General features: G+C 38.8%; 20 protein-coding genes, 4 long non-coding RNA genes and 1 other non-coding gene across 44 annotated transcripts in view; 13 read left to right on the forward strand and 12 right to left on the reverse strand.

The window, feature by feature from the left end:
• Positions 1 to 9,773: 9,773 nt before the first annotated feature.
• Positions 9,774 to 11,434, reverse strand: LOC136238503 (uncharacterized). Its single transcript, XM_066029039.1, has one exon. The coding sequence runs from the start codon at positions 11,313 to 11,315 to the stop codon at positions 9,867 to 9,869; it is 1,449 nt and encodes a 482-aa protein (XP_065885111.1). The 5' UTR covers positions 11,316 to 11,434; the 3' UTR covers positions 9,774 to 9,866.
• Positions 11,435 to 54,326: 42,892 nt separating this feature from the next.
• Positions 54,327 to 58,026, forward strand: LOC136238106 (protein NLRC5-like). Its single transcript, XM_066028436.1, has 4 exons — positions 54,327 to 55,123; positions 55,181 to 55,435; positions 55,529 to 55,585; positions 55,638 to 58,026. Exons 1-4 carry the CDS (start codon positions 55,075 to 55,077, stop codon positions 57,896 to 57,898), a joined length of 2,622 nt encoding a protein of 873 aa, XP_065884508.1. The 5' UTR covers positions 54,327 to 55,074; the 3' UTR covers positions 57,899 to 58,026.
• LOC136238108 (uncharacterized) lies at positions 55,937 to 59,209 on the reverse strand. 7 transcript variants are annotated; one of them, XR_010692758.1, is made up of 7 exons: positions 58,626 to 59,209; positions 56,909 to 57,420; positions 56,734 to 56,827; positions 56,446 to 56,650; positions 56,286 to 56,394; positions 56,171 to 56,236; positions 55,937 to 56,118 (listed from the first exon to the last, which is right to left on the reverse strand). It is a non-coding gene; the product is annotated as an uncharacterized lncRNA (long non-coding RNA). The 7 variants fall into 7 exon arrangements; XR_010692754.1 differs by having other exon boundaries at positions 56,446 to 57,162; positions 57,241 to 57,420; XR_010692756.1 differs by having other exon boundaries at positions 56,446 to 56,827.
• A 5,467-nt stretch (positions 59,210 to 64,676) lies between these two features.
• On the reverse strand, positions 64,677 to 85,795 carry LOC136238778 (protein FAM114A2-like). The gene is made up of 17 exons (XM_066029372.1): positions 85,064 to 85,795; positions 79,330 to 79,417; positions 78,524 to 78,637; positions 75,651 to 75,820; positions 74,911 to 74,995; positions 74,811 to 74,863; positions 74,106 to 74,153; positions 74,000 to 74,057; positions 72,699 to 72,751; positions 72,540 to 72,645; positions 71,556 to 71,641; positions 71,441 to 71,500; positions 71,216 to 71,311; positions 71,114 to 71,157; positions 69,985 to 70,054; positions 69,233 to 69,277; positions 64,677 to 64,887 (listed from the first exon to the last, which is right to left on the reverse strand). Exons 1-17 carry the CDS (start codon positions 85,598 to 85,600, stop codon positions 64,795 to 64,797), a joined length of 1,806 nt encoding a protein of 601 aa, XP_065885444.1. The 5' UTR covers positions 85,601 to 85,795; the 3' UTR covers positions 64,677 to 64,794.
• On the reverse strand, positions 67,520 to 67,591 carry Trnac-gca (transfer RNA cysteine (anticodon GCA)). Its single transcript has one exon. It is a non-coding gene; the product is annotated as a tRNA-Cys (tRNA).
• On the forward strand, positions 71,992 to 74,895 carry LOC136238785 (uncharacterized). The gene is made up of 3 exons (XR_010693197.1): positions 71,992 to 72,397; positions 72,442 to 74,320; positions 74,374 to 74,895. It is a non-coding gene; the product is annotated as an uncharacterized lncRNA (long non-coding RNA).
• On the forward strand, positions 85,653 to 90,905 carry LOC136238784 (zinc finger matrin-type protein 2-like). Its single transcript, XM_066029381.1, has 8 exons — positions 85,653 to 85,807; positions 85,867 to 85,966; positions 86,015 to 86,067; positions 88,259 to 88,329; positions 89,980 to 90,053; positions 90,105 to 90,215; positions 90,456 to 90,490; positions 90,691 to 90,905. The coding sequence occupies exons 1-8, from the start codon at positions 85,799 to 85,801 to the stop codon at positions 90,838 to 90,840; spliced, it is 603 nt and encodes a 200-aa protein (XP_065885453.1). The 5' UTR covers positions 85,653 to 85,798; the 3' UTR covers positions 90,841 to 90,905.
• A 217-nt stretch (positions 90,906 to 91,122) lies between these two features.
• LOC136238779 (uncharacterized) lies at positions 91,123 to 98,027 on the reverse strand. 3 transcript variants are annotated; one of them, XM_066029373.1, is made up of 4 exons: positions 97,897 to 98,027; positions 91,729 to 92,962; positions 91,559 to 91,659; positions 91,123 to 91,313 (listed from the first exon to the last, which is right to left on the reverse strand). In XM_066029373.1, exons 2-4 carry the CDS (start codon positions 92,941 to 92,943, stop codon positions 91,235 to 91,237), a joined length of 1,395 nt encoding a protein of 464 aa, XP_065885445.1. In that variant the 5' UTR covers positions 92,944 to 92,962; positions 97,897 to 98,027; the 3' UTR covers positions 91,123 to 91,234. The 3 variants fall into 3 exon arrangements, with proteins under 3 accessions (XP_065885445.1, XP_065885448.1, XP_065885446.1); XM_066029376.1 differs by having other exon boundaries at positions 91,123 to 91,505; XM_066029374.1 differs by lacking the exon at positions 97,897 to 98,027 and adding an exon at positions 97,143 to 97,359.
• Positions 98,028 to 98,050: 23 nt separating this feature from the next.
• On the forward strand, positions 98,051 to 99,740 carry LOC136238781 (Krueppel-like factor 4). The gene is made up of 2 exons (XM_066029378.1): positions 98,051 to 98,541; positions 98,668 to 99,740. The coding sequence occupies exons 1-2, from the start codon at positions 98,365 to 98,367 to the stop codon at positions 99,487 to 99,489; spliced, it is 999 nt and encodes a 332-aa protein (XP_065885450.1). The 5' UTR covers positions 98,051 to 98,364; the 3' UTR covers positions 99,490 to 99,740.
• LOC136238782 (uncharacterized) lies at positions 99,661 to 101,260 on the reverse strand. Its single transcript, XM_066029379.1, has 4 exons — positions 101,160 to 101,260; positions 100,929 to 100,986; positions 100,234 to 100,825; positions 99,661 to 100,187 (listed from the first exon to the last, which is right to left on the reverse strand). The coding sequence occupies exons 2-4, from the start codon at positions 100,984 to 100,986 to the stop codon at positions 99,845 to 99,847; spliced, it is 993 nt and encodes a 330-aa protein (XP_065885451.1). The 5' UTR covers positions 101,160 to 101,260; the 3' UTR covers positions 99,661 to 99,844.
• LOC136238783 (AN1-type zinc finger protein 2A-like) lies at positions 99,913 to 108,460 on the forward strand. Its single transcript, XM_066029380.1, has 11 exons — positions 99,913 to 101,318; positions 101,396 to 101,438; positions 103,437 to 103,488; positions 106,294 to 106,416; positions 106,465 to 106,509; positions 106,731 to 106,834; positions 106,883 to 106,999; positions 107,166 to 107,238; positions 107,291 to 107,373; positions 108,059 to 108,194; positions 108,336 to 108,460. Exons 1-11 carry the CDS (start codon positions 101,264 to 101,266, stop codon positions 108,366 to 108,368), a joined length of 864 nt encoding a protein of 287 aa, XP_065885452.1. The 5' UTR covers positions 99,913 to 101,263; the 3' UTR covers positions 108,369 to 108,460.
• LOC136238780 (perilipin-2-like) lies at positions 104,100 to 106,034 on the reverse strand. The gene is made up of 7 exons (XM_066029377.1): positions 105,687 to 106,034; positions 105,558 to 105,640; positions 105,083 to 105,503; positions 104,911 to 105,032; positions 104,711 to 104,851; positions 104,433 to 104,657; positions 104,100 to 104,373 (listed from the first exon to the last, which is right to left on the reverse strand). The coding sequence occupies exons 1-7, from the start codon at positions 105,907 to 105,909 to the stop codon at positions 104,203 to 104,205; spliced, it is 1,386 nt and encodes a 461-aa protein (XP_065885449.1). The 5' UTR covers positions 105,910 to 106,034; the 3' UTR covers positions 104,100 to 104,202.
• A 9,355-nt stretch (positions 108,461 to 117,815) lies between the features above and the next one.
• Positions 117,816 to 132,079, reverse strand: LOC136237607 (calpain-15-like). Of its 3 annotated transcripts, none has more exons than XM_066027813.1 (14): positions 130,403 to 132,079; positions 129,887 to 130,092; positions 129,763 to 129,832; positions 128,710 to 128,823; positions 128,167 to 128,311; positions 127,793 to 127,871; positions 127,349 to 127,471; positions 126,680 to 126,841; positions 125,972 to 126,133; positions 124,756 to 125,140; positions 124,530 to 124,708; positions 121,523 to 121,952; positions 119,276 to 119,312; positions 117,816 to 119,173 (listed from the first exon to the last, which is right to left on the reverse strand). In XM_066027813.1, exons 1-12 carry the CDS (start codon positions 131,993 to 131,995, stop codon positions 121,790 to 121,792), a joined length of 3,381 nt encoding a protein of 1,126 aa, XP_065883885.1. In that variant the 5' UTR covers positions 131,996 to 132,079; the 3' UTR covers positions 117,816 to 119,173; positions 119,276 to 119,312; positions 121,523 to 121,789. The 3 variants fall into 3 exon arrangements, with proteins under 3 accessions (XP_065883885.1, XP_065883884.1, XP_065883886.1); XM_066027814.1 differs by having other exon boundaries at positions 117,817 to 118,584; positions 118,946 to 119,312; XM_066027812.1 differs by having other exon boundaries at positions 117,816 to 119,312.
• A 172-nt stretch (positions 132,080 to 132,251) lies between these two features.
• LOC136237608 (uncharacterized) lies at positions 132,252 to 134,495 on the reverse strand. Its single transcript, XM_066027815.1, has 3 exons — positions 133,523 to 134,495; positions 133,329 to 133,430; positions 132,252 to 133,271 (listed from the first exon to the last, which is right to left on the reverse strand). The coding sequence occupies exons 1-3, from the start codon at positions 134,453 to 134,455 to the stop codon at positions 132,309 to 132,311; spliced, it is 1,998 nt and encodes a 665-aa protein (XP_065883887.1). The 5' UTR covers positions 134,456 to 134,495; the 3' UTR covers positions 132,252 to 132,308.
• On the forward strand, positions 134,474 to 142,928 carry LOC136237609 (probable protein phosphatase 2C T23F11.1). Its single transcript, XM_066027816.1, has 11 exons — positions 134,474 to 134,601; positions 134,737 to 134,869; positions 135,173 to 135,322; positions 135,756 to 135,821; positions 137,652 to 137,719; positions 137,771 to 137,855; positions 138,015 to 138,071; positions 138,939 to 139,022; positions 139,072 to 139,137; positions 142,183 to 142,262; positions 142,314 to 142,928. The coding sequence occupies exons 2-11, from the start codon at positions 134,767 to 134,769 to the stop codon at positions 142,848 to 142,850; spliced, it is 1,296 nt and encodes a 431-aa protein (XP_065883888.1). The 5' UTR covers positions 134,474 to 134,601; positions 134,737 to 134,766; the 3' UTR covers positions 142,851 to 142,928.
• A 2,670-nt stretch (positions 142,929 to 145,598) lies between these two features.
• LOC136238303 (heparan sulfate glucosamine 3-O-sulfotransferase 1-like) lies at positions 145,599 to 158,377 on the forward strand. The gene is made up of 2 exons (XM_066028711.1): positions 145,599 to 145,719; positions 157,047 to 158,377. Exon 2 carries the CDS (start codon positions 157,134 to 157,136, stop codon positions 158,223 to 158,225), a length of 1,092 nt encoding a protein of 363 aa, XP_065884783.1. The 5' UTR covers positions 145,599 to 145,719; positions 157,047 to 157,133; the 3' UTR covers positions 158,226 to 158,377.
• LOC136239400 (uncharacterized) lies at positions 152,234 to 152,759 on the reverse strand. The gene is made up of 3 exons (XR_010693444.1): positions 152,565 to 152,759; positions 152,396 to 152,488; positions 152,234 to 152,339 (listed from the first exon to the last, which is right to left on the reverse strand). It is a non-coding gene; the product is annotated as an uncharacterized lncRNA (long non-coding RNA).
• Positions 158,378 to 167,187: 8,810 nt separating the features above from the next.
• LOC136239226 (heparan sulfate glucosamine 3-O-sulfotransferase 1-like) lies at positions 167,188 to 170,800 on the forward strand. 2 transcript variants are annotated; one of them, XM_066029953.1, is made up of 2 exons: positions 167,188 to 167,347; positions 169,321 to 170,800. In XM_066029953.1, the coding sequence occupies exon 2, from the start codon at positions 169,341 to 169,343 to the stop codon at positions 170,445 to 170,447; it is 1,107 nt and encodes a 368-aa protein (XP_065886025.1). In that variant the 5' UTR covers positions 167,188 to 167,347; positions 169,321 to 169,340; the 3' UTR covers positions 170,448 to 170,800. The 2 variants fall into 2 exon arrangements, with proteins under 2 accessions (XP_065886025.1, XP_065886026.1); XM_066029954.1 differs by having other exon boundaries at positions 169,337 to 170,800.
• A 24,620-nt stretch (positions 170,801 to 195,420) lies between these two features.
• LOC136239362 (uncharacterized protein C05D11.13-like) lies at positions 195,421 to 196,153 on the forward strand. Of its 2 annotated transcripts, XM_066030102.1 has the most exons (4): positions 195,421 to 195,622; positions 195,691 to 195,810; positions 195,865 to 196,014; positions 196,082 to 196,153. In XM_066030102.1, exons 2-4 carry the CDS (start codon positions 195,701 to 195,703, stop codon positions 196,110 to 196,112), a joined length of 291 nt encoding a protein of 96 aa, XP_065886174.1. In that variant the 5' UTR covers positions 195,421 to 195,622; positions 195,691 to 195,700; the 3' UTR covers positions 196,113 to 196,153. The 2 variants fall into 2 exon arrangements, with proteins under 2 accessions (XP_065886174.1, XP_065886173.1); XM_066030101.1 differs by having other exon boundaries at positions 195,421 to 195,810.
• Positions 196,154 to 196,214: 61 nt separating this feature from the next.
• On the forward strand, positions 196,215 to 229,177 carry LOC136238880 (carbohydrate sulfotransferase 15-like). The gene is made up of 2 exons (XM_066029511.1): positions 196,215 to 196,319; positions 227,904 to 229,177. The coding sequence occupies exon 2, from the start codon at positions 227,928 to 227,930 to the stop codon at positions 229,020 to 229,022; it is 1,095 nt and encodes a 364-aa protein (XP_065885583.1). The 5' UTR covers positions 196,215 to 196,319; positions 227,904 to 227,927; the 3' UTR covers positions 229,023 to 229,177.
• Positions 229,178 to 236,117: 6,940 nt separating this feature from the next.
• On the forward strand, positions 236,118 to 240,680 carry LOC136238751 (heparan sulfate glucosamine 3-O-sulfotransferase 4-like). Of its 5 annotated transcripts, none has more exons than XM_066029327.1 (2): positions 236,118 to 236,326; positions 236,996 to 240,680. In XM_066029327.1, exon 2 carries the CDS (start codon positions 239,407 to 239,409, stop codon positions 240,511 to 240,513), a length of 1,107 nt encoding a protein of 368 aa, XP_065885399.1. In that variant the 5' UTR covers positions 236,118 to 236,326; positions 236,996 to 239,406; the 3' UTR covers positions 240,514 to 240,680. The 5 variants fall into 5 exon arrangements, with proteins under 5 accessions (XP_065885399.1, XP_065885398.1, XP_065885401.1 ...); XM_066029326.1 differs by having other exon boundaries at positions 239,387 to 240,680; XM_066029329.1 differs by having other exon boundaries at positions 239,403 to 240,680.
• Positions 240,681 to 246,785: 6,105 nt separating this feature from the next.
• On the forward strand, positions 246,786 to 258,189 carry LOC136238639 (carbohydrate sulfotransferase 15-like). Of its 2 annotated transcripts, none has more exons than XM_066029202.1 (2): positions 246,786 to 246,942; positions 257,008 to 258,189. In XM_066029202.1, exon 2 carries the CDS (start codon positions 257,012 to 257,014, stop codon positions 258,116 to 258,118), a length of 1,107 nt encoding a protein of 368 aa, XP_065885274.1. In that variant the 5' UTR covers positions 246,786 to 246,942; positions 257,008 to 257,011; the 3' UTR covers positions 258,119 to 258,189. The 2 variants fall into 2 exon arrangements, with proteins under 2 accessions (XP_065885274.1, XP_065885273.1); XM_066029201.1 differs by having other exon boundaries at positions 246,787 to 246,955.
• Positions 250,580 to 252,405, reverse strand: LOC136238640 (uncharacterized). The gene is made up of 4 exons (XR_010693116.1): positions 251,447 to 252,405; positions 251,287 to 251,386; positions 251,058 to 251,177; positions 250,580 to 250,980 (listed from the first exon to the last, which is right to left on the reverse strand). It is a non-coding gene; the product is annotated as an uncharacterized lncRNA (long non-coding RNA).
• Positions 258,190 to 269,129: 10,940 nt separating the features above from the next.
• LOC136238284 (TBC1 domain family member 1-like) lies at positions 269,130 to 284,091 on the reverse strand. The gene is made up of 18 exons (XM_066028681.1): positions 283,715 to 284,091; positions 282,844 to 283,659; positions 280,985 to 281,077; positions 280,813 to 280,927; positions 278,124 to 278,215; positions 277,865 to 278,074; positions 277,779 to 277,808; positions 276,775 to 277,242; positions 276,672 to 276,723; positions 276,466 to 276,612; positions 274,652 to 274,801; positions 274,266 to 274,424; positions 274,022 to 274,173; positions 273,702 to 273,797; positions 273,439 to 273,598; positions 269,718 to 269,755; positions 269,323 to 269,660; positions 269,130 to 269,276 (listed from the first exon to the last, which is right to left on the reverse strand). The coding sequence occupies exons 1-18, from the start codon at positions 284,045 to 284,047 to the stop codon at positions 269,195 to 269,197; spliced, it is 3,531 nt and encodes a 1,176-aa protein (XP_065884753.1). The 5' UTR covers positions 284,048 to 284,091; the 3' UTR covers positions 269,130 to 269,194.
• Positions 284,092 to 284,130: 39 nt separating this feature from the next.
• The window catches only part of LOC136238892 (protein furry homolog), a 23,952-nt gene continuing 19,724 nt past the window's right edge, over positions 284,131 to 288,358 (forward strand). For all 3 annotated transcript variants that reach the window (XM_066029527.1, XM_066029529.1, XM_066029528.1), the window contains exons 1-17: positions 284,131 to 284,303; positions 284,351 to 284,404; positions 284,451 to 284,531; positions 284,578 to 284,636; positions 284,695 to 284,770; positions 284,818 to 284,868; positions 284,923 to 285,011; positions 285,998 to 286,072; positions 286,118 to 286,268; positions 286,320 to 286,508; positions 286,561 to 286,665; positions 286,987 to 287,087; positions 287,140 to 287,248; positions 287,715 to 287,843; positions 287,890 to 288,026; positions 288,090 to 288,200; positions 288,347 to 288,358. The exon at positions 288,347 to 288,358 is cut by the window's right edge and continues 129 nt beyond it. In XM_066029527.1, coding sequence (XP_065885599.1) covers positions 284,163 to 284,303; positions 284,351 to 284,404; positions 284,451 to 284,531; positions 284,578 to 284,636; positions 284,695 to 284,770; positions 284,818 to 284,868; positions 284,923 to 285,011; positions 285,998 to 286,072; positions 286,118 to 286,268; positions 286,320 to 286,508; positions 286,561 to 286,665; positions 286,987 to 287,087; positions 287,140 to 287,248; positions 287,715 to 287,843; positions 287,890 to 288,026; positions 288,090 to 288,200; positions 288,347 to 288,358 — 1,670 coding nt within the window. In that variant the 5' untranslated portion in view covers positions 284,131 to 284,162. The remainder of the gene's footprint in view (positions 284,304 to 284,350; positions 284,405 to 284,450; positions 284,532 to 284,577; positions 284,637 to 284,694; positions 284,771 to 284,817; positions 284,869 to 284,922; positions 285,012 to 285,997; positions 286,073 to 286,117; positions 286,269 to 286,319; positions 286,509 to 286,560; positions 286,666 to 286,986; positions 287,088 to 287,139; positions 287,249 to 287,714; positions 287,844 to 287,889; positions 288,027 to 288,089; positions 288,201 to 288,346) is intronic.

The raw sequence follows: 288,358 nt of genomic DNA on the forward strand, positions 1-288,358 counted from the left end.
ACTAAGTTTTATCACAATGTTCACTGTTGAAATTGTTTATTCATTATAACATCAACAGTGATGTATTCGATACGATAAATCTCTGGAGCATTGTTTCGGTACATATCAAGAAACAAGCCCTTGGTGAGATCAAGGTTACGGTTATAATTCTTGATGAAAACAAATCCTTCAGCATGCTCAGTGTGGCAAGATCCCCATTTCTCACCCGGCTTGATTTGTATCTTGACTTTACTGGAGACTCCCCGTGGGGAGTTTGGTTTAGCACCAGAATTATCATGCACCCGATTTGTAAGAATGTCATTGACATTGTCCCCTTCAGTTGAATAACATGGCGGTGAACTAGCAAAGTTATTTTTGTCAACTATTATAAACCTAATGAATTTTTCTCCATCACTTATTCCAAAAGATGGATCGTGATCTCTACCATCAGCCCATGTAGTATCCATAGCAACAGTCATAGTAACTGTAACACGTTGGCTATCATCACTAGTTAGAACACCAGGAGGAACCAGTGTAACTTGTAGAACATGTTGGTGTGCTACCCCAGCCAGTGTTTCCAGTAGTCTCACGTAGCCAAACCAATACGCGCCAGGCGCTTATTGATATACTGATTTTAAGCACTGGCTGTAATTGGTCTGGTGACATTACGACTCATTACCAGTTCAATAGCGCAGCAAACGGTGCACAAGCAATTAGTATATGTGGCGCGCGTATATTATTAGCCGGCCTTTACCAGGGTTTTACTCCTTAGCGACCATTGCAAATAAGAGGGTGAAACTGCTGAATGAGTAACGCTCGTAGTGGAGACGCGACAGACAGTGTCATTGACCTAGTAGTGAAGAGGCTTGGTTATGACGGAGTGAAAGATTTGCAGCGTGAAATAATACACGAAGTTGTTGTTGGTCGAGATGTGTTCGCTGTATTACCTACTGGTTACGGGAAGAGTCTTTGTTACGGGTGCCTCCCGTTTCTCTTTGATGAAATTTACAAGCCCGATGAGCCAACCATAGTATGTGTAGTATCACCACTATTAAGAATAATTGAAGACCAGGTATTGTGACTACTAGCTACCAACTATATTCAGTGTAGCAACGTGTCTTTTAGCTATTAATGTGGTAACTGATATCCAGGCATGCAATGCTTTAAACACTTAAGGCTTTTAATTTAGTGCATTAGCTACTTTACAGTGAATTTAGCTTAAGATGCCTTGCAGGTGCATTCGTTTTCATCAAAAGGTATACCAACTGGATGTGTGTCAAGTACTTCGAGCAACCTTACAATGGATGGAGTCAGAAATTCCAAATATCAGCTGGTATTTTTTACCCCAGAAGCAGTGCTGCATGGTAGATGGCAAAAAGTATTGTGTAGTGAACCTTATGCAACCAGATTACGACACACTGTTATCAAATGGTAAGTTATTTAAGAACAATAGTTTTGCTTAGATTATTGGATGGTGTACAGGGGTGATACATTTCGTTCAGACATGCTAAGATTGGGAGAAATTCGCAGTATTGTTCCAGAAGATGTGAGATTTATGGCCATGGCAGCAACAGCATCCAAGGAACTAAGAATGAAGGTGTCATCTACAATTGGTCTTATCAACCCTACAGTGATAACTATTTCTCCATGCAAGAGTAACATATCATATAATGTATCCAACTTTACATCCATCAGTGAGACTTTTGGTCCAGTTCTCCATGAATTGAGAGGCACGCTAACATCAATGGACAGAGTCATTATATATTGTAGAAAGATTGAAGACTGTAGTGACCTCTACTGCTGTTTTAAGCGTGGTTTAGGTGACAATTTCACATATCCCTCTGATGCTCCTTGTGAATTGTCAAAATACTGTTTAGTGGACATGTTCACAAGTGTCACTGACCAGGACGTCAAACAGCAGATAATTAATCATTCAGAAATCCCAGTGCACCATTAAGAATTGTATGTGCAACAATTACATTTGGGATGCTCCCGATGTTCACAGAATAATATACTTTGGTGCTCCTAGCCATCTTCACTCTTACATTCAAGAAACCGGAAGAGGTGGCAGAGATGGGAAGCTGACAGTAGCTACGCTGCTAACTGTAAACAAATACAATAATTCATGCTCAAAACAAATTTTAAGTTACCAAAAGAATGTATCACAATGTCGACGAGATTTACTTTTTTGTGACACAGACAACTACCATCACCTTGATATGGGTACCAAGTGTTTGTGTTGTGACATATGTGCTGTAAACTGTGATTGTGGATCTTGTACAAATGTATATTCATTTAATCATCATTAATATTGTACATGTTAAATTTTTTATTGTACAGTTGTACAGTAAAAAGTATCAATAACAGTTATCACTCTTCAAAGTAACAGTTGATATGCTCCTTGACCCATTTCAGTATGTCATCATGTGGCATTGCATGCAAGGGGTCATGTGGCTTCGAAAAAGTCATATATTTCCTTCCAGGGATCTTAGTGAAAACAGAAGCATTGTTCAAGCATTTCAATAGGGATTTAAAATCTTGCAAGCTTTTTGCTTCTTTATGACTCGTAGATGTTTCAACCACATGGTTGTCTTTGTCAAAATTATGCAAAAGTGGATGGACAGTACCCAGAGCACGAGCTACTCTTTCCATTGATTTGGTTGTTTTGTTGGCCTGCAACTGTGCGATACTTGTTTTAACCAATCTGTTGAGGTGTTCACAATGTAAATCATTGGGGATGTTTCTCCCAGCCTGTCCATGTGTGTTTACAAATCTGCCCCAGAGCAGCTCCTCTGCTTGACGTGGACTTAGCAGGTAGTCATACTGCATTAAGAAATTCAAAGTTTCAATGGCATAATTTGTTCTCTCAGAACTAATAAACATTGGCAGCAGATATCTGTAGCACCTCAAGACACATATTCCATCCCCTTCCTTGATGGCATCCCGGAATTCCAAGTACATGCACCCGATGGTCAATAACCGTGATGAATACTGGTATGCCATGTCTTCTGAGGATGCAGTGTGGGAAGTATTGTAATCTGTACAAAGAAATGACTTGATCAATGTCTCTTGTAATTCTGTCTAACAGTGGCTTTCTTTCTTCATCCGTGCATGCCCAGGTGAGATCGTCTTTAGGAGCATACTGCTTAGAGCAAGGCTTAGAGGGAGTATCACTCAGGACTTGCATACCTAGCAACTTCATAGCTACAGCAACAACATATGCTTCAATGACTAAAACGAAGAAGTCTTCACAGGCATCAAAACTATCCATTGGCTTGCTCTTAACATTTGTTCTTCCCAACAAATTTCTAAGTTGATACAGTGTTCCATGTTGTGATCCAGAGCCAAAAGAATAGTAGTACTTCCATATTAGCTACAAGTAACAGGCATATGCTAATATGATCAAATTAAATTCATACATATACATAGTCCTGCATAACAACATTGACGTTGTATGAGTCCTATGTAAAAGGTGTAAATAGTAATACTACAACATATAGTAAAAGGGCAATATATCCAGGAGTGTGACAGGACCCTGCATTTCCCTTCAGAAAATTATGTTGTGTTATTTTTGCATACTTTGATTAACAGTGTATATAGCTAGTCATTCTACCCACTTTTATACAGCTATAGAACTTACTCCAAGAAAATTTGCTTTAGTGTGCCAGTCTTCCATAACTGGAATTATGCCAATAAGTTGTTTTGCTGGAGTCTGCGAATTGATCTTTGCTTTGATTGAATGCCTAGCTCTGGCTGCTGTCAGTTGGTCACCACCCAAAAGAATGGAGTGAACTTTAGCCTTCTCTATGGTTTCTGTTTCACCATTGCTGTACACCTAGATCGTTTTACAGTAAAAATAAAACTTCCAGTTTAAAATAGGGGGTTCGACGGAACCCCCTCGAACCTCCCCTGGGTATGGGCCTGAAACGTCTTAAGGTTACGGGTTAGGCGCTTAATAATAGGTTATTATTTTTCAATGCGCGATAATGGTTGGTGCAATATTGGCACGAAACTCGAGCAGGTGTTAGTGAGAAGGTTGTTAACTTTAAAGCATTGTATAGCCACGTGATAATAGCGGAGGAATCGTACAAAGTGAGTGTTAATAATTTACTGCGGAAGGTAGTCAAGCGTAAAATGAAGTCCCCGCAATGTGGTTGAACCAGCGTTTAGCGCTACTGCTTAATGTGGTTATTATTCATCAAAAATAGCAGCTGTCAGCCAATTAGCACTAGTTTTTTATGGCAGTGTCAATGGGTGGTTATATTATCTAGGTCCTGTCGTGGAGACTTTGTGGGAAAACTGACTAGAAGCTGGTTAATTATCGTATCTTTCAAGGATAATGGCGATTAGTTCTGCTACGGAAATACCGCGAGTGTTGTTGAAACCATCATAATAAATGAGACATGTATATACATTTACAAATTCAGTAACCCTCGGTCACATGCGACCACAAGGCTGGTGATCAAGTGATACCAACGTGGGCATGGCAAGGGAGAAAAGTACTTACAATTACAAACAAAAACAAGTTGATGTTGTGCTACTTCTAAAAACCAGGCGCCAAGCAGCTAGCTAACTCATCTGGAATAACTATAGACAGTATATACTACTATGAATTAACCAACTATGTATTACTACTTTACAATAGGGTAGTTTGATAATATAATTAGCTATTTCTCGTATTTCGTAATTCATGAAATATTCGTAATTCGTTCAGTTACGTTGCTATGCACTGCTAAGGAAGCGTTTGTTAAATAAACCGCTTTAACCAACATATTACGCACAAAACTATCTTCTAAACTGTTTTATAGTGTGACTAACGTGTTTTTTCCCACAAATTCTCTCGACAAAGCCTCAAAGCTGCTCTTCATTTTTGTTCGCGTACGTAAGGGATACGCCCCCTTTCAACTCGAAGCGATAGGCTATTCCTGGCAGTGTACGAGGCCTGCACCGTTGTTTTTCAGTTGCTAAATGCCTGAAAACCTCAAGGGGAAGGTAGTCTGAGGAAAGTCACCACACCCGTATTTCAGTTCGCCGAAAAGAAACCACCTCAGAGCAAAGCTCACCTGTGCAGAAGTTTAATACGGGTAAGTAGAATTCTAGGAAAACGGAAACGGAAAGCGGGAACGGAAACGACCAACGGAAAATGCCTGATGAAGGTTATCATGTCAATATACGGGTTAGATTTTACAGCATGATGCTTCTTTGTAACATTGGTGGACCCTCCGTACTGTTCCGATAAAATGATCGAAACTCTCTAGCAGTCACCGTCCATTAAAATACTCTAATATAGCAGTCACAGAATGTTTTACAAACCATGTATCTCACCAGGGGCCTTTTAGTATTGAAAGTTTGTGAATAATTGTACTATAGCTGGCAACACTCAGCCTCTTCATTGGAGTCACCTCAACCTGACACATACTGATTACTGTATCTACCACATACCTAACTTTTATCTTGACAATATTGCAGCCATACACCTTCTAACATCTTTATGTAAACACAGTCAATTGATTAGGATACTTGTAAATCTCTTCACTCTTAATTGTTGAATCTTTTGTATGGTTTCAAGGAGTATGGTTATTTCAGATTTTTACATAGTGTTGATGATATAGCTAGTGTGTGCCATATGAGACTAGCCATGCACGTCTTGCAGCTGACAAGCAAGCTAACAGCATACCTTATCATACATAACTCTTATCAGGAAGCTGCATGTAAGTGCATAGCCTATATAGACACTGTCTTCAGTCTATATAATTACACAAACTTCTTCAAGCATGTTTCAGTGTTGAATCTTTTAAAATGTTTATAGTTTTAAAGGAACAGTTAACAGTCAGCGTTGATGACTCTTTCGCTAGTCTACATACCTAATCTTTGCCAGCCATAGTTGCTCCATCATTCACAGGTTTAAAGGTCCGCATAGTAGCTAGCTAGCTAAAACATTCTTGACTGTTCTAGTAGAGTATTTTAATGCACGGTGACTGCTCTATTAGAGAGTTTCGATCGCTTTAGCGGAACAGTGCGAAAGGGTCCAACAATGTTACAAAGAAGCATCGTGCTGTAAAATCTAACCCGTATATTGACATGATAACCTTCATCAGGCATTTTCCGTTGGTCGTTTCCGTTTCCGTTCCGTTCCCGTTTTCCTAGAATTCTACTTATCCGTTTAATACAGACTTCATTTCACTTTTACTTCTTACGTAAAAGCTGCTTTTACCGTTATTAAACGATTTTGCTCACGTGGGTGCGTACGGACAAACATAGGTACATAGGTACATAGGTAGATAGATAGGTACACACACACACTTTTGCGGAAACAATTACAGTAAACCAGGCGCACGCCCACAGCCGGCCTTCGGCCGGCTGTGGGCGTGCGCCTGGTTTAACAACGATTACAAAACAAAACAAAAATATTAAATTACAAGTACATTATCACAACCACTCTCGGCAATCCCTTGCCATAAAAATCCTCTGGGATGCAGTCATACAAACCTTCGAGGCATCATCCAGCATCCGTCGAACCAGTGACCTTGTGATATTGATGTCCTTATCAATAAAATGTAGTACATTGTAAGTGTTAGTGACTGAAAATTGCTGGAAGTGACCTAAAACGCTGATCTCAAGAGTCTCATAGAAGTTGGTAACATTTAACCGATCTAGCTCTGATAGAATTTGGTGGTATTCAGCCTTATTTTGTTTGCGAGATCTAGCCTGCTCAAGATGGTGGGCACTGTCCAATGGACATGTCAGTTCAAATAAAAGTATACTAGAAGTGACGGTATTATGGATAACAATGTCTGGTCTAAAGGGGGTCACAATCACATTAGGTGGAAGTGTAGATGGGGGTGACTCACTGGCTCGCAAGTTAGGAAGGTCAGCATAAACCCGGATATAGGGCAAGTCAATGTAAACCCTGATGAAACTGTCGACCAAAGACTGAATGACTAAATCATGTCGATAAGTGTACCTTTCCTGAGATAACGCAACCGGACAGCCCCCCAAGACATGAGCAGTAGTTGGACGTGAGGAATCACAAAGTACACATTTTGCATGACATTGTATATTCCACCTTCGCAAGTTCATGGCAGTTGGCAGAGTGTCCGAAGCCGCCCGCAAAAGAAATGACAGCTGACCAGGATGCATACTGGATAGTAATCGGTTCCAAGTTCGACAAGAGGTCTCAAGCTCGGCAGAGTCTGCAAACTTGCACTGAACAGAAAGTGTTTGAAGATGATCCTCAGAGGTAGATTTAACCTCACTAAGTAGTTGAGTCTTAGCTGTCACATACAATGATCTTGCAGTAGGTAATGAAGAGAGTTGCTTCCTGGCTGTAGATAGGATGGAATAATCACAATCCTGAAATTGCAGAAATTCTTGCCCTAAATGTAGATGCACGCCCAGCTCTTGGAGCTTAGGGTCTGAGGAAGCACTGATACATGACAGCAAGCTAATCTTGGCCTCTCTTGTAACATTAGATACACTTGGGCAGCATATCCCCGGGTAATAAAGGACGCACTTCTTGGTAGATGTAGCCATCTTTTCAAATAGCGAGTAGCCATAGACTCCATCTTCGATATGGCAGTAGGTGTAACTGCATCCACACTAAGGTGGAAACGCAACAGTGATAAAATGTAGTTTCGATAAATCCAAAGTTTGTATTCTCCACGTATGCGCAGGGTGTCAGTAGCTGATAGTAATTCTGTTATCCGGCCTACCATACGTTTATTAGCAGATCTCTTTGTAGCACTTAATGATACACCAATAAGCTTTCCTAAAAACTTTGTGCCGCCTTCAGTAATTGACCTTGTAACACCTTTAGATAAAACTATTCCTTTCTGCAAACACTTAGAGCCGTCGAATAGGTACGATATACACTTCACAGGTTTGAAAGATAGATCCAAGTCACATGCTCTACGGTCAACTGTTTGAAGAACACTAACATGTATATCAAAGTTATCAGAAACCAACGTAACATCATCAGCATAACCCATCACTGAATGCTCACTGGAGTTAACTACTTTCAATGAAGGCCTCCATTTAGCTTTACTGGTGACCGGATCTGTCTCAAGAGGAACGAATTTCCTAGCTCTTTTAGAACAGGGTAGCCACTGCGTCCTATTGAGATCAACTGTTTCATATACCACTTGTCCATTATCTTCACTATACACAATTTTACAAGATCCATCTGTGTAGTACTCATCAACATAAGCTTTGTACCATCCTGGCAATTCTCCATTGTCTTCAGTCCATTTTATATACACATAGGTACCAACAGGTGGAAGCATCTCAGTGTCCTTGATCTTCAACTGAAACTGATAGCCGTGGGAGGAGTTCAATGATTCTGCTAGCTTGAGAACAGGGTTGAACACAAGTAGGAAGATTATAGGAGAGAGTGTGTCTCCCTGAAAAACACCTCGTTTAAAAGGTATCTGGTCTGTTTCCCAAGAATTACCCTTAACGATGACAAACAACTGTGAATAAAAGGATTGAACGTAATCTTTAAAAGAAGGTGGTACTTTTACTGCTTCCAGCATATCAAAAATCAGTTGGTGGGACACAGAGCCGAAAGCATTCTTCAAGTCGAGGAAAGTCATCATCAGTGGCTTTCTATTTGTCAAAGCATCTTCCATGATAGCAGATAGAGAGTATATGTGCTCAAACACACCCGGCAAGCCAGAAACAAAACCCTTCTGAATACTAGTATCTATAACATTGTTTGCTCTCAAGTAAATCTCAAGATGGCGGCTCAGAATCTTATGAAATAACTTCCCTACCACACAAGTAAGGGCAATTGGACGGAAGTTAGATGGATCACTGGTATCACCAGATTTATGGATAAGCCTTAACCGGGCAACTCCCCAGCTAGGTGGAGCAATTCCTGTCTCAAGTAATTTATTAAACAGGGTAGCCATGAAATGATGACTTGACGGAAGGTGGTAGAGATGGTAATAGGTGATGCCATCCATTCCTGGAGCAGACTGCACAGAGCAGTGTTTCAATGTAGATTTCACTAATCCAGGAGTGATCTTCTCTGTGTTGAATAATGACGGATCACAATCAGGTATAAATTCATGGGTCCAATCCGGTAATTTGTTGTAAGTAACTGTACTATCAGAGTAAGTTTCCTTAAAGTAACTGGTAGCAGAACTATGATCGAAAGATGGATCAGGATTATTAGATGGTTGTAACTTCTTGTGAACATACTGCCAGGGATTCTTTCGGCACTACAGTGCTGTTACAATCGGATAACAACTCAATTCGTTCGTGACGACCTAGAAATCACTAAGTAATAGCTTATTAATTCTGAATATCATGGTCTGGTTTCCCATGAAACCTGGTTTTTGATGAATAGCAACTCAACAGTTTTGCTGTTTAGTGCCTGCATTTCTGTACAAGCGCATCCCTTGTTGAGTGTATCGCCGCTTTTGGTATTTCTTGTACGTTAATATACCATGTTATTTTAGTGTGTTCTTCCGTGCAAAATGGTTAAAACAGACCTATAAGCAAAGCGCCTACAAAATTATTTAATGGGTTACACGATAATTAATTTTAGAGGCGCTTAGTGCACATGAAAGTGCTGGGTAACAATTTAACAGCTTTGGTTTCAGGTGAAATTGCTAGTAAAATGTTCGTATTTTCATGAGTTGTATAGCTTAACTAATCTTGGCCTGACAAAGTTTAGTATTTTAATCACAAGTAGCTGTGGCTGGCTCCGCTTTCACAAGGTGAGAGAGGGGGCATTTGCCCCAAATTCCCCATCCAGGTGGATCCGCCATTGGTACCCAAATTTAGTGCAACAGCTATATAGACTTATTATACTGTCAAATAATTGCATTCACACAACGCAAGACCTAGTGTGTTTTACTTATATACAAAACTACTATAGTTAACTAATTATCAGCTAGTACTGTAGCAATCTTGGCATTAACAGGTATGTTCTTTGCATCAATGCTTGGCTTTAGGTTACCATGCAAGTGAAACTCAAGCTTTATATCAGGTCGAAAAATGAGACAGTGAGTGGAGCCACCAAAGTGGAACATGCCAATTTGTTCTCCTTTCTTCACCCTTTGTCCTTCATTAACAGTGATGTCACATGTGGATACTTCAGCCATACCAACAGCCATAAAGCACATCAGCCCAATATGAGGATTCTCTGCCTCAATAAAAATTACAGCTCTTGTTGCCACTTCTGTGATGTAACCTTGAGAATCATTAGGAGCAGAATGATCAGGGTCGGGATTCTCAACAGGCTGCTCCTTCTTTGTAAAATTTATGAAGCTTTTAGTCAGTGCTTCAGAATAGTAGGTGCCATCTTTGACAAATGCTTTAATTATTTTACCATCAACAGGACTATGCCACCTGTGGTAACTAAAGGCATTGAGAAAGGCTTGGTAGACGGTGCCTCCTTTGAATTCGTCAGCAAGAGAATGATTAGCTAACATAAACTTCAAATTGTAAGGCTGGCCTTTTATCCAAAACTTACTACATTTTGTGACATTGTGTTCAATTTTGTATGGGGCAGATTCACATGCATTAACAATGACTTTACTATCATCTGGGGCCGCCACAGGACGGACATTGGGCTGAAACTCTCTAGTAAAGAAATCATCCCAGCATGTAAAGCCATAGTACTCCTTGCTAGGGTCACATTTAAATTCTTTCTCAAACTTTTCTCTTCCTCCAGACATTTGTTTCATGGCATCATCGCTGAACCATCCCTCCTTTGTCAAGACTTTGCAAGAATCCTTTGTCTTCAGAAACTCTCCCCATGCATTCAAGATGTTTTTGAAATGAGCATTGACATTAGCATTCAGAAAGGCAGCATAACCACCAATTGTTCCCATTGGCCAATCCAGTATTGCATTGATGGGAAAGCCAACCAAACTTTCGTGATCATGATACTCCGGAGCCTTTGTTAAAACATGATTGATCAGTTGAAGCATATGATGGTAATTTCTAACCTGGGGTGTGCCAACTGGAGTCTTGCTATACTTTGTTGGTATTTGAGAAAACATTTGATGGAAGAACATTGTAATCTCAGCATTGCTCTCTATTTCATCTTTGAAACTCTGCACAGCTGGATGTAAAGGATAGTCATAATCAGGTTCATCATCTCCCTCATCACTTGGAACTTTGGGTGGTGCTGCGCTGTCAACTTCTTCGATATGCTTCTTTAACCAGTTCTCTAAGATTGCTTGATCAGAAGGTAACCACTTTCCAACACGGTATGGCACATTATGAGTGGTAGTAGTGGTAGTAGCAGTACTCTGGCTGTTTGTCACTACACTGCCTGTTGTATCAACCTGTTCTATTGCTGTAGTTGAATTAACACAATCCATTTTTCAATCTGTCAACTGCTACTGCCTTACACCGACTTGCACCAAAGGAATGAAGAAAAGCGCTTGTTAGCAATCCCTTTTGTAGCACAGCGACAAAGTGACAAAGGAATGAGGGAGTGACAAAGGAATGAGGAAAAAAGCACTTTCGTAGTACAGCGACAAAGTGACAAAGGAATGAGGAAAGGAATGACAAAGGAATGAGGAAGTGACAAAAGAATAAGGAAAAATGCTTAAGCTTGTTAGTAATCCCTTTTGCAGTGGACCCGGGGACCAAGGACCCTGGAACCCAAGGACCCGGATTTTTGTGGAATTTTATATACATACTTCACAGTATTTATACAGTTGACTATAGATACCTTTGTGAGTCACAGTGGCTAGTCTCGCATAGCCAGACCACTCTTTCTCTGTCACTGATCCGTGCCTCTTACAATGCCTAGAAATTATAAGCGCCCACTACCCTGAGGGGCTAGCTGAAGGGTCTGGACTGCTTAGGATTGGCCCTCAGCTCAAGCAACTGGTATTAATCGAGATTTTAGCAAGCCTTCACCTTCGTGCACCCATGCATGGTGCACCACATGGCGATGCACTAAGTTAGGGTCCGCAATCCGAAAAATCAACTTTTACAAATCGATCCCCCTACCATTGTGGGATGTTCATTGTGGTATCCCATTGCTAGATCCACCATGAAACCGGAGGCACGATTGTTGTCTTTACAGAAATATCGGTTTTAGTATTTCGTGACTGGATGCAAAAATTATTTTTTTAAATACCGTGCTCCACACAAAGAACAGGATAGAACTTGCTGCTTAGCTAGATATTATCTAGAGTTAATGTAGTTAAAAAGTACGCACAGTAATAAGCAAAAATGGTTCACTGGGTTTCCGGCACAGGGTTGCTTTCTCTCAAAAAGCAGATGCATGCGTGAAAAAGCTGTTTTCTTTCTTCCTGTAAATATACTCACAGTGTGGTCGCCAGCTTTCTTGGCCGCATGACACACTACCGTGTGTCTTGATACAATATATGACCATACTAATGTTTTGGGTGGTCGACTCTATATGCCTTAGACCAGCATGCCTGGTTTATTATAATTCAAAACCGTGCATTGAAATACATTGGGTAAAAATGCATACTACAAAAATATTTTTATGTGCATTTTAATTACTTCAGTAGACAGTGAAGAAAAGCTCAATTTGAGATAATTAAGTGACTGATGGATTCGCCTGTAATTTGTATTGTCTCAGTGCCATGAAGCAAACATACGTAAGTTGTGGATACATTACGGTAAAATATTACGTAAATGTCACCATTTCTAAGTTAAATCAGCCTACTTGCTTGAATGCATGGGTGTGTGTAGGCCATACACTGTAGCTTGCTGAATGTCCCAATTCATAAGGAAGACAATGAGCCAAGTTCCATTTCCATAGCTTGTATCCTTCGTGACTTATGTCCGATTAATGTAATTTTTTACCATATAGTCTCACTGTACATATGCTCTTCCTGCTGTATCGCTACGCAACTCGACAACTGAGTGTATGCATTTTAATCCCTACTTTTGCCATATGTTTCATGTATGGCTAAAGTAGGGATTAAAATAATCAGTTGTCAAGTTGCGTTTCATCTCGGTGGCTTGTTCAGTGCCTTTTATTGTTGTAGTCCCTACTCATACAGAAAATTCCTAATTTTTTCTTACTCTAGTTTGTGTACATTTTTGTGAACATTACATACGATATCTGCTGTTTTTATATTACAAAGGGCTACTAAAGCTGTTGCTGGGACAAAGAAAGATCTATAATCATGAGTGCACCAAAAAGTTTTTAGTCTTGTGTCCAGAATTTTAAAAATAATTCATTACGCACCTAGGAGCAGTGTAATAATGCTATTAGCTGCATGCTGACTACAGAAACGTACTTGTATTCTATCATTTTAATGCACACATTGTTTAGCCTATTCCTAGAAACAAATACAAACAATATTCGCTTGCATGTGTATATTTCTTGACAATGTAGAACAGGTCCTATACCTACGTATTCGTCCTGTATAAATCGAACATCGAAATCACAAGCGTACTAGGTTTTGGTGCAACATCATGTGATAACATGTGTATTCCAATACATTGGGGTGTAATGATAGATGGAAGCTCTACTGATGAGTGATGGCCATGGTAAAGAAGGATCAAAGGAAAATCAGTAGAAGACAATAGCACATACATTGTAGGATATTTAACATGTCAAAGGTTTCTTCTCCACAAAAATCAAGGAATTTTCATGAAGTAAGGCTGTAGCTGTGGCCAGTTTTCTGCTACACTTGACTGAATGCATTGGGCAGGCATTCAGTTGGTAGAAAATTTGCTACAATAAATTTTCGTATCACCTCATCGAAAGCACTTCAGATCGTTTTGAAGACACATGTGGACTTGATTATACCTGACCAATTCTGTTAAGTGGCCATGAAGGATTTTTAGTTGATTTGTTATCAAGGACCACTTCATTGTCCCTATACTACACAGTATTATCATAATGTACGATTGTGTATACAATACATTTGATGATCTTTTAATATTAGATGCTTACTACTTGTAATTTACAATAGGGTCTATACTGTTCCATTGAATTTTTTAATGAATCCCACAATCAGTTTCAACAACCTACACTATATATAAGAGATGCAGTCCCAGCCATTTGGTTTTGCCAGTGTTTTCGAGTCCGAATACATATTAACATTAAAATTTTTGGAAAAGTTTACCAAACCCGGTAGACTTGTTATTACAACCATGTGCAGTAATGTGTGTGATGCGTGAGGGTTTGGGCAAGACCACGGACAACATTTTCAAAATAACGCATGCAATGAGCTTAAAATTAGATTAACATTAAAATACAATGTATAAGAAGATTGAGGTATGCAATCCAACAATCAATTATAACACATTGTACTGTACTATATAAATGTGTCCTGTGTATTTTCTTTGCAGGTCACGTAATCTCAGATTTGATATTTTTAGAAGGTTAACTACACAAAATTAACCTAACAGTATATGTAGAGATTTAAAATTTGAGACTTTGAGAGTATTTTTATGTAAAAATAGAGATGGGTGGTATGTCATCAAAAATGGTACGGTATTGAGAACAATACCTCGGTATTACTAAATACCTTTTTACTTTGCAATCAGAAAAGGATGGACAAGCTTAGAATTATTCTCACACCTTAACTCGCTTTAAAGGAGCAAATAAACTGTGCTACCAAATAAAGCTGGATGCACAAATAATTTTGCTGTCATAAAGGAAGGTATAAGAAGAAATCAACAATCTACACAGCTTTACAAGAGTTTAAATTGTCTGCAGTGCTACTTCATGTGCCAACCTCAATGTTAAATGACACATGGCCTCCATTAAACTACTTAAAAAAATAATCATGCAATATAATCGGCATTCAGTATTTTAGAAGACTGCCACAGTATCCAATAAATACCTTTGGCAATTACTAATATCTAAATACCTCCCAACCCTGTGTAAAACACACATAATCTCTTAGAAAGAATGTTACTATGGATCTTAACTATTGTACAAGTGTAGTAGCAAAGGACAGGAAATGAAACATCTCACTTTACAAGGGTTTAGCACCTACACCTACAAAGATTGAGATACTCTAATAGAGCAGTCATTCATGCACTCAACTGCAGTTTCATTTTTATTTATTTTCAACCTGCTGGGTTACTTCTAGAGGCAAAAAAATTCGTGAAACACATGATTAAATTGGTATGGAATTTGTTTTCATGCAATCTAGACTTCTTTGTTAGTTGTAGCTACTTTGAAGTATTTTGTAATTTCGCTTTATTCTAATATTTTTAACATACCATAATTACTTGGTTAAACGCTGCACTTTAGTAGTGCCACAATTGATTATGAAAACAACAGCTAAAACATTGTTTTCATGCTGTAGTTGCCACTTAAATATTGCGAATTAAGGTAATAAAAGCTGCAGAGTTCGACCAAGTAAATAAAGTAACAAACAGCTGTAAAAAAGAATTACTTTTTTTATGGTAGCTTGTTGATATCACTGCTAAAAGTTAGTATCTACGTATGTATGATATAATTTTGTGACATAAACTTAAACCCACAATCAATTTCAAGTGCTATAAAGTTGTTGCAGGCAATATTAGTTTTGGTACCATCTTGCATTTTTGACAAGTTTGACCTCAATTTTACTATTGGCGCAAACAATTAACTGCAATCTTTAATATTGGTGTGAAGTAGTGTAATGTAATGTTTACAAGAATATTAACAATCAGAATTCCAGTTTTTGTGACCATGATATCGTTACTATTAACCAGGTACATACCTGCTCCTTGTTTTGGGAAAGTCATGTGTGCAAGTTTATTTTCTTACACTCATGTGAGCAAAATTTTTGATGATAGATCTTTCCCAATGGGCACTATAATAGTTGGCTACATGTCAGTGCATGCGTGTTTGTGTGTGTGTGTGTGTGTGTGTGTTAACGTACGTGAACATGGACAGCCTCCTGCGGGTTACTAGTCCTGCCCCAGGAGGATTTGCCTGCACTGACTCCTAGCGTCTGAGTATCGCACAGGTGTCCCAGTGCTTCACTGGGTAGGTACGACCACATAAGTGGCAGCTAAAGGCTTTTTTTGCTTTGTGTGTGTGAGTGTGTGTGTGTGTGTGTGTGTGTGTGTGTGTGTGTGTGTGTGTGTGTGTGTGTGTGTGTGTGTGTGTGTTAGCGTGTGTGTGTGTACATGTGTGCATGCTTGCGTGTGTTATGTGTATAGTGCTTAGAGCAGAGCAGACTAACTTACAAACATTATTCCCATAGGACAAATCGAAGAGGAAGAGTATTCACATCCAGTTATCCAGTGTACAGATGGAGAGAGATAAACAAGTTGAGATGCAATAACTACTGTCACAAGTTGATGGGCTAAACTTTGAGTTGTTAGAACTAGTTGATTGGATGAACTCCACTCAACTACCACCAATACCTGATATTGAGGAAGTAGTACACTTCTCCATCAACAAGTGTCAAGTAAGTACAACCTTATGGTGTATTTATGTCATAGTTGTATCATAGGCCTGAGTGATTTGCCTGATATGTACTGCGGCCCTTGGGCTAGGGTGTACATATCAGGCAAATCATGAGGGCACATGATACAACTGATATGTATCATGTGGGCTATTTGTCCGTGCCCTTATGCAGGTAAATAGCCTGCTGTGGGTGACTAGTCACCCAAGCCAATATGAAACAAACCACTGGGTTTATTATATAGACATTACTTCTGATGCTGTGACTTATTTATTTATTATTGTTGTTGTCTTCTTCATATCTATTTCTTTGCAAATAAAACTCATGTGCCTACCCTATAAAGTATAACCCAATCTTGAACACTTGCTTTATTGTGTGTTTGACATGTACGTATGTATATTGCAAGTCAGCTACATGGGGACAACAAACTCATGTACATAAACCTGTATACCTTGACTTCACCTCATGAACTTATAAACTTCCATATTAGCTTTCATCTCAATTCTTTGTGTGATTTAAGACTAGTAACAAAGTTTTAAACCTCTTATAATATAACGGATTTCTTGTACATTTTATTTTTAACAGCTCATGTAAATACCTTTGTAATATTAATTACTGAGCAATCCCTACCGTACATTCTTTGTAATCTCTTTGGTGCATGGCCTTACTGCAATATGTTTCCCCTTGCAGACTATTCAGTCAGAAACACTAGAATAACACAAGATATTAGAGTCACTAAATAATCAATATGCTACCTTCCTTGAGGTTAACAGTGGCATACCAGCCAAGCTGAAGCAATCTCTAGAGGTATGTTGTTTCTTTGTGTCCTCCATTATGATAAAGATTAATTTAGTTTTAGCTGTGTCTCTTACGTGCTCATAAAACTGATTTGCTTCAAACAAGTTGTTTGTGTTCCATATCGGCTTGACTTGTGGGTCTAATGTTTATTTATTTCAATTTGATATTCTAACCATTTGTGACTGTCTCAGCAAAAAAACCTGCATTGTTCACATAGGCATGCATATTGAGAAAAACAAAATTTAAAAATTTTAGGTGAAATTATGTATGCTACTGGAAAAATTGTGCAAGTTTTCATGGAGCCATTACTCAGCGGAAAAGCCTCAAAATAATATGACTGATATACATACCATCTTATTTGCCTGCTCATGGAGAGTTCAAAACCTTTGTTTGTTTTCTGTAGCCCCAAGGGGTATGTGTGTTATGTGCGTTTGTTTATGATGTGGTAGACATAAACGTCATTTCTTTGATAATTAACCGTCTCCATACATGTATGTGCAAGTAACTACAGGTCTAAAACTACTGTATATCACTGGTAAACATTTTAAGCCAAATCCCAACACGGTATATAGACTAATACAAATGAAAGTTATCGCTGCGAATGTAAACACCTGTAAATTTTTTCAGTATAGTTTCTGTACAATTACAAATCGATCACCTTACCTGTCCTACTCTTTATCGCTATAATTTCTAACCTACTCACCAGAATTGGCTGAAAATTTGGTAATCTGCTCCTTGGACACTGTAGATATTGCTGAAACATAAAAAGAATTCGAAAGTTGTGTAAGCATGCGGGTTTTTGCTGAGATGGTCACTTTTTAATGTATGTATGTTAATCAGGCTGTTTCAATAGTATATCAGATCTTTTTTATTCTTAATTGCTAGGTCTACCTGTTTGATGTGGCTACCCTGTGGTAGAAGGTCAATCTTAAGGCTGCGGAAAAGATGAGACAGTTACATGAACGAGAACGAGAGATAGGAAAACTTTATGGCCAACTTAATGGTCTACTGAAGTCTGTAAAGGATGCCTAGTAATTCTTAGAATCGAAGCATCTCCTTGGCTACCATGAAACTGTGGAAAGAGTTAGAGTGAGTTAACCAATATAACTATGAAATACAATGCAAATATGTTTAGAAAATCAAAATTTTGATGGCAGAAATTTTAACTGGATATAAAATTTGGTGGATCATATTTTGGTTGATACTACATTCTTTCTATTTAGATTTGTGGCGAATTGAAACCAATTTGTAGAAATTGCTGCCACTTTGTTTAATATTTTGTATCTACAATTAAATGTGCTACGTATATGCCACAACAAAACAGCGTTCTTATTGCTCAATCTTAGCATTACAGTTTTATTCAAGTATGAAACTTAAACCCACAATTGGTATTAACAAATGGTGAAATAAAAGCAGTGTTGAGTGTAGTTCACAACATGATCAGTTAAACAGTTTATTGCTTTGTAGACCATACCAAAAATCAGCATACTGTTCTGTAGCATGGTACCAGAAGGTGAAAACATGTGTAAAGATTTGAAATTGGAATTTAAGTTGACACCCTTTTGATGCTGCTAATGCACCTAATTCATATTCTGTGCAATTCCTCTGATACATTTAGTGTTGAATCCTGTTGGGTCTTTTGAAGGGCCTACAGATTAACCCAACAATAGTATGAACATGCATTCACCACTATTTCACTCCTTAAGTGACTGCAAATATATGATATTAGACTTCAACAAGTTTGATACTGCAATTTGATTGGCTGAAAATGTGGTCTCAAAATCTCGTAGAGCCATAGTCGTGTTTAATAGAGACCATGATCTTGAGCGATGCAAAACATGACAATTATGTACCTGCAAAGCATGGAGGTTTAAATGGATGGTAACAGTCATACTGAACAAGAGGGAGGTGTAATGAGCTTGTTTCGACTGATGGACGCTACATTTCTTGTTTACAAGCAGCTGTCAAGGTACAACAATGAGTTGAAGTTTAAATTACATTAGTCTTCGAAACACAGGGTTCAGTATCCCTCAGGCCCTGTTGTAGTACCTTCACTTTGCCACAACACAAGGCCTTCATGTTGCTAAATTCCATAGAACCCTGTGTTTCGAAGTCTAACTATTACATTTCTCTAGCAATTGACAGTAACGCTCAAACTATTATATACCACTTAAACATTACAATAAGTTATATACCTTTCAAAAATGTTTAGGTTTTTACCTAAGGAACTGTTGCAATTAAATTGCAGACTTATTCAGATATAAACTAAAACCCACAATTAAAAACTTTATGCATGCTTATATATAAAAGTACAAAGCTGCATTGAAATGTTGATTGGTTAAGCAATGAATGGACTGTAATCCATACAAAATTCTCCACAAGATTACCTTAATTTTTGTAAGCACTCCTACTTTGGTAGCATAGTGCCATGAAGCTATAGAAAAATTTATTTATAAGACATATTTTGAACATTAATGTAAGAATTATACAGGTTATGGCAATTGAATTTGTCCCATTTAAATTCACCATTTTCAGAAGGGTTTGTCCTGTTTGCAATTGGATTGGTCAGTTTTCCAAATGAATTAGTTGCGTGTGTACAAGAATTTGTTATACACTGACTGTAAGAAACCAGCTGCTTATCATAGTGTTTATCATTGTTACCATGGAGAATACAATACCCCTTGAGACACTAGAGGGTGGCTGAAGCTGGTTACTGTGTTTTACCGGTTAATAACTGCAGTTACTATAACTTTCAGCAAGGAAAACCCTGTGGCTACTATGCGAAGATGGCTACTAACCGAGGGCGGGTACTGTGGGCTTGTGTGCCACTAACCTACGGCATCTATATGGATTTCAAGTACCTGACGTAATGTTATCCACTTGTCTTCTCTCACAAACGCTATTTCCTGGCTTAAAACAACTCCCCTACTCTTCAAGCACAAACGAGCATAACACTTGCTGCACTTATTCAAATACAAGCTGTGGCTTTTATCTGAGAACGGCTCTTATGACACTGATTCAAGGTTGCATATCCGGGGGCGGTTATTATGTGAGCCACGGCTATTAACCGGTCACTTACGGTATGCGCGAAGTAATTAATTAATTCACAAGCAACCATACCCATCGCTAATGGTGAAGTGCAGTTGCAAATGTTGCTGAAGAATTATTGAAAGTGTTGTGTAGAACAGTTGTACTTTTCAGACGAACTCTTGTGAAAACGTTACTAATTCATTTGCACAACCAATAAATTCAACTACAATGGTGATAAATTCAAATGCGAAATCATTGATGTTTTGACTTGATTTTAATACCGTTTGTAAATTAATGTGTGTACAACAGATTTAACCCATCTCCTCATTAAACTAGTATATTAAAAATTATGAATTTAAAAATGAAGTAGGGATCCAAGCGATGAAAAGTAGTGAAAAAAGAGATGAACAATGGTAGTTATTTCAGTGGGAAATCCCTACTTTGGCAATGAACACAAAATAATTGTTATACCATGCCAAAGTAGGGATTTCCCACTGGCTATCCTGTAATAACTACCATAGTTCATCTCTTGTTTCACTACTTTTTATCGCTTGAATCCCTGCTTCATTTTTAAATTCTTAATTTTTAATATACTAGTTTGTTTAGTTTTTTTGTTAAAGCATACAGTTAGCTATAAATGTGTGACTGTTCCATTAGGGTGACTGCCGTATTAGAGTATCTAGAATCAGCCTGCAAAAGATGTGTGCTTACTCAAAACGGGTGTGTTCATTGTAGTTTCGATCGATTATTAGACTAGAGTATCTCGAATCAGCCTACCAACTTGAAGGTGTGTGGTCACAAATACAGCTAGCGTAAAAGGGGCATGGTCTCAATCGATAGATCGATGTACGTAGAATAAAGAATGGGCGTGATCTTGTGACCTATCGTGGAGTACCGGTACCTCCATACAGTAGCATACTCTAAGCACCTTAAATAATTTTGTGGCGTCTAGTATGCTGCTTAAAGAAAGTGTTGATATGGAAAATTAACACCTCGATATGGTTTCGTTGGATGAAAAAGACAAGCAGCCTGATTGAAGATAAAAGAAAAGACAAGGCGCACGGCGTACACTCGTCGGAACTCCAAAAGGCACATCTCGCCGATGAGTTTTTTGTTGTAGCGTAAAATGGTGACCGTGCGTTGCTTCGTTTGGGCTCTAGGCTTGCGACTATGGTCAGTGAGTGAGGCAGTGAGGCAGTTATACTAAAATTGGAGCTTTTGGCAATTTTTTAAAATTTTATATCCGGCCACCTGTAAGTGTTTTGTTGTATTTATGTATTATATGGACTAGTACTATTCCGTAAAGGTGATTTTCACCACATACAATGTCTGTAGGATGATTTTTAAAGGCGGAATTTTGAGCGACACGCGAAACATTCACCACGATCCCTACTTAAAAGGTACGACCATACCGTTTGATATACTTTCTAAATATCAGCTTGACGTAATTTTTAATTACCAATCACATTACGTTACCAATAAGCTATGGGCATTGCTCACAAAAAAATTTATCAAATAAACATACAAACTAATTAAGTATTTGTTCCTGTTTTAATTTTAATGTCTTGTTCAAATTTCAAACTAAAACCCACAAGTAAAAGTTGTGGTGGCTACTATATAAGAAGTGCGGTGGACTGGGGGATCATGCAATCCTATGGTTGAATCTTCATCTCTATGAAAGTAGGATGAAATTTTTGTCAATAAAGGTTGTTTGATTTATAAAGCAACCTTGAAAAACCAATGTAATGTGACTTGTGTTAGAACAAATGTTGATTTGCTTTTCTGCATGCATCCATATAATTATAATTCACTTAAACATTCAAATTTATTTGGTATTGGGATTACTATTTCTTTAAATAAACCACAATTCCTAAATTAATTAACCCATTTGCAACCATTAATCACCCCTAGAATATAAAATTTATTTTGCTATAAATTGATTGTTTGTTTTGTGAGTTATGAACACTGTATGGTACTAGTTGAGAATTTATGATTAGATTGTGTAAATTTCCAGCAATGCTATAAACTATTTTCATAATTTAAACACAGATAGGATATTAAAGAATAAAGTTTACAAACACAGTAAATTTAGCTACCTGATATTGCAGGTATGTAGCGGCACGTTTCATTGTCTGTTAAGCTAGAGTGGCTTTAACAAGGAAGTCAGGATGGGGATTCACACATTCTTCTAATATCTAGACTTCTAGTTTTGTCAACCCAGGTGGTGTGCATTGCTACTACAATTATTGTCGTAATAATTATAGTCATAGTAATACCAAGAGTATGTAATGGGGAGGGAGAATATCAAACCGCACTATACTCTTTGAAAAATGAGCCCGTAAAATTCTATGGTATCTTTGAAATGATGCAGTGATTTGTGATGATTGGGAAGTAAGTAGCTAGCAAATTATACAGTAAATGTGGTGGGTGCCGCACTGCTTAGTAAAAGAGCAGTGAACTAGACACATTGCACAGTAGGAACTCAGTACAAAAGGAATGATACAGGCAGCTAACCTGAGGAATAAAGGAACGACAGCGCTAGCAGCCAAGATGAGTTTCCTCGTGCACTGTACTCTGGCCATCACTTCGCATGTGACTTCTTCATTAGCCCTGTGTCAGATATGTAGGTGATTGATACAAATTGATGAAAATACCTTTTCAACTGATTAGAGAAATTGACTAGGATCTGTGTATAATCAATGGATTCACTGACTTTTCAGGATGGAATAGTGATGGTCCATTGTATATGACTTTGTGAGGCTCCATGATAATAAATGACTTTGCTGTAGCCAATCACATTTGAGTATTTAGCTTGTTGAGAATCTACATGTCACGCATGAAGGAGTAATAGTGTTAATGCAAATGTACTGATTCCAGATAGGTGATATTGACTATTATTTCACAGATCTTATTGAAGTGGTCTATCGTAAATCCTTACAATCATGTAGCACGTTTTCTTTGAGCTAAGGGCATGCAAACACTTGGCTTTGTTCACTTTACTTTCTCACATTTAGCCTTCATGATAGTTTGACTGTAGGAGCATCTAAGGATGTCTTACTCTGGATCAGGAGACGATCAAGGTAATAATCAAAGCAACAACAGTGATCAAGAAGGGCCTATTATACATGGAGCCTTCCCTTACATTTCTTTGATATTCAAGTTAACCTTAACATTGATCATTATATTGATGGCTAGTTTGGTTTGTGTTACCATCAAGAAGACAAAGAGACTACACCGACCTCACAACATCCTTGTAGCTAACGTGATGATCGCTGATATAGTGTTGGCACTATGGGATACTATCCCAGCCAGTATTTCTATTATCGGATATGCTGCTGGTACAAACATCATCCACTGTGGACTATTAAACTTTGCATACCACCCAGTGATAGTTTACCATATCACATTTATAATGATATCCATTGACAAGGTGATTGCTATTGGATTACCTTTCAAGTACAAGAATATTATGACCAATCGTGTTGTCGCTGGAATGATCTGCTTATCATGGGTACTAGCTATTTTAGTTTCATTCCATACACTGTTTGTTAGTATTGATCTTGAAGTCCCTGAGTTTGGAATATGTGTTGAACTAGGAAGAGATTTCCTTTGGGTCATCCTAACTTATGCCATCCCCATTTTAGTGGAAGCAGTGGTCACCACGTTGCTCAACATGTACTTGGCTACAAAGTCTTTCCAAATTCAAAAACAAATCCAGAAAGAATCAAGGCTATCTGGTGTTACCAGCCAAGTTGAGGCCTTACGACAGAAGCAATGCACCATCAAGAAACACATGAAACCAATACTAACTTTACTTGTGATTTTGCTGTGCAATTCATTAATCACTTTAGTAGTCATATCAATATATATCCCTGGCCGATTTTTGGTCAACGATTCAGTCTACCACCATGTAATGGAGTATGTTGTTAGGCCGAACGTCATCTACTTCAGTCCGTTCCTCCATCTTGTTGTGTATGGGATACATTTCAAACAGATCCGTGAGCCGATGAAGAATATGGTGTTAAGCTACTATACTGGGTGTAAACAGAACACCACTGCAGTCACTCCACAGTCATGAGAACTACGTACTGCAATTAAAACTGACACGATTTATGTACTCCTAGCAGATATGTAATTTTGTATATATATGTCATGTCATTACTCCTTGAAATTTATCTACGTGCCTATATGCCACTCTGTTTTGGTGGAGAGCAAAAAAAATGATAACTGGTGTACTTGAAGTTGTGCCTTAGTCGGCGTAGTACAATTATAATTATTGGTTGTAATTACCGTACAGCATATTTGTGATGACATGTACATAGCCATGTGCAAGGGTGGTCATCTACACCTGCAGATTTACTAGTGGACATTTAACCCCTACATCCTTTTATGTCATGACTGAATTAGGGATTAAATGTTCACTAGTATATCTTCAGGTGTAGGTGACTACCCTTGTTTCATTACTTTTTGTTTTGTAATCCTTGTGGTATGTCAAGCTTTCAGTGTAATTAGCAGTATACATTTCACTGAAACTAATCTGTTTGCACTTTGAACTTTGGTAGCTAGGGGATTGCATGTACCCATGACTTGTATGTTATAAACATTGTGGAGAATTTAAAACTCTGCGAAAGTTGGAATTCTAGGTCCTTGGATCCAGTCCCTGGGTCCACTGTTTATGCAGACCCATCATTTAATCTTTGATGGTCAACATCATGGAACTCAAATGATAAACTTGTTAAGAGATATCATCAACACCTTTTAGCAACAAAGCACTTTTGTCTTCACACCATCAGTTTGAAGTGGTTTAACCCACATCCTCAACAAAGTGTTGCCTGTAACATTTTTCTTTTGATCTGAGACTGCCAAAAGTTTTGTCCACTTTACTTTCTAACATTAGTGCATTTGGAGAGTTTGGGAGCAGGTTGGCTGAAGAAACATCCAAGATGTATTACTCTTTATTATAAGATGATCAAGGTACTGTACAGCTCAGCAACAAGGTAATGTTTGCTCACGTCTCAGACACATCACACCCTCATTATGGCGCATCCATTTCCAATATAGGACTATGCTGCATTAGTGCAATAATTCGTGCTAGTTGCTACTCGTTCTGCATGCGTCTTGACTGCATTTCAATTGCATTTCAATTGCATCTCAATGTCGTTTCAGATGCGTGCAGACATTACCTTGTAGCATAAGCTCTCATTTATCGGACATAGTTTGCACCCGCGATTGCACCGCCCACACGGAACCATACAGATGGCAGTAAAAATACTCACAGGTAACCTCTGATCTTTGTGTCGACCATTTCAAATTTCAGTCTTCTAGGACCTTCCACTGAGAAGTTATAGGCATTGGAAGCAGGTGGTATGGTTACTCAGTTATCGTCAGGTTATCTCTATTATCGGCAACGCACATGATTGCCATACATTAATTATTGGCAGTTCTGAATGCATGCTTCTACTATTTCGATCCATACGCAAAAAATCTCAGAATTTCAAGTATACTCGTGTAATTATCAGTATTAAGGAACTCCCAAACAAAATTTCATGCAATTTTTATGTGCAAAAATTTCACTACATTTAAAATTTTTTGATTAATGGAATTTTTAACATAATTTTTGACACAACTCTAGCATAATGGACAAAATACACACTTCTGAATGTCAACATCTTCATTATCAATGCAATCTTCATGTATCCATTTTGTACAACACATCAGCCACTCCCTCCCTGTGCCTGCATCATCAGCAAAGTGGCCAAAACATACGCAACACCTGTCAACATCAATCTCAGCATCAACATTGTTTTTTGATCTCTTTACAACTGATTCCATTTGATTACTAGGTTTTCGTTTTGAGGTACCTCTGCCAGTATTGTCTTCTGCTGTATTTGAGGAATAGTGATCATCTGCAGCATCATTAGATGCTTGTTCTGCTAGAATAAGTGAAGTTAATACATTCTGGGTTACATTTCCTGCTTCATCGTCAACACGTGCATTCCTCCTCTGCTTTCTCTGTCATGGCTGCTTAGTTTGTTTTTCAAGGCACTTTGCTTCGCTCATTGCTGCCTTTTGTACCTTCTCTTCTTACATATGCTTCAATTGCTCTTCTTTCAATTGTTTCTCCATCAATCACTCTTGCTTTCATTGTTCCTTTTCTTCAGCCTTTTTCTTTTTCTCATTCTCTTTCTCTTGCAAGGCTTTCAGACAATCTGCACTGGTTACAACACATGCTTCTCCTGTATTCATTGGTTTAGGTTGAGATGTTTTAGCTACAGGCATATTAAGTAGCTCCATCAAAGGAGATCGTTGTGCTGTTGCTGACTGAGTAGAGCATGCTTTGGACTTCCTATGAGATGTAGGAGTGTTACCACCACTTGTGACTTGCTGCATGAGTAGTGCCTCTCAAGTGGTCAGGATGGTTGACCTTCAGCCAAGCTTCATACTGGGTATCTGGTAAAACCCTTCCTCATATCTGCGGGCATACGTTAGTTGTAAAGGTGATCCTATTAGAGAATGAAGCATAAACTTGTCTCACCACCCACTGCTGATCTTCACTTCCTTCTCATTTTCAGGCTTATCATTAATATACTGCTCCACCAAATCCATGACTTGCCTTCTAGTTTTTCCATACCCTAGTTTAGCTGTAATAGTCCAGTCATTTATGGTTTAACCTTTAACTAATTGCAACACAAATGGTTTCAACAGTTTCTAGCACAGAAAAATGTGCTCTATAACATATCAAAAGTCCCGGAAAATCCCATAAGGGGAAAGTGACCTTTTGCATGACCTTTTTTGCCATTTTTAACAAAAATAAGGATTATAAGGATTAAGTGGTCTGTTAGTATTTCTTCCTCATTCTTCATCAAATACGGCTTGGGTCTAGGATTCGTGCCACAAATTACCCATCCACTCAGCCTGTCTCTCAAAGTTTGGCGAGATACTCCATAATTAACTATAGCTTCAGAAGGCTTTAGTTCTCCACTTGTCACCGCATTCAAGGCACCAGACATTTGTCCTTCAGACCATAATTTTCTTTTGGACTGGTGACAGGATTTATTTGGACTACTGTTGTCTTGGGAATTGTGCCTATGCCTCCTAAACCCTTTCTTCTTCCTATTAAGCAGTCAACGGGATAAAGCACTCCACAAATCAACCTGTAACCAATGATAATAGCATTTTTAGTAACTAGAGTAGTAAGAAGGCCTAACTCACGATAAAAAGTAGCCATTAAACACAATAAAACAGTCAAATGCTCGCAAAACGTCTTGCACTATGCTTTTGTGACAGTACACGAGCCCAGAAAACAATGGTTATGATACATCTTTTAAAATAATTTTTTTGACCGATAGTAGATGTGTGACGATAATTGAGAGCTTATGCTAGTTGAGCTGTACCATACATCATCCATTGATGACTTACCATCATAATAATATCCATTGACAAGGTGGCTAAGGTTACAAGCTTGATCAGCCTGACTGGTGCTTTTTGGCATACCACAGTACATACAATGCATGCATCATGGATGTACAGTAGAAGGCATTAATTAGCAGTTGAATGCTGTTATAAAAGGAGATAAGCTGTTGGTACAAGCATCCTGTCAACTATGCCAATGTAAAGATTTTTTGGAAAGGCACCTTCTACTTATAGCATGTACAAATTGAGCTGAATCCTGAAAAACAGCTAAAAATCAAAAGTGGATTTTTTCTCAACAGAGTTAACATTTCAGCCAACCAGATGATTAGTAGTAACAACAAAGGTGTCAACAATAGACACGTACAGTTTGGCTCCATTAAAAGTTCGGGAAAGGGCTGTACTGGAAACTGTACTTATATGGCTTCCCCATAGGAAATGTATTGTGAAAATTTTGATTGGCCATAAATATTATGTCAGACATTTGAACAAAAAGATTTTGAAATGTTTTTTTGTGGGTCAAGTAGTACTACAATGAGCCAAATTTCAAGATCGTGTACAATTGCATCCATGAGTTATTTAATAATTTTGAGGATTCAGCTCAACACGTACATACTTTAGGGAAGCCTGAATGCTACACATAAACTAAGAAGCTAAAGGAGTGTTCTGATAATGATTATTACCCTAGTACTATCAGTGTTTCTATCAGTGAGAAGGCCTAATCCTTTGAATACAGGGAGGCAGAAACATGTATCCAAAACTCAGAAAAATTTACAGACTTAATCCCCTTAAAATGAAATCTAGCCATGCTGAGACCTTAGATATCCTCTGTATTTTAACCTCCTTAAAACGTACGTAGACTTCTCACCATCATAGGCTTGATCAATTGTTATTCTACTAGGGACCTCGGAGAAGGTTAGTTACTTCAGACTTTGTTCAAAGAATTTTCACGCAAGAAATAATTATATTATTTCATTGGGGTAAACAAACTTAATGTTTATTTACAAACAATAAATAAACAAACAAAAGTGTCTTCTCAACTGTTGCGCATTCATTTACCAAACAAATACCTTATTTACTTGAATGCCATGGTGTTAATTAGTTCCAAAACAATGTGATACGTAACTGCTCAAGCTCAGCCACCACTCAATGCTCGAAGATGACGTTTAAGCCCTTAATTTTGGAATCGATTATGTGCACACTCAAGTGCAGCAATTATTAAAGGTGCACCATTTACCAAGTAAATATGGTGGTAATTATGAGATACATAATTGAAATTATAATTAACGAGATTTCATGTGTATAACTGCAACACAACATTTATGTATTTATTTTATAATGTACATGTTTGATTAATTTTTCTACTTAAGTGGACTTATTAGCTAAGCACCTACGTATATAGCCTTATTACAAGAGCCATATCAACTTGTTATTTTACTATTTAGGAACTTCATCACTTGTTCATGTCCAAAGCTGACATCAAGCACAACCTACTGCAACAGATTGACACATTTGTAGCATCAACCATGCCTTCCACGTCACTTAGCAGTGCGATAGCACAATCTAAAATTGTAACAGACTTGTGTGCTAAGAAGAGTGCAATACAGGAAGGCTGGCTGACTGTGGTGGAGCAGTTGACGTTGTTGTGTGATGAGAGAGTGCTGTGTGATCATGTACGTCAGTGTGAGAGAGAGAGGTGGATGTGATTAGTGATGGAATGGATGTGTTGTCTACTGATGGTATGGAGTTAAGTGATGTTAAGAGGAAACATGCAATGTGTCAGGTACTATCCAGTGTGTGTGTGTGTGTGTGTGCGTGCGTGCGTGCGTGCGTGCGTGCGTGCGTACGTGTGTGTGTGTGTGTGTGCATGGTGTAGTGCGTGTGTGTGTGATGTAGTGCATGTGTGAGTGGTGTAGTGCGTGTGTGTGATGTAGTGCACGTGTGAGTGGTGTAGTGCGCGTGTGAGTGGTGTAGTGCATGTGTGCATGGTGTAGTGTGTGTGTGTGTGTGTGTGGTGTCGTGCATGTGTGCATAAGTGTGTCTGTGTGTAGTGTGTAGAGAGTCTGTGTGTCTCTGTATTGGGTAAGTGTATTGTGTTTGTGGATGCATGAAAATTGCAAACAACTTTTCTACAGATTTACAGTATATATATATCTAAACCAAAACAGCCAAGCTGTAAAAAAAGAGTGCGGCCCTCAAAAAGGCCAGGATGAAAAAAGATGTGAAATCCAAGGTGGCGGCCAAGAAATGGCTGTGATGGTAGGTTAATGGCAAAATTTCTAATTACAACAATTCAGGTGAATTTACGTTGCCTCCTCCATGATTCGGCACCAAATTCACCTGAATTGTCGTAATTAAAATTTTTGCCATTAACCTACCATCACAGCCATTTCTTGGCCGCCACCTTGGATTTCACATCTTTTTTCATCCTGGCCTTTTTGGGGGCCACACTCTTTTTTTTACAGCTTGGCTGTTTTGGTTTAGATATCACTTCTTTTTGTATTGCAAGCCACAAAGCCAGCCATTAACTGGCTTTGGTGCTTCCTTCTAACTTGTTTTTTTTTCTTTTCTTTTCTGCAGGAATTGTGGAACAAAGGAAGAAATGTTGTGTACAGTTTTTTGTCTGATTAAAAATATTTTTGTATATTTAACAATGAAAGAAAGTCATACTGTAGGTAATAAGGTGACTTCTTATACATAACTGAACTGTAGCTGAAACTCCCATTGTTTGTAGCTGAACTCTTTTCAGGATGACTTGTTTCTAGCTGAACTCTCTACATGGTGATTTGTTTCCAACACATATTTTTACAGGGTGATTTGTTTGTAGCTGATCCCTATAAGGTAACTTGTATCTAGCTGATATCTCTACAGGGTAACTTGTTTGTAGCTACAGGGTAATTTGTTTCTAGCTTATATATATCTCTCTACAGGTTAATTTGTGTGTAACTGATCTCTCTACAAGTTGATTTGTTTGTTGCTGATCGCTCTACAGGTTGATTTGTTTGTTGCTGATCGCTCTACAGGTTGATTTGTTTGTTGCTGATCGCTCTACAGGTTGATTTGTTTGTCACTGAACTATCTACCAAGTGTTTTGTTTGTAGCTGACCTCTCTACAGGGTAATTTGTTTGTAGCTGAACTCTCTCCACAGTGACTTGTGTGTACCTGAATTCTCTAGAGAGTGACTTAATTGTAGCCGAACTCTCTACAGGGTGCATGACTTGTTTATAGCTGAACTCTCTTCAGTGCAACTTGTAATGTTCTGAATCTCTACAGTGATATTTGTAGCATAACTCTCCATAGGGTGACTTGCTTCTAGCCTAACTGTCTATAAGAGTAACTGTTTGCAGCTGAACTCCCTACAGAATAACTTGCAATGTAATAGAACTCTATAATTGAGTAAGTCATAAACTAGCTGAATGCTCTATTACGGTGACTGTTCTATTAGAGTATCTCGATCTCGCATTTGCTACACGGAATTGGCTTTCGAATCATAACTCAGTAGTTTGTAATCCGATTCTTCTGTACTACTGCAAGGATGAGTATTCCAGCTACATACAGATTTTCAGCTCACTGCTCTACGCGGTTTGCTAGGTAGACGTAGTCTCGTCCTCGCAGACCCATTCTCCGGGGTGGCGCTTATCGATTAGAGATTATAAGCGCCCCCTCCGAAAGGGTCTGGTGAAATGCCCATACCATTTTTGTCCGAGAAATTGCCAACTTTGGCGAGTGATAATTTGTGTTTAATAACTACAGAAGAGGTGACGATTTGAGGCAAGCTTTGCTTTTGTAAAGTCTGTACTGCGCAGCCATAAAATGACAAAATACTGTTTAATCGTCACCTTTTGTAAAATCTTGTGTAAGTATTAAACACCAATTATCACTCGCCAGAGTTGGCGATTTCTCGGGCAAAAATGGTATGGGCATTTCACCAGACCCTTTTGGAGGGGGCGCTTATAATCTCTAATTGATAAGCGCCACCCCGGAGAATGGGTCTGCGAGGACGAGACTAAGGTAGACGTGCAAATTGTTGGAATTTTTATTCACGAATCTCGATCGCACAATTGTTACACACCTTCGGTTTCGTGTCATATCTCCATGATCTTTATTTCGATTGCTACAATAGTTGCTCTATCCACAAACCAATTTTCAGCTCATTCCATGAAGCGGTTTACCCTGTAGGCGTGACAACAAATCAATCTTGTTTTACGCGAATAATCGGTCATAAATCCTTAACAGTTCATCGGATTTGCACCAAATTTGATACTAGGATTCGCCTTTGGACTCCTTTTCTGTGTGCCAAATTCGGAGTACGTGTTTGCGTTTATAGCAATTTTTGCAAGTGTGTAAAAAAACAATGAAGAAGAAACCGAAACTTTGGCTGCTTGTATCTCGGAAATGGCTTGAGCGATTTCCTTAAAATTTGGAATGTGGACTCCCTTAGTTGGCAGGCAACTCTGCAGCAAATGTGGTTACAATCGGATAAGGGACCACTGAGATACAAAGGTGTGAAAATGACGTTTTCTTTCTTCCTGTTAATGTATCCACGGTGAGGCGCGCCGGCTTCTTGGGCCGCACGACACACTATCGTGTGTCTTGATATACACCTGTAACTTGGCTTTTCTTGTGTTACCTATTTCAGAAACATCTCCAACAATCCAAGAAGATACGGGCTGTGCTATCAGAGATGGTACAGTGTTTATTTAGACATGTTAGTGTTGAGGCTTTGACCACCTGCCAAGCTCAGAACTATCAAATGTTAGAACAACAGGTAAATGTATAGTACATGGTGTAGTGTTGATGTGTATAGTATGTACTATGTGTGTGTTCGTGTTGCATAGTATAGTGCTATAGCAGAACTTTCATTATCATGTCAGTTACTGATATAACTGAATACTAACGTAATATCTCTACTAGAGTAGTTGGTTAATATATGCTTTTCAGTATATACATGATGCTATTTCAATGTCATGAAATTTCTTCTACATTATTTCAACACCACCAAAACACCAGACAGACTGACAGTGGTTAGTGTAGCTACAGTTGTAAGGTATCCATGGTGCATGTGTTCCTCTCAACACTGTGCTACACATTGCAATGAATTATGTTGGTGTCTTGACCTGTGGTACATACATACATGTATCTGCAGTGGGATTTCTGGTGGTTGTCTGCATACAGCAGTGTACTATTCTGTACTTATTTCTTCCCCCCCAAGAGGAGAGGGAATTACCAGAGATGACAATTTCTAGTCAGAACCTACAACAAATGGATAATTATTAAGTGATCTGGTTATTAATTTTAATGTGTATACATGTGTACCTATTCCATCCCTTTATCAAACAGCCACCAATTAGTTTTAGTCACTCTGAAGTTATGAATCATTCAAAGTTCATAATTTTTTTGGAAAACCATTTTTGCTAATCCGGTCAAATTGTTTTTATTATTAATGGTGTTTATAATTAGTGTTTAAAAGGTGTGCTTCATTTGTATACAACACTTGTGTGCATATATCAACTACATATATTATGCATGCAAAGTTGTAGTTCTCTCATGCTGTTAGGCAGTTCTTTGGTCGTATTTTCATCTCTACATATTGTAAATCCGACTTTAATAGAAACGGCATCAGTCTATTGAAGTTAGTATCAACTAAATGACAGCTTCTTCACACCACCAGCCTGCTGCAAAGTTCACTGCACAGTTTAACATATTGAAATCATTGTCATTATCTCGAGTAGAAAACCTCCTCCTGTTTTGTGAAGAAAATGGTTAACAAATATTCTAGTGTATCCTTCAACCATCAATGGATATTCTGCTGTAGAGTTATCCACGCTGAAGTTAGTGTAGTGAATGAAAGAGAAAGGACCGTCCACAGTCTGCTGATAATAAATGTGATAAATGTTTTATATAAATTGCTTCTTTCCAAAGCTATGTTACAAAGAGTAGCAGCGAACCAGATACAGAGGCTTTTGGACAACAAATTTGCAATGATGAAGAATATTGTTTTATTATTACTGTCACTTGCTATGGTTACTGCTGATGAACATTGCCAGAATCTGATCAAACAGTGTAACATGGTGAGAACTACATGTAATCCGGGTGTGCTAACCATCAGCAGTTGTTGTGACCTCATAAACTTTCCAGTAAGTGTTGCACCTTCGATTGTCTACGAGATAGATCTCAATTGTTCTGACGTGTGTGCAGACAACTTTACTACCGCCAACATGTTTATTGTGACATGAACACTACTGATGGAGGATGGACTCATACAGAGAAATAGGGCAGGAGGAGAAACAGGAACTGGGTAGATTATGAAGAAGGATTTGGATACCTACGAAAAGACTTCTGGTATGGTCTGAAGAAGTTACACTGTTTGACAAGAAGTGGTCAATGGGAAGTGAGGGTGGAATAGGCTTTAAAACTGTTATACGTGTTTTGGTTTAACTGTGGAATGTCACCTAACTATTTTACTTACCCTGTGATATCGCATTCTTTCCAAAAATAATCACATTTAATTTGACTTTCTATTGAAATTGTGTAGCTTCACCAACCTACACAAAACTTATGTCACTAAGATACTGATTATGTACCTTCCTATTTTAGAGCTCTGCTGATGTGAAGAAGCTGTTATAATGCTACAGGATGTCTGTGTTGAGACTGCAGCTTTATGTATGTATTTGTCTTGTCACGTTATTACCAAATTGAGGTGACTAACTATGATGGAAGAGGTCGATATCTTAAGTAGTGTGCCATCATCCGACTCCGTAGAGAATTCAAACCTCCACCTTCATAACTAACACTGACCTTTAAACACACACAGTACACCTGCACTATTCCTGTTCCTAATGCTGCCCTAGGAATTTCTTTTAATGCATATGTCTAACCTTATCCATAACTTAGCAAGCCTGATTTCTTGTACCCCTCAAATGTACTATTATTATGGATGAGTTTTGGTACACATATACTTATGAGCATGTTTTCACGAAAGTGTTTATGAAACCATGCATGAGATGATTCTTACTGACTTTCAGACTTCAGCAGACCTTAGCAGGTAGTGCTATAGATTGTTTTTGTTGATGCCTTGACCACCTGCTAGGTTCAGAACTGTGTAGTGCTGAACAACAGCTAAATTATTGTGCTTTTCTGCGTCATCATTTTGAACTTTTAGTATCTCTGCAGAGTTTGATTCATCTACCGTTCTGTGGGCAGAGATGTAAACTCGGCCCAACAGAATGGTATTGCAGATGATTATCTACTGATGTACCATTGTAATGCCGTGTGTGAATTCATTGATTCAAATGTTCTGATGTAATCAAACAAAAAGGTATGTACGTATGTACTGTAACTCTTATAGGTGTTTGGGTGGCTAAGATTTTCACAGCACTGTGTATGCCATGGTGTCTATTTGCCTTAACATTTGAGGTTTCAAGAAAACTTTAGCAGGTCTTGAGAACCAACTCACTACTTGCATACCATATTAGTCTGCTTGCAACTTTGTATCTACTGCTGATATAAAGAACCAGCAAGTCTTGTAACCTTGCGTTCGGACTTTACTTGTGCCATACGTACCTCCTTTCTAAAGTCTCCCATCTGGTTGCCCCCCACCTGCACCCCTTTGTGAGCACTCGTGATACTACCTCGCTTATCAAACTATGAATCGTCAGGGCTGGTAAAAATATGTATGGAAGACCACTTTTTGCAAATCCAGTCACATTATACTGTATTATTAAGTAATGATGTTTATAAACTTTAAAAGGTGCACTGTGTTTTATAATTGTCTATTAATTGACTATTAAATTGAATATTATGTATGTGAAAATTAGGTTTCTTTCTCATGCTATTAGGCAGTTCTTTGGCCTTATCTTCATCTCTACATATTGTAAAGCTGTCCTTGATAGAAATGGCATTGGTCTGTTAAGGTTAGTATCAGTGGAACGACAGCTACTTGTGTACCACCAACCAGAAGCAAAGTTCACTGCGCAGTTGAACCCACTGAAATCATTGTCATTATCTCGGGTAGAAAACCTCCTCCTGTTATGTGCGATAAATGGGTTACCACCTGTCCCAGTGTATCCGTCAACTGTCAATGGATATTCTGCTGTAGAGTTACCCATGCTGAAGTTAGTGTAGTGAATGAAAGAGAAAGGACCATCCACGGTCTGCTGATAATCCACCCTCATTTCCCATTGACCATTTCTTGTCAAACAGTGTAACTTCTTCAGACCATACCAGAAGTCTTTTCGGAGATCTCCAAATCCTTCTTCATAATCTACCCAGTCCCTGTTAAAGTCTGTTTCTCCTCCTGCTCTATTTCTCTGTATGACAGTCCATCCTCCATCAGTAGTGTTCATGTCACAATAAACATGTTGGGTAGCAAAGTTGTCTGCGCACACGTCAGAACAATCGAGGTCTATCTCGTAGACATTAGAAGGTGCAACACTTACTGGAAAGCTTGTGAGGTCACAGCAACTGTTGATGGTTAGCACGGCGGGGTTGCATGTTGTTCTCACCATGTTACATTGTTTGATTAGATTCTGGCAACGTTCATCAGCAGTAACCATCGCAAGTGACAGTAATAATAAAGCAATATTCTTCATTGTTGCAAACTTTTGTCAAGAAGGTTCTTTGATGTATGTAACTAATTCACTGCTCCGATTTGTGCTGTCACTCTGAGATGAAGCAATTTATATTAAAACGTTTAGTATGTTTATGGGTTTAAAAGCAGTTTTACATATTATGATTTCTTTTTGGGAATTTTACCTAGCCATTTTACTTACCTTCTGATATTACATTCTTTCCAAACTGATTATGGCTCCCTATTGTAGTTGTGTAGCTTCACAGAGCTTATATGTCATGGTAATGATTAGTTACCTTCCTGTGCTGCTGTTAAGAAAACTTTTATAATGCTTCAGGATGTCTATATTGAGAACAGCCTTATGTACATATTTGTCTTGTCAGGTTATTCCCAAAATGAGGTGATCAATTGTGAAGAATATATCATCATAGTGTTTCACTAATAGTACAGACGTATTTTTTAAAGCAGTAAAATCAAGTCAATAGTCAAAGTTGAATTTTGAAGCACAGAGGTCTACAGAATTTTGAAACATGAAGGCCCTGTGATATGGCACCCAATGAAAGCAAGAGTACTACTGCCTAAGGACTTCTAAAGTCACTGCATTTTGAAATCTAACTAATTTAGACACAGCTGATTATTGTATGCCTTCACAGATGCTTGTGACACGGGAATCATTAATTTCATTAATATAAACAAACCTGCCTGCAAACACTTACTATCCATTTAAGCACTTGTGTGTTGCCAATATTACAGATACATAGTTTCATATTTTGTATTGCCTACAGAGACAGGGACCTGTTGAGATGTGAACAAGGATGAATAGCCAGTGAAATTCAAAATATTTTATCTTGCTATAGTCTGATAGCAAGTTGATCATCCTTCTGTACGTGTGCTTGTCAAATGCCTTAGGAAGAGCATTATAACATACTGTAGATGTCAATGGTAGCTGAACTGTCTATGGAGTGATTTGATGTCTCTTCCATATACAGTGTATTATGGTGTATCTTCAAGTTACCTGAATACCACTGTTCCTAGAAATAAAAGCATTCAGATAAGCGAATTTGATCAGATTAACAAACCCATTTGTTTTTTATATACAGAGTTTACTCTACACTGAAACTTTAAAATACTCTAATTAAACACTTACTATTAATATTTAGTATTTAGATAAAGAGGTGTACAAGTAGTTAAGGTTTCAAAAACCTACATAAGATGCATTATCCTTTAGCAGGTTTTCTACAAACTGCAAAGCTTGACTGAATAGCATGTGATTCTCTCTTAAAAGTGATGCAATAGTGTTTCTGGGAACTCCGCATCCCTGTGTAGTACTGTATAGCTACAGAAATTCTTAATCATTGCTGTTATTTTGTTCTTTCTGAGCTGATGATAAAAAAGTTCAACAATGACCATCTGCATACATACGTATGACCCTGTCCATTCCCTTTCTCCCTTCATTTACAGTCCTATTACCCATCACTTAATGTATATATATATATATATATATATGTACCACTCTGCGTGGGCAGTTCAAAGGTGCTGTGAGTGCTATAATTCATATAGCACTGCTGCACTGACCGCAGCGAGTGCATTATAACACTGACCACAATGCAATATATTTATATTACACTGGATGCAGTTTTGCGCTACATTGTACAAGTGCTGGCAGCTAAGGCCACTATGACATCTCACCAAATAGGTGGCAAGACGCTACACTATTTACTCAAATTATTACATAGTCTAACATGCGAAATTTGATTATGGGGCCATACAGGGAGCATCACTACTACATTATGCATGTGATTTAAAGCAGCCAATGGCAATCAAAGAGGCAAACATGGCAGGTAAGACTCTATTTACTTTTATATAAATGTAGCTACATACCTTACTAGTTTGATCGAAGCTTCTACCTTAACAAATCACTGTTTTAAAACTATTACTCTAATTAATACTCACCATAATAATTGATTGTAGCATTGCCATGCATATGTGTGGTGAAGACCACAATGTGTGGTGAAGACCACGATGTGTGGTGAAGACCATGATGTGTGGTGAAGACCACGATGTGTGGTGAAGACCATGCTTGATACGTAATAGTGTCGTTAGTTTTAGGGAATCACAATTGATATTGGCATTCTACTTTATAAAAGAAATGTAGCTGTAGATTTAGATCTTTCCATCTATTAGGTGAGTGGTACATAACAGTTATAACAGGCACTTGTGTTCTGCCTGATATAAACGCATAAGCCTGAGGGCCATTAGGCCTGAAGGCGAGTGCTTTTATATCAGACATAGCACTCGTGCCCGTTGTATAACTACTAAATATGCGCTACAGCTCAGCTACAAGGTAACATTCACATGTATCTGAAATGAAACATGCAGTCGAGACACGTGCAGAATGATTGTGAATCCTTGCTGCATAGCGCTATTTTGGAAACAGACATGCCCTTTGGGGTGCACCACAATTGCATGTGGAGCATGAATGGGGCATGATCGAAACACAATCAGGTATTACCTTGTAGCTGAGTATATACAGTATCACCTAAAATTAAATTCATATTATTTATGCTATTTACACAAGTGTCAATGTATTTAAAGCAAACAATCTTGATTTTGAGTGCTTTAAATAATTCTTTTATTCATGCTGTGATGCAGTTCCTCGGACATATCTTCATCTCTGCAAATACCATAATGTCCCTGACAGATATGGCATCCATCTATTGAGGTTAACTCTTAAACCCAGAGCAGCTTTCTTCATACCACCACCTGTCATCGAAGAGGTTTGCACAAGGCTTGCTAGCTAGATCATTATCTTCAGTAGCAAACCTTCCCATGTTTTGTAGAGCAAACTGGTCAGTACCTGTTCCAGTGAACCTGCCTACCATCAACAGATAGCCTTCAGTGATATTACCAATGCTGAAGTGAGTGTAGTGGATGAAAGAAAAAGGACCATCGGTTGTACTCTGAAAATCTACTCTCATTTCCAATTGACCATTCTGTGTCAAACTTCTTTAGACCATACCAGAATTCTCTTTGAAGGCTTCCAAATCCTTCTTCATATTTTTTATTAAAATCAGTTGCCCCTCCTGGTCTATTTCTCTGTATGACAATCCATCCTCCATCAGTGGTGTCCACAATAGGCACAAGTAGTAGCAAAGCTATCACCTCACACTTCAGTACAATTGATGTCTATCAGGTAGACATCAGAGGGAGCTACACTCAATGGAAAACTGGTGAGGTCACAGCAGCTGTTGATAACTGCCATCACAGAGCTACATGTTGATCTCAACGCGATGCTCTGCTTGAGAAGATTCTGGCAATGTTCATTAGCTATAACTACCACAAGTGACAGTATTAATACTAAAGCAACTTGTATAACATTCTTCAAAAACACAGATATCTATCTGATGTGAATTAATATACGTATCACTGCTTACCTCTTTGAGAGAAGCTATTTATAGATGACAGATTTGTATCATTTAGTAGGTTTGAAGTCAGCTGTACTCATCATGGGATTACCAGATTCTTTTACTTTACGTTTTTGCACAACTTCTATTTCCACCCTGTTTTTAACAGAAGGTCGTTTTCTCTTACTATTCTCAAAAAATAGTCTGGCTTTACACTGTAGAGAAAACTATGTATATACCGTCACTGACAAGATAATATATACTTATGCTGTGGCTAGAGCTCCAGCAGTTGGAGGTATTGTACTGCTACAACTATAGACTTTACATGCAGTTCAAGTCCTGCCGTAGACTGCACAACCAGCAGTCTGTATCCTCCAATCCCTGATTTAATTCAAGGAATCAAACCTCTACACCTCTAGCTCAAGCACGACTAACACACACACATATGCACACACTAATGTGCACACACACACACACACACACACACACACACACACACACACACACACACACACACACACACACACACACACACACACACACACACACACACACACACACACACACACACACACACACACTACATGCACTCACAGCATACCCACACCCTTCCCGTTTCTAATGCAGCCTTTAGTATTTTCTTTATGTGTTTTTAACCTTATCCCTAACCTAACCAACTCCATGACCTAACCTTCACCCGCTAACTACTAGACCAACTCCATTACCAGCTCAATAAATTCAGCTCCCTCAAGAATTTTATTTGTGGTAACGTTAGTTTCTGTTGCCACAGTACACCTTTCAATAGTGTGTCTGTCAAGGTGTTTGTCTAGTAGTTAGAAACTGAAAACATGTATCCTATTATTGGACAATTTGTGGTGCACACCTATGGTTTTCAAATGAAACTATGTACAAAACCATTTGTGTGATACATAGCTCTTTGATATGACTTTCAGACTATAGATGTCTTCAGTAGACCTTGAAGTTGTTGTAGTACTGTAGGATGTTTATGTTGAAGTTGCACCACAATGATTTGAATATTTGTATGGGCCAAAATTGTATTTGTATCATGAAGTAGCTAACATCAGAGAGGTTGTATGATCATTCCTTTCACTATTGTTGTCAAGTAAAGAGAAATAGGGATCCAACCGATGCAATAGCACTCTCTTGTAAGCATTATGGACTATTCTTGAAGTGATAATAGCACAACTAATGAAGATAAACAAAAACTTAAATCATATATCAGGTACCCTATTAATGTATGTACTTTTGCTACTCCCAGCCAGTAGCTTCATGTGTACAACTGCATGCGTAGCTACTTAATCATCTTGAAAACTAGACTTGGAGATAACTGCTTCGACTATACCAATGTATTTCATACTGTGTTAGAGGAGACGGCAACAACATAACTGGTGTACTGAACTGCCAGTAGTACAGTAGAACTACGTATCAACTGTTTCAAACTTAGTGAACCAAAACAAGAAAACGCATCATTGAAGCCAATTCCATCATGCAGAATGACATGTAGACATGCCTCACTAGTAAATCTATAACCTTGAATGGTACATAGATTCATGCATGACATGCATTACACAAAAAGCGTATTGATCAAATCTGGGCTTGTTTGTTGCTAGCACTGTTAGTTCTGTAATGTCTACTGTTTAGCTGTGTATATGTGTATTGTATGTGTACAATCTGTAGAATATGAAAAGCAACAGTGTATTAATCCATACTGTTTTTATGCCATGATGCAATTCTTTGGATGTATTTTCATTTCCACAAACACCGGATTCTCTGCTAAATAAGGTGGTGACCTGTTGAGATTCATTTGGGCATCAGGGCAGCGGTCACCAAACCACCATCCTGCACTGTAGAACACTGCACAGTTCCAATGTGGCCATGAATCATTTTCGTTGTCCCTGGTCGTGAACTTCATTATCTGGCAGACATTAGATGGTGCAGCACTCAGTGGAAAGATGGTGAGGTTACAACAGCTATTGATAAATATCATTGCCGGGCTACAAGTGGATTTCAACAGGTTACACTGGTCAGCAAGATTTTGGCAGTGTTTATCAGCAGAGACCAGTGTAAGAAACAACATCACTATTGCTAGTCTTTTAACAGCCTTCATCATTCTTCAATGTAAGCACTTTAATATCAGTTCAATTGTTCTGTTTAATTTATGTCCAGCAATTCTGTTCTTTACATTTAGGTTTTGAGACAAATATGTTGTGTGATTTAAGGCGAATGTTTACTTAGGTAAACTTTTGTAGCTTCTGTTGTCACACTTATGGTATACTTATGATTGGAGATTATAAGTGCCACGATACATATATATTCTCCAATCATAAGTGCCTGCATGGAAAGAGTCTGGCCCAGCGAGACCACTTCAAATATGGTAGGTTAAGGTGTGAGATGACGGTACGGAGCAGAAACTATAGTCTAAGTACAGATAGTAGATGGTTATGCATCACATGTTGGCTGCTGGTAAACAGGTCTGGCGCTCCAAAGAACGTGCACTTTAATTGTGATGAGTTCTTTGTACATAGTACCAAGGGTTCATAATAAAATATTATGAACTCTTGATAGTACAGTAGCAGGTCTATTAAATACATAGCTAACTAGGTCATATACAGTGCCGTTAGTGTGTGCATGATGTTAAAACCATAATTCAGCTGTTTCCACCAATTCCACTGTTTCTGCCATTCCACTAAATCTCCTTTCCCCTGTCATTGTTGGTGCCATTTGCAGTTGTCATCATTAATTTTGCTAACAAAGCTAAATTTTAGTTACCTTAGTGGAGTGATACAATAAAATGTTAACACTAGTACACCCACTATATTGGGAATAAACTTTTGAGTCATTACTACTCCAGGGTGTTAATGTTATAGTCCATTTGTGTTTGCACTCTGCTCATCTCACAATTGTGACCGCTAACAGGTGTTATCTCAGTACTGGGATAGATCATTTGCATTCTGTAATTTGTATTTCAAGAAAACATATCACTACAAGTGTTCATAATGCACACACACACACACACACACACACACACACACACACACACACACACACACACACACACACACACACACACACACACACACACACACGGGCTTACTGGGAACACCTTCTACGTCTCTACAGGTTAGCCACCTCAATGGAATGCTACTTTTACACACGGAAGATTTACACATGATAAAGACAACACTTTATTCATGACTTGCTCTACTCAAGTAGTTCTACCACAAGTGGCATGACTATAAGTTGTGGCTGTCTGACACAAGGCATCTGCTATAATCCTCTGGAAAGTCACTCAGCAAGTCAGGAGATGGCAGCGATGCCTTACCCAACCCTGAAGAGCTAATCAGACTACAGGTGTGTGTAGTGTATCTATACGTAGTATAGTGTGTGTGTGTGTGTGTGTAGTGTGTGTGTGTGTAGTGTGTGTGTGTGTGTGTGTGTGTGTGTGTGTGTGTGTGTGTGTGTGTGTGTGTGTGTGTGTGTGTGTGTGTGTGTATGTGTGTGTGTAGTGTGTGTGTAGTGTGTGTGTGTGTGTGTGTGTGTGTGTGTGTGTGTGTGTGTGTGTGTGTGTGTGTGTGTGTGTGGTATGTGTGTGTGTAGTGTGTGTGTAGTGTAATATGTGTGTGTGTATAGTATGTGTGTGTGTAGTGTGTGTGTAGTGTGTGTGTGTGTGTGTGTGTGTGTGTGTGTGTGTGTGTGTGTGTGTGTGTGTGTGTGTGTGTGTGTGTGTGTGTGTGTGTGTGTGTGTGTGTGTGTGTGTGGTGTGTGTGTGTGTGGTATGTGTGTGTGTAGTGTGTGTGTAGTGTAATATGTGTGTGTGTATAGTATGTGTGTGTGTGTAGTGTGTGTGTTTAATTTTGTATTTCTACATTTCTCCAGGCTAATTGCCAGCTACGTAATTGGGGTTAAACAACACAAGATCAAGTCAGTACAAAATCTAGCTAATGAGATATTGAAGTTATCAGCCCCACAAAAAGAACTGAACCAGTTTGAGATCAAAGTCAAAAACACCTTACAACAATGGGATGACGTGTGTAGTATGGTTGGTAAGTGGAGCAGTATGTACACACTACCACCCGAAATAAAATGTTGCTTGCTCAATTTGCTTGTAATTTAAACATTTGTTAATTAAGTAGTATGACAGCCATTTCACACACGAGTTGTTAGATGAAGACTTGCAAGTGAAAGGCTGCCATGCCCCGTAATTTAGAGTTTTTAATCTCAAGTATAATGCATAAATGGCTTTGCATTTGTGCGGTTGTAACTAAGATCATGATATCCTTCAGGGTGTGTATTCTGGTAGCTACAGTTCTATAATGTACATAAAAAATCTTCAGAGAGTTTATGATCTGTGTTGATTTTACTTCACCCATACCCTCAGGAGGTGTTAACACTTGTAGCCTACCTAGTTTGTTATCTAATGATGTCACTGGTGACACACCCCACACATCACATGAGCTAATTAGTCTGATTGTTAATGTACAGGAGGAAGTGAAGTCGGATCACATGATCATGGGCCACACCCACCAGCTGAGAATACAACTATCTCAGTCAAGAGTGTGTATAATAGATTGTTTTGCTGTCTCAGGTAAGGAACTTATTCAGATAAGTGAATTGTTAAGATAATTTTAATACACTCACTCTAGTAAAACATTCGAAATAAAGTGTCACTTCAATTTTCAATAAACCAGGCTGTGTTTGTAAACCACAGCATACGGCTTGCTGTAATCGAGACAATGCAGTTTATTACTTAGGTGAAGAGGAGCTAAGGAATACAGTAGTACTATCCTAGAAAGATCTAGTATAGTATAGTATATCATTGTAATACAGTGCTAGCTCAAAATCTGTAGCTGAATAAATTAAAGAATTTGCACATAAGTTTGACATTTTGTAACTCTGATACACCCTAGTTAATTCTGTATAACTTATTTGGTTATTCAACAGTGTTTAGAATACAAGATGAAAGTCCTAATGTGTACTTCATGACCTCATTAATAAGACCACCTCATTATAGTGACCATGTCAAGTAGGTCCCAAACATAGCTAAGGTGTACTTCATGACCTCATTAATAAGACCACCTCATTATAGTGACCATGTCAAGTAGGTCCCAAACATAGCTAAGGTGTACTTCATGACCTCATTAATAAGACCACCTCATTATAGTGACCATGTCAAGTAGGTCCCAAACATAGCTAAGGTGTACTTCATGACCTCATTAATAAGACCACCTCATTATAGTGACCATGTCAAGTAGGTCCCAAACATAGCTAAGATCTACTTCATGGGACTACTGTATATGTCCATGCTTGTCTTTATGTCCTAATTGACAGTGAAAGGTGTTGATTTGGTGGTAGCAAGTGATGGCTTCTCTTCGTAATGGAAATCATCCGTATTTCATATTTTTCATAGTGGCTACTTTGATTGCAGAACTGCTTTTCAAATAGTTCTTGATTCATAATGCTGTGTAATGGGTTGAGCATATAGGTGACAATGAAACGTAATGGATCAGATGATAATTGACAGCTGGGGCACATGGCACCATTTTTTGATGCGGTATGCATGGGTTCAACAGTCGTAAAAATTTTATTTTACAAAATAAAGTTGACAAACAGGTACAAAATTAAATTTTCAGCTTAGAGTAGGGACCATAGCACCCAATAAGAAGTACCATAACAAGTTGGAGTAGTCCATGATATTAAATCACAGTAAAACAATAAGAAGTGTTATATCCCTACTGTGCTTAAGATTGAAATGCACAGTAGGGATATAACACTTCTTATTGTTTTACTGTGATTTAATATCATGGACTACTCCAGCTTGTTTCAGTACTTTTTATCGATGTGCTATGATCCCTACTCTAGTTGAAGATTTCAATTTCTTGTGTACTTGTTAATGGGAACCTGGTGTTAACTGGTGAAGTAGTTTACCCAGCTGTATTAATGGTGACCTGGTGTTAACTGGTGAAGTAGTCTACCCAGCTGTATTAATGGTGACCTGGTGTTAACTGGTGAAGTAGTCTACCCAGCTGTATTAATGGTGACCTGGTGTTAACTGGTGAAGTAGTCTACCCAGCTGTATTAATGGGGACCTGGTGTTAACTGGTGAAGTAGTCTACCCAGCTGTATTAATGGGGATCTTGTGTTAACTGGTGAAGTAGTCTACCCAGCTGTATTAATGGGGATCTTGTGTTAACTGGTGAAGTAGTCTACCCAGCTGTATTAATGGGGATCTTGTGTTAACTGGTGAAGTAGTCTACCCAGCTGTATTAATGGGGACCTGGTGTTAACTGGTGAAGTAGTCTACCCAGCTGTATTAATGGTGACCTGGTGTTAACTGGTGAAGTAGTCTACCCAGCTGTATTAATGGTGACCTGGTGTTAACTGGTGAAGTAGTCTACCCAGCTGTATTAATGGGGACCTGGTGTTAACTGGTGAAGTAGTCTACCCAGCTGTATTAATGGGGACCTGGTGTTAACTGGTGAAGTAGTCTACTCAGCTGTATTAATGGTGACCTGGTGTTAACTGGTGAAGTAGTCTACCCAGCTGTATTAATGGGGACCTGGTGTTAACTGGTGAAGTAGTCTACCCAGCTGTATTAATGGTGACCTGGTGTTAACTGGTGAAGTAGTCTACCCAGCTGTATTAATGGGGATCTTGTGTTAACTGGTGAAGTAGTCTACCCAGCTGTATTAATGGGGATCTTGTGTTAACTGGTGAAGTAGTCTACCCAGCTGTATTAATGGTGACCTGGTGTTAACTGGTGAAGTAGTCTACCCAGCTGTATTAATGGTGACCTGGTGTTAACTGGTGAAGTAGTCTACCCAGCTGTATTAATGGGGATCTTGTGTTAACTGGTGAAGTAGTCTACCCAGCTGTATTAATGGGGATCTTGTGTTAACTGGTGAAGTAGTCTACCCAGCTGTATTAATGGGGACCTGGTGTTAACTGGTGAAGTAGTCTACCCAGCTGTATTAATGGGGACCTGGTGTTAACTGGTGAAGTAGTCTACCCAGCTGTATTAATGGGGATCTTGTGTTAATTGGTGAAGTAGTCTACCCAGCTGTATTAATGGGGATCTTGTGTTAACTGGTGAAGTAGTCTACCCAGCTGTATTAATGGGGACCTGGTGTTAACTGGTGAAGTAGTCTACCCAGCTGTATTAATGGGGACCTGGTGTTAACTGGTGAAGTAGTCTACTCAGCTGTATTAATGGTGACCTGGTGTTAACTAGTGAAGTAGTCTACCCAGCTGTATTAATGGGGACCTGGTGTTAACTAGTGAAGTAGTCTACCCAGCTGTATTAATGGGGACCTGGTGTTAACTGGTGAAGTAGTCTACCCAGCTGTATTAATGGTGACCTGGTGTTAACTAGTGAAGTAGTCTACCCAGCTGTATTAATGGGGACCTGGTGTTAACTGGTGAAGTAGTCTACTCAGCTGTATTAATGGGGACCTGGTGTTAACTGGTGAAGTAGTCTACCCAGCTGTATTAATGGGGACCTGGTGTTAACTAGTGAAGTAGTCTACCCAGCTGTATTAATGGGGACCTGGTGTTAACTGGTGAAGTAGTCTACCCAGCTGTATTAATGGTGACCTGGTGTTAACTGGTGAAGTAGTCTACCCAGCTGTATTAATGGTGACCTGGTGTTAACTGGTGAAGTAGTCTACCCAGCTGTATTAATGGGGACCTGGTGTTAACTGGTGAAGTAGTCTACCCAGCTGTATTAATGGGGACCTGGTGTTAACTGGTGAAGTAGTCTACCCAGCTGTATTAATGGTGACCTGGTGTTAACTGGTGAAGTAGTCTACCCAGCTGTATTAATGGGGACCTGGTGTTAACTGGTGAAGTAGTCTACCCAGCTGTATTAATGGGGACCTGGTGTTAACTGGTGAAGTAGTCTACCCAGCTGTATTAATGGTGACCTGGTGTTAACTGGTGAAGTAGTCTACCCAGCTGTATTAATGGGGACCTGGTGTTAACTGGTGAAGTAGTCTACCCAGCTGTATTAATGGGGACCTGGTGTTAACTGGTGAAGTAGTCTACCCAGCTGTATTAATGGTGACCTGGTGTTAACTGGTGAAGTAGTCTACCCAGCTGTATTAATGGTGACCTGGTGTTAACTGGTGAAGTAGTCTACCCAGCTGTATTAATGGTGACCTGGTGTTAACTGGTGAAGTAGTCTACTCAGCTGTATTAATGGTGACCTGGTGTTAACTGGTGAAGTAGTCTACCCAGCTGTATTAATGGGGACCTGGTGTTAACTGGTGAAGTAGTCTACCCAGCTGTATTAATGGGGACCTGGTGTTAACTGGTGAAGTAGTCTACCCAGCTGTATTAATGGGGACCTGGTGTTAACTGGTGAAGTAGTCTACCCAGCTGTAATAATGGGGACCTGGTGTTAACTGGTGAAGTAGTCTACCCAGCTGTAATAATGGGAACCTGGTGTTAACTAGTGAAGTAGTCTACTCAGCTGTATTAATGGGGACCTGGTGTTAACTGGTGAAGTAGTCTACCCAGCTGTATTAATGGGGACCTGGTGTTAACTGGTGAAGTAGTCTACCCAGCTGTATTAATGGTGACCTGGTGTTAACTGGTGAAGTAGTCTACCCAGCTGTATTAATGGTGACCTGGTGTTAACTGGTGAAGTAGTCTACTCAGCTGTATTAATGGTGACCTGGTGTTAACTGGTGAAGTAGTCTACCCAGCTGTATTAATGGGGACCTGGTGTTAACTGGTGAAGTAGTCTACCCAGCTGTATTAATGGGGACCTGGTGTTAACTGGTGAAGTAGTCTACCCAGCTGTATTAATGGGGACCTGGTGTTAACTGGTGAAGTAGTCTACCCAGCTGTAATAATGGGGACCTGGTGTTAACTGGTGAAGTAGTCTACCCAGCTGTAATAATGGGAACCTGGTGTTAACTAGTGAAGTAGTCTACTCAGCTGTATTAATGGGGACCTGGTGTTAACTGGTGAAGTAGTCTACCCAGCTGTATTAATGGTGATCTGGTGTTAACTGGTGAAGTAGTCTACTCAGCTGTATTAATGGGGACCTGGTGTTAACTGGTGAAGTAGTCTACCCAGCTGTATTAATGGTGACCTGGTGTTAACTGGTGAAGTAGTCTACCCAGCTGAACTACCACACAAGATGTTTGGATAATGGAGCTGGTCCTACTGTATATGTGACCAGATCTGCAACAATCCCATATGTTTGTACAAGCCTAATTTAACAGTAGAATTAGGGCTGAGAGATAATTTAGATAAAAAGATTATTTAGAATACCTAAATTACTTATTATAAATAAGATAATGAATTTGCTTACGGAGATAATAGTAAATTTTTGTAATATATTATAAATCAACCAGTCAGATGGAAAAGGTGTCAAATTCCATAGTTGGGGAAATAATAAAATTTCTGACATAATAAACACTATGTCAACAAATATGTAAAACAGTGTTTACAAAACAGTCCTGTGGTGCTGCATCATTATTGAGATAGTATTGATCATCGAGATAATATGGTTGTCACTTATCGAGGTATAGGTTTTACCAAGATTTACTATTATCATACTAACACAATGGGTAAAATATTTACAAAATCAAAAAACCAAAAAAAAATCCGTTAATTTTTTGAGCACTTGTTTCATGATGAAGGAAGGTGATAACAGCAAAACCTATAATAGCATCATGATCCCTAGAGCAAGAAGAGTTCAAAAATCTTTGTTTAGTGCCAGTACTCCTATTGAGAGAGAAGATACAAGCGTTAGTTTGCCTTGTGTTGGGTGAGCAGTTCGTTGTTTTTTTTGTTTTTTTGTCATGTTTTCATCTTTACCCTGATTGTAGGAAAGGCCTGGAAGACAAAACTTACCCAGCAATGGATTCACCTGTTAATAGATAATCTGATGGTGTAAGTTGCATCTGAGTAGAGAGAGGACCATGTTTGAAAGTTATGACTTTTTTTAAGTGCCTGCAGTTTATTTTCCGTATTGTCACTGTACAAATCAATTTTTCTGCTGTTGCCACTTTGTAGCGCTGTAGCTTCGAAAGTTCTTAGCTTCCAGAGCTGAAACTTCAGTTGGCCATTCCTTTGGCTATCTGAAATAGAATTCGAAAAATGTACTAACATATGAGGCTCTTGCAGATCTGGTCACATATGTGATTGTTGTACTGTCCATCTTTATACACCTGTGTTGTATCAATCCACACAGTACTATACACTAGCCAAGGTCCTCACAGCCAGGAGTTGTTGTAGTACCAAACTAGCTACTGGTGAGTGTAGTCATGGTAACAGCAGTATCATGTGATCACAATACAGGTACCTGTCAGTGGAATATCATAAGGTGATGATGAAGGAGCATTATACTCTGATCAGGAGGAGGCCCCATCTGACTTGTTCATTGTAAGATATATAAATGACAGGTAATGTTCACACTACACCTGTATATACTGTATATGTAAGAATTTTCGAGGGACATAATTTTTGCAGATTTTACTGTAAGTTATTTCTAGGCATGCGTCTATTATGCCGGCATATTTCGGGAATAACAGGTACTGTAAAGCATTGGGGAATATTCCAGAATAATCGGATAAATTCTAGGAATAATTGGTACAAAATTATAAGTTTATGTTGTGGCGTAGTATAAAAATCTTTTAGATTTACTACCAAAACAGTGTAAGCATAAAAACGGTGAAGACGATCGAGATACTCCGCAAATAGAGCAGTCACTTACTGTAATAGAGCAGTCAACTTAGAGTCCATAATTCTAATAGAGCAGTCACTTGTTTAAAATCCCTAACAAAAATACTAATTTGGCACACATATTTGGGAATAATTTGAGAATAATAGGTAGACTCAGGAATAAATTTGAGCATAATAGGTGAATAAAAAAAGAAGTGCCAGAAAGAATAATAGAAAGATTTTGGAGCATATTAGACTTAAGCCTAGTTATTTCGCTGTCCACAAAATTTTTGCCAGAGTTGGTTCTATGCTACACAATAGGTAACCTGAGTGAAAATAAGTGATCCACGTACCTCAAAATTTCTACATGAGAGTATAACAAGTGTACATATTAGGTGTTTGGATAATGGCAACAACTTTTATCAAGAGTTAATAATATTTGTATGGGGGAGAGTGTCTAACTGCCAGTATGGCCTGTACAAACACATTGCTGCAAGTTCACTTTTGATCATATGTACACCTCTAGCCTGATTCTACAGATGACAAAGAACTGTTAGTAGGTGATGATTGGTGTTAATAAGGTAATGCTTTCTTCTAAGAGAAGCCTGAGGTGTTACTTGCAGCAGTGTGTTTGCTGAATGTACTCCAGTTAGACACTCTCCCCCATACAAATATTATGAACTCTTGCTTTTATGATAGTGTAACTTTTACAAGAATGTATTTTATACATGTTCTGATCTAATGTGAACATTGTCATTAATCTATTACACAATCAATAAAGTTAACTACATTAGGAGAGTATTAATACCTCAATTATCTCAATTAGCTGATCCTATGATTGTCTGAATACTACAAGTGACTGTTCTATTAGAGTATTTCATTACCAGGTGTACAGACTATTAGAGAAAGTGTATGTTCTATTAAAGTAAATGAATAACTCTGAATCACTTTTATTGAAAAATCATCTGTACATTTTGTGTATGAACCAGCCCACAGATGGTTTATACAATGAAGTGGTCCCGATGTACTTCCCTGATCCTTATACATGTGTTGTTACTGTATGTGTAGAGTGATCTAATTGTAAGCACTATGACTATTATTATATGTAGGGCAATCTAACTGTAAGCACTGTGACTATTATTATATGTAGGGTGATGATCACTGTGGCTATTATTATATGTAGGGTGTTCTAATTTTAAGCACTGTGGCTATTATTGTGATTGTCCCAAATGACCTAAGAGATGCCAGATGCTCCATCACTAACACAACCTCATAATCCTACTACAACAACTTGTCAACACAGTGTTCCAGTTAAAAGAAGATTGATCCAAAAGGGTATGTCTCATCATGTTAAGGTCACATGATCTCACCCACCAATATTAATATGGTAGTACTGTATTGTGGAGGTTTGTGGTTACCAAAAGAAATATCAACAACCAACCTCACCTTTCCTTCTTGACCACTTAACAGTAATGTTTAAGCTCAAATATGACTACTGTATACAGATGGGGGGGTAGGTGTGATTGTTAACAGGAACAGCTAATGTGCAAGCATGTGTATGTGTAGTGTGTGCGTGCGCGTGCGCCGTGTGTGTGTGCGTGCGCCGTGTGTGTGTGAGGATAGCAAAGTGGCTAGAGCATCGGCCTGGTAATCAAAAGGTTCCAAGTTCAATGCCCAGTTGCTGGTGTTGTTTCCTTAAGTAAGAAACTTTACTCACGTTGCTCTGGTGTACCCAGCTGCTTAAATATGAGCCTGATGGTTTGGTATTAACTGGGGAAGCAAGTGCCACACACAACAGGCCCACACCTACAAATGGACTTCTGCGGGTTACTAGTCCTTCCCCAGGAGGATTTTCATGCACTGATTTATGGCACCTTAGTAGTGGACAGTTGTCCCAGTGATGGTTGACCAGGCTGAACTAGCATGATAGCAGAAGGCTTTGCTTTTTTGCTGTTTGTTTGTTTGTATTGTGTGTGTGTTGTAGAACATAGTTGAAAATTAATCAAATTGTATCAAAACTTGTTTTATCAAAGAGGGTAATGTGTACGTACAATACAGTGAAGAACTATTGTTAAAGTACATTTCTTAGTAGCGTCGATCTGAATACATCACCATTAATTTTGTTTTGTCACTATATAGGGTCACATAAATTATCAAATGAACATACAGCCACAGGAAATATATTCACTTAATTTATGTTCAACCTCACACAACTTCAGAATGATGAACTATTCAATTGTCAAAACATTGCTCAGAAATGTGGATAACTGATGCTCCAGTGTGTGTCACTGTGTATCCATGGTAACATTGTTTTATTCCCCTTCAGGCCTTGTCCCTGATTGAGAGATGACAGCTGATTGGTTAACAAGAACTACTCACCCATCGGTTCACCACCCTGTGGTAAAGGAGTATTCATCTGTCAACTACAACAAGCTGATAATCCGGTATGTAACAACTGTATGTGTAATTAGAAATCCATTTATGTATTTCAGGAATTGCTACTATATTTATGACAACTGATGCGAGCACTACATTACGACTTTGAGGGAGAAATTGGCTCAAAAGTGTCAACATTAGAAGATTTGTAGTCTGGCTTCTTTTTGGAAGAACAAGGTATGGTGAAACTATCTCCTTATAGATAAGACCACTTCATTATAGTGACCATGTCAAATAGGTCCCAAACACAGCTAAGGTGTATTTCATGACCTCATTAATAAGACCACCTCATTATAGTGACCACGTCAAGTAGGTCCCAAATGTAGCTAAGGTGTACTTTATGATCTCATTATAAGACCACCTCATTATAGTGACCATGTCAAGTAGGTCCCAAACATAGCTAAGGTGTACTTCATGATCTCATTATAAGACCACCTCATTATAGTGACCATGTCAAGTAAGTCCCAAATGTAGCTAAGGTGTACTTCATAACCTCATTAATAAGACCACCTCATTATAGTGACCATGTCAAGTAGGTCCCAAACACAGCTAAGGTGTACTTTATGACCTCATTAATAAGACCACCTCATTATAGTGACCATGTCAAGTAGGTCCCAAACATAGCTAAGGTGTACTTCAGAACCTCCTTAATAAGACCACCTCATTATAGTGACCATGTCAAGTAGGTCCCAAACATAGCTAAGGTGTACTTCATGACCTCATTAATAAGGCCACCTCATTATAGTGACCATGTCAAGTAGGTCCATAGGTAACATAAGGTATATAGTTGGAATTTTACAACAGTCGGTAGAGGTCATGCATGGATGTCAAATGTTCCTTTGCTCCTTGTAGTGGTTATGGGCTTCTAGTGTAGTATATTGTGGTTGACCATGTTGTAATATGTTGTGTTTTCTCCTACAATGTAGTACTGGAGGAAATGACCAGATGAACAAGTCAGTAAATTATGAACAACTTTTCTCCAGCAATTTTTAATCATAAAAAAGTTGTGTAATATATTACAACAGTTGATTTGTGATGACTACAGTCAATAATAGTGTGTGTGTGTGTGCATGTGCACGCAGTGTGTGTTGTGATGTACATTTGTAGGGAGGGGGTGGGGTTACTGCTACCCAGTGTTGGGGGTAACACATTATGTAATAATTATTACTTCCCTTCAGTATACATATTACCAAGAGTACATAATAATAGAAGAGGGAGGAGAGTGTCTAACTCTCAATATAATCCATACAAACACACTGCGCTCAAACGCTCCTACTTCAATCCATAAAACTTCTAGTAATAAACCAATACCTTTAAGTGAACAGAAGACTGTTGATGTTTCCTAATTGAAGCAGTAGAAGTGCTACAACCTCCTTCATAGAGCAAGCCATTTGTCACCTTTGGTGGCTATAGTTGATTGCACAAGGTCTGAGCAGCAGTGAGTTTGGTGAATCCACTGAAGTTAGACACTCTCCTCCCTACTCTATTATTATGTACTCTTGATATTACGAACTCTTGGTAATATGTAACGAGTTGACATTTAAAAAGTAACTGTCCCAACACTACTGCTACCATTTATGGTGATTACAAACAAGCAGTAGACAAGTTCAACAGGTGTTACAAGTTGTGTGTCCAGCTGAACAACAAGGAGGCTGTGTGCTCATCACTAGAATGTCATCACTCAAGGATATCACTTGATGGAACACTTCTCACAAACTGGTATTCACATCATTGCGGCCTGACATTAGGGAGAACCCCTCTGGAACATGTGATGTAACTGATGAGGAGTCAACAACTGGAAAACACACATTGTATTTGATGTGATGTATCTATCATTTGTAACCTCCAGCACAGGATAAAATTAATAAAGGTGTGAGGAAATTACAAACTGCCCCCAGTAGTGGGGTTTCTTTGGTAGACAGTTAGACAAACCATTACACCCCAGTATGTAGTGGGGCTTTTGCTCTTACAAGTTGCCCCACATAGCCTGTACTGGAGCGGAGGGTAGAGGCTAACATATTAGTAATCACTACGGAACATGATGGTGTCGTATGTCACCAACTGATACCGGAAGAACACCTTTGTATTTATTTTGGATGGGGGAGAAAAGTTTTCCCTCTGGGCTTTCAACAGAAAAGCAATCAGTACATATGTATAGTGATAAATTGGTCATTGTGTAGAAGTCAGTGATTTACATAGCGTAACTGAAATGTAGCGGGCGCCGCCAAACCAACATTGGTAGTTTGTTTAGCAGCCACGCCCCTATGGAATGCATGAGTTCCGCTATTGGCTCGAGGCATCGATATTATCAATTTTAGCTTCGCTTTATTCTTAACGCATCGCGATCGTTCAAGTGTCCGTGTACAGTGTTGCTCTATTCAGTTAGTTTCAATGGCTGCTGCTAATCAAGAACTGAAACAGTTTAGAAGTCCTAACAAAGGTACAATTGTGAATTTAAATCTGGAGAAAATGATTTTTTTTTTTGTTGCAACTACAGTTTCCACCACTCCAACACTGCTGGAGCTCCAACGACATGTGACACCACAATATGCTACAGACTGGAGGGAGATAGGAGTAGAACTGGGTCTGACTAATGCTAAACTGAGGGAAATAGAAGTTAACTACCCACGTGATGTCAAGCAGTGTTGTAACAGAATGTTCTCAGAGTGGTTGAGGGTGGACACCACTGCTTCATGGGAGAAATTGTTTACTGCCATCGAGTCACCTGCAGTGTCTGGCGATCCAGTTAGAGGTAACTGTATAGTTTGTACATGTATTGTGTGTTGTTACAATATGTACAGTAACTATTGCTAGTAGCTAGTTATGACATGTTTTGTTTGGTTAGGTCAAGTTGAGCCCAAACTCAACACAGACAAGTTGACTATCACTGATCCAGTCAAAGGTAAAGTGTACTGTAGTGTACTCCACATTAGCTGCTGTTGTGTATCCTGTAGGAGTTGAGGCAGTCACCATGTTGTCCAGTAGAGTGGCCACAACTAATGCACAAGCACGGTTTAGAGTTGACAAGGAAACATGGCCACCAGGTCAGCCACATGATTTTACGCCACTTCTACTGGTCCATAATGAAGGACAGCAGAGGATGGACCAAGCTGTTGAAGTTGCTAAACTAGTCCACAAAGGTGATGTCACTTCACTAGCTACTGAACAGTTAGTCCATACTAAGCATGCTCCACATGTTAGCAAAGTGACCAAAGAGGTGACGAAGATTTTATCCCCACTAGAAGAACGGGAAGAACCACAATTCATTATGATTGAGGGTGCCCCTGGTATTGGCAAGTCTGTATTGTTACGTGAAATAGCTTACAGGTGGGGTAAACAACAATTGTTACAAACATTTACACTGCTATTATTAGTCTGTCTACGTGACCCCATTGTTCAACAAGCTACATCAATCAGTGATCTTCTTCTGTCATTCTGCAAGGGAGACAGGAGAGCTAAAGAAATTGCAGCTATGTGTAGTGATTACCTTTTTCAAAACGACGGCAAACATCTGCTTTTCCTTTTCGATGGCTTTGATGAGTTTCCAGAGCATCTACGAGAAAACAGTTTAATTGGTGATATTATAAATCGCAATGTTCTACCTCTCTGTGGATTAGTGGTGTCATCTCGTCCACATGCCTCAGTGTCCCTCCGAAAACAAGCCACCATCAAAGTAGACATATTGGGTTTCACTGAGGAAGAGCGATCTCACTATATTGAAAAGTCTTTAAAGGGACAACCACAAAGTATTGAAAAGCTTACCTGTTACTTGCAAGATCATCTCACCATCAGCAACCTCTGTTTAGTGCCTTTTAACATAGTAATACTACTTTTCCTGCATGAAATGGGTATTCCCCTTCCCAGTGATTCCAGCAGTTTATACCATCACTTCATCTGTCTCACTATCTGTCGACATCTTGCCAAATCTGGTTGTCCACTGAAAAATAACATCAAGCAGCTAGCTGACCTGCCGGAGCCATACAGTAAAATAGTTAAACAACTTTCCAAGTTAGCATTACAAGCACTCAATAACAACCAACTAGTTTTTACCTATGAAGAGATCGAGGCTGCATGTCCAGACGTCGTAACTACCCCTGAGGCCATTAATGGGTTTGGCCTGCTACAAGCTGTACAACATTTTAGCCTTACAGGGAAAACAATGACATTTAACTTCCTCCACCTCACTATTCAGGAATACCTAGCGGCTAACTATATTATAACTGACCTTCGACCAGACGAAGAGTTTCGTCTCCTTCGCAAGCAATTCTGGAGCGATCTTCACACGAACATGTTCTTCATTTACGTCACACTCACGAAGGGACAACGATATTCTTTTAAACAATTCCTGTCTGGTGGAGACGATAAGATCGCCATTTCCAGCAAATTCCTTAACAATCAGTTAAAATGTCTTCGCCTGTATCGATGCTTCAAGGAGGCTGGAGATGACAGGATGTGTAAAACCATCGAAGAGGCAGAAATCTTCAATAACAAAGAAATCGATCTTGGCGGCACTAGGCTATCAGCTACTGATCTCGAGTGTGTGTCACTCTTCCTCACCTCCTCTTCCCACAAGCAGTGGGTGAAGCTCCACTTGAGGAACTGCTATATCCAAGATCGCGGCCTTCACACCATCCACAAGTACCTCAAGAACTGTGACGTCATCATCAACAACTTGTGGTTGACCAATAATGGCCTCACCAGCTCATCCTCCTCCTTCATCAGTGACATTGTCCTCAGCTGCAAAGTAGAACAGTTGTGGATTAGTGGTAACCTCACAATTGGGGAGAGTGAAGAGCTCTACACCATGTTGACCCATCCCTCCTCTATGCTAACAGGACTGAACATGATCAATACCTCATTATCCTCCATTGCAGTAAGAACACTATTCACTGCAGTGAAGGATACTAACAAGTTGAAGGAGCTCTGCATTAACTACAACGCCATCATTACTGATGATGTGGTTGAGGACATTGCTACATCATTAGCTACCAACAAGTCACTAGTGAAGCTGGGGATGAATGGCAACCCCATTAGTGGGGAAGCCATTACAAGGATACTACAAGCCCTGAGGGGCAATAATACGATACAATTGCTATATGTTCCCAGTTACCCTCCAGCAATTAAGGACATGATTAGATCAATAGAACAAGAAATCAACACAAAGAGAAGAAGTCAAGGAATACAAGAGGAGCTAACAGTTAAGTTCTGGTACTAACACTTTTAGTAGTTCAGTTTAGTTTATGTTGTTGTACTATTTTACAACTATTATCCCGCCACACACGTGTTGTTATTTTATTGTAAAAGTTGATAAGAATTGTTTTATTTAACACCAAACCAAGTTGATTGTCATTTCAAACATTTCCTAAAATGATGATGGCGGGCGGTTATTATTCATTATGGCTGAAAACCTTGAGCAAGACACTTCAACAAACTCACTAATACAATAATGAAAATTTTGCAGATTTACAAATCCATGAGGTGGAAAATAGCCATAATGGAAATTTTGTGTCACTTCCATTAAAGGATGTGGGCAGAAATGGGAATGTGTGGACTTGTTAGAATATGTTAACCACCTCAACCAGACTAGCTTCCCTCGTGACAGTTGCTCAGAGATGGAGTAGAGCAGAATGGAGCCGGCTGCTGCAGTTTAGCAACACTACACCAACTCCAGCCATAGCTAAACTGGTCAGTTAGCTACAGTTAGGAGGTTAACCATTTTAATACTTACTAGCATCACTTCATGTAGTGACTCCGGATATTACGAATTTACAAGAAAATCCTACAATTTAGCAATTTTGTTAGCTTTAAAGTTTTACTATACAGGAAGTCCGTATATTTATAGTATGCGAGAATATACTAACAATTTATTCTAAACCCCCCTAAAACAGTTTTTCTTTAATACTCTCCACCTCTGAGTTTACACAACACAATTTATCACTCACTTTATGGCTGCTCCAGCTGCAGGTTAACAACAAGACCAACCAACAACATAATATCCTACCTAATACACTAACTAGCTAACAGGTCAGTAAACTAACTGACTATTAAGCTACACTAACTAGATAACAATTCAACTAATAACAAACCACCGGCCGGTTATATGCCGGAGACTAATAGACCTACTGACCTAGTTTAGAGTTTAGGAGGGTATTGCTCCTCTATGGCTGGCTATACCGGACACAGTAGTGGTCTGAGCTAGTCAATAACAAGTCCTTTCACTAAAGTTCACAGAATTCCTACAAGATAAACTCAGTTTATAGCCTCATTTAGCTATACCAAAAGCTTTGCATTCTGTTTTTAGCACCATCCCTAGTCCTAGAGCTGCCAAATTTGGAAAAAGCCTCGGAAAAGCAAGCCATACAATTGAATGACAGTTCCAAAAGCATTCTGAAACCCTCTTTATTAACTAGCTCAACAGTTTTGGCCTTGTTACTGACTAGGTACACTACAACGAGCTATTCTAACAACTTCAACTTGCTCTCAACTTCTTCATTTCCTAGCAACGAATAAAACCAGCTGGAAACTATCCCGCCTTTTCGGAGTAAGCGCTACTTGCGCTTAATTGTTTAGCACAACTCATGGTTCATGAGGAGCAGTTGCTGTCTTTTAAATTCACTCCAAACGCCATACTCTGCCTGAGGGCATGTAAACTGATGTGTTGTGTTATTTACCGCCACAAGGTTCCTTCCTAAACATCTCGTCTGCATGGAAGATTCCTGAGATTTCATAAACGGAAGATACCGGTAATCATTCGATGAAACATAGACCGAAGATTTGTTGAACGTTCTATTAGAGTGTTTTGTTAATTTGGAGGTAACAATGTTATGTACACTCCTTTAATGTGTATGATTTATGTACAATAATATCTAAACAACAGAAGCCATATACCTTACACCACACTACTCAGTGGCGGGGAGCATAAGGACAGATGACCCCTTTGAAAATGTTCTAATAGAACAGTCAACACTCAACAGTAGTGAGAATCCTTAGCTGAACTACACATGATCCCTATACAACTCTTGATCAATGTAGGACACTTAGAAAACAGTACGATTTAAATATTTGCACATACTAGCTACATCAAAATTTTCAGACTGTAAATTATCTGAACTGGGTACAGTGGCATCTTGTAGACCCTACGAGGTGTTCACAAATGACCAAAGCACCTGGTACTGTAGATGTTATGCCTCCTGAGACATTAGCAGCTAACCCATAAATGTCTGATACAATGGCAGACTGAGAACTGGATGTGTTTTCATTTGGCTGTGTTATGCTCCATTCATGTACTTGACATAATAATGTTATAATGGAGTCACTTGTTAGCTATAGATCATTTAGACCTTTACACTCAGTGTCATGTTTGTGGTCAAGTTAAGTCTGGCTGTGTCTACATCATAGACACTCATCTGCTCCAGAATGACAGCCAATACTCAAGTTCATAGTGTTGTAACTTCTTCAATGTCACATGTCAGTACAGCCTCAACAGTGTCCTGTACATTATCCATGACCTTCACTGGCATCTCATTCTTGATGTAGTCTATGGTGTCCTCCATGTCAACACATTGGATCAGGGGATCTTGGAGTAGTGTTACAATTATTATAGCAGTCTGTGTGTGTGTATGGTGAGTGTTAGCTGTATGAAGATAACTGTGTCTCACCTTAAATATTACCTCAATGACTTCCAGAAATAGCAGGTCTATAGAAGAGAATCACACAGTGACTTTACATGTACATTAGGTGTACAATAGACTAATACATGTTATAAGTAGTTTGGTACATCCTTGATTGTCAACAGTAAAATCTGACTGTTCTATTAGAGTATTTTAGTACAAGTGTATGTTCTATTACAGTAGTGAGGTAAGCAAAGCAAATAATGAGACTAACTATACATTCAATTGATAGATTGAACTAACACTACTAACAGAGGATCTACACACCAGACAAACACACTTACCCATCACTCTGGACACAAAGAGAATGGAGAATGTGATGAGAACAGTGTCAACAACCAGTGGGGTAGTGTACACTCAATAAAAAGGTTTATATTATAGTATGCACATGCTGAGCTGGAACATGGATGATGCGATTACACACAATCTTGAAATTTGGCTCATTTGTAGTACTGCTTGACCCACTAAAAATATTTCAATTTTTTTTATTCAAATGTCTGACAATATTTACAGCCAATCAAAATTTTCACAATACATTTCCTATAGGAAAACCATATAGGTACAGTGTCCAATCTGTCCATTACAGTCCTTTCCCAAACTTGTAATGGAGCCAAACCATACATGTGTTGTTGACACCTTTGCTGTCACCAATAATCATCTGGTTGGCTGAACTGTTAACTCTGTTGAGAAAAAATCCACTTTTAATTTTTAGCTGTTTTTCAGGATTCAGATCACTTGTACATGCTATAGTTTGTGTGTGTGTGTTGTGTGTGTGTGTGCAGGGGCGTAGGGAGGGGGGTTCCGGGGGGTTCAGGAACCCCCCCTGTAAAATTTAGACTTCTGCAAGCAGGATCCTAACACACCATTTAGTATGGCAGGACAAAATGAGTGAGCAATATAGTGTAATGGCACAGCACAACAATTGATAAAACTTACATTCATCTCTCAGGGAAGGATTTACAGAGGTAACATGAACCCTCTTCAAAACTTGTTTAAAGATCAATATACTCTAATAGAGCAGTCTGGTATACTCTAATAGAACATGCATGTAAATATCCATGTCCATTTGAAGTTTTTCAGACATTCCAACATTAAATGCAAAACTTAGCATGACCTTATACTGCTATAGCTTTGGTATGCAGTGTTTAAAGATATAGAGCTCCAGTAATTTATCACTTGTGTTATGCAAAATGAATTCATGCTATGCATATTTGTATAGTTATATTGTTTTGATTGTCATTTGTATCAGTGGATTCATGGCTCCTATACCACAATGAGATATAACCATCACTTACAGATTACCATATGTGTCCCTATGTGTTATGCTGTCTGTTTCCACTAGGTGACTTTATCTAGTACTACCTTCATCCCTGGGGCACTTAATGCATCATAATTAATGTAACTTTTGCAGCAATTTGCTGAGTTTTGATTTATTAAAATATTGAAAGTCTCTCAGCGTCTGGGGGCACAGCCCCCAGACCCCTACTTCTGGTAACTTTTACACTATATTGCTCACTCATTTTGTCCTGCCACACTAAATGGTGTGTTAGGATCCTGCTTGTAGAAGTCTAAGTTTTACAGGGGGAGTTTCTGAACCCCCTGGAACCCCCCCTCCCTACGCCCCTGCAATTTCCATTGAAAATGCTCTCAGATTCAATCTTGTATTGTTCAAATTTCAAAATTTTCCACTTTCAACATTATTATTCAACATGCACCTGTTCAGTGTTGTGCAATTGTGAGAGGGGTGCATCATGTATTTGGTTGTCTGTACCTACCCAAACTTTTCCATTAGCAAAATGCTTCAGAGAGCCATACCTATAATCTAAAGGCAGTATATAAAATATCTACAGGCAGAAAATATTATGAATTTTATGTGGAAATGTCTCCAAATTGCAGTATTTTAGCATCTATTTTTCAAAATTTTCCTGGGGGGCATGTCTGGGAAGTGTGCTTTGCATACCTCTACCCAAGAGATTAGTACCTTGAGTTAGCCCCCCCCCCCCCCCCCCCCCCCCCCTTTTATAAATCCTAGATCTGCCCCTGTACAGGGGTGGGTAAAAAGAGGCTCTTGACCTAAAATTTTGTGTCTTTGAATGGCATGAAAACTTTATCCAGTAATGTTTTGGGGTACTTTGAGGTAATAAGTCACCCCTAGAGTTCCTGTGGATACAGATACATGAAAATGACAAGGAGAAAACATCTGAAGTGTTTGAGCATCAATCAGATAGCTGTAGGGTTGAGGCTGCCCAGGTACAGTCATGGATTTTATCTTTTCTCCACCTTTTCAAATTAAACACACTTTATGTGACAGGTTGTAGGACCAGGTGTCCTACAGACCTTCACCACTGTTTTATCACTATTGTGACATGACAGTTGTGTATAGATTACTGATCACATGTTGTGGCTGCGGATATCTATCATTGATGTCATAGCTCCAGTGACAAGCTCACCTGTTAATTAAAACCCACAATCAAATACTAAACATGTTATGAACATCACTGGTCTATTACAGTGTTCAATTGGTCTATTAGACTATCAATATTTCTGGTACAGTGAGGAACACACAAAGTTTCACTTTCATCCTCACTTCACCACCTTGGAGGTACTACACTAATGAACAGTCTTAATCCTATCAAAAACTTACAATGACTAACTGTGTACATACATTAGATATGAACAAGTAGCTCACCATTGATTTTGAAGTTCTGCAACTGGTCAATAGAAATCATTTCACTTCAACAAAACACCAGTCTTGATACTCTAATAATAGAACATTCAGTTCAACACATTAACTACTACTTGGTGATAAGTAGGTACACTCAATAACGGGAGAATCCGAAGGGGTCAAGGGGCAAATATGTATAAGAGTGCTAAAGGAATTTCTAAGCTTCTAATTGTCTACTCATGTGAAATATTATCATATAATTTTATCATGACAGCTTGAATTAACACTGCTAGTAAATCACTAGGTGATAAGTTGACTATCATCATTACCAGCTGGTTTTGATAACATTAATAGTTTCACCAAGTGTTATCCCCACTAAATGTTCACATGTCATCATCTTGTGCTGTAGTACAAGTCATCTAAACATCATGTCACATGTGAGCTGGAATATGTATACCACAGGATAGTTGTAGTGTTGTGTAACTAGTTTATCAGTTTATAGTTATGAGAAATACTATAGCTTTTCAATTCTGCTATAAAATACAAGGTATATCCTAAACTGCTGCCTTTGTGACACATACACACACACACACACACATGCACACACACAGTCCAGGGGCGTAGCCAGGATTTTTTGAAGGGGGGTTCCAGCACCAGCATTGAGTTACCAGAAGTAGGGGTCTGAATTGTGTACCTGAATTAAGTATTGCCATACATAATAACTACACAAGTAGATGAATGAAGCCCTTTAAACAGACCAATGTACTTCATTGTATGTATAGTTGCAGGCAGATTTGGAAAAATTCCATAACAGAACCAACTACATGTTTCCAGTGAATGTTCTATTAGAGTAGTTAGCTGACTGCTCTATTAGAGTATCTCGATCTTGTACACCTCCAATGCTGATCCGGGTCCTTGTTGCATAAACTTTAGCATAAATCCACTGATAATACCTTGGAAAGATGTTTATAAGGTGGTTTTATGAGTATTTGTATTATTAGTGACCATATAATTATGCTAAGACAAAATTTCATTATAATACTCAGCATATTGATCCAGTAAAGCCTAAATATGAAGGGGGGGGGCTTCAGCCCCAAACCCCCCCCCCCCCCCCTGCTGTATTAGCTATATAGTTATACAACAGACACGAGTGCTCTGCCTGACATACACAGCTGTTCAGATATATTATGGTGTAGAATAGCATAAAGGTTCAGATTTCTTCTCAACCATTTATCTTGATGTATTATAGCTACACTAACTTGTGAACAGTACAGCACCAGTGGATGATGAAATGTTGTCCTACAAGTCCTAATTAAGCACTCTTAGAAATAGTATGCATAAAACCCTTTGATCTTTGGGAGATAATGATGTCTTTAATATCACTAAGAGACCTCTGGAGAGGTTCTCTAAAATGAGACCTCCTATCTCAAGTTGAGGGAGTCAACACACTACAACCCACAATCAATTCATCTATCTACTACATCTGTAGTATGAATAAGACAACCACATTATTTTCTAAGCCACCGCCCACTCAGATCTTCATGGATTTTAAAAGCCTCAGCTTTTTAAAATCACAAAGATCCTCATGGTAGGTCTGTAATAGAGTAGTCACAACAGTCAATAAACTATTTTCTTAAACTAATAAAATTGTTTCCATATCAAGAATAATCCTGTATTAATCCAATTAATGCACACTATACATTGATAGTTTATTATACACAAGATCAGCTGTGTGGGTGTGGTGGAGGTGTGGCTGCCCCAGCCAGTGGGTGTGGCTCAGCTAGCTGCACACTGCACAACACAGTTATACTGCAGGACTGGTAGTAATAGCTGGAAGGCATCGTTGATGTATGATGAACTGTTTGATGCCTACAGGTAAACAATAACACACAAACATAAGGATCTCACATTTGATTGGCCAGTTAAGAAAAGCCTGCAGCTATTCTAATGGACATTTAACCCTTAAACCTGCTAGTTTTGGTATCACCCTTCAGAATAAGGGTAAAACCCTAGGTATTATATTGATCACAATAAGAATGACATAAATTGCATAGCCATAGGGTGTATGCTTTGTAAAATACAGAGTTTGTGTATTTAACAAATTTAGATCCAGTTTTCTAGACTAGGCTGTGTAAGTAACTTTTCGGTAAGAAACATACAAATCCTTTTATACAATGATCAATAACTCGATGGTGGCTGCTCCTATCACCTTGCAACTGGTTTCAATCACTTAACCAGTAAATTTTCTATCAGGCCATATACAACTCACATTAGTGAACCCACAATTGAATTAAACATGTGGCAAAAGTGGCTGTTGTTATAACAAGTAAACCACTTTAGTTACAGCATTGATTTAAATTTCTCTAAGTGGGCCAGTGCAGACTGTTGATCAATGTGTAGTTTTAGGCTTAAATTACCCCACTTAACATTACCATGCATGCCCGTGCTGTGTAAACACACATTCTCCAAAGTTCTATGTGGGTTTATGTGTTAATTCATATTTTAGTCACATACAGAGTATACCATGACTGAAGTAGGGATTAAATGTCCACTAGTATAGTCACAGATTTAGATGACCACCCTTGTTTCATTGCTTTTCATTTTATGTTCCACTACTCAAATATAATCTTGTTTTTCCTTACATTTGATTGCTTACACAATTTATGACTGGTGAACCAACACAAACCACATCAAAGGAAAGAATGACACTGGCCAGACATTTTACTAAAATTATCTAAGCAACTAAATGCACACCTTGACTATCAATTACTCAGCAGTGAAGTGGTCATTCTTTTTTGTTTTCAAATACCATATACGTATGAATTTTTGAGGGACATAATTTTTTTTTTGCGGTTGTTTTGCTGTCCACAAAATTTTCATCCTCGAAAAATAATGATTATCAGGGTTAGCTATGGTATATGCTTTTTTATAGGTAGCTTCAGTGAAAAACGAGCGATCCTTGAAAATAAAACTGATGAAATTTATCGATCCGCTCGCTTTATGATTAGTTGGGCGGCACTCGCTGTATAAGGGTCTGGTCACAACCGCATACTAAACTTGTGTACGCTGCCACTATAGTGGCAGCACCAATCAAATCGCAGCATTTGTAATTAAACTGAACATTCAGCATGTAAAAAGTGGAACCATGGATACCATTGCCCGGAGGGTATCGTATCTACGGTAACTATGCATGGTCTTACTTGGAAGAGGACGGAGTATGCCGTTATCAACTGTATACAGAAGCTTGGCTACATGAGATGCGCCTCTGACAGTGCTGTCACACTCGAAGCGAGATTCAAAGCAATAAACCTATAGTGTTACCATGACAAAACCCACGTGATTCAGACGTTAATTAATTCCAGCTGCACAAGTTTAGTATGCGGTTGTGACCAGACCCTTTTACAGTGAGCGCTGCCCAACTAATCAAAAAGCAAGCGGCGTAAAAGGGGTCAGCAGCGCCAGACTAGTAGCTGCTGTGGTTAGCAATAAGGATACATCTCAGGCCGAGCAACATTGAACAGTGGAGAAATCAAGTTCGTATTGTTAACCTCATACTTGGCTGGAGTTAGACAGTTGAAATTTTTTAAGTTGAAATTGCTCTGGCAGCAGTTTGGACTCAGTTAAGCCTCTAGAGCAATTTGGGCTCACTTCAATAAACAATGAAAAATGTCAGAATTGTAATATCTAATACACCCTTGGATGAGTATTTGCCTCTTCGTGGAGAATAAGAATATCTTTGGCTCATTTTTGTATCCCATGAAGCAAACATGAGTTATGTGTATCTGTTTACAATGTGGAAGGCTGGCCATTACAAACATAGGGTAGCCATCACATGTACCACAAATCAACACCTTGCACTGTTAGCAAAGAGAAGTACAGGACACAAAGGAGGACAGAGGTAAGCCCATGATGTGTGCATTGTATGTAGTGTAGTATGCCTGTCAGGTGGAAGTGATGTTTTGCAGTGAAAAATCAAGCCCACAGCCTTAGCTATTATTAAGTTACAGTTGTCTGAAGGTGTCACTCAGTCAGTAGAAAGTCCACTGAATAAGATAATATACATATTGGTTAGGTACAAGTCCAAAAGTTCACCCGAGATGCTCTAGTAGGTTGTTATGGATTTTTGTATAACAACATTACAGGTCTAGTATCTGGTCAATTTTGTGTGTGAGAAAGGTGCAAACCTCTCATAATCCAATAATAATATACAGTACTAAAATAAGTTAAATATGTCACTTCTTAGAAGATTTTGTATGTGAATTGTGAGCATCTCAGTGAAAACCTGAGGCAATGTCAAAAAATTTATTTTAGTTCACTACAGTGTCCAAGGAATGGATTACAAACTTTTAGTCTATTATTGTAACTGGTATAGTCCTTGATATTAGGAAATATTTGCACATTGACTAAACCAAAAATAAACTACAGGCTACTAACATTTGTACCCATAACTTTCCTTTGAATTACTGTTGTGAAACCTTACTGGGTAAACCAATTAGTCATAAAAAGACACCCAGATATGAACTAGGGACCTCTTGATTTGCAGTCAAATGCTCTACCACTAAGCTATACCCCTCAACACTGATAACATCTTGACAGTTGTTCACTATTAGTACGCCAGGAACACTTGATCACTTAACTAATGTCCGCTGGACTTTTTGAGTGTGACTGGAGTATGAAGGATGGTATAGGAATGGACTTGTGTGGAATAGAAAATGGTATAGAATCATGGTTTGTAATGGGTTTGTAAGGAATGATTTAGCCTATTATAAAAGCAGGTACACACCCATGCTGAGTTAAGGTTGTACGAAGGAGAAGATTAGCAACCATCCGAGGAGTGATTGCAGGAAAGACAGAGGCCGCACATGTAAACAAAAAAATCAACACACAGAATAATTGAATATTAGAAAAAAAAAACTTTTTTTTTCTAATATTCAATGATAGATAGTCAAAAATGTAATTTTATGAGTAATGGCCTGAAAATGAAGGTGTGAAATTCTCTAATAGAAACTCAACTATTAAAATCTTAGTCTACTGTGAATAGTTTAGTGGCTGATAGTAAGAGAAGCCAAGAAATCGATTTGTACAGTGACTATACTAAAAATAAACTGCAGGTGCTTACATTACCAGCCATAACTTTCCTTTGTGTTGGCCTACAGATTGAAGTTTGGCTTAAAATATGTACAGTGGAACCTCAGTTATCTGGACCCCACTTACCTGGATTCTCAGTCAACAGAGCTACAGAAATGACTGCTCTATTAGAGTAGTGACTGTTCTATTAGGGTAGTTGAAATACTGATTATTTTAAAATAATTTTCAATGCTACAGTGTATTTTAAGGTTATCTATACAGTTTCAGAGATACAGACTTTTCAGACTTATGGACCACCTCTGGTCCCAAGGGGTTCCGATAACTGAGGTTCCACTGTGACTAGTTTATTCCTGTACTCATTTGTACATACAAGTATGAACGTGTAGAAGAAATGACAATTTGTTTACACATACAACATCATAATAAGCACATGACATACATACCCTTGTGGCTACAAGGACAAAACAAAGATACTCAAATTCTCCATCAGCAGGTAAATAAGATGTTGTATAGGTTTATTTGATTTGAGACTTGCTTCCTTGAGTAATGACTCAATCAAAACTCGCATATTTTTCTTTGTAGCAAGCATGATTTCATCCATCTTTAAATTTTTTAAAAATAACTATGTAAGTTTTTGCTGAAACTGTCACAATTGTTACACTGTGTTGGGTTATGTGTTGGGTTATGTGTTGTCAGCCGGCAGTGTTACCATATATGGTGCCAACTATTACACATCACTAGGACACACAAACAGACAACTTGTTAAGAGATTATAAACTGATTCAGTTTAACACACTACACTACACTACAGCTTCTCCTGATGTGTAACAATAGCCCTCCAGCAGTCACAATACACCTCCCAGTGACATTTCATTGGCTGAACTGTTTGTCAAGGACATGTCCACCTTGTACAGGTGACAGACAACACACACAATACTGATCATTTTTTAAGTGATGATAACAATTATTATTTTATCACAGGACCACACTACACTACATAGACAATTGATGAGGTCATTTATACCATTAAATAATATTCTGTGAAACTGAAAAAGATATTTCAAATGTACTCATTGTGGCATTCACTTGTTAACTAGATTGTGTGGCTGTACAGTGTATTACTAACCTCCAAATATAAACTAGTAACTGAAGAGTCTGAATCATCTTTGTTCTGTGAATAATAAGATGAAGATTATGTGGGAGGGACATGGACATACGCACACACACACACACACACACACACACACACACACACACACACACACACACACACACACACACAGACACACACACACACACACACACAGACACACACACACACACAGACACACAATGCCTAAAGCAAAGCCTACGGCAGCAGTAGAAATCACAGCTATTTCCACCCAGCAAACCAGCACTGGGATGCCTGTGCACCACTCAGACATTTGAGTCCTGTACGGACAAATCCTCCTGGGGCAGAACTAGTAACCTGCAGGAGGACTGTATCACAGAGAGAGGTCATGGAAACCAAAGTTCCTTATAACTGGGTGGGCTGATTCACCAGTTGACACCAGGCCACTGGGTCCCCAATATACAACTGGGTAGACTGGAACAATGTGAGTTAGGTACTGTGCAAGCAATTCCTCTTAAAGGAATATTAGTACACCTACAGAGCTGAGGCTGTACCATAATGGGTGAAGGCGTGGACATTAAATCTCATGCACTACACGAGACTTGGTTGCTTTCCCAGTGAACAATAAGTGTGTGCATGTGCCTGCACTCACACACTACACTTGCATGTACACACTACACTACACCACACACAAATGCACGCACGCATGCACTACACACACACATGTACACTACACTACACATATACACTACACTACACATACATACCAAATTCACAAGTTGTTGGGCGTAGAGTGACGCAAGAGACTCCAGTTCCCCAGACACTAATACAGTAAACCTGTGGAATGTCACAAGATGATGAAACACTAACAACTTGTAGTATATAATATAAAATGTACTAATCCGATATAAGCTGTAGGTGTACACACAATACCATTAATGGATCAAAACAGTTTAACAAATTAGACCAAATAGCAAATATTACTGACAACATTTACACCTTATTAATTATAATTTCTGATGTTCTCAATACTGTTGTGACAACAATACAGTTAGCCGGGTTAGCAGGGATTTATAAATTCTCAACTATTTTGATGTTTTACCAGTATGTATTTATACTAGCTGCATGGTTGACAATTTGTTGAGTATGCAAGTTGTGTTGTATTGTCTTGTTTCTTATTTCTTCAAATACTGTGCAAGTAAAGTCATTCTCTTCAAGCCGGTATTCAAAACCATTACTACACTTGCCAACAGTGACATACTGTATAGTAAAAAACTTTGGCGGTAAAAAAATGTGACAAAACCCCTCTGTTGAAAAAATTGGGAGAAAAGACTTTGGCGATTGAAATAATATTGCCTAAGTTTTTATTGTACAGTAGGTAAGGATAACAACAAGGTGTCAACTCATCAGTTAAGTACCGTAGTAAGTATATAGGTAGCTAGCATTGTTGTTTTAGCAGTACTCTGTAATAGCTACTGATCTAACGTGCTAGCACAGGTGTGCTTTGCTATCTCCTGCGATGTCAAGAGTGACCATATTTACTTTTACAGTGAACTCCAGTAGGAGAGGTGATATCACATATATCAAAGTATATTTGGCCAAATCCATCACGAGACGATGAACTGACGTGTGAACGGGAAGTTGGAAATGCTATCTAAAGGAGTACTTAGGGACACATTCCTAGGAAGATCTCCAAAGTCAGCTCGATCTTTATTGCGTGGTGGTACGAGCTGACCTTCATCTCAAGTTCAATCTCAACTCAACCTAGTCACTCAATGTGCTCATGTGATCATCTAAAATAATTGACGAAAAAACTTTGGCAATTTGAACGCTATTCGCCAAATTCGCCGAAGTAAAGTTGTTTTTTACTATATGGTAATAGTCTAAACTTATTACCTGTTAAAATCTTTTGCCTTAGCAACCAGATTGATGGGCGTGGCCTGTACACAGCAAACAGGAAGTAAACAAGTTGGGGGATGCCCCGTTGCCATGACTCACATCAGGTAGTAGTGTGACTTCTGATATTTTCCGGAACAAGTTGATCGTAATCGAGGTTGTCTCTGCCAAGCTCCTCATTCCTCGTTGATATAACACCTGAACAATGTTCACATGTGTAATGTGTGTATGAGTGTTATAATGATTAGTAGCATGACACAAACACAGACACACACACATAAATACACGCTGTCATAGACTGCAAGACATACGCACAGACAGACACACTTCTATAGTAGGATCACCATCCTCACTAACTACAGCTTGTCTCCTCCATTCCTCAATAGCCTACAACAACACTAGTCACCAACACTTCTTCCACCTCCCTGCTGTTGTCCCTTACCTTAGTAAGCTTGTCCACCTTCACAAATGAAGACAGTCCTGACAACAATTCTGTCATCTCCTTCATCCTATCAGCTTCTTCCTTGTCTACAACACATAGCAACCATAACATGTACACATGATGAAAATGTTAATAGTGGCTTAGTGACAGCTTCTCAGTATGTAGTTGACAACTAAACTGACTTCACTCAGTTGCTAACATTATTAGTAAAGCCTCACTAGTGTCTACTGGTTACTATGGCTACCATACCAATGGACCAGGTGCTCATGTACAATGTCACTTATTATATCAAAGTTTGTGACTGTACATAACATGTGTGTGTTTGAGGTGTATTTGGTGTTGTTTAGGAACATGTAGCAATTTCAGTACTCTTTAAACTTTAATACCAGAGAAATGTTGGACTTTAAAATTTTAAGCACAACACACAAACAGCTTATCCAAAAATACTACAAGTTGATTGTGCTCATTTTCATCTTATTATAGTTTCTTCAGTTCAGCTGGTCTATTTTTAGAACAACACATTTGCCTATACTAGTCACCATCCAACTGGACTATTATACAAACACATCCTTATATGGTGTGGCAGTTTAAGGATGGTATAGACCAGTGACTATTCTACACTAGTGACCATCATGTCACTCTGTATGTAGTGATGAAGTGTTGAAATATTTTAATTGCTCGTTCATAAAGGCTTCACTAAGGCCCAACAATTGGAGCCATAACAATTATCTGACGTGACATGTACGGTAAAGCTTGGAGCTTTCAAAGGATAATAATGATTTCATGTTATTAAGAGACCAATTGATATTTAACATTTCATAACTTCTCTCCAATAGCACAAAGTAAGTGTCTCTCTGATTGTAAATGAACCAATTTGTAGTACTAGGGTGTGTGGATTTGCTTTGTGACTTAACAGAGAGAACAAGAGCTTCTTTAGTTACTGAGAAGAGACCTCGTTACTAAGGACAACAGGGGGAGAATTACCTTCCTCTGGTGATTCATCAAGTTGGAAGGCCGCCGTTAGTCCATCAAATTGTTCTTTGACTGTCTCTTTCTGTTCATCTGTGATAGCGTCTTGTTCACTGGTCACCTAACAACAGTTATACACCAAGGTAACATGTTGTCAAGGAAGTGTACGCCCACCTTATTGGCACACTCTGAGGAGAGTAGTTCTAAGGCTTCCAGGTGTACCACACCTAAACAACATGGTATAAAATATGTCCAACCGCAAGTGAAGCAATTAATAACATGTCCATCCTGGGAATACCCTGATGTAGTCTCTGTGTGTGTGCGTACGTGCGTGTGCGTGTAGTGTGTGTGTGTGTAGTGTGTGTGTGTAGTGTGTGTGTGTAGTGTACTGCATGTGTAGTATGTGTACACACTACACACGTATACACATTTGCGCACACCACACACACACAGCATATGTATGTGTGAGTGTCTGCATGTGTTTATGTAGTATGTGCGGGTACACCTTTGTACATAGTGTGTCACACTCGTTCAACAACACTACAACAGTTCCCAGCTAACAAGCTTGGCATATAGTATATGCAGATCCATCACAGACGTACTACAGTGTATTTATTTGAAAACTAATGGAGAACTATCCTGTTTGTATGAGAAATATTCCCAAGTGGTTAGAAATCAGTTGAAGATGATTACAGTTTCCTGACTGGAATAAGGTGTGTACACACCACACACACAAACACACAACATTAAGGTGGTCCTTGTTACACAGTCTTATAAGAGGGAAGACACCATTTAATCATCTCCAGTTACTCGTGAAGACATCACCATGTAAGAGGCTTCATGGGTTACCCAACACACTACCATATTTGGCAACCATCCCATAAACTATCAGTATATTTCACCAGTTCAGCTAATATTAGCCTCTTATTGTTTTCTGTTGTCATGACTATACAAGTCACTACAAAGCAGTGCTTAAGTCAACACAATACAAATATCAGTGGGCACGTAGTGTGAAAAAATTACATGTAGCATTTAAAACAGATTGGGGGAATCTACAAACAGAAACCTCCACAATACAGGACAGTGATTCTTGTCCCAACAGACCTGACTCCATAAATCCTCATATGGTACAAATTATCAGTTCCAAAGTGTCCATGTCCACTATACCTCAAGATGTTCCTTACCCAAAAACACACCACTTGACACTGCACACACACACAAACACATGCACACACACACAAACACATGCACACACCCACTACACACACAGAACACATGATAAAATGATGTCATACAAAGATAGTGGTTGCTAGTACATTATTTTGTCAAGTGGGTTAACTTTGTGGCGATTATGAGCTCCTGGTGAGACAGTGTAAACTTTGTTACTATATTAGGTAGTATGGACCATATGCTACCATACTGTACACAGATTACATGTTATTAGACCATGGTTACTATGGCTACCAGTTGGTTACCTTGGTACTCATCAAACAACAAAGAGAAGGTGACAACAGCAGGTCGTTCTGCATCATCCTGGTGATAATATGGGATGGATTACAATGTACTCTTATTATTGCCCACCTGGCCATTTTTCCTTGCCTCCACCTCTTCTTTAGCCTCTCTTATCAACTGTGATGGTAAAAATAGTAACAAACTTGTACACTAATTCTGTTTATAGATATATCACTGTGATACAACACCTCGACAACTTATTACACGTTACATGTTAAACTATTGCTTGAAGCCAGACAAGTGTTATGATTTCTCCCCTCATTAACAACTAACAGGTTTGTCAGGTATGAATGAGCTACTTGTAATAATGTATGGTAGTGAATTTGTTAAAGTGTAGGTGTGATAAGTGAAGTGCATGTTTAATCAATTTATGGAAATACTTGGAATCTTCTCATGATGGAACACATTAACTGTACAAGGAAACATTACTCTATTTAGTGTACACCACAATAATGTGCTGGTACTCATCTACATAACAACAGAAGATGTTACAATAAGGACACTGAGGGCTCATCACTGGAATGGAGTATTTTTAATGGTCATTTCTCTCCTGACCATATTTTTATCCTTAATTAAAACATTTCATTGTATAACACTAACACATCTACCCCTAAACCAGATAATATGATAAGTTGAGAAGTTTTATGAAAAACTGATTAAATTTCCTTATTACATTTCCAGCCAGTCAACAACTAAAATTACGTTTTGTTTCACTTTCATATTCTACAGCTGTTGTTTTCACCAAGTTGTGTAGTGCAGGATAATAACATATACCTCAGATAGTGTCTTTGTCTTCCCTCCTAGTAATTCCCTCTTCTTCCTAAAACCTGTGACACACACAAAATGGTATCATTACAGGAAGGGGAGTACTCACCAGGGTCTCCTTCTGATAATATGTCCATCGTCTTCTTTCCAAGTGTTTCTAGTGCCCCCAGGCTACCGGCTACAATGCCTGCACTCTGTAACAATACCATGACTACATGGCTATATCTCCATAGAAACAGTTAGTGTACTATTTTTAAAGGGTCACCGTGTAATAAGAAGGTCACCTGTCTAAACCAGTCAATTTGAAAATCCCCAAAATTAATGTCACTCATGTACAAATTGACCTCCCTAATGTAGCCACCTGTTTACTGAGACCAATAGCCCATAGGTGACCAGGTTTCACTAAACATGTCGGTGGATTTGCTTTATTGCTCAAGTTTATATGGTAACTATATTGCTATGGTGACTATATTATCATTATTGTTATGTATAACAGACAGACAGACAGCTAGTCCAACCACAAGAAAATAAAATGTACAGCAAAGCTTTGACTTCGCAGTATTCACTGTTAAATAAAAATTATTCCTAATGAGAGGGTCATTACCATTTACAAGATAATATAATAATAACTGGTTACCAAGGAAGGTTTCTGTAAAATTCCCTCCTCTTAAAATGATTCAATATTTAACTTATGTCTTCAAGAAATTTGTAAACATTTTGGCGAACACAATAATCAATGCACTTATTAACTTGTAAAGCAGAAGATTTATTAAAATAAAATGTTGCTCCAAGTAACTACTAGTAATACATGAGAGGCAATAATTTGAGCTAGTACAGGATCACACTTACAGTGGACTGGACAGAAGAGGCAATGGATCCCAGACTGTTCCAGAAGCTTCCCTGTTGGTTAGACGATGATGACTGGACAGGCTCCTCATCACGAATCATTTTCTCTGCTCCTTTGGGAGCATCTTCAACAGTGTCTTGTTGAGGGGTAGGGAGGTGATGAGATGTTGAACCTGTAAGAATAGACAATGAATATGTGTACAATGGACACCTCTCTGTAATGGGCACTTTTGGGAACAAGAACTATTGATTTCCATTTTTGCTATAATAACTAAAGAGGTTGTCCTCTTCAGAGGTAACAATTTGATGTTCTGCTACTTCTAAAAACCAAATAACAAGTTAATACTACTGATCCCAAAAACTACGGTGTTATCAATTGTGAGGAGGCATAGGAAAAAGGGACCTATATAGATTTTTCCACTTTTCAGTAAATTTCCATTTATCGGTAGGTATAGTACATTATTTAAATTCTTTATAACTCCATGAGACTCTTGGAAATCAAAATATGAATAGCTGGTAAGTTGTGGAATTCTCTGATTAGCATAACTCAAATTCCATGTCTAACTGCTATAGCCTATACTACCTCACAATTTCTTTTGGTGTTGTGAAATGCTCATAGCATTTTATCGTAATTCCATGTATTTCATAATTCATCAAATTTGTTAATTACCATCTTTCATTGCTAAGGAACTGTAATCAAAGTGTTTCTTTGTGAAATTCTTTCAACAAAGCCTTTGTTCATTTTTATTCACATGGAAGTGACATGTTCACTTTTAACTCAAGTGGAACACACCTGTATGAAGTGTATGTCTCAGAGTAAAGATTACTTGGCTGTAAATTAATACAGGGTCTATAGAGTGCTTACACCGGACAGAAAACTTCTTTGCTGCACAAGTGTAGATGTGGACAGAGAAACAAACACACACTTATTTGGAAATAATTTCAGTAAATTAGGCGTGTGCTCACTGTGGCCGGTTGTGGGTACACACCTGGTTTAAGAAGTCAGACAAGTTGAGACTAAAATTTTCTGTTGTGTCCTAAATCTGTAGAGTTTGTTTATCACTGTAACACTAGCCATTGGAGAATTTATTTTTGTCTTTTGCAAAGAGGTGGCCTTAGTTAAGAGGTATATAAACTACTAGCACTGTTGATATTTGGGACCTAGACAGGTGTCCTTTATAAAGCGGTTGTCCAAAATTCAGAGGTATCTTTTAAGAGATAACACGAGGCAAATCCTTCAAATAAAGTGATTACTGAATGTTGAGTGGAAGGCTCTACATTATTGTTACAATACGTCACATTTTAACAATTTAAACATCTAGCTAATGTCAACAAGTGTGTGAGTATAATACTTGTATCTCCAAATAACTTTTTATTTTCAAAATACGTATCAAGCTATAACTATTACATCAGATACTGACGTACTATACCATCTCATTCTAACAGCCATATATGGTGACTGCCATAATATTGTGATATACACATCCTGGCCTGACATACTACAGGTATGGTATACTATGAGTATGTGTTAAAATATTTTAAAATGACATCAAATGACATTGAGATGTACAGGAAAGCCCACAAACTCTTTGAACACACAAAACCACAATAACTACATGCAGGCTGTAAGTGTGTGTTTGTGCGTGCTGTGTGGGTAATCAAAAGGTTCCTGGTTAGATGCCCGGTTATGCCAATTTGGTGTTATTTCCTTGAGCAAGACTCACATTGCTCCAGTCTACCCAGCTGTACAATAGGGACCTGGTGTCAAGTGGGGCACCCAGATACATCAACAGGTACCTAGTGTTTACTGGGGAAGCAAATTCCCAACTGTCCTCGTCTCATTCAGCAGTGTTGGGGTCTTTGTGGAACCTCGGGTTCTGCAACCTCTCTGCGTGAGACCTGGACAGTCCTCCTGCGGGTTACTAGTCCTGCCCCAGGAGGATTTCCCTACACAAGACTCAAGTACCAGAATGGTGCATGGACATCCCAGTGCTCAGCAATAGCGGTGTTTCGCACGGCTGCTGTAAGCTTTGCTTTGTGTGTGTTGTTTCCTTGAGCAAGAAACTTTACTCTCATTGTTCCAGTCTACCCAGCTGTTAATGGGGACCTGGTGGTCTGGTGTCAACTGCCCACCCAGTTGTAACATCAGTGGGTACCTGGTGTAAACTTGGGAAGAAAATGCCAACTGTCTATGTCTCACATGGTGGGTGAAGGTCCAGGTGGAACTTCAGGTGCCCACACCTTCACCTGACATGCTCCTGTGGGTTACTAGTCCTACCCCAGGAGGATTTGCCTGTGCTGACTCACAGTACCCGATCATGAGTAGTGCAGAGGTGTCCCAATGCTTGGTAGGTGTGACCGGGCTAGCACAGCAGCTGATTGCTTTGATTTGTGCGTGTGCGTATGCGTGCATGTGTGTGTATGTGTGTGTGTGTGTACACACACACACACACACACACACACACACACACACACACACACACACACACACACACACACACACAGCACACTACAAACACACACACGCACGCACAAAGAAAGCAAAGCCTATAGCAGCTGTACAAAACACAGCTATTGCCGCCCAGCGAACCAGCACTAGGATGCCTGTGCACCTGAGTCTTCAGGAAAATCCTCCTGGGGAAGAATTAGTAACCCGCAGGGGGACTGTCCAGGTATCACGGATAGATGTAGTGGAACCCGAAGTTTCACAACAACCCCAACACCACTGAGCAAGACAAGGACAGTTGGGCATTTGCTTCCCCAGTTTACACCAGGTACGCACTGATATAACAGCTGGGTGGGCTGCTTCCCCCACCAGGCCACCAGGTCCTCAATACACAGCTGGGTAGACTGGAGCAACACACAGACTACCATACCATTATCAGTCTCTCTATTCACAGCCTTTCCTTCTTTCCCATCATCTAAAGACTCAGGACTAGGGATCCCCAGTGACTCCTCCACTGTAGATATCACTGAACTGATACCCTTGCCTAAAGCAATGAAGTACACGATACTAACACATTCAAGCACATGTACGTAAGCCTGGCCTGTTTACACACAGAATTTTCATTACTACAATTACAGTATGAGGTTTACATGTGGTCTTGATGTAGAAACAAATCTATGAAAATTGACAGGAAGAAGCCTTAGTACAAATCACCAGTTCACTGACCAGTGAAATAAACTGATGAGAATTAGTCACAGATTCATACACCCAAATCTTCCTTGCCTCATATTATGGACTCATTTTAATGAAGTGTATGAAATGGAACATTTTATAAAGGACAATAAAAGAACCTTAGTAACAAGGAGAGATATTATTGGTCTTCCTAAATCTAAATTCACTTCTGAAAAAAGGCAACTGGTCTACACTAGAACCTGTTAATGTGGAAACTTGAGGACACCTAAATAATCCAGACACGTCCCAAATTATCCCTTAGTGCATAAACTGACCTGGAAATCAGGACACCTTGATAATCAGGATACCTTGATAATCAGGACACCTTGATAATCAGGATAGCTTGATAATCAGGATACCTTGATAATCAGGACACCTTGATAATCAGGATACCTTGATAATCAGGACACCTTGATAATCAGGACACCTTGATAATCAGGACACTACAATGTGTATTGGTTGGTCCCAAGGTGTTCAGTGTGTAAGGCCACACCCAAAGCTCACCTGCCGACTCAGTGATGTTTGTGACAGATGACCAGACACTTCCCCATGAGCCCCACCCCCATGAGCCTCCTGCACCAGCTGATGCTTGCTACAAAACAACATGATCATAATTCATACAAAGTTATAGTCAACATATAGTAATGATTATTAAACCAAATAGGACAGACAGTCGAGGGTGATTACACCAAAACACACATCACGTACTGTACTGGTTCTTGCTCATTTCTTGCAAGAACAGTGTAAGGACTTTGTACTTGTCTTGCAAGATATTTTTTTTCCTGGGATGGTAAGGAGCTGGCCAAAAACTTCACTGAATATACACAAAAAGTATTTACCAGGATACTGACTAGTATTTACCAGGATACTGATTATGAACTTTCTGTAAGCAAACAAAAGTCAAAGTTCAAAAAGTATACACCAAAAACTAATGCTACAACAAAATATGCCATATCAGAATTTGAACATGTGACCTAACCACAACTAAAACACATAAGGAGGTACTCCACCAGCTCCACTATTTATTCTGCAGATTACAAATGGAATACAACTGAAATTTCTCTACACCATGACCTTCAATGTGTTGTAGTGGAAAAAGCATATAGAAGCTAGCTCACGTGAGGTAATGTAGCTACATGACAAACGTTTCATGACTTGTGTCAATATATGGAATTTATAATACAACTGACATGTAGAACACTATACTATAACAGCGTGTTTACACTAGGCATTTAGTTCGACCTATCTCGAACTGAAGCAATTTCAAAGGTAGTGTAAACGCGTACCGTACCGAACCGAACTGCACCGAACCGCTCTATAAAAGACCTACTAGGGATGTGGGTCTGAATCGATCTAGTTCGCTCCACTTGCTAGTATAAACGAAAACCGAATGCTCGTATCGCTCTAGATGGTTTCATAATTATTCACGTGAGTTGGTTCAAAACCGCGGGTTTGCGCGCGAAGGAATGGCCTATACAAACTGGACAGACGCTGAAGTTTTTCGATTAATTCAAGTTTGGAGTGAGGAAGGGATACAAGAGCAGTTGGAGGGCGCTAAGAGAAACAAACACGTATATGAGCAACTGGCGGAAGACTTGGCTATATATGGAATAGAAAAAACAGGGGAACAGTGTCGCACAAAAGTAAAAAAGCTTCGTCAAGAGTACAAGAAACTTGCTGATAAGCACAAGGACACTGGCCAAGGAAGAACCAAGTGGAAATTCTTTGACAAATTAAACGAATTTCTTGCCACAAGACCTGCTACACGTCCACCAGTAGTTCTTGATACCCTTGATAGTACCACGCTCAATAATACAGACACAGAATCACCAGCAGTAGTATCAGATGAAGAACATGAACTGACAGGTGGTCATGATGATGGTAATGAAGAGGACCAGAGTAACACAAGTAATGAGGCAAATAATGGAACAACCATAGATGCTACACAATCTTCAGCGGAAAATGTACCATCAACTGATGTACAATCTACAGAGAAGAGTACCACTAGTAAGTGCTCATCAGGTAGAAAACGAAAGAGAAACAAAGGGGAAGTAATGGAAGACATGATGACAAAGGTAATGAAATCAGTAACTGACAGCATGCAGAACAGTGATCGGATGTTCCTGGAGTTAGAGGAAAGAAGAATGAAATTTGAAGCTGAGCAGAGGAGGCAAGAGAGAAAATTTCAGCTGAGGATGGTACAGATGTTCAATGCATCACAGAGAGACCATAGTAGTGGTTATAGCTGTAGTTATTCCCCTTATTCCTCACCTCCCCCAAGTGAGTTTTATTATGGTTCAGACAACAGTTAAACTTTGATTCAAACTTTTGTTAAACAGTGATACTACACGTGTATGTTGTACATGTTGCCATGATTATACAGTACACTCCTGTACTAGTATTTTGTTTACAATATTTCTTTAAAGTGTTAATAAATCATTTGCTATGAATCATACACGTATACATCAATTGTATAATGGTTGCTTGTATAGTTTAGTACATCATCAATTGAAGTACGTCACCAACAAATCTCGGACTCTATTTCCAGTGTTGGATCTTGTACTTACTGGAGCATCTGTGCTATCAGGCTGATCAAAGTCGTCGCTTTGTTGTAACCACTCATCATTAAAGGAATCATTGTGGATCTCACAGATATTATGCAATGTGCAACAAGCTAAAATTACATTAGGAACATTGCTGATATCCATGTCTATCTGCTTGGACAACCTCCTCCATCTTGCTTTAAGCCTCCCAAAGGCTATCTCAACAATAACCCGTCCACGTGACAACCTATAATTGTATGTCTTGTGATCAGTTGGCATTGATATAGAAAATGGAAATGGCTTTAACAACCAGGGCAGTAGTGGGTAAGCTGAATCACCAATTAAAAATATAGGAATGTTGCCTCCTCTGACCGGCAAGGTATCACCTTGCAGTAGCTCACCATTATTGGCCTTTCTATACAGCGAAGAATTTGTGAACACTCGTGCATCATGCACGCTTCCTGGCCATCCAACATACACATCTCTGAAGATACCATTGTGATCTACAACTGCCTGTGTAACAATAGAGTACCACCCCTTACGATTGTAGTAATCAGTGTGGTTCATGAAAGGTGGGGTGATTGGAATATGGGTTCCATCAACTGAACCAGCACATTGTGGCACACCCCACTTCTCCTTAAAGCCTGTTATCACCTCTTTCAAACCTTCTCCAGTAGGAAAACGGATGTACAGTGGTACCAACTTCTGCACAATAGCCTTGCACGTTTCTTTGACAATGATACATACTGTGCATCTTGCTATTCCAAAAAGATGGGCTACTGTGCGGTACTCTGATGGTGTGGCCAAAATCCAAAGTGTGATAGCTACACGCCTTTCTACTGACACAGGCCTCCTCGTTACAGTGGTTTCCTTTTCTATCAACGGCCTTAATTGTTCACAAAGGTAGTTGAATGTTGCACGGCTTACTCTAAAGTTTTCCAACCAATCTCGTGATCCAAAGCTTTGCAGCACCACATCTTCCCACTAATTAGAAGAGCGAGGATGCATCCAAATTGTCCTGTCTTGACGGTTGCACAACTCCATGACTGCTGTTGACAACAATATCCCAACCAGAGTCACCAATACCTTTCTTCTAGACTTGGCATAAGCTTTCCTTCGCCTTGATGATGTCCTTATGCTACCATTACTTCTGTTAACGAACGGTGTAAGAGCCGACAGCGCTAAAGACATCGAGGAAGACATTTCTGCATAAAACAGCAGAACCCACAATCGGTTTGTACTCAAAACTGTATGAGAATTGATTGTGGGTTCTATTGTTTTCATTACGAGGCGAACCAGTTTATTTCGTGTAAACAAAGCTCTGAAAGCAAGTCAAATCGATCTGAATCGATAATTTACGAATCGAGTCACTGGTGTAAACACGCTGTAAGTAAACAATACAGCTGCAAGCATTGCAAATGCTCTAAGCCGTCAAAATAGTAACAACTTTTTAAAAACATTCCCCTGGCAACAATTATGCAAGTCAGGTAATGATTAATTTGATGTTACCCCTTATAACCCAAACGATCACATGATCACTATAATGATGACAACACACATCACCATGGCGATGACATAACTAGTTTAGTATTAAAAGTAATTGTTGTTGACATAATACACTACACACACCCTACAAAAAGCTACCTTGTATCATCCCTAACTAGTCCACACTATAGAGCTGTCTTCCTATTGAACACACTACATCATATTGTAGTGATCATATTCCTTATATAGTATGGTACACTTCATCTGGCCACGTATGATAAGAAGCGGAAGCCTGAATGTGTATGACTGCGTAATTCTGTGTGTAAGTGATTTCAATGTAAGAGTGATATTGTGTGAAATGTTATGGGGAACAAACTTAAAGGACACAACTGGTCTAATCTGACACTTCTCTAATCCAGAACAACTCCACAATCTGACTTCATTTACTGTACCAATAGTAAGAGTTAACAATTGAAACCTGTCTTAGGGGAGGTACCTGCATAGAAAGGCCATCTCTCTAATAGCACCAACTTTAATTAATTCCCCAGATGAAAAGTTTACACCTGTCTAATTAGAAGCCACCTGGCCAAGACACAAGCGAAACTTACGTAGCCACATTCAAGAATGGCCTAGCAAGAAATGCCTACAGTTGTCTAAACTAATGAAGGCACACTTGGAAACAATGCTAAGAGCTCAGTTGCCTTTAGGTGCGTGTAATTACGAAAGAGAAACAGAGTGTCATATCATCACATTACGATACACCCTTCTACAAGGATATATGGGAGGAGAATATATGGGAGTAGGACACTCTCCTCTTCATATCCCTTGATAACACCTTAACACACCCTCAACACTTGATTACCCATGGACACACTAAATGATTCAGTAATGATAATTAAACCAGTCAGGTACAGGAGGGCGTACAGCCATGACCAGCAGCAGAAAAGTTGGTCACACTACTACACTGTACAAGTTATGAACTAATAATAGCAAGTATGTCATGTCAGACATAGCTATATACCATGTTTGGGTGTGCATGACTTTAACATATATTTTGACATTTGAGAGCCTGTACAAGGTGTCCAAAAATATGCCTAATAAATTGTAACTTCAACATGAGCTCTCATCTCCTTTAACACCGTAACTTAGACAAGCCACTTGCTATCAATGTGAAGTCCATGAAGAAGGTAAATAGTTGTTCCCATTGAAAAATAACACTTCATCAACCATGATATAACTACTCTGTCGATATGGTGATATCAATGGAACTTGTGATAGTATGTACTGGATCCTCAAAAACATTTAATAACTCATGGATGATGCAATTACACACAATCTTGCTTATTTTTAGTAGTATTGCTTGACCCGCTAAAAATCTTATCGTTCAAATGCCTGGTACAATATTTACAGCCAATCAAAATCTCTAGCATACGTTTCCTATGGGGAAGCCATAAAACACTATCCATTACAGTCCTTCCTGAATATGTAATGGAGCTAAACCACTTTTACTGTCACCACTAATCATCTGGTTGGCTGAAATGTTCATACTTTTCATTTTAGTTGTTTTCCAGGATCCAGCTCAACTTGTACATACTATAGTGTGGATCACTCGGATGAATATGAGGATACTTGTATAATTCCAGACACAAGGAGGACACCTTGATAATTTAGTTGGCCTCAAAGTGTCAATATTATACTGAAATTGTAAACCACATCATACTATTATTATTTGCTTTCTACACTCTCCAGGTCTCCAAACACCAGGTGTACCATAATTTGTACATTGTCTGTTTGTTTGTTTTGTAAATGTTGTTTGTACATTATTATGGATTTTGTGTCCTTGGGACATACATTGCTGTGGTTTTGTATTTGCCCTTAGTAAGAGTAATTCAGGAGGGATTTGTAATGATTTGGTAGCTGTACAAAGCAGGAGTTGAGAAGTTACTGTCTTCATCAGCTGTAGTGAATATTAGTTCAGAAACATCAATACTGTATATTGTGGCAATTGTGTGTTCGTACAACAGCAGTTACTGCATATATATATATATAGCATATGGCCAGAAAAAATAAAGGGATGATATTGGGAAAATGGTTCAACTTGGAGTTCTTAAGCACCTCAAGGTACCTTCGGTGCTTATAATCTCCTAGTTCAATACACAAAGCAGTAAACATTCATTAATATTTAGATATAAACTCCCTAACTACCATACCTTAGGAGTTTGTTGACTGTCCTCTCCACTGGTAGTGGGGGTAGTTGTTGCAGTGTCCACTGAACTATCAACAGGTTGTGTAGTCCGTTGTGTAATGTGTGTTATTGACTCTGTTGTTGTCTCCGTAGTTGTGCTGGACTCTGTAGTACTTGACTCGGCTGTTGCTTCACTGGAAGAAATTATTTGTGATTGTGGGTTTATGTTACCATTATCTTGTGCAGTTGTGTCTGTAGTGGTTGTATCAGACTCTATTACTTCACTAGCTCCTTGTGATTTGGTACATATATCATGATCGTCTTGAGAATCATGTTGGTCAGCTGTCTCTGGTGGTATTTCAATGTCATATTGATCATCCCCATCTTGTTGGCCTGATGACTTGTCCTCTGGTGGTGTATCATCTTGTGATGGTGACGTCAGTGTGACGTCATCACCAGTACAGCTACTAGTATTATTGTTGATGGCTAGTTGCTCTTGTCCTTGTTCGCTCTCTGCACTAGCGAAGTCTCCATCACTTTCATTACCTTTGTTCCCGTCCATACCTCACGGCGATCTGGCCTACTCACTCCTCAAACAACGAACAGGTTTACCAAAACAAATTGTCTATACTCTTATAATGACAACACCTGATAAATATATCTCCCTTCTCACACGGTGTCTTCACCCCGGACTGTTTTAGCGCGTTCAAACAATTACAATTGTATTCCAACCAATGCGCACCATTATTTAAAACGTAGAATGGCAGAGGTAAACAACGTGTATTAAGTGTAGTGGACTAAGCGAGTGTATAAAATGATCTTTATTAGGTTCCTGCAGGCCACAGTGATGACTTCAGGAGAAAATGGGACAAAGAATTTTTTGAAAAGCTAGCAAGGGAGAGGTTGAAAAGAGAAAAGGAAGAAAAAGGTACAATTAATAATTACAATGCTAATGTTATACAAGCTGATGTAACAGATGTAGTGAAGAAAGGGAGCAAGCGTGAGAAACTGAAAGCCAGGGAATATAAGGTGGGCATTAATTAGGAATGTTGGTCTATCTACTATATAAAACTGAAATGCTGTTTGTCTGTCCGTGATCCAGCTAACTCCTGAACAGTAGCACTGATTGACCCCGAATTTGCTGCATATTGATCGCCATCAAGCTGGCACCAGGGAGTTTATTAATAGGAATTTCTAGCATGTCCTGTTCGTTTTACAGCGCCGAAAAATTCGTAAATAGATTTTTCGAGCACAGCTACTTCCCACTACATGGAATGGTAATTGCTGCCCTATGCCATTGATCTACGTTATAATACACACCCTTTGGTGGTAGTTACATGGCGAATTCTACCGCTACAGTGTCACTATGGAATAAAAGTCTTGAACATTTTCTGACACATGCCACGCCCACATTTTGTAGTTTAGTAACTTTAAACTCTAAAAGCCTACTCTTTACCCCAAGTTGTTTATCCAATGGTGGAATTCATGCCTACAGCTAATCAACTAACCTTACAATACAGCAAGAGTGCAAACAGACAGGAAAGTTGAAGTATAATATAACGTGAATTTACGGAAACACGCTTACCTTGAATTCCGTTGCTATGTAAATAGTAATGATGTCAGGCGCGTGTGACACATTGAACTATTCTAAACAATGCGCTATGAAGGAAAGCGAGTTTCTGTGCTTCTAGAATGGTTAATAGGTGGATCACAGCAAAGTATAAGAAGCATCTCTGCCTGGAGTGACATCTGTTTCACAAAATCCATGCCTAACAACACAAACTGGCGACTGAAAAGGCCTCGAACTCTGGAGTAGAGTACGAACAGCACAGGCCTGAACTGAATGGGATTGGAATATAGCTTTGAGTGAGCCAAAGTCAAACAGAAGCTAACGGGAGTAGTTGATATGAGTGAGCCGAGAGACTGGAGTTATGGCATACGTAATCAACTTCCAAGTGAGTAGGCCATGATGGAATTTATAGTTCGCACTTGACCGCCAAAGCAGATGGATAACAGTATAGTTAACTATGGGAATTTGCAGGCCCACCTTTAGTCTAGCTTAAATGCCCTAAATCACATGATCAGCTGGCAGCTTCACTGTGTATTCAACTGACCAATCATATGGACGTCCATATATCACATACACTTGCTGTTTGTTTTTGTTGTTTTTTTACAGAAATGTGTGTGTGTCAATGTCAGAAGGATTATACAATACTTGAATGCCTGCTGCATCAATAATATTAGTGTTACAGTTGGTGAGCTAAATGGATCACAGACATGCACACTAGAATTCTACAGCAGTACATGTGTGGTTAAGTACAAACAATACAACGTTAGAAGGGCAGGCACAATATTATATCAATCATTCAGCTCAACCTGCACGAAGGGCAGGTACCGCAGCTAGTTTAAAATAAAATAAAACTAACTGTAGTATCAAATAAAAGTTGAAGAGAAATGGTAACAACAGATCTTGTTTACCAGTTTTCTGTTATTCAATGAAGTATTCGTGTAATTTTGTAGGAAATAGTAAGGACCCTAGCTTGTTTAAGAACGTGTTATACCTCAATACTTACCAGTACCACAACTCTAGCGTTATACCCTTAACACTGTCGTGTTTTCATGTGATTGAGCTATATGGCAACAAAAGTAGATGATTACTGACATATCCGTCTTGTTTTATACAATGCATGTTAATATGTGTGTACACTATTTGATACACTTGGTGACTATTATTAACTGTTGATAGCTGTCAACTTATTTAGCATGAGTAAGCTGTTGTGGAGAGACATTTCAACTTTTGAATCTGGGAGGTGTGCATCAAGAGCATTCTGAAATGTTTGCTTGAAAAATGCACAAGCTGAACAGTAGTACGTACTGTTACCAAGCCATTTTTATTTGCAGTTACTCAAAAATGAAGATAACATACAGATAATTTTTTACAGCGAAGGTGTTTTGGGGGGGGATAAATCAACAGGTATACTAAAGTAACATTAAATTAACTAGGGCATTTAAATTTTGCCTATTAAAAGTTGATGATCAACAAAGTTTTGAACATGCTTAAATCACAATTTGCTAATATTTGCAGTTTACAGATTTACACTTCTGTGTATGTTTTCTTATCACTTCCCTACTGTGTAGTGAGTTGACTAAACTGGCACCATTTGGCACATAATGATGGAATTATCAGTTACCTCACTATAGCTTGTTGTACTATTAATAGATTGATTTAGATTCACAAGTTGGCAAGTCAGTTGTCGTGGCAAAGAATGCACCTCTGGACCAAAGTGGAGGGTATGTGTATTATGTACATTGTTACTTGATTATTAGCTAAACAGACATGTATTATGTTGAGGTTTCTGAGAGAAGGGTTCTGGCGGTTCTGGAACACATACTGAATTTTTGAGGGATGATAATTTTGCAGTTGCTTGGCTCTCTGCAATGTTTTCGTCCTCTATATAATAGGTAACCTGAATGAAAAATGAGTGATCGTCGAAAATCAAACCACAAAAATCCTGAAATTCACTCATCCACAAAAATCGTGTACCTCAGAAATTTGTACGGATACGGTATGACATGGATCTACCGTTAGAATTCACTAACACCTCACTAAGCAACCAAGACCACCTCATTATATATCATGTAAGTCCCAAACATGACTAAGGTGTACTTCATGACCTCATTAATACATTAATAAGACCAAGAGGGGAGGGAGAGTGTCAAACTGTGCTATAGCTGTGAAAAATGAGCCTGTAAAGTAACCCACATACAATCACTTCCTCTGGAAAGCTGACTCCACCGCTGTTAATTTCCCAGATTCACAGTACTAGTTCAAGGTGGGTGGTCCACATTGGCTGAAACTTTATGTAGATGTGTCACTTTCACCAGCAAAACTAGGATGGCAACCTTGATGAAATCTCAAATAAAGATGCCATGTGCATGGTTGATGTTCATAACAACCCAGAGTACAGCACATCTGGGAACTGGGTTCTTCCAAGATAGTGTCAATGTTCCTGGTGATGTTTGCTTTCCAGGTTAGCTGCCTGAGTCTTTCTCTTTGTACCGAGTTCCCAGTCTGTGCGATGTGCCATAATTTTCACTCAGTAGGTTCAGTTCATGTGTACGTGCATGCACAAAGCACACCACAGCATTTATAATTAGTCACCAAACAACACAAGTCACCAAGTCGATGCTGTTAGACTTTACAGACTCAGTTTTCACAACATATACCACAGTTTGATACTCTGATCATGTCAAAAAGGTCTGAGACATTGTTAAGATGTAGTATATCCTGACCTCATAGAGAGGTCACCTCGTTATTGATGCCATGTTCTAGGTCACCCGAAGTCTCATTGTACCTGGCAACAATACAGAAGTGTTGGAGCACATGTTTTACTTCCTTTAGGATGACTCCATCACACTACTTCCACTAACATGTAATTTAATACTAGGGAAATTAACTTAGTACCATCATGGGCTATATAATAGACTACAATTACTAGAGGGGTTGTCATTGGATGGTTTCAGGGTTTGCTTTGATGTTCCAGTTAGTGTGTGTGCTACAAGTGTCACATCTTAGACTACTTCAATGTGATCATGTTACTGTGAAGTGTTGTTGCTTAGGGACCATGACCATTTTATTATTTTCTGACAGACTATCAGTTACTGTAACTCTGTGTGTGTGTGTGTGCATGTGGTGTGAAGTGTAGCAAGTGTGTATGCATTTAATGTTTTAAATTTTCAGTATGATGAAACCAGACACCTTAAGATTATTTTTATTTGAAATTAAACAAATATGCATACACTAGCTAATACAAATGGGACCATGGACAGGTGCTTAATTATCAAGGTGTCTGTTATTAGTGAGGTGTCCCGATTTCAGGTGTGACCACATGTGGTATGCTTATCCTGGTTGCTAATGACAACAGATAATTGTATTGTTAGGTACTACTGCAATGTGTGCGAGTGTGTAGTGAAAGATTCCATCAACTTCCTTGACCACATCAATGGAAAGAAACGTATGTCAGTCATTTCATTGTACCCTTCAATATTCTGTACACTACATACAGATCAGCGTAATATTGGCATGTCAATGCGTGTGGAACAGAGCACATTAGAGCAAGTGAAACGACGATTTGAAATTGTCAAAAAGAAAAAAGATGAAGAAAAAAAGAAATATGGTAATTCATTAACAGTAACCATTAGCAACCACATAGTACAGAAAACAGTTCAGTATTATGTATATTCAGTGATTGTGAGAATTTGTATAATTTGATGACTTCCTGTGAAAAGTATCTTGTTATTTATTGCCTAGGGCAAACCCTAACATTCTATTTATAGAATTGTCTATTTTGGTAATACTTTCCATTATCCTCCAGCAATGAATCATGTTGTGTAATTTTCCGTGTTTTTATTATTAGATTTTGAGGAAAGGATGAAGGAGTTACGAGAAGAGGTGAGGATCATGTGATGCTGTTGATATCACCATCGTGTGAATGTGTTTATAACCACAATTGTTCACTATCAATTCCAACCAATGAGATTACCCCTACATACGCCTTTATTCCCCCTTACAATATTACATAGTTTAAATTTTAAAGTGAACAATGTTAGAAACCTGCCAAGAGCTAGTGAAACCATTTGACTGTTATTTAGGAGGAGAAGGTAAAAGAATATCGGAAAGAGAAACGGAAAGAACGCAAGAGAAAACCTCGAGATGATGATGATCTTGACGAAGGAATGGACCCAGAAATGGCTGCAATGATGGGCTTCAGTGGATTTGGTGGCTCCAAAAAGTCACACTAACAAATTCAACACACACTACACCACACAAATTCAACAGCTACAAATATGAACCTACGTATATTTAATTTTTACCCTAGGGCTGGGGAAGTTCAATGATTACAAGTTTAACCTTATAACTGCATGGTACATGTGAAGAGTAAGAGACTGGTGTTGTGTTTGTATCAGGCATCTGGCAAGAAAATAGTTTCAGACATGTCTTAAAGCCATGCATGATTAAATACAGTTGGGTAGCCATGAGTGAAGTTTGTTGGTTATGTACACACATGCTGTGTAGGTGAAATGTCACAACTAAAAAGATTTATTCTGTTATTGCATACAGCCAGATTACATTATCATAATGGGTTAAAAATCAAATTTGCTGAGTGTTTGCCACTGCTGCAGTGTAGCTGAGTGTTTATAGAAAGATGTCTGAATTATCTTGAAACAGAGTGTGAAAGTTGCTGTCACTTTCATGTTCATTACTCTTGAAGACCCTACAGCAATGATAGTGACACAACAGACCACATCACGTGGATGATGATAATGATGTTGAAAGTGAATTTAGTGCGTGTGTGTGTGTACATAACTAGTCACATGTGGAAGTGGACCATGTTCTTTCATTGTGTGTTGGTAGTGCGTGCTTCTTCCAACACTTCATATCATCTATACACACATGTAATACTCACCTGTGATGTGGTAGGTTACTGTTAGTGGTATATATACACACATGTATACTCACCTGTGACGTGGTAGGTTACTGTTAGTGGTGATGGAGTGAGGTTCAGAGAACATGTCACAGATACCATCACTTCTGCCACTACAAGCCATAGTAGTAATGTCCTATTCAGAAATGAATAGGAACAACAATGCTAACACAATTTCCTCAACTTCATTGTTTCAATGGCTTACCCCATCTTCCCCTGAAGTCTTTATATGTTGAGAAGCCTTACGATGATGACATTGCCTTAGGCAGTTGTCATGCTGGTCGCCTTGTGTTGATGCCTGGCTAGAAGCTGTATCCTGGTCACTGGTTGGATGGTTTTCAGCATCCCCTCCTGTACCATGTTTCTTCCCATGCATGGCTGTCTTGCGTGGTTGCTGTTTTCTAGTCTTTTTGTTTTTCTTACCGGCTACCAGTTGGTAAACTCTATTTTGTGACGATGAGTGGATGAACGAAGGTCGTGGAACATCTCCAAAAATGTCATCACAAGTTGAATTAGTTACATCACTCAATGGCTGAGATATTTCTTCACTAGGGAGGCCTGAAGTGTGCTGGTGTTGATGGCTTCCATTAAGGCAGCCATTTTGCTGAGGTATAGAGTTCTTGGCTCTATTGTTAGTGGTTAATAAATGCCTCTCAGAAGTTGAGTAATTAGCATCCTTAACTTTACGAGAGCAGCCTGTGGATTTATTGTATTTTATCTGAGCTTTGCTTGTAAGGATTTTCTGATTGGTCTCTGTGTCATCCATTGTTTGATCACGAGAGCTATGTGGTGCGTCAAGTGACGGTACAACTGGTGCTTCATTGTCAACTCCGTCATTTTGTGTCATCAACTTGGTTTTGCTTCTTGTGACACGAGTTGGGTAAACAGCTCCCTTCTCTGCTGTCTGTGAACGTTTACCTGCTTTCTTTTTGGAAGGCCACTTTTGTCCTTCAGTTTCTTCTTGAGAAGACTCCATGTGACCATTGTGGCATTGTCCATGTGTGTAATGAGTATCCTCACTTGGCAACGATGACAAATTGCATTCACCTGAGTGTTTCTTGGCATCACCAAGTCCTTTTCCCCGATGATTACCAGATAACACCACAGCCTTGCCATTACGTAACCTCCTCACATTACAGGCACTCATGTCTGATGTGTACTGGTGGTCTGTAGTAGTGGGCTGTCCACACAATTTACCATCAACACAATAATTATCCACTAATTGTGGCTCATTACTGGCAACAGATGGGGTCTCACTAGTGGACGGATGTTTTTCACTGCCTGTGGGAGAATCCCTCATGTCCTCACTCTCACAATCAGTCATGTTGTGTAGTTGTAGTTCATCTACTAAAGGAGGGAGACATTGACTGCTTCCCTGCTGTGAGGCAGATAGCTCTGATGTAGATGACAGGCCAGCCATAGGATCAACTTTTATTGTACTATAGTGGAAACAACTGCTATTAACACAATGGAATGATGTGTGTATTGCTTCATACTATTATTACTGGGTGAATAGTGTTGTCATTAATTAATGTATTCACTTATTGCACTATCATTAAACAGTATCAGGTCTGGAATACACACAATATATTTGAAGTATCCATCATTGATTCCTTATGGTCCCCTCCAGCCCATTTCAATAAAACCGTTCTAATCCAACATCTCTATAATCTGACACTGTTTGGTGCAGTAATATAAGACCTTTGCTGTGTAATATACTACCTCAAACATGCTCACTAATCCGACAAAAGTTTGAGAACCAATAACCGTCAGATTATAGAGGTGCCCAGCCTGTGTACGTATGTGTCCTCTCCACGTGTCTTGTCAGCTGAAATTATCGTCGTAGTTGTTGGGCTGTTTCAACTGAATTCCTTGGTACTGGGTTAATGGTACCTGTTAAGGTAACTTTTTGTGTTTCATGGCGATCTGTTGTTCTTCGTACTCTTTTTTTTCCCCTAGTGTACTTTTGTGTGGTGGAAAACTACCACCTGGTATCCCTTGGCTAAGTGGGGGGGATATCTCCCAGAAGGGTTGGGTGGGGATGAAGATCAAATCTTCGGTGGGTATGATGAATAATCCTTGGACAAGCTAGTGTAGTACACTCATGGGGACATAGCGAGTAGCTTTTAATTTAAGTCAGGGAAGAGAACTATTAGCAGAGACCTGGTCCAAACTTCCCCTCCTGTACTAACCATGATGTCAGTCCTGTAGTCACTTGCAAGGCCAACACTATACACACAAACTACATGTGTTCTATCAGACTCATTACACTCCTAAAAATTTACACAGCATAGATAAGCAAGGATTCCATGCTAACAGACTCATTACACAACTAAACCATTAGTCACAGTGGTTACTAAACTACTGGATGTTATTACATGTGACAAGTGATATGAATATTACAACTGGTAGACATTACCCTAGTTATCAGTATGGTTACCATCACATAGTCACGTAGAGCTTGTAGCTTGGTAGAGGATGAGTTGTGTGTGTACGTGCGTACACACCTTGTACAACCAAGTAAAAAAGCTGTTTAAGTTTGCTAATAAGGTAGCTACTATAACTTGTGAGCACTCTAGGACGTGACTACCAACAATTACAGCAGACCATGTGATGGTCCCCATGCTCCACGGCAGTTCATGACCAGTCCACCATTGTGGTCAAGTGTGTGATACTGTCAATGGTGGAAGTGAAGCATTTGTTTACTGGGAGTAACCAACTGATACCATTGTCCCCCACCACACACACCCACACACCACAGCTCCACTACTAGCTAATTGTATGCAAACAAGTTTATTCTAATTGAATGCCATCCTTTTAAGGTGCTACTATGTCAACATAGGGTAGAGTGAATCAAGTCAGTCAAAAGAACATCAAATGGATTCTAATGGGTCTAAAATCAGTGTTAACAAATTTGGGAACACAAAGTGGTTGCTACAAGATTCTCCTTGGATACCATATTAACCACTGGTCTCTATGCACGCAGATGCACACATTCAAGCTTTTACAATATTACTACAGTCATGGCAACTGGGCCACCTGTACCACTACTCAAGTGCAATGAGTCATCCTTCTAGGGCAGGACTACTAATCCACACCATCACAGGGTGAAAGTGTGGGCACCTGTACCTCACCAGTTACACTGGCTTCTGCAGATAATACCAAGTCCTACCACTTGACTATTGCCAATGGAAGCCTCTCCCAATTCTGTGACTTCATAACAGAAAGAAAAATCTCTGTAAAGTGGTCCCATACTGAAAGTCTAACACTAAAAAATGGACCAAAACTTCTGGGTTAAAAAAATTGTCAGTTAATAATTCCACTAAGGGGTCATCCATAATTTTCAGCATTTTCACAAGAGTACAGAGAGTACTCTTTTCCATAACCCCCTCCCCCCCACCTAAAAGGGTACTATTAAAAATGTTGATATCGATCATGAATTGTTGTATGTATGTATGTGTGTATGTCACATATGAAATTGTTTTTAAGAGTTATTGTTGCTGTTTTTACACTGTAGGAAATGCAGACAGATCAATCACACAAGAAGTTATTTAAATGTGTGAATTTGTGTGACAGTCATATACTTATTTCCTTTTAGGTCTTCCCCTTCCCATTTTGTAATTTTGCTCAGTCTGGTGTTTCTGAAGCTGGTATTTGGTGGGATAAATTTCACCATAAACAAGACATTTTATCTCAACTTTGGACTTCTTTGACTGTGAAGTAGATTCTGATTCCTCTCGTGACCTAGTTCCACTGTGTATCAGGCATGTGTGGCGCTCCTTGTCAGCTTCACTGGTAAAAACATAACGGAGATGTGCACATCACAGAAATGGCTGTCTTCAATATAATGCATCAAATTATCATCAGTACTACAGCTTGAAACACCTGTACTAACTTGCTGAGTTACAACACTTAGTACATTATCATGAGCTTCAGCACCACTACTGACGTCGTCTTCTACTGCTACAGTTTCTTCATTCACTGTGCTTGTCTGCAAAGAAAACAAGTTATAGGTAGCTGTCGTTCAATACATTGTGCAAGTCACCTATTTGTAAACACTACTTCTATAAATTAAACCGGCTATCTGGCAAGCTACAATCCTGCATGTATGAAATAGTGCTAAACCTATCAATCTAGCCATTTAGTACTGTACAGCTACGTGCTTTTAGTACAGTGAAAACAGTTTTTTACTGAAAGCGATCCTGGCTATTACCTAACATGGCCTAGTCATGGCTACCTGCATACCTAATGTACAGCTAGCTACGTGGTTTTATAGCCTGTTTATATATTGTACCTTGAAATGAATCAATACGCCTTGGCCTGCTCCACTTCAAGTGTTGCACAGCTTTTTTCAGTGCTGCCACATAGTGCTCTTTGCTGTAAACAACTCGCTCCTTCCACTCTACTTGCGCGCTTCACAGCATCTGCCCTCTTCATTTTTGTATCGATCGTCACAACAAAGGCGTTCACGAAATGCTGGTAATGATTAGTTGGTGACTTGTGTACACTATCTGGATGCCTAGCGAGTTCAAGAAGAAACTGCCTTGCCTCGAGCTGCAACTCACATTTCGCCATCTTGATACTGAAATTGTATGCGCATGCTAAATTATTTAGAATTATTTTTATATAGGGCTACTAATATCAACATTATTAAAAAGCGTACGCATTGGATTTACCCCCTCCCCCCCAGCGTACGCTCTGTACGCTTGCGAAAATGCTGAAAATTATGGATGACCCCTAACATCACATGAAAAAAAAAAACACGAAAATACAACAAAGTATGCTTAATTCAATCAAGTCCACTAATAATTATGAAATAATACGTCAAAGTGATATTCTTGGTATGTATAATATAATAATGCAAATAGCTGGGATAATCACTTAGCAACCACAAGTGGCTGGTGACGTGTCATTAGGCAAACTTCCTAGTATCAGCAAATTTTGACTAGCACTTGGACGACTTCAAGCAGAGACAACAACTAAAATACTCAGGCCATCCTGTCTCCAACTAACTTCATTTGACAGTGAGATAAATCTCTTATCAGAAATGCCATTACAGCAGGAACTTTAAAAAACTGTACACAGCAGAGACACAAGGTCTTTCATGGAACATGTCACTGCCACACAGTTGTTCAGCCAACTACATGATCCAGGTTACAAATTGCTTTATGTTAAACAGTCAGTCACACAATTTGTATTGTAGTGATAGCTCAGACAAGTTAGTACTAAGACATCATTACATCATATTACTACAGTACTCTATAATATGAACACCTAGCTTGGGACCTGTCCTGATTGTCAAGGTCCTGGCACCTAGCTTGGGACCTGTCCTGATTATCAAGGTCCTGGACAGTTTATGTACGAAATGCTTTGGGACCTTAACTAAGTGTCTGAATTATGAATCCCCTTTCAAGACAGAAACACTGGCCCAGACGGCCCCTCCTATCCAGACTATATACTTTAAGAACACTTCCTTGTAAACTGGTTAGAAATGATGTGAGATACTGAGAAACCTGTAATCCATATATCAACTGTATATAAAAATTCATAGCCCTACAAGTTGTTTTTGGTGTTCATGACATCAGTGAAGAACACACACTACATAACACCATATGGTACCTCAACTAGTAACAGCAGTACTAACAGGGGTAGATGGACAAAGGTCTCCAACCCAGACACAAAGACACTACCAATACACACACAATGACACTGTTTTCCTAAGAACTCTATAACATTCTCAATGTGAAGTAATTACAACAGATCAGGTATACAAATAAGCTCATCTAGTCAAATAGCATTAGAAGCCATTGGCTGATACAAGTGTTCTCCTGTTATGGCAAGGAACACTATCAAATCTTGTCCGCAATCAGAAAGGACTTCATGTCAGGCATAAAGAGTGCCTAGCAGTGAGTCAGCATACCTGGTGTGTGTGTTTCACTATTAAGCAACCAACCACCATTAAATTTATGCCATAAACATGGGCTATGTCATGCATACCCAAGTAGTATGTAACTCTTTGTGCTCCGTTAACATGGACACAATCGCACAACAAAACCTATGCCACTATCCAATATTGGTAAGGAATTGAGTAGGGATCATATCATTACAAGACTGTGAGAAGGAAAGAGGATTTTCGTCTGTCACAGAATTACCACTAACAACTAACAAATGTGGTCTAATGAGTGTTAACAAGCCACTTTACTGGCTGATGTGATAAACACATTCCACAAAACCATGACCGTATAAAAGTGTGTACATAATCATACGAAATTATTTCATTGTCATCTCCAAATAATGCCCCACGTCACATGTACGTTGAATTGCCAGCAGTGATATTGAACGTGGCCGCACACACTAACACAAATATACTCACCTAGTTGTAATCAATAAAGAAAAGTGAACCTTCTCCACGTGGACGCTTTGCTCCACTGTAATAAAATCTTCCTATTCGAGTTATTAGACAATTACGGTAGTCCCAATTTGTGGAATGCTTGCGGCAAGCTTAAAAGGCTTGCCGGATGTCGAATAGTATCTTTTTTCATTTTGTGAAAGAGCCGTCGCAGCTCAGAACAAGTGTTGTTTTCAAGACCAGCTGGCTGGTCCGATTTTTCTCTTTCTTCTTGGAGCTGGTTCTCTCAAGAATCTTTTTGGGCAGGTACCAAAAAGACTACTTGCTGGTCAAGACATATTCGACAAGGAACGCTAGTCGTAATCCTTTTTGTTGTTGATCTCTAAGCACTGGTGCTTTAGAAGAAGACGAACCCATTTTGAACTTTGTGCGAAGATTTTTGTTGATTCATTTTTTTTTGTTTTGAAAGATAACTTGAGAAGTTATTGTGAAATGGCTACCGCCACTGTTTGTAATCCAATCGCCTACACGGCAACTGCTGGTTATGAAAGTGGAAATTTCTATCGCTTTGACACCACCTGGAGCGAACAAGACGCCACCTACAGCCACTGCCAAGGAAATTACTCCCCTAGTGCAGTACAAAGTCCGACTACGATGACTTTAGTGAAGGTGAGACGAGTGTCCGTTCAACCACAAAATGTTCTTTATCGATTGTATGTTTCCCAGCATGCTATTGTGGGGCTTTGTGTTCCGTCTGCGGTTGGCGCCACTAATTATTGTGTTTTCCTTTTATAGGCGGAGAAGAATTTGTGTTACAATTACCCTCATCATTCACGAAGAGACAGCCTTTCTGTCGTGGACGATATTCTCAGCGACTACTCTGACCCAGAAAGCCCCCAGTCGTGCGCGTCTGGTCCCAGTGACGGACAGAGTCTTAACAGCTATGATGGTGAAATTATAGTGAAGAGCGAGCTCAACCCAAGCCTGAAGACCCTCCAACATGGTTACCCAGTCCTCGCCCCTCAGTGGGGAGAATCTGGTGATAAGTGTCTACACAACCTACCAGCTTCTGAGGAAGTCTACCTGCCACCAATCACTGGTGAAGCACCAGCTTATGAAGTATCTGTCAACCCTCAGGCTGGATACAACACCAACATGAACAACTTTGGTTCAGTGCAGATCCCAATGGGTGCCCAGTACATGGGACAACTGCCACCAACCCCACCCAACTCAGATCCACCATCACCAGTTAACGGCATTCCTTACAACTACACTGCTCAGCCTGCACCCTACTTCCAGTACCCCATGGCTATGTACAACATCCTCAGTCCCTTTGTGAAACCACAGAAGAACAAGCGTACTCACCGTTGCACTTATCCTGGCTGCAGTAAGGTGTATACGAAGAGCTCTCACCTCAAGGCTCATTTGAGGACCCACACTGGGGAGAAGCCATATAAATGTACTTGGGAAGGATGCACTTGGAAGTTTGCCCGTTCGGATGAGCTCACCCGTCACTACCGTAAGCACACTGGCATCAAACCGTTCAAGTGCCCCCATTGTGAACGTGCCTTTGCCAGGTCCGATCATCTTGCACTCCATCTCAAACGCCATCAGTAATTCATTGAGAAGAGAAACAGAGAGTAATTGTATCATATCTTATCCCCTTCCCCAGTGACTGATTATTAATGTATTGTACTGTATATGTACCATCACTTACGTAATCGTTTTTGTATTTTCCTTTTTATTACCATGTGGCATGGCTGGCTGTGCCCATCACATATTGAACAGTTGTTTTATACAGTTGACCCCTGGTGGGCTAACTGTGAGCTGTAATTGATTTTTTCAAAAAAATTATAAAAATAATCCAAGACAGTACAACTCTAAGGAAAATGTCACTAAGCAAAAACATTACAAATAAGGAAGGTTGTATAAAGTTTTATAAAAATAGTTAAAGCTTATAAAATAATTAAAGTTAAGAGATCAGGGTTCCTCCAGAAGAAGAAGGCCCCCTCTTGTGCCGCTTGTCATGGAGGTTCAAGTGATCAGATCGGGAAAAGGTTCTGCCACATTGTTCACACCTGTAGGGTTTTTCTCCGGTGTGTTTTCTCATGTGTCTGGAGAGCTCATCAGATCTTCGGAATGACCATTCACATCCTTGGTGTGTACATCTGAATGGTCGTTCTCCCGTGTGTATTCTGCAGTGTGCCTTCAGGTGGGAACTCTTTGTGTAGATCTTGCCACATCCTGGAAAAATACAAGCATGTTTTCTTGGGTACACCTTCTTGGTCGTTTTCTTTGCTTCACCAGTAGGCAGTCTATAATGAAACACTAATAATATACACTACCAGAATAGATGCTTACAGTTGACTATTGGAGTGAGATCCTGGTTTTCTAGTGACCTTAATGTTGCCAGAATGAAAGGAATCGATGCTCTTGCCTGTCAAGGAAGCAGCAAGGATTTGGATTTGATTTGGAGGGGGAAATGACACCCGGACTCCCCTGGTTCTTTTGTCAGTTCCTTTTCTGGTCGAGTCCACATAGGCTTGACCCTGTGCTTGTGCTTGTTGCATCAATTGATATTGTCGAGCTAGTTCTATGGCTTTGTTTTCTTCTATTATTATATCATGTTCACCATCAGCTGGTTCATCATAGTCCATGTACTCTCCAGTGTAACTACCATTATCATACAGGTCATAATGTTGTTCTTCTTCAGACGCCAACTTGGGTGACTCTGCCGTCTCGTACTCTGTTGTTGATGGGATCTCTGTGGCCACTTCAGTAGATACCAGATCAATTTCAACTACTCCACAATCATCAATGGGGTTACCAGGGCTACCATAAGGCTCCTCTTTTATGAACACCTCATCATTAGTGCTTGTATCTTGTTCATCACTTTGAGAACCATTTTCTTCTGCCACTTCACTAGTTTCATCTGTAGCTGTGCTTTGCTGACCTGTGTTTAAAAAGTATAGAAAGCATCACGTGCAGTGATATTTTCTAGAAGACCACGTGAACATATAGCTACAATAGAGCACGAGCTACATACGCATGCGCACCTTCTTCCTGACAATCTTTGTGCTCATCGGTCGAAGACGCTTCACTGTTCGACTCCATCTGTAATGTTCACACAATACACCATCACAAATCGTACAATATCAGCCAGTTTTGGCGCGATCGCACTGTGTTCGATATTCTAGCCGAACTGCAAGTTAGAAACTAGCGAAACTACAACAGCAGTTTGAAAAATACACAAGCGTTCCTGCACATATGACACACTTCTAATTAACCTTGCAAAATTTCTGGGACCAGCTCCACCCCGAACAACAATGAATCTTGCCACACCCAAGCGTCTCGTGATCAGACAGTGAGCTTTAATTAGAAAATAACCAAAATGGAATTCCCCGAACTAGGAGAACATTGCGCTGTAGCCAGTTGTTCACGATTAGGTCAGTAAATGAAGTGTTAATTGTTAACTAGTAACTACAGTTGAGGTGTTGTATAATCATAATGTGTTTTTATTTAGATTTTCTGCCGTTCACTTGCGACGCCTGCCAAAAAGTGTTCTGGTAAAAGTGACAATGTATTGTGTGATGGTATTAGTGTACTACTAATGTATAAAGCTAACGAGTGTATCTCGGAGTCCATATGTACTCGTTAAATGGTAATGTTCATAACTACTCTAATTGAACGCTCACTAATTTGACGGTTCCTGTCCGGTCTTATTGCACAAGCCCCTGCCCCCACTACAGGACTTGACTTCCTAGTCAAGATTTTTGTAAGAACGGAAGCCTCATTAATCCTCACTCAGTCATGGAAACTATGGTTAGTTAGTCAAAATTCACTCGTACGGCTTCTGAGGGCAGTAGTCAGGGGGTGATACACAGGCACTCACTGTACGTTGATCTGCAACCGCAGTCTAAGTCAAAGGTCAAGGCCACCACATTCATGCTAAGTCAACAGCTAGGGTAAAAAATTTCCAACACAATCGAAAAGTACTAAAATATCGTCGCTAAGTCACCAGTCAAAGATTGAAAAAGGCTCAGCCTCTTATAATATATAGTCACAGGTCAAAATGAAATTTCAGTGGGTCAAGACTTTGACCGCAGTCACAGATCTACCAACAGTGCACACCTACGTGACACCCCCTTGGTAGTCTGTACATGAGCGTGTTTAATGGATTTATTGTCAATAACCGTCCACAAGAATCGACATGTCATAACCACTTGTTAAAACACAAGTCATTAAATTTACAAGTGGCTGTTAGACAGTGGAGGTTGGTCACAAATACCCTACATAATGTAATATGTTACCACCCCTGGTGTTTTCTTACATTCATGGATTGGTTATGTACAATTACCTGTACCAAGAGTTAATAATAAGAGAGGTTATGTCAGTGATGCATGTAGAGCGGCTGAAGAAGCTAATTGCAGGGATGAAGGATGTATCTACAAGTTGGGTAGGTAGTGTTCATTGACTACCATCATTATTGTGTGTAGTACAGTCACCATGTAGATTAGAGTGAAAAAGTATATATGCTCCATCAGAGGAAAAAAATGAAAAGTGGGCAGTGTGTAATAATTGTAATTATCATTAAAATACACGTGACTTTTGTTTGCAATAATAGTAAATTCTGGGATAACATAATATTAATGGGGTAATACCATAACACTATTTTATACCATATGGCCTAAATATTTCAAAAATTAAAAGTGAATTTTTTCTCAAAAATAAACATTTCAACCAACCAGATGGTGGCAGCAAAGGTGTCAACAACAGACACGTACAGTTTGGCTCCATTACAAAAAGGGCTGTAATGGACACTGCACTTTATGGCTTCCTCACAGGAAATGTATGGTGAAAATTTTGATTGGCTGTAAATACTATGTCAGACATTTGAATGAAAAGATTTTGACATATTTTTAGTGGGTCAAGCAGTACTACAAATGAGCCAAATTTCAAGATCGTGTGTAATTGCATCATCCATGAGTTATTGAATGTTTTTGAGGATCCAGCTCAACACATACGTACTATATGTGAAGGTCTATATATTTGAAGGATAAATTTTCACTGGTAACCCACAAAACCACAAAATCAGCAAAAAAAATCCCCTCACAATTATTTAGGCTATAAGGTACACTGTTTACATACATGTTGTCATGTACAGTAGTACTCAATAAGTCAGTAATTTTATCACTTTCCTGCCTTCCATCTGAGTGTGTGGTTGATATACAACAGATTACAGAGATTACCTTGATAAGTAAAATTATTATCTTAATGATAGACCATTTAGGTATCTCGATAATCTTTTATCTAAATTATTATCTCCCAGCTCTTGATAATTCATGCATTTGAAGTGAATGGCTTGAAGAGGTCACATTAATGACACATAACCAGCCTCCTCTGGGGTCACAACATAACATCATCACTAATACACACTGTAACAAGAGTTAGTCACCGGCTTAGCTTCACAAAACTCTGTAGTGAACCTTCAAGGTCTTCACCGTTTATCCTATCACATGTTAACACAGTATTGCGTTATATACACTACCTGTTATCTTCTACAGCAAGGATCATCATCAATATGAGAAACACGACTGTCAGGAGGCATATACCAAGGTGTGTTAACTTGTGTGGCTTTGTGTACTGTCAGCTACATACATGTTACTATGATATAGCTTGTTCCCAACAACACCATACACTCTGCTTGATCATTTGAATGACGATATGTATTATCATGAGGTTATGTGGAGGACCTTCTTTCTCTAGATAAATATTGCCAGCTTGCATAGTGAACAACATTGTTCTAAGTGTAGTGTTGTTCCTTGCTGTAATCAAATCTTTAATCTCCTACCAATATTGGGCACTTGATGTTGCATGTGTACCATAAGGAGCATAGCAACAAAATGTTAAGTGAGGGGGCCAAGAAAGATGGTAACTGATTGTAAATTTTCACAGTGTGCTTCTTGCTATGGGATTTATGCTATTAATCTTTTAACAATGTTTTACTGGAGCACATGTTAGCTCTAATAGAGGAGTAGTTGACTGATCTATTAGAGTATCTTGGTGAAAAGCCTAGTCCTATCTCTATGGTAACCATTAATTATCTGTTATCATAAACCAAGTTAACACGGTAAAGGTATGCAGGGAGACTGTTGGCCTGAAGGTGACTGGTTTATACAGTTCTAAGATTTTGTGCCATTACCCACCCCAGTCCCACATCAAAAGTATCAACAATTGGATGATGCACATTGCAGCAAAATAGCAAATACATGACAACTAGCAGGTGAAAATGTCCGTGTTCCGAATAAGACAGTCGATAGATGACCATATTTAGTCATCATCATTCTCATCAGATGATCCCTCATCACTACTGGTCTCAGAGTGATCACTATGGTGAACATCCTCAACAACTGGAGTATCATCATGAGCTGAAATAGTGACCGTCATTGTCTTGCTGCTAACTGGTGGTGTACGACCTTTACTGGACTCCGCAACTCCCAACTGAAATATTAAATTAAACAGTAAATAAATAAACACTATTTCCTGAATTTAAGTCATACCATTTCCAGTATAACATCCTTCAGGTCAGTGGCCTTAGACAAAACAGTATTGATGATTGTTATCTTCCGACCTTCATTGTACACTTGTGTTGTCATGGAGATGCCAAACTCAACCAGTCCAGCAGTTGTTCCCGTGGTAACTCGGTAAATGTTGATTGCAAACACAACAGGTAAGTCAACATATTCAATGAGGGTAGTCTTCAATGAGTCCACAATTCCTGTACTCTGTAAAGTTCAGAGTTCAATCAGTTACTCCAACACTTGTCAGAGTAACTTACCGATACGTCTTCATCACTGTCTGTCAAGAGGTTTAGTTTCTTCATCTTCAGAGGGTTAATGGCCTTAATCCTATCACCAGCGTCTTCTAAATACTCCAGGGTGACCTCATAAGCAGTCGCTGCAGCTCTAGCCACTCTTAGCTACAAGAACAATCACCAATAATACTTACTAAGTAAACTGTCTAAACTGTCCCACTTACCGTCCTGAGGAATTCTACTTGTTCCATAGGCCACTCTAAATAGTCGCACACCTTGTCACCACTTCGATCGACAGTAGTCGTAACAATGTCCTGAACACGATCCAACCTGCCAGCCCAAGTTTCTACAAGCAACACGTTACCACTGATGTGCAATAATTAGGAAATGTCTTACTCTCATTGGATTTTAAAAGGTGGCTTCTCCTGGCTTTACGCAACTCACGACGTTGACGTCTCTGTTGCCTACGGCGATGACGTTCCTTCTTAGCATTATCAGTAGGATTAGAGGACAGGAGAGGTTCATCCAGCGAGTCCTTGTCTTCTTGTTCAGGTAGAACATATTTCACTACAGCCTCAGTGACATCAAGACATCGATCAACACCCATCCCAACTAGGTTATTGGCTGCATTGATGCTCCTGCGTCCAGCATCGATTGTACAGTTGATTCCTTGTTGACCGAGTTTGATTGTTGACCCAACTACTGTGCTACCAGCAGAAATTCCACTACCAATCAACTTGACCGCTTGATAATCAGCAACTCGTTGAGAGCTTCGTTCCCAAGTCCCCATCAACGCCTCTTTGCTCTGGGCTATCACCTGTAAGAACAAACGCATGATTGACACGTGTTAACACGCAGCAATCGTTACTACCTCATCGGTGGGTTTCATTATCACTGGATAGGTCGCCTCCACCTCTTGAAGCTTCTTTAACGTGTACCCATCAGCTGCAGTCACTACACAAAAGATATAAACAGCTACTCTTCACTAGTCACAACTTACGAGGCTTTTCAAATTTGCCTTCCAACTTGTTCACTAGCGGGGAGGCACAGCGACCTGCCAATTTTACAGACGACTCCACCGTACCAATGGTGAAGCGAGTCAACACGTTCCTATCCCTGGTGCCTTCATACACGGTCGTCACAGTGTCGTAGGCAGACGAGACAAGTGGTATGGCCCAAAACCAGTCGCGAGTGGTCTGGGGTGATTCCTGAACGATACTCATCGCAGTTTCTTCCAGCGAACTCTCTTAAACTCCTTTTCCAGTTACTAAACGAATAATCGACTGGTGAAGTTCGCTTTTATGCGAAACGCTCAACAACAGATTTGAGGTCAAAAGGTTATAATATAATATTTTCCCCTGACACGATTGCATCATAGCGTGTATCACGTGTTTAGTGTTTACAAAGCTGGAATTGCTACAAAGTGACCCTTTACCCATAACAACTTCAAAACCATTTCTTATGCCTCAAATACATCAATTGCATGTCACTACACTGGATAGTTACTTATGTAGAGTAGACTAGTAGCTGTGCTAGCATCTATAGCCCCTAATTTTGTATATCTGCTTCTAAAGGTCAATTGTTCATAAGGTCACTCTCCCCCACAGAATGTCACAGTCCCAGTTTGTCCACTGTGTAACCAGCCAGTACCAATCAAGAGGGGTACTGACCCTAATGTTAGTGTAGATGAACACATTGCCAATGACTGTCAGTCAGATAAGGCCAAGAAGGTGATGACATTTAACACAGTAAATTGTTGTGTAACATGTGCTGTACAGGCTTACTCCAACAAGTGTAGATATCCTGGATGTAAGAAGAAAGAGGTAAGTATGTTTAATACTGAGTCATGAAGGGGAGACCTCTGCACTGTGTCTGGTTAAAAAATTAATACCTCAGTCTAGTGACAATAGGCGGTTGATAAGGTCAATCCTTTATTCAAAGTACAGACTACTGAGGTGTTGTAGTGTGTTTACTGAATGTATTCCAGTTAGTTCCCCATACTTAGTCAGAGCAGTAGCCACTTCATATCATGTCTCTCATCTAGCTGGTACCTGTTGTGTGTGAACACTGTGGGAAGAACTATTGTCTTCGTCACAGATTTCAGGATGATCACAACTGCACTGCTGCTCAGCTTGCCACCCCAAAAAAGTATTCATTCATAAACATTTAGTATTGTTAATGTGTAATTTGGTATAGGGCTCACGGCAGTGGTGTCCACACTAAACCATCACCAGTGAGGCAAACTAGCAGTGGCAGGACTAATAGACCACCTCAGGCTACCTACATGGCTCAAAGTGGAGCTGAGATGAACAGGTAGGATACTGTGACCTCTATTTTTGTCTTAACCATGAAAGAGAAAGTATGTGAGGTTGTGATTAGTCAATTAGTCTCGCCTTTAGTTGTCCCACAAACCTTGTCATGTGACCTCCATGTGATTGAGCTAAGACTAAAATAATATAATTCTAATTGTTTGGTGCAGGCTACGTATGGAGAGAAGACACCAACAAGGTGGACAACAGAGATCAGCCTACAATCAACTACAACAAGGAATGGTAACAATTAATACCTAACAATTAATGCCATAATGACTTGTCTTTGTTGTAGGGAGAAGATGAAGCATTGGCTATGGCCATGGCTGCCTCTCTTGGTCAAACTAAACCAACAATGCAGCCATCTTCAAGTCAAAGGTACTATGTTTGTTCATACGTGATGGCCAGTAGAACACTTATCTGCAATTTCCTTGCAAGCCTATAGTAGAATAGGAATTACAGACCATGACAATTTTCTCGGCACATCCAGGCTTTGGAAAAGAGGCTGCACCAGGGTTGTAGGGACATGATGGGTTCCCAAAAACTGTTGGCATTTTGTAGAGTAATAAATCACGAATGACTTATCAGTGTAAATTATCGATAGGGACTGTATTTATGGTATGAAATGATAGTCACTGCCCAGTACGAAATTGCATTTGTAGCACTATATCCTGTATACTTACTACTGAATTGACCCTTACAATAATGGCAATTGTTCTATTAGATTAATTGTATGTTCTATTAAAGTATTTCAAACTTGTATGAACTCTTTGGTTTGATTTGAGAGGCTGCATGGGCATATGTCTCCCTCAGGTATATGATGGGGGACTACCTTTTTTAACATTAGCCATATCTCATGTAGTATTACATCTGTCCTTAAGGATGGTTGTTGTGGTTTGATAAAAATAAAACCTTATAATACCAGAGATATGGGGGGACACACCACACACACACACCACACGTACACAAAAACGTAATCAGAGCAAGTGGGTGTTATGTGTTACCAAATATAACACATTCATGAGAAGTAGATATTGTTACTGCACATATTCCTCACATGTAGTGTTGCTAGTGGTTACGATGAAGATGAGGCACTAGCTAGAGCAGTAGCTGCATCGCTACAAGAAGAAGAGAAGGAGAAACAAGCAAAACAGCAATCACAACAAAGACAACGTCAGCAACAACAACAACAACAGCAAGTGAGTTTGTGTGTCTACGGACTACTGATCACAGTAGTGTGTGTCTGTCTGTACGTGTGAGGGGTCATATTTTGTCTGCGATTGTGTGAAATAAAACAATGTGCATATGAATTATCTCTGCACCATTTTTCATATTTCTAGAAAAAATCTGGTGACAATTGCAGTGTATCATAAAATTGTGAATCTGTACTTAACATTCATCTGCAGTGTGACATGTTCATGCCGATTGTGTCAAATTTCTAATTCATAAATAATATTGCAGTTTATGCTACATTAATCCTAGTGTGGGCTGGAGGGGCCTGGGATGCATCCAATTTCTCGAACATCAAGAATGATGCATGATAGCATTGAAGTAGTAACCTCCTCCTTTGTCAGCTGAGTCAAGACTGGAATAAAGTGGTACAACAAGTGGTGTGTGTTATATACCACAAACAGTAATATGATATGCCATAAATCACTTGCATGATTCCCATATATGGCAAAAGACAATAAAATTTACTTGTTGACACTTGTTGTGATAACAGTAAATCTCTGGAAACTATCATTGTCAGTTGAATAGTTCTCTTGTGAGAAAGGTCTCTAACCAGTTGTACTGAAATGGACCATTTCAGCAATCAATTGGTTGTATCTACCCAAACTTGTGACCTTAAAGAACACAAAAGCATGACCTCTACAATGAAGAACAATGCAACTTAGTGTTGTTCTACAGCAGCTTACTGGTTCACACCCTCCCTATACTATTAGTAACTCTTGCTAAGAATCATTGGTTTGGAATAGTTTAACAAGCCAAGCACATGCTATATCATCTTGTTCAGTGTTATTGACAGTTGCACACAAATACATTCATTTTTCTATACTATGGTAAACTATTTTACAGATCTTCAGAAGGATTGTTCACCTTCCCCATTCTTCATTGTGAAAGCCATGCATCAATCACAGCATAATTATAGCAGTATCATTGCCTGTTGTATTCGGAATGCTTTGTTTTCTAAGCACATCCTGAAGGGTCATGTGACACATTTCTTAAATCAACAAACAAAATATTGTACAGTTCATGAAACCTATTAATGAGGACACCTGGACACTTGGTAATGGTCCCAAAGTATCCCTTAGTATGTAAACCGACCTTGATAATCAGGACACCTTGATAATCTGGACACCTTGATAATCTGGACACTTTTGGTCAGTCCCAATTAGCTTAATACACAGGTTTCACTGTACTAAACTTTTATTATTTAACTGTATTTGGTATCAACAGTGAAATACATGATGCATCATATACAGTTTAAATATAAGACTTTTCTGATATTGATTTCAATGGGTTCTGCCACTCTATACTGTGTCTGCTTTCTAAGGCCGTGAGTCTATATCTGGAGCTCTGTGAATCTATGGTAGATGATCTAACACCCCAATACCAATCTGCAGGCTTCGCTGGAACACCTGTGTATTGCACCAGATCAAAAAAAAATCTTCTGAATGTCTAATTTCAGTTGATACCACTGTACAGTAACTATACAATAAATGTCATGCAGTGAATAGTTCTGAAAAATGCGGCGGCTATGTACAACTTTACAAATACTTGCAGAATTAATGTTTGAAAAGTACACATTTTCATTGTGTTACATCAGAATAGTCAAGTACAAAAAATGCCATATTATGATATTTAATTCAGACATCACAACGGAGATATCAAGCATGCATAAGAGTCATATGCATGGTGTTATTGTAGTAGCTATCTGTCTTGCCAACACAGCATAGGCCACAATGAGAGAACATCCATGTCATGTTCCACCACCACACTGTCAAATTTATCTTTATTCTTAGATATATTTAAGCTTCCACAAATGATTAGCTTTCTACCACAAAATTTCCTTTTTAGTGTAACTGTGAGATCTTTAGTATTCAATGTAGCACCAGTAGCCGATGATTTGATATCATTACTGTAAATGTGACATGTCAGGAGGTGCAGAGGGTTTTCTATAAGAGCAGTGATGCCTTCACCAGTAAATCCACCTGCACTAAACACTACATGTACCAATCCACCATGAGCTGATACTGACTGAATGAAAAAGTCAGGTATTGATGTGTTCAAGTTATATAGCCTAATACATAACTGTTCCAAGTTGTAATGTTGTACTGACAAGTGTGAGAACAGTGAGGAGTTGCTAGAGTATATCAAATACTTGAGCTGTGCACAATTGTTGACAATCACTTCAACATCAAAAGGAACAAATTCAACAAAGCAGTGAACAATTGATGGAAAGTTGGATAGAACCGATAAGTTTCTCAGACCAGCAGAGCAATCAGAGCAGCAATACTCACTTGTGTGTATTTCTAATGATTTCCAACTTTACAAATTCTCGAAATGACAATAATGTCTGATTCAGCTTGTGTATCATCTTCCCATGGTACTAAAACACAAGATTCAATGGCCAAGTAGGTCAACTTCATACCAGCCAAGATTCTCCACAACTTAATATGATTCTCCACTACTGAAATATACATCAAATTTAGCCCTCTTAATTTTTTACAACAAATAGCAATCGCATGCAAACCTTGTAAATTTTCTAAACACTGATTATTTTGAAATAAGTCAAGATGTTACAAGTTAGGACAAGCAATGGCTAGCTGTTCAAGGTGATCAGAATGAAGTGACTGGCCTTCAAAGTGTGTCACAAAACTAATACCAGTAACAGACACTCGTTCAATATCATCAATATGCATGATCATCCTAGCCTTGTGTACTACCTTACCACAATAAGTAGAGTCAGTCAATAAAATGTCTTGCTCCAATCCTAACAACCCACACTTGCTGGGTTCCACGAATGGCAGGGTACATGACTGACCAAACTGTAACTGAAAGTCTGGTAGTGGAGGATAAAGATCCATAGGAACTTTCAAACTACTAAAAACTTTTATACAACCAGTGTGGCCGGTAGGTGAATGAGGATTTAGATGGAGCTAATGTTTGACTAACTATGGTGTATTTGGTAGTGGAATACTTCGTCCAATGTTTCGTCCAACAGCAATCTTCAATGTATGCGGTAGAAACTCCCTCATTACCCACTTGTCCAGCCATGAATCCAGAGCTAATTCAAATCAAGAAGTGAGTTGTGAATAATCTTGTTTCTTCAATTCTATTCTTATTGCAAGTTCCTTCAGTTTAGCACAAATCATATGAGTAATGGACGAGGTAATGGATGAATTTCAATTGTCCATGGAATTAACACACAAACTTTCCAGTTTCCCCATAGGCTCTATAAGCTTTCCTAATTGGTAGAACTCAGTTTGGTTGTTGGAATGTTAAGTTCTACGAGAACATCGTAACATTGTTGTTAACTTGGAAGGTCGAATCACGTGATCAGGAAAAGACACTCGCTTGATGTACTTTCCACACGACTTTAACAAGCTTCTTACACAATGCTCCTCTCGAATATCGAACTGTGGCCAGATAAACTCTCTCCACACCCACGAGGTATCACAAACACTTCGCAATCTGCTTGAAACATATCGCAGCTTCCCCACGTCACGGACGTTAGTCAAAAACGAAATAACATAAGCTAGTAATTCTGTAGGAAGAGCTTCAAGGTTGCTAAGAAGTTCTCCGTCCACTCTACTCTCCATTCCAGTCAACGCTCTGAACCCGGCTCCGATCCATATTAAAATTCAATCGTGGGAGGGGCACTTAATTGAGCTCAAGAGCTTTAAATCACTCGTGTGACACGGCCAAAAATTAAACAAGCCACGCCTCAAGGACAGTGTGTTATAAATCCAGCTGTCAGAAGTTTATTGTCTATGGCACCATTGATCCTAATAATATTATTTGTTTTATTGAAGCATCAGTCAAACATAATACTAGTGGTGATTGTCTGTGAAAAATGCAATATGCATCATATAGCTAGCTACACGTTCAATATATAGAGCTACTGTATAGTGCATGGGTGGGGACCAGGTGTCCTTCATCACTTGCACTGTTAAGCCTTAAAAATAAATGGAATGATGGGAAGAGAAGGGTGAACACATTGTTACGCATGGTGGTCAGGAAGGAGTGAGGAAGGTGATTGGTAGCTAGCTATAGCTATATTAGAAGCATAGTGTATAGGGATTAAATGAAATCATTGTTTCAGTGATGTAGTGTAGTTCAGGAACAGCAGAGGGAGTGGCATTACATTTATCTCTGGAACTATCACATGTGTCCACAACCCGGACAGAGAAGATTCATGCATACAAAATAGCTATGTACACTACTATTATATTTAGTTGCTGAGATGATTGCTCACCTGATGGATAACTACATTTTTGGGGCACTCTATATATATATATATATATATATATAATTATTGAGTTCACTATCTCCAATTTATTACTGTCAGCTTAGCTAAGGACAGTTAGCTATATTTACCATCTGTATTATAGTGGCTAACTTTGGTGCCGGAAACACTTTATTATTTTTTTATTTATCTATTTATTAATGCTTTACAGCACAAGTGCTGAAGGTCTGTAGGACACCTGGTCCTACAGCCTGCTCAAAGACTTTAGCTACTTTACTCTGCTCATCACCAACCATTTGTCATCACCCCAGTTCACAGACAGGAACACTATGCAAGTCAATTAATTATCTAGATACTGAACTCTTCTGACATTGTAGCTAACGGCATTGTTTGCTACCAGTTTCAATGTGTGTGTGTGTGTGCGTGTGTGTGTGTGTGTGTGTGTGTGTGTGTGTGTGTGTGTGTGTGTGTGTGTGTGTGTGTGTGTGTGTGTGTGTGTGTGTGTGTGTGTGTGTGTGTGTGTGTGTGTGTGTGTGTGTGTGTAAGCCTTAAACCTTAATGATTGTCCTACAAACCAAATCATTGCATGATGACTTTGTAAAAATTACACAACCTTTATGGGCTGGTGTCAACATTCAGTAGAAATATAGCAAATTCATTAGTTAAATATCAATTCAATGGATCTCTACCAATGGCAGATCCAGGGAGGGGGGGCATAGGGGGCAGGTACCCCCTCCTCAAAATTAATAAATAAAATCGAGATACTCTAATAGAGCAGCCGTCAGTCAAATATTGTAATAAAACAATCACCACATATATAACACTATTAATAGTAAAAAAACATCTGCAGCACCAGCCCATGCATGAGCACACTTATCCTGTTACAGATATGAAATGAAATTCAGTTTGCCATTCTTTAGGTCCATGTTCTATAGCTAGCTGAATTATACTCATGACGGTCACTTATCCCTATACAACTCTTGAGATCAATGTAATCCACTTAGAAAAGCAGTATGATTTAGATACAACCACTCTACATCAATTTTTTTAGTCTTGAAACATAATATAAATAGTTTTAGCTTCTGAGGGGCTGTGCCCCCAGACTCCCTGCTCCATATACCTACAATACCCTGGTGGACCCCTTACCCTGGATCCACCCCTGCCTACATTAAAATTTATAAGCTGTCAAAAAACTCATTTTGAGATACACATTGTTTAGCGATAGCTGAATAAAAGTAAGTGACTTACAAAACTATATAGACAACATACACAGTAGAAAATACATTGTATAATGAATACTGTGGAAAATAGTTAACGTCACTGTACATTAAGTATATATATAACCATCACTATATTGTACAATGATATTAACTATTATGCCATTCACTACTTTACAGTATTCACTACTTTACAGTGTATATCTTTTAATATACCCATATATGGGATGTGGCTGGAAAATGCTTTTGATTAACATGCAATTAATGCCGTAAAATGTTTAGCTCTGCTATAATAGTTGCTTTGCTCCCAACCTCACCCAGTGTTTTCCAATGATAGTGAGACTTGTTGGTGCATTGTGTTGTGTGCATTAGTCTACAAAGGACAGTACAGTAAGCCATTTTGTTTAAGTGTTTAGGTTAACTATAAAATTAATTAATTTTGCAACATTGTTGCTATATAATTAAAAGTTTTAGGTGATGTACTCTTACTATATATAAACTAATATTCGTTTAACACTCAATGCATGCATTATTATAGAATGACACTACATAATAGGCAGCCAATGTACCAGGGAGCTGAAAGTCAAGATTTTTCTCTTTAATTCATGATAAAATGCTATGGGTGATTGTCTTGTATAGCTAAATGAATTCTCATGTCACTGAGTTTGCTGCAAAAGTGCAAATCCGATAAATATTCAAATTGCTACAGACATTTTTTTCATCTATAACCAAACATGTGTAAAAATGTGGGGCCAACAATATATACATTTTATTTTTTTACATATATCAATGCCTTGGTTTACCAGTGTGCCTGTAGGAAAAAATCAGTTAGACTGTATGTTGAAGACTATGTGTCGAGAAGCTGGTATATCTCAAACCTATACAAACCACACTTTACAATAGCATGTTATGGGACTACTACTAAGTTTTGTGCTGGTGTTTCCCAAAAGTTAGTACAACTGCACACTGGGCACAAGTCTTTGGAGGCCCTCCATCAGTACGAGCGTCCTTTTGAAAAGCAACTGTTAAATGTTTCTAACATTATGTCTAATAACAACAAGGGTGATAGTTCTGCAACTGTGGTATCAATATCAAATTAAGTGGTAAAGAATAGTTCTATCCCCAGTTTTGGTACCATTCCCAACATCATGTTTAGTGGATGTACATTCTCTGGTTGCTCAGTAGTGGCTCCAGGAAGAGATGGTGTCCAGAATTATAAAGATGGAGGGTAGAACCACTTAGAGGGAGTTACCCTGGAACAAATCCTTGATGATTGAATGTTTTATTCGTGCTATTCACAAGTGTTAGGGGCTATTGTAGGACCTTTAAGTGCTGTGTGTGTTTTAGGCTTTTTATTGTGCTTTTACCTTTTCTTTAGTGCTGCTGCTTGGTGGTAAATATTCATCATGATGTAATTGAAATCCACAAGTATTTGTTACATGCAATCCTAGAAAACCAGTCGAATTATTTTGATCATTCTGAATATTGTTCACATTCCTATACTGTGTACCATGCTCCTATAAGGCAACTACTCAGTTATCACTGTCATCAATAATTAGTGTAAGGAAAATATAGGAATAAGGACAATTATAGAAAGAAAAAGGAAACAAGGGAGGTCACCTATACCTGAAGATATACTAGTGGACATTTAATCCCTAATTCAGTCATGGGTATAGGCTGAAGTAGGGATTAAATGTCCACTAGTATATCTTCAGGTGTAGGTGACCTCCCTTGTTCTCTTGGTTTTTTTTATTCCTATTCGAACTTAAAATTCCTAAGTTTTCCTTATACTTGTTAACATAGAGGTATCGGATCGGTAGGTATCTTTATGTATTGGTAGAGCACTAGCTTATCTTATATAAGTAAAACAATGATAACAAACCTCAGGACCAGTTTATGGTTAGCTTTCAGGTATATACAAAAAGAAGTGAAGTACAAGCAAAAACAGCCACACTGTATAAAAGGGTGCGGCCTTCAGAAAGCCTGGGTGAAAAAAGTTGTGAAATCAAATTTAGAAAGGTGGCAGCCATTTCAATGATGATAACTTCTAATAATCACGAAGTCATTTTTAAAATGTAACGTCATTGCATTGCAGCCATTTCATAGCTACCACTTTTTTTACCCAGGAATTTTGAGGGCTGCACCCTTGTACAGCTTGGCTGTTTTTCCATGGTATTGTTTACATAACAAAAACTGCAAAGTATATAGCTCATACAACACAACAACCATGAAAGAATTATACAAGTTTGGTACATCAGTTGTCAGTGTTTTAGCCTACCAGCTACATTGAGTAACAGTTGTGCTGTATGCGGCTTCATGAAACCCTGTTGTGTAAAGTGAACAATTGTATGATTCACACCTCTATAGTTTCCTCTAAGCAAAGGGTTTTTTGCCCTTTGGCATCTGTGTCATCCTAGAGCTCCATATATTATAAGTCAGAAGTGTGGTAAAGTTGTGTCATTGTCATTTCAGGTTCTCCACATCAGCGTGTGCACATGGTCATCAAGCCGGCTTTCTCTTCCATCTGTATAAATGATTGCAACATGGAAGCAAGTATTTCTGAGTTGTCTCCAGGCATACCAGGTAGGTCACACATTATGCACATACTTGTAAATCTACTAAAAAGTATTTTATAAAAGAAGTACTTCTCACAGTAAGCGGTTGTGCTGTAACTCTTCGTGTCACGGGAAGTCCATGACTGCCATCCATAGAAGTCTAGCTTCTCTTTAACGGAACTACTGGTTTCTACTTGAAAATTTTATATCATTGTGAAATATAGAACCCAAATATCACTTGCTACCCAGCGATCCCCACCATCAGTATTTTCTACAGGATCCATTGGGCTGCCATGAAATGTTTCTGATGTAGTAAATTCTTTTACTGGTACACGTGTTATGTGTCCTAGCCCCAAGTATTTCTACGTATGTTGCTTAACTTGTCACCTATTATGGCTCTTTCCGTGTCTTTATAGCCACAACATATGGATCATGATTGTTGAATGGCTGTCTCATGCCCACATCAAAGTTCCTTACCAATTATCAAATTATTCCTGGAATTGACTTTTCCCCCCTTGAAACACTGTTTCACCTCACGCTAAAACTGTTACCATCAAACGAGCCATCAAATTCCTGTGTGTAATTTTGTCTATGTATCCTTAGTTGTGTATGTATGTTTGTTTTTTTTTGTATATTATTAGTTATTGTATGTGTCTATTGTATGTTTGTTCAGGGCTCCACTGAAAATCAGTTTTACTGAGTGGACTCCCTGCTTAAAAATTACAATTACAATTACAATTACAAATGCTAAACAAACATCATGTTGGCAAGACATTTTTCATTATTAATTGTGTGTGTGTGTTTTGTTTTTTGTTAATTGTACTCCTTGCCATGCCCACCTGTGGGGCTTTTTATGCCCTATTTTTGTGGTAGCATGTGTCCGAGGACATTTGATTGTAATTGTTTGTGTCATCAATAATACTGATGGTTCTTCTCTCTACCCAGTTGATGCACGTTTGCATATACTTGTTTAAGTTTCAAAACTTACCAAATACGTACATTGATGGTTCAGTATAGCTACATGTCAACTTGTACTGTATTTTGCATGAAGTTACCATTGGATTGTTGTTTGTTTTGTTGTTCTTATTGTATTCACACTAGCTAACACTTATTGATGGAGAGCATGTTTAAATGGTTATACAATGGCTTTATTTCCTTATCAAAACTTAAGTGATTCAAATTGTCACTTCCAAATTCAATCTCAGGATTCTTGTTTTCCAAAAATTTTCTTGTGAGAATACCACCAGGAAAGCATGGCAGTGAAAAACCTTGTTTGGGTCGGAATTCACTGTTGTATTTGTGATGTCCAGATTCTACATAGACTGGCTAGACTGAAGTCAAAACACAACATACATAAAATGGATGATGATGTACACATGCAGCGACACATTCTTATTTATTTCCCATCATGTACATTGCACCATGTGTATGAATCTGGTTCTCAACAATTTTATTCTAAATTTGTTCAATCAAATTTTGCCTTGATAGTTTCACCAATGTTTTGCACTTCTGATAGTCAAGCATTCACCAATATATTTGTTTACCACAGCAAATTTTTTTGGCAATTTGTCATCATTTTACATCAACAATGTTCCATTCATAAGTCATAGTATTTATAAACACTGGTCTCATATAATCAGTGGCTTCTTTTAGTAGCCATAAAAAAATGTTGCTTGAAAGAAACAAACACCCAAACAATAATTCAAGACAATACGCTAACTTAATTAACAATAAATTATAATGTTTGAATAAATGCACAATAGCCATAATAACATTGATAATAATGGCATATAACATGACAAAACAGTCAGTCTGTCAGTCTGTCACTGGTCAGTTCTTTGAAAAGAATTCCCTTGCAAAGCAAGCGCGTCTTCTTCTCTGTGAGAATCACAGCAATTGCAAGTTGCTCCACAAGCCCAATGCCTATGAACAGTTTTGAGACATGTAATGTAAATCTCACATCAAGTACAAAATGAAAGCGGATAAGCCAATAGCTGATCCCATAGCAATGGCAATTTTATGCAATTGTCTCAGAAGCTCTTGCTTGATGTTGTCTTGTTTCAGCTTGTACATGTAGTACAGGTAGAAGCTGAAGGCCACGATATGTGCTACCTTGTTAATCATGACTATGATTAAGGGGAGTACTACTGCCTTGTAGGTGCCATCAATCGCTAATGTACAATAGCTGTCTGGTTGGATTGTATACCTGCCACTGTCAATTACCATATCATAACATATCATCAAGAAGAAGACCAACACCAATAGCACTGTGCTCACAATGTAAATAGCACAACATCTGAAAACTTGCTTTGATGCTCTCTCTGACATTTCCTGCTGGAGTCTGTGACTACAGTACATGAAGTGTGCCAGCAGTACAAGAACACAAATGGCAGATAGTGCAGTGGACATGAACACTACATTGATGACTACTGTAATAGTGTGGCATGCAAACTGGGAATTGTGACGTGTAACATAAACCAAACAAATTACATAAAATTTGAACACAATACTGTGAAGCTGTAAAGCATCAATACCTTTCCGAACAGGTTACGCAACTTCTTAAACATCAAATGCAGGACAGCAACATATCTGCTAATCAGTGCAGCCAACAGGTTTATCACCACTGATAGTATGAAGTGATAGTGGCGGTCATTGGCAGCCATAGCATAGCAATGTATACGTATCTCGTTATCTAGCTTAGCAATCACCTGAGAAGTGTGGCCATCTGTTGAAGTAGTAACAATGAGGCTATCGGTAGTGTAGGCGATGCCCAGTATCAATCATTATGATGGTACAGTAATGTAGGGTAGTGACTTGTTGGATGTCGTCATCACCACTAGCTAATAGTTGTTGATTGGAACAATGAAATGATGCTACCACACTAACTGCAGTGAGAGTAACAATGAAGAGCAGGGCAGTACAAACCATCATATCCTCTAGTTTAACAGACAGATAATATTACAAATAGCAGTAACTGTAAAGTATGTAAAGACAGAATCAAGTAGTGCTAACAGTAACAATGTACTAGTGCAATTTACTTGTGCGTCTGGCTTGATATCCTGCAGGAGGTGCAGCCTATAAAGTGCAAAAGGTGACAATAAAATGAGGCTGTCTTGAACCTTTGATGTATAACAACCAAACAGTAAAATGACACTAACAGCTTGATTGTACTATCTTTGTACTACACAAGTGTAAGGAATAATTAGTTTTTCCTATGACTGTTTGTTAACTTTTTGTAGCATATATAATTCATGCTTCTAATGAATCACATCAAAGGAAAGAATGTCGCCATATGTCTGAAACTATAATTGTATGTGACGAAACACGCTCCCCTCAAAATACTAACAAGTAGAAGGAAAAATAGGAATTTTAAGCTGGATTAGGGATCAAAGAACAAAAAAGCAGGGAAACAATGGAACATGCAGCTAAAAAGTTGTGAAACAAGGGAGGTTGCCTATACCTGCAAATACTTACCTTGTTTCACAACTTTTTAGCTGTTCCCTTGTTTCCCTGCTTTTTTGTTCTTTGATCCCTAATCCAGCTTAAAATTCCTAATTTTTCCTTCTACTTGTTTGTTTACCTTTTTAATAACATAATTATGACTACTGAATCCACGTATACCACATTACAAGAAAGAATGGTGCCAGGCATTCCATAAAATTAGCCTGCTTACTTCAGTGGTATAAAATTATGGACAGCTTCTTAAGTCGTACATAGATAGTATATCTTATGGATTACCCACAGCTGGCAGCTGTGGGCTCATCCCCTGGTTTTCTGTCCATAGGATATACTGTTTATGCCTGCTTGATAGGAAACCTGAAGCCATGATGAGCTACATGTACCATGAATCAACGACGCCTTATGCTGTCAATGAAAAGAAACAAGACACAAAAGTTGACAAAGGTAAGTCAGTGGAGCATACACCTTATGTACACTGTACTGCAGCATGTCAAAGGCACCTGTTGGGTTGAAGAGATGTCTAACAATGAAAAATCAAGCCCATAACCTTGAGTTATGCTTGTGTGAAAGCATCAGTTAATTACTCAGCCAGTCATTCAGTAGAAAATTTCACAATTATAAAATTTCGTAGCAACTCTTTGGAAGTGTTTTGGGTTGCTGCTTTAAGGTTTGATTATACCCAACCAATACTGGCAATGTGCCATGAAGGTATTGTGAAGCTGCTGGGATCTGGTCAGATTTTATGGGAAGGCGCAAACTCACGATCCCTACCATACAGTACTGTATAATATGTGACCAGGTCATGTAGATATACTAATGTTTTCATGACTCATAAATATTTACCATCTTTAGCTCTGTAGTACAAGCATATAACTGAGATATCACCTGTAATGTGATGGTTCATGCACAGTTTTCTCAGGCCTTTCACATTATGCTGGTATGTGCAGACCATGACCAATTAAAAATTTGGACTGCAATGTAACTATTTGGCTGCTCTACCACGTTCTTTATAGCTTCAAAATGTTAGCCCAGTGACATGGTAACTACAGCAAAGAACTGATTGTGGCTTTTGAGTTATGTTTGTCTAAAGGCATCATCAGGCAGGCAGGCAGTTAGTAGAAATTTTAATTTAAAAAAAAGCTACCTATTGGAAGCACTTTGGGTCGGGCACTTGGTTATAATACCTAACTAGACACCAAGATGGTATAATTATATTGTGAAATTGGTTTTTGGGATATATTTTTTAATCAAATCCTTTATGATCCCTAATATATAGTACTACCGTGCTGTATGATATACATAATAGACTTTGTACTCACAAACATTCCTTCAGCAATCAAACTTTGGAATACATCGTAAACTGGAAACTGTCTCATCACCAAACCCATAATAAATGCTAACAATTTTATGAGTGACAACTTGTTGTTACAGTGTCCATCACTATAGTTTGCCTGTACATTGTGTAAGCATGTAAGCTATACATGTAGCACACATTTGCTGGCATGCACTTCTCAAGAAGGAGGACTATAAGCTGGTGCTTACCATTCAGCAGTTAAGGACCTCACTCATTTTTGTGAATCAAATTTAATGCATGCACAGATACTAGACAAGATAGATAATTATTATGCATGTAGTGCACGAGTTAATAATAGTGGAGTGTGGAGAAGATACCGGAGATCATGATGGGGGTATAGCCTACAAAGTCTTGGACTACTAACAGCCGGATTGTGAACATTACAATAGTTCAAATGACTAGGTTTATGACACACCATGGATACTCTTGGTATTACTATAAGAGCTATATAGCATTTCTCAGTTTACAGCACCTTAATTTTGTTTTCTTCCTGATGTATGGTTATCTTATATCCCTTCTGTAGAATCAATGTAAGTACTGCATTGTACTTTTCTGTACCTTTTGTGCCACAAATTTTTATAGTTCTGTGAGCCTAGACGTTTAAATTTTAGAGAAAGTTTCTGGAACCCCATGCATCTCCTTGTGTTCTTCTTTAGTTCTAGAAATTGCAGTGTATTATATAATTTGTACATACAGTAATCAGCAATAATTCATACATGTTGACAAGATTGTGTTTTAATTATCTAACAGGTTGTGGAGTGTGTATGGCACTAATCCCAGTATGGATTGGAGGAGTTTGGGATGCTCCTCCAAATTTCATCAAGAATGATGAGAATTCAAAACTAGCATTGAAGTAGTACCCTCCTCCTTTGTCCAGCTGAGTCAAGACTGTTATTACTTGCCTGTAAGGGAAGAAAGTGATAGTGAAGTGGACACAAGTGGTGTGTGTTATACACATACAATATTCACTGCATGTACCCATGCACACACTACACATATGTGTATATACACAGTATCAGAGTTAGGAGTAATAATATAATACATTACACATTAAGTATGTTGCAATGTTACTTTTGCAACATACATGTAATGTTACATGATAGAGCAACAAGTAATATGTAATGGTTATTTACTCTGGAAATTGTAACATGGTATTTAATTTTTTTTAATGTGCATTGTATCCACCACGTGATTGGTTGAAATTTGGGTCCAGACAGCACTGAAAAAGCATTGCAGACATAAAGTGATATGGTATGAGTAGTGACCAAGATACTATAACAAAGTACAGTACAGTGAAACCTGTCGATACAAAGCCACTCATTTGTGGAATTCCTTGCCATCTGATATTAAAGAACTTCATTCATTTAGAGATTTTCATGGCTATGCAAAAAGCCATTTTTTTGTCAACTATGTAATTCAATGTTATTTGTGTACTTGTATGTGTGGGTGGTGTAATGTATACTATTGTCTTGTGTTTATCTTGTATATTCTTGTATGCTTAGTTAGTTGTTGTTTTTGTATTTTTGTATCACTCCAACAAGGAGGAACGGCACTGTGTCGATTGTTGTGAGTATAAAATAATAAATCAAATCAATCAATCTAATCAGTTCACTGCATAAAGAGGTCACCTGTCTAAACTGGCCATTATAAAAATCCCAACATGTGCCAACTATGTACAAAGTGACATGCTTAATGCAGCCACCTCCTTAATGAGGTCAGAAAATTTTTCCCTTAAGATGACCAGAATAGACAGGTTTCACTGTGTGTGTTTGTAGTTTAACTAGCTGAACCAGAGAAACTCGTCAATCCTCCTTGTTACTTGTTGTAGGCTGGGAGCTTGTAAAGATTTATTGTATAGAATAAAATGTGGAACCTGTCTAAAGTGGTCACCTTCGGGCCAGACACATTTGGCCTTTATAAAGAGGTGGCTGCCCAACTCAACATCTTTGCAGCCACAAGCAATATGGTACTGTTTGGCCACTGTATAGAGGTTTTGTGTAGATTATATTGTACATTTGATGTTGTAATTGTATGCAGTGTTTGCATATCAACATAATAATATTCCATATAAGGTACTACCCAAGTGCAACGTTGCACACACAATTTCACTCGAGATTTAAAAATTGCTAATTAAGGGACATGGCAACTGTTTTGTTCATAAGCATCACAAGCGAAACAGTTGCCACGCCCCTTAATTAGTAATTATTAAAATCTCGAGCAAAATCGTGTGTGCGAGTAAGTGCAACGTTGCACTTGGGCAGTACCGTAACTGATAGAAATTGTGTTAAACCCTAAATTGAGTAAAGAACTTGCATCCTACTCTCTGAATCATGATGGAAAAGTTGGATTCTGTGAAATTAAAGGACAGAGATGCAACCAGGTAGTGAGCTCGGCATTGAAATTCCATGCCAGTATAAGTTTTATGGACAATCTTTACTCATTGAAAGACTGAAAGAATTGTTACATTAAAATGTAATAATTGTTATCATTTGTTGGCTGCTTAATGCAAGATGATTTGTATAGTAAACTATCATTTGTATAGTAAACTATCATTTGTATAGTAAACTATCATTTGTATAGTAAACTATCATTTGTATAGTAAACTATCATTTGTATAGTAAACTATTGTTTGTATAGTAAACTATCGTTTGTATAGTAAACTATCGTTTGTATAGTAAACTATCATTTGTATAGTAAACTATCATTTGTATAGTAAACTATCATTTGTATAGTAAACTATCATTTGTATAGTAAACTATCATTTGTATAGTAAACTATCATTTGTATAGTAAACTATCATTTGTATAGTAAACTATCATTTGTATAGTAAACTATCATTTGTATAGTAAACTATCATTTGTATAGTAAACTATCATTTGTATAGTAAACTATCGTTTACAAACACATTATTGAAGTGACTGCTTAATGTGAACTCTTTCCGTATGAACTGATTGGGTATCAACTGGGACTGCAGCCATGTGGTCATTATGCTGAGGTGACTGGCCAACTCAGGTAACCGTTAAAGAAGGTTCCAGTATTACTAGTTCCTGCCCTCAGAGTAAGGTACAATATGTAACTAGTTACTTTTCTGAAAGTAATGTGTAACTGTAGCTGTTACATTGCTTAGAAGAGACACACATGCACCACACACACACACACACACAAACCTACAGCAATCATGCAAACACAGCTAGTGTATTGCCGCCCAGTGAACCAGCACTGGGATTCCTATGTACCACTCAGGCACTTGAGGTAAATCCTCCTGGGGCAGGGCTAGTAACCTGCAGGAGGTATCAACCTGAAGTTCCACAATGACCCCAACACCGCTAAATGTTTTAAAAATATTATTAAGGCTTACAGCACAAGTGCTGTAGGACACCTGTCCTACATCCTGTTTTATGAGATAAAGACAGTTGCTTCCCAGTAATCACCAGGTACCAATACACACACGCGCACTACACATTCTAAGCTACACTTACCGCTGTTTGGGTGCAATACAGTCAGTAGAGAACATATCACCTCTGGAAGAGATTAAGTTATAACTCTCACTGCAGTTCACAGTTACATTGAAGTAAGAGTAGCTAGAATGATTCTCTGCTACAACAACGTGACACATGTCCTTCACGTGAACATCATACAGCCACATGTTGCTGAACGCCTGTAACAAGTTGACTACAACTGGTAGAGTACCACACCAAACTGTACCTCTGTCTTCTTGCCTATCTTTTCTGCTAACAAGAATATTGACTGGGCAAGAAATCCTTCTTGAGTTTGACCTGTTTCAGTCACAACAACCTTGCTGCTGAAGATTGCTAATGAATAAGGTATCCCTCCACCAGTGGGAGCTGCTGCTGCTGCTGCTGATTGAGGGGCACAGAACTCACTGAGAACATTGAAGGATATTGGAATGATGGCATAGTAGCCAGGGTCTAGCACAGCTGACACAGAGACACAGGACTTGATACTACAGTCACTGTGCGACACACAGGATACTGGCAGAGGAATACACTCCAACAACATGTTATCTTCAGGAGCTTTATATCTCATTACTAGAATGACAATATCTACTAAAGAATCCACCATCTTGTTCCTAAATAATGCACACAAATAAGCTGGTCACACGTTACATAATAACTATAAAAACCAGTTCAATCCTAATTGTAGTGATGCGTAATTAACACCCAAGAACCTCACAAGCCATCTTCAACCTCCAACACAACACACATATCCTGTACTAGTCTCAACTGTGATGACTACAAGTTATCTGATGAAATTGAGTGGTGAAACAATTAATTTATTATATAGTGTTGGACAGTCAGTCAGGGAACATGATAATCACATGTATGGAAAATTTTTGGTTCACATCACATATATGTCAGCAAAATCTGCTATGAAATTTATTTAGTGAAAAGCCAAAATGATACTCTGGTAAGGCTTCTATAGCAGATCAGTTGATAAATTGCAAGACACAATAATATAACAATAGTGGCACTTTTATAAATGCTACTGACATCAGCGTTACATATTATTATGAATAGATAATATTATTGACCTATCCTAGTTTACAGACAAACTAAAGCCATTTTGTTGATTATACAGTCTTTACCTCATTAAAGTATGTGGTGTTGAACTACTATACAATCCCTTGGGAAGACCCTGATATAAACGTCAGTACTACCACTAGCTAAACATCATAATCTTGTTGAAGCCTCAGTTGACCTAACAGTAGTGACTGTTCTATTAGAGTATTTGTCAAGTGACGCATGTTTAACTATAGTAAGTATGATCTATCAGAGTAAATAAATGGAGTTTTATATGATAGGTTTTAATGTGATTGAACACTGCTGTCAGTGCTGTGGTCAACCTAACAGCTGGTCCCACAACATAACATGTGTGGGGGTTATGATCATGGTGACCCCACCTGCAGGAGGGTTGGTACAAACAGATGTCTACTTCACAAGTCTCTATTATCTCAACTGCCATCACTGCCATCTTGGCAGGGATGTAGGGTAGCAGTTCACCCTTCACTCGCTCCACAAACCAGTCAGGATGGTACTTGCACACATCAACATCAGAGAAGTATCTACAACAAGTGAAATGATAGCGCTGTCATAAAAAGAGTCAACATTAAAGTGAAAGATGTATCACCAGATACTTTATCTCAAGATATAGGAATTTACATATCTTTTAAGTCCATTAATCATTGTGGTACTAAACTCTGTTTTTCTAATAAATGTGATACACTAGAACCTAAATCAGCCTGGTTATAAACGTTTCACCCCATGTCTGCTTCAAGTGAAGAATCCAAAAAACTAGGCAAGTCAGTTATACAAGCAATGCTGGCATTGTAGCAGACTGTAAATGTTCTAACCAGGACAGTAGATGTAGCTAGAAAGAAAAGGGAAAATCCCTTTTTGTGGTATGAATCAAGTCTTCTAAAATATTTTAATACTGTAAAATTTCAAAGTGTATTTTAGGGTTTCCAAAATGTGCAATTTTACAGCTAATATGATAAATATTTTGGAAATGTGAATGGCTTCATAGCAATACTATATGTCAGATCTTGTGGTTGGTGTAAGAAATAACAAGGGCTCAGGTGACATGACCACAATAGTAGGTGTATCATTACTTCATCAGATCATGGAGACATATCCAGAATATTCCCTGGTTCTCTCCATGAGGTAGTAGCAGTTGTTTGAGTAGAGGAGTCCATAGTGGTGAGTGGTCTGACCAGTTGCCACGCCACGTCTCACGTGATCCATACCCATGAGGGTTGCGTAGCTTCAATAACCTTATAATACAGAAATTTAAAAAATCAAAAATTGTACTGTAAATGTACACTCACACCACACACTCTACTTGTACTGTACATTAAGAAAATCATAATATGTGACTGGGCCTGTGAAAATAGGGCATGTGGGCACATGATTTTTTTCCTACTTCTTCAAAGTTCCGTCAATCATAACTTTTTATACCATTACGCTATGGCAATGCACTTTTCAGCTCCTAATCAGCATTTAATTGGCTTTATGATGCAATTTACAGAATGTAAATATTCTGTTCCGCTACTGACATATGACCTTTAGTGTGACAGGGTGTAGTTTGTGCCCACATGCCCTGTTTTTGCAGGCCCGGTCACATATTGTACATCTAAAAAGAGCAACTTCTGAGTCTTAGGGTTCCCATTATAGTGATGAAACTAGGAATAATGTATACTGGGGTTAGACAAATGTATGGATGGGACCACACTACTTGTACTTCTCTTTTTTTTATTGGAGACTTCCACAAGACTACTTACCTCAAGTGCTCAACTTGCACCACATCTAAGATGGAGTATGCATGAGCATACTGCAGTCCCACTGCCTGGCAGTCATCATGGCTAACAGTGTCACGTCCACCACACGATGCCCCCATCAAAAACCTAACCAACAGAACATGATGACCAGTAACATGGTATACAGTGGAACCACCTCACTTATCCTGACCAGTTATCTGAAACTGAAAACAGTGGAACCTTTCTACAAAAGCTACTTTGGGACAAAGATATTTTGACACAATATTAGCTACATTTGTAGTATCTCTCTCAGCAAACTTTCAGAGCTAGACATAAGTCTTTAGCTCCATACATTTTACTTAGGGATTTAGGTACATTTTTCTGAACCTATTCCACACACAGTTATGGAGTGAACACAGATGGTTGCTAGGGTTCTGATAACTGAGGTATACACTGTGTCTCTCTTACCCTGCCTCTCTGAAACTCAACAACTTCACCCATAACAGATTGTCATCAATTGGATCTGTACCTTTCTTGCTGCTGTTGTCTAAAGAGAACACTTCACAATATCACTGTAGTTAATATTGTATAGTGGGGGAGCTATAGCTATATAAGGAACAGTATGCAATTTAGAAGAGAATTTAGCCTAAAGACTCTTTAAATGGGTCTTAAATATTACCTACAGTTACATATTATAGGAATTGTAATTGCTTGATTGACTTTGCTATTTGTTGCAGTGAGATCAGTAACCCACCCTTTGTGTACTAATCACAAGAGTATATAGAGAACTATAGTAACAACACTGTTAGATTTCTCACTATACAGTACTATATTAGACTTACTTTGTAGTCTAATATTTTCACATGGATAGCCAGTTAGAATTGAGAGTCCATTAAGCACAAAACCAGCCTCTATTGCCTCGTAACTGCCGTAGAGCTTGGCGAGTGCCTTCTCAATCAGTGGGACCCATAATTGTTTCCTCAAGCTCTAAGGAAAATGATGACATGTGCATTATAAATGGAGCAAAAGTCACATTTGTGAGTGACTCATACTTCTCATGGCATTGTGACTTAGGGATATGCAATTTAGACAAATTCTGCATAGTAGCTCACACCAATACTTTAGCCAGTTTACAAGTCTTCATTAGTCATATTATATAAATTATAGATTTATAGTAGGACTTTAATTATCTAAGTGTTAGGTGAACAGAAAAAAATGACTGTTTTATTAGAGAATTTCAGTTACTGGTATATGTTCTAATAGGGCAGTTGAAATGGGGATCACTTGCTCAGCTTTCAGCTGGTCCCAGTGTACAAGGGTATGACTTTTTAAGTGCTTGACTATTGCTGTGCACACATTCCTGGTTACGACACATGTCCTGTTACCTTAGAGAAGACCAGTGTCCTGTCTTTGGTGCAGGGAAGGTAGTCATCAACTTGTACTATTCCCCACCAACCATCCTTACACAATCGTAATAGATACACTCCTTGTTCAGTGTACTGTGTAGATAATGTGTACATTAATATGATTACTAACATGACAAGGAAAAGTTTGCCAAATTTACCACACAGCCGATCAATATAAACTAGCTAATTGGCAAAATTGATTTGCCACACCAAACCTTCTTGTTGCTGTTTACAGCAGCTGACACTACAAATAGCTGCTGTACAACTACAAGTAGTTGTTATAAGAAGGAGGTTTCTGTGTAGTAGTTGGTCCACAGTATTTATAACAATTCTTTGTTCTCCTTTAAAGCTTTGTCTACATGGCTCCTCTCAACAAAGCAATAATTATTATTGCTGTAGTTTCATCTGCACTTATCAGCACTCGCATGAAACAATTTCATAGGGTAAAATAATCTAGTCAGATACCACAATATCTTACAAGAAAATGACTAAATGACTCTTCTAAAGATGTCCAATTTGCAATATTTATGATAATACTTCAAGGCTGTGATGTGATTGAAGTGTTAACATGAGCTGTGGTTATGAACCTCCACGACAAGTACAGTGGATCCTCCCTTATGCAAACCTCATTTATCTGAACACCTCGATTATCCAAACGCCAAATGTGACTGTTCTAGTATTTTATCATCAGTGTGCATTCTATTAGAGTAAATGACTGTCCTATCAGAGTAGTTGAATGAAGCTCTGTATCTATATTAATGGGCTTCAGTTATCCAAACAATTTCACTTATCTGAACACTTCTGGCTAACTATAAGAACAAAGCTGTTTGGATAACTGAGGATCCACTGTATTTTCTATACACATACATGCATAGTAAAAGGCTGGATACCATACCATATTCATGGTCTAATTGTACTCATTCAGACCGCCTGAAATTAGAAACATCTCACTTCTAGGCACACAAGAAGATGGTCCAGACCAGAGACGGTAGTTCCATAAACTACACAAACCACAACACATGAAGTGCTCACATTTTTGTTAATGATGATTTGCTCCACCAGTTCCGGCTTCTCAGCTATCACAGCTAATGCACTCAAGAACCTACATGTACAACACCACTTACACACCACACCATCTGTCTCCCCTCTGGCTCACCAGCAAGTGCCCAGGGCTCCCTGGGAGATGTCTCCTGGCTCAGGATTCCTGTACACTGTCCACTTGACAGAGTTTCCCTCACGACACCTGATCTCACGAGGCCTACACCACTCCCTGACACTCCAAAAGTGTGATGACTTTGAGGGGTCCTTGTAGAGTGAATGAGGACCAGGGAGGAAATCAGGGTCAACAAATCCACTCTTATCCTAAACAGAGCAAAAATAAAACTATTCAAAGGAATAAAATAATTATGCAACCGTATCAATACAAATGCTCAGAAAAGTGAATTATTAAATACATGCAATTCATTTAATGAGCTTAGTTCTCTGTTATACTTGCTACACTCAAAATAATCTACTTGAACAGTCAACAGTCATTAGGGTAAACAAGGGTCTGGAACTCCTGTATACCACTGTGGCAACTAGCATAAGGAAATTTAATTTCTGCATGCACTTAGCAGTATATAAATATATCAAAAGGGTCTACTGTACTTCCATAATGCTACAAGGATATTACCTTCTTACAAAACTTCATGATTTCATCGTAAATGCACAGAGCATCTTGATCGATCAGGTCTCTCTTGTTTCTAACCGACAGGCTGAACAGGGCAGTGTGGTTGCTATAAAAACGTGTCCTCTTTCCAATGGATTCCTCTGGTTCACTAGGAATAGATATCTCCCTTGTATAAGGTATGACAGGATTAACCGGTTTATCAGGAGTAACATGAGTAATTTTAGGCCGCAACTGATGGCACGCCTCACACCAATTACGACTACTACTGTTATGTAGAGAGCAATGTATACACTCCCACTGAGTAGCTGGGTTGAGGGTTGAGATTGACGGTTTTGCATCATTAGGAACAGTCTTCTTTGTACCATGACATGCTAGACACTGAGAATATTTGTTGTCATTATACAACGAGCAACTGGCACATTGCCACTGTGTGGCTGGGTTGAAGGGAGTGGCATCCATCTTAGGATGTTTCCTTTTGCTGCCACAAGCTATACACTGAATGTCAGCCATGCTGTTAATTACTGGACACACCGAACACTTCCAGTGAGTGGATGGGTTGAAGGGGGATTTCCCTGTGCTATCAACAGTCTTCTTTGTGCAATAGCATGCACTACAGTGAGTCTGTTTGTTATCATTATGTAACGAACAGTGTGCACATTGCCACTGCTTGACAGGATCAAAAGAACTAGCTGGTTCATCTACACTGGGATGTTTCCTCCTGTTTCTACAAGCCGAACACTGTATGTCCTTGTTACTGTTATGCAGCAAACATCTGGGACACTGCCAGTGAGTGGATGGGTTGAATGGTGCTGGAGGTTGTTTAGTTATCTTAGCCTTATTATTAGTACCATCACATGCGGCACAACGAGATTGCTTATTGTCATTATAAAATGAGCAATCAGCACATTCCCATTGTGTGGCAGGATCAAAGGTAGATTCCTTTTTATCCGAAGAGATCAGTTTCATATTTAAAGTATCACAGCAGAGACATTTAGAGTTAGTGTGAAGATCACATTTACTACACTTGGTATGATCATGTGATGGCTGACCTTCAGGATCAATGATCACAACATCATCGTTGACCTCATCATTGATCACAATGACATCAACTGGAGTACCATTAAGACCAGTTGGTGGTGTATCATGTAACTCACTTACATCATCCCATTTCTTACAGTTACCACACCCCTCACACTCAATAGCTGTATTAACGTTATTATAGGTACATTGGGAACATGTCCACACTAATAGGGTGTCCTCTTTGAATGTCTTGTGAGTACCACAGGAAGCACATTTCGAGGCTTCCTTACTGTTACACTTTGTGCATTTCTTGCAGAACCATGCTTCAGTCTTCTGCTTGTCTGAGCGGGAGTTTGAGCGCTTGAATGGTAATTTCCGGGAGAACCACTCGCCCCACGTTTCCTTCTTCTCAATCTTCTGTTGGTCTTTATTCTCAGTTTTCCGTTGTTGCTGCTTCTTGTGACCAGGTCTGGGCTGGTAACACGTGGCGCAACTAATCGTCCCGTCTTCGTTTATAAACGTACAATACGGACACGTCCATGAGGTGGACGTACCACCGAAGATATCTGCGGACATACTGCAGGAAAAAATTCTTTATCACGCGCCACACCTCGGCAAAAACTGTAAAGGGGATTCCTAGCATTACGTAGGCATTATGACGTAGTTAACAGTTGGCATGCATAATGTAGTCTCGCGTGGCCAGACCGCTATTTCTCCGTCACGGCGCTTATCGATTAGAGATTATAAGCGCCTACTCTGAAATAGGATTATAATCTCTAATCGATAAGCGCCGTGACGGAGAAATAGCGGTCTGGCCACGCGAGACTATGCATAATGGACAAGTCACAACAATATACCAGGGTTATATAGCACACACAAAGTTATATTATCAGTTTCTTGTTCCAATTTCTAATACTTGGAGACAACTAGATTCGCACTCTGTCTTGTTTCTAGCTTGAGAACAGCCTCCAGCGACCACAATGGCCTTTCCTTCAACTAAGCCCACAATGGGGTAAGCTCTAGGGGTGGGCATGGATCCTACTATCCTCCAACTAGTTGTTGCCACATCATACATGGTGATGTCACCAACTGCCGAATAACTATTGTCATGATTACCTCCTAATACGATTGGTGTACAACAATTAGAGAGCGCTGAGGACCGGTACACTAGGAGTTTAGCTAGCTCATGATCAGCCCACTTCACTGCGACACTTCCTGCACACAATATGTCACGTATCGCTACTACAAATGCCTTGTTGCTACGTGAATGCTTATGATCAGCATACCCTAATATGAACAAGTTACTATCAGAACATGTAGTGGAGATGTTCCACATGGGACAAGGTAGTTTAGTAGCTACTCCAATCCACACCATCTCCTTTGTGTTTAACACTTCAATATCATCCAGGACAGTATCACCAGTTGTCATGCCGCCCATTACTATCACATGCTGGCCATGTGCTATGACACTCGGTCGACTTCTTGGCTTTGCCATGTTTGGATATTTGTGAACCCAGTTGTTTAGTTCCTCACTGAACACACTGACCTGGTCAGACTGCTCACGAGACTGACAATTACGACCACCAAATATCACCAGTGCTTCCTCAATGTTCTCACCTACAGCTAAGTAATGGTCAGGTTTTGGTAGCTTGCTCCATGAGTCATTGTTAACATCATAAACAAACACAAGAGATTTAGCCTCTTCCTTAGAACTAGATGCTCCAACAATGTATAACTTGTACCCAATAACAACAGCAGTTGTACAGTAGAGTGGCACAGGAAGGACAGCAGCTGTTCTCCAGTTAATCTCACAACTTCCACTACATAATGCTGGTAATATAAGAGGAGTGTCCTGAATGTAGGGCCAAACATTTGATAACAACACAAATTACTCTACACCTGTTATTACCTTTCTGAAAACACTATCAAACTTTCCTCTGACCTTGTCATTAAACTGTGATTGTTTCAGATCAACCATAGCTTGATTTACATCCGTCTCGTGATCAGGCTCCTACATATGACAAAATTCATGTTACCACACACACGGTAATACCAAGGGAAAGGAGGACTTATTACTAACACTTTTGGTAAACAAACTCTTACAATTGCTCGATGATGCTCCTCCTCTATTCTCTGCTGCCAAGTTATTGGGTTGAGACTGGCATAAGGGGAACACTGAACACACTTCTCCTTTATGCCCAGCACTACCTTGGAAACATCTTCAATATTAGGTCTGTTGGTTGGAGTATTGTCTAAACATCTAATCACTAACTGTTTTAGTTCATGTGTTTCTTCACCAGTCATCTTGTTCAGATACTTTTGACGTCTTTCTATCTCAGACACTACTTGGTTATTATTTACCCTGCTAGATGGATTGGGCCATTCTTGGGTGATAACGTGTAGTACAATACAAGCAAAAGAGAACACATCCAGTGGTGTTCCATATACAGGGTTGTCATCCTGAGATTCTGGCGGCATGAAAATAGCAGTTCCAGGAGTCTCTGTAAGTAGTCCCTGAGACAAGTCAATTGCCTTAGCTACTCCAAGATCACCAATCTTTGCCACAAGATGTACAGTTAATAAGATATTGTTTGATGACAGGTCACGGTGAACAATAGGTGGATTATTGCTGTGAAGGTATCTCAACCCCAGTGTTATGTCATGTAGAATGGACATCTTGATGTGCAATGGAATGTCACTGTATCCCTCTATTAGTGAGGTCAGGTTATTGTGCATCTTCTCCATCACCATCACAGGTAGGTCACACTGGGGAGGACTGTACAGACCCAGAAACTGTACAATGTTAGGGTGACGTGCCTTACTAGCGTGTAAGCATTCATCTCGAAATAAGTTTATTATTCTGTCCGCTTTATTAATGACCTTGTGAATCTCTTTGGCAGCGCAAACAGTCCCGCGATAATTCACCTCGTACACTTTCCCATACGAGCCACAACCTATTTCATCACCAGTCTCCACTACCCCAGTTAAGAACAGTCCTTCATCAATTTCTGTACTTGTCTTTGTGTCGCTTGCCATTTCAAGCGGGAAATTCCCTACTCCTTAACAAACGCATGCGCACAACCACATTCACCCAGAAACCATTCGATTGTGGTAACGTGTTCCACTTAACGACCTCACCAGTTATTGAAATGGAGTATTAGCTCGCCCTACCCCTAGCTCAGGTATTATAATGTTAAGTGTAGAATATATGGCTTGTCGTTGTGTGCATAGTTTAGGTGGGTGGGGCGTTTGTTGTTCCCCCCGTAAAGTGCAGCAAAAACTGCTGTTTACTGCTCTCCTGTTGTGTGTTCGTTTAGTCAGGTAACATTGACGTGCTGTGTGGAAAAATGGGACAAAACTTGTCAGAACCGGTCACAGAGAAGGACACCTCTCTGACAGAGAACAGCCAGTACAAAGTAGGCTGTTCTTCTATGCAGGGATGGAGAAATGGTATCCTTTGTCAACATAGACCCCAGAACAACAATGTAATGCACCTATCAATATACTACTATGGTAAGGGCTAATTAGGTGGGACTTACAGAGAGATAATATTATGTGGATTACAGAGCCTAACCCCCTAGTATTATCAGGCTTAAATAGACCTAGAACTGTCTTTTTGTAATGGGAAACTGGGTGTTGAAATCCCTCTGGCAAGTCTGTTGGAAATCCCCCATCTTGTAGTGGGTCTTTTGATTGTATGGAGTAATGGTATCCCTCTTGTGTCAAGCTAGCTAGTTCCTTAAGTGTTGACAGAAATGGAGGACTCCCATACCTGTCTGTTGGAGCTGACTGAAGATAAGAGTGCTGCGTATTTTGCTGTATTTGATGGCCATGGAGGTCATGATGTGGCTAAGGTGGCCAGCCATGATCTACACAAAATGATTGTTACCGACAAGTCATATAGTGAGTGCACTGAGTGGCTATTGTAACATTGTTTATCCCTGTTAGATGTGTTTACATGCACAAACATGTGTACGTAATGGGTACTGAGCACAATACAGTTGCACACTTACTGCACTCACGCCACACACATACTGGCAAGTGAATACGCAAATACCTTCTTTACTACACTACCTACCAAATGAAGCTCTATCACGTGCTACAGACAAACACAATATAGTACACTCATGTGCCTGTGCGTTCACTATGTGCATGCCATGCACACACACACACTCACGCACGCACACACACACACACACACACACCACTATAGTGTCTTATCATCTATCTTTAACATTTAGTGGTATATTATATATATAAAGTTTTGACACCTGTATAATTTTTTTGTTCACTGTATATTGTATGGGTTTGGTATATTATCTCATCCGTGCTACAGGGAAGCAAAGGATTGAGGAAGCCATAATAAATGGGTATCTTTCCTTTGATCAGGAACTACTGACTAGTAAGTATTGTACTACTACCATATGTTACAGGGTGTCATGAACTTGTCATGATTAATAATTTTCGTGGATTTGTATGGTAAAAACGATTATGTTTTATCATAATAATTTTAAGCAGGGAGAGATGAATTTAGCTGCCAATCCACTAAAATTACAAAAAAAAATCCCTCAAAAAAGATACATGGTATATCTCTTGAGAAGTCTTATAATTGTAACTACCATGATTACTTGCCACACCCTCAATCTTGAGTGGTGCCAAAACTGATTTTAAAAATAAGGACTTAAACATCATTTGTGACCCAGTCTGAGAAAACCGGTCTTATCGCCCATGTCAGCAAATTGGATTTTTCACCCAGGTCACACAGCTACATGAATAAACTATCTAATACCACATTTAAAATCAGCTAGACTTGAGTGGTCTGGTTTTGCTGGCTGCTTTTCCCAAGCCCAGTGGCGATCCGTACGTGTGGTGTGGGGCCTTAATGGAGCTCTGGTCAGCTTGGGAATGACTGTGTGTGGCTGTACAGCTCTGTGGTGTTGAATAAGTACCTCTGCTGTGAGCTTCCTTTCATTTTAGCCAGTTGTGAGACCTCATTGGCTCAAAACTTGACCTAATTCATCTCTTGGCCTTCCTATTCAATTTTTGAACACCATCTTGCCCACCTTCCAGGGCCCCCGCCTCCCACCCAATTTGCAGCACGCCTGGTACAGTCAACCTCGGTTTAAAAACTATCTAAAATGGCGGGAAACTTAGTTGTTGGCTACCTGCACAGTGGATGGTCTGTAAGGTAAGGAATTGGTGTAAAACGTGTGAAAATTTGGTACACATAGCTTCAACCATTGGCGAGCTACAACACACTAAATACAACACACCGGTATTTCTCGATACTTTTAAATAGGCGATAAGCCCGGTTTTGTCAGACTGGGTCACATTTCTTGTACCAAGTAGTAGTGAACAAGTTTGAATAGTTGCTGCATCAATATTTTGAACTAAGTTAATAAATTCTACAGTATTTAACCAAGTGAATTCAATATTTACAATTCATCCCTTGTACCATATTGTTTATTAGTAGCACTAGGGGCCCTACAGAAGCCCGTAAAGAAAGAAGTGAGAAACGTACTACAACTATATTAAAATTCCATATAAGTACATACTACAGTGATTGAGGAATGTACATTTGCTAATAAGCAGTAATGAGAATTTTCAAAGATCACTTCCTTTGTGACCCACAATGAAACAGATTGTAATTTATGTCCCTAAACCTCTGTATGCACACTACATGGATCACACAGTATAGTGGATCACACAGTATAGTGGATCACACAGTATAGTGGATCACACAGTATAGTGGATCACACAGTATAGTGGATCACACAGTATAGTGGATCACACAGTATAGTGGATCACACACAGGCCACACACAATAATGACATGTTTCTAGTCGTACTATTTCACCAGGTGATATCAGGGCTTTGTATTACATTTAACACTGCAGTGCATGTGGTGATGCTTAACCAAACATAAAATTTAAGCTTTTTCATACCAGGAACGGGTCCTTGCAAGTGCAACAAACATTTCCATAATTATGTATTAAGATTTTGACTATTGTAACATCTAATTTCTTTTCATGACCAAACATGAGACCAGAAACTTAATACACTGAAACCTTCATAGTTTGATACTCAATAATAATTGTAGTGAGAATGTGTTCATAAAAAGCTTTTTGATTGACAGTGTCAGATTATAGGAGGTATTCTGAATTGCAGAAGTATTGGATTAAAAGAGTTAACATTGTTATTACATGACTTTATCACCTCACTTCATCTTGTAGAGAACCAACACAAACAGTCGGGGTCAACAGCTATCAGTATCCTCATTAAGGACAACAAGATATATTGTGTAAGTGTTTGTGGTGGGCTATTAATGAGGTAGTGAAAGTATTGTTACTAGGGAAATGTAGGGGATTCCCGAGCCATTGCGTCAGTTGCTGGAGATGTGCAAGTTTTATCTCATGATCACAAGCCAAATGTTTATGGTGAGTGTGTTTGTCCCTATGTAATGTGTCTGTCTGTATGTATGTAGCGTTGTGTGCGTGCATGCGTGTGTGTGCGTGCGTGCGTGCGTGCATATATAGCATAGCATAACACATTATGTAACACATACAGTTTATAGTTTATCATGTGTCACTACACAGGTGAACACAGTCGGATTATCAGTGCTGGTGGTTGGGTGGAGTTCAACAGAGTGAACGGTGAGTAGCATCACGTGATCACAATGCCACACCCCTTTACATATACAGAAAGATCCCATGACATCAGTTGTTATTTGTACAATAGTGGTTTAGATAATTTCTTATCTGCTAATATTCTAAATATCAATTCAGGTGGGCATTTATTATATAGATTACTGCATTATTAGGTAGCTCACATGACTTCTACTCCAGCTGGTTAACTAATTTGAAAGTTGCATAATAGCTACATTCTGTCACCTAACCATTGATTTGATATTGTAAAAATTCTATTTAAAAGAAATAGTCCTCAGACTTTACCTTTTACTCATTTTCAGTGCTTGAATAATTTGCTTGTTTTGTTCATAACTATTCAAATAGTAAAACTGCTATTTTGTTTCATATATCCCAGCCTAGTGGTATAGCGATTCTATCAAACCCTTTAGCTGATGAGAAGTATAAATTTTACAGTGAAAGATCCGAATCCCAGTTCCTTTAGAACATCCCTAGGCTTAGTAGGTTATGGAGGGTCAAGTCACCATCTGGTATGGGAGTTTGTCTGCATGTAACAGTTTTACTGTCAAGATTGTGATTTCCTATGCCAACAAATTTGCTGATCCCTAATAGGATAACTCATGATCCTTCACAAGTATATATGGTGCTAGAAATACAGATCAGAGATTGGTCAAACTTTTTGAAAAGCAGAGGTAATTTGTAATGGCTACTTCACGTAAACGTACAGCACATTGGCCTGATTTTGGTTGGCTAAACCTTAAAATTAGCCAATGACTGACTACTATTTTTACCAATGAATGCAGTGTACATTTGTGAGTAGTGAATGTTATCTATTTGAGTGTTATTTAGTAGACAGTGTATATGACGTTGTTACAGGTAACCTAGCACTATCCCGGGCCCTGGGAGACTTTGTGTACAAGAGAGATTCTCACCGACCACAAGATCAACAGATTGTGATTGGTACTGTATCGTGTGATCCTGTATGTGATGTCATCATTGTTGTCCATAGCTAAACCTGATGTGATATCTACTCCATTAACCATTGACCATGAGTTTGTGGTGTTAGCTTGTGATGGTAAGTGTGTGTAGTGTGTGTGTGTGCGTGCGTGCGTGCGTGCGTGCGTGCGTGCGTGCGTGCGTGCGTGCGTGCGTGCGTGCGTGCGTGTGTGTGTGCATTGTCACCCAGGAGGATTTGCCCATACTGTCTTGACACCTAAGTAGTACACAGGTAGCCAGTGCTCGGCAGGCATACTGTCATGTGTACATGAAAGTCTTTCACTATTTGCTTTTGTGTATGTGTATACGTGTATACAGTATGCATGCGTGTTGTGTTGGGCTTGGTAGCACAGCACTTGTTAGTGTTGTTATTGGCAATACCATGTCCCTGACTGTGTGGTGGAGGCATGGAGTAGTGCTGCACAATATGTTTAGTTAAACCACGTATCGGTCTTTTTGATACCATCTAATTTCTCAACACCACAATACCGTGGATTTTTAAAAACAGTCTTTAAAGGTTCACTATTTGTATGAAAACTGTACATGTGAAAGGATATGGACTGGTATACAATAGTATACTGCAGTAAGCTTGCTAATACGATTTGTGTCTTGAATAAAAATGAAACTGTACTTTCATATCTGGTATCTAAGGCATACTGATAATATAGTTATACCACAATATCAAGGAACAATACTGTACCGTCTATGAAATTTCTAAACTCTTCAGCACTAGCATGGGTTCATTGGGGGCAATTACGTAAGAATAGTAATTGATTCTGATGACAATTACTTTCCTTTCTTTGATTAAAATTGTGTGTTAAGTAATCTGATTACGATCATGATTAGAATGTGTACATGTATGTGCAATACAGTACTATGCTCATGTAAGTTATCAATCTTTATAATTTGTAGATATGTAAGTATACAATGTTCATCTCGATATAGTTATAGCACCACACATTCTCTGGTGTATCAAATGAATATATTTATTCATGAAAGTAATTAATGCTTTTTCAATGTATTTAATTACAATTATGATTACATTAACTTTGGAAACTTTACGATCACTTATCATAATTGATTATGATTATGCAGGAAAGACTGGTCTTGTAAGCCAATGACAGGCCATTACATCATGTAATTTGACCAAGAAAATAACCATGGTCCTAGTGGTCTGCCGAAAATTTGCTCACCTGGCCTAAGTGTTAATTAGAATGAGTCGACAAGGTTTCTACGCTATTTAGAGACCCAAGGACGATGTGGGTGAGGCTACCCACAAACTTAATTACTGAGGCCACAGGCCAACAATAGATGAATTTCATAATAAGGAATTTTAAACCTTGCCCCTAGCAACCTGAATTTTACATTATTTTGTAGTTGTGAATGTCAAAAGTAACGTTTCCAATTTTTACATTGTAAAAGGATGGCATATATAGGTCATGAGATATGACATTTTAAAGTTTGCAGTTTTCCCATACATTATCTATGGTAGGGGGTAACAGTTGCCCCTTCTGGGCAATCACATGGATAATGTATGGGAAAACCACAAATTTCAAAATATCATATCATGATCTATATACTCTAACGGTTTAAAATTTGGAGAGGTTAATTGTGAGATCCACACCTACAAATAATGTTAAATTGAGAAATGACTTTATATGAATTTGTCATTTTCCACACATTATTTATGTGATTGCCCAGAAAGGGCAACTGTTGCCCCCTCTCATAGATAATGTATGGAAAATAACAAACTTAAAATGTTGTATCTCATGGCCTATACATGCTATCCTTTTAAAATTTGGAAATGTTAATATAGACATTTACCCCTACAAATGTTGTAAAATTCAGGTTGCCAGGGGCAACTTTTGTATTATAGAATGACGCTTGTCTTGTCCAGAAAGTAAGCTATAAAGAAGCAAACTGTGGGTGTTAGAACCGAGATTTATCCTTCAAGTTTATTGTGTCAGCACCACACCGTGCCGGACATTGATCATCCTGAACACCTAGGCTATCTGAATGCTAATGATGCCTGTCAGAAAGTAAGCTAACGGAAAGAACATTTGGTTTTTGGCTTTGCTGATTTTCGTGCTGATTTTCGTTTGATGAATGTAGTAAACAACACCACAAGTTACTAACTATTTAGTAACCCCACCACAGGCTTCTATTGGGTTTAGTAACCTCAGACATTAAAGGAAATATTGCGTAAAATTTTCTAAATGAAGTAAATGGATTGCTTAGCATCCCCTGAGTAGCCCCAGTGAGGAATTTAGGGCTATTAGCATAGTCAAGGGTGGAGTGGAGGAGACACCTTTATTTAAGGGGGTCTTCTGGCTTGGTGATGCCATGGCCTAGCTGTAAGTCAGACCAAAAGAAAAGGTCACTACCTGCTGGCAATAGTTTCCCTCCACAAACTATATCTCCTTATTTATAACAGCTTGCTACACTGTTCCTACTATGATTGCTCTATTAGAGTATCTTGAATTCCTGTGGGGAAGCCATATAAGTACATCATCCATTACAGCCGTTTCTGAAACTTGTAATGGAGCCAAACAGTACGTGTCTGTTGTTGACACCTTTGCTTTTACCACTAATCATCGGGTTGGCTGAAATGTTAACTCTGTTGAGAAAAAATCCACTTTTAATTTTTAGCTGTTTTTTAGGATTCGGCTCAACTTGTACATACTATAGGCTCTCCATCACAGCTATAGATAATTTTAGGGGGCCACCATAATTTTTTTCACAGGAGCTACAGCCCCCTTGCCCTCCCTTCTCCGCTGCTCCTGAGTATGGTTGATTCCTGACTCCTCCAAAATCAGTATATAATATCAAGGTTCATATAATATCAAGGTTCACTTCCAAGGGTTTTGTAAGCATGTTTTAATGTTGTAAACATGTTTGCAGCTCATCCCTGCTTTTCTTGCTCATATCAAGCGTGCGTGCGTACGTGCATACATGCGTGTGTGTGTGTGTGTGTGTGTGTGTGTGTGTGTGTGTGTGTGTGTGTGTGTGTGTGTGTGTGTGTGTGTGTGTGTGTGTGTGTGTGTGTGTGTGTGTGTGTGTGAGAGTGACAAGTTCATGTATACATAGTGTGCCATTGTGGGTAAGTTGTCATACACTGTTACAGGTATATGGGATGTGATGACAAATGAAGAGGTGGTGGAGTTTGTTAGGAGTGCCATTGCAGATGGAATGTTACCAGACACTGTTAGTTCTGTTAGGGTGTATGTTCTATTAGAGTATTTTGACTGTCAACAGATTTGTGAACAACTGATGACTCGCTGTCTAGCCCCTGACTGTCGTATGGGTGGAGTAGGCTGTGACAACATGACTGTGATTGTGGTGTGTCTACTACAGGGGGGTAATTATGACGAACTGTGTGCTAGATGTAGATGCCGTTCAGTAGCTGGGAACAGTAGCAGAAGTTTGGCTGACAGCTCCAGTAACAACAAATTGAATAGAACTATAGAGACCAGTGAAGAAGATGGTGATGAGTGGTATGACTGTTGTGAGGATGAACCTCCAGCATCAAGTAATGGACATGTAGAAATAGAAGTCATTAACATGACCACACAAGAAGCAATTAAAGTTACTCAAGAATCAGACACAGTGGAAGAGCAAACACTGGTTGATGATGATGTCACTGATGAGAACACACATGTACCAGGTCATGATGCTACTCAGTATCATAATAGTCACAATGGTACTACTGACTGTAGTGGTGTCCAGCCTTGTGATGATGTGGCACAGAATAGTAGTAGTGGCCCTGCTGTTAGCTTATCTACCACTGTATAATAATTTATAACGAGATGTGTTTATGTGTGTCATATGTACTATATGTGTATTTGTGAACTTGTTCACATGATAACCTGTGAGGTTTGTGTGTGGGTGGTCACATAATTATGGCAAATGCACACACACACACACACACACACACACACACACACACACACACACACACACACACACACACACACACACACACACACACACACACACACACACACACACACACACACACACACACACACACACACACACACAAAACAGTAGTAGTAGTGTGGTCTGTTTAGTATCACAGGTTGTAGCTGGAGAGTTATAAACACTTAGGAATGATGAAGGTGTTGTGTTGGCTTGAGAGATATTAGCAAGATTTTGAGAGGTGATGATCAGTTAGTAGGTGTAATGTCATTGTAGTTTGGGTGAGTTGGAAAGTGTAATCTCCTATCTTGAGCAGTATGTGGAAGCGAGTGAGAAGGCTGGTTTTATTTGCAGTGTTACGTTCAAAGCGATTCTCTTTGCTCTTTTAGGCTTATCACATGACGTCACGAAGTACAACTGTAAGAAACTTATTGCCAGGTGTAGGATCAACTGGCTAAAGCTTGTACAGGTATATATACCCCTCTAGGCCTATTACTGCCTAGCTGGTAATAGTGACCATTATTGTACTCCATGTGGCATTTGATTTTTGATGTAGTTCAATTCCATCGTTTGGTGCATGACAATTACAGCCATATTTTTGAAAACAAAATTTTGTCCTTGAATCATCTCCCTAAGTTATCTTCAAAGTAAGCATATGATTTTCATGTGAAGCCAAAGCTTATACTCCACTCCAAAGTTGTGATTGTTTGTATGAGTCACACTTAGTTAAATTATGCTGTGTATGAGGTTGATTTTAATTATTATAGTTTCTCATCCCTCCATGTGCCCACATCACTATATTTACCATCTCAAGGATTTGTACCGCTGGTGGCTGAGTGCAGCCATCCAGCACTTTTAAAGTTGGTAACTAGACTAAGAAAATTGCATTTTGGGTCATTTTAGTTAGCTAATTCAGACATCCATGCAGTTTATTTATTTAAAAGCTTTACAGTTGATAAAAATAAAATAAAAATCTATATCCTCCCACACTGCTATTTTGGATGAGAAACGTTTATATGGCCCCTTAGAATGCTGCAATATGGCAGGCATACATTCCTTCAGTATAGTGGAATGTTGATCATGGTATAGGTTGGTCTATTTCCCATGCACATGCAGAGATCTATTACATTTGTTCTTGATAAATATATAGATGGTCTGACAGTGGCAACATGCATCTACTGTATACAGCCTTCACTGGTAGCTCAAGTCAGTGGTAACAAATATACCATTGGTAATAAAAGTATCAGAATTGAACCATGGGCCATCTGAGCACTGCACCATGCATGCATGTCCCTCCATGCATGCAAGAAGGATACCTTTACTGTCTGGCAGTATTTATATTTATGGTGTAGGATGTAGTAGCAACGAAGGTGAGAATGAATATTAATAAGCTTTGATAAACTACTGTACAACACTATAAGCTAACTATACAAAGGCGAACATAAGTATTTATAAGTACAGAATACGTGATACATACATGCATGCATACATACATACATACAGAAATCTTATAAGTTCATTATGATGTCAGTCACTACATTGTCAACAACTTTTAACTGCATGTGCATTTGGTTGGCTCTCTGCATGCATATTTATGGATTTCATCACAGCTGCACTATGTAGCTGTCTGGAGTTTGTCATGTATAGCTATTGCCCACATCATGACAAATTCCAGGCAGCTATATAGTGCAGCTGCAACGAAGTCCATAAATATACAGAGTGCCAAACAAATGAATGCATAATTAACTTCCATTGGCTGTTGCATACACAATTCACCATGTAAGGGTTACATGGTGACCCTTAGTGACCACTTACCATACATAATATACAATAGAGCAGCATCTTCATACACACTGTTAAAACTGATGTGCTATGTTAGCACCTGTAAGTGCTAAATTTTGAGTGCTTCAGTCAAAAAGCACCTTTAGGTGCTACCATAGCACTTCTGTTTTCACTGATGTGCTATGGTCGCACCTAAAAATGCTAATTATAAATGTTGACTTTTTCAGTCAAAAAGTAACACCTCAGGTGCTAGCCACCACATAACACTTCTATTTTTACTGTAAAACTGATGTCCTATGGTATAGCACCGAAAAATGTTGTTATAACACCTATTGACTGTTCCAGTTAAAAGTAGCACCTCTAGTCTGTTTTAACAGTGCAGACAATTGAAACATTGTATATATGATTAGCAACACAAGTACGAATCCCTCAAGCTTCTCCAATTTGTACTGCATACATTGTACAAGCTCAAGAAACTAATACTATACATGGCCATGCATGTAACTCCACATTGACCATTCCTTTGCAAGTATTTTTATTTTGAGTCATCCATTCCATTCAGTATAATGATGACAGTAACTATCTGAACACTCTTCACAGGTTCACTATTATCATCACTATAGTTGACTAAAATGCTGTAATAGCTAGCTAGCTATACAGTTAGTAAGAAAAATCCCAGATTTCTTTTTTACAGCTGTTTTCTCATGAAGTATAATGCACACCGAATGCTTCCTGAAATTATTTTATTTGTCACAGGAATGCATGACAGACAGACGGACGACTTTTCAGCTTTATATAGATGCAAACAAACCGTTGATGTGTTTCATATGACGCGGTGCGAACGAGAGTATAAGCTAGCTGTTTGGAGAAACTAGACTATAGAAACTCCACGTTTGACCACTCAGGACTCCAAGTGTGTTGTGTATATATAGTAGTGTCGGATCAGTGCCGGCAAACAAGGGTAAGTAGCTAGCTACACATTGTGTCATAGCTGTCGCCAGCTGCAAAACCATTTTTCTTTAGTGTGCGTGTGTGTAATCGCTTTTTCTTCTCGGGGTTGGTAAGAACTTTCTCCTTTTAGTCTTCGAGAAGAAAAAGCCGGTGGACCGTGCATGGCTGGCCGGCTGCACTAGCTATTATTATTATTATTATTATTATTTAATGGGCTTGTAGATGCCAAGGCAAGCTAACTTGCCAGGCTAGGCTGCAGGCCTTTGAAGGTCCCCATATCTAGATTGCTTCCAAAAATTATCCAAGCGCAGCTTGAAGGTTGCAACTGTTGGTGCTGAAATGATAAAGTCAGGTAAGGAGTTCCATAGATTGACTATTCAGTCTATTTGTAAAAAAAGTTCTGCCTAACAAGTAATCTTGATCTTTCTTTAAAAAGCTTAAGAGAGTGGCCCCTGGTGGTAGCAGTATTTAAAGTAAAAAATGTAGATGGGTCCAAGTCATAATGTCGTTTAAGTATCTTATATGTTTCAATCATATCACCCCTTTGACGTCTGCAATACAGAGAATAAAGATCCAGAATTTCAAGACGGCTTTCATAAGTCAAGTGGGCTAATCCGCGAAGGTGTTTAGTTGCACGTCTCTGAACCTTTTCAAGGGTGTCGATGTCTCTGGCCAAGTACGGACTCCAAGATTGCACACAATATTCCAAATGCGGTCGAACATACATCTTATACAGAAATATAAACATATCAGTAGAGTCAGTTCTAAAAGATCGCCTAATAAGCCCAAGAACCTGTGTAGCCTTGACTGCAGCTTTTTGGCAGTGTAGAGATGGCTTGAGATCACTTGTGCACCACACTCCAAGGTCCTCCTCGTTCACTAATTCTAGGTCAGTAGATACATTTGTAGTGCCATCGTACATGGTGTATGATGCAGGAAGAGAGTTACCAATCTGCATTACTTTGCATTTGGCTGCGTTAAATCTAAGCAACCAAACACTTGACCATTGCATTAACTTGTTGATATCATGTTGTAGTTTAAGACTGTCATGAAAAGATTTAATGACCGAGTATATCTTGGTGTCATCTGCAAACATCTTCAAATTACTCTCAATGAGGTCAGGCACATCGTTGACATACAGTATAAATAATAAGCCGTAACGTAACGTAACCGGGCAATAGCGATGCCGTAATTGGCGATGCCGTATTTGATGTAACCGTAATTACAGTGCAATTACGAAAAATACGATTTTTTTTTGCTACGAAAATTTGGAGCCATACGGTACCTCTATTTTGTGCTTGGCGTTCAGAAGGAATATTTCCACATCGCCATGAGGAAAATTTGCGAGTTTTTAATATGCAGTTAGTCTGGCTGTGTTCTTACATGAGAGTGCCACCAGGCTACTGATGGTTGGTTGCAGTTTATACCTTAGCCTCACATGCCAGACGGTTTGTGTGTGGCCACCCCTACACTACCATTTGGCACAGAGGATTTATGCAATACAGGAAGTCACCAGAAATGTGACCTATCAAAGTTGTGGTGATGTAATACAGCACATTTCAAAGTAATGGATCACGATTTCGGTTGTCGCTACAATTTCATTGCAAGCATTCCGCAAACCTCTATAATATTATACCTATGTATCAGAGGTTGGTGGGAGGTGTCATACAGTATGATAGTACTGTATATCAGGGATCAGCAGCTGGAAAGGTGGCCAAGGATGAAAAGCATGAGAAGGTTGGATCTGATTTGTTCCCTTAGTAGTGGAAGTGCTGGACTCTCCTTTTGCTTTGAAAATATTAAAATGTATTGCTGACTGCACCACTCCTCAAAGTAGTGTCACTCCCAAGCTGGCAAGAAAGAACTTACTCCAGCAACTTTCTGTTGCACTGTAATGCTAAAATGATCTGAAAGTATTGGGCTTTTCAGGACAGTGACAATGATGACAACCCCCTCTACCCTTAGTTATAGTATTCCCCTTTATGTAGTAGTAGCTAGTTATGTAGTTGCAGCATTAGTCTTTTGTTATTATCAGTTACTAACTCAAAAGTGAAGTGGCCATTACGCTTTGCTTTCAGCTATGTTCAGCCTCACTATTACACAACGTTACAAGTGAAGAACAGTAGGAGAACCGCCTCTGCAATCAATGCAGTCTCCATGGAAAATACAGACAATTCCTGTTACAAACATAGGGACACCATCGTGCTACTGTAAATCAACACTTTGGACTGTCAGCAGAAAGAAATGGGACACAAAGAAGGACAAAGGTAAGTCCATGATGCATGCATTGTATGTACTGCAGTATGCCAAAAAGCACCTATGACATCAAACAGTGAAAAAATCACGCCCATATCCTATCTTAGTAGTTATCGAGTTACAGGAATTAGTTAGTCAGTCAGTCAGGCAGTAGAATTTCCACTAAATATATATTTTTAATTCATAGCAACTTTTGGAAGTGTTTCAGGTCATACTGAAGGCACTTTTAGGCTTAACCAATACTGTCAAGGTACCATGAAGGTATTGTGAGGTAGCTGGTTTTAGGGTGATATTTTTTGGCCAGAAAAGCCCAATCTTTCATGATCCCTATTACCGTACTGAAGACTACATAGTACTTAATTAGAACAAAGAAAATTATACAACAGTCATCTACAGCAGGAAATAGATGAAATGTTACAAGGGATTCAATTCCAAAAGAAAGTGCTATTTACAAAAAAATGAATACCTATATGAGTTTAAGGATGACTGTTTACATAAGAGAGAGAGAATATGATCTTATTGCAGCAGTAGAGAGAGTAAAATGGTTGTGAAGAGATAGGGAGACATGTTGATGGAGCACATCATATGATGTTCACACTTTCAAATGATCCCCCAAGTCCTCAGAAGAATGTTGTAAAGAGTTACAGTGGCTGTCACTATCTACCCACCAAAAATATTTGTGTTTGAGCAGGGTTGAATCTACTTCCACAAACCCAACGAGCACCACGACTTTGTATTTTTTCAATGTAGAAATATTTTGTGGGTGTGGGGATTCCATACAACACTAGCATAGTCCAAGACAGGAATAACAAGTTCCCTAAAGGGAGGAAGTATGGCAGGTGCACATGTGACGGTGCAAAAAGTTTGAAACTTTGGTAGTTTTAACAGAAACATGCGAGAAATGGTTGTTCTGTGATGGATTGTTATTGACAAAAAAAACCTAAATTGGAGATTATGGTTATTGATGTAGTACAATGGTGAACGTTTGTTGGATATGCATAGAAGCTCACATTTGGAAAGATTTAAATGTATCTGCCATTGGAGCACCAAGCTACAATTACGTTGGAAGGTATTACAATCAGTAACAGACTGTACTGAACAAACATAGCTAGCCACATCGTCAGCAAAAAATTTCATAGGAGAGCAGACAGCAAATCATTGAAATATAGTATGACAAGTAAGGGTCCCAGGATAGAGCCTTGTGGGACCTCCAATAGTATTGGAGACCAATCAGAACAAATTCCATTAATGACAACTCGCTAGCTTCTGTTAGTAATAAATGAACAAAACCATTGAAGCATAGATCCTCCAATACTATTATGCTTTTAGCTTCAAAAGTAAATGTTGGTGAGACACAGAATTGAAGGGCTTTACAAAGTCCAGGAAAACACAATGAGTACCGAGCCATTTATTTAAATTGGATGCCCAGTCATTAACTGCAGACAAGAGTAAAGTAGAGCATTTTTTCCTACATCCAAAGAGAACCTGGTGAGACTCCAACAGTAAATATAAATTGTTGAAAATAATTCTCTCTAACAAGGATACAAGTCAAACCAAGATGAGTGAAACTAATTGGAAGGTAGTTAGTTAGAGACGAGATGTTTGTTACCCTTCTTAAAGACAGTCAAGGGTAACTAAACCAGCAGCTAATGATTTATTGAAGCGGACCAGCCAGTTGTTCAGCACCTTCTTTCAGAAGTCGAGAACATATTCTGTCAGTTCCACAAGTTTTAAGAGCGGAAAGCTCAGAAAATACTTCAAAGGTGTAATGTACATTTGGTCCAAGGAATACATGGCAAATTTGAGAGATTTTCTAGCCAATCACAAGGAGTCAAGGTAAAACAATAAATTAATCAATCAATCGTTGCTGTGATAAATAAGAGGAATAGGATTATGACAAGATCTCAATTTATTAATCCAATTCCAGAAAGCTTTTTGTCTATAGCGAAGATCTTCAGCCACAGAATCAACCTATGCTTTGAAACCAAATCTAATAGCAGATCTGACCTTATTACGTAATTGATTGTATGTTGCTTGAGAAAAGTAGATGTAAACATCTTTCTTAATTTTCTGCAGTACAAATGTTTTATCCTTATTAACTGTATGGTGGCAGATGATAGCCAGTTCTTCATCTTCTTTATACACCATTGAACTGTAGCAACAATACCATGAACAAAGAGATCTTTCCAGTGCGACCACCAAATTTCAATATCCTCTGCTTCAGCAAGATCCTAGGTACTGACTGGAGAGGTCTATGATATGCATTAAAATCAGTCTTTTATAATTATAAAGAGTACAACGTAAAGGAACCTGTTTTGGTGAAAGATTCACAGTAGTGCCGTGTGGTGGCTTCCCTACGTTTGATGGGATCTCATCCGTGTTTTCCATTGTGACTGGATTGATTGCAGAGGTCCTCCTCCTAGTAGAGGTCCTCCTCCTAGTGTTTATTTATTTATTTATTACATACAGGGCAGACAGCGAAGGCTGATAGAGCCACAAAAATGATACATTCATTTGTAAAAGTACAGAGACTACTACATACAATCATGCAAGTTGATGCCATGACGGAACAAAGTTCTCATAGTCATTCAGTGTTCTTCGTTTGTAATATGCTATAACTGAAAACGAAGCGTAATGACCACTTCACTATCTAAGTAATTGATAGTTGGGACAGGCGTTCAGATGAAAACACCTGGCGCATTCCTTTCATTCTAATGCTGTATGTATGGATTCACCAGTCATAATAATGTTACAAAAAAGTAAACAAACAAGTACAAGTTCAATTAGGGATCATGGAAACATGGGATTAAATGTCCACTAGTATATCTTCAGGTGTAGGCGACCTCCACTGTTTCACTACTTTTTCCTATGATCCATAATCAAACTTAAAAATTGATTTTTCCTTATATATACTATCTATGTCTCAACTAGATCTAGGGGGTCTGGGGTCATACACTTGTGGGAGGAAATTTTGAAGGATAGATCTAGATCCTGTTGAATTTGAGGTGATTTCAGTAGTTCATCACAATTAATACTATTGTATTGTATTGTGCAGTGGGTTCTCCATTATCTGAACACCTGTGTGTCAGTTCAATTATAAATGTGTTCAGATAAGTGAATTTGTCTGTATTAAGTGAATCCCATTCATTTATATACACAGCTCTTTTCAACTACTCTAATAGAACATACAGTAAGTTTCAAAATACACTAATAGAACAGTCATTTGTATTGGATAATCGAGAGTCTGGATAATTGAGTGTCCAGATAATCAGTACCTACTGTACTGTATTGTGTGCAATCAGCAAAGCCATAAAGGGTAGCTATCACACTAATTTACGAATCAAAACAAATTTACTTGAAATTTTCTTCTACAGTTACCTTACCTAAGTAATTATTTTAAAGATATATTGTTCTAATCTGATATGGTACAGGGTACACAGCGTAATGAGAGGCATAGACTGATCAGTATAGCAGCATCTACAACACGTATATAAACAAAGACTGATTACATACGTGTAGCGTCAACCCAAACGTATAGATCAGTCTGTCCCGAAACTGGACTCTTAACTTAGACGGCACCTCTGTATATGTCACGAGTACAATCATATTATAGTCCCACACGGAGTCACACATACCTCAATACGGCTGTATACGCTTCTGCTAGACCCACGCCTTACCCTCAGACGACCCATATCCCTTCCGAAATACCCAATTAATGACGTCGCTTTCGATTTATTGTTGTTATTTCACGTGAGCCAAAACAAAGTACAGTTGTACAATAATGAAACTGAAAAAAAAAGGTAAAACAACCTCATAGTCAATGAGTTTTCAGTTATAACTGTTCTGCCTGATCATCACTGCATGAGCTGTGTAGCAAGAGCCCACAACACTACCCGGCAATCCTTGCTTTCTTCATATTGAGAACAATCACATCATTTCTTCATCTGCAAATAGTTAACATTAATGTTCATACTTCGCATGTTGTAAATATACTTACCAATGCCGGTTTCAAGGTGAGTAGGTGCACTGAACTTGTGGAGTCATTGATGGGACTGCTGTAGTACATGAGATGAAAATTAGCAAAACCATCGGTATCTCTCAAACTAACTGCTCTTGGAGTACTCTATATAAAAACATACATGTGACCCACATCTTGCATGCCACGTACCACGCTGTGATATTCAGCCCTTGTGCACCTTGAAGATTCAAGATTGCTAGAAACACAGGGTCAATGCAGCACAAATAACTTACTGCCAGAATCACCCAAGCAGGTACGTACATCATACAGAGTTTACAAAGGAGTAGACAATATCCACTTTCCTTCAATGCCTTATTCAATGTTCCAGCATTTCAAAAATGTAGGCAGTCCAAAGTCTATATTGCATAAGTGCACAGTCACCAATTATTATAGGGTACACATATACACATACTGTCAGATCTCCACAGTGGTTAGTAGGACGTGTAACACCTGATTACTTTCATCGTCCCTCTTCTCTTAGGTCCATGTCCTGCATGTAATTCTTCTATGAAAGGACATATGCAGTCAACATAATACAGCTTGCGTATTACAGTATCTGACTATCTGTAGTTTATGTGCACCTCTTTTTTAACTGTTTGTGCGATTCATTCACTCCTTCATGGTTGACGCTGTAAACGCTGGTGTCACAGTGTTGATGTGCTGCTCTGTGAACAGAATTAGAGATATAAGACAAAATTACTACTTAAGAAAATAGTCATCAGCTTTCTTTCTCATCTTGAGTAAATTCATTAGCAAGTAATTGAATATAACAGTCAAAAACCTATAATATTTATGAAGTTGTTGTAAATTAAAAAAATTGTGATAATTATAACACTGATTGCATCGTAATGGCTCACTGCATAGACTTTCCCTTACTGCAATTTCATGTTGGTCATCTGACTTCACAGTTCACCAACGTCCTTCCTAAGAGTTAAAATTGCCTGTGTCATCATTTGGCATTCTTGAGACCCACATGTAGCTATATAAGTAGAGAATATTGTACACAGGACATGGTATACACAAGTAAAATTCATACCAATACCTACAGTAAATTATTATTTATTCTTGCCAATACTATTAGCACACAAAGCTAAGGGGTATATATGGCCACATGTTGTCTTGGGCTTGGGCTAGGCCAGTCACATGCATCACACCCAAGAGAGATGAGACAAAGATGCAACAGTTACACTTTTGTCTGTAACCGTAGTTATTATATTAATAACTAGCTGGGCACTTTATAATAACATGGTACAGAGATTTAAAATAAAGCACACTACAGGAGTATCACAATAATTAATATTTGTATGGGACTCATCTGATACAGATGGGTCTCTTAATACATTGCACCAGCTCCCACAGATGCAAAGCATCCCACAGAATTCTCACGCAAGAGACCAGACGAGTAGAACTGGTAAGTAAAGTGTGTCAACAGTTTTATGAGTATGTGTAAAGAATGACCCCTTACAATCCCACACTCAAGCAATCCCGTGCGTACTACTGCATGTGTGCAAGCTTCTGTTGTTCTTTTTGAAGGGGTAAGCATTGCCAGACTGACTCAACAAAATTTAATTCTGTCATGGATTCACCTTCATTGACCCACTCAGAGTTTTACACCTCTGTTCCAGGACCACAGAAATCAGGCCAGCCAAGATTCTATGCTGGGACCATTGGATTGACTCTACTAGTCTGTTGTGGCCATGCCACTTTCTCTTCAGACAACAGATGAAGTATGCTGCCATATATGGATTGGCGGTGAGCAACTAGTCTACAGCCAGAGCACTGTTTTGTCATTGGGTCAGCAAAGAAACAGATGTTTTACTATGTGAAGCGGTAAATATCTACCATCAAGAATCTGCTAACATTTGCTCCTTGAATCAAATTTATTAATAACATGATGCTGATATTTCGTACATCACAAAGAATCTCTCTGGCTAAAGTTTGTAAAGAGTGGCTAGGAATTCATATTGTCTAACCAAATTCATACAAACTGAAAATAATTATAACTAACATACGACCTGTAGCATTTAAGTCTGTTCCATGTCCACCGAGACTGTAGCTACATGACACTGTTTGTGGCAGCATGTTACCCAAAGACTTTCTTTTCTTCCTGAGTGTAGCTAGCCGCATTTTTCATCCGTTGTTCATTCTCTTTTCCGACCCATTGACTAAAAGAATAAAAGGGACAAGCGAACAAGGGTGCCTGAGTTACCCAAGAGTGGGCCCAAACCAGTTCTTCCTTCCCATTGGGCCGCTGGTAGCTCAACAAGGACGGCAGCTAACTGCTGTTATATTTGTACATACAAACTAGTACTCACTCGAAACATCAGTCACTTCTACCATCTGTGCTTCGGCTGCACCATACTGCCACTCGAGCGTCAGTCAATCAGTAGCTGCGGCTGGTTCTTTGTCACATTAGCGATTCGCCCCTGACGACGTTTCAAACAATGCAGTCAGTCTTGACCACAATTATGTGAACAGAAGAAGGCATTCACGTATATGTAACATTGTTCATTGGCAAGCTATACACCTGTATACGGCCTGCCATCTTGCTCCGTCTCTGTATTTGTCTGTACATTCTCCGTATACGTCTGAAAATGACTGTTTTGTATATATCCGTATATGCTTCCAGTTGCACTGTGGTAGGAAAGAGTAGAGGTGGACATTTGTTCTTGAGTAGGTCTTAGTAGCTGGATGGAGTGGCTGGCTCTGGTAATCCAACTTGGAGCATATAGCTCAGTACTGGTCATATTCCCAAGGGATGTGACTGAGTTGCTTACTAAGAGTTTAAACAGTAACAACAAACATGACTGTTTTCTTCTGGTCTCTAGTGGACACCAATTTAAATATGTTACTGTGATACTATCAGGAGAACTTCTTGACCAGAAATAGCATGTACTATTTCTAGTTGATGGATCGAGTTTGCTTGATAAAGGTCCCGTATGGGTGCTCAATACTCCAGTCCATGTAGCAGAAGATGCAAGCTATTTCTTTCAAATTAAATTAGGTGGACAGTGACACAGATCTTTTTGAATGAATTATATCATTCTATTAGCTCTACTACACACGGTGTTGATGTGGGGGCTCCAGGACAACTTATGATGTAGTTATAGACCCAAATGATATGTGACTGATTCTAATAAAGGACTATTCATGCTGTAAGAGTAATTATCTTGACTGTTGTATTAGAGTGACTGCTTTATTGTTGCTTGACCAGTTTCTGGAAATCCACTATTTGATTACAGAGTTGAAGGATATTGATGCTTCGCATACCAGTGTGCCTCTCGCACTAAAGTGTGTATGCCTTCAATTTTAGCAATCCCATGTAGCTAGGCCCTGGAATCACAAAGTCTGGATTGAAAACCAGTCATCAAAATGCCCATGAAATTTAAGGGGTAGCTTTTTACCAGACCACCTATATATAAGACACTAAATTAGGAAATTGAGTTTAATAAAAAGAGAGAGATTAGTAACATAAGCTGTGAAATGTTCACCAGGTTTGGTTCTCGAAACTACAGAAGCCTCATAGAAACATCAAAGTTTCACCATTTCTTCTGCTTGTCATATCTAAATCACTGTTCCAGGTTTGTAGTTATGTACATGGAGCTACTGTAGCATGCAAGGATTATCGTTCACAATATCAACTACCAATGTGTTATCGAAGTAATCGAACACAGGTGCATTCCGTATATTAATTATCATCTGCTGCATTAACAGGTAATAATTTTCTACCTAACAATGTACCTATCAGTGTCATTCCCCATACTCCAAGGATTTCTATAGGGGATTTGATTGATCTATAACAATAATTTTTACTCTTCCAAACTGCCATAAGCACTAAGGGTGGAGCAAGACATAAACGCCAAACCCTCTTTATCCTTGGGGTGGGGAATAAGGTTAGAAATTGATAGGTGCATAACTTTGCCCTATCCAATGAGTGGACTGGACCCAGCATGGGGCAAATGCCCTAACACTTCACCTTCAAGTATCATGTCCTACTTTTGTTTAAGGGATAACAACAGGCAGAGGTTAGAGCCCCTCAACTTTAATTTTATAGGAGGCTATGCCCTTCACCCTTTAAAGTAAAGACACTAACCAATTAAAAGAGAAAATTATTCAAATGCATTTTTGAATAAATATTCAGTCAAAATTGTTAGTTTACAATGCTAACTTTTGAAAAAAAGAATTCTGTGTGGGCATGCCTCTAGACACTCCTAGATAGAGCATGCTGAGTGTGCTTTGGCGGTTTTAAACATGGTGCAAATGGGCTTCATTAAAGGGACATGGAGGCATCAAGCAGGTAACTACAACAGAATTTCATTACGCAATTGAGATACTCTACTCTAACAGGGCTTTGAATTTGAGTCATTTGTTACTCAACAAGATCTTTAAAATCAACCGATCTATTTATACCTAATTTGGACCACTCAGATGTAATCATGCAATGTTGATATTCAAATGACAACTTGCATCTTTGTCTGGATGTGTCCCTCCCCTTGCCAGTTCCTGTATCCATCCTAGGGGGGGTGTGGGAGAGGCACAGCATGAATGTTGTTATATGGCTGTAGTGTTTCAGTAGGGTCTAGGATTTTTGGCTTTAGAGTGGCTTAAAGTTGGGGCTAAAACAAATCTATACTGCAACTTTCCTCCCAAGATTTCTTAAAACTTACTTTTCAACTGCCTGCCCCAGTAACTCTTTTGTTTGTTAATGCTATAATGTTTTCAAATAACTGATAGACTATGACAGCCAAAGGAGAGTTATTGTTTTCTAGAACACGGCATGTTGTGTGTATTCATGTATATATGGATTCATAAGTAGGACGTTGTTATGTTAATCTGTCACTATGATGTGTAACTGCGATGTGTAACTGCTTTGTTTGCAGTTAACTGTTTGTATCAATTGTTTACACTATCTTATGGTTTTAGTAAACATCATGAATACACTTCACTCATAGCTCTGTTTATTGTTATTAAGTATTTTATCAAGATAATTTGGAAAGACACACATATATAGTCCAATAAGATTTATACTGGCGAATTTTATTGCTAACACTTCAATCTAATAGGTTGATCAGGTCTGTGAACAATTCGTCAGCTAAATAAGAGGGTTAAGAGATTTCAACATTTCTGCAGTTCATTATAGCTAGAAGAGGATGAATATACCATTACAGCAAAGACCTGTCCGATTGCTAGTTATTACTATGGTTATGCTAATTCTCATCACCATGATATTCACTAGAAACAAGCAACAAATCATTATCTATACAACTAATATGGCTTCATCACCACAATCAGCTCCAAGACTTACTCGTATTGGAAGTGATTTAGAATTTGATTACAGCAGTTGTCCTCCATCATCAATGATGTTGAACTCTACTCAGTTGAACACTGCTCCATTACATGATGATTGTCCACATGTGTTCATCATAGGAACTCGTAAAGGAGGGACCACTTCTATGTATCAATACTTATCCAGTCATCCTGATTTTGGTGGGGTCCGGTTGGATCAAGAAACTGCAGCTGGAGAAACGTTTTTCTTTGAAAGGCAATACGATAGGAAACCTTGGAGTGCGTATGTGTCAGAGTTTCCTACTGATAAAATGAGTGGTGATTCCAGTGTTGGTAACTTAGTGAACTGTCATGTACCACAGATACTATACAGTAATTGTGGCAGGACAGCTAAGGCGGTTGTATTACTGAGGAACCCTCTAGAGAGGTTCCAGTCTAACTTCAGATTGAGAGTGCGGCGTGAAAGGGAAGGCTTTGGTAAGCAAGTGAATATTTCAGACATGGTAGAAAGAGAGATTAACCGCTTTTACCAGAAAGTAGGGGACGTTAGCATGGAGGAACTTAGTGGTAATCCCAACGAACTGAAATGTACATATCATCCAGCTGATAATATGGTGTTTGAGGGATTGTACTATGTGCACCTTCACAATTGGTTGTGTAACTTCCCAGCTGAGAACATACTCATCTTAAACACAGAACAGATGCATGATAACTCAGTGAAGAGTTTGACTGAAGTGATGGAGTTTGTTGGTCTACCACCTCTTGAAGATCATGTGATGCAGCAAATAACATCAGTCATGTACAACTTTGGAGGGAAACTGGAGGAGGAGCGGTCATTTAGAAAGTTGACCACATCTGACAGGAAGAAACTGATAACTATTTATGAGGCATTTAATAACAAGTTATTTAAGTTACTGAAGTGGAATACTTTGGAATGGAATGAAATATCAGGGTAATTCATCCAAATATTAGAACTAGTAATAATATCAGTGCAAGCAATATATTGTAATATATCAGATCAAATTATTATGTAACAAGTAATTCTCTCTATGACACACACAATGAAATATCAAATGTAAAAATTTATATATGGAAGTATCAAATGTCATTACAGAATTTACAGTACACTGACACATACATAATACCATTTTGATGAGTCAAGTCCTTGTATTATCTATACTTATAAATTTTGCAAGTTTGTGTATTATCTATTCCACTAAATAAAAAGAAATTGTAAGAACATATTGGGAGCTAGCATTTCAGGTTGTGTACTGAAAACACTTTTGAGCTTGCTTATACCTGCAAAGGCACCATGAAGGTATTGCGAGGTAGCTGGTTTCTGGTTATTTTTTGTTAGACAGTGCAAACCTCCATGATTCCTAGTACAGCACTATACTATACTGTAAGATTCTCATTTCATTTTTTATCAGTTATGTAAAAGTAAAATATTATAAAACTTGAGGCAAACCTTTTAGAATGACATCTGGTCTGGTCAGAATGACATCTAGTGCAACCTGGCAAGATGTGCTTCATTAATTATTTGTCTATGAGAGTTGTACAAAAATTGCTGAGGATTTCACCTCTTATCTATCCCTGAACTGTTCACCATTCTCCAGGTTCTCAACACACATACTGAATGCTGTAAGCCTTGTTACAGTAATAGCAGTAGCAGCATCAGCAGCAAGCACAAGCAACTGCAGCAGCCCCAGTGGTAGTAGAAGCAGCAGCAGCAGCAAGTGGCAACTAGAAGCACTATAGCAGCTGCAATTAACCAGTATTTATTCTAGGGCTATTGGGAAGGGGGAAGGACCCCCCTCCTTCTTCCCAAATCTCAGACTTTCTTAATATTGTGAGCAACATCTCAGTCAAAATGTCAACCTCTTTGATAGTTTAACATAAAAAGATGCTTTGAAATTCCTTAGGTATACCAAAAAGTGCTAGTGACAGTATCCAATAGCTTAAATTTACATGGACAAAATTGTCCTTAACTTCAGTCTCAGAAAGTTGATTCAGTTTGCTATCAAGATAGCATTCATAATTATTGCCAACAGAAATACCCTTGAATTTCGCATATCAGCATGGTTTTGAAAAATCCTGTTAGCCCTAACCATAAAAAATGCCCTCATATGACTCAGATAATCAGTTGGCCTAACATACCAGAAGAAATTGAGATCTGTAGCTTGGCAGCATTTCATCGTCACTGTTTTAGTTGCCAGTACCTGCAACTGCAACCTCCAATGACATTTGGTCGCTCTCACACTTATAACACTCGGTGTAAGACCTATTTTGCTAACATCGCTTACCATCATCTGGCTAGAACACAGCAATATTTTCGACATAGTGCCACTTGCTGGTACCATTTGAAGTGCCCCGCAAGCATGGAGAATTTGTTACTTTAACGAAGACTCACTATATGACTAATAATAGTTAATTTGTGTATTATTTAATTGTGTTGCTTTTTGTATTTGTCATGTCTTGTATGCTTTTCAGCTTTGTACTTGTGCATTTGTATGTGTCTCAATGTACTCTGACATGGAAGAACGGCTATGCCGAATGTCATGAGTTTAAACAAAAAATTAAATTTGTTAATGGCCTCGGCTTATATCCATCATAATCTGACAAGTGAATGTGTTACAGTATAATACTCTCAAAATCACCTTGACATATTATGTCAAGTGATTAGCCAATAGAATTAGTATTACACTTGTTTATCCCTTGACAAAAATCAGTAATACAATCTATTTCTATTTGGCTAAAATAGTGTAGCGTATTTCTATTGGATGTACATGTCTGATTTGTTACCATAGTTATAGCACGGTTACTAAATGTGATCAGTCTCTTGCAGTGATTATTTTTGGAATTTCTGTTGCTTAGTAACAGTTTGTATGGTTGTTGTAGGACAGATGGCTGTGGTATTTGGGATTAATAGTGTGAGCATTGCAAACAGGAAGGAGTAAAATAGTGCAAAGCAAAATCTTTGTATTATCAGCAGGGTACAACTCGGTGTTAGAGTTGCATGTTATCAAGCCACGATATGTCAATATTATCATGATATGTGATATAATTATTATGGTTTGACTTTGTCTTAAAACAATATATGTGACCCGATTTTGGAAAATCAGTCTTTATGTCATGTGTGAAATAATTAGAAATCCACAGTTCACTGTGTGCAGTTTGGCACCTGTTAGATTATTTCTCAGACTTTGTAGTAATTCAAGGTACTGACTAACAATTAATTCCATAGGTAGTGTCCATAAAATCTTTTACATGTAATCATATAGACAATCTAGCAACCCTCCATGGGTACGAAATTAATGAGCACCACTTGCCTGTTTCACTCTGATTTGTGCCCCTCCCCCCTCCCTACCCCCAAAACAACAACAACAACAAAAAAGCAACAACAGTAACAACCTGGAAATGGCTGTACCATATGTAAGCATTCTAGGGGCCTATGTAGGATTTTTCCAAGTTGGTTGCCAGATTTGGTAGTGATTTATTGGTGCAGAGGTTAGGGGGCACAGCCTCCAGTTGCTGACAGATTTTAAATTTTAAAATACTTTACTAGACTCATGATTTTATGGATGGTATAGACTATACATCATTATGGTTTATGGCTGGTGAGGTATTCTAAGTACATATCCAGATTCTCCTAGCTAAAGTTTTAGCTGATAAATTTTTCTTTTCAATTTCAAGTTAGTCTTGCATTTATAATATCCATTTTAAAATTACATTCCATTATGAATGTTCTATTAGAGTAGTTTTGACTGCTCTCTATTAGAATATGTATATCGATCTTCATAAAAGCATGCTTTGTTCTCTCTTTTGAGGATCACACACACACACACACACACACACACACACACACACACACACACACACACACACACACACACATTATATATATATATATATATAAGTTTCCTATTACACAGTGTATAGTTACTATCCTGTCCTGTTCCCATTTATTCTGTATATTACTGCCAAGTTAAGACAGTCTGGTGTTCCTACTGCAATCCCACAAACTGAGGGGGTTTTTGAAACACCAGGAAACTCTAAATATGCCACTGAATTATCTCAATAGTGGCAGTGTTTTTGACATCTTTGTGAAGGGCTCGTTGTTCATTGTGATGTGTCATAAATTCATTCATCTTGTGGCAGTATTTTTGGTAGTCTTGGCATTGCCCACCCATTCACGAAAAAGTAAGGGTCTCATCAAACACATGTAATAATAATAATATTACCTCTTTATGATGATCACACTTGCAGTACAAACTAATTATATAAGTAGTGATCTTAATATGTCACCAGAGGATCACATCATTGTATTCAACAACATTCTCAATCCTTGTGGAAAATTTACAGTAGAAATAACATGTTCTAATAAAACAAGAGAAGTCCCCACACTTGTAGTCATACTAGTACATGTTTATAGTCCGTATTTCTTTACAATTAGTATTATATCATTATGTGATCTCTACCCAAATTTATAATTCCTACACCTGTTGGTTTTGTAACATAATGACTTTTACAAGTTGCATCAATAACACCAGACATCACATGTTAATTGTACAGTACAGTAGGAGACCTCCATTATCCAAACACCTATATTCCAGTTCAATCATAAAAGTGTTCAGATAAGTGAATTTGCTCGGATAAATGAAACCCATTCATTTATACAGAGTACTCTAATAGAACATACAGAACCTTCACTCAATGACGAAATACTCTAATAGAACAGTCACGGATAATCGAGATTCGAGGTCCTACTATTCAACTGTGTTCTGCCCATATCTTAAATTTGTAGAGATTAATACACAAAGCATGTCTGAGGCTAGGTGTGCAGAACTGTAGACAATTTCTGTTTCATTCTTTCATGCATGATAGCACCAAATTGACATGCTACCCATGAATCAATACCTTTGTGCTTCAAGAATACAAAATAAGTCAACTAGACAGTGTATCCTCAGCAGTTAGCAAAAAGACACATCTTAGATTCAACCTATCAAGTGATGCATAAGAGTGGAGATATCAAGCCTGCCATATGCGTATAATGCTTGAATTCATATACTGTATAGCTACTGGGAAAGAAAAATTCACAATTTTAAATGCATTCGCAAGCATTTTCCCCCATCATCTGTCTCAGGAAATCTTTTTTCAAATTCCCCTAAAAGATCTTTCGTTCCTTTAGTGGACCTATAGTTGTAACTATTTATATAAAATCTCCAACCCCTTCTCATAATTCAGCATTCATGATCATTTGGTGAGTGAGAAATTATATACTGGTAGTATTGGATCATGCAATGATCATGTGTGGCACGAGTGTGGTTTCAAATGATCATTGCTACAAGAGGCTAGGTTTTGCATCGCATGCTGAATACTACACAGTCATGCACAGCACCACACAATTCAAACACATTAGTATGTGACAGTTGAAGGAAACTCTGATTCACTATATAATGTTCCTATTATCTGCTTAGCCTTACCTACATCTCTGCCACAAGTCAGTCATTCATGCAACACATTACAGTCATTCATAGTCAACACATCACAGTAATGATTTAATGATAAAGTGTGTCCTCAAGACTGACTAGTTGTAGGTGCATGTCCAATTCCGATTACTGTACACAATAAATCATTAATGGGGAAAGGCTTACCATTCACAAATATTTTCTTCGCTAACCATTCCCAATAATACAGTAATATACGTGTATGCATACGTTTTCTTCACTTATAATAGCAAGTCTTGACTTCAGGTAGATGAGGATTAGTGAAACATTACAACAAAAACATTTCCAGTTACTGGTTATTGTTGCTGTTTTCATCGTGATTCTCATCACACTGGTAGCCACTAGCAACAATCAACAAATCCTCTCCCACACTACTAGGGCTTTGTCACCACGATCAACACCAACACTTACTCGTATTGGAAGTGATTTAGAATTTGATTACAGCAGTTGTCCTCCATCATCAGTGATGTTGAACTCTACTCAGTTAAACACTGCTCCATTACATGATGATTGTCCACATGTGTTCGTCATAGGAGCCCGCGGAAAAGAGGGAGCACCTCAATATATCAATACTTGTCCAGTCATCCTGATTTTGGTGGGGTCCAGGACCTTCAGTTGGAGAAACATTTACTTTTCAGTACATTGCAATAAGAAACCTTGGAGTGAATATGTGTCAGAGTTTCCTACTGATAAAATGAGTGGTGATTTCAGTGTTTGTGATTTAGTGGACTGTCATGTACCACAGAGAATATACAGTAATTGTGGCAGGACAGCTCAGATGGCTGTGTTATATACTGAGGGACCCTCTGGAGAGGTTCCAGTCCAACTTCAGAATGAGATTGTGGCATGATAGAGAAGGCTTTGGTAAACAGGTGAATATTTCAGACATAGTAGAAAGAGAGATTAACCGCTTTTATCAGAAAGTGAGGCACGTTAGCATGGAGGAACTTAGTGGTAGCCCCAATGAACTGAAATGTGCATATCGTCCAACTGATAATATGGTGTTTGAGGGATTGTACTATGTGCACTTTCACAACAGGGGCGGATCCAGGGGGGGGGCTTTGGGGGCTGAAGCCCCCCCCTTCATATTTAGGCTTTACTTGATCAATATGCTGAGTATTGTAATGAAATTTTGTCTTAGCATAATTATATGATCACTAATAATACAAATACTCATAAAACCACCTTATAAACATCTTTCCAAGGTATTATCAGTGGATTTTTGCTAAAGTTTATGCAACAAGGACCCGGATCAGCATTGGAGGTGTACAAGATCGAGATACTCTAATAGAGCAGTCAGCTAACTACTCTAATAGAACATTCACTAGAAACATGTAGTTGGTTCTGTTATGGAATTTTTCCAAATTTGCCTGTACCTATACATACAATGAAGTGCATTGGTCTGTTTAAAGGGCTTCATTCTGCTTGTGTAGTTAATATGTATGGAAATACTTAATTCAGGTACACAATTTCCATTGAAAATGCTCTCAGATTCAATCTTATATTGTTCAAATTTCAAAATTTTCCACTTTCAACATAACATGCACCTATTCAGTGTTGTGCAATTGTGAGAAGGGTGCATCATGTACTTGGTTGTCTGTGCCTACCCAAACTTTTCCATTAGCAAAATGCTTCAGAGAGACCTATATAATCTAAAGGCAGTATATAAAATATCTACAGGTATGAATTTTATGTGGAAATGTCTCCAAATTGCAGTATTTTAGCATCTATTTTTCAAAATTTTTCTGGGGGAGCATGCCCCCAGACCCCCCTAGTTCCAGCATGCTTAGCATGCTGGGAAGTGTGCTTCACACACCTCTACCCAAGAGATTAGCACCTTGAGTTAGCCCCCCCCTTTTATAAATCCTAGATCCGCCCCTGCACAATTGGTTGTATAACTTCCCAGCTGAGAACATAGTCATCTTAAACACAGAACAGATGCATGATAACTCAGTGAAGAGTTTGGCTGAAGTGATGAAGTTTGTTGGTCTGCGACCTCTTGAAGATCACATGATGCAACAAGTGACATCAATTGTGTACAACAATGGAAGGAAACTAGAGAATGAGTTGTCATTTAGAAAATTGACCATGTCTGACAACAAGAAACTGTTAACTGTTTATGTGTCCTTCAACAACAAGTTATTTCAGTTGCTTAAGTGGAATACTTTGGAATGGAATGAAATATCAGAGTAATTCATCTAAATATTAGAATTGTAATTTATTGTAATATATCAGATCATATTCTCTCTATTTGATATATGATGTCAATTGCCATTACAGCACACACACACACACACACACACACACACACACACACACACACACACACACACACACACACACACACACACATGCACACACACCTTTTCCTGAGTCAGATCTAGAAATTTTGCACTGATATATGTAATGGCTGAGGTTGAGCCGATTTGGAGTGGATGGCTTGCCTCAATTCCCTGTACCTTCTATACCAATACGTATATTGGAAACTCTTCAGAACTTCCTAGAACCACCCCTGAAGGTACACATGCATGCAAAAAAGATAGTAACAACTAATGCTGCTAGATGATACGATTATACAGTTGACCCTCAAGAGCATGCAGGCTTAATCAGTTGCTCCGGCATGCTGTCAGTGAGCAGCTTGGTTTCCAACTCAAAAATGCATGCTAATGTAGTAACCATATCATTTCTTAATGTAACTGCTCATACATTAAAATTATAGCTATGAGGGGGTAGTGTTTGAAATTTTAACAGTACAAAACTCAACAGATTGCTATCAAGAGTTCATAATACAAGTAAGGGAGAACTCTTGTTGCTATGTTTCATGGATGAGTCATATAATTAGTGTATAACCCCCTCTAAGTTGAAGTATTATGGTTGTCAGGGTGCATGGTAACATGACTATATCTCTTACACCAGTTTTGTTTAATGTCAGAACTAAGATTTGTAGAGGTACTGTATATAGCTAGCTACATTTAATGCTGTTGCCCAATGTAATTAGTAGCTGTATTATACTGCTATGCTTATTGGAAGCAGTCAAAAACTTTCCAGTAAAATTTAATGTTTCAATTGGGGGTACAGTTTTGAATGACTGCATTCTAAATTTGTGACTCACTTTTACCATTTCATTCCAAGTTTTCTTATACTTTGACAGAATGTTGAAGTTTTCATAAAAGCTATATATATATTCTGAGTTTTAACATGACATATTTTCTTACTCAAAGAATAATACACTCATAGCATAAACCATGCATGTTCCAAGAGTTAGCTAATAACAATTTTGGAAAGCATGTAGTTTCTTTTTTACTTGAGTTAGTTTATGGAATTCTTTGCCACTAGAGGCAGCCAACTTACTGTTATTATTATTATTAGTAGCACTTTACAGTGACCTGCACTGAAGGTCTGACAGCAATTTATTACAATTTAACTATAATATGTAACATTTTTGTTGTGCTTTTGTATTTATAATCATATATATGGCTCCACTGAAAATCAGTGTTTTAATTCATTGAGCGAATCCTTTGTTAATCTGCTAATACAAATTGCCGGATAAGTTAGTTTTATGACCACTCTATTACAGTGTACCGGCTCATGTTCTATTTGAGTTTCTCAGGCCGGCTTTTTTACAATTTTTATGAGGGCTCATGCCCTACCTATACATATACGGATCCTTCCTGTGAAACCAGTTTTATGTCATGTCACTGTGTGTTGTACTGCATGCATGCTGACTTTGCACTGCTAACTTGGTGTTTTAGCTTCTTGCTGAATAAAAGTGGGTTCCCTGAAACTGTGAAACCTCTCCCCATACCTGTGGTAGTAAGCATCAGCAGCAGCAAGCAATAGGTATTAGCATCTGGCTTGTTGCATGCTGCTGCTAATGCTTCTTCCCCGCTGCTCCTTGCATCTTGCTGTTTGCTTGCTGCTGATGGCATCAGCAGCAAGCAAGCAACATCATATCAGCAGCAATAAGCATGATGGCATCAGCAGCAAGCAAGCAACATCATATCAGCAGCAATAAGCATGATCAACATGATGCAACTTAGAAGCAGCGGGCAAGAAGCATTAGCAGCAGCATGTAACAAGCCGCGGCAAGTAGCAAGCAGAGTCAGCAGCAAGCAATAACAACTAACAGCAAGCAGCAGTAGAGTAAAATCTATTGTAATGTACAAAACTCGACAAGCGAGTGCTATTTTTCCCGGCCCAGACGATCATCACTCAAAAAAGGAAAAAAGGCTACGGGGTAGTGGTCTAGCAGCACCAAAACAGAAAAAAGATTAATTGCCCAGTACTGTGACACTCCAGACTGGTTATATCATAGATAGTATATACATTCAAACCTGCTGAGTCTGCGAGTGCACACGTGCTACTACCGGCGTACGCGCCTCCAGCGCCACAAACTTGGCGTTTCATAAAATAATTTTTTATTGTTGTGAGCACGTAACGCAGTAACGAGGGTATTCAGAGAGACTCCATGGCCAGATTCCACTAGGAATTCCAAACGTGTTGTGTAGTTGATGGCGGACTAAAAGATCTTGTTGACGACGAATCGAAGCTAGCACCTGTAGCAAACAAGGGTGAGGAGTGCCGTCTAAATATTTCGAGGGGGGAAATTTTCGCGGTTTTGGGAAGTTACCAGCGAATTTTTTATCCTTGAAATATTTAGATAGTCTAATACATTTTGGGCAAATCCGCGAAAATTTTATTTTTAGCAACAAGGTGGTGGCACTGCTTAACCTTGAAAAAATTGCCTGAATTAGCAGTGGATCAGTCGATCGTTTAGTTGTACTCCAACCATGTAACCATAGAATTTCAACCCCCATGAATATGAAACTAAATGCCACCTGTTCCACCTGGTTTTGAGCTGTAAAATGGTTTGGATACTTATTGTTACTTTTATCTTTCAGATCCCCTGCCCGCACTGCTATATCTCACAGCCTAAATTTATGAGTTTCATCATTTATATTCCATCATCTCGGTGTTTACTGATTGTGTAAAAGTTATAAACAAACTTGCTTACGTAGCTAGGCATAGAGGAAGTTAGGTTAGATGGGCTGAAGACCAACCCCAATGTTAGGAGAAGGGACTTTAATTAACCCTTTCACTTCTCAACAAATATTAATAAACGATCAAGGTACTCTAATAGAGCATTCAGCTAACTCTAATAAAACAGTCAGGTGATGTAAGATTGTAATGAAGAACGAACTGCTCGCCTGCATTGGTTTAGGCTAACTTTCTGATCTGAAACTTAAATTTAATGTACAGAGTTTCTCCGTAGGTTTTGAAGTCTTGTGAGGGACTCGTGGTGTGTCATACAGCATGTTTGGATGGGTTATGATAAAAAACTGAATCCAACTCTGGGTGATCAGTCCTACCTCAAAACCATTACAGTGCTCCCCTTGCTGTTTCTGTAGTGTGAACTTTAATTTTTTTTGAAAGAAGTAGGCAACAGTATAACAGTGAGCTGTTTAGTGTACTCCATGAATGCTATATGACATGGTGGTCAATATGCTTTTGTAAATATGGATATGTATTGTAGTGTTGTCATGAGCATTAGCACGAGTGAACTATTTGCTAATGATCCTATAAAGGTTCGTTAGACATTCCAAAGTCCAAAAAGGTAGTACCCCAACCTTATATGTATATCACAGACCTGTCAAGTGCTGTTTTGGTAAAATACTGAAGTACCTTTTAACCAAGTGCATTTTGTAGAGCACCTCACCCAAAAAAGCAATGGACAGTGCCTGCCCTTTTCTATGAAGATGAGCCAAAATTTGTTGACATCTTAGACCCAATGTATCAAGTGATCCTGAAGAATGAAAAAAGTCATGATTAGCCATTGTTGATTTCATATTTTAATATTTTAAACTAATTATTCCATGTTTGTGACAAGATATAATACTGTATAATTATTGGGAATCTTTAGCGGAAGAAAAAGTTTGCAATTTTCACGATTTTTAGATGTATTTGCGTTTGCAAATAGTTTTCTCCATCATATGTCTCCCTGAAATACCTTTGAACTTCCTTGTTCCTTTAGTGGACCTATAGCTGTAACTATACTTGCACAGAATCTCCAACCTTCATTCCACAATTTCATACCTTAGTTCAGCATTCATTATGGTGAGTGGGAATAATTATACTGAGGTTTATAGTAGTTGGATCATGCAGCAATTGTGTGGAGTGTGAGCATTATAACAGCCATCCTTTCCCCATTTGTGGTTTATTGTGTACAGTAATCTAGGAATTGGGTATGCACCTACAACTGGTTGGTCTGGTTAGTTTGCATCTCTATATGGCATTGTGCATGACTGTGTAGCATCATGCACAGCAGTTCAGGTATCACTTGCTGAACTACTATGCACGATGCTACACAGGCCACATGATTCGAACAGAGATGCAAACCAACCAGACTAACCAGTTGTAGGTACATGCCCGATACCTAGATTACTGTACACAATAAACCACAAATGGGGAAAGGATTTTCATATTTTCTTCTGCGAATCATTCCAATATACGTAATATATGTATACATTTTCTTCACTTATAATAGCAAGTCTTGACTTCAGGTAGATGAGGATAAGTGAAAGATTACAACAAAAACATTTCCAGTTACTGGTTATTGTTGCTGTTTTCATCGTGATTCTCATCACACTGGTAGCCACTAGCAACAATCAACAAATCCTCTCCCACACTACTAGGGCTTCATCACCACAGACAATACCAACACTTACTCGTATTGGCAGTGATTTAAACTTTGATTACAGCAGTTGTCCTCCATCATCAGTGATGTTGAACTCTACTCAGTTAAACACTGTTCCATTACATAATGATTGTCCACGTGTGTTCATCATAGGAGCTCGTAAAGGAGGGACCACCTCAATGTATCAATACTTGTCCAGTCATCCTGATTTTGGTGGGGTTCGGTTAGATAAAGGACCTTCGGCTGGAGAAACATTTTACTTTTCATTGCACTATAATAAGAAACCTTGGAGTGAATATGTGTCAGAGTTTCCTGCTGATAAAATGAGTGGTGATTCCAGTGTTGGTAACTTAGTGGACTGTCGTGTACCACAGAGACTATACAGTAATTGTGGCAGGACAGCTAAGGTGGTTGTGTTATTGAGGAACCCTCTGGAGAGGTTTCAATCTAACTTCAGAATGAGGGCACGGCTCAAAACAAGGTATAATACTCATATGAATATTTCAGACATTGTAGAAGACGAAATTAACCGCTTTTACCATCGAGTGTCCTCAAATAGAAATATTAACATGGATCACCTTAGTGGCCATCCCAATAATCTAACATGTACTTGTGGTCCAGCAGGAAATATGGTGTTTGAGGGATTGTACTATGTGCACCTTCACAATTGGTTGTGTAACTTCCCAGCTGAGAACATACTCATCTTAAACACAGAACAGATGCATGATAACTCAGTGAAGAGTTTGGCTGAAGCGATGAAGTTTGTTGGTCTGCAACCTCTTGAAGATCACATGATGCAACAAGTGACATCAGTTGTGTACAACAATGGAGGGAAACTGGAGAATGAATTGTCATTTAGAAAGTTGACCATGTCTGACAAGAAGAAGCTGCTGACTATTTATGAGTCCTTCAACAACAAATTATTTCAGTTACTGCAGTGGAACACTGTGAAATGGAACGAATTAATTATTAACTGAGCTTGGCTGTATACATGTTTTGGTTATAGATATCATTTCTTTTTGCATTGCAAGCCACAAAGCCAGCCATAAGCCGACACTATAGGGCTTCCTTTTACTACAGGAATTTTTGAACAAGAAGAAAAAATTGTTTGTGTGTATATGAGACCAATTTTCAAACAGTTTGCACATTCCAATGAACAACTTACTAGGGAATTACCCTGTCACGATTTTGCTTTGTGCTACTGCATATTCACTGCAATAGAAACTACTGAAGGAAACTATTGTATTGTTGGTCATTACAGCTCAACAAGTCTGGCTTTGTGTCTGATTAAGTATTAATTTTGTGTATTTCTAATTATCACAAGGGAATAAGGTGACTTGTTACTGTAACTGAACTCTCTCCAGGGTGACTTGTTTCTAGCAGCTGCAGGGTCACTCAAAATGTAGTTGACCAGTGACTTGTTTGTAGTTGATCTCTCTGCAGGGTGACTGAACTCTCTATAGGGTGATTTGTTTCCAGCTGATGTCTCTACAGGGTATTTGTTTCTATAGCTGAACTCTCTACAGGGTGACTTCTTGTGTATGACTGACTATATAAGGCCTACAATAGACCCTCTGTTTGCTTTGAAGTCAAGCTAGTCTAATAGAGCAGTCAGTGTTGTACTACATTGTATGTATGTATGTATGTATGTATGTATGTATGTATGTATGTATGTATGTATGTATGTATGTATGTATGTATGTATGTATGTATGTATGTATGTATGTATGTATGTATGTATGTATGTATGTATGTATGTATGTATGTACAGTTGAACCTCTCTTAACAAACCCCCAAGGACACAATAGAAAACACCTCCATAATAAGGACAAAAATTTTTGGCCCCAACAGGACTGGTCTGGTTACTACATTTTTTACCTCTGAAAGAGGAAAACCTCTATTTTACAGCGAAAAGTAGCCAAAAATTCTGGGTCCCAAAATGTCTGTAGCTAATAGAGAGGTTCCACTGTATGTATGTGTGTGTGTGTATGTATGTACGTGTGTGCAAGGCCGGAGGAGACGGTCCGGTTGGTCAGGCCTGAGCCGGACCACCAACTGATTCGAAATCTCGTACACCTTCAGTGAAATCCTGCCTGAAATACGAAATCTTATGTTGTTATCGTGATTCTGATTCTATACTCGTTCTGGTACCACACTGAGCTTACACTCAACTCCTCCCGCACCTCGTCCTGCACAGTAAGAATGAAATCTGACGTTCCGCTCCGCTTCGGATTTGTATTATTCAAGTTGTGGAAGCCGCACAAAACCAGGAGATTTATAGAATTCATGCAAACTGTTCAAAAGTAAGAATGAAATCCGATGTTCCGCTCCATCTCGGATTTGTATTAAGCGAGTTGTGGAAGCCAAACAAAACCAGGAGTTGTGGGAAGAAGGCACACAAAACCAGAAGAGGATCCATGCTAACTGCTCAAAAGTAAGAATGAAATCCGATGTTCCGCTCCGTTTCGAATTTGTATTAAGCGAGTTGTGGAAGCCAAACAAAACTTCCAACTATTCGGATAGATCTTCCAGTTTGCGTACCCACTTAGATCCCTCCTCTCAACGCGCTTTAGATCTAGCCTCAGCCAAAGGGGCCTCCAACTGGCTTACCACCCGGCCCCTACAGGAACATGGCTTTGCACTGCATAAGTCTGCGTTTCACGATGCTGTGGCACTACGTTATGGGTGGTCTCCTCAGCGGACTCCTGCTCACTGTGCATGTGGGACCATAGGACTTCCTTTTCAGTGGAGCATGCTTTATCCTGTCCCAAGGGTGGCTTACCTTCTATCTGACACAATGAGATCAGAGATCTAACTGCTACCCTGTTGACTGAAGTATGCTCTCAGGTAGCTGTTGAACCAGAGCTCCAGCCGGTTTCACAGCAGGACTACCCTGCTTCTGCCAATATCCAAGATGGTGCCCGTCTTGACATCGCCATGAATGGTTTTTGGGGTGGAAGAAGTGAAAGATGTTTTGTGGATGTGCGGGTGTTCAACCCTCTGGCTGCTTCTAATGCGTCCTCATCACTGGCCTCCTGTTATCGGAGGCACGAGAACATTAAGAAACGTACGTATGCTCAGAGAATTCATGAGGAGGAGCATGCCTCTTTTACCCCCCTGGTAATGTCTGCCTCTGGTGGTCTGGCTCATGAGGCTTCTGTTTTTTATCGACGCTTGGCTCATCAACTTTCAAATAAGTGGGGCGATGATTACTCTGTTGTCATGGGGTGGTTAAGGTGCTGTCTATCTTTTTCTCTCTTGCGGTCCTCCATACAATGCATCCGCGGAGCCCGCTCATCCATCGGTCACTATCTTAAGACTCCCCCAATTGTGGAGCTTATTCGGGTAGAGTCTCAGTTTGCCGTGGACTAAGAAAGTCCCGGTTTGTCCAGCACAGGCCATTTATGTGCTGGGAGTGGTAGGCAAGGGCAGTCCATCAAGCCCGGGAAAAAAAACAAAAACCAGGAGCTGTGGGAAAGAAGCCGTACAAAACTAGGAGATCTATAGAATCCATGCAAACTGTTTAAAAGTAAGAATGAAATCCGATGTTCCGCTCCGTTTCGGATTCATATTAAGCAAGTTGTGGAAGCCAAACAAAACAAGGAGTTGTGGGAAGAAGCTACACTAAACCAGGTAAGAATAAAATCCGATGTTCCGCTCCATTTTGGATTTGTATTAAGCGAGTTGTGGAAGCCAAACAAAACCAGGAGCTGTGGGAAAGAAGCCATGCAAACTGCTTCTGCACAAAAGTAAGAATGAAATCCGATGATCGAGCCATGCAAACTGCTTCTGCACAAAAGTAAGAATGAAATCCGATGACGATCATCGGATTTCATTCTTACTTTTGTGCAGAAGCAGTTTGATCATCGGATTTCATTGAAATCCGATGACGATCATCGGATTTCATTCTTACTTTTGTGCAGAAGCAGTTTGATCATCGGATTTCATTCTTACTTTTGTGCAGAAGCAGTTTGCATGGCTTCTTTCCCACAGCTCCTGGTTTTGTTTGGCTTCCACAACTCGCTTAATACAAATCCGAAGCGGAACAGTAGATTTAATTCTTACTTTTGAGCAGTTTGCATGGATTCTATCCTGCATGGTTTTGTGTGGCTTCTTTCCTACAGCTCCTGGTTTTGTTTGGCTTCCACAACTCACTTAATACAGATCCGAAGCAGAACGGAACATCGGATTTCATTCTCACTTTTGAACAGTCAGCATGGATTCTCTCTTGGTTTTGTATGGTTTCTTTCCCACAACTTCTGGTTTTGTTTGGCTTCCACAACTCGCTTAATACAAATCCGAACGGAGCGGAACATCGGATTTCATTCTTACTTTTGAACAGTTAGCATGGATCCTCTCCTGGTTTTGTGTGGCTTCTTCCCACAACTCCTGGTTTTGTTTGGCTTCCACAACTTGCTTAATACAAATCCGAGATGGAGCGGAACATCGGATTTCATTCTTACTTTTGAACAGTTTGCATGAATTCTATATATCTCCTGGTTTTGTGCGGCTTCCACAACTTGAATAATACAAATCCGAAGCGGAGCGGAACATCGGATTTCATTCTTACTGTGCAGGACGAGGTGCGTGTAAGCTCAGTGTGGTACCAGAACGAGTATAGAATCAGAATCACGATAACAACATAAGATTTCGTATTTCAGGCAGGATTTCACTGAAGGTGTACGAGATTTCGAATCAGTTGGTGACCCCTCGGGACCAATAATCTGGAGTTGAACCAACTAGCTAGTCTGGTGCTGCCGACCCTATTTAGGCACTTATACAAGTGCCCCGAAAATAGGGGCGCTTTTATAAGCGCCTAAATAGGGTCGGCGGTGCCAGACTACCAACTAGCTGACCAACTCGAACCACATTACTCTCATGCAATCTTTGGACGATCACATCTACATGTAGATACGTACATTTTACAGATGTTATTGAAAATGCATGACACGAGTAGTTATCTAGTTTCTCAGCCTAACTAAAGCACAGATAGTACCTCCAATTACCTTACAGTACAGCATAGCATTCGTATCGTTTTGTACAGAAATGATTGTGGGTTCTATGTACAGTATCACGTGTGCTGACAGTTGGCATTTATCACGTGTAAGCCAGGTGTCTTCTTTGATTCTAAACCAGCACACCTATATCACAATTCAATCTTCATAAAATAATCATTAGCATTCCTTGGCTTGCCTCTCTTAGCTTCTTTTACTGGGCAAAGAAAGGGCTGGCAGTGACAAACCAGACAGACTCATTTCGCGGCAAGAAGCTGTACACCCATACATTACATGGTGGCCATCTGGATGAGATGTTGAGTAGAAATCACTCCTCTCAACTACCCACTCGTCCTGTCGAGATACCGAGCAAATTCCCACATTGCGCCATTTTTGAATACTGATTGGTCTCGTGACTGTCCACCAGTATATTTACGTGATGATCCGTTCACTTCATACAAACCAGTATAGTAGTATACTGTATTTTTGTAGCTGTGTAGCTTTTTATTGTAGCTTTTTATTGTCGCTGTGTGAATTCACTGTATAGTAATTATATCCTAGCTAAAGGGGGCCATGTTGCATGGGTTCCCTGTGAAATTTGGGGGGAAAGTTGCAAGTTGCTAGCTAGTTTTACTTTAAAATTTAGCATCAATTTTAAATTTTAAGGCATTTTCAAGCCTTTAAATTGCAAAAATTCTGCAGCTCCTGGGGGTTGCACTCCCAGACCCCCCTTGAACTTCTAACTGCTAGCTATAACTAAATGAACCATACAGCAAGTTTCATGCTGTGTCCCCTGTATGTCAGGTCTACAATTATACATAATATAGAAAGTCTGAAGAACAACAGATAGGCTTGAGCATATTTATATAGCTAGCTAGCAGTGAAATATCACTAAAATTGCATATCTGAGTGTCTAATTTTCAAAAAATTTCCTGTGGGGGCATGCCCCCAGATCCCCCTAGAATGCCCGTACTTCGCACTTCGTAGAGTGTGCTTCACACACTGCGCAACAGCTCCTCTCTCATTGGCATGTATATAGTAGCAATTTCAACATTATAGTCAATGGCCTGACCAACTCAATTTTCCCTCCTCCGGCTCTGGTGTGTGTATGTATGTACGTATGTGTGTGTATGTATGTATGTATGTATGTGTGTGTATGTATGTGTGTGTGTGTGTATGTACATGCTACATGCATAGATACATGTATGTATACGTATGTTTATATGCTAAATTGACTGCTTGCTAGTATTGACAGCATTGTGTGCCTACTCCTAATAGCCACTCTGGATTAAAGATTAAATTTAAGGACTAGTAAGTGACTAGCTGCTCATCATGGATGGGTCATGTAGCTATACTCAGTCCACTATACCAGTATTATACATAAAGTATATGTATAAAGCAACACTACATGACTACACTATCAAATTTCACTGTCAAAACTAAAGGGATAAGGTGGTGAGCCTTACAAGCAGTTTGAGGACTTATATCTAAGCTCTGTGGATGGCAGCTGTGTGGGATTGGATAAAAAGCTAGCTGTGCTGAAATTTTTTTTCATTTGATGTGCAGCCTCTATTTGAGGATAAATGCACATACATTACATTTACAGTAGCTAAGGTATATATATTGCATGATTAAAAGAGTTAAAGTTACTACTATGATGTTAATTTGCTGAGGAAAATATTGATTTTATAGGCCACATAAACTTAATTATTAGTTTCTCATCCCCGCCCACATCGCTTTACCTCATCAAGGATTTTTTGTACCACTGGTGGCTAAGGGGGGCCAATTAGCAAAGTTGTAAAGACAAAAGAGACAAGTGGATTTAAAGTCCATCCATAATTGCAAGTTATCCGAAATTGCAGGAAACTTTGTAATTGTAACTCTGCTTGGCTTAGTCAACACTGAGCTCTGTACAAACATACAAAAAATGTAATTATAATAATAATAATGTAATTATGACTATTGCAATAATATTCCAATATTTATTTTGTATATATAGAACCTAAAAAATGAGTATAATTACAATATCGATAACATTAAGTAGCTACTATAACAATTACAAAATTTATACAAATTCAATGAAGATTTAAATATCTGGGATAGACATTTAATTACATTGCATAGGGAAGAAACTGTATTTGTATGGATCAATCAGGGTTGGGTGAATTTGCAGGAATTTCCTAATGCATGTGATTCTTGGGGCTGGGGTAATGTAATTAGGTAAAGGGAATTCAACAAATATGTGAATAATTGTTGCAAGTGCTTATGCTAAATACAACTATATAAGCTGCTGCTGTAACGTAACTAAGTTGGTCACTGTACAAGTAGGTTTTGTCTACTTCAGTGGATGCTCTGGGGGTAAGGAATTATCATGAAATATCGGTGTGGAAACTTGGTAAACAGTTTTATCCATTTTGGCTTTGATTAATATATACTCCAAATATGGTATTTCTTAAATTGATAATCATAAATAGGCAGTAAGACTGAGACAGTCACAATTAAGTGATAAACTGCCTTTGCATGGCTTTACAAAATTCACTTAAGAAAGTGGTAGCTAAGGCGCTGGAATCCATGCTGTAGCTGTTACCTTTAAATTCTCATTTTTGCACTTGAGCTCTTTGTGTACAGAATTTCTGCATGCATGATGAAGGTGTATAATGTCTATGATAAGTCACGGCTGTGGTGAAGTTCCATATAATATATACTTATAATTATAACTACCATACATACTGGAAACTATAACCATATAAAGGTTAGACAATTTAAAAAGGTGAAGCTAGCTATAGCCATGAGTTGAAAGAGAAAGTTTCAGTGAATAAGTGTATGGTACAGAATATATATCATGATATAGTAAAGTTTTTCCACAAAAAAATGTCAACCATGCAAAACCTATCCCCACTGATTGCCACATGGGAGTGGAAACACTAACACCTCTCATCTTCACACCAGACGTTCACACTTGATCAGATCCTATGCTGTAGAGAAGTACATCCTACAACAACTGGCTATATACTATATCTATGATATTACAACCTCATGCCGGATCCAAGATTTGTGTACCATGCACAATACTGTCAACAGGACCAACACTAGCACCTCATCTTCACTAATTCTGTAATCTTATCAAGCCCCACCCCCGGGTCCCCATACACCTACATGGGGATTTGACATCTACACGGTTTAACTGTACTGAACAGTGTTTATTCTAGGATATAGTTTGGGGGGGAATCAGGAATTTGGGGGGTGACCAGGTGAAAGTCTGCTATATAGTTGTCCAAGTTCACAACTATGTTAAATTAGTTGCCAAACACTGGTTAGTCATGTAACACTGTGTCATGAGTGTTGATTTTGATTTTGTGATTCGGTGAAGCCAGATTGTATGTACCTCAAATTACACCTTCTGAGATTGAATTTAAGGACAATTTTGAGAGTTAAGCATGCTAGTTGGAAAAACCGGGTAGTCTTGGGCTCTCAGAAATTGAATAGCCATCACTATATGCATGAAATTTAGTTAGTTGTATTAAATATGTGTACCCTAGCAGATTTTAAAAAAATTATTGATCTGATACTGAATATCTATGCTGTATCTGAGCACATTTTAAGGTTGCATATGCAGTTTTAACCTGGGAAGAAGCTAGTGGGTTTGACAAGCTTCTCAGTAGCCCCAGTACTGGGGGAATTTGACAGTAGACTTTGTCAAATCCCCTACCCTGTCCTAAGGGGGTGGGGCATGACCGGCGCATAATAAAAGCGAAAATTTTTCTGTACTACCGTACGCGCCTCCATGGCGCTGCATACTTTCATGAAACCATTGATGAAACAATGAACAGTCTAGTCTCGTGCCCAGCCGGGCTCGCGCTACCGGCTGGGTACGAGACTAGTCGTTATCATGGTTGTGATTAGTCTGGCGTAGCCGACCCGCGCGCCTCGCTCTACGCGCGCGGGTCGGCTACGCCAGACTAGGTTGTGATAGGAAGGCAAAGGAATCCCCACGTAAGAACATCGAGCCAGTTGGTGGCGGACCGAAGAATCGAAGTAGAAAACAAGGGTGAGAGATAGTAATACTTTAATTATAGCCTAACTATTTTGTTTTGCTTTACCAGTTTATAGAATGCTACTGAGCATGAGTAGCATCTATGCTAGAAACAAAGTCTGTATAGTAGTCTCGCGTGGCCAGACCGCTTTTTTCTCTTTTCACCCTACCCAATAACAAAGAGAAAAAAAAGCGGTCTGGCCACGCGAGACTACCTGTATCATGAACCACGATAGTGGGTTCATAATAGGGATCGCAGTGGAATTTTTGAAAATCCTAATAGAGCAGTCACCTAAAACCAGCCTTAGAAAGCAGACTCGAGCATAAAACAACACTCAGAAGGCTTATTATCAAACACTGAACTCAGAAAAATTGTGATATATAGCAGTAAAACTGGTCTAGACGAAATTTGGAAACATATTCAAAAATTGCGAATTTTACGCGAATTGCTTCATATTAGCTAGCTATTATTCATAATATTATTGTTCTATACCATATGTGTATTTTGTACCATACGCGTACTGTACAACCATACGCGTATATGGTACAGCAATTCGTACCATATGAGTATAGCTAACCTGGTAGCTATGCATATAATATCAAGCAGAAGTTTTTGCACTGCCATACCTATTGACTATGCTGGATGGCACTCTGCTTTCATTTCCTTTCAGGGAGGAGGAAGGGGCTCATGCAGTATAATCTCACTTAGCGGTTTCTGTTTAGTGAAGATCGAGATACTCTAATAGAGCAGTCATATTTTGATCTGATTATTCTATTCTCTAGAGATGAGATGTATTTTGCTTTACTGCAATTATTATAACTTAATTGATTTGCTTTACTGCATTATAGCTATATTATGCAATTTAAAATAAAAGAATATTGATGGCATGATATAAGTGATGAAACTGACATCTTATTTTGTTAGGACATTATACAACATAACTGCATGCAAGAGTCTAGACTCAGGGGTAGCATGCACTGATATCCACGGTTGGACAGTACAGGAGCCCTAGCTGGCAAGATTTACTTATAAATTCTCCTTATTTAAAACACTGCTGGACAGACATTACATTTGTGTAATAATTAGTATAACTAACTTGATGGATGTACATGCACAAGCACAAGTCCAGACTCAGTGCAATACAAGCATGTTTTACATACGATAACATATATTATAACTTTTTATGATTTTTGTGGTTGCTATACTTCTGCCAAATCATAGAATAAGCACTGCATATACTGCTGAATGAATGAATTGGACCAGACATTTGCTTGAGACCATTTGCAGCATTTTACTACAGTCACATGATCAAGTGACTTGATCATGTATTTGTAAACATTATGCAAAGATAAATGGTATATAGCTATATAGCTACAGAATTGTGCACAACGTTTAGCTATACAACAACATAATTGCAATATTGAATAATACTTTCAGACTTGCAGGTCTATACTGGTGTCACCATGCATGCAGTGTCTAACGCTGGTAGCTGCATGGACCTCGAAGGAAGAATCCTATATAGTTAAATAATGAAATAGTTCATAAAACAGGAATCATGGAGCATTAATTTGCAGCAGGGACTACTACAAAGTGCAAAGTTTATTGCTGGCAAATTTATTAACAGAACATTCCAAATAATAATTTTCAATATAGATTTATTTGATGTGATAGATCAATTATTGGTGTACTGTTCCACAGTCTCAGTATAGCTATATGGTAAAAACAATAATTCATCACACTGTTGGCAGATCCAATCTTGAATTGTGTTAAGTCCTGCTGATCTGGTAGACTTCATGAAACTTGGAAACTTCATGAAAAAAATGATATCACCTATGTACAGTAAGTCATAAAATTATAAATCAAAGGAAGGGGGCTAAATATAATAAGTCTTGATTTCTATAGTCATTGGTATAATGTATTCTTGTTGTCTGCTTAACAAATGTATTTCATTTCATCAAAGTATCTGGCAGTTTCAATACAATAGTGCCACCACCAATGGATTTCCATCTTGCATTTTTATAATAAATGACTTCATTTCTCCTCGCATTTCTCCACGGTGAAAAATGCTATTGCTTTTAAATTACATGCACAAGCTGTTATAATACATGTTCTTTAGAATAGTTGAGTTAAAATTATCTAGCTGTTGCATAGCAACCACATACACTGAAAACGTATTGTAAATTTTAATTCTTCTTCCACGCAGTACATTGTTGCATAGCAACCACATACACTGAAAACGTATTGTAAATTTTAATTCTTCTTCCACGCAGTACATTGTGGCTGCAATTGCTACACATATATTGCTTCCTATTGGATTCATGATCCATTGTTTAATTGATACAATGAAAATTCAAAAATCAGGCCATTATTACACAATGCTACTCCTCCTTCATACCTGTAATAGAGTTAATGTAATGATGTGACATGATGTAATATAATGTAATTTATGCATGCCTGTAATATAAATATTGTGTAAGAGCTGGTTGTTATTGTGTGCTTTCGGTTATTGATTAATAATATTACATACAGTGGTCAGTGCTGCCTATATACACGGTTTGCCCAAGAGCCTACGCTTCCCTACAATTAGAACAATACCCACACACATGTCTTTACAAATACACCTGAAGATAGTCAAAGATTAGTACAACAAAGTTATAGAGCGATATTACCCAAAAACTCTACTAGGGGCTTCTCTATACTTGTACGAACTTTGTAAAAATAATGTACTTGTGTTTATGGTGCCCATTTATCATTTCAATGTAAACCAGAACAGTATGCTCCTTGCCTTACTCAGAAAACTTGAAATTGATCTTCTAAAGTATTATTTAGGACAAAAGACATTGATTTCTGTAGGGCTGTAGAACTGTTCCAGCATATTGATATTCAAGATTATTTTCAGTTTCAATGAATATCATTGCGGCATGGTTTTAAGTGATATAAGCACTAAGCCAGTAGAGGTAGCATTGTAGCTAAACATAAATATAATATAGATTTTGATATAATTATCCATAATTCCATATAAATACACATTAAAAATACTGCATTCTGATTAGTTAAAACATAGCAACCATATAAATTTGCATCCAAATCGAGCCAATTTTTTCAGATATAATCTGGTATATATTAATTCATTAAATATTTTATTCTATTGTTGCTAGATAATCTATTGTTTAGCTTTAATTTGTTAGTATACTTATACTTAAAATGAATACTTATGCAGGCCTGGTGATGTTCTATACCATATGCGTATTTTGTACCGTACGCGTATGGTACATACCATACGCGTACGGTACGATTTTCCGTACCATACGCGTACGGTATAGGCATACGCGTATGGTACGTACCATATGCGTATTATACCTTTTCTCAGTGTCTTCTAGCCTTGCCATCACCTAGCTACAATGGGCTATTTTTACAAACATTTCTAGCTTTGCACTGCTTGTGCAAAGCTAACAACTTGACAAATGAACTTTGTAAGTGTTATCAGTTGTGCAACATGGCCCCTCACTGTCTTTGCATCTTTATCTATTATATACACTCTTCTTCTTTTGAGGATCCAATTTATGTTTGCGTACTTTTCTTGTTTGTACATACTGTAAGTAGTACCACCACTCACATTCATCACACAGGACCTACAGCACAAATTAACGTGGATGTTGTTAACTTTAAAGAGTATAGCTATACATTCAGATAAGAGTAGTTAAACACATTGTCCCATCCACAGTAAGTAGTGAGTGGTTACAACACACTTAACAATTAAACAATGCCAGATAATATATATATACATACATTCGTTACTGAAATATTCATTAGAACTCATAAACTCACCATAAAATCTCTGCCATGTTATGTTTTCCTCAGTAGGCAATGTGCATGCCTCATTCAATAGCAAAGATTCAGTTTAAAAAGAATTTGTTGCACATGCAATTAATTATGCTAATAATGCTACGCTACAGCTAGATTTACATTAATTTGCAAACTGGAATATTGCTTTCTCTACAGTAAAATCTCTTTGCTACCTCCCTTGATGTTATTGTATCAGAATTCTCCAGATCTTCCTCTGTTTGAGCAATCATTACATTGTACTTCTCGAGCTCATCTGATTAAAATTGTCTGCTCAACACTCCTTTAGTGCGTGCCATCAGGCATAAATATCCATTTTTAAGTGGAAGCTACAGTGTACTAACAAATTAAAGCTAAACAATAGATTATGTAACAACAATAGAATAAAATATTTAATGAAATAATATACATATATGTGACTGTAAAAAATTGGCTATATTTTCCAATGGATGCAAATTAATTAATATGGCTGCTATCACATATTGTGGGTATTGTTCTATAATTGTAGGGAAGTGTAGGCTCTTGGGCAAATCTTTTATAAGCAGAACAGACCACTGTATATAATATTATTCATCAATAATTGAAAGCACACAATAACAACTATAACTCTTACAACTACGGCACACAATATTAATATTACAAGTATATGCATAATGAATTATTACATCATGTCACATCATTACATTACATCATAAACTCTATTACAGGTATGAAGGAGGAGTAGCATTATGTAATAATGGCCTGATTTTTGAATTTTCATTATATCAATTAAACAATGGATCATGAATCCAATAGGAAGTAATATATGTGTATAGCAATTGCAGCCACAATGTACTGCATGGAAGAAGAAATAAAAATTAAAATTTACAATGCGTTTTCAGTGTATATGGTTGCTATGCAACAGCTAGATAATTAACTTGACTATTCTAAAGAACATATACATTACTATAGTATACCAGCTTGTGTACTTTCAAAGTAATATATAGCATTTCCACTGTGGAGAAAAAAAGCACTTGTGCATTCAGGAGTGGAAGGGTAGAATGTGACAGCTTTATTATCAAAGTCAACCACTCATCATAGTATTATTGTGAAATATTACATCATCTGCAGTTTCACAATTGGTGTAACATTCCTGGAATGTCAACAATCTACAAACAGTACACTACACTATTAGTCAGTCAGCAACTTACTGCTTTCCAATCCGAAACATTGTTTCAAAATGTATAATAAACCTATATCACCAAGCCTGGAGTTTGATTGTGGGTTTAATTTCACTCAGCTGAAGCTACCTTAAGATATGTATGGGCCCCCACTGATTATCTTTTTCATCTCTCTACTGTTCACTGGATTAATCTAATGGAGAAATTCTATGAGTTAATGTTAATCAAGAGTTTTACTCTTGGTTGATGCAAATTGGTTACTTTATTGATACAAACATACTGGCTTTGTTCATCGACTTGAACTGTCACTACAATAAATGTGTTTTTGTGCAAATCACGCACACACACACACATCACATACTTCAGCGAAGTATGTGATGTGTAGGAGATGATGGTTCACATTTGCTAACTAATGGACAGTCTTTTTCTCTACTTCGGTCAGCTACAATGTGCATACGTGGAAGTAGGTCCATCTCGCATCGCTCCTCTGATGCCTCTCCTGAGATGGGCCGCATTGATGAGCACAGGGACTTTTAAACTTTCAGCAATCTGGTCCTTTTTATTCAGTTGTCCAGCACGTGCTTTCTTTGTGCTGGGGGTGGTAGGCAAGGGCAGTCCATCCAGCCCGGGAAAAAAAAACAAAAAAAAACTACAGTAAAGCAAAATACATCTCAGCTCTAGAGAATACAATAGCTAATCAGACCAAAATATGATTGCTCTATAGAGGTATATACCTAGCTAGCTCGATCTTGACTGAATTACAGAAACTGCTAAGAGACTAGCCGGGCCCCTTCCTACTCCCTCTTCCCCAAAAAGAAATGAAAGCAGAGTGCCATCCGGCATAGTCAATAGGTACGACAGTGTAAAAACCTTCTGCTTGATATTATATACAAAGCAGGTTAGCTATAGCCTAAACTCAGATGGTACGATTTCCGTACCATACGCGTATGGTTGTACCGTACGCGTATGGTACAAAATACGCATATGGTATAGAACAGTGACACTTGATAATGCTGGGTGTGTGATGGGTGTGTCAATTTATATTATTGGATGTATATCAGCACATTGCTGTCTTTCCAATATAATATAATCATAATCCATAAAACACGATTTTTAAAATGATTGAGCTGCCCGTGCCATCTGACAAGAGAATAGCCAACTCTTTCTCACAGCATGGTGATAAAGGTGGGTGTTCACTCCATCTGTACTGCAAGTTTGAAATGAATCTGAGATTATTTGCTATCTGGTTGGTGACGATGAAATTATCACGTCAATTATATACGAATTTTATGTTTGGGCTGCCACGCCATCTGAGAAGAAAATAGTCACATCTTTCTCACAACATGGTGATAAAGGTGGATGCTCACTCAGTCTCTACTGCAAGTTTGAAATGGATCTGAGGTTGTTTGCTATCTGGCTGGTGACGATAAAATTGTCGAGTCGATAATTTTATGTTTGGGCTGCCGCGCCATCTGAGAAGAGAACAACCAGATCTTCCTCACAGCATGGTGATAAAGGTGGATGTTCACTCAGTCTGTATTGCAAGTTTGAAATGAATCTGACACTGTATGCTATCTGGCTGGCGACGATGAAATTGTCGTGTCGTTAAAAATGCGATTGGGCTGTCGCGTCATCTGAGAATAGAATAGCTATAACTCTTCCTCATGGCATGGTGATGAAGGTGGATGTTCACTCAATCTGTATTGCAAGTTTGAAATGAATCTGAAATTGTTTGCTATCTGGCTGGTGGTAATGAAATTGTCGCGTCGATTAATATGCGAATTTTTATGTTTGGGCTGCGTTCCATCTGAGGATAGAATAGTCAACTCTTCCTCACAGCATGGTGATAAAGGTGGATGCTCACTCAGTCTGTATTGCAAGTTTGAAATGAATCTGAGATTGTTTGCTATCTGGCTGGTGGCAATAAAATTTACGCCAATAATAGCACATGCACAATGAATATGTGGGTATAGCTATTTCATCGCCACCAGCCAGATAGCAAACAACCTCGGATTAATTTCAAACTTGTAATACGGACTGAGTGAACATCTAATTGCATCACCATGCTGTGAGGAAGAGCTGGCTTTTCTCTTCTCAGGTAGCACAGCAGCCCAAACTTGGAATTTCGTGTTTTTAGCGACATAATATTTTCACCGCCACCAGCCAGATAGCATACAAACTCAGATTATTTTCAAACTTGCAGTACGGAAGGAGTGAACATCCAATTGCATCACCATGCTGTGAGGAAGAGCTGCATGGCTTCTCTCTTCTCAGATAGCAGGGCAGATCAAACATAAATTATCGGATTTTTACCAAATAAAGCAACCCTGTGCAGCGTATACAGCTTTTTTTTTTCTTTTTCCTCCGGCCCTAATGGCACTCCCTTCCTCCCACACATCTCTATAGAATGCTAACAAAATATTTGAAAAATTAATTGAACCTACAGCATGCCCAGGGTTCAATGGGCAGGCAGGTACCCCTCAGCAACAGCAATATCAACTGCTGGAGGCACACGCAGACACTTGGATCTTGAGCGTGATCCCCTGATGCACATAACTGAAGCAAGGAAAACCCCAAACTACAACAGAGCCAGCCCATCACCACAGAATATGGGGAATTCCACTTCTCGCTCAGCAGGCGGGCAAGATGTTTATAAGTGGTGGTAGCAGCCCTTCCCATGCCACCTGAAGTGGAAAAAACAAGGGGGTAAAACTCCCATGCTCCACCTCCCAAATCCGTTCCTCATAGGCACGACGTTTCTCTAGTTCGTGTTTTCGAAAAGCAGTAGATAGCGTAGAGGAACGATTAGAAGCTGCAAAGCAGTTAAAAACCTTCACATCAAAGAAGGTATGATGGTGTAGGCACCTCCAGAAGCCGGAAGCCCTGATGTCTACCCTCGCGTCATCATCTTGAATGGCAAAGCGATAATGTAAGGTCTCACCAGACAAAGGGTGCAGCTGTGGTTCAATCTGGACATTATGGCAGACTTCAGACATCAAACTAGCTGTCAGATTCCTAATTTCATTATGCCGAATAATCGGAAAGGCACCATGTGGGCAGCTAAGGGCGTGGGATAGGCTAAAATCCTTACCACACACACAGTGAGATGGAAGTCGTGATGGCATGTAGCCATACCTTAAACAAATGGCATCAATGAACTCACCCTTATGAAGTGCAAAGCCATACTGCTCTAGAGGAAGAGCAGGAAGCCAAGAAGAAGAACCTTTCTCGGTGCAGCATTCAACAGCCCAGCGCAAAGGTGGAGGGCAGCTGGAAAGTGTGGACTGTAATTGGTTAGATAAGGATCGCTCTTTGACAGAAGAAAGATGACGAAAAATCTCATGCTGATGATGAACTACATCTTCAGGCAAAGCAGGGTTTTGATGGTAAATCAAATCTATTAAGCCATGCAGCAGCTCCCTTGAAAAAGTGTACTGCTCATCAGATGTCAAGGTGGGATTACTGATGCCCAGACCTCCAAAACGTACAGGAAGGCCAAACAATTCTCGCTCAACGTCACCAACAGGATACAGTACCAACTTAGGAAGAAAATGGCTGCGAACAGCAGATTCAAGGGGCGAAAGCCGGTTGGAAATATTTGGAGTGGTACGAAAAAAATAATTCCACTTAGAAAGATAACCATGGGTAAAAGCGGCATAAGGTGCTTGAGACTGTGTCTCAGCAAAAGAAGATAGGCGAGAGACTCCTTGAATCCATTCATCAACACGCTGTTCAGTAAATGAGTCAATAAAGGTAGTGGAACCCAATGCTGCACCCAAGTATGGGCGACCAGAAGAGGTGACCTGAACGCCAGTTCCCATGAAAACATGATTAGCCCTCTGCAACAAACCTTCCTTGACAACTAACCTGAACTTGACTGCGTTAACAATATACCCAAAAGAGCCACTGAAAGAACACAATGTATCCCACCATTTCTTCAGCTGACGAAGCGAATCCCCAGCAGCAGCATCATCCACATACCAAACTTGTTTGGCAATACCCCTTAGACGTTGGATAACTGGAATCAAACTGATAGCATACATGGGCATTGCTAAAGGGTCTCCTTGTGTAGTACCCTCTCGAGACAATATGGATGTACCATCAATAAATAAGTTTGAAGCTATACGATAGATGTTGGTCAAAACATTAGCAAAGGGATGACACAAATCAAACATGTTCAGAAGGGCAGAGTGACGATTCAGGGAATTAAAAGCATTAGAAGCATCAATCAGCAGGACCCCTTCGGAATGTGAATCATTAAAAATCTCTCTCATGGCATGCACTGCAGCCTCACAGCCCCCACGCTGACCTAGTCTCGTGCCCAGACCGCTTTTTTTTCTTTTGTGTGGGGGCGGGGTTTTTTTCCCACCCCCACACAAAAGAAAAAAAAGCGGTCTGGGCACGAGACTAACGCTGGCCCGCACAAAGCTGAAGGCTGCCTGATGTTTTTAAGATGTCCTGCTTCAATACACTTAGGATAGCCTTAGAAATGATCCGCCTGGAGGTTTCTTCTGGTCCGGAACACCTGAATTTTTATCCAGGGCAATAAGGCGACTGTTGAGTAAAGGTTGCAAAGTGGAGGGATCCACAAAAGAAGTAGAAATCCGCCTAGCAACCATGGCCAGAGAACGGCATAAGTCCACTGATGCTGAGTGAAATGGCTAGACCTTTACCCACCACTATGCACGTTTGTTGAGCACAGCAACTCTAGATAACATTTAGCTAATGAGAACATTCAATCCTGTCCTGCAGAAGTAGCTGTCTTTACCATACCACGTTTTTGACGCAAATACCGCGACATGCAAAAAATTACGGTGGCAATTTCTCAAACTAAAACAATTGCGCCTCCAGTTTTATAGTGGTTCAAGCATCAGGGCAGTAAGATAAACACCCTGCACTGGTAAAGAATTATTTGGTGAAAGTCGATTTTTTCATTGGGAACCCTATTGTAGGGCCAGGCCAAATTGATTGACAGTTTATCGTCCGGAATATTTGAAAAAGTCATGCGGGTGGGATGAGAGGTCATTTTTCATATTTCATAATTTTTTTAACATGGAAAAACATTCAAAAAGTAGCTTCACACAGTTGCTAGCTATTTTAACAATGATTGCAAGCTTATTTGATTACGTCACTGTTAATACTTAGCTATTCGTTTATGCAATCTCTCTTTATGAATCCATTTATAGAAGGTTCTAACGAGTCCAGGCTGGGGATAATCGTCACGTTTGTTGCACACACCATGTTTTAATATACAAAAATGAGTTTGGAAGCATAAGCAATGATTATCACGTGAGAAATAATGGATTATGAAATTATTGCTCTATTCCTAAAAACCCATGCGAGTGCCTGCGGTGACGATAAACTGTGAATTAATTTGGCCTGCCCTAGTAATAATATTACGTAATATTAGACTCGTTACAGTAACTATATTACTTAGGTAACGCGTTACATTAGTAAGTAATGAGTTATATTACCCATTTTATAGCGTATGTTACCACAAAAGTAATAATATTACGTAACGCGTGACTTACTTATGTAACGCGTTACTCCCAACACTGATGACCAAGAGTTTTATATTATGAACTCTTGGTATGACCTATCAAAAATGAGAGCTTCAAGTCCATAGGTTTCCCAGGAGAGGTGTTAATATGCTTTGTTTGATCTTTCCTCTTTCAAAGTAGCTACTTTGAGTTTCACTGCTGAGTATTAACTTGCTCCATCAACACTTTAATCATAAGCGTGGATTTACTATAATAACCAGAAAGACTTGAAGCCCTCATTTTTGATAGATTATACTGAAGTTAGATACTCTCTCTTTTATCATTCACTTTAATCTGCTAAATAATCTGCTAATAATTACCACTACCGATATTGCTGAAAATTGGCCGATAAACCGGTTTCCGATTATTTACCGATTAATCGGTACATCACTAGCTGGGCTACATACGAAATATAGCCCAGGTAGCTCCTTTGATTTGAGGTGTGAAAGTGTTACACATTATTATTATTATTATCAATTTCGTCAATTCATTTAACACACTCACACTGCTGTAAGAGGTATTACTATAGCTAGTAGACACTGTACTCGTAGCTGCACGTTAGGATTGACCATGCCCCTCAGCACCAACAATAATTGAGCACCATATATGCATCCTTAATGATTTGCCTTATTGCAATCAGTCATATCGACCATGCCTCTTACTGGTAGCATGGTGAAACAAAGAAAATATCACATAGTCCATTCGTCGGTGAGGTATACTCTAATAAAGCAGTCACCCTAATACAACAGCCATGTTCAATATTCTAATAAAACAGTCACACATGCCGTACTTATCCCTATCCACCATTTACGAAGTATTTTAGATAGTTGTATTATATTAGCTGCTAAATCACACAATGAAAGCCACATGCAGAGTCCCTAACATTCACAAACACTTACAATATAAGTGCATCCTATAATGTCTATAGCAGTGAATGGGTCAATACATCCCTCAGAACAGATTGTTCAATTACAGGATTTTGTAAACACAATTACACACCAGACCAGCACACTTACCCATCACTCTGGACACAAATGGGATGGGGAATTGTGATGAGAACAGAGTCAACAACCAGGGAGCAGCATACATAAATGGGGTGACTTCTCTCTCCTCCATGTGAGTGTAGATTTCTGGGTTCATGTCGTGAAGTAACCTCATGGCTACTTCACGAAAGTTGCCCCTAGCAACCGTCAGGTTGCTAGGGGCAACTTTTGTTATTATGGAATTCATCCATTAATTGTGGGTAGCCAAGCCCACATCGCCTGAGGGGTTCTAAATAGCATGGAAACCGATGTTGATCCATTCTAAATATTCAGAAAATTTCCTAGGTTAAGAAAGAGTGAGAGAAAGTGGCAAACTGTGCATGCTAGCATTGGGATTTATCCTTAAGTCGAGTTAATCATGTCAGTACCACTGTAAGGGTGTGACATTCATAACATTATGTGACACTACTATTCCAGGCTAGAATGACGCTAGTCTTGTCCAGAAAGTAAGCTATAAAGAAGCAAACTGTGGGTGTTAGCATCGAGATTTATCCTTCGAGTTTATTGTGTCAGCGCCACACCATGCCGGACCGTCATATTGATTGTCCTGAACGCCTAGGCTATCTGAATGCTAATGATGCCTGTCTTGTCCAGAAAGTAAGCTAATGGTAAGAACACTTTGTTTTTGGCTTTGCCGATTTTTGTTTGATGAATGTAGTAAACAGCCATGGGCAAAAAACCACAAGTTACTAACTATTTAGTAACCCCACCACAGGCTTCTATTGGGTTTAGTAACCTCAGACATCAAAGGAAATATTACGTAAAATTTTCTAAATAAAGTAAATGGAATGCTTAGCATCCCTGAATAGTATAGTCAAGGGTGTAGGAGACACCTTTAGGCCACTCCTAGAAAATTCATTGTTTCCCATTTCCCGCCCGCATGGTCATTCATTATTGCTGTCAATTTATCCTGTGACTGCATAGGTAGCATAGCAGTATCTAGTTTAGCATTCAGAAAGCCCTTTTAGCTAGCTTTTCACTGTGAAAATTCTTAGTTTAAATATTTCTACTGTATTCCTTACCTGTAAGATAGTTCATTACAAGTTATTTAAACCTCAAGTAACATCAAGAGTGAGATCTACTTTTTTCACTGTACGAGCCATCAATGACTGGAACAGTTTACCCAAGCACATAGTTAATGCTCCCACACTTAATGATTTTAAAAATTTTCTTGACAGTGGCTGGTCTACTTTATTGTATGATTATTAATTAGTTAACTATTATTGTATATAAGTTTTTGCTATGTAGTTGCAAATTTGTTAAATTCTTTTTGTACAGATCAGGCTTTACAGGCTCCTTGAGCCTTCTTTACCTGTAATACTAATACTAATACTAATAGTATGAATTTCGAAAATTAGTGGAAATATCTATAATGAATAATGGATAATTACCGCCCGCCTGCATGTATTTTTAAGATCAATGAAATGGGAAACAAGGAATTTTGTTGGAGTGGCCTTATTTAAGTGGGCTGGGGGTCTTCTAGCTTGGTGATGCCATTGCCTAGCTGTAAGTCGAAGACCAAAAAAAAAAAAAAGGTCACTACCTGCTGGCAATGGTTTCCCTCCACAAAATATATCTCCTTATTTATACCTACATACACACTGCTCCTCTATAAGAATACTGTGCCTGCTCTATTAGAGTATCTCGATCTTGACTGCTTTATTAGAGTATCTCGAATTATTGATGCTATTGAGCTAGGCTCTCCATCACAGCTATAGATAATTTTAGGGGCCCCCCATAATTTTTTTCACAGGAGCTACAGCCCCCTTATCCTCCCTTCCCTGAGTATAGTTGGTTCTGAACTCCTCCAAAACCAGTATATAATATCAAAGAAGTGAACATTGTTCACTTCCAAGGGTTTTGTAAGCATGTTTTAATGTTGTAAACATGTTTGCAGCTCATCCCTGCTTTTCTTGCTCGTATCAAGCGCTTTTTATAGTCTTGTTCCCTGACTTGTAGCATTTGAACTGTCACGGTGTTTCACTGGGTAAGTGACCACAATTAAAGACTGATTTTGTTTGTGTGTGTGTGTGTGTGTGTGTGTGTGTGTGTGTGTGTGTGTGTGTGTGTGTGTGTGTGTGTGTGTGTGTGTGTGTGAGAGAGAGAGAGAGAGAGAGCGAGAGAGAGAGAGAGAGAGAGAGAAATTCATGTATATGTAGTGTGCCATTGTGGGTAAGTTGTCATACACTGTTACAGGTATATGGGATGTGATGACAAATGGAGAGATGGTGGAGTTTGTCAGGAGTGCCATTGCAGATGGAATGTTACCAGACACTGTTAGTTCTGTTAGGGTGTGTGTTCTATTAGAGTATTTTGTACTGTCAACAGATTTGTGAACAACTGTCTAGCCCCTGACTGTTGTATGGGTGGAGTAGGCTGTGACAACATGACCGTGATTGTGGTGTGTCTACTACAGGGGGGGGGGGGGGTAATTATGATGAACTGTGTGCTAGATGTAGATGTCGTTCAGTAGCTGGAAACAGCAGCAGAAGTTTGGCTGACAGCTCCAGTAACAACAAATTGAATAGAACTATAGAGACCAGTGAAGAAGATGGTGATGAGTGGTATGACTGTTGTGAAGATGAACCTCCAGCATCAAGTAATGGACATGAAGGCCATTAACATGACCACACAAGAAGCGATTAAAATTATTCAAGAATCAGACACAGTGGAAGAGCAAACACTGGTTGATGATGATGTCACTGATGAGAACACAGGTCATGATGCTACTCAGTATCATAATAGTCACAATGGTACTACTGACTGTAGTGGTGTCCAGCCTTGTGATGATGTGGCACAGAATAGTAGTAGTAGTGGCCCTGCTGTTAGGTTATCTACCACTGTATAATAATTTATAGCGAGATGTGTTTATGTGTGTCATATGTACCATGTGTGTCATATGTACCATGTGTGTATTTGTGAACTTGTTCACATGATAACCTGTAAGGTTTGTGTGTGGGTGGTCACATAATTATGGCAAATGGACACACACACACACACACACACACACACACACACACACACACACACACACACACACACACACATGCACACACACAAAAACAGTAGTGGTAGTAGTGTGGTCTGTTTAGTATCACAGGTTGTAGTTGGAGAGGTGTAAACACTTTGGGAATGATGAAGGTGTTGTGTTGGCTGGTGAGATATTAGCAAGATTTTGAGAGGTGGTGATCAATTAAAAGGTGTGATGTCATTGTAGTTTGGGTGAGTTGGAAAGTGTAATCTCCTATCTTGAGCAGTACATGAAAGCGAGTGAGAAGGCTGGTTTTATTTGCAGTATGACGTTCAAAGCAATTCTCTTTGCTCTTTTAGGCTTATCACATGACATCACGAAGTACAACTGTAAGGAACTTATTGCCAGGTGTAGGATCAACTGGCTAAAGCTTGTACGGGTATATATACCCCTCTAGGCCTATTACTGCCTAGCTGGTAATAGTGACCATTATTGTACTCCATGTGGCATTTGACTTTTGATGTAGTTCAATTGCATTGTTTGGTGACAATTACAGTCATATTTTTTGAAAACAAAATTTTTGTCCTTGAATCATCTCCCTGAGTTATCTTCAAAGTAAGCATATGATTTTCATGTGAAGCCAAAGCTTATACTCATCGTTTGTATGAGTCACACTTAGTTAAATTATGCTGTGTATGAGGTTGATTTTAATTATTATAGTTTCTCATCCCTGCATGTGCCCACATCGCTATATTTACCACCTCAAGGATTTGTACCGCTGGTGGCTGAGTGCAGCCATCCAGCACTTTTAAAGTTGGTAACTAGACTAAGAAAATTGCATTTTGGGTCATTTTAGTTAGCTAATTCAGCTATCCATGCTGTTGATAAAAAATAAAAAAATCTATATCCTCCCACACTGCTATTTTGGATGAGAAACATTTATATGGCCCCTTAGAATGCTGCAATATGGCAGGCATACATTCCTTCAGTATAGTGGAATGTTGATCATGGTCTATTTCCCATGCACATGCATGCAGAGATCTATTACATTTGTTCTTGATAAATATATAGATGGTCTGACAGTGGCAACATGCATGTACTGTATACAGCCTTCACTGGTAGCTCAAGTCAGTGGTAACAAATATACCATTGGTAATAAAAGTATCAGAATTGAACCATGGGCCATCTGAGCACTGCACCATGCATGCATGCATGCAGGAAGGATACCTTTACTGTCTGGCAGTATTTATATTTATGTCAACAACTTTTAACTGTGCATTTGGTTGGCTCTCTGAACTTCGTCACAGCTGCACTATATAGCTGTCTGGAGTTTGTCATGATGTAGCTATTGCCCACATCATGACAAATTCCAGGCAGCTATATAGTGCAGCTGCAACGAAGTACATAAATATACAGAGAGCCAAACAAATGCACAGTTAAATGCATAATAATAGTTTCCATTGGCTGTTGCATACACAATTCACCATGTAAGGGTTACATGGTGACCCTTAGTGACCTCTCAACCCACTTACCATACATAATATACAATAGAGCAGCATCTTCATACACACTGTTAAAACTGATGTGCTATGGTAGCACCTAAAAATGCTACGGTAGCACCTATAAGTGCTAAATTTTGACTGCTTCAGTCAAAAAATAACACTTCTAGGTGCTACCATAGCACTTCTGTTTTCACTGTTAAAACTGATGTGCTATGGTTGCACCTAAAAATGCTAAATTTTTACTGCTTCAATAAAAAAAAATAACACTGTCCTCAGGTGCTACCATAGCACTTCTGCATGTTTTCACTGTAAAACTGATGTGCTATGGTAGCACCTAAAAATGTTGTTATAACACCTACTTTGACTTTTCCAGTTAAAAGTAGCACCTCTAAGTACTATACTTCTGTTTTAACAGTGCAGACAATTTAAACATTGTATACATGATTAGCAACACAATTAAGGTTGAGTATGAATTCCTCAAGCTTCTCCAATTTGTACTGCATACATTGTACGCAAGCTCAAGAAACTAATACTACATGGCCATGCATGTAACTCCACATTGACCATTCCTTTGCAAGTATTTTTATTTTGAGTCATCCATTCCATTCAGTATAATGACAGTAACTATCTGAACACTCTTCACAGGTTTACACTATTATCATCACTATAGTTGACTAAAATACTGTTATAGCTAGCTATAGGCTATAGCTATACAGTTCATAAGAAAAATCCCAGATTTCTTTTTTACAGCTGTTTTCTCATGAAGTAATGCACACCGAATGCTTCCTGAAATTATTTGTCACAAAACACCAAAGGAATGCATGACAGACAGACGGACGGACGGCTCAGTTTTCAGCTTTATTGGGGCGAGCCTGAGCGAGCCCCACACTAGCTGGTCAAACCCGTGTGTACGAGCGTCAAGTATACGGACATAGTGAACGATCAAATGCGGCGATCATCGTATGTACGAGCGTCACGTTTACGATGATGAACGAGAATGTAACGGTAGAACGTATGTACGAGCGTCACAAACACGGATGGCAAACGAGAATGTAGCGGTCCAAGGTATGTACGAGCGTCACGTATACGGATAGCGAACAAGAATTTACCAGTCCATGCTACCACGTGTGCAGATTGTGCCACATGGCAAGTAATGTGGAGACTGATGAAGCACGAGAAGAGAGGCTACGAAGAAGGAGAGAGCGCGACCGAATTCGCAGACAGACAGAAACACCTGAACAAAGAGATGCAAGGTTTAATATAATCACTTTACAACTCTAGTAGAATTACTCAACCATTTTGTATAGATTGGCTAGGCGCAGAGAGTATGATAGGAATAGATGTACTACTATAAGATTACAGCAGAGTCAGTCAGAAATAGAAGAGAGCCTCAGGACAAGAAGAGAGCAGGCTAGGACAACAAGACGGACCGAAACTACTGAAGAAAGAGAATCAAGGTAAATTTGCAGGACAGTACTTTGATTTTATTCCTACATGTACTGGTACTTCTGCTACTTCATACAGACCGGCAAATGTCAGTATCAACATCAATTGATCAGGCTCGCCCCACAATGCTTTTAGCATTTGTCTAGTATAGATAACAAACCGTTGATGTGTTTCATATCAGTGACGCGGTGCGAACGAGAGTATAAGCTAGCTATATATATTCGGAGAAACTAGATTAGAAACTCCACATTTGACCACTCGGGACTCCAAGCATCACAAGTCACGGTGTTGTGTATAGTGGTGTCGGCAAACAAGGGTAAGGATTAGTAGCTACACATTGTGTCATAGCCGTCGCCAGCTGTAAACAATTTTTCTTTTTAGTGTGCGTGTGTAGCTAGCTAATCGCTTTTTCTTCTCGGAGTTGCCAAGAAGTTTTCCTTTTAGTCTTCGAGAAGAAAAAGTGTACCGTGCATGGCTGGCTGCACTAGCTAGCTATCAGCATAAATATTATATAGATAGTTGCTACAGAGCCGGTACCGGCCGGTTCCCAAAAGAAAAGGCTACAGAGCCTGCACTAGTTTTTATTTTTGCGAATAACAAACTACTGGCTGTTCTAGCATAGATACTATAGCCTTGGGTAAGGCTATAGTATCTATGGTTCTAGTATCAAACCCACTAGTTGTATGAAGGTAAGTTTTTGGTGAGTTCGAGGCGAGCTAGGGTTGGAGCGAGCGAAGCCGGGCCAACCCTAGCTCGCCTCGAACTCACCAAAAACTTACCTTCATACAGACAGTGAAAGACATCATTATGCTTAACAGGCAAACCTGATGTTAGCGCTAGGGTTCGGTTTGGGTTCAACCTTGCATGGTTTCTCCTTCACCCCTTCTTATTATACAGGTTACTTATTGAGTGACATTTATAAGATAGAAAAGTAGGGAACTGTTTAATAATTTATCAATGTAATTGTTTTTCTTTTGTAATTGACAGTAGTAATTGCTTTTTTTTTGTGCACCATACTCTTTTGAGGTCTGCACAACAATCAATAATAATAATAACTAGCAGCGGTAGTACAGTTCGTAACACACTTGCCTAATGCATTGGTAGCTAATCCAGGGTTTGAGTGCCTGGTGATCCACGTTTTTTTTTCGTTGTAGCAACCTTTTTTTGTCAGTTTTACTCACCAATAGTTAAGTTTGTGTTATTCGCAAAATAAAAACTAGTGCCGGTTCTATAGACTGTTCTCTTGGGAACTGGTACTGGCTCCGTAGCAACTGCCTATTAGATACTACTACCAGTATACTGTATGGCCGGGTGGGGTCTATTCTACGGAACAGAACGGAATGATGGATTAAACTATGGAACGGAATGCTTTCTCAAATTGAAGCTTGCAGCTTACCATTGCTGTACAAGTTATTGGTGGCACCTCCAGCAGGTAACCAAACCATAGATACTATACTAATAACATGGGATTGGAAGCTCCATTCGCGGACTCAATATAGACCATGTGCACACCAAGGCGTGGCACTTTATTACATCTTTTGAATTGTTTTCGATTCGGTTTTTGACTTATTTTGTTGTGAATTGTTGTTTAAGTATTGTTGTTTAAGTATTGTTGTTTGGAAATTAGTTCGCAAAACTCGTTAACTGAAATTCATCAACCCGTAGACTCAGTCTACATGGCGTCTCTCGAAGTTTGTTCTTGTTCGATAAGTTTTTGTGTGTACTAGCTAGCTAGTTATCGACTTTGCCAGATTGGAAGACATCGAGTCACGCTAGATAATGCCAAAAGATTACCGAAAGAAAGATCGCCGAGGTAAAAACAAACCTTATACCAAGGGCAACCAGAATGAAAGTGCAAATCAAGATCCTGAAGAGGGACCAACAACTTGCTGCATATGTGATGAAGTTATTAAGCAGCCCACTGAAGACGGGCAACCTGGCGATGATGCTGTATTTTGTGATGGCAGTTGTGCAGGGTGGTTTCATAGGAAATGTTCTGGACTGTCAAAATCTGTGTACACAATGGCTGGTGAATCTGATTCACCATTTTATTGCGTGTTTTGTGTGCAATCTGTGTATAGAAAGGAAATTGTAGAACTGAAGGAACAAATTAATACCCTGACTTTCAAAATTACCCAACTTTTAGAATCTTTACATGGACAAAACCCAGCACAAAGCACTCCAGTTTCTAATGTCACTGACCAAGCTTCATCTTCTGTACCTGCCACCACTCCTAAAATAGTCAACAAGGCTGAAGATATGGCTCAACAAGATCGCAACTTCAATGTTGTAATATATGGAATAAAGGAATGCAACAAGGGAACTCCCAGGAATGAGCGACTTAGGCATGACTTAGATCAAGTAACTGCTGCTGTTACAGAAGGTGAAAACTCCATAAATCCTCTATCTATTTGTGATTTCTTGAATATCGTGACCACTCCGCAAAGCCACGTCCAATACTGGTCAAACTTAACAGAACAATTGATGTATCTCTCCTCCTATCAAAAGCTCAATCACTTCCTAAAGCTATTAGAATTAAACCTGATATGTCGCAAGAAGAAAGGCAAACCGAGTCACTTCTTCTCAAAGAGAGGTGGACTCTAATCCAAAGTGGTATTAAACGTAAAGCCATCAGAATTCGTAACAACAATTTTTTTATCCTGAACAAACTACATGGCCAAATTATTAATTCCTCTTTCATCCCTGCCCAACCCCCACGCAGTGTAACTGCAATGGATTCTTCCAACAATTGACTAGTTCGACAATTGGAATCCCCACCTGATGTTGAAATCACAACTGTCCTCATTACCACATCACATCCATTTATAATTAGCGTCGTATACATACCTCCAAACTCTTCTGATACTTACCATGCACAGTTATCTTACCAGCCTAGTAAATGATCATGAATCAACTCCATGCAATTATTCTGTTGGGAGACTTCAATTTTCCGGGACACTTATAGTGGTTCTTCTTCAAATTCAACAAAATTTTGTGACTTACTTTTTCAATTAAACCTCTAACAATTAGTCAATGAGCCTACTCACAATCAAGGAAATATTCTCAACTTAATAATTACTAACAATGAAGATGTTGTGCACAACGTATATATTCACCCTCAAAACTACCAGCCAATGTCATCCGATCACTTTGTTATCTTCTTTAGTGTCAAGTCAAATACAGATCTTATAACACTAAAAATTTCTCAAGTTATCTTTGATTTTTCAAAAGCAAACTACCCTGGTCTCATCAATTACTTATCTCATGTTGATTTTACTGTGTGTGAACAGCTATCAGACATAGATTCCATCTGGCTCTTTATCAAGAACATCATTACAAAAGGAATGGACCTGTTTATTCCCAAAATCAGATTAAGCTCTTCTTCATTTCCCAAGTGGTACACTTCCAACATCCGCCACCAGATCAAGTGCCTTTGAACTCTTAGAAAGAAATACAAATCTCATCCTACCTATCACAATTTTAATCGCATTAATGTAGTTGAAGGCAATCTCCAAAATTGCATCCAACAGGCCAAAGCCAATTTTGAAGAAAATTTAGTCCATAATTTTGCATTTAGTAACGGCTCAAAAATATTCCAGCATGTAAGAAGCATCACTAAATCAGCTTCTATCCCTGCCACAGTCTTCTTTGATAATGGTTCTGCCACCCAAGATATTGACAAGGCAACTCTATTCAATAGGTACTTCTACTCTGTCTTTTCCCAGAATACTTATACTCTACCTCAATTTGAAGATATGCCTTCAACAAATTCCACTATAGACTCCATCAACATCACTGTAGAAGAAGTCTACAATGCTTTATTATCACTTGACTCCACAAAGGCAACTGGCATTGATGGAATTAGCCCTGCAGTCCTAAAAATGCAATTGTTTTAACTAAACCTTTGCACTACCTATTTTCATATGCCATATTAAATTGCTGTCTTCCTTCTGAATGGCAGATCCATTGTATCATCCCTATCTTCAAAGCTGGCAACAAGAATAGTGTCTCAAATTACAGGCCCATATCCTTACTCTGCATTGTGTCAAGTACTTAAACGCATTATTTATGACAAAGTAATTAATTTTATTTTTGATTGTATCTCCACCTCTCAATTTGGATTCATGAAAGGATGCTCAACCCTACAACAACTTCTTATATTTCTTAAACATATCTATGAGCAAAAAACCCAAACTGACGTGATCTATTTAGACTTTTCCAAGGCTTTTTACCGAGTTCCACATAATTTACTGCTTCTAAAACTATGGCGAATTGGTATTACTGGTGACCTGTGGTGGTGGTTTAAATCTTATCTTAATAATCGATTCCAATGTGTACGCCTCAATAGTTCTTACTCAACATTACTCCCTGTCTTATCAGGTGTGCCCCAGGGAATATCCTTGGACCACTTTTGCACTTAGTTTACACCAATGACTTATTCCTATCCATCCATCACTGCAATGCATTATCTTTTGCTGATGACACAAAATTATTCAAATTTATTTTTGAACTGCTTGACTCCCTAAAACTTCAGGATGACCTCAACTCTTAATCTGACTGGTCTCATGACTACTTATCTTTCAACACCAACAAATTTAGACACCTTTCCTTTAACACAGAGCTTACCACTTCTTATAACATAGACGATTCCTCGATAATGTCTAGCAACACCCATCGTGAGCTGGTATTATTTTATTCACTGACTTGTCTTGGAAAGATCACTACAATCACATTTCATCCAAAGCTTACAGAACACTTGGATTACTTAGATGTACATTCAGCTGATCTATCAACATTACAACAAAGCAAACCCTCGATTTAGCACTAGTTAGATCCCAACTACTATATTGTTCCCCATTGTGGCATCCCTACCTTATCCAAGATATCTCTGCTCTTGAAAGAATACAGCGCCGAGCCACCAAATTTATCCTGAATGACTACATCTCTGACTACAAAACACGCCTTATCAAACTCAACTTGTTACCATTAATGTATACTTATGATCTATGTGACATCCTGTTCTTTATTAAATCAATGAAAAATCCATCCGATCATTTTGACATCCGAACCTTCAACAGACTACCTAGAACTTTCAACAGCCTACCTACAATTGACTTAACTAAACCATCTCTTACCATCAAAGCTCAGTTAATCCAATTTCTATGGTAGCATTTTATGGAGAACTTTAATCCTGATAACTTACACAGTCTTCATTTATCTCGTCCCTGCAGCATCTGTTCTAAACACCCCAAGCCACCGAACTTTAATGCACACAATAGTTAGTTATTATAAGTAATTCAGTAAGTACATAACTTCAGGGTCTGGTACTTGTTACCAGATTCCTTTAGTGCAACTTGCTCATGCAGCTATAACTACTGTTTGTATCATTATGTATTTTTAACATTGCACTATAAAGCTTTTTACTACTTACTACTACTACTATCATCAGAATAACACATCCGCCATTTTTTGAGGGCAAAAATGTACGCATTCCTATGCCTACGAAAGTTTTATGCTAATACAAAGGAATCATGTTAAAAGATAGAGTAGCGCTGGTATAAAGTAAGTTACTGAGTAAAAGTATATAACATATTTGCTGCATGGCGAGTTATTCCGCCTAGGGAAGGTTTTTGCAATAGAACGCTCGATACTTTTGCCCTCACTTTTTTCGTAAACTATTGTGAAACTTGAAGCCGTAGCAACTTTTTTCTGTTTTTTTCCAGACCACGCCTTGGTACACACAAGGCCTAGAGTCAACTATCGATTTACAGACAATACAATGTTTGGACAGCTGCCACTCACTTCCTAGAAATCTTGCAGCTTAGGTTATTGTACCAAAAGGTAGGCTACACTAAGCAGTTATTATCCTCCAGTAATCAGCTATGCATGATTAATAGCTTGAGAGTTACAGGCAATAGTTTGCTCAGTCCGATAAATTCTACATTCGGACAAAACTATCAGTTTTCGGACTTTGATTTTTACTACCAGTAAACAATGTCCAATTTATTTCAAATTTGTATACTATATACCTGTATTCATTAGCTAGTAATGGCCAAAAAATGGTTTCATTATCTTTAGCATAGAGGGAGTAGCAACCTCACAATTTTTAGTGGTAAATTTGGACGAATTTTATTTTTAATTTAGCCATGCCCACCAGTAAAGTTAATGCATTTGCATCAATTGACCATCTACCAACCTCTATGAACCTGGCCAGATGGAACATCATTACTGATCCTAGATGTGCTCTTTGTAAAGCTCCTCAACCCACGACAAACCATATTTTTACTGGCTGTCCTGTTGCTCTAGATCAAGGCAGGTATACCTTCCGCTGACCTTCCAGGATATCTTGCTAGTTCCAGTCCCCCTAGTACCATCCCAACCAATCTTTCCTCCACCCTCAGCAGGCCTGACTTGGTATTGGTTTCTAATGATTCCATTTGTTTGTTTGAATTGAAGGTACCAACTAATACCCAGCAACATTTTCTTGCTGCTAGAGCTAGAAAAATCCCATTGAAATTGGTTGTTTAGGCCACTTTTTGTCAGAAACAATTGCTCAAGTGGCTACTGCTTGTGAAGTGCCAAAGAAAACTGTAAGATCCTTGTTTGAGCAGGCAGCTCACATTGCTGTGTCCTGTTCTTACAGAATTTTTATTTCTAGAGCCTCCCCGGACTAGGATCTTTTAGATCACGTTAGGTAAACTTTAAGTATTACATATATATATATATATATTTTTGGTGTATTTTAGTTAATGTAAGTCTTGCCAGGGCTGTACTGATCCATCAGCACATGGTACCCCTGTGACTAGGCCCCTGTATGCTTGCACTGTAGCTATATTTTGTCTTAATCATTAAGATGTTTATTCTCTCCCAGTGCTAAAGCACAGAAGCAGGTAAATAAATACCTTTCAAGAGTAGAAGTGTGCTTTTAAAGGGATATTTCCATTGGCACGCTGCTCCTAAATGAAGGAGATGCACGCAAGGTGGAAAAATGGAGTTACGAGAAATTACCTCCTAACCACCCACAAATGTTAGTCTTGGTGCCCAATCACAAAAACAGTCCTGGAAATTGAAGGGAGTTTCTTTCTCTACCTTATATGGGTGCATAAAACGGCATTTAAGTGCATTTTTGGGCACCCATATAAGGTAGAGAAAGAAACGCCTTTCAATTTCCAGGACGGTTTTAGTGATTGGACATCAAGACTAACATTTGTGGGTGGTTAGGAGGCAATTTCTCGTAACTTCATTTTCCCACCTTACGTGCATCTCCTTCATTTAGGAGCCAAAATGCATTGTACCAATGGAAATATCCTAAATATAAAATTTTAAAGCACACTTCTATTCTTGAAACATATTTATTTACCTGCTTCTGTGCTTTAGCACTGGTGTAATTGATGCAAAAGCATTAACTTTACTGGTGGGCATGGCTAAATTAAAAATAAAATGCGTCCAAATTTACCACTAAAAATTGTGAGGCTGCTACTCCCTCTATGCTGAAGAAAACGAAACCATTTTTTGGCCATTAATAGCTAATGAGTACAGGTATATTGTATACAAATTTGAAATAAATTGGACATTGTTTACTGGTAGTAACAATTAAACTCCAAAAACTGATAGTTTTGTCCGAACGTAGAATTTATCGGACTGAACATACTATTGCCTACAACTTTCAAGCTATTAATCATGCATAGCTGATTATTGGAGGATAATCACTGCTTAGTGTAGTCTGCCTTTTGGTACAATAACCTAAGCTGCAGGATTTCTAGGAAGTGAGTGGCAGCTGTTCGAACATCATATTGTCCGTAAATCGATACTTGACTCTATAGCGTGTACATTCCAAACAAGCACTCCTCTAGTTTCGTGGACTTGCCTTTCAGTTGGTGAAGGCTATAAAAGTCTGGTTATTTCGATCAGGGCCGCCCAGAGAAATTAAGGGGCCCAGGGCAAAGAGTTAAAGTGGGGCCCCAGGGGCAAGGAGGTTTCCATTCTGAATCACAACTTCACCCAAGCTGTAAGTTGAAGACCAAAAAAAAAAGGTCATTACATGCTGACAATGACAATAGCTACCCCTCACCAACCATATCTCCTTATTTATAAGCTTGCTACACTGCTCCTCTGAAGAATACTGTGACTGCTCTATTAGAGTATTTAGATCTGACTGTTCTATTAGAGTATATCGATCTTTTAAACAGGTATTCATGGGGCCTCCTGGGGCCCCTTTCAGGCTGGGGCTCGGGACAAAATGCCCCAGTTTCCCCCCCCTTGTGGGCGGCCCTGATTTCGATACCAACATAGCTAAGGGTAGTGAAGAACCAAGGTAAGTGTATAGAGTGATATATGAGCTAGTATTTCTGTGCAATTAAGCTCAAATTGTCTTGTAGCACAACGTAAATTGGGGAACACTATACGAAACCGTATTTTGTACTCTTTGCCAAGACTTTGAAGACATACAGTGAAAACTAACGGAATTGTATTAAAGTACAGACAATTACAAATGGCTTGTGCTGCACGTTGGGTACAGTTCAATGCTTTTTCTAGAAGATTTTTGGTGTGAACCAAACGAGAAGTCGCATAGTTTGTGTACCTGTTTCGTATGGGGTGCCATTTGTGCCAAAATAGTACAAAAACACCTTATTTATAAACTATAACCATACTTTATAAATCATACACATACTTTATAAATCATAGACATATACTTTATAAATCATACTTTATAAATCATACGTGTACTTTACAAATCATGCATATACTTTATAAACCATACACGTATTTTGTAAATTATTAACATACTTTATAAACATGATTTATTACGCATTTAGTATTTCGTACTTTGCCAATAGACAATCACAAACACATGATATTATCATTTGGTAATGATTTGTCAATAATCGATAAAGTAATTTTGCGCACGTGTAGAATAAATCATCGCACATGCAACCGTAAGCAGGATGGCGGATGTTGTAGCGGGTTATCACAAGCTTTGGAACAAGTGTTTTTAACATTTGCTGGGGCAATAGCACAGAACCAAGTACAAAACATACGGAAGCGTACAACAGTGTGGCTTACTCCGCAAGCATCCATGTGATGCCACCAGTTGTCTTGGCTCCAGCTCCTACTCCTCGAAGCGAGACTCGGACATCCTCAACAAGGTATCTAGCTATGTTATTACCTGTGGTGTAGTATTGATGTTGACTAGTTTTAATTTCGACTCAAATAAACAAAGCATTGGCTGACTTTCAAGGTGGCTGGAACTCTCACACTCTATGGTCAACTGAGGGTGATATGGCTCCCATGTAATTGTACCTAGATGGTTTACAGGCCACTGAGTATGGGGTGCCGTTTGTACCAAAATTGTACAAAAATGCCTTATTTATAAACTATAACCATACTTTATAAATTATAAATCAATGCACTACTTTATAAATCATGAACATATACTTTATAAATCATATGCATGATTTATAAACCATATACCTGATTTATAAACCATATACCTGATTTATAAATCATTGACATACTTTATAAACTATAACATTGATTTATATAAATTATACATGTGATTTATAAACTATAACACTTATTTGTAAAGTATAAATACTGATTTATAAATTATAATATTAATTTATATATCAATGTACTACTTTATAATTCATGTGTATAGTTTATAAATCATGTGTATAGTTTATAAATCATACACATGATTTATAAATCAATAACATACTTTATGAACCATACATGCATAATTTATAAATCATCATGATTTATAAATTGCACATGTCAGATTAATAAATCATAAGTATATTTTACAAATCATCATCACAAGTGACTTAGTTTGGTTATTGTTGTATTTTATAAATCATTGTCGTACTTTATAAATTTAACACATACTTTACAAATCACATGTACAATTTACTTTTATAAACTAATACTATGATATATAAATCAATAGTGTAATTTAGTAGCCATATGTTGTTGTTTAGTATCGATAGTTACTTATATGTGTATCAAATGTAAAGTATTTGTGGTATATGATCCAGCACAGGATTCAGCACACTTAGTACAGGCTTTGGCAGCTGTTGTGAGCACTTGCACTAATGAGAGCAACCCAGCAAAGTGGAGTATATCACCATTACCAATGCCCCTGCCAGTGGTTCCACCAACTATGCCACTGTTGTCACCAATTTTGCCACTGTTGTCACTGACTGGCTTGAGCCCAAATCCTACACCGTGTAAGAGTAGCCAGCAAGAGTGGCATAATTAGTGGAATTACTGGCAGGGGAGTTACCCATGACAATGACAGGGGCATTGGTAATGGTGATACTCCACTTTTCCGGGTTGCTCTCATTAGTGCAAGCACTCACAACAGCTGCCAAAGCTTGTACTAAGTTTGCTGAATCCTGTGCTGGATCACATGCCACAAATGCTTTCCATTTGATGCACATCTAAGCAATATTGATATGAATTCTAACTATCGATACTAAACAACAACATATGGCTACTAAATTACACTATTGATTTATATATCATGTATTAGTTTATAAAAGTAAATTGTACATGTGACTTGTAAAGTATGTGTTAAATTTATAAAGTACGACAATGATTTATAAAATACAATAATAACCAAACTAAGTCACTCGTGATGATGATTTGTAAAATATACTTATGATTTATTAATCTGACATGTGCAATTTATAAATCATAATGATGATTTAAAAATTATGCATGTATGGTTCATAAAGTATGTTATTGATTTATAAATCATGTGTATGATTTATAAACTATACACATGATTTATAAAGTAGTATATTGATATATAAATTAATATTATAATTTATAAATCAGTGTTTATACTTTACAAATAAGTGTTATAGTTTATAAATCACATGTATAATTTATATAAATCAATGTTATAGTTTATAAAGTATGTCAATGATTTATAAATCAAGTATATGGTTTATAAATCAGGTATATGGTTTATAAATCATGCATATGATTTATAAAGTATATGTTCATGATTTATAAAGTAGTGCATTGATTTATAAAGTATGGTTATAGTTTATAAATAAGGCATTTTTGTACAATTTTGGTACAAACGGCACCCCATAGTGAAAACCCTTTTCAAAATTACTGCGTATGCCCCTGCAGTAATCATAAACAGATAAACTGTATGTGTGTATGTATGTTCTGTGTTGGGGACCACATTGTACAGGCTATCTAGCCTTTTGTGTTAGCTACCCTTCTTCGGAGAAATTGACAATAGTAGAGCAGGCTTCTTTTACCCCCCACTACTGGGGAATGGGAAAAGAAGCCATAGTTTTCTATAGACATTTGGCTGATCTACTGTCTCATTGAGATTCAACTGCATACAGCCGTACTCTGGCCTGCACACTGTCCTTTTCTCTGTTGCACTCGACAACCGTGGTAACAGGTCCATCTTGCTACGATCTGCTGACATCTCTCCAGAGATGGGCCACTGTGATGAAAACAGGGACTACTGAGTCCAACCTTCTGTCTCTTAGTTGTCCAGCACATGCCAACTAGTGCTGGGGGTGGTGGCAAGGGCAGTCCACCTAGCCCGGGAATAATAGAACAAAACCAATAATACTATAATAAGTAACACTTTACGTTCCATTCAGCCCAATTCGGGTTAGTTAATTAACTTGCCTCAGCAGGCAACCCCGAAAGTAACACATCTAACAACTTGGTTAAATACCTTGTTGATGAAGTAAGAGCTTAGGAGAAAGTGGCTGTGGAAGCAACTCAGTATGGCCAAGTGAGGTGGACCTCAGAGTCGAGCCGGGTCGACTGTTGGACCATGGATCCAGCCTGTGGTACACATTGCTGTGACATAGTTGGTTCTGCGCTATAACCCCAGCGAATGTTAAAAATGCTTGTTCCAAAGCTTGTACGACCCACTTTGAAAGCTGCACATGCAAGGATTTATTGTACACGTGTGCAAAATGTGACCGGATTTGCAAAAAGGTACCCTTTTCACACACAAAATTTGACCCATTTTTTGAACTTTAAAGCTTCATAACTTTTTATCATGGTATATAATTACTTGAATATTTCAATGAATGTAGCTCCAGTATCTGGCTACATTGAGATACTAAGAGCAAGTTAGTCAGTATAACGAGTCAACTGTTACATGATTTTGTTTGCTGGTATGTCAAATGTGTGGAAAAGGTAACTTTTTGCAAATCCAGTCACAAATTACTTTATCGATTATTGACAATCGTTACCAAACAATAATATCATGTGTTTGTGATTGCATATTGAAATACTAAATGCCTAATAAATCATGTTTATAAAGTATGTTAATAATTTACAAATTACGTGTATGGTTTATAAAGTATATGTATGATTTGTAAAGTGTATGCATGATTTGTAAAGTATATGCATGATTTGTAAAGTACATGTGTGATATATGTCTATGATTTATAAAGTATGTGTCTATACTTTATAAAGTAGTGTATTGATTTATAAAGTATGGTTACAGTTTATAAATAAGGTGTTTTTGTACTATTTTGGCACAAATGGCACCCCATAGTATCGGGTATTTCTAAGCGTCCTCCAGACAATTGCTGGAATTATAGCAAAGCTAAGTGATTGAGTGTGGCTTAGTGTAACAACTACAGTTCTTTGTTTTATACAGACGAACTTATAGCTCATGGAACAAGAGCCAAATCCCGTCCTGTAACATAATTAATGACATGATGCAACCGGAAAATTAATTACTGCCGGTACAACAAGGAGTGCTGGCGTGAAAAACGGAGCTTCCAATCCCATGTTATTAATATAGTATCTATGACCAAACGTACCTCAAGAAAGATAGAAACAATTTAAGGATCGATTGTGGGTTCTTGTTGGTTGTCATTAGTAATGAAGTACTAATAATGGGATTAGCTGACTCAGCGGTGTGTTCATCTTTGGATGTATCAAGTAGGGAACTTTATTATTATTATTATTATTATTGGGGGTACAGGTAAGAAGGCAAAGCCTGTAAAAACCTGATCTAAACAATCAAACTACTACAAAAATAACTATACAATATCATACTGGTAATCATAATAAAATCTATCTAGGTGTGTCTTAAACAAATTGGTTGATTTAACATTAACTGGGAGTCCATTCCAATCATTTGTAATTCTTACTGAATAAAAGTTACGGCGTGGCAAGCAGGTAGCATATGGCTTGTAGATCTTTAAATTATGACCTCTTGATATGATATAGAAGATGATCAAAGGGTAAATAAAGATGAGCTATCCATGTCCAGCATGTTATGGAATAGCCTGTATGTGAAAATTAAGTCCCCTCTATGACGTCAATATCTGAGAGATGGTAAGTTTAGGTGGTTTAATCTGTCAACATTATTGCAAGTCTTTAATTTCACCCACTAACTTCTTTGAATTTTTTCAACTGACTGCTGATCAAGTATGAACTGTGGACCCCATATAATATTTCCATATTCTAATATGGGACGGACAAAAGATTTGTATAGTTGGAGTAACACATTGGTGTTCAAATACTCAAAGGATTTATTAATTACAGCTAGTATACAATTAGCTCTTGCAGTTACTATGAGTATGAAACTTTAGAGAAGAGTCAACGACGATTCCCAAATCTTTGACGGACTCAGTAGATGTTATAACATTACCATCAATACAATAATTTCCATAGGAGTGGGTGAGACCTAAATGCAAAACATAACACTTGCTAATATTAAAATTAAGCAACCAGGTTTTCGACCATTTAAACAATAATTTATATCAATATCCCATTTAAATTGTAAGTAATTGGCTTCACATCTAATTCAGTGGCGGATCTAGGATTTTTAAAAGGGGTTTTCTGAAAGTTGCAATTGATATAGCTGAATAAGGCATCTGGTGACATTTCTCCAGAAAATTTTTAGGTTTTAGAATCTCTGAGATCGGATCTTAGGCTATTTTTAGTTACCAATTACAATAAATCCAATGCTTTAAACTGTAAATACTATAGCTAACTATAGGGCAAATATGGTGACTACAAGCTGTAGCTTTGATTGCTCTATTAGAGTAGTTACTTGACTGCTCTATTAGAGTATCTCGATTGTTTTTAATGCAGTGGGAGATGAAAAGTGAAGTGTTGCTGAGGATTTAATAGCTATAAATGGTGTTAGTTAAGTGCAACTACACGCATGCTACTGAAATACAGTGGTATATAGTTGTTTGCTAAGACAAATTGTCAGTGCAACAATGTTTATGTATTTAGACTGCCACTGAGCTAAATTTAAAGGGGGGTCTCTGTTGAAACCCCAGAAACCCATCTAGATCCACCACTGTAATCGATCAAAAGATCTTGGCATCATCAGCAAATAGTAAGATTGGGCTGTCCACAGATAACGGAATAACATTAACATATAACGAAAAGAGCAGGGGGCCAAGGACTGAACCTTGGGGAACCCCACTAGAGACTGTGGACCAACTAGAGTGGTCACCATTAAGCACAACTCGTTTCCTTCTACCAGAAAGAAAATTCTGTACCCAACTTAGCAGAGACCCTCCTATGCCTAAAACATGACTTGTTTTTACTAGTATGTGAGTTTTTATTCTATACTTTGACTTTAGAATGTACAGTCCTTTCTACTTGGCATAAATCAGTACTTGATGTAGCTACACTACAAAGGAAACAAGTATGCCTGTATGGTGACAAGCTGAATCAACTTAGTCTAAGCAGAATCTAAAGGAATTTTGTGCAGTGTGTGAAGAACAAACATTCAGATACCACAAGGAGGCTATATTGTAAACATCAGTGATTCATTAACAGTGCAGTGGACTAATGCCAGGTATCTCAGTAGTGACCAGGATGGGGTCTATTCTACAGGATGGAATGCTTTCTAAATCAAAACTTGCAGTTTGGTCAGTGGAACCTCCAGGAAAATGGAATAGGATAGTAAAACATTAAAAGCTGCGGTCTAATGCAGTGATTATTCTCCCACCTGATATATCAAGCAGGTCTCTTCGGTTTATTTATTGCATGACCAAGGCAAGTTTAGTTACTACAATACAGTAGCCAATTGGATGTCAGTTGTTTCTGCTGATCTTGACAAGTTAAAAGCATAGTTAATGCTTTTCTGAAAGCATAAAAACAAGTAAATAGGCAGAAAATTGGGGGAAATGCCAAAAAGCATAATAATTTTGGAGCATAGTAGACTCAAGCTTACAGGGGGCCCTCTTTGGTATGAATTTCCAGGTTATTCCTTGTTTACTCAGAGTGTTTGCTAGATCTATTGAATTGATAATTCCTCCGCAGCTGACAGATAAGTGGATGCATTATCGGAGATAACAATTTGAGGTAAACCCTTGTGGCTGGTAAATCTCCGAAAAGCAAGTAAAAATGTTTCAGTTGACAGATCAGTGACCACTTCCAGGTGTATAGCTCTGGTTGTGACACACGTAAATAAACTGATATAAACTTTCACCTCATTCCTGTCTTGTTGGACATAGAGTGCCCCAGTGAAGTCTACTCCAGATATTGCAAATGGGAGTAAATCTTGTGTTCTAGATTGCGGAAGAGGTGCTGGATCTGGTGCCATGTGTGGCTTTCCCTGATGTCTCTTACATATGGTACAGCAATGTAGTAAGCTCTTAACATATTGTCTTGCTGTGGGAATCCAATACTCTTGTCTGGTAGCAGTAACTGTGCTATTGACACCAGTGTGGTACAGTTTGATGTGAGTATCGAGAATAATGAGGGTGTAAGATGGTGTTCAGGTGGTAATAGGTACGGTAACTTGGTAAGTTGACTCAGCGGTGTATTATGAATACTCCCTCCACATCGGATAAAACCATCATCATCAAGGAAAAGATGTAACTGCCACAGCAATGTCAATTGTTTGCTTCTTTGGGAGGTGGACATGAGACTGGATATCTCTTTTCCATACACTTGAAGTTGACAGCTCTTCACCCATTTCATCTTGGCATGATACAGTTCTTGTGGTGTCAGTGCTCCTGTTTACTTGGTTCCACCAGGTTTACAGTTTGCTATGAAGCAGAGGACATAAGCAGTGATGACAACAAGCTTACCAAGGCTGCTGAACTTCTTCAGATCAATGACACAGTGTAGTCCCAATGGTTCAGTAGTAGGCTGAGATGGAGTTCAGCAGTGATTACAGCAGCATGAAGTTGAATGTCTGGTGAGGACTGCCATGTTGGCCAAAGGGTTTCTCTTGTAAGCCATGATGGGCCAGATGACCAAAGTGTAGATGATTTCAGCACATGTGAATGTAGTCCCCTGGTCAGAAAGTCAGCCTGATTGTCATCAGTTGGGCAGTACGTACCTCCACGGTGCATTGCTGGTAAGATCCTTAATCTCAGTGACACGTTGAGAAATGAAGTAGGGAAGCTTCTTACTACTTTGAATCCAGGAGAGGACGATCTGACTATCTGGCCAAAGGTGTAGTGGTATGGTCTGTAATGACAAGGAGTTAACAATAAACTTGCTTACCCTGCTGGCAAATGCGGCAGTCATCAACTCTAAGTCAATGTCTTTACTGGTGCTATTCGGGACTTAGCAATAATGAAATTTAATTTGTCTCCAGCTGTGAGGTAAGCCATGGTTCCATAAGCTTTCAAACTGGCATCAGCAAAAACATGTAGTTGTAGACTTGTATCAGAACTGTTAATAGCAGAGTATTGTCTCAGCATGGAAACAGTGGTGGCATCTTCAATTTCATGGGCTATGGTAAGCCATTCATCCTTAAGGCTGTTCTCCAGTGGGTCATCCCAGTGTTGTCAGTTTCTTAAGGAACAGTTTAGCCTAGACTGTGACTGGAGCTAGGTAGTGTGGTTCTGAGGAAGGATCATCTTTGGGATAAAGTGAAGTTTATCAGTAACAGTGTCCCATTGCAAGTCAAGTACATTGACTACGATAGTGCTATCAGCCACATTCTCCTGTTGTGCTAGAGTGTTGAGTTGGGTACAATTGGATTCCCAGGCTCGAAGATTAAATCTTGCCTCAGACATGATGGATCTAGATTCACAATAGAATTGAGTGGCTTACTGTGGTGTAATACATCCAGTGATTATGTTATCGGCATACAGATTTCTTAGCATGTTAGCTACTGTTAGAGTGTGTGACTGTTTTAGGTGGTGAAACAGTACAGCATGTAATATAAATGGTGAACTGGTTGCACCAAACAATGCTACTAAACAAGGTGTACTGTTTCACCAAACAATGAAACGGTACACCTTGAACTCACTGTTGGGGTTGGTTACATCTGACAGCCATAGGAATCATGTGAAGTCCCTGTCATGGGGGTGGAGCTGGATATGGAGGAAGGCCTTCTCAATGTCTGTTGAAATACCAAAACTGTGACCTCTGAACCTAAGGAGAACAGAACACATGTCAGTAAGAAAGAGTGGGCCAACCTCTAAACAATCATTCAAACTTGGTAAGTCCTTGGATTCATGACAGCTGCAGTCGTAAACAATTCTTATCGGCGTTGTAGTTGAGTCCTTTCTGACTGCATGATGCGGTATGTAGTGACAATATCTTGGTGAATGTCGGTGTTGGTACTTATTCAATAAAACCTCTTTGCTCTTGTTCGTTCAGGATGCTGTCATAAACATGTAACAGCCAACTTGTTGACTAAGGAGCGTGTTCTTTTCTCACATATAGATCTGTTAGTTGGTAAGGGAGGATGATTTTCCTTCCACGGAAATCTTGCAGTGTAGGATCCATCATTGTCTCTCGAAATGCAAGAGTTAATGTAGGACTGTATGGATTCGTTGTCGGTGGTACAGGAAAGTAATGTACCAGATGCCTCAATAGCCCAGAACCTTTGCAAGTCATATTCATTGGTCTGTAGAGCAGCAATGTGGAGAGCACTTGTGGTTGTGTCAATAGAGTGTGGGAGTGGCCCTGAAAGTACATATCCTAATTTTGATTTCATGGCTGTGGGTCCACTTCCTCAGATGATGTGATCTTCGATGACGTCCCAGTAATGATCTGCAATGAAAGCTTGAATTCTTTCTCAGAGGTGACTGGGTGGGCAAGTGTGAGCCCCTGTAGGTATGGTAACTGGGTGAGTTGTGATTGAACAGCATTCTGAAGAGGGGCAGCAATGGTTGGTACAAACAGAACAGATTTGGTGCCAGTCTTAGTTTCAAGATAGATCTTTGCTACTTGCAAATGTTGAGGTGATGGTGTCTGTGATGCAAATGCTAATAGATAAATCATCTCTTTCTTGAGTGGTTGTACTGTAAAGTGTTCACCAGATACTGTGACATGAAAGATCATTGTGAGCCTTTGTCAAATAAAATATTTGCTTCAGCACGACAATTAGAACTGGAAATAGTGGCAACAGCAGTTTTGAGTAAACAAGTTTCTGTTGTTAGAGTGAAGAATTGTCTCTTGTGAGGTAGAGGAAACAGTGGTAACTGCAGTGTTTGGCAAAGCTGGATTCTGTATGGTAGTCTCAGTGGTAGGAGGTGGTACTGCAGTTGGTGGCGGTTGTGGTTGCTTGGGACTTATCTCACAATTGGCACCTGTGCAAAGACTTGTGTGGTGCTTACGTTTACAGTTGCAGCACTGGTTCTTCAATTGGCACTGTGAGCTCTTGTGATGAGCTAGGAGGTTAAAGCACAGTCGTTGTTGTTTGACTATCTCTGAATGCTTCTTAGGGTCAGCATTGGCTACACAATTGGATGGAGAGTGAGAACCAGAACAATAAACACATGGATACTTCTTTTTGATCTCTGGGTTACTAGTGTTACGGGTGTTAGCAAGGAATGAAGCTGTAGGATGCTTGTGGGAACTAGATGTAGTGGTTTCTAGAATATGAATCTCCACGAGTAGCGCAGATTGTAGCTCAGTGAGTGTCCATTCTTCACTGCGCTACTCTCTAGCTAGGTTTCTCTTAATATCTGTAGGCAGTTTCTCAAGAGTGATGGGCACAAGTAAAAAAATCACCATAGGAGTCACTGTTCTTTCCAAGTGCAGCAAGGCTTCTGGTGTGGCTCTCAATTGAATCGTGAAACTGTTGCAGGCTAGTGAGAGAGTTGCTGGGGTTTGGTAGGTCGATGAGTGCCTACATAAGCATTGACCAACTTGTGAGGTTGAGCAAATCGGCTACGAAGCAGTTAAACTGATGGTAAATAATTGTTATTGGTGAGAGGGAGACATGATATCACTCTGGCTGCATCCCATTGTAATTGTGCTCTGAGATAGTTCAGTTTTTGTACGTTGTTTAATACAGGGTTTGAGTTGATAGTGGCATCAAAACTGTCCCAAAATGGTTGCCACATTAGGGGGTCTCTGGTGAACATTGGAATATTAAGCAACTCACATTGTATCCAGATACTGGGTTCTGTGGGGGTGTAGTGGCTGTTGAATCAGTGGGTGGCTGTTGTGGACTGTCTTCTGTGTGAGTTAGGTCTCTTTGTTCATTGACAGACTGTGAACTAGTGTTTGTATGTTGAGGAGTGACTGGTAGTTTTGAGGTTGGCGGAACATCTGTAACTGCAGGCGATACTGGTTTTGAAGGACAAGTTGTTGGAGAGCGAAGTAGAAACTGGAGTTGAGCAATCTTTTCGATGATATTGGTTTGAATTTCTTCGCACTCATAGATATCTGTCTCTGATTCTTCTTGTTCAATCAACACTGTTATTTTTCCATCAAGGTTCATCAAAATTTCTTTCCTGCATTATAAACCTTTTAACATGGTGATCAAAGTGATCGCTTGAAACTCTGTTAACGGCTCACTACTGCCTTTCTCTAATACCTCTGTGACGCTTGTGAGAGTCTTAGTAAGATGTGATTGGTGTGCATGACAAGAGGCGCGAAACTTCTTAAGTTCTTCCATGAATGAACTGGGCCACAGCACCAAAAAATGCAAGGGAATGTCACGATAAGCACACTGGTTCGCTCAATACGCGTATGATTACTTGGGAGGAGCACGATACAAATGTAACACTACAACTCTTAATGATCACATGTACAAGCGTGGCATAATCATGTGATTACAATTTATAAACAAATTACATTACGTATTCTACAATTACTACTACTACTACTAATATTAAATGTTTCTAGTTCATTTCGACAGAATGCACCACAGCAGAATCTTTCCATTATCGCTATGAAACTATTACTATGGACTTTATAGTTAGCTATATCTGTGTATGATCTTCATTTTTGAAGTTTTCATAGTATTGATAAATAATAATAATTTTAGTCACCTGATCAGATCTACACAACCTACCTGGGGTCACAACTTTACACCCCCTATTTGCACCATGATATATGTTTATGTTTTGGGGTGTGTCCTTGGTAGGAAAACTGAAACACCCAGGTCAACCTGGTCACATTTTGACCGGGTCTGACTCTGTGGTTTACAGTTTATCCAGGTCTGGATCACTTTCACATAGCACAGAGATTTTAAAATGGGTCCAACATAATAAAATGGCTATGCCCTCTCAGTCACTTTTGAGAGGATCAAATATTTTTATTTGTTCCCCTTGCACCCTCCTCTTGTTCAGTGATTTGTAATATTTTATAGCTAATATGTGACTGGCTGAACAAAAACCAGCCATTTTCACACATTCCTCAAATTTCATTTTGTTGTATCTCTGTATTCTGTAGTAACAAAAGAGTGGACAGCCAAAGTTTCAGCCTTTTGTGATCAATGGTTTTGGAGTTGTAGCGCTTGACAGTTGGAAAAGTGATAAACTCGATATGTACAACAACAATACGGGACATAAATTACAGGAATTTAGATAATCCATCATAACTCTCGATTGGATTAAGCTAAGAAGATGGGACTTGGCTCAATTTGTGTACCATGATCAATCAAGGTATAGTGCTTTTCCTGTACTCCTCCTTGTTGACAAAGAAGAAGACCACTTCAACTAAGGAATGACAATGATGAACATTGCTTTTACCACATCGTAAATAAACACCCATAATGCACGTACCCTTTGCTGTGCAAACACGAAACAAAGATTTTCTTACTCTCCATAAACAGGTGAATCCAGTGGTGTGTAGGTTTTATTGATTTGAGCTCAATTTCAATGCGTACGAATGCGATTAAAGCATATTTCATGTAGCACGCATATTTTTACCCAGTCAATACACTTTTATGGTGAAACAGAATTTTGCGAAAACAGCCGGTTTTTGCTCAGCGGGTCACATATATACGTGATCTCTCAGTCATTGCTACAAGCAATACACACACACACACACAATTATGAAGAAGTTTGCTACATGGCATGGACATCTTTAGATGAGCTAATTGTTTACATAAGTGCTAAAATTCTAATTACAAAACTCAACGTTTACCACGCTTTCCCCCCTAAGAATGAAAACACTGTGGAGGTTTTCTGACTCTCTGCGAACAATGCAGTTCCATCCATTGGAACAGAAGCATTTAACTGGAGAAGGTTGCATCACAGGAATTGGTGGTACATCGACCAGCTACTTTTTCATGTAGTATGTTATCTTCACAACGACTCTCACAAGCGCAAATGTGATTAGCATGTCTTCTGACAATCTGATTGTCAGACAGTTTAATTTTGTAATGGCCCACTATCCTGCTGAATTACGGTGCTTGGGGTTTTGTTGCTCCTTTTGAAAGTTAGTCATATTGAGTTTTCTGCTTTTGTTGCTTTTGTTGTCTGTTCTTCAATTAATAAAGAGCTACAAAATTTAGATGTGATCTATAAGTCTTCTGGTTAGCAACAGTTCAGCTGGGGAGACGCTGCATTTGGTGTGAGTGTATAGTGAAAAAGAAAACGTGACAATTTTGTCTGCAACATAATGGTGAGTTGTTTCCTGATAACTAACTTGAAAGTCTATACTGCCCTTTCTGCCAGACCATAAGGCATTGAAAGATGGATGGTATAGGACAATACACATATGTCTGATGTTATTCAGTGCATTATGCAAACTCTTGGAACTCACCACTAGTATGTTCCATTGTCAGTCACCATCATGCACTTCTGGCAAGCCAGACCATTCTCAAATATTCAAAAGCAGTAGCAGAATTTTACTAGCCCTACCTCTATCTATTTTGAGTGGGCATCAATCACTATCAGGAATGTTTTGCCATTTATTGGACCAAATGAATGTGTTGCCATAGATGTTCAGGCCAGTCCCATGGGTGCATTGGCACAACTGGAGGAGATGATATGGTCTACTGAGTTGACATTGATTGCATTGTTTCACTTTGCCTCTAAGTCAGCATTTATTTTTGCACACCAAAACAAGAGGTTTTGTGGGATCATACAGTGAGTCAGCACACTTGATGTAACAAGCTGTTCTTCTGCTCTTGTCCCCATTTCCAACCAGACTGTTTCTGGAGTATTTTATACAATGGGGATAAACAAGTCGACAAATTGGGTAGCCAGAAATGACTTAGCTGGGTCATTGTTATTGTTATTATTATTAGGCATGCGTCTATTATGCCGGCATAATTTCGGGAATAATAGGTGGTTGAAAGAATTGGGGAATATTCCGGAATAATCGGATGATTTCCAGAAATAATTGGTACAAAATTATAAGTTTTCCTTGTAGCCTGTTGTAAAAATCTTTTGAAAACACCACTGAAACAGTGCAAGCATAAAAACGGTTGAAAACATCGAGATACTCTAATAGAGCAGTCACTTACTCTAATAGAGCAGTCACTCACTCTAATAGTGCAGTCAACTTTGAGCCCATAATTCTATTATAACAGTAAATTCGAAATTAATATGCTTATATCTGGCACTAATTTCAGGAATAATTTTGGAATAATAGGTAGATGGAGAATAATTTTTGAGAATAATAGGTAAATAAAAAAAGAACTTCCAGAAAGAATAATAGGTAGATTTTGGAGCATAATAGACTTAAGCCTAATTATTATCTACCTTACCAGTTAGGCACTGGAGGGTGTACACAGAGGGTCACACTTGTAGGTTGTGGTATGGCTTTCACATAGGTTGAAATCCTTAGCTGCAATTTTATGGCATACATACTGTATTTCCTGCAAGAGAAAAAAGCATTTATCTGATTTTAGCTTCATAACGGCTGTTGCCAATCTGTGTAGCACAGCTGAGAGGTTGATGAGGTGTTCCTCATTTGACTTCCAATGTAAAATAGACACAGATACCTGGTAAACTCTGAAGACTTGTTTCTGGAAATAGCTGGAGTTGCAGATACTCCAAATGGAAGCTTTATGTACTTGTATAGGCCTTTATGAATGTTGGTCATCAACACTTTCTCTGTGGCTTCATCTGGTGGTATCTGGAGATATCTGGAGATATGCGCTGGTCAAATCAAAGGTCTGTCGTCCAGCTAGTGGTACAAAAAGATCATTGATATTGGGTAAAGGGTAACTGTCAACTTTAGTACAGTAAGCTCACAGTCACCATGCACAGTTCCATCCTTCTTTAGCACAAGGTTGCTCATTCTGAAAAGCTGATTGGCTCAATTACCCCCTGCTGTACTAAGCAATCAAGTTCCTTTTTAATTTTCCCTTTCAGTGAATAGGGCCTGCACTGTTCTAGCCTTACAACAGGGCTGTGCTGTAGGGCCCAAGGAAATTGTTGATATAGTATCCTTTAGAGTTCCCAACTCTGAAGAAAAACTGAGGAGTGTTTATCCAGTAAACAGAGTACCAGTTTATCCACAATTTGGTATCCCCCAGAAGCCAACAGAGCTGAAATTTCAGGACCTTGTCACGAAGTATCATGATCTGAAGCCAACTGTGATTGTCCAGGGGTATCGTTTCAACACAAGAAACCGCTAGCTTTGCCATCTGTCTAAAACACTAACTTTGGCACTGAGATGCTGAGTGACTAGATAGTATGCAGAGTTGAAGATCCAAAAATCCAGTAAAGATTATTGGCAGAACCAGAGCTCACGTTTGACAAAGCTTTTGAACTGCCCCTAGCATCTGAATATTATTATTATTAGCACTTTACAGTGACCAGCACTGAAGGTCTGACAGCAACATGTGCTGCAGCCTTATAATTACCTAACCTAATTTCAGGGACTTAGACCTAATGACTTCACTTACTGACTGACTGATAAGGTGTAACAGAAAAGGGGCCAAAGTAAGGAAAAAAATCCCTCCAACCCCAGGATTCGAACTGCAGGTCACCCAATATCTAGTTGGGGCCACACTCAGTCTTCCTCCCGGAGGGATGGATTTTCTTCCTTAAACCTAACGTATTTATTATTTGCACTTTACAGTGACCAGCACTGAAGGTCTGACGGACTTGCAACCTGCTACAAAACTTCCTCAGGAGCCTGTCCATAAGTGATGCTCTCTGCATTTTCAACTTTGTTAGCTGCCTGAAGTCCAAGTCTCTTGAGTACTGGAGATACAGTACCATGAGCTGCCATTTAGAAATTTAGATCTTCTTTTCCAATGTAACATTCCTTTCTGCATGCAATATATTTTCTTTGATCACCAAAACACACAAACATGAATGTACAGAAATACAAGTCTATTTATACCATGCAAAATCTTACAACACCATGGTTACAATACAAAAATAAGTTGTTTACCAATTTACAAAGACATTGACGCATCCTTTAAAAAGTTGTTTACATAAGTGTTAATAACCTAATTTACAAAACTCAACAAAAACAGTTCATATGTAAAGCTTCTATTTACCACAGAAGTGCATCACATCTAATAATTATCATACAGTACAATAATAGTACTGTATAGTACAGTACGATAGTACTGTATAGTACAGTACGATAGTACTGTATAGTACAGTATATACGACAGTACTGTGTAGTAGGGACAATGAAGGTGTGGGCATGGCCCATGATAAAATATCACCCAAAAACCTGCCTTGATTTCCCCTCAGGATGACATGACAGTATTGGTTGGGTAAAATCTAGCCCAAAAATGCCTTCAGATTGACTCGAAACGTTTTTGTTAAATTGCTATAGATTTAAATAAAAATTAATTCAACAGAATTTTCTACTGCCTACCTGATGCATTCAGTCCAATGTAGCAGAAAATGGCTACAACTATGGCTCCACTTCTTTCACAGAAACGCTTCGAATTCACCTAAGAAGAAACCTTTGGCATATTGATAGCCATAAAGTACGTCTGCCTATTGTCTTACTTTTATCCTTCCATATACTATGGCAGTATGGCTAGACTTTGATCTCTGGGAGTGCACAATGTTATTGCATCAACATATTGGAATACTTGTGTCTCAGGTAGCTTAGTGAGCTGCAGGGGGCGGATATATGTTTAGGACTGAAATTTTTTATGTAGAGCAGTTTTATGCACAATTATCTAATACATTGTGCTTACTATAGTCAGTATGCGTTCACCTGAGCCCCGCCAAATATAGTAATATCAAAAGAGGTGAATATGTGTTCACTCCCAATGGTTTTGTACTGGAACAAACATATTTTCATGTTGTAAGCATGTTTGTGCACCTGAATGGTCCATGGGATATTTTTAAAGCCTCATAACTCACTTGTTCTTGCCCATATCAGTGGCTTTTTTGATTAACTGTTCTGGTGTTTAAAGGGCTTTACAGCACTACTAAATGTTTGGGCAGCTGGCCCATGTAACAAGAGTTATTAACAAGAAAGGAGGGCTCAGGTGAACGGAAACAGACTATAAGTGGTCTACATTGATCAAGAGTTGTAGGGATCAGTGACAGTCATAAGTAGTTCAGTTATGAGCCATTTATCATATTGAATGGCATACAAAGGACCATGTGCACTTTATCTGCAAAATTCCTAGCTGGCCCCTACTGGCTAAATGTGCCCATGCATGGGATGGTGCTGCAGATGCCAGTTTCCATATATACTCAGCAACTGTTAAGGATTCTTAATAGTGTTACATGTGGTGACTGTTCTATTAGAGTATTTTACTGACTGCTCTATTAGAGTATCTCAATCTTGTTTAAAGTTTGCTTAATATTTTGGGAGGGAGCACGTGCCCCCTGTGCCTTACCTTGGATTCGCCACTGATCTGTGTTCCATTGTAGGTGAGAATTCGCCTACCACCAGGAGATGGAGTGCTTGTAGAATGGTATGCACAAAGAAAGTGAGCTGTTCTCGTGGACTGCTTGTAGAATGATATGCACAAAGCATATGCATGAAAGTAGACTACTGTTATATGTGAATTAGTCTGGCTTAGCTGCATGTGAGTGAATTAGTCTAGCGGCTATATATGCCAGATCTTGGTGCTTGGTGTATATACATCAGCAGTAGGGTGGTGCAGTCAGAATGTAAGTGGACAGCCCTTGTGTATAATTGGATTATTGGATTCATAATCACTGCAGATCATGACCTCTCTCATGAATATGTTACATATGTAAGGGTAACTAGCTATTTATTTAATAGTGGTCATGAATTGACAAAAATTCAGTTATAAGAAAAAATAAGGAATTTAAACTAAAGTAGGGACATTGTAATACCGCTGCAATGAAAAGTACTGGATCAGAGTAGTACATAATGTCCAGATACTGTAAAACAATAAGATGTGAATGTCCCTACTGTGTGTTTTGATTATAGAATCTCCATAGCACAGTATTATATTCACTTCTTATTGTTTTACAGTATCTGGACATTATGTACTACTCTATAGATCTGATACTCCAGAGAGAGATGATTTGCAAGACTTGCAGCAAGATTCTTGCACGGAAAATGTCCTTTTCTTGTAAGTTTCTTGCAAATCACTTGCAAGTCTTGCAAGAACCTGCAAGTCATTTCTCCCTGGGACAGTTTGTTCCAGTTTTATTGCAGCAGTACTGTCCCTACTCTAATTATTTTTTTCTTATACTTATACCAAGAGTTAGGAAGTAAGGGAGAGTATCAAACGCCCAGTTTGGCCTGTACAAACGCACTGCCACAAGTTCACCATTAATGCCTCTGTTGGTTAATAGGTGTTGAATATGGTAAAGCCTTTATTTTAAAGAATTATACTCTACTAGTGACAGTGCATTTGCTGAATCTATCACAGTTAGATACTCTCCTTTACTACCAAATATTATGAACTCTTGCTTGTACTAAATAATAATTCATGATCAGGTAGTAATAGTAGTATTATACACGTGTACATCACAACTGATGTATAGTAAGTGTTGGTGTCATTCTTCTGTTTGCTGTTATCAACTATTTTATACCAGTTAGGCTACAGATTAGTTTGTAATTTATCTTGCATGGTAAGTGTAGTTAGCTCTTTAGTAGTATGAGGTTTCAAACTAGTCAGTATAGTCACAAATACCTCATTGAAACGTTACCCATACAGTTACTATATATAATGGCATAGTGAAGCTGTGTACGCTATGCTGGAAGTTAGTCTATAGCTTCATATCATTGTAAGGGAAGCCAAGGGATCAATTAATTCAGTTGAAATACTTTGACTGTCTTTCAAATAGTGTAGGCAGCTCTATTGGTACAATAAAGAGTGTCTTACTCCCATAATACTGTATAGCCTAAATATTTGGAGGTACTGAGAAATATTTGCTGGTTTTGAGGTTTTGGGGGTTAACAGTGAAAATTTTATCTTTGAAATATTTAGACTTCCATATAGTCATACATTTTGAGATTGTTTGCAAACCTGTTTAATTTGGTAACATTGCTTACCTTCAAAAATATTGCCCCTTGGGCTATACAGTGACCCCTGTAGAAGGGAATACACAACATGTCTGAGTTCACCCATTTCTATTATGTCAAAGGTTTGGGCTTTTCTGGCCAAATTATCACCTAAAACTAGCCTCACAATACCTTCATGGTGCCTTGGTAGTATTGGTTAAGTGCCTTTGGTACAACCTGAAATGCTTCCAAAAGTTGCTACAAAATTTTAAAAATTTCAGTGGAATTTTCTACTGACTGCCTGCCTGACTGATGCCTTCAGATAAGTGTAACTCAGTAACGGCTAAGGATATGGGCTTGATTTTTCACTGTTTGATGTGCATGCTTCATGGACTTACCTGTGTCCTCCTTTGTGTCCCATTTATCTTTGCTGACAGCCCAAGGTGTCGATTTGTGGTAGAGGTTTCCCCACATTTGACGGGAATCATCCGAGTTTTTTGTTGTGACTGGGTTGATTGCAGATGTCCTTCTGTCCTTCTCCTAGTGTTCTTCGTTTGTAACATTGTGCAACAGGCTGAACATAGCTGAAAATGAAGTGTAATGGCCTCTTCATTATTCAGTAATAGATAGTTGGGACACGTGTTCAGATGAAACAATATGCTTGGCACCATTCTTTCCATTCTAATGTGGTATGCTTGGGTTCACCAGTCATCACAGTGTTACAAAAAAGTAAACAAACAAGTATATGGAAAAATTAAGAAGTAAGTTCAATTAGGGATCATAGAAATAAAAAATAGAGAAACAAGGGAAGTCGCCTACACCTGAAGATATACTACTGAACATTTAATCCCTACTTCAGATCGTGTGTATAGGAATTAAATGTCCACTTCAACCTCCTTTGTTTCTCTACTTTTTATTTCTATAATCCCTAATCAAACTTAAAATTTATTTTTCCTTTGCTTATCATAATATCAATTGAACGTGTCCCTAACAATGTTGCTGGCAACCGAACTAACTTGAGCTCTCAGCGCTTCTCGCTGACATGCCTTCATGCATGGTTTAGACAACTGCGTAGGTATTTCTTCTGTGACTGCTATCCCACTAGGGACCTGTGAGAAGGCTTAATGCCTGTGAATATAGGGAGTCAGAAACATGTAACTAAAACGTGAAGAATGTCTTGCCAGGCGATTCATGAATATGGCTATCCTGAGCATCGTGAGAGTGGCACAGTGTTAATGATTCTTGTACTTTTACAGCTGCTCGTACATCACAAACCATAACACCTTGTCATACAGAAGTGGATACTCACATCAGCATATACGTACATACATTATGAAGTCTTGATGGGGGGATCAAATATTTTAGAGGGCTCCAAACATTTCAAATAAAAATGGACTGGGTTCCAGGGATCCAAATAGTGTCTTGCATGGGCCTGCACAGTTTGCCATTATCATTAATAGCACTGTATATATAACAATGTGGATTTCATAAATCTAAGCCATAATACAAGAAACTCCTTGACAATGCTGCAGGTGTTTCAATCTCAGCTTCAAGAAGGATATTACTGGCAAGTGGCTGTCTGGAATGACAAACAATTAATTTTAAACATTTTACAATATTTTTTCCTCTCCATAATCATTGGGCTGCTCCAATATAGCTGCAATTTGTAGCGTAACTAATGTGCCTTCATTGCTTAAATGAGTTTCACTGTCAAGTCCACAGTGCAATAGACACTATCCAAAACCACGCCCACTTTTTGGACACCATTTTGAATGGGGCCAATTTCAATATCACTGACTGCAATGCATTGAAATTCAGCGATGAAGAAAGCTTGAACTAAGTGGTATCGTCAAACAATAATCCATGAAAGCTTTCAATGCTGTAAATTCTTTGTTCTGGCTAAAGGCAGGTGATTATCAGGCGATGTACAAGGCACGAAGTGCTGACGACAATAATTCTCTTGTTTACCTGTACAAGGAGCGCCTGGATGGTCAGCCGCTACTACGGTTACTATCACTAATAATTTACCGCAGTAATGGATACTAAAATACTATCTATTTGCTTCGCTGTGCTTCCTGTGTGGGCCAACAAGGCAGTTTGGGCTGTCGATGCTTCGCGCTTTGTTCAACCCTGATAACCACCTGCCCCTAACCAATTTACAACGTTGAAGACTTCCACGGCCAATTGTTCGACAATACCCCCTAGTTCAAGCTTTATTCATCATCGGATTTCAATGTAGCGCAATCGTAATAATTGATATTGGCCCCGTTCAAAATGGCGGAAAGCTGTTGCTATGACGATTACGTAGTTTTGGATTGTGTCTATTCTAATAAATTTGGTCTCAAATGTAGTAGGTCATCTAGCACATGCAAGCATAACAGGCAGAAAGACTCTTTAGTTGTGTGACAATTTTGTATTAAAGTTTAACAAAGGAATCCAAGGTAGGACAAACAGTGTAGCTTGCGTATTTGAAATTGTATAGCACCCCCAAAAGTCTCTCTATGTTGGCAGGTTAATCATTTGTTCTATCACAGTCCTGTAGCATTACTATACACAAGGGTAAGGAGTGTATAAGTGTTGTAGAACAGTAATGGATTCCTTAGAAGGCAGTTTTGCATATTCCACTGCTCCTATTTGACATTTTAGTAACTTGCTGATGGTACCCTGAAGACCTTCTGCTAATAAGACTCAATAAATCCAACCATAGTATATGAAAAACCCAAAAATATGTCATTCAAATAGTTCAGTCCAGTGTTTCCAACTCTCTAAAGGGTGACTTGTAACATAGCTGAACTCTCTACAGGGTGGTTTGTAATGTAAGAGTTCTCTACTGAATGATTTGTTTGTAGCTGAACTGTGTGAACTGTAGCATAGCCACACTCTCTACAGGTTGACTTTCTTGTAGTTGAATTCTCTACAGGGTGACTTGTAACCAAGGTGTACTTGACTAACTTCTACAGGGTGACATAGCTGAATTCTTTGTAATGTAGCTAAGGGTTATTTGTAATGTACTCTCTACAAGATGATTTGTTTGTAAGAGTTCAGGGTGACTTTTGTAGTTAAACTACAGGGTGACCAGTAACCAAGCTGTAACTTCTACAGAGTGACTAAAGTAGTTAAACTCTCTACAGGGTGACCAGTACCCAAGCTGAAACTTTTACAGGGTGACTTGTAGCCTAGCTGAACTCGGTGACTTTTAAAGTAGCTAAACTCTCTATAGGGCTTCTGTAACATAGCTGAACTCTCTACAGGGTTATTTGTATTGTAATTGAACTCTCTAAAGGGCAACTTCTTTTTAGCTGAACTCTCTAAGGGTAATTTTTAATGTAGCTGAACTCTCTACGTAACTGTAATAACATACCTGAACTCTCTACAGGGTGACTTGTAATGTAGTTGAATTCTCTATATGGTGACTTTTTGTAACATAGCTGAATGCTCTAATAGAGTAGCGTGTTGCATAGTGGACTGCTTTAATGGGGTGATTGCACAATTAGAGTATCTTGATCGAACACTTGCTACAGGTAGTTGTTTTTTGCAGTGGTTTAAAATCTGATTGATGTACACTGCTGAAAAGCTTTTCTACAAAGATTAATCTACATATATACCGGTTCATGGCTCATCCCTTTAAGCGATTTGCTGGCTCAGCCTGGTAGGTCTGGCAAACGATCGTTTTTATTGCCAAACTTGATTGTATAATTGTTACACGTTGTTGATTTTCAGACTGTGTGTTTCCAATCCACAAAAGGTTTGAAGTTTAACAGATGATCCATGTACTGATTTTCAGCTTCTTTCCATGAGTGGTTTGCCCTGTAAGTGTGACAATGTATTGGTGTTTTTCATGAATAATTATTAATAACTCTGCAGCTATTTATCATATTCAAAGAAAAATTGATACCTTTATACCATGCTTATCATGTGTTTATCATGTATGCTAAATTTCAAGGTTGGATCACATGCTTTCATTTTATGGCAGTTTCTGTAGGTGTGCCGGCAAAAAGGAAAAGAAATTAAGCCAAGTGGCTAATGTCTTGGGAATGCCTGCAGCAATTTAGCTCAAATTTGGTATGTCAACCACTGAAGGTGGAGGGCTCACCTCATTTCTTAAAGGCAGCACAGAGCTATGTATGTGTGAATGACGGAGCAATTACAAATAAAATAATTAAAAATCGTGTTATTGTTCTTCCTGTTATCAATACACTGGTGTGGTGCACCAACTTTTTAGGCCACACGACACACTATCATGTGTCTAGATGCACATGTACCCACTGGAAATTTGGTTGTGATATTCAAATAAATGAATTGTGAAACAATCTTAACTTGAAGCTGTTTAATTATTTTGGATATGTTGTTCCTCTTTCACTTGTAGTTCCTTGACTACCTTTAGATAAGAATGAATAACTCATTACAGCAAGCACACATCCGACTACTGGTTGCTGTTGCTCTCACAACAACTATTGTCACCGTGGTAATCACTGAAAACAGCCAGCAATTTCTTTTTTACACTACTATGGCTTCACTATCACAATCAACACCAACACTTACTCGTATTGGAAGTGATTTAGAATTTGATTACAGCAGTTGTCCTCCATCATCAGTGATGTTGAATTCTACTCAGTTGAACACTGTTCCATTACATGATGATTGTCCACATGTGTTCATCATAGGAGCTCGTAAAGGAGGGACCACCTCAATGTATCAATACTTGTCCAATCATCCTGATTTTAGTGGGGTCCGGTTAGATAAAGGACCTTCAGCTGGAGAAACGTTTTATTTTCAAAGACAATTCCTTAAGAAACCTTGGAGTGAGTATATGTCAGAGTTTCCTACTGATAAAATGAGTGGTGATTCCAGTGTTGGTAACTTAGTGGATTGTCGTGTACCACAAAGACTATACAGTAGTTGTGGCAGGACAGCTAAGGTGGTTGTGTTACTGAGGGACCCTCTAGAGAGGTTCCAGTCTAACTTCAGAATGAGAGTGAGACTTAAAACAACAAATGGGGCTCAAAAGAATATTTCAGACATAGTAGAACAGCAAATTATTAGTTTTTACAATCGACTATCTTCCAGAGGGATAATTAACATGGATGACCTTAGTGGCCACCCCAATAATCTAACATGTACTTGTGGTCCGGCAGGGAATATGGTGTTTGAGGGATTGTACTATGTGCACCTTCACAATTGGTTGTGTAACTTCCCAGCTGAGAACATACTCATCTTAAACACAGAACAGTTTCAAGACAACTCAGTGAAGAGTTTAGCTGAAGTGATGGAGTTTGTTGGTCTGCATCCTCTTGAAGACCATGTGATGCAACAAGTGACATCAGTCATGTACAACTATGGAGGGAAACTGGAGGATGAGTTGTCATTTAGAAAGTTGACCATGTCTGACAAGAAGAAACTGTTATCTATTTATGAGTCCTTCAACAACAAGCTATTTCAGTTACTGAAGTGGAACACTGTGAAATGGAATGAAATATCAGAGTAATTCATCTAAATATTAGAATTGTTATTAAATATCAATTTATTGCAACATATCAGATCAAATAATTGTAATTCTTTTATGATGCACACATCATTGATGCTGTGATGCACACATCACAGGTCTGGAAGTATCAGTTGCCATTACACTACACACATACATAATATATACCATTTTCATGATTTTTTCCATTAAAAATTTGCAGGTGTTGGAAGCGTTTTGGATTAAGACATTTTTGAGCTTGGTTATGCCTAGCCAATGCCGCAAAGGCACCATGAAGGTATTGTGGTGCTGGTTTTTCTGGTCAATTCCTTTGTGTGAGACAGTGCAAACCTCCATGATCCCTATTATACAGTACTACTGTACTGTAAGATTCTCATCAAATTTTTTATCAGTTTTGTAATAAGCCTGAGGCAAATCCTATCTGGTCAGAGAGTTCAATAAACTCCACTATACGGCTGTCAAGATGCTTGTGGATTTTGTGGCGAATCCTAGTGGAACTTGGAGGAGGCAATGTAAATTCTCGTTATGAACATTTTTGCCATTAACCTACTAAATCAATAATTATGTAAACTGTTGTTGAGGATTCCACCTCTTAGCTATACTTGAAGTATGCATTCTCCAGGTCTCAGCACACATACTGAATGCTGTAAGCCCAGGGTGATGACAGGAGGAGGGCACTGGGGTATTTTACCCTGGGCCTCTCTTTGTAAGGGGCCCCAAGAGGGCTCATAGCTGCCTCATAGCTATACAATATGATTATCTACACATAGCTGCAAAAAAACGACTTTACAACATCCAGGGTGGTTTTTGAGGTTTCCAGAAACTGGTCAAGTATATTCAGTTTGTTAATTCGCAAATATATCAAAGGTTCAGATCAAAATACTCTAATAGAGCAGTCAACTACCCTATTAGAACAGTCAGGTTTTGCATTTTTTAGCAGTAAAAAGTATATCTTAAATTTTTTCTGATGGCATGTTCCCAGACCCTTAGAATGGCATTTATGCATGTCTGTTGTATAAAGGGTCTAGGTCCATGCTCTCCCAGAAAATTACACATTCTGAGAATGAATCTGGTAACAATTTTCACCTTAATGCTGACATTTAGCTAGGAATTGCTTGATGTATAGGCTGCTTGTGCCAGCATACTATCAGGAGAATTAAGAGGTGGAGCTATGTGCAGATTTAAGTGTGTATGCAGCAGAAAAGTTGGAAACCTGTCACTGAAAATCCTGGAGCTGCAGTGTATATTCCCTGTAGACTCAAAGACACAGAGATACCATCTATACTAGCCAGCAAACTCAATAATAGTAATTCAGGTGCAGCAAACCATTCCTTGTAATATATCTCATTTTTTATTTATTATTATTACTGGGCAGGCAAGCTCAGCTGATGTGCACCCAGGGAAAAAATTAAAATTTCAGAAAGATTTACAAGTGTTACAATGATTTGATACTAATATCAGTAATTTATTAGTAAATAAGTTCAAATCATCATGTTCAATTATTGCTGTAGGTAAGCGATTCCATTATTAAATAGTTTTTGAGTAGAAGCTCTGTTGATATGCTACAGTGGACAAGTAATATAATAGTGTAAGGGATGATACTGTCTGGTGTGTCTTGTTAGGGAGAGATATAGTAGTGCGGGATTTCAAGTGCATAGTCATGGTGTAGGATTTAAAATAATGTTTGCAGTCCTGATATCGTGCGTCTTTTCCAGTGTATCCCATCCTATAGTATGTAGTGAGCTGGATTCTGAAAAACAGCTAAAAATGAAAAATGGTTCAAGAGAATTAACATTTCAGCCAACCAGATAATTAGTGGTGACAGTACAAGTGTCATCAACAGACATGTGTGGTTTGGCTCCACTAGAAATTTGTCTAGCTACATATATCAGTAAAATTCTAAATTTTCTCTGGGCTCCCTAAATTCACTTGGTGGCCCTTGTTAACTCTGTATTATATTAGCTACAGGTACTGTATGCTGGAGAATTGATGTTACAGGCTCCGCAGTGGACCCAGCATAGTGAACTGTTTTGTAATACAGACACCTATACAAGTACTCATTCTTAATTTCATCACCAAGATCATGGAACTCTTGCCACGCCTTACACATTGTCGAATTCAGCACAGCAGAATCTTTCAAATTATTGCTACAAAACTATTACTGCGGACTTCATAGTTAGCTATATCTGTGTACGATCTTCATTTTTGAAGTTTTCACAGTATTGATAAATTTAAATAAAATAGTATCAGCATTCATTCAAAATGCTTAGCTAAGTCTCAAAAGAGTATTACAGTGATAACTTACAGTGATAACTTTTCCATTAATAGCAGTGCCACGGTACATATAGGTTGTAAAGATATACAAAAAGCACACAAAACTAGCTAGCTAAATTATACATGACAATACTAAGAGATTATACAAACACAAATGACAGAGTTATATTGCGGACACGTGCCAAGAGAGCTGCAAGGTGGATCTAAAGTGCATTTGATCCAACAACTTTTCAGTGGGCTAAATCCAGTGATGAATGTTTAAAGGAGCTTGGATGGCCTTCTTTGGAGCTAAGACATAGCTAACTATTCCTGTGTTATGATACTGTATACTATCTTACATCACTTTACTCCTATTAAGTTTTCTAATTATTTTCAGTTTAGTAATCTTCCAACCTGGTCTCATTTGGCTTACTACCCTCCTCGATTAGAAAAGGGTAGTAAGCCTATTGGCTTACTACCATCGAGGAGGGTAGTAATTACGTAGTAAGCCTATTGGCTTACTACCATCGAGGAGGGTAGTAATTCTATTGGCTTACTACCCTCCTCGATTCCTTCTCTGTAACTGAATTGTGTGCTTCTTTGGAACTCATTCTTTTGATGTGCTGTCAACTTCCACCAAGTATTTTAGACACTAAAACTCTATAGTGGTTTTGTGTAATTCTATTGTATGTATGTGTTCGGTGGGGACTATTCTACGGAACGGAACGGAACGGAACGGAACGGAATGATGGACTAAACCACGGAACGGAACGCTTTCTCAAACTGAAGCTTGCAACTTACCATTGCTGAAACTTCCCTTATTAGTTAGCAGTGGCATCTCCAGTGGGTGGTTAAACATAAGATAAAAAGAATTAACGGATCGATTGTGGGTTTTTGTTGGTTGTCATTAGTAACGAAGTATTATTGTGGGATGAGCTGTATTAGTGATGTTCATCCATACGGAAGGGAACTTTATGTGAGCTGTTTTTCTTATTTAGACTTTACAAAACAGTCTGGGCCGGTCTTTCAAGTCATAAGTCAGTGTATAAATAAAGCAAGCAGGAAGATACTGGTAACAGGAAAGAGCCAGCTGAATTAAAACTTGAAGAATTTTGTGCAGTGTGTGAGGAGCAAATATTTTGGCAGACCGCAAGGAGGGTATATTCTGCAAACATCACTGAAGTGTACGCATGGAGTTATTTATATAGTAACAGCTGGTGCAGTGGACTAATGCCGTATTCAATAGTGAGCTGATTTTATCTGTTGCACAATTCAAGGATGTGTCTGAGTGCTAGCCTTGAATCAGGCTAAATGTCAAAACTCCAAGATCAGCCAAATCTCTATTATAAGCTGCATGTGAAACCATGCCCGTAGCCACCAGGCAAACGTGATTTGGACCAGGATGTGTGTGTAATTTCAATGTATCTAGTCAGACCTGAAATGGAACACTCACATTAATTACATACCACCTAAGAATCCTAGGATTTCTTAAGTGTAACATTTCACATGCTTCACTTCAAACAAAACAGGTTAAATTTGTTCGTCTATTTTCAAGTGATTCCCAGTCCAGCTGGTCCATGAAATTACAATGTATTTGTTACAGTGCGGGCTGGATCTACTCTAGAGTTGAGATTTCAAGGTAGACTCACTGCCAATTTACTGACACTAGTACTGTTGTAGCATGTTTAAGTGGAGGACAAATGAAATAGTAATGCTAGATTATTTATGTATACAAATTTTTCATAATGAAATTGATATCCCATTTTGATTTGTACTTCCACTTTGCAACATATTCAAGAGCAAGAAGCTACCACACTTAATCTCCAACCACTGTCATTAATTAACCAAGATCTCACTAGTCTGTAATTCACCTTACTGTAGTGATTTTATTGATTCATCTGTATGCTTTCTTCATTTCCTTTGAAGTTGTACCAAGAGTTCATAATAAGGTGGGGAGTGTCTAACTTGAATGCATTGACCAAACACCCTGCTTAAAGTAACACCTCGGCCTTATTTCAGAACAAAGGCTTTACCTTCTTCAGCAACTCTAATCAACAGTTTTCTATCCCCCAGTAAAGGTGTTGATTTGATGAAAGGTGAACTTTACACAGGGTGTTTGTACAGGCCATACTGAGAGTTAGACACTCTCCCCCATACAAATCAGTATTACGAACTCTTGGTTGTACAGTATAGGTAAACAAAGATAAGTTTCTCTCCCATCTTATTCTAGGATTTCTATTGACAAGGAAAATTCAATTATTTGTATACAGGCTCAAAATTGAGAAAATATAAAGAAAGTGAATTAATATTATACAGTCAGTTTGCTTTTGGATATTTAATGTCTCCACCCACAACAAAAATTCGATGAATCCATGCATCTCATCACTGGTCGTCTGAACATTCTGAAAGTGATACCTCACTCAATCAACCATATATTCTGTTTATTAGACTGAATAAAGTCATGATCACCTAGCCTTTTCATGTCACCAGTAACTTTCTAGTTAATTTCTCTGTGGATATAATCCTCTGAAACTGAAGAAATTGAGTGGTCTTCTAAACTATTTATCTTGTTAAGATAAGCAGAAACAACTGACATCCAATCGGCTACTGTATTGTAGTAACAAAACTTGCCTTGTTCATGCAATAAATGAATTGAAGAGACCTGCTTAATTTATCAGGTAGTAAAACAATCACTTAATTAATGTTTTATAATTATCCTATTCCATTTTCCTGGAGGTTCCACTGATAAAATGCAATTTCAGCAATGATAGCAGCTAGCCAAGCTGCAAGTTGATTCAGAAAGCACTCCATTCTGTAAAATAGACCCCATCCAGAATTCAACTCAGTACTCAGGCTGAGATATCTGACAATAGTCCACTACTCTGTTAATGAATCATTGATGTTCACACAATATAGCCTCCTTGAGGTATCTGAATGTTTGCTCCTCACACACTGCACAAAATTCCTTTAGATTCTACTTAGACTGAGTTGATTCAGCTTGTCACCATACTTGTTTCCTTTGTAGTGTAGCTATACACATACTGATTTATGCCGATTAGAAAGGCTGGGCCTCAGACTGTACATTCTAAAGTCAAGTAAGTAAAAATAACTCACATACTAGTAAAAAAAAGTCATGCATTAAGTTCCCTACTTGATATATCCGAAGATGAAATCACTGAGTCAGCTATTCCCACAATTAGTACTTCGTTACTAATGACAATCAACAAGAACCCACAATCGATCCTTAAATTCGTTTTATCTTTCTTGGGGTACGTTTGATTACCTGCTGGAAGTGCCACTGATAACTTGTACAGCAATGGTAAGCTGCAAGCTTCAATCTGAGAAAGCATTCCGTTCCGCAGTTTAGTCCATCATTCCGTTCCGTTCCGTTCCGTTCCGTTCCGTAGAATAGTCCCCACCTATGTGTTCTTCGTTTTTGCAGCTGTTGTCAATTTTACTTTGTAGTTGTATTGTATTTTATGTGTGGGGAAGCACCCTGCACAAGCTTATGCTTTTTGTGTAACCCCTGTCTGTTTGACAAAAATTGATAGCTAATAGATAAATAAATAAAAAATAAATAAACTTCTGGACACACTAGGTAAGATTTTGGTGAGTTTTAAGTTAAACAGGTATGAAGTTGTGTTAGCAGCAGCAGCAGCAGCAGCAGCAGCAGCAGCAGCAGCAGCAGCAGCAGCAGCAGCAGCAGCAGCAGCAGCAGCAGCAGCAGCAGCAGCAGCAGCAGCAGCAGCAGCAGCAGCAGCAGCAGCAGCAGCAGCAGCAGCAGCAGCAGCAGCAGCAGCAGCAGCAGCAGCAGCAGCAGCAGCAGCAGCAGCAGCAGCAGCAGCAGCAGCAGCAGCAGCAGCAGCAGCAGCAGCAGCAGCAGCAGCAGCAGCAGCAGCAGCAGCAGCAGCAGCAGCAGCAGCAGCAGCAGCAGCAGCAGCAGCAGCAGCAGCAGCAGCAGCAGCAGCAGCAGCAGCAGCAGCAGCAGCAGCAGCAGCAGCAGCAGCAGCAGCAGCAGCAGCAGCAGCAGCAGCAGCAGCAGCAGCAGCAGCAGCAGCAGCAGCAGCAGCAGCAGCAGCAGCAGCAGCAGCAGCAGCAGCAGCAGCAGCAGCAGCAGCAGCAGCAGCAGCAGCAGCAGCAGCAGCAGCAGCAGCAGCAGCAGCAGCAGCAGCAGCAGCAGCAGCAGCAGCAGCAGCAGCAGCAGCAGCAGCAGCAGCAGCAGCAGCAGCATACACTGCTGCAACAAACATGCAGCAGCAAGCAAGTAGCAGTGGAGTATCAGCCGGTCTAGGAGCAAAAAAGGAAGATTAGGCCACTCCAAATAAATTCTCTGTTTCCCGTCCGGGACTCAAGCATATTTGCATGTGGGCGGGCGGTTCATTTCCATTTTTTTATTAGAAGACTGGCAGCTTTTCAAGCCATTATTTGCTGACACAACCAAAAAAAGCTGCATGCTTAAGCTTCTACCTTCCTTTGCAAAAGTGGCACAAACGTGAAGTTTGTGCCGACTTGATAGCACTGTTGACACTATTTCAAGAATGTTTTACTGAGCCTGTCAGTATGCAAGAATAACCGGAAATAATGGAAGAATACGGAATAAAGGCAGAGCTGACCGGGGAGTTGACAGTAACTAGGGCGGTGGACGGGAAACAGAAAATTTATTTGGAGTGACCTAGCTTAACTGATGGGGAAACGCACATCCCAGTCCAACTTGAGGTCGCGGCGTTACCGATTCAATAACCGCCCATTCAATAATACCGTGTGAAAGCATGATTATGTTACGTAAAAAAAGCCGAGTACAAAAATCTGTGCTACTACTGTACGCGCCTCCAGCACCACAACTGACTTAGCGTTTCATAAAATAATTTTGAGAGTGTGATGATTGTGAAGACGTAAGATCGAGCCCCAGTAACGCCGAGAGTAACGCTGAGGGTACTCAATGACTAGATTCTACTAACGTATTATGTAAGCTTAGTTGGTAGCGGATCCTACCTATACCATATGAACCTACGGCATTACCTATCGATTGTTAGAGAATCACTGCCTTCCAAATGGTAAGCAAATGCTGAGATTTGTCGTTAATTAGCAAATGTTGACCTGTGACATATGTTTAATAGTGTGTTATTACCGGCATATACGCATTTACCTACGACACTTTCTACCAAATGGTGACCAGAGTCTTTGCTAAGCAAATTCTAAGGTGTGTCCTTAATTATCAAGTGTTTACCTGTAGCATTATATCCATCAAATGATAGTCTGTTGAAAATTTGTTGCTACCTCCATTAATTTACACCAATATACTGTTCAAGGGGTAGTCACTTCAATACTGACTGGGATCAAGTTTCAATCAAGCGAAGGGGCTTTTGTACAGTGAATCAAGCGATCAAGATGTCTGCAAAAGTGATGATCAAGCACCTTTGAAGGCTAACTTTTAGCAAACATGAGAATTTACTAGGATTTTGCAGTAGATGATCAAGAATCAAGGCTCTTGTAAAGGTAAAATCAAACGATCAAGGTGAAATTTGATGATCAAAATTTTTGATCAAGTACCAACTGAAATTATACTTCCCCTACCAATCAAACACATTATATTATCACGATGAATCGAAGCTAGCACCTGTGGCTAACAAGGTGAGGGGTACATAATTCGGTGTTGGCAGTCAGAAGTGTGTGTTTTGAATAATCACTTTAATTAGCTTAGCTATTTGACATTCCTTATATAGATGTTGTGAGGTTTATTGACAAGCCAAGCTACTGACGTACTCACTGATACCTATGAACTAGCGATCAGCAATCTACCATGAATTTCAACCCCCGTGAATATGAAACTTATTGCCACCTGTTCCACCTGATTTTGAGCTGTAAAATGGTTGTCAGCCATAGGCCACCTATTGTTAATTTTAATGTTTTAGATCTCCCACCTGCATTGCTGTGTTTCACCACCTAATTTGGTCATTATTATGAGTTGTCAATTCCTCATTTCAATATTTAATCATTATGTAGAAACTATAAACTAACCTGCTTACGTAGTTAGGCATAGAAAAAGATAGGTTAGATGGGCTGAAAACCAACCTCAGTGTCAGGAGAAGGGACTTTAACCCTTCCACTTCTCAACAAGTTATTAATAAAGATCAAGATACTCTAATAGAACATTCAGCTAACTCTAACAAAACAGTCAGGTGATGCCTGATAAGATTGTGATGAATAATGAGCTGCCCACCTGTGTTGGTTTAGGCTAACTTTCTGATCTGAAGCATAAAATTGATTTATGTACACATTTCCTCAATAGCTTTTGAAGTTTTTGTGAGGGACTTGTGGTGTGTCATAAATTAATTCATTTTGACAGCACGTCTGGGTGACTTATGGGTAGAGGCTGATAATAAAAAAAAAACTGAATCTCCATAGATTCTCCTCCAACTCTGGATGATCAATCGTACTTCAAAACCATAGGCTAACAATGCAGCGTTCCCCTTGCTGTTTCTGTAGCATGAATTTTAGGGTTTTTGAGCTGCAGTAACAGTGATAGTATGTACGCGTTGAGCTGAACCCTCAAAAACATTTAATAACTCATGGATGCAATTACACACGATCTTGAAATTTGGCTCATTTGTAGTACTGCTTGACCTGCTAAAAATATTTCAAAATCTTTTTGTTCAAATGTTTGACATAGTATTTACAGCTAATCAAAATTTTCACAATACATTTCCTATGGGGAAGCTGTATAAGTACATTGTCCAGTACAGCCCTTTCCCGAACTTGTAATGGAGCCAAACTGTACATGTCTGTTGTTGACACCTTTGCTGTTACCACTAATCATCTGGTTGGCTGAAATGTTAACTCTGTTGAGAAAAATCCACTTTTAATTTTTAGATGTTTTTCAGGATTCAGCTCAACTTGTACATACTATAGCATACTTCAATGTTTCCATTAATGCTAAATGACATGATGGTTATTGCTTTTGTGAAAATGGATACTTATTGTAGTGTTGGCACAAGCACATTTGTACTGAACTATTTGTGACTGTCTCAGCAAAAACCTGACTTGTTCGTACTTGCAAGCATGCGTAGTGAAAAAATTAAAATTGAAAAAAGTTTGTGGAATTATGCATACTACAAAGAAAAAAATACGCCAGTTTTTATCAAGCCTGATAAAAGAGAAAGAATGTTTAGGCTCAGAGAAAGAAGACTCAAATCATTAAAACTATTATACACCATCTTGTTCGCCTGCTTGTGGAGAGTTCGAAAATCTTTTGTTGTTTGTTTGTTTGTTTGTTTCTGTAGCCCAAACAGTTGTATGAACAAGTCAGGTTTAATATCTTAGACCCAACATATCAAGTGATGCTGAAGAATGAAAAAAATCAAGTCTGTAGCATTAGCATTGTTGAATTCATATCTTAATATTTTAAATTAATTCTTCCATCTTTATGACAAGATATACTGAATATTTGGAATCTTTAGCAGAAGAAAAAGTTTGCAATTTCACGATTTATAGATGTATTCGCAAAATTGCTAGTTTCCCCCATCATATGTCTCCCTGAAAAACCTTTGGACTTTCTTGTTCCTTTTGTGGACCTATAGCTATAACTATACTTGCACAGAATCTCCAACCTTCTTTCCACAATTTCATGCCCTATATGCTGAGGTTTGTAGTAGTGTTGACAATTGTGTGATATCATAGCAACCAGCTTTGATCAATACCTCAAAAGGCTAAGGTTTTGCATCACTTGCTGAACTGCTATATATGCACGATGCTACACAGTTATGCACTGTGCCACATGATTCGAACAGAGATGCAAAGTCAGTAAGTATATTGGAAGGAAACTTGAGAAAAATAGAGCAATACTTCAGCCAATTCATATCATCTGCTTAGCCTTAATGTCATGAATGTTACCCTCTTCTCTTCCACAAACCAGCCATCTATGTAACGTGTTACAGTCAACACATCACAGTAATGATTTAATAATAAAGTGTGCCCTCTGACCAACTAGTTGTAGTTGCATGCCCAATTCCTAGATTACTATACACACAATAAACCACAAAGGATTTCCATATTTTCTTCTGCGGATCATTCCCAATATACGTAATATATGCTTACGTTTTCTTCACTTGTAATAGCAAACTTTGAATTCAGGTAGATGAGGATAAGTGAAACATTGCAACAAAAACATTTCCAGTTACTGGTTATTGTTGCTGTTTTCATCGTGATTCTCATCACACTGGTAGCCACTAGCAACAATCAACAAATCCTCTCCCACACTACTAGGGCTTCATCACCACGATCAACACCAACACTTACTCGTATTGGAAGTGATTTAGAATTTGATTACAGCAGTTGTCCTCCATCATCAGTGATGTTGAACTCTACTCAGTTGAACACTGTTCCATTACATGATGATTGTCCACATGTGTTCATCATAGGAGCTCGTAAAGGAGGGACCACCTCAATGTATCAATACTTGTCCAGTCATCCTGATTTTAGTGGGGTTCGGTTAGATAAAGGACCTTCAGCTGGAGAAACATTTTATTTTTCATTGCACTACAATAAGAAACCTTGGAGTGAATATGTGTCAGAGTTTCCTACTGATAAAATGAGTGGTGATTCCAGTGTTGGTAGCTTAGTGGACTGTCGTGTACCACAGAGGCTATACAGTAGTTGTGGCAGGACAGCTAAAGTGGTTGTGTTACTGAGGAACCCTCTGGAGAGGTTTCAGTCTAACTTCAGAATGAGGGCACGGCTTAAAACAAGGTATAATACTCATATGAATATTTCAGACATTGTAGAAGAAGAAATTAACCGCTTTTACCATCGAGTGTCCTCAAATAGAAATATTAACATGGATGACCTTAGTGGCCATCCCAATAATGTAACATGTACTTGTGGTCCGGCAGGAAATATGGTGTTTGAGGGATTGTACTATGTGCACCTTCACAATTGGTTGTGTAACTTCCCAGCTGAGAACATACTCATCTTAAACACAGAACAGTTTCAAAATAACTCAGTGAAGAGTTTAGCTGAAGTGATGAAGTTTGTTGGTTTGCGACCTCTTGAAGATCACATGATGCAACAAGTGACATCAGTTGTGTACAACAATGGAGGGAAACTGGAGAATGAATTGTCATTTAGAAAGTTGACCATGTCTGATAAGAAGAAGCTACTGACTATTTATGAGTCCTTCAACAACAAATTATTTCAGTTACTGCAGTGGAACACTGTGAAATGGAATGAATTAACTATTAACTGAGCTTGGCTGTATACATGTTTTGGTTATAGATATCATTTCTTTTGCATTGCAAACCACAAAGCCAGCACTAGGGCTTCCTTTTACTACAGGAATTTTTGAACAAGAAAAAATTGTTTGTGTGTATATGGCTTTGTGTCTGATTAAGTATTAATTTTGTGTATTTCTAATTATCACAAGGGAATAAGGTGACTTGTTACTGTAACTGAACTCTCTCCAGGTTGACTTGTTTCTAGCAGCTGCAGGGTCACTCAAAATGTAGTTGACCAGTGACTTGTTTGTAGCTGATCTCTCTGCAGGGTGACTGAACTCTCTATAGGGTGATTTGTTTCCAGCTGATGTCTCTACAGGGTATTTGTTTCTATAGCTGAACTCTCTACAGGGTGACTTCTTGTGTATGACTGACTATATAAGGCCTACAATAGACCCTCTGTTTGCTTTGAAGTCAAGTTAGTCTAATAGAGCAGTCAGCGTTGTACTACATTGTATGTATGTATGTACAGTTGAACCTCTCTTAACAAACTCCCAAGGACACAATAGAAAAAAACCTCCATAATAAGGACAAAAATTTTGGTCCCAACAAGTCTGGTTAATACATTTTTTTACCTCTGAAAGAGGAAAACCTCTATATTACAGCGAAAAGTAGCCAAAAATTCTGGGTCCCAAAATGTCTGTAATAGAGAGGTTCCACTGTATGTATGTATGTGTGTGTGTGTGTGTATGTATGTACGTGTGTGCAAGGCCGGATGAGACGGTCCGGTTGGTCAGGCCTGAGCCGGACCAATAATCTGGAGTTGAACCAACTAGCTAGTCTGGTGCCGCCGACCCTATTTAGGCACTTATACAAGCGCCCCGAAAATAGGGGCACTTTTATAAGCGCCTAAATAGGGTCGGCGGCGCCAGACTATCAACTAGCTGACCAGCTTGAACCATATTACTCTCATGCAATCTTTGGACGATCACATCTACATGTAGCTACGTACATTTTACAGATGTTATTGAAAATGCATGACACGAGTAGTCATCTAGTTTCTCAGCCTAACTAAAACACAGAACTACACTTATAGTACCTCCAATTACCTTACAGTACAGCATAGCATTCTTATCGTTTTGTACAGAAATGATTGTGGGTTCTACGTACAGTATCACGTGTGCTGACAGTTGGTATTTATCACGTGTAAGCTAGGTGCCTTCTTTGATTCTAAACCAGCACACTTATATCACGGTTGGTCAGGCCTGAGCCGGACCAATAATCTGGAGTTGAACCAACTAGCTAGTCTGGTGCCGCCGACCCTATTTAGGCACTTATACAAGCGCCCCGAAAATAGGGGCACTTTTATAAGCGCCTAAATAGGGTCGGCGGCGCCAGACTATCAACTAGCTGACCAGCTCGAACCATATTACTCTCATGCAATCTTTGGACGATCACATCTACATGTAGCTACGTACATTTTACAGATGTTATTGAAAATGCATGACACGAGTAGTCATCTAGTTTCTCAGCCTAACTAAAACACAGAACTACACTTATAGTACCTCCAATTACCTTACAGTACAGCATAGCATTCTTATCGTTTTGTACAGAAATGATTGTGGGTTCTACGTACAGTATCACGTGTGCTGACAGTTGGTATTTATCACGTGTAAGCTAGGTGCCTTCTTTGATTCTAAACCAGCACACTTATATCACAATTCAATCTTCATAAAATAATCATTAGCATTCCTTGGCTTGTCTCTCTTGGCTTCTTTTACTGGGCAAAGGGCTGGCAGTGACAAACCAGACTGACTCATTCCGCGGCAAGAAGCTGTACACCCATACATTACATGGTGGCCATCTGGATGAGATGTTGAGTAGAAATCACTCCTCTTCAACTACCCACTCGTCCTGTTGAGATACCGAGCAAACTCCCACATTGCGCCATTTTCGAATACTGATTGGTCTCGTGACTGTCCACCAGTATATTTACGTGATGATCCGTTCACTTCATACAAACCAGTATAGTAGTATACTGTATTTTTGTAGCTGTGTAGCTTTTTATTGTAGCTGTGTGAATCCACTGTATAGTCCTAGCTAAAGGGGGCCATGCTGTATGGGTTCCCTGTGAAATTTGGGGGGAAAGTTGCAAGTTGCTAGCTAGTTTTACTTTAAAATTTAGCATCAATTTTAAATTTTAAGGTATTTTCAAGCCTTTAAATTGCAAAAATTCTGCATCTCCTGGGGGTTGCACCCCCAGACCCCCCTTGAACTTCTGATTGCTAGCTATAACTAAATGAACCATACAGCAAGTTTCATGCTGTGTCCCCTGTATGTCAGGTCTACAATTATACATAATATAGAAAGTCTGAAGAACAACAGATAGGCTTGAGCATATTTATATAGCTAGCTAGCAGTGAAATATCACTAAAATTGCATATCTGAGTGTCTAATTTTCAAAAATTTCCTGTGGGGGCATGCCCCCAGGCCCCCCTAGAATGCTCATACTTCGCACTTCGCACACTGTGCAACAGCTCCTCTCTCATTGGCATGTATATAGTAGCAATTTCAACATTATAGTCAATGGCCTGACCAACTCAATTTTCCCTCCTCCGGCTCTGGTGTGTGTATGTGTGTACGTATGTGTGTGTATGTATGTATGTATGTATGTGTGTGTGTGTGTATGTACATGCTACATGCATAGATACATGTATGTATACGTATGTTTATATGCTAAATTGACTGCTTGCTAGTATTGACAGCATTGTGTGCCTACTCCTAATAGCCACTCTGGATTAAAGATTAAATTTAAGGACTAGTAAGTGACTAGCTGCTCATCATGGATGGGTCATGTAGCTATACTCAGTCTACTATACCAGTATTATACATAAAGTATATGTATAAAGCAACACTACATGACTACACTATCAAATTTCACTGTCAAAACTAAAGGGATAAGCTTTGTAGTGGTGAGCCTTACAAGCAGTTTGAGGACTTATATCTAAGCCCTGTGGATGGCAGCTCTGTGGGATTGGATAAAAAAAGCTAGCTGTGCTGTAATTTTTTTTCATTTGATGTGTAGCCTCAGTTTGAGGATAAATGCACATACATTACATTTACAGTAACTAAGGTATATATATTGCATGATTAAAAGAGTTGAGGTTACTACTATGATGTTAATTTGCTGAGGAAAATATTGATTTTATAGGCCACATAAACTTAATTATTAGTTTCTCATCCCCGCCCGCATCGCCTTACCTCATCAAGGATTTTTTGCACCACTGGTGGCTAAGGGGGGCCAATTAGCAAAGTTGTAAAGACAAAAGAGACAAGTGGATTTAAAGTCCATCCATAATTGTAAGTTATCCAAAATTGCAGGAAACTTTGTAATTGTAATTCTGCTTGGCTTAGTCAGCTAACACTGAGCTCTGTACAAACATACAAAAAAATGTAATTATAATAATAATAATATGATATGACTATTGCAATAATATTCCAATATTTATTTTGTATAGAACCTAAAAAATGAGTATAATTACAATATCGATAACATTAAGTACTATAACAATTACAAATTCAATGAAGATTTAAATCACTACAGAATATCTGGGGTAGACATTTAATTACATTGCATAGGGAAGAAACTGTACTTGTACGGATTGGGTGAATTTGCAGGAATTTCCTCATGTGATTCTTGGGGCTGGGGTAATGTAATTAGGTAAAGGGAATTCAACAAATATGTGAATAATTGTTGCAAGTGCTTATACTAAATACAACTATATATAAGCTGCTGTTGTAATGTAACTAAGTTGGTCACTGTACAAGTAGGTTTTGTCTACTTCAGTGGATGCTCTGGGGGTAAGGAATTATCATGAAATATCGGTGTGGAAACTTGGTAAACAGTTTTATCCATTTTGGCTTTGATTAATATATACTCCAAATATGGTATTTCTTAAATTGATAATCATAAATAGGCAGTAAGACTGAGACAGTCACAATTAAGTGATAAACTGCCTTTGCATGGCTTTACAAAATTCACTTAAGGAAGTGGTAGCTAAGGCTCTGGAATCCATGCAGTAGCTGTTACCTTTAAATTCATCATTTTTACACTTGAGCTCTTTGTGTACAGAATTTCTGCATGCATGATGAAGGTGTATAATGTCTATGATAAGTCACGGCTGTGGTGAAGTTCCATATATATACTTATAATTATAACTACCATGCATACTGGAAACTATAACCATATAAAGGTTAGACGATTTAAAAAGGTGAAGCTAGCTATAGCCATGAGTTGAAAGAGAAAGTTTCAGTGAATCAGTGTATGGTACAGAATAGTTTATTGCTATCATGATGTAAAGTTTTTCCACAAAAAAATGTCAACCTTGCAAAACCTATCCCCACTGATTGCCACGTGGGAGTGGAAACACTAACACCTCTCATCTTCACACCAGACGTTCACACTCGATCAGATCCTATACTGCAAGAGAAGTACATCCTACAACAACTGGCTATATACTATATCTATGATATTACAACCTCATGCCGGATCCAAGATTTGTGTACCATGCACAATACTGTCAACAGGATCAACACTAGCACCTCATCTTCACTAATTCTGTAATCTTATCAAGCCCCACCCCCGGGTCCCCATACACCTACTGGGGATTTGACATCTACACGGTTAACTGTGTTTATTCTAGGATATAGTTTGGGGGGGAATAAGGAATTTGGGGGGTGACCAGGTGAAAGTCTGCTATATAGTTGTCCAAGTTCACAACTATATTAAATATTGAATAGTTGCCACCAAACACTGGTTATAGTCATTTAAGTGTCATGAGTGTTGATTTTGATTTTGTGATTCGGTGAAGCCAGATTGTATGATCATGCAGGCTTTCTGAGATTAAATCTGGGGGGTATTTGTGGTGACATGTACAATCATGCCATTTTGAAAGTACCTCAAATTACACTTTCTGAGATTGAATTTAAGGACAATTTTGAGAGTTAAGCATGCTAGTTGGTAGGCACCAGCCTATAATGCTGGCATAATTTTGAGTATAATAGGTGCCTGAAAGCATCAAGCATAATGCTATAGCATAATAGGCAGAATAATTGTCATATACTGTAAGCAAAAATGCATACCACAGAAAAAGGTTGACTTACAATAACAGAACAGTCGATGCCACTGATATGGCATTAAGTATAGTCATTTGACATGACTGTTATTATAGTTTACAATGTAGCCAAATTCTTAATGCACAACAAGTACATTTCAGTTGTTCATAAGCCAATTATAGTTTATCATTATCCATTAGAAAGTAACAAAACATGGGAACTGTAGCAAAAAGTTTGAGCATAATAGGCAAAATTTTTGACCACTGCATGCAGCATAGCATAATAGGCAAAATTAAAAGCATAATAAGCCGATACCTACTATAGTTGGAAAAAACTGGGTATAGTCTTGGGCTCTCAGATATTGAATAGCCATCACTATATATATGCATGAAATTTAGTTATATATATAGTTGTATTAAATATGTACCCTAGTAGATTTTAAAAAATTTATTGATCTGATACTGAATCCATAGATATCCCAGGTTAGTATAGCTATCTAATAATAAATACTTTAGGTTTAAAGAAGAAAATCCATCCCTCCTGGAGGAAGACTGAGTGTGGCCCCGACTAGACATTGGGTGACCTGCAGTTCGAATCCTGGGGCTGGAGGGATTTTTTTCCTTACTTTGGCCCCTTTTCTGTTACACCTTTTCAGTCAGTCAGTAAGTGAAGTCATTAGGTCTAAGTCCCTGAAATTAGGTTAGGTAATCCTAAGGCTGCAGCACATGTTGCTGTCAGACCTGGTCACTGTAAAGTGCTAATAATAAAAATAATAATATCTATGCTGAATCTGAGCACATTTTAAGGTTGCATATATGCAGTTTTAACGAAAATTTTTCATATTAGCCACTCCGGCTGAGATTGAATCTGAGAGCATGTTTGCAGGTGTACTGTTTTAAAAACAAGCTTAACCTATAAGTATAGTGTAGTAGTCACTCACAATTTTAGGGGGTGAGTCTGAGATTTTAGGGGGGAAAGTTCCCCCTCTAACAGTCCTAGAATAAACACTGGTACTGAAGCTAGTGGGTTTGACAAGCTTCTAGCCCCAGCACTGGGGGAATTTGACAGTAGACTTTGTCAAATCCCCTACCCTGTCCCTAAGGGGGTGGGGCATGACCGGTGCATAATAAAATTGAAAAAAGCGAAAATTTTCCTGTACTACCGTACGCGCCTCCATGGCGCTGCATACCCTCATGAAACCAACAATGAACAGTCTAGTCTCGTGCCCAGCCGGGCTCGCGTACCGGCTGGGTACGAGACCAGTCGTTGTCATGGTTGTGAAAGGAAGGCAAAGGAATCCCCACGTAAGAACATCGAGCCAGTTGGTGGCGGACCGAAGAATCGAAGTAGAAAACAAGGGTGAGAGATAGTAATACTTTAATTATAGCGTAACTATTTTGTTTTGCTTTACCAGTTTAGAATGCTAGAAGCATAGCCTGTATAGTAGTCTCGCGTGGCCAGACCGCTTTTTTCTCTTTTCACCCTACCCAATAACAACGAGAAAAAAGCGGTCTGGCCAATTATCTGAGGATCCAGCGGCTCAACTCGTACATACTATACAGGTAGTCTCGCGTGGCCAGACCGCTTTTTCTCTTTTCACCCTACCCAATAACAAAGAGAAAAAAGCGGTCTGGCCACGCGAGACTACCTGTATAGTATGTACGAGTTGAGCCGCTGGATCCTCAGATAATTAACATTTCAGCCAACCAGATGATTAGTGATAGCAAAAGTGTCAACAACAAACACGTGTAATCTCCATTACATGTACAGTAATGGATATTGTACTTTTATTGCTTCCCTTAGAAAACTTATGGTGGAAATTTTGACTGACCGTAAATATTGTGTCGGGCTTTTGATTTTGAAATATTTTTAGTGGGTCAAGCAGTGCTACAAATGAGCCAACTTTCAAGATCATGTGTAATTGCATCATCCATGTTTTTGAGGATCCAGCTCAATGTGTGCATACTATAGTACAAGGTGCTTAAGGTAAACGGAGGTACGTAACCACCGTATAACATAAATAATTATTTTGAGGGGAAAACTTTTGCAAATTTCGCGGTTTTGAGGGTTACCAGCAAAAATTTAATCCTTGAAATATTTACACCTCCATATCATACAGTACGATAGTACTGAATAGTAGGGGTTGGTAAGAAATCGTATAGTTTCGCAGATTTTCACACCTTAAAAAATGGCCTTGCAATAAGATTTACCTGAAAAAACCACCTGGAATGCATTAGTACTGTTATAATGATGCTGTACCTTATTAAATGAAGTGAAAAGTCGAAAGTTTCGATGTACAGTGAGTTTTAAAAATTTTGAAATTCACCTGGATTTCGTCTGCCAGCCTGCCTGCTGTAAGACCCGGTAGCGCTAGGCGTACGGCTCCAGAAATTTCAGGAAGCCAAGGTGATGATGGCGGATTCACGAATCTGTTGTTCTGATTACGTTCTGTCCACTGTACCATGCTGTTTGCTTTCATCATTTATTCGTTCCTTTGTTCTTCTTGAAGGATAATTAATAGTTGTGGTGTTTAATAGTTGCAGCGCACGCTACAATCCAAACACGTGATTTTAACGAAGTGTGAATACGTGTGCGTAAGATGAGGGTGAACAGGTGTAGTACCCAAAGAGTTATCTCTAGCACTTATTAACGCTATGTAGTCATTTTATATAGTCTTAATTACCAGTTTAGCTTTTTTGTGAGGTAGCTAGCTAATCAGAGTCTCTGCTAGCTACCGTACGCAAGGAAATTTTGACGTCAAAAAAATTTGACGAATCAGTTTAATTTGTCAAATTTAAATTCGTCAAATGTTTATAAATGCCTTTAAAAGTACAGGTTTTGTCTACAATTTCTGGTTAACATTTTATTCGTCAAATCTGCTGAAGTGTGAATTCGTCAAATTTTTCTTACATCAAATTTCATTGCATACAGTAGCTAATCATGTCCTTGAGGGGCGGATCCACCTCGGGATCCAGACTTCTAAAAGCAAGGGTTCCACTCTTAATGGTGAACTCTCCAGCGATGTTTTACTGTGAATTCATCAACATTTTAGGCCATTAGAAATGCAGCTGAAGCCTTAAACAGTTGTTGTAATAGTTTTAAAAGACAAAACGATAATTATTTTTTAGAGGCGCTTATTGTGTACGAAGGTAAAAGATAGCTGCTTCATACTATGTGGAAAACAAAAAGGGTATAATATAGCTAGCAGCTAGACAAAAAAGTAAACAAACTAGCTATTTAAAAATCAAAGGAAGTAGCGGTTGATATAATTAACATACATGCTACAAAAAGGAAGGAAACAAGCTCAAAAATGTTACAGCTGAAATGAGAAATGATCCAGCAGTAAAAAGTAAGGAAACAAGATTAGACAACTACTTGCTAAAATGAGACACACTTTAATCCCTACTTTTGGCTAATTTGATGGTCTCATTTCAACATGCTAGCCAAAAGTAGGCATTAAAGTGTGTCTCATTTTAGAAAGTAGTCGTCTAATGTTGTTCCCTTACTTTTTACTGCTGGATCATTTCTCATTTCAGTTGTAACATTTTTGAGCTTGTTTCCTTACTTTTTGTAGCGTGTATATTATATCAACCCCTACTTCCTTTTGAAATTTTAATTTTTAAATAGCTAGTAGTGAAATACATTTTGGGAGTGTTTGAAGAACTTAAATTAGCTGACATTGCTCAACCAAAAACTTTGTACCACATAGCATATTTCGAGGGGCAGATTTTTTGAGGTTGAGCAGTGTTACCTAATTTGCAAACAATCCCCAAAATTTATGTTTTATTTTTATGGTTACGGGCTTGATATGGTCATGTGATACGTTAGTAACAACTGAGCTCGCAACCGAGAATGGCTAGTGGGTTGGTCAGAGGGGCCTTTTGTTTTGTTATTAAGGATGGCACGTTCACTCGCACCAGTGAATGGAGCAAGACTGCACCTCATGAAGTGAACTTGTTAATTTAATAGCAAGGTTGCTGAAGACATTTTTTGCCATTCCATTCGACCACTTCACAAGAAAGTTGCTGACACTTCTAGAACCCTTGGTACCTGCTGTAGCACAGTTGAAAGTGAATGTGCTGTTATACAAAGAGAGAAGCTGTGGACTGCCTATCACCAGAAGTGCACAAGTGAAGTTGTGATGTGGGAAGACTTGTTTGACACAATACACTAACGTCTGGACCCGTGGTGTATCAAGTCGTGACACAGAAGACATGATAACTAGAATTACACCCACCGATATTAGTAGTAGTAGTAGTTAGTAGTAGTAGTAGTAGTAGTAGTAGTAGTAGTAGTAGTAGTGGTAGTAGTAGTAGTAGTAGTAGTAGTAGTAGTAGTAGTAGTAGTAGTTAGTAGTAGTAGTAGTAGTAGTAGTAGTAGTAGTAGTAGTAGTAGTAGCAGCAGCAGCAGCAGCAGCAGCAATGAGATACTTGGCAGCTTTGTTTCTAAAGAATGCATTGTAAGGTATGCAGCAGGCTATGTGCCATTTGCTTGGTAACGAAGCATGAAAAGCATCCTAAATAGGAATGTATTGGGTCCCTATACAACATGTTAGTTCAAGAAGAGAATTTAGATTTCCTGGAATACACACTGCATGCTTGAGTCAACAGAAGAGGTCTATTTAAACTCAATAATATGCAGCCTACTGTTTGTTTGAAGAAAAACATGAATCAGTTTGCCATCAGGCATCTCACTTAAAGTGAAGCATAGAAACTAGCAGTAGTAAAGAATCACTTATAACGTCAATCATGAAGAACAACAATGTGTAAATACGCTTATACATGGCACAACATCGACCACCATGCTGCTCAAGGAGATTGTTGAACTCTGGCTGACAATTCAGGGCAACTCAATTGCTGTCCAATGGCTGGAGATGTACAAAAGCTGTACTGCAAGTGTAAGGCATGACTGGGGAAAGCATTAAAAGATAAGTAGTGGCTGAATCAAGTATGTACAAACAGTTTTAGTATTTGTAGTAAATATTTTGGTTGTATAATTATAATCATGCAAGTGTACATGTTCAATAGATAAAACATCAGTGTTGTATGTACAGTTTCTTTTCATGGTATATTCTCCAAGTTACTTTTGGAGATTCTGCGTTGCTTTGGCGATGGTGCACTATCAACATTATCTTTTGGAGACTGCATGAGTTGATAGCTTCCTGCTCTGGTAGCTGTTACCATTAAGTGGTACTATGGACCTGCTGAACCTTGCGCGTGAATTGATGCATTGTTTTCCAGACTGATGGGTTGTCATTCCACCCTGCATGATATCTCTGCTTGCTGAAGAAACTTTCTAGTGGATCTTGACAAAATCTTTCACTTAAAAATATCTAACATTGGGTACAGCTAACAGAAGAGGTAGCAGTTCAAGAAACGACAGCGCTGTAATAGACAGACAGCAATTAATGATAGTTAAATAAATTATATAGTAATTATACACGTCATAATTATACACATACCTGCAATCCTTCTCTTGTCTCTCTTGACAACAATGTTATGTTCTGTTGAGCTGGTATGAACCCCTGCCATTTCTTAACATTCTTTTCTTTCAACCACTGTAGAAATTCCTCGTTCAGTCACTATACATGTATGTAAATTCATAAAGTTTAAGTTCATTAATTTGTATATACATGCACATACACACAAATATCAGGCATTCATTTAATGTACATTCAATTGATGCAACACCTTAAGTTGTGGATCATCTGGTTCTGAGTATGAATTGAAGACTGGCTTAAGTGTCTTGAAACCTTCTGAAGTACATCTCACATTAGAGCAATCCAAAAACCTATCAAACTTTTGAATAAAAGTGACAGTTTCCTTTTGTCTCTTCTTGCTTACAACTTACTTTTTGTCTCCTCTTGTAAAATGTTCAAATACATTGTTCATTGATGAAGTTGGTATCTGTACACATGGATGAATTATTCACAAACAGTATTCTTACTTGAGCTGCCAACTTGACGCTCATTCTGGAATAAGAATTCAGGTACAAATATTCTCGCTTGATGTTTGGAGTGAAAGTCATCCCAGATAAGAACTGACACTTCTTCTGTAGGTCAACAAAACTTATGTGGCATCCATTATTCTGTGTAATGAAGTTAGCTATAGTTGTTTGAATGCAAAGTTATGTTGACACATTCAAGATCACTCAGTGTTCAGACAATCTTAACTGATACTGCACTTTTTAGCTCAGCTCAGTGTGATAACTACATGGAAACTTATTAGTGCAATGAATATATGTATACTACGGTAGTTGACAGTTACTAAACATCTATATATAGTATAGTTGTAAAATAAACATCTGTTTTTATACTTACCCACAGAGCATGGCTGTTACTGTGTGCAAATGAGTTGGACCAACAGTTGCAAGTCTTAGGCACATCAGCTAAAATAAATATCCTGATTGTCACTGCTATAAGGATTGGGGGGTTTTGTACACTAATTCTCCTAGTGTTTGCCCAACTTCCTAATGCATCTCTGTTAGGGGATGCTGCATGTGCTGTTATTGCAATAACTTTCAAACCACATTTTTCTGTGTTTTTCACTGCTTCCCAGATGATTGTTCTTCACCTGTGGTGTCTCTTGTTGGTACACAGACAAATGGAAACTCCAAAGTTTCTTACCATAAACATCAACATGTGTGTGGCAGCATTATTGGGTGACCCCCCAATTGTATTACTCGTTGATCTCTCTCATTGTAAGGTTTGATAACTGTAATATATGTCCAGGTCATCCAGATAAGTGTTTTGTAGACATGCTAACTTTTAGAGAGGTAAAATTATATCACGTGATGGCGGTGATGTAGCAAGTTTAGACACTTTTGCTCCTGTGGAATTAAATGGTGAATGGTACAGTCAAACAATCTGCAGTAAAGCCTGTAGAACACTAACCAACAGTACCAAATGTGACAACTGTGTGTTGTACAGAGGCAGCCTTTGCAGTTCTTATCATAATTGTAAATCAAAAAAATGTACTAGGTCTCAACCTACTGTGACAATGAGAGGATTTCTACTACTAGTACTACCAATTTTTGCTTGCGTACCCCACCAGAACAATTACATACTTAAAATGCGGTCAACAGCAGCTGAAGAAAAGCTGAAGACATGAACAAGCTGACAAATAAGGAAGGTATAACTTTAGAAAAAGATTTACAAAGTGACATAAGTGGCATAATGAAAGAAGTCAGTAATGAAATCAGAAATGAAAATTCAGAAGGTAAATTTTAAGAATTTTTGGGAACACCATCTAGAAGCACTAAAGCAAACAGACAAATACCAACTTTGTGGCATCCAGCAGTTATCAAATGTACTTTATATCGCTCATCCAGTGCTTACCATGCCATTTGAAGTACAGACTAATTCCACTACACAAAATAGAGATGTGGTTTTCAGAAATATATTATTTAGAACTAGTAAAGGAGGCCAATGTCAAAGAAAAAATGATTAGTATGTGGTATTATTATCAGAAGATTTAGTATTATAAAAATTCATGTAGGATTTGTCAACTTGGGTGATAATTGCAACATCCCAGAATTGAGAAGTAACAGAACAGTGACTGAAGCCCAGATCACTAGAAGTGACTAACTTATTCATTTGTCTGAGCAATGGAAGGATGATCAAGACCATGGGAGGAGAAAGCAGCCATGTGAAATCAGAAGGTATAGAGACTGCCTTTCCAATGTATATCACTGTACCAGTAGTGGTGGATATAATCCAAGGTAACTAACTGCATTGATTCGTCTAATGATGCCTTCTCATTGCACTGTATGAAATTTGCCATAACTTCAGTTTGGTCACTACCTGCAGGTCATCTTGAGTTTAGGTGGCAGCTGCCACAAATGGGACTTCTATCTCCACTGTCTTGAGGCTCTTTACACTTCACTTTGTGTTGCTCTAGCCTACAACATCTACTCAACCATTAGTAGTTACTCACTGTATCACAGTTAAAACTGATTTCTCATGGACAGCATTTGTGCATGGCCATTGTGTGAGTGATTCTCTCCTCCATTCCAAAACCACTATTTTTGTGTGTACAGTAGGACTAACACACATCATGATAGGCTCAAACACCATACAGAGCATTAAGGTGAGCACAAAACCCCCCACAGTGTTTTGGCCATAAATTTCACATTGAAACACAATGAAACACAATATCAATGAACCAGACTAACAACCATTTGTTATAGCTACATTCCTTGCACATGTGAGCAATGAAATTATAACGTAATGAACTATAACAACATGGTGGGCTGGGCTTATCAACCGTATCCATACAATTTTTTTATATATTATGTGACTGTATCGACCCCATAACCATAAAAATATACTGTATTTCCAATCCATTATGTATTCTAGTATCTATGACTCTATATACGAAGTGGATATTGTGCCGGCACGAGTTTACAACCTAGAAGGGATAGCCAGTCATTTGTTGTATAAACATTAGGAATTTGTCCCTATGGTTAAGAGCATGTTTGTAGGATTAGGAATGAATTAGGACATGGATACTATAATGTTGCAACATATGTGACCGAATTTTGGAAAACCGTCGATATACGCACAACAGTACTTTTATAATAAAACGCATTTAAAAACTATGGGTAAAAAACACAAGCTCCAGAAAAAAATTACGGAAGTTTGTATCACCTTGCTGGTGGGCGAATTAAGCCGCCAATGGATAAATCCTGGGCATCATCATGTTCTCCTGTCCATAGAGAGTACAAAAATCTTTGTTTCATCTCCATACACGAAAAGATGCCAAAGTTACAGAAGTTTGTTTACGTTTCGGTGACGAAAGAATTTACCGACGATCGTTTTTCAGTGAATTTGCCTTCCTTCTCCAACAAAGAAGCATGCCTGGGGACAAAACTATACCTTGATGGATGCACAAAGTCATGGCAAACACAATGAGCCAAGATTCAATTCCGTACGTCGTTGTATCAGTAGGTTATGATGGTTTATGTAATGGCCTGTAGATTTTTTTCTCGATAGCTTCTGTAGATATCAAATTACTTGCTTGTCTGGCTGTCTAGTGCTGTATTTCCAACGCTGCTTAACTTAGGAAGCTGAAACTTGGCTAGGCCATTCCTCTGTCCCTGTAGAAAACAAAAAACAAATAAAATGCATTTTGAAAATTGTGCGGATATCGACGGTTTTCTAAAATTAGGTCACATATATAATTATAATTATTATCCTCGTGTATTGGATATTTGAACAAAATAACAAGTTTAACACTATCTCAAAACAGTGGATCTAGGGTTGACCTGGCTTTCGTGGAATGCTTGCTTCGCTCACTCCTGATTGCTCATTGAAATTGCAAAATATCCAAAATGTGTATGGGGGTGACTTTGTGAACTTCTGACAGTTAAATTCCTCAGTGAATTGTGCCGTATCTTCTAAATGGCTTACTTGAATTGCTCACAATTTGGTATGCACAGACCACATAAACACATGTTGTGTGTAGCCAAATTTTGTTACAATCAGTTTTGTTGATCGTAAGTTATGAATGTGAAGTAGTCACGGAGTTACCTCCATTTAGCTTGCAAGGAACCTAAGCGAAAATCTTTAGCTAAGGACAAATGGATTTTAAAATGAATAAATCCTATATAGCCTGACCTAGTCATGCTGCTGATATACTCACTCTTACCTGTAAACTAGCAGTAGGCCTGTGTTGTAACTTTTTTCAAGTATTAGTTGTACTCCAATAAGTCTTTCACCAAATTATCAACCCCATGGATATGAAACTAAGTGGTTTTGTGCCTCTCTGTGAAATGTTAGTCTCGTCCCCAGACCAATTTTTCCCCTTGGTGGGGAAACCCAAATACAAGAGGGGAAAGGCACGAGACTAGTGAAATGTCTGTCAGCCTTATGTACACATTTTCTCAACAGGTTTTGAAGTCTGCCAGGGACTCATGGTGTGTATAAATCCATTCATTTTGTGACAGCGTGTTTGGGTGGGTTATTATGGGTAGAGGCTGACAATTAAAAAAGTAAATTGTAGGCTAATAATATGGTGATTCCCCTTGCTGCTTCTGTAACGTGAGTTCTAATTTTTACAATTTATCAGGTTTTGAATGAAAATGGGCTGCAGTATCAGTGATGCTGTTTAGCTTGCTTCATTAATTTAGTGATCTGCTAAATTACATAGTGGTCATCACACTTGTGTGAGGTATATCATATGCTGCTAGTATCCCAATCATAGCATCAGCATCAAGTGAATTATTAATTGTAGCTATAAAGCTTTGTTAGGCTGTGAGTAAGTTACTCATAAGTGATTTCAAGTAGGTTGATATTTTATTCAGTGCTGACTTGTCTCGGTGAAAACTGAAGTACCTTTTGACCAAATGCATTTTGTAGAGCACTTCCCCCAATAGCAATGGAAAGCGTGTTCCATTCCATTTTTATGAAAATAAGCCAAAAGTTGTTGACATCTTAGACCCAATTAACATATCAAGTGATGTCAAAGAATGAAAACAAATCAAGCTTGTAGAATTAGCCATTGTTGAACTGTGTGCTTGAATTCATATCTTGATATTTTAAATTAATCCTTCCATGTTTTATGACAAGAGAAAACACTGTATAATGGGAATCACTAGCAGAAGAAAATGTTTGCAAATTTCATAATTTTGTATGTCCCATCATATGTCTCAGAAATGCTCCTGAAAAATCATTCCTTTTGTGGACCTACATTTGTAACCACAGAATCTCCAACTGTCTTTCATGCCTTAGTTCAGCATTCATAGAGAGAGTGGGAAACAATTATACTAAGGTTTGTAGTAGTGTTGGATCATCCAATGATTGTGTGAGCATTAGCTTTATCATTACCACAAGAGTCTAAGGATTTGTATCACATGCTAAACTGCTATGCATCACATGCTAAACTGCTATGCATCACATGCTGAACTGCTATGCATCACATGCTAAACTGCTATGCATCACATGCTAAACTGCTATGCATGATGCTACAAAGTCGTGCACAACACCACACGATTTGGACAGAGATGCAAACTCGATAATTGACAGTGAAGGGAAACCATTATTTAAGAGAAATAGAGTAGTAGACTAGTATAATTTATGACTACCTGTGTTAGGGTGACTGCTCTATTAGGGTATCTTGATCTTGGATTTTATGATAAGCTTTCTGTTAAGTATGTACCATCTAGGAAGTTTTATTATACCTTCTGAAAGGTTAATTTTAACAGTTCATTAGTGTAACTACTATTGCTGGATACTTGCCTGACTGGTGTATTAGAGTGACTGTTCTATTTTAATAGTCTCAATTTTGATGTTTATTATAATGTACAATTATTGATGTCCATGCAGGCCTGGACCAGGTTATGTGTCTGCCAATATATTGTGGTAATATATGTATGTAGTTTTCTTCACTTGTAATTTCAAGTCTTGACTTCAGGTAGATGAGGATAAGCGAAACATTACAACGAACACGTCGCCGTTTACTGGTTATTGTTGCTGTTTTCATTGTGATTCTCATCACACTGTTAGCCTCAAGCAACAATCAGCAAATCCTCTCCTACACTACTATGACTTTACCATCACAGTCAGTTTCTAGACTTACCCGTATTGGAAGTGAGTTAGACTTTGATTACAGCAGTTGTCCTCCATCATCAGTGATGTTGAACTCTACTCAGTTGAACACTGCTCCATTACATAATGATTGTCCACATGTGTTCATCATAGGAGCTCGTAAAGGAGGGACCACCTCAATGTATCTATACTTGTCCAGTCATCCTGATTTTGGTGGGGTTCGGTTAGATAAAGGACCTTCAGCTGGAGAAACATTTTACTTTTCATTGCACTATAATAAGAAACCTTGGAGTGAATATGTGTCAGAGTTTCCTGCTGATAAAATGAGTGGTGATTCCAGTGTTTATGATTTAGTGGACTGTCATGTACCACAGAGGCTATACAGTAGTTGTGGCAGAACAGCTAAGGTGGTTGTGTTATTGAGGGACCCTCTGGAGAGGTTCCAGTCTAACTTCAGAATGAGAGTGCGGCTTAAAACTAGGTATAATGCTCATATGAATATTTCAGACATTGTAGAAGAAGAAATTAACAGTTTTTACCATCAAATGTCCTCAAGAAAAAATATTAACATCAATGATCTTAGTGATAATCCCAACAAACTGAAATGTGCATATCGTCCAACTGATAATATGGTGTTTGAGGGATTGTACTATGTGCACCTTCACAATTGGTTGTGTAACTTCCCAGCTGAGAACATACTCATCTTAAACACAGAACAGTTTCAAGATAACTCAGTGAAGAGTTTAGCTGAAGTGATGGAGTTTGTTGGTCTGAGACCTCTTGAAGATCACATGATGCAACAAGTGACATCAGTTGTGTACAACAATGGAGGGAAACTGGAGAATGAGTTGTCATTTAGAAAGTTGACCATGTCTGACAAGAAGAAGCTGCTGACTATTTATGAGTCCTTCAACAACAAATTATTTCAGTTACTACAGTGGAACACTGTGAAATGGACTGAATTAATTATTAACTGAATAAACACCTTGAATAATATATTATACCACTTGTACGTTGGAGTAATTATGAAGTAGTGTGTTATAGTGAAGGACGTCAGTGTAACTCTTCAATTCTTAGCTAAGTATATGTGTATGTATAGATAGTTAAATGGACTGGTTGCTAGTGTTGTCAACATTGTGCTCCTATACTCTAATAGAACAGTCTGATTAAAGATTAAAATATTAGGACTGCTATAAGTGATCCAAAGTGTGTAGCTGCTCACTATGGATGGGTCATGTATCTATACCAAGCTTGGCTATAATACTCAGTCCACTAAAGTGATATCATTATTATAAAGTAAACACTAAGCTACATGACTATACACACTCAAATTTCACTGTCAACTATAGAGCAATCTGCTTTTGGCAGTGTTGAGCCATGCTGCATATAAGCGGTTTGTGAACTTGTAACTAAGCTCTGAGGATGGCTACACAGCTCTGTGGGCTGGATAAAAAAAAGTGCTGTAGATTTCCTTTCATATCCTAAATTGCAGGAAACTTTGTAATTCCACTTGGTCTAGTCAGCTGTAGCACTGAGCCCTCTACAAACATACAAAAAATTGTGTAACACACATTATGATATTCTGATTCAAAACAACAGCTAAGTTGCTAACTACTTATCTGTTGTGTAACTAATTAAGTTGGCCACTGTATTGTATGTATAGCCAACACTGTACACTGAAGTATAGCCAACACTGTACACTAGCTGAAGTATAGCCAACACTGTACACTAGCTGAAGTATAGCCAACACTGTACACTGAAGTATAGCCAACACTGTACACTAGCTGAAGTATAGCCAACACTGTACACTAGCTGAAGTATAGCCAACACTGTACACTAGCTGAAGTATAGCCAACACTGTACACTGAAGTATAGCCAACACTGTACACTAGCTGAAGTATAGCCAACACTGTACACTAGCTGAAGTATAGCCAACACTGTACACTAGCTGAAGTATAGCCAACACTGTACACTAGCTGAAGTATAGCCAACACTGTACACTAGCTGAGGTATAGCCAACACTGTACACTAGCTGAAGTATAGCCAACACTGTACACTAGCTGAGGTATAGCCAACACTGTACACTAGCTGAAGTATAGCCAACACTGTACACTAGCTGAAGTATAGCCAACACTGTACACTAGCTGAAGTATAGCCAACACTGTACACTAGCTGAAGTATAGCCAACACTGTACACTAGCTGAAGTATAGCCAACACTGTACACTAGCTGAAGTATAGCCAACACTGTACACTAGCTGAGGTATAGCCAACACTGTACACTAGCTGAAGTATAGCCAACACTGTACACTAGCTGAAGTATAGCCAACACTGTACACTAGCTGAAGTATAGCCAACACTGTACACTAGCTGAAGTATAGCCAACACTGTACACTAGCTGAAGTAGCCAACACTGTACACTAGCTGAAGTATAGCCAACACTGTACACTAGCTGAAGTATAGCCAACACTGTACACTAGCTGAAGTATAGCCAACACTGTACACTAGCTGAAGTATAGCCAACACTGTACACTAGCTGAAGTATAGCCAACACTGTACACTAGCTGAAGTATAGCCAACACTGTACACTAGCTGAAGTAGCCAACACTGTACACTAGCTGAAGTATAGCCAACACTGTACACTAGCTGAAGTATAGCCAACACTGTACACTAGCTGAAGTATAGCCAACACTGTACACTAGCTGAAGTAGCCAACACTGTACACTAGCTGAAGTAGCCAACACTGTACACTAGCTGAAGTAGCCAACACTGTACACTAGCTGAAGTATAGCCAACACTGTACACTGAAGTATAGCCAACACTGTACACTAGCTGAAGTATAGCCAACACTGTACACTAGCTGAAGTAGCCAACACTGTACACTAGCTGAAGTATAGCCAACACTGTACACTAGCTGAAGTATAGCCAACACTGTACACTAGCTGAAGTATAGCCAACACTGTACACTAGCTGAAGTAGCCAACACTGTACACTAGCTGAAGTAGCCAACACTGTACACTAGCTGAAGTAGCCAACACTGTACACTAGCTGAAGTATAGCCAACACTGTACACTAGCTGAAGTAGCCAACACTGTACACTAGCTGAAGTATAGCCAACACTGTACACTAGCTGAAGTAGCCAACACTGTACACTAGCTGAAGTATAGCCAACACTGTACACTGAAGTATAGCCAACACTGTACACTAGCTGAAGTATAGCCAACACTGTACACTAGCTGAAGTAGCCAACACTGTACACTAGCTGAAGTATAGCCAACACTGTACACTAGCTGAAGTAGCCAACACTGTACACTAGCTGAAGTATAGCCAACACTGTACACTGAAGTATAGCCAACACTGTACACTAGCTGAAGTATAGCCAACACTGTACACTAGCTGAAGTATAGCCAACACTGTACACTAGCTGAAGTATAGCCAACACTGTACACTAGCTGAAGTATAGCCAACACTGTACACTAGCTGAAGTATAGCCAACACTGTACACTAGCTGAAGTATAGCCAACACTGTACACTAGCTGAAGTATAGCCAACACTGTACACTAGCTGAAGTATAGCCAACACTGTACACTAGCTGAAGTATAGCCAACACTGTACACTAGCTGAAGTATAGCCAACACTGTACACTAGCTGAAGTATAGCCAACACTGTACACTAGCTGAAGTATAGCCAACACTGTACACTAGCTGAAGTATAGCCAACACTGTACACTAGCTGAAGTATAGCCAACACTGTACACTAGCTGAAGTATAGCCAACACTGTACACTAGCTGAAGTATAGCCAACACTGTACACTGAAGTAGCCAACACTGTACACTAGCTGAAGTATAGCCAACACTGTACACTGAAGTAGCCAACACTGTACACTAGCTGAAGTATAGCCAACACTGTACACTGAAGTAGCCAACACTGTACACTAGCTGAAGTATAGCCAACACTGTACACTGAAGTAGCCAACACTGTACACTAGCTGAAGTATAGCCAACACTGTACACTGAAGTAGCCAACACTGTACACTAGCTGAAGTATAGCCAACACTGTACACTGAAGTAGCCAACACTGTACACTAGCTGAAGTATAGCCAACACTGTACACTAGCTGAAGTATAGCCAACACTGTACACTGAAGTAGCCAACACTGTACACTAGCTGAAGTATAGCCAACACTGTACACTAGCTGAAGTATAGCCAACACTGAAGTATAGCCAACACTGTACACTGAAGTAGCCAACACTGTACACTAGCTGAAGTATAGCCAACACTGTACACTAGCTGAAGTATAGCCAACACTGTACACTGAAGTAGCCAACACTGTACACTAGCTGAAGTATAGCCAACACTGTACACTAGCTGAAGTATAGCCAACACTGTACACTAGCTGAAGTATAGCCAACACTGTACACTAGCTGAAGTATAGCCAACACTGTACACTAGCTGAAGTATAGCCAACACTGTACACTAGCTGAAGTATAGCCAACACTGTACACTAGCTGAAGTATAGCCAACACTGTACACTAGCTGAAGTATAGCCAACACTGTACACTAGCTGAAGTATAGCCAACACTGTACACTAGCTGAAGTATAGCCAACACTGTACACTAGCTGAAGTATAGCCAACACTGTACACTAGCTGAAGTATAGCCAACACTGTACACTAGCTGAAGTATAGCCAACACTGTACACTGAAGTAGCCAACACTGTACACTAGCTGAAGTAGCCAACACTGTACACTGAAGTAGCCAACACTGTACACTAGCTGAAGTAGCCAACACTGTACACTGAAGTAGCCAACACTGTACACTAGCTGAAGTATAGCCAACACTGTACACTAGCTGAGGTATAGCCAACACTGTACACTAGCTGAAGTAGCCAACACTGTACACTAGCTGAAGTAGCCAACACTGTACACTAGCTGAAGTAGCCAACACTGTACACTAGCTGAAGTATAGCCAACACTGTACACTAGCTGAAGTAGCCAACACTGTACACTAGCTGAAGTATAGCCAACACTGTACACTAGCTGAAGTATAGCCAACACTGTACACTAGCTGAAGTATAGCCAACACTGTACACTAGCTGAAGTATAGCCAACACTGTACACTAGCTGAAGTATAGCCAACACTGTACACTAGCTGAAGTATAGCCAACACTGTACACTAGCTGAAGTATAGCCAACACTGTACACTAGCTGAAGTAGCCAACACTGTACACTAGCTGAAGTATAGCCAACACTGTACACTAGCTGAAGTAGCCAACACTGTACACTAGCTGAAGTAGCCAACACTGTACACTAGCTGAAGTAGCCAACACTGTACACTAGCTGAAGTATAGCCAACACTGTACACTGAAGTAGCCAACACTGTACACTAGCTGAAGTATAGCCAACACTGTACACTGAAGTAGCCAACACTGTACACTAGCTGAAGTAGCCAACACTGTACACTAGCTGAAGTAGCCAACACTGTACACTAGCTGAAGTATAGCCAACACTGTACACTAGCTGAAGTAGCCAACACTGTACACTAGCTGAAGTATAACCAACACTGTACACTAGCTGAAGTATAGCCAACACTGTACACTAGCTGAAGTATAGCCAACACTGTACACTAGCTGAAGTATAGCCAACACTGTACACTAGCTGAAGTATAGCCAACACTGTACACTAGCTGAAGTATAGCCAACACTGTACACTAGCTGAAGTATAGCCAACACTGTACACTAGCTGAAGTATAGCCAACACTGTACACTAGCTGAAGTAGCCAACACTGTACACTAGCTGAAGTATAGCCAACACTGTACACTAGCTGAAGTATAGCCAACACTGTACACTAGCTGAAGTATAGCCAACACTGTACACTAGCTGAAGTATAGCCAACACTGTACACTAGCTGAAGTATAGCCAACACTGTACACTAGCTGAAGTATAGCCAACACTGTACACTAGCTGAAGTATAGCCAACACTGTACACTAGCTGAAGTATAGCCAACACTGTACACTAGCTGAAGTAGCCAACACTGTACACTAGCTGAAGTATATATAGCCAACACTGTACACTAGCTGAAGTATAGCCAACACTGTACACTAGCTGAAGTATAGCCAACACTGTACACTAGCTGAAGTATAGCCAACACTGTACACTAGCTGAAGTATAGCCAACACTGTACACTAGCTGAAGTATAGCCAACACTGTACACTAGCTGAAGTATAGCCAACACTGTACACTAGCTGAAGTATAGCCAACACTGTACACTAGCTGAAGTATAGCCAACACTGTACACTAGCTGAAGTATAGCCAACACTGTACACTAGCTGAAGTATAGCCAACACTGTACACTAGCTGAAGTATAGCCAACACTGTACACTAGCTGAAGTATAGCCAACACTGTACACTAGCTGAAGTATAGCCAACACTGTACACTAGCTGAAGTATAGCCAACACTGTACACTAGCTGAAGTAGCCAACACTTAATTGAGTTGAGACTACTTCAGTGTACAGTGGACTGGAAGGTAAGAAATTGGCATTAAACATAGCTTCATCTATGATTAATACTCCAAATACAGCATTTTTGATACTCATAAAAGACTGTTTTTCCCAGAGACAATCACATAAATTACCTCTGCATGTCTTCACCAATTCAATCAGGCTCTACTCTAAAAACAACAGGTTTTATGGAACGGTGTTGATCCTTTTTTACACTTAAGCTCTTTTGTACAGAATTTCAGTATGTGTTTTTGTGAAGATTTTATTATAAAATGTCTTATGATAAGTGCTGACAAATGGTGGGGAAGTTCCATACTTATAATTGTAACTACCATTCAGGAAACTGATCATATAAATTAAGGTTAGGCAATTGAAAAGGTGCAAAACCTATATAGTATACACATTGAGCAGAACCCCGCATAGATTTTTAATAATTCATGGATGGGATTACAGATGTTGGCTCATTTGTAGTACTGCTTGACCCACAAATATCCTTTATATTTTATGACCAATCAAAAATTTTTACCATACATTTCCTACAGGGAAGCCATCAATGCACTATCTTTATGACCCTTTCCCAAACTTGTAACCACACATGTCTGTTGTTTGGTTGGCTGAAATGTTAATTCACCTCAGAATCACCTAATAATACCATAATTTGCTTTATTTTCCTGCAAAAAATTTTTATGATAAAAATTTTTGTGTAAATACTTTTGTATGATTTATGTGAGTGACTGCTCTATTAGAGTAGTTTGATCTTATGTAAAAGTTTTCGTGTAAGAAATTTTTGTACAAGTTGTTGCATACGAAGATTATTTTACGACAAAAAAAAAGGTATTCACTTTTTAGCTGGGTTTTCATGATTCAGCTCAACTTGTACATATGATAGAGGAAAATATAAGCTATAATTAAGGTGGAAGAGGAAGTTTCAGTGAATTGTACAGTATTATAGTGTGTAAGTTGGTGTGTTTTGTTTTGTTGTTGCATGTCATTGTATTATCATTACTTAATGTAGATTGTAAGGGTTGAGCTGAATCCTTATAAACAGCTGAAAATGAAGATTTTTCTCAAGAGAATTAACATTTCAGCCAACCAGATGATTAGTGGTGACAGTAAAAGTGTCAACAGCAGACATGTGTGGTTTGGCTCCATTACAAGTTTGGGAAAGGGCTTTAATGAATGCTACACTTTATGGATTCTCCATAGAAATGTATGCTGGAAATTTGATTGGCCGTAAATATTGTGTCAGGAATTTTAATGAGAATATTTTGAAGTATATTTCAAGTAGCACTATACAAATGAGCCAGATCACATGTAATTGCATCCATGAGTTAAATGTTTTTGAGGATTGATCATAAAAGCTTGCAATTGTGTTTTCCCACAAAAAAAATTGTCTGAAACCTATCCTCACTGATTGGTTAGTTATACAGACTGATACAGAGGTACTAACACCTCATCGTCACACTTGATCAGATCCTACTGTAGGGGGTATGTGACTATAGTCCTGATTATCAAACTTGTCCACATTAATTTCTATTAAAATAATTTTTGGGGAATTAGTATGGCTAAGGGTCCAAGTCTGCTAATGGTACCTCTGATGTGTAAAGCAGAAAAGCAAAGAATAGTATAAACTGAGTAGGAAATATTTTAAAGTATTAATTGTGTGCTCTGAGTGTGTGTCCATAATTCTAGGCTTTGCCACAGTGACCATCTTCTGATAAATGTAATGGCAAAATAAGGCTGAGCCATATACTGATATGTGACTAGATCCTAAAGGACTTAGGGCATGCACATTGTACACCTTATACAGATGGTGTTTACACTTGCAGGAGGGTATGCAGGGGTAGCTAAGTAGCTGTACTATTAGAGTACTTTATTGTATCTCTATCGTTTTCACCTAATATACACTGATTATGCGTGCATGGCTTAGGAATTTTGGTTACTGATTTCTGATCCAGATCTAGACTTTTTGTAATGCCACCTAGGACATAGCATCATAGCTACATATATAATTATGTAGAAAGAATTTCTTGATAATTTTATCGTATACCATATTGTCCATATAGAGGTCTTAAATATCACCCAGCACTAATTTTAGAGGGTGACCCTATTAATGGTGAACGTATGACTATGGTGTTGGTAAATAGTTAATCTGCTATATATAACTTTTTCTCAAAGATTATTTTGGATATGTTATTCTCCAGAAAATTCTGCATTTAGTGATATCAATAAATTTTATCTTGAGATCAATCATTCCATCATTTTTTACCTTAAACACTTTACTATCAACAACCTGATCACTCCCCCTATACCATAGTGTACATGTAGGACACAAAGTCGTAGTAACTCACTCCTCATTGTACTGTTCAGGTGCTACTGTGTTCATGAACAAGAGAAAATGTCGCTTACGATGAATGCATTTGGAAGGTGGAAAGATCATATCATTGGTGTTTGTGGCTATATACTGGTGGCATGGGTTCTACTGCTACTACGGTGTTTAGAGAGCTTTCCTCCATGTTGGCTGATAAATGGAGTGTTAATTATAGTAAATCTGTTCTGGCTGTGATGTAGGTTGTTAATAAGATTAATGTTTGAGGGATCAACTAGTTGTCCATATTTCAAGTTGTCCAGCACTTTGACAGCTGGTGCTGAGGGTGGTAGCACACTGACAGCCAGTGCTGGGGGTGGTGTCAAGGGCAGTTCAGCATGCAGTAGTGGTATATACTGAAGTACTGTATATGGTAGCAGAATAAACCACATTATTTGACTACATGTATTTGCTCAAGAATGCAATTATTGAAACTTCAAACATCCATTATATGCATGTACAGTACCTCAAGAGTATATACTACTACTGCATGTTGACCGGACTGCCCTTGCCCTCCCCCCAGCACCAGCTGTCAAAGTGCTGGACAACTGGAAATACCAGCATCACTCAAGGTGACTCTTGGAGTAGGCCAGATCAACGTTAGATGGTACAGAACAACTATAGTTGATGCCTCAAGCGCAATACAGCGCAGATCTTGTTACTGTAACAAAAACACAATAATTAGATACATTTAACTATAATTAACACTCCACCTATCAGCCAACATGGAGGAAAGCTCTCTAAACAAAATAGTAGCAGTAGAACCCATACCACTAGTATATAGCCACAAACACTAATGGTGAAAAAGTATAATGCTCTCTCCAGCTCCCAAAAATTAATAAATGCATTCATCGTAAGCCTGACATTTCTCTTGTTCATGAACACAATAACACCTCAACAGTATACAATGGGGAGCAAGTTAGTATACTAGCTGCTATTTGATCAGGTTGCTGAAAGTAAAGTGTTTAAGGTAAAGAACAACATTAATCATCAAGAATACAACAAAGTTTGTTTGCCAGTCTTTGACACTACAAGGGTTCAGGAAATTTTACACCTCACTAAAATTGAGATTCTAGGGCTATACTGAGGTTTCCAAAATCACAAGAACAGCTAGGAAATGTTTTATCATGGATTCTCACATTGATTGGCGTGGTGCATGGGGTTTCTGTGCATATTACAATAACATTATGTATATTTGACTGTGAGGTTGTGTACTCTTCTACACTGGAACAAGTGAAGCCTATTAAACTATACTTAGGACTTTTGCCAATTCAAGTGCTTGTCATTAGCAAGGATATGATTCACAAGAAATGTTGCATTAGATATGGTTACCAGGTCAACAGGCTAGCTACATCAAAATCCTACAATACCTGAGTGAAATCATGAATAAATTGGTCAATGAAAAGGGACTGACAATTTCTTGTGGCATTTTGGGTGAATATTTTGCAAAACAAGACAATGTTTTATGAAACATATTCAATGATGGGACTCCAATAATGTTTTGTCCTTTGAATCCACCTGGTTTACTGTATGTACACACAACTTTGACAGTGCATGCTAACCCCTTATAAAAGCAAGCAGAAATAAACGTAAGCCACAAAACTGTTCTTATGTATATAGGTCAGCTGCTGAGGGCTTAATTGCAAGTGCTAATTGAAGGTACCAAACTGTGAAAAGAAAGCTGTTAGTTATGAAATCATAGGTAGTGGCCAAGAAATGGCTGCAAAGATGTTAGTGCCAATCATTTTAATACTGATACACATGGCAATTCTGTCGTTATTAAAGTGAGCCATTTATATCATTGTACAAGTATTAAGTTATCAGCCATTTCTTGTCTCCACCTTTGATTTCACAACTTTTCAACAATTTTGAAAGCTGATTTCTCAAGTATAATACGCTTGAGTATAAGACAGGTCTGTACAGTTATACACCACAAGGAGTTGTACTACTGTAGAAACTGGCACAGTTACAGTAGATTATACTACCTGGTGTATTTCTTACACTTGTACAGTAATAAAAGAAGCACTTTGAATGTATATGGTCCCACTGCAATGACCAATATTTCAAGAACTGTTTTTATTATATAGTGCAATGTGTATAAGCTGTGATTGAAACAATGACTTGTACTTCTCATGAATCGTGGAAAATGAAGTTTTTGAAGATGAAAACTGATTAGCATGCATGCAATTAAGTCATTGTAAACATGTTTAATGTTACTGAAGTGTATTTTAGATTGTGTACCGGTCTCTGCATATCATTGCTGAGTCAGAAGCACTGTTAAAGCTATATTGCATAGTTTTAAAATACGATTACCGTTTGCCAAGCTTACTACTTACAACCTTATTAATATTACTGGACTATCACAGTGAATTACTGAACATGACGCAACAGCAGAGCAGGTAGGGAATACAAATCGAGGGATGTATTTAAAGTTCACTTGGTTGTGATGAGCTTACAAATGTTTACTAAGCTGTTTCATAGGACTGGAAACTCTTTAAGATGTTGTATTCACACCAGTAACAATATATATATGCAGTCAGTCAGCTACAGCATAATTGTAATATGAAAATTCTTGTGCCAGTAATATAGTGCTTTAATTTGTCATCAGTCACAAAAATGTGTAACAGTGTGATGTGGAGACTGTAGGGGAGAGCAGTGCAAAATGCTGAAAATATTGTAGGGAAGCATTTTCAATAGCTTTTTACATTGACAACAATTCAATATTTACATATACAAGCAGGAACTTTAAACATTACACAAAATTAGTGGAAATGGCTGTTCAATAGTATTTTAAGTATGTAAGATAACAGTAGCAAAACATTGCAAACTAGAAAAACTGGATGATCAATGCACATTACTTTTTAGCTGCAATAGAACTAGAAAAGACATCTCCAAAGGAGGTTTCTGAAGAAACTTCTGAATCTAATGATACCATATTCATCTTGGTACCATTTATATGTGTGTATCACCCTTCAGCAGCTGGCTATTGGTGGGGAAGAGATAACCAGAGTACTATAGCTACTTTCACATTACAACATAGAATAGCCTCTAAACCAGATAATGAGGGAAGTCCCAAAATAATGATGTAATGGCATTACCTCACGAGCAGCTGTCATTACAAAGTTTACGTCCAGTGAAATATAATAATTTACAAAATTTAATACAAAAGATCATGATTAACATGTAACTTATGTGTCATCCTGTAGTGTAGTCTGTGTGTACTGGTTGGTTAATGGAGGTCGCTGGAAACTCTTATACAACTCCTCCAACCTGTGAGGGGATGAGATGAGACTAGTGTAGGATGTGGTGACACTACCTTGTTATCTGTTCCTGTAACGTAGACACCTGTGACTCTAGTTTAGCTATCGATCCTTTACACTCAGCGACATGTTCAATTAAGTCTTGGTTCTGTCTTCGTAGAGACTCGTCTGCTGGTCCTACTGACATCAACTCATGGATGACACGATACTCAACTTCATAGTGTTGTAACTTCAACCCCACGTTGACGTCACATGTCAGTACAGCCTCAACAATGTCCTGTACATTATCCATGGCCTTCGCTGGTATCTCATTCTTGATGTAGTCTATGGTGTCCTCCATGCCAATACAACGGAGTAGGGGCTCTTGGTGTAGTGTTAGTAATGCTATAGCAGTCTGTGTGTGTGTATGGTGAGTGTTAGCTATATATGAGGATACGCAACTGTGTCTCACCTTAAACATTGCCTCAATGCCTTCCAAAAATAGTAGGTCTATGAAAATGCACAGCATGAGTAATACTCTTAGTAAACAGTGAACAGCCTTTGTCTATATTTCAAGCAAACCATTAGAATAGCAAAAGAATGTGTGGGAGCTATATGCATTAAGTCACCATATCTTACAAATTGTACTCTAGATGAAGTTATTAACAGCTAATTAGGCCTTAGTCATATATACTCAAGGATTTGCCCAAAATGCTTTCAGGAATTTCCATAAATTTCCACCTCATCAGTATTCCCATTATGCTTACACTATGCTCCTAGGTTAGCAACATTTCTTATGATTATCTTGGAACATTTTAATCAGTGAATGCTCTATTAGAGTATTTTACTACAAAGTGACTGTTCTATTAGAGAGTATTGATCTAGGGAGTGCTCTATGTATGCTCCATTGCAGTTCGCAGTTTCCACTGACAGCTCTATTAGGGAGTATCAATCTATTGTCATGAAATTAAGCTCCATAGTTTGCAATATCCACCTAATTAACACTCCAGCCTATTATGCTTTTTATTACGCTAGCGTATTTGACACAGGCCTACAGGTAATGTATTATTGTGCACATAATCCCCCCCACTAAAAAATGCTGCCACCCACAAAAACTATCACAGGAACTACTTACACAAGTACACAGAAAAATTTGGAATTTTCAACTAGAGTAGGGACCATAGCACATCGATAAAAAGTATTGAAACAAGCTGGAGTAGTGCACGATATTAAATCACAGTGAAACAATAAGAAGTGTTATATCCCTACTGTGCGTTTCCGTTATGGTATCTTGAGCATAGTAGGGATATAACACTTCTTATTGTTTTACTATCGTGCATTACTCCAGCTTGCTTCAGTACTTTTTATTGATGTGCTATGGTCCCTACTCTAGTTGAAAATTCCAAATTTTCTGTGTACTTGTTTGTTAACTTTTTTTGTAAATAATTATGACTGGTGAACCCATGCACACCGCATCCATAGATTATTGCTGCGCGTCCCAATTATCATCTGAAAAGTAAAGCATCCATTACGCTTCGTTGTCAGCTATGTTCAACCCGTTACGCAGCGTTTCAAACCAAGAACTGTTCGAAAAGCACCTCTGCAATCCACACATATCAAAAGAAATGGTGCCACGTGCCCCGGGTTATATCAATAATTATCGTCTGAAAAGTGAAGTATCCATTACGCTTCGTTGTCTGCTATATTCAACCCGTTACACAGCAGTATGAATCAAGAACTGCGCCTCTGCTATAAAAATAGGCACTATGACAATTACGGACGATTTCCGTTATGAAGGGAAGCCATCATGTGCTATCGCCAAATCGACACTTTTTGCCGTCAACAAAGATGAATGGGACACAAAGGAGGACACTGGTAAGTCCATGAAGAATGCATTGTACGTACTGCAGTATGCCAAAAGGCACCTGTCGGGCCGAAGCGATGTCGAACAGTGAAAAAATCAAGCCCGTAGCCTTAGCTGTTATTGAGTTATTCTTGTCTGAAGGCATCAGTCAGTCAGTCAGTCAGTCAGTCAGGCAGCCATTAGAAAATTCTGTTGAATAAAAAAAAATTAAATTCCGTAGCAACTTGTTGAAAGCATTTCGGGTCGATCTGAAAACTTGTTTGGGCTTAGTTTTACCTAACCAATACTGCCTCATTGGCATCTGGGAAAATTGAGGCTGTTTTTTTGGGTGATGTTATTTCGTGGGCCACGCCTACTCCTTTGTGGTCCCTACTATACACTACTATCGTAGTGTATGATAACAAAAACCACCTTTACAGAAGAGCTTAGTGTTACTACAAATGCCAGATATAGTAGTGATGCACCGATAAGAGATTTTGCCGATTATCCGATTAGCTGATTTTGAAATTCATATAATGGCCGATACCGATCTGATGTTTATTTCACATGCATTTTGTAAAATTGCCATTTAAAACCTTTTGTCTTTTTTGATACACCATACTGAAGTTAGATAATTTTATTATTATTCACTCTTGATAAAATTAATCTGCTAAATAATCTGCTACGATACCGATATTGCTGAAATTTGGCCGATAAACCGATTTCCGATTATTTACCGATTAATCGGTGCATCACTAAGATATAGCACTAAAATCAAACCCTTAACAGAAGAACAAGCACTGAACTTTTAAAAAAGCCCGTCCAGATCCAATTTTTAGTCTGCCTGCTTGACCACAGTCACAAAGCTAGAGGCTAAATGATGGATTGTACTACCATCACATTACACCACAATTACAAACTCACCAGTGATATATGCCTTTTGGTGAGTTTTAACGAGTGCTTACCCTCTGCACCTTGCCTTTTATCTTCAATCATGTCATGCAACGAAACCATATTGATCACTTCTGTATTTAGATGCTTCAAATTCATTTAACACTCACACTGCTGTAAGAGGTATTACTAGCTAGTAGACACCATACTCGTAGCTACACATTAAGATTGACCATGCCCCCCAGCACCAACAATAATTGAGCACCGTCTACGCTTCCTTAATGATTTTCCTTATTGCAATCACTCATATCGACCATGCCTCTTACTGGTAGTATGGTGAAAACGAAGAAAATATCACATAGTCCCAGTTGTCTGAGGTGAGATACTCTAATAAAGCAGTCACAGTAATACAACAGCCATGTTAAATATTCTGATAAAACAGTTATACATGTATATCACATAATATGCTCTAACAAAAAGCAAATAACACATATTGATATGAGACTTAGCAAAATTAAACTTTCATATACTGGCAACAGAAGTTGATTGGTATAAATCACTATGTACCTTTATTCATTCTCTACAGCACGTTGGAGACAGTGGACATTAAACATTGAGTTTGCTCATAGTTTGCTAGTATTTGACTAAACACTAATAGTATATTTATGAGTGGAAATAGTTTTCATTTCTACTTGTAATCAAATGTATTTCTGAATATATTTTCCAGTAATTCTTCTTACAGAAGGTAATTCTAGTGCATTTGAAGTACTACCATGGAACTTAAAATACAGAATTACAGCATAAAAGACATATTCAAACTAGGGGTGGGCAGTATTGATTAGTATCATACCACGGTATTTTAATTATAAATATTGCAGCATTACTAAATACCCACTAAATACCCACTAACTTCCATTGCATCAATAGCCTCATTGTAGACTATGCAGTGCTTACTCTTCAAGTGGGAAAACAAATTGGAGGTGTTAGCCAACAAACAATTTTGACAGAGGTGACAAATGGCACTCCCATATTCGACTGGTCTCCCATTAGCTTCTTTTCAGTAGTCCCACGTTACGCTCTTTGCTCCACTCTTGCTAACAAGGTCTGTCATAATATTGTTTGAACAATTTGATTTCCGGTATTTTTGGTATGCAGTAAAAAATGGGTGCCACGTCCTTTAATTAGTCAGTTTTTTAATTGCTCACACTGTTGCGAGACTGCATTTCATTTGAGTGGTACGCACTGTACTTATCCCTATCCACATATTTTACATAATTGTATTATATTAGCTGCTAAAGTACACAATGAAAGTCACAGAATCCCTAACATTACAAACACTTATAATATAAGTGCATCCTATAATGTCTATAGCATTGAATGGGTCAATACATCCCTCAGAACAGATTGTTCAATTACAGTATTTTGTAAACACAATTACACACCAGACCAGCATACTTACCCATCACTCTGGACACAAACGGGATAGGGAATTGTGATGAGAACAGAGTCAACAACCAGGGAGCAGCATACATAAATGGGGTGACTTCTCTCTCCTCCATGTGAGTGTAGATTTCTGGGTTCATGTCGTGAAGTAACCGTGAAAACTGGTATAACCTGATCTACAGGATTAACAAGAATACACTCATGAATAGCCTACTAGTCATCACCCCCTACACTACACACACATCACAACACACAGCATACACACTACAGACACTATACCTGTAGCACAAACATATCAGTATGGTAGATATGCCTACCCTGATAAGTGTTCATGTAGTGTGACAATAAGTGGTAGGCATCCTCTTCCGTCTTTGTCTGTACATACAATGTAGTTCATGTCACTAACATGTTAACACAGCTAAGAGTCTCTACAGTATATTGGAGGGGTGGAATATCAGAGCTCTGGAGGCCAATAAACTTTAGAGGGAAAGCATAAACCTTTTATAAATTTCAGTTAGCGTTGCTGAGGATGGAGGGTATTATGTACTAAATACACCATTCTACCCTTACAGCAAACACACACAACATATTGTACTAACATGGATGAGCATCATTCCTGCCACAAAGCTTAGTCCCTGACAATATCCCACTTCTGGGTCCCTGACGGCATACGCATGGAGCACTCTCTCTAATGCCTGCTGACCAATACGGACAGCCATTGAGAAGTAAGGATAGGAAGGGAATGTCCGCCCTGTGAAAGTATCAAATGCAAATGATGCATAACTATTCTATGCTCCTTCCCTGATTACTCTATTATTCAACAAATCACTAAATACATCTTACCAAGGTCAATACTAATAGCATGATGGTAGTCAGTGTTAGCAGCACATAGTTCATCATAGGTGAGTTCAGTGTTCACCATTACTGGAGGCTTCTTCTGACGACCAGTAAAGTGATTGACCAGTATCTGCCATACCCCCGGTCTCATGGCTGGTCGGATACCTGCAGTGGGACCAGGGTGGGTTGATAGTGTAGGGTAGAGGGATGGTATACTAGACAAGGCAGCAGTTACTGTAATACTAAGATTATGGAAAAAGTGGAAAATTTTGGTCGAGTTTAGCTTGGTGAAATGCAACTCATCCACTGAATTATTCCAGGGTTTTTTTCTCTCCAAATGTAGGGAATCAACCACCCCCAATGGTCCACTCTTTCCCCTTAGTGTCCCGTACCTTGTCGCACTGCCTGCTGTAGTTCAGTCAAGGTGATGGTGTTCTTCTGTGTTGTCTTGATGATTATGTCTGACCACATTGTGACTGACTGGCGAGTATCAATGGATGTGTCAGAGTAAGCTAGCTTCATCCTGTAAATCTTGTCACTTCCTACATTACAGGAACAGCAAGTATGTACACTGGTGTGGATACTGTGTGTTGTATGCATATATGTGTGCACATGTGTAATGTACATGTCCTAATATTTGCTGGGATTGGAAATGGAAGTAAGTGTACATTAGCAGAGCCTGAAATTAAGGTCAGACATCTGCCATTTTCCATCCATTTCTAGCTAATGTTTGAGAAATTTTTGTATAGTACTACGGAGTATGACTGGCTACATGACAAGATTTGTCAGTTCATTTCCAAAACATAATTTCAGGCCCTGCAATAGGGCTGGGAGATAATTTAAATACAAAAGATTATCGAGATACCTAAATCACCTATTGTAAATAAGAACGATTTTGCATATTGAGATAATAGTAAATAATTGTAACTGAATCTGTTATATAAACCAACCAGTTGGTGGAAAGGTGTCAAATTAGTTGAGAAAGTGATAAATTTCTGCACAACATGACTGTAATGTCAACAAATATGTAAAACTGGTACTTATCATTGAGTTGACACTTATCAATATAGGCTTTACTACTATCGCACAGCCCTAGTGCACATGGGATAAATGTTTCAAGTTACATTTTGTATTTCTTACTATAGCTACAAAGTAGTCTACTGGATATAGAGAATATTACCTATTGAGAGAGCTAGAACTGGGCGGTATACCGGTATTGTTAGTAATCTGTGATATTTAAGTCATAGATACCACCTGTTTTATTTAATACCGCCATGCCGTCTGGGCACTATGGCCTCCCTGTGGGCTTGTTTCATCCCAATTTAGAAAGTAACCAGACATAGGCGGTGGAGACGGGGGGCCATGCCCCCCCCTCCCACTTTTATGGGACAATGTTTGGAGGAAAATATCGAGATACTCTAATAGAATAGTCAATTCTAGATACTCTAATAGAGCAGTCACAGTACTCAGAGAAGCAGTGTAGCAAGCTACGTAGCTTCGTATGTGTAGTTATTAATAAGGAGATATAGTTGGTAGAGGGCAGCTATTGTCAGCAGGCAGTTACCTTTTTTTTTTGGTCTTCAGCTTACAACTGGCTGCCCCCCCCCCCCTCACTCTTTGGCCTGCTCCACCGCCCCTGTAACCAGACATGTGACAATTTGTAGGCAGGTGCTGATGTAGTCAGCTAACCAAACTATGTAAACAAGTTTATTTGTGGTAATTTGTACCTGAGGTTTGCTGAGCTACCATGGGTATTTGGTGCTTTTGTTGAGGTACCCCAATGGCTTTATCATCAATACCGCGGTATTTAGTAATACTGTGATACTTTTTATGGAAGGTATACCGTTTGCTATTTTTCAATACCACCCAGCACTAGAGAGCCAAATTTTTAACATGCTTAATAGTCTATAGTCAATAGAAACATTTTCCTCATTTAATTGTGGACTTATTCCACCCTTTAGAAAAGTGGTTTTAAGCAGTCATAAGGCAGAACATGGATAACATCAAATGTGATGCTGAACAATGATCATGTAATCCACTTCCTTACCATATATGAAGGAAATGCATTAAACAACATTAAGATGCAATGTTTACAGATTTGTTAGCAAGCACAGATTGGTTTACAGGTAAAATTCTGCTGTTACCTAAAACCTTCAAACAATTCACACTTAAAAATGGACTATATGGTGCACACGTAATCACTTACTGTTCTTTTGTAATTGAACAATATAATGTTCAATGGCCCTCTTCCACCGTAATCTAGCCAATGGTATAGTAGTGGACCTTTCTATGTCCTCCACAGTCAAACTACCTTTGGTAGCAAATGATGGACTCTGAGCAATGTTGGCTGCAACTACACATGACACCACATTGTTAGCAACAGGAACAAGATGGCAGCATAACAACACTCACTAGATGACTTTACATCTTCAGTAAAGTTAGGAGTGACACTGGCAAAGATGTGCTACAACAAGATCATGCGATGAGAGGTTACTGATCATGTGGTAGTGGTTACCTGTCTCCATGATGGAACCCTACGATGACCCTTAACAAATGGTGGCTTGACAACAGGTGGAGGACTCCTAACTTTTCCATCACTCTGCTCACTGCTATCAAACATAGTGGCTGACGGTGATTGTGACCTTGGCCGCAAGCTACGTATCTTAATTCTGTTTAGTCGTGGGAAACCATCGGTATCAGTTGACATTAGTGACTTAGGTTTGTTGGAGCGTGGTAATGTATTGAAGGGACCATCTTTGTCTTGTTTATGCTTCACCAAGTTGGCTATCTCACTAGAGACCCTGTTGATGGGGGACTGGTCGGCAGGTAGTGGAGGTTTAGTGGTAATCCTGAGTGGTTTGTTAAGTGGTACAGTAGCCTCAGCTAGTGGTGATGTTGTCTGGTCACTAACATCATTTAGTGGACTACGAACATTGTTAGCTCGACGTGCAACCACAGGTGAGGAATTAGCTGAGTTTGAAGCCTACACAATAAGGGAACAATACAGTGAAATGACTTCTTAAAGTATCACTCTGAATCAAGGGAACTAAATTAATTAAGACAGCTCCCATCATAAAACTTCCAGTTCTATACAACAAAGAGAAGTACCTTCTAACTGGGAAACAATATGAGCCACACACTTGCTAAAGTGAATTTCTTGGATCAATTGTAATTTTGTCTTCACTAATATATTAAACCAATAAAAATCTCATGAGCTAAAGTGTCAATACCCACCAATCAGCTACTGCCAACTATTAATGGATTCCATCTGATACACTTAATCAAACGTTATTACTACAGATTAACATTTAAATGTTATCTCCATTAACACTATCCTGAACACTTTACTACATAAATTATCTGATATACTAACACCAGATAATGACATGGCACATTATGTGGTCATGCACATTATGTAGGTCTCAAAATAATATTTAACGCTATACATTTCAGAAGTTATGGACACCTCACCATAAAAAATAAATTTATTGCTGAAAAAGACCCTGAATGATAATTTACCTTTTGCTGTTTCACTTTATTCCTTTTACCCTACAAGTAACAACAACAACAACAATAATAATAATAGTGTACACAACATTTTATACTTTGGATTTCAAATTTTCAAATGAGCTGGCAAGAGAACGTTTTGCTTTCTCCAACTGCAGGAACCTTCGTCCCTGACTGTTAGTCCTCGGGATGGTGTCCTTGCCATCTTGGTTGTGACTGTGTGAGGACTGGAGCTCCTCAAAATGTCTCCTCAACAAGGACAACATCAACACCACTTGCTGTCGCTCTGTCAACTCCAACTTCTTGGACTAACACAAAACATTACTACTGATGACATCACAAAGGGGTGGGGCTCACATTGAACTCTGTAGTAATAGTAGTACAGTGGACATCACTTAGACAAGATAGTGCTTCTTCAACTTTAGACTGGGCCACCTCCAGTGATGATCCTGTGGATTACGACATTTCATAGATCTCTCGATAATATTACACACATCACTAGTAACTTACACACTTCACTAATGTGCGATGCAGTGTACTATTTGTGTGTCTGTGTGTACATACTTGTTTGCATGTACATATAATAGCATGTGCCCTCTAAGACGGGTACCATGGAAGAATCTATTTTGTCTATTGTAAACAGGTGGTCTTAAGTAGTCAGGGGTATATAAACTATTTGAATTGGAAACTAGATGGATGTCTTTTATAAAAATTCATGGGTGTCCTTTGATAGGGGTCCACTACATTTATATACACACAACATGTGAGTTCAAGTCTAGCACAACGACAATTGTCAGTATGTATAATATGAGCCTTTAAAGTATGCGTGTCCATGTGCATGTCCATGTTATACACTACGAAAAGTACATACACATGGACACACAGATAATCACACTACACTATTGGAAATAACATTAGAACATGTACAGTACAAGCTCTTACAATGTTACAATGGGTATAATAGTTATCTATCACATAATGTCATATACCACTGAAGAGATGCTGTCATCTAGCATTATAAAGAGAACCTGTATTCCATGGAATACGGAATAGCGGAATTACGGAATAAGCGGAAATCACATTTGTTATTGTTTATAACCTGTATAACGTTTTAATATACTTTCCTCACCTCGTAGAGAACACAATCATGATGGTACCGATCCTCAGGGCGATCTTTAATAGAATATGTACAAAGTTATTCACTCTAGAACAATCTAACTAAGCTAAACTACCATTAAATACACTCCACTACACAATCGCTAGAAAACTAGAAGTTCTTTGTGCTATACTTGCTCATACCAGCTGTCACACACGAGTTACTACCTGAATTTATTAGAGTTATATATATATATATATATGAAGTGTCAGGGCCGAGCTTGGAGCTCTGATGTTGGGAGCTGAAAGCAGTATTTATCCTCCGAATTTATTTGAAACACTTTAGACAATGGTAACAGAGTTATACGAAAGGTCAGATTATTCCATGCATGCAGGATAGCTACCTAGGGGGTGGATTGTTTTGTCCTAAACTATTCGGCCAGTATAGCTGCTCATGTGTGACAGCTGGTATGAGCAAGTATGGAATAAAGATAAAAGTTGTTGTGAAACAGTCAACATCGAAAGTGTAGATGTAAAGGTTGAATCTGGCAAGTTCTAGAACTTTCTTCAGAATTGTGTATAAATAGTGCCTGGTGTTATTGTACTCCTGGTGTGCTGTTGTTATTTTGCTGTTGCTGCTGTATTTTTTACTGCTGTTGATTAAAGAGATTCTTAATCAGATAGACTGTGTATAGTTTCTCTGGAAATAGATTTGGGCTCAGTATTGTGGTCTTTACACCAAGTATGTATAGCAAAAAGAACTTATAGTTTTCTAACGATTATGTAGTGAAGTGTATTTAACAGTATAGTTTAGTTTAGTTAGATTGTTCTGGAGTGAATAGCTTTGTGTGTATCCTAGCTATTTAATGATCGCCCTGAGGATCGGTGCCATCGTGATTGTGCTCTCTATGAGGTGAGGAATGTATACTAAAACGTTATAGAGGCTATAAACAATAACAAAAAGTTTAGAATGTGATTTTCACTTATTCCGTAATTCCGCTATTCCATGGAATACAGGTTCCCCATTATAAAAAATAAATTTAAAAAAAAAACATTTTCTCAATGTGCAATATTTTACATCATAATTTGAAGACTATTTCAATAATAATGAATATTAGAAAGTTTGGTCTGATAGTTGACCATCTAAGCTAAAAATAATCATGTGAAAAACAAAAGTTTAAACATATTAGTGAAATTATACATGCTACAAAGAAAATATACGTAATTTTAATCAGGCCATTACTCAGAGAAGCCAGTCTCAAATCAATTAAACCTATACACCACCTTGTTTACCTGCTCATGGAAAGTTCGAAAATTTCTGTAGCCCCAATTGTATGCATGACATGTGTTTGTTTACAGGCAAACAAAGATCGTTGTCAGTTCTTAATAACTCATAGCAGTACACTAATGCAAATATGGCTGAAAATGTAAGCATCTGTAGTTTATTTTCAGTATAATCACTGTACAATCGATTTCCTTGCTCTTCCTGCTGTCTACCACTATAATTCCAAAACTACTCGCCACAATAAGCTGAAACTTTGGTAAGCCAGCACTATGATGTGGTTCATCAACTCTTCTTTTATTTGATGTAAAAATGGTTTAGTATACCCTCTGTCCTAGTTACCTGACTACAGACATTTTGGTAATTCTGTAGCCATTTATAAAATAGCAGTAAAATTTTTGTGCACCTCTAACTGAGCTTAAATCACAATATCACACACCAAGGAAACACACACAACACACACGCAAAAATTACATATGCACACTAAAGACACTACAGTGAAGCCTGTGTATTGAGGACACCTTGGGACCAACCAAAAGAGTGTCCTGATTTTCCAGGTCACTTTACATGCTAAGGGATATTTTGGGACTATTACCAAGTGTCCAGATTACACAGGTGTCCTCATTATCCAGTTTCCTGGTTTCACTGTACACAAATTAGAGTCAGTACCTTCTAGACTCTGGAATAGGCTATTGAGCTGGTTCAGAGGACACAAATCACATAGTGTTGCGGGTAAGTAGACATCAGAGAATGCTATCCTGAATGCAGCGACCACTTCAGTAGCCTATGATGATACCACAATGAAGACCACATCATATAAGAAACTGTCACTGTTGCTCACTATTTTGTTGTCATCAGCCTTCAACATGTGGCAGAACAGTTTGGACTGAACCTCTCTACACACAAACCCCACGTACTCCCTCCATATTGCACCCTGTGGTGGGTAATAGTGTACATGTATAGTACAAGTATAAGGTAATTAGGAATATTAAATTTGAATAGGGAACATAGAAATAAAACACAACAAGGACCTGCAGCTATGCTAGTGCACACTTAATTCCTATTTCAGTCATACAGCTAATACACAGCTGTAGGTGTATACACAACCTAGCTCCCTTATTTCATCATCTCTTATTTGTATGATCCCTGTTCAAATATAAAATTCCTACTTCTTGTGCATACTTGTTTGTGCATTTTTTGTAACATCATAATTTAAAACTGGAGAACCAGTGCATATTGTATTGAAGGAAAGAATGGCATCAGGGATATCAAAATTTATTTGAACATGTGACAGGAAAGTGCCCATTTCATTACAAAGAACAGCACCAGAGACACCTCTACCATCAATCCACTTGCTACGAACATTACGGAAAATTCTTATAGCTGGTGAACAAAGCCACTGACACATATTCCTATGTATATGTGGTAGTGGAAAAAAATGAATTATAAGCAGGGCAAATCATGATGCATGCATTGTAGTTGCTGCAGGCACATCTTAGGCCTGTAGTGGTAATACACACTTAATCAATACACTGTGGGTAACACATAATAAGTATACATTTATTACCACTGTATGTCTATTGTACAATGAATCAACTGTACAAGTTTCAGTAATTTAAATTATTGTCCATTCTGGACATCGGGATTATGTGTGTGTGTGACATCCTGATTCCAGACTGTATGTACTAGGGCTGGGATGAATATTGAAATTTACCTTTAAACATTCGTTAATAAAATGTTCGAACATTCAAAGCTTTGGTGTTAGCTTTCAAGGTAAGGGTTTTCTTGTGATTATGTACATCATTCTATCTTTCTAATCCTATTTAATAAGTTTGAAAACATTCAGAAAATGCATAGCAGCAGTACTGAATGATGCGATCGATCTATTGCAAATGGGCATGTCCACTATACTGCAATCATGCATAGGCAAACACCAACTAATGGCTAAAAGGACATTTTCCATGCATTATCTATCGCCTTGTTAGGTGTTTTAAGGCTGCAACTGTGGTAGCTAAACTGCAATGGTCTAAAAGTGGGAGTGGCACATAAAGATTGATTGCGAATAGATGAACATCAATCGCACAAGATAAATAAGCAGTTACAATAAAGACAACGACAATTCTTTTGTAGGTTATGAGTGCATTACGAAGCTTCGAAGGATAGATTTATAATTCTAAGTTTACTTAATCTTCGAACCCATGAAACAATCGAAGCTTTGTCCCAGCCCTAGTATGCACACTCACAAAACTGGACCATGCACAAGTGTCTTGATTATCTGCTACACCAAAAACATGCATGGCATGCTAAGCAGAAAAAAAGCCTCCAGCAGCCATGTAAAACATAGCTATTGCCACCCAGCAAACCAGCACTTGGGGATGCTTGTGCATCACTCAGGCATTTGATGCAAATTCTCCTGGTAACCTGCAGAAGAAAGGTCTCACAGGGAGAGGTGGCAGAACCCAAAGTTTCACAATGCCAACACTGCTAAACGAGACAAGGACAGTGCTTCCCCAGTGAACACCAGGTACTTATTGATGTTACAGTTGTGTGAACTGCTCCCCCAGGTCACCAAGTCCCCATTACCCAGCTGGACAGACTGGAGCAATGTGAGTAAAGCTTTGTGCTCAAGCTAACAACAGCAGTACACACACACACACACACACGTTATATACACGCTGCATTTGGTACATGCACACTTACTTGAGTACAGCAAGCTATTTCATTCATATTCCTTTTACGGATGACCTTATCATCAGCTACATCTTGTAGTATCACACAATCTTTGGTGAGGGTCAACGTCACATCTCTCTTGGGCAGGTCCACACTTAATACCTGCAGCTCTGCACCACTTTTCAGACCAGTCAGCTCCTCAACAGCATCACAGTCATCTTTAGCTGGAGTCACTACAATGTTACCATCAGGACTATCCGATGAAGTTAGACTATTTTCTTGTTCTGACAATGTCAGTTCCTTTGGTGGTTGACCAGCATCGAGAGAATGCTTCTTCTTCTTTTCCACAACTGGTGACCGATCTGGCTTTTTCTCGTTGAAAGAATGTGACCGACTAGTACGAGGACCCCCTTCATCTGTTGTTGACACTACTGAAATGTTAGGCCCAATATCAACTGGAGCTTTTTTCCTCTTAGTTCTAAGGTTAGGGGATTTTGACACTGGAGCTGTCTTCTTGGCCTGGGAAGGGCTGCTACCAGCCGATTTACTTCGTTGCCTTTCCACTGTGCGTTCCTTCATCATCATTACTAGTTTATCTAGTTCTGCTGGGGAGAGTGACTTCACCTCTAACGATATCATACCCAAGTAGTTCAGTGAGAAAGTTGTACTGGCGGAATTATTTGAATTAGAGAAATTTCCACTTTGTTTAAAACTGTCGGCACTTGAGGATAAATCATTTCCTGAGGAGCTGCCTAAACTCTCACTGAGCAAATCTGTGCTGTCTGGTGGAGAAGTGCTCCTAGACCTGTTCACTATGTTCTGTACACTCTCCTCAACCCGGGTAACCTTCAACACAAAATATTTACTAAATTACACTACTCACCCTGTATTGTATACTTACATCAGTTGACTCAAACGCGCAGTATGCAAAGAAATTCAGTTTCGCTCCTTTTGCACTCTTAACAAGGTAGCCAAAACTTTTCTTTTCTTTGATAACAGTAAACTTTGTTACAGTGTCGTAAAAATGGGTCATTATTTCCTTGCCACCATCTTCAACAAACGTAATAGCATAGTCTCCAGGGCTGAACCATATCGAGGTGTGGTTAGCAACGTTCAACAATAGTTCTTCGATTATCCAAGGAAATAACGCCTTGTTGCATCGCATATCTACCTGTGTACTGCCTAAATAATAACCCTGGAATAAACTCTGACTGCTCGACCGCCCAGCCGCCATCCTCGAGCGTGTCTTCACTTGAAGGTGCTCACGAGACAATTAACGTGCGGCTTGCGCGCCATACTTAATTGGCGTTTAATTTGCAAGCGCGTGGTAATATTATTAACGCGATGCCATGTCTGTAGAGGGCAGTTCGAGTAGTTTACAGCAAAACAATAGTGATGTCAGCCCAGGAGAATACGTGTTAAAGAAGCTATTCACAGAATTCGTGTTAACCAGCCAGCAAAAGCTAGATCATATCGCCCAGCAATCATTGGTATGCCCCGTTATGTTTACTAACTGATACCATAGCAATGCTAATAGGAGTACCCACTCGCCAAGGAGCTTCAGAAGGGAGAAGATGCACAATTCGACCAGGTAATTGAGTGACCAACTATAATTCATTAACTATTGAGGTTTGTAGTTGCTAAATTGCCTTAATGAAGTAGCAAGCTTCTGTCTCACATCCTTGCTTACCTCCCTGTTCAACTGGAGGAATATGAAGGTCAGTGTACCCACCACATCACTCCTGCTACAATGTCTCCCTGCAGTTGGAACAGTACAAGCTAGCGACTGGGGGGAAACTGCGACACCAATCGTCAATGTCAGGGTATGCCCCTGCCACACCCATATAACACAGAGAGAGTAAACAATAATAATAACTATAGCACCGATTCTTCCATTGACGTGTCCAAGAGCAGTAGTACTAAACACCAGAAGGAACCTCAGTCAGAGAGGATGGAGGTATTTTTAGTGGTATCACTGTTACCTTGTGTTCATGTTACTTGTAGTTGGCTATTGAGTTTCTGTTCTGTCTTGTGCTGACCGAGGTACTCACTAAGGTATCTACTGTACCAAAGTGTTAGAGTATACTTTATGTGTGTGTGCACGTACAGTTATCCCTTCATCCAGTACCAGAATCACTCATACATCAGATTGAGGACCTTGCGTTTAAAGCATTCAAGACACAAGAGACTAAAGACCGGTATGTCCTGTGTGTGTGTGTGTGTGTGTGTGTGTGTGTGTGTGTGTGTGTGTGTGTGTGTGTGTGTGTGTTACGCATGCACGAATGGGCGCAATGCTGTGGCCTTGTGTGGCCTTAAGTACACCTGTTAATCCTCCAAGTGGTTCCCACACACAACACACACAAACACTACATCGTAACCTCATAGTGTGCTGATGTTACCAGTCCAGTGATTGATCTACAAATATACTGAAACCTCTCTTAACAGAATCTCACAAGGACAAAGGTTTTCATCCTGAAGTGTCACATGTCTGGGACATCACATGTCATTATTGTTAGCAGCTTATTAACACCTTTAGGTCATTTGGCCACTGATATTGTGAAGTCCTACACATGGTGATGGCCAATGGAGTGGATGCTTTGTGTGTTACCATAAGGAGTAATTTAATACTGGCTGAAGTGGTGACATTCCATTGTGTGGCCTCTCTTTACTCCTCTATCCATAATTGAATTTAATCCTCCACTATGTAAATTGGTCATGTTTTTACCTGATTGTGTATCCAGTTAGTTTGGTTATGCTGCCTCATTGTCTATCCAGCTGTTTACATGGGGACCTGGTGTCAACTAAGGAAGCAGCCCACTAGCATTAATGGGTACCTGGTGTTATCTGGGGTAGCAAATACCAACTGTCCATGTCTCACACGGTGGGTGAAAGTCCAGGTGGGACTTTGGGTGCCCACACCTTCACCTGTGAGACATGGTACAGCTTCCTGCGGGTTACTAGTCCTGCACCAGGGGGATTTTCCTGTGCTTAGCATCTAAGTAGCACACAGTTGTCTTAGTGCTGGTTTACTGGGTTGTGCTAGCATGGGCTTTACTTTTGGCTTTGTGTGTGTGTGCACGCGTGTGTGTACGTATGTGTGTGTGTATGTGTATGTGAGAGAGTATGGTGTGTGTGTGTGTGTGTACATATATGGCATACATCAAACACTCCCTTCACCCTCTAGTAATCCTAATGCAATGAATATGAAGAAAGTTGCTGATCTGTTTGGTGAAGTTATTGGAGTATTGTCATTGGCCAGGTAACTTCTCTTCATTATATCAACCACACTACAATGGCTTCACAGGTTTTCATCAGTACGTCGCCGATTCCTGTCAGAATTACGAGACAGTCAGAACAACCAAGCGACATTAGTCAGCATAATTGATGGAATGAAATTTGTCCGTGTCAAAATGTTTCCAGTTGAAGAAATCGAAGATCGTTTTGCATTCCTACAGGTCTTGTAGCTATTAATTGTGGGAATCAATTATTATTATAATAAATTGTAGGAGTGTGCCAAGTGGTTTATAGATAGCAGGGACAGAGCTAAGCAGGCAATGAGTGCTTTATTGGTTGATATTCTACTACCTGTTGGAGCTGTGATCGATCTTGAGGCATCACTGCCGGCAGTGAAGAAGTTTGTTACTCTACTTTACTCACACTGTATTGATCAGTGTAGGAAAGTGAAGCATCATACTGTAAGTGTCTGCACCAGCTAGCCCCACTCCCTTATGATGTCACTCCCTGCAGACATGTATACCTCTAGTGACAGCTATCCTGTCTGTTAGTGAGAAACAATTCTTCCTGGAGAACTGGCATGTCTTCCTTAATAGTCACCTACTGCCCAACCTTAGGGTAAGCGATATCTATTGTATATGTGTGTATTTGTTGTTTGGACGTTAAAGTGGGCTGGTATCTAGTAGTTATAGTTAGCATGTCACTGAAACCCTTTACTGGGGAATGCAGATGAAGCCCCAGACCCCTGTGACTCCTGTGGTCTATACTACATGTTATTGATCAAACCATCAACTGGCATGGTTGTATGCATTCAGCCGTACAGGCTCTCCAGTGTAATATGGCAATTGAAACAAAAAGAAAATTTTCTAGTGTGATTCATTGCATGATATTTAATTTCATAATAATAATGAAGTTACTATGGTTATGGCGGTGTTACAGAGAGACGCAGAGTCCCAACGTGTTGTCATGGAGTCACTCTACAGGCTTCTGTGGGTCTATGTGGTCCGAGTGAAGTGTGAAGGAAATGTTGAGACTGACACGTGAGTTGCACACCTGACCTCACCTTATATGGGGTTGATGTGTGTGATGTAGGCGTCTTCGATTGATCATAGACAACTTATTCCCTCGAGGCACTAGAGGGGTTCAACCCAAGGATGCCCCCTTGACCATATTTGTGAAGGTCATTCAGTTTGTTGCTATGGTAAGTAATCTTTGTGTACCATACACTACAGTACCACTCAAATGCAATGTCGTATCGCGAGAGTGCAAGCAGTTTTAAAAAAGACTTGCTAATTATAGGACGTGGCACCCGTTTCACTTATGAGTATTCATCCCAAATAAAATGGGATACTACTCATGAGCGAAATGGGTGCCACACCCTTTAATTGGCAAGTTTTTAAGTTGATGTTGCATTTTGAGAGGTACGTACCATATATGAAGTGATGTTGTGTTCATGATGTGTTGTAATCCTTGTATATACTTGTCAAGGAATCTCACTCCATCCTTGGAATTGTTTTTTGCATGTCAGGTCTTTAAATATTGGCTATTTGGAAGTTTCAAATTACATGTATGGTATGTACAGGTACACTGCGTAATCCAATACCTCTATAATCTAACACTGTTTGCTATACCAATAAGACTCCAGTAATATAATCCACATCCTGCAGGCTAAGATGAAGTATGCTATGAATGAGGTCATTCTTGATCTGGTGAGCACCAGGAAGGGACTTAATCCAGAAAGGATCAATATCGGACTCAGAGCCTTCCTGCTTGTTGCTGATAGTCTGGAGAAGAATGTGAGTTACTGGATAATTATTGTGTTTGCCATGGTGGTGCTGTTAGGAGGGAAATCCCCCGATGCCAATCATGGCCAACAGCATGCCCTCGGGCAGTGCTCCAAGGGTGAAGACTAAATTCCTCAGTAACACATTGACTGAAGAGATAGCTAAAGGACTTGGATTAGTAGAGTTCTACCCTGGGTGAGTGATATTGTGTTGTGCTAACAGTGTTATGACTGTATGTCTGTACGTATGTATGTGTAGGATCAAGCGAGCATTGGATAACGTGTTACGAGCACTTGATGCCAGTGTGGGGAAGAACATGTTGTCCACCTTCACACAAACTTACTCTCGCAGTCAGTCAGATTTGTTAAGGTAGTACATTGAATAGTGTGACTGATCTTGTGTTGAGTGGATGGACCACATATTGTACGTATATCTGTCATTTTCTGCTGTTGTCAGCATTTCCTGTAGTGTAGCATGTGTGTAGTACCCACTGATCACTCTTTTATCCCGTCTAGTGGAGAGAGGAA

Source organism: Dysidea avara, chromosome 11 (assembly GCF_963678975.1).
Source record: "Dysidea avara chromosome 11, odDysAvar1.4, whole genome shotgun sequence".
Taxonomy (NCBI): domain Eukaryota; kingdom Metazoa; phylum Porifera; class Demospongiae; order Dictyoceratida; family Dysideidae; genus Dysidea; species Dysidea avara.

What these genes read in the sequence shown, in the direction of transcription:
- LOC136238503 (XM_066029039.1), bottom strand. Translation starts at nt 11,315, where the DNA reads ATGGATTGTGTTAATTCAACTACAGCAATAGAACAGGTTGATACAACA.
- LOC136237609 (XM_066027816.1), top strand. Translation starts at nt 134,767, where the DNA reads ATGGGACAAAACTTGTCAGAACCGGTCACAGAGAAGGACACCTCTCTG. An exon ending in TATGCAGGGATGGAGAAATG is followed by an intron (nt 134,870 to 135,172) that starts GTATCCTTTGTC and finishes AAGTGTTGACAG; the next exon opens with AAATGGAGGACTCCCATACC. An exon ending in AGGACAACAAGATATATTGT is followed by an intron (nt 137,720 to 137,770) that starts GTAAGTGTTTGT and finishes TATTGTTACTAG; the next exon opens with GGAAATGTAGGGGATTCCCG.
- LOC136238783 (XM_066029380.1), top strand. Translation starts at nt 101,264, where the DNA reads ATGGAATTCCCCGAACTAGGAGAACATTGCGCTGTAGCCAGTTGTTCA. An exon ending in GCCTGCCAAAAAGTGTTCTG is followed by an intron (nt 101,439 to 103,436) that starts GTAAAAGTGACA and finishes TATCTTCTACAG; the next exon opens with CAAGGATCATCATCAATATG. An exon ending in AGTGGAGCTGAGATGAACAG is followed by an intron (nt 107,000 to 107,165) that starts GTAGGATACTGT and finishes TGTTTGGTGCAG; the next exon opens with GCTACGTATGGAGAGAAGAC.
- LOC136238284 (XM_066028681.1), bottom strand. Translation starts at nt 284,047, where the DNA reads ATGGCGGCTGGGCGGTCGAGCAGTCAGAGTTTATTCCAGGGTTATTAT. An exon ending in GCGCGTTTGAGTCAACTGAT is followed by an intron (nt 283,660 to 283,714) that starts GTAAGTATACAA and finishes TTTGTGTTGAAG; the next exon opens with GTTACCCGGGTTGAGGAGAG. An exon ending in AAATAGCTTGCTGTACTCAA is followed by an intron (nt 281,078 to 282,843) that starts GTAAGTGTGCAT and finishes TACCCACCACAG; the next exon opens with GGTGCAATATGGAGGGAGTA.
- LOC136239226 (XM_066029953.1), top strand. Translation starts at nt 169,341, where the DNA reads ATGAGGATAAGTGAAAGATTACAACAAAAACATTTCCAGTTACTGGTT.
- LOC136238781 (XM_066029378.1), top strand. Translation starts at nt 98,365, where the DNA reads ATGGCTACCGCCACTGTTTGTAATCCAATCGCCTACACGGCAACTGCT. An exon ending in CTACGATGACTTTAGTGAAG is followed by an intron (nt 98,542 to 98,667) that starts GTGAGACGAGTG and finishes TTCCTTTTATAG; the next exon opens with GCGGAGAAGAATTTGTGTTA.
- LOC136238784 (XM_066029381.1), top strand. An exon ending in CCTCTGGACCAAAGTGGAGG is followed by an intron (nt 88,330 to 89,979) that starts GTATGTGTATTA and finishes TTGTATTGTTAG; the next exon opens with GTACTACTGCAATGTGTGCG. An exon ending in CCACATCAATGGAAAGAAAC is followed by an intron (nt 90,054 to 90,104) that starts GTATGTCAGTCA and finishes CACTACATACAG; the next exon opens with ATCAGCGTAATATTGGCATG.
- LOC136237607 (XM_066027813.1), bottom strand. Translation starts at nt 131,995, where the DNA reads ATGTCCGCAGATATCTTCGGTGGTACGTCCACCTCATGGACGTGTCCG. An exon ending in AAATCATCATTAACAAAAAT is followed by an intron (nt 128,824 to 129,762) that starts GTGAGCACTTCA and finishes TTATCTACACAG; the next exon opens with TACACTGAACAAGGAGTGTA. An exon ending in TGTCTCCATGATCTGATGAA is followed by an intron (nt 126,134 to 126,679) that starts GTAATGATACAC and finishes CACTTGTTGTAG; the next exon opens with ATACTTCTCTGATGTTGATG.
- LOC136238106 (XM_066028436.1), top strand. Translation starts at nt 55,075, where the DNA reads ATGGCTGCTGCTAATCAAGAACTGAAACAGTTTAGAAGTCCTAACAAA. An exon ending in GTTTAGAAGTCCTAACAAAG is followed by an intron (nt 55,124 to 55,180) that starts GTACAATTGTGA and finishes TTGCAACTACAG; the next exon opens with TTTCCACCACTCCAACACTG. An exon ending in GTCTGGCGATCCAGTTAGAG is followed by an intron (nt 55,436 to 55,528) that starts GTAACTGTATAG and finishes TTGTTTGGTTAG; the next exon opens with GTCAAGTTGAGCCCAAACTC.
- LOC136238780 (XM_066029377.1), bottom strand. Translation starts at nt 105,909, where the DNA reads ATGAGTATCGTTCAGGAATCACCCCAGACCACTCGCGACTGGTTTTGG. An exon ending in TAATGAAACCCACCGATGAG is followed by an intron (nt 105,504 to 105,557) that starts GTAGTAACGATT and finishes TTGTTCTTACAG; the next exon opens with GTGATAGCCCAGAGCAAAGA. An exon ending in AAGTAGAATTCCTCAGGACG is followed by an intron (nt 104,852 to 104,910) that starts GTAAGTGGGACA and finishes TTGTTCTTGTAG; the next exon opens with CTAAGAGTGGCTAGAGCTGC.
- LOC136237608 (XM_066027815.1), bottom strand. Translation starts at nt 134,455, where the DNA reads ATGGCAAGCGACACAAAGACAAGTACAGAAATTGATGAAGGACTGTTC. An exon ending in AGGAGCATCATCGAGCAATT is followed by an intron (nt 133,431 to 133,522) that starts GTAAGAGTTTGT and finishes TGTCATATGTAG; the next exon opens with GAGCCTGATCACGAGACGGA. An exon ending in TTGATAGTGTTTTCAGAAAG is followed by an intron (nt 133,272 to 133,328) that starts GTAATAACAGGT and finishes CCCTACATTCAG; the next exon opens with GACACTCCTCTTATATTACC.
- LOC136238751 (XM_066029327.1), top strand. Translation starts at nt 239,407, where the DNA reads ATGAGGATAAGTGAAACATTGCAACAAAAACATTTCCAGTTACTGGTT.
- LOC136238779 (XM_066029373.1), bottom strand. Translation starts at nt 92,943, where the DNA reads ATGGCTGGCCTGTCATCTACATCAGAGCTATCTGCCTCACAGCAGGGA. An exon ending in AGACTTCAGGGGAAGATGGG is followed by an intron (nt 91,660 to 91,728) that starts GTAAGCCATTGA and finishes ATTTCTGAATAG; the next exon opens with GACATTACTACTATGGCTTG. An exon ending in AGTAACCTACCACGTCACAG is followed by an intron (nt 91,314 to 91,558) that starts GTGAGTATACAT and finishes TCATTGCTGTAG; the next exon opens with GGTCTTCAAGAGTAATGAAC.
- LOC136238303 (XM_066028711.1), top strand. Translation starts at nt 157,134, where the DNA reads ATGAATATACCATTACAGCAAAGACCTGTCCGATTGCTAGTTATTACT.
- LOC136238782 (XM_066029379.1), bottom strand. Translation starts at nt 100,986, where the DNA reads ATGGAGTCGAACAGTGAAGCGTCTTCGACCGATGAGCACAAAGATTGT. An exon ending in CAAAGATTGTCAGGAAGAAG is followed by an intron (nt 100,826 to 100,928) that starts GTGCGCATGCGT and finishes TTTTAAACACAG; the next exon opens with GTCAGCAAAGCACAGCTACA. An exon ending in TCTCACTCCAATAGTCAACT is followed by an intron (nt 100,188 to 100,233) that starts GTAAGCATCTAT and finishes GTTTCATTATAG; the next exon opens with ACTGCCTACTGGTGAAGCAA.
- LOC136239362 (XM_066030101.1), top strand. Translation starts at nt 195,701, where the DNA reads ATGGCAAGTAATGTGGAGACTGATGAAGCACGAGAAGAGAGGCTACGA. An exon ending in CCTGAACAAAGAGATGCAAG is followed by an intron (nt 195,811 to 195,864) that starts GTTTAATATAAT and finishes CATTTTGTATAG; the next exon opens with ATTGGCTAGGCGCAGAGAGT. An exon ending in ACTGAAGAAAGAGAATCAAG is followed by an intron (nt 196,015 to 196,081) that starts GTAAATTTGCAG and finishes TACTTCATACAG; the next exon opens with ACCGGCAAATGTCAGTATCA.
- LOC136238778 (XM_066029372.1), bottom strand. Translation starts at nt 85,600, where the DNA reads ATGGACGGGAACAAAGGTAATGAAAGTGATGGAGACTTCGCTAGTGCA. An exon ending in TGATGAATCACCAGAGGAAG is followed by an intron (nt 71,642 to 72,539) that starts GTAATTCTCCCC and finishes TATGTGTTGTAG; the next exon opens with ACAAGGAAGAAGCTGATAGG. An exon ending in AAGTCACACTACTACCTGAT is followed by an intron (nt 71,158 to 71,215) that starts GTGAGTCATGGC and finishes TGCTGTGTACAG; the next exon opens with GCCACGCCCATCAATCTGGT.
- LOC136238639 (XM_066029202.1), top strand. Translation starts at nt 257,012, where the DNA reads ATGAGGATAAGCGAAACATTACAACGAACACGTCGCCGTTTACTGGTT.
- LOC136238880 (XM_066029511.1), top strand. Translation starts at nt 227,928, where the DNA reads ATGAATAACTCATTACAGCAAGCACACATCCGACTACTGGTTGCTGTT.